The sequence below is a fragment of the Diabrotica virgifera genome, chromosome 1 (assembly GCF_917563875.1).
Source record: "Diabrotica virgifera virgifera chromosome 1, PGI_DIABVI_V3a".
NCBI classification, from domain to species: Eukaryota; Metazoa; Arthropoda; class Insecta; order Coleoptera; family Chrysomelidae; genus Diabrotica; species Diabrotica virgifera.
Window position 1 is genome coordinate 101,990,894 of NC_065443.1, and position 237,988 is coordinate 102,228,881.

At 33.1% G+C, this 237,988-nt stretch overlaps 5 protein-coding genes across 8 annotated transcripts; 2 read left to right on the top strand and 3 right to left on the bottom strand.

The window, feature by feature from the left end:
- Positions 1-1,756: 1,756 nt before the first annotated feature.
- On the bottom strand, positions 1,757-3,485 carry LOC126889588 (uncharacterized). Its single transcript, XM_050657996.1, has 2 exons — positions 3,205-3,485; positions 1,757-2,454 (listed from the first exon to the last, which is right to left on the bottom strand). Exon 2 carries the CDS (start codon positions 2,452-2,454, stop codon positions 1,792-1,794), a length of 663 nt encoding a protein of 220 aa, XP_050513953.1. The 5' UTR covers positions 3,205-3,485; the 3' UTR covers positions 1,757-1,791.
- Positions 3,486-3,751: 266 nt separating this feature from the next.
- LOC114333210 (uncharacterized) lies at positions 3,752-201,610 on the bottom strand. Its single transcript, XM_050660558.1, has 21 exons — positions 201,220-201,610; positions 157,249-157,754; positions 104,472-104,876; positions 90,645-90,917; positions 82,840-83,055; positions 80,300-80,607; positions 78,300-78,493; positions 74,604-74,854; positions 71,690-71,932; positions 67,228-67,318; positions 54,478-54,720; positions 48,918-49,101; positions 43,849-44,046; positions 38,523-38,809; positions 36,397-36,599; positions 33,351-33,522; positions 25,490-25,801; positions 22,289-23,290; positions 19,904-20,107; positions 16,896-17,321; positions 3,752-16,187 (listed from the first exon to the last, which is right to left on the bottom strand). The coding sequence occupies exons 2-21, from the start codon at positions 157,744-157,746 to the stop codon at positions 15,988-15,990; spliced, it is 5,910 nt and encodes a 1,969-aa protein (XP_050516515.1). The 5' UTR covers positions 157,747-157,754; positions 201,220-201,610; the 3' UTR covers positions 3,752-15,987.
- A 2,845-nt stretch (positions 201,611-204,455) lies between these two features.
- Positions 204,456-215,588, bottom strand: LOC114333207 (uncharacterized). 3 transcript variants are annotated; one of them, XM_050658009.1, is made up of 2 exons: positions 215,121-215,588; positions 204,456-205,954 (listed from the first exon to the last, which is right to left on the bottom strand). In XM_050658009.1, exon 2 carries the CDS (start codon positions 205,910-205,912, stop codon positions 205,496-205,498), a length of 417 nt encoding a protein of 138 aa, XP_050513966.1. In that variant the 5' UTR covers positions 205,913-205,954; positions 215,121-215,588; the 3' UTR covers positions 204,456-205,495. The 3 variants fall into 3 exon arrangements, with proteins under 3 accessions (XP_050513966.1, XP_050513963.1, XP_028138864.1); XM_050658006.1 differs by lacking the exon at positions 215,121-215,588 and adding an exon at positions 211,392-211,797; XM_028283063.2 differs by lacking the exon at positions 215,121-215,588 and adding an exon at positions 207,371-207,583.
- Positions 210,919-225,279, top strand: LOC114333204 (gastrula zinc finger protein XlCGF57.1). 2 transcript variants are annotated; one of them, XM_028283057.2, is made up of 4 exons: positions 210,919-211,134; positions 211,200-211,247; positions 211,315-211,362; positions 220,968-225,279. In XM_028283057.2, exons 1-4 carry the CDS (start codon positions 211,011-211,013, stop codon positions 222,608-222,610), a joined length of 1,863 nt encoding a protein of 620 aa, XP_028138858.1. In that variant the 5' UTR covers positions 210,919-211,010; the 3' UTR covers positions 222,611-225,279. The 2 variants fall into 2 exon arrangements, with proteins under 2 accessions (XP_028138858.1, XP_028138861.1); XM_028283060.2 differs by lacking the exon at positions 220,968-225,279 and adding an exon at positions 215,772-216,792 and having other exon boundaries at positions 210,929-211,134.
- Positions 225,280-227,171: 1,892 nt separating this feature from the next.
- On the top strand, positions 227,172-228,316 carry LOC114333206 (deoxyribonuclease TATDN1). The gene has a single exon (XM_028283061.2). It carries the CDS (start codon positions 227,368-227,370, stop codon positions 228,283-228,285), a length of 918 nt encoding a protein of 305 aa, XP_028138862.1. The 5' UTR covers positions 227,172-227,367; the 3' UTR covers positions 228,286-228,316.
- Positions 228,317-237,988: the final 9,672 nt, after the last annotated feature.

Genomic DNA, 237,988 nt, shown 5'->3' on the forward strand with positions numbered 1-237,988 from the left:
TTCTTCATCTTTCCAGGTCGAATACTTCTATACGCAAGTTCGCAGGATGCATAGTTTTTAAAAAATGTATGAGTAAGCATCTGCGCTTTAAACGGAGCTGGTTTTATCCGCGCTTCTTCAGTACATGTTATATAACCGTGTGGAAGAAAAATTTTACGATTTTTAAGTTTCATCTCTATTAGATGATGCACACTATCACACTCCATCTGGGTGTGCCCTTTCTCAAGATATTTCTGAATAATAATTTGGCCACTTTTTATAGAAAGATTTAGAAGCGCGTTGGAAAGTGTAGAGTTTCTGTTCTGGTAACAGCACCCATCAGGCCAGAGAATAACAGGTAATTTTCGGTCATTACAGTTTTCTTCAATATGGTGTATAATGATGGAAGTAAAAGTAGATGCAGACAGATCTCCTTCTGTTTCATCCCACCAATAATTAGAGGCTTCATGATTTTTTAAGTTATACATAGTGAAGTTGTGAACTGTTAGTTTCTTTTTATAATATATGGCACTTGCGTTTAAGACGGGGCAGCTTTTTACAGGTTGAAGGTCCATTGTAAAAGTGTAATTTTTGTGGTTGATGGCATCTTCTTTATCTTTGGCTTTCTCTTCCCTTGCTAGATTTTTTCTCTCTAGGTGTGATGCGTAAGCAAACTGGTCGATATTCTTAACTTCAAATGCGCTACAGGTATCACACCAGTCTTTTTTGGCTGGTACAAACTTAGATTTAAGTCGCAAAATATTTGGTCAAAAATAGCATACGATAATTTTTCCAGACTGTTATTATCACAGTGCTTTAAAATACTCTCTATATAATTGAGCTTTGGTCTGAAAAATTGTCTCTAAATATTTTTTCTTTGTGTCCTTGCGACAATAATGAGAGGCCATCTTAGGTAGCATGTTAAACCAATCAACCAGACAATTTCTTTTTCCTTTATTAAAATTATTTGATCTTCTTTGATCCGCACTTGTGTTTGAGTTTTCTTCTCTTATACAAATAAGCCCATACTCTGTCTTTTTGAACCAATCATGAACCATGTCTTCTTTTAAATCGAACGTATTCAAGAACATTTTCTTGCAGACTCTTTTTTCATTAGTTTTGTTTCTTAAATAATAGTAATAGGTTCCACTTCTTCTTGATGGTTCTTCTCCCTTCGATGACCTTTTTGTTTTTGTGTATTCGATGTTACCTGTTATGTATGCCTTCTTTTCTTGCCAGTCCATTTTGCCCCAAAAGGTACGGAACATAAGATTCCTCTCTTCCTCCGAGAAGGACCCACAGAAATGCTTTGTAGACTTCGTACATGCTAAAGATACACACCTGTCTCTTATCTTTCTCTCTGGTCGCTTTATTCCGTAGGATATTTTACGATCCTTATTTCTTTGGAAACCAGCGTATTCCACTCCATGCATTCTTCTAGATTTTCTTGCCCTCCTGTTCCAGTTTTCCACATCTGCCTTCCTCTTTCTGCGTCTTACTCTAATTTCTTTATTTAGTTTATTTTCATCTGCGCTCCTCGCACTGTCTGTTTTCCCTTCATTATTAGCAGTTTTGTCTGAAAAATCGGGATTTTCTTCAAGGATATAATCGTCGTCGTTTTGATTGATATCTTCATCTGAGCTCCTCGCACTGTCTGTTTTCTCTTCATTATTAGCAGTTTTATCTGAAAAATCGGGATGTTCTTCAAGGATATAATCGTCGTCGTTTTGATTGATATCTTCATCTGAGCTACTCGCACTGTCTGTTTTCTCTTCATTATTAGCAGTTTTATCTGAAAAATCGGGATCTTCTTCAAATATAATCGTCGTCGTTTTGATTGGAATCTTCATCTGAGCTCCTCGCACAGTCTGTTTTCTCTTCATTATTAGCAGTTTTATCTGAAAAATCGGGATCTTCTTCAAGGATATAATCGTAGTTTTGATTGGATTCCTCAGAGGTGATGCTTGAACCGGGGTTAAGGTGCAAATTGCCTATTTCCAATAAATGTGTTTGCTTTAAATAAGTATCTGGATTAGTATTTTCTGTTACTTTATCTGTTTCTACAAGGTGCTCATGTGTGTCTTTACAGAGGACTTCATCTTGAAATATTTGCTGTTGAGTTTTTCTCTGTTCTAAATATGCAGGACTTGAATTAATGTTTTCTGTTCTTTCATCAGTTTCTACAAGATGCTCATGTGCGACTTCACCGAGGACTTCATCTTGAAATATTTGCTGTTGAACGTTGCTCAGTAAAATGGAGATATTTTCAGTATCGTGCCAATCAGTAGTATCTCGAAAATCTCCTTCTATCGGTATTAGGGTCCCATCTGTGGCGCTTACTTTATAGACTTCACTGAACTCAGTGAATACAGCAGTTTCAGAAACTTGCTTGGTACTGCTAGAAGGCTGTTGATTATTATTTTCTTTTCGATTTAAAACCATAGACAAAATTCTGTGTGATCGAGTTGCCTGCATCTGAAAAAACCATAATTAAGATAACTTAATCTTATACAGATTGTAAAAGATATGAGCACAAATAAATACTTTAATGGATAATAAGGCAAGTCAAAACAAGAAAAAAATTTGATAAAACATAGGGGTAATAAATCTCTTATTTGTACTAATATACTCGGTTCGCTAAACTCGGACACAACTGGATAGTGATTTTAGTAAGTAATTTTGCCAATTTGGTAAAATTGGCAAAAACATAGTTACTTAATAGTTAATAATTACTAAATAGTTAGTAATTTTTCCAATTTCAGCAAAATTGGCCAAAAACAAAAAAAAATACTTACTAAAATCACTAGCCAGTTGTGTCTGAGTTTAGCGAACCGACTATAATATCTATTACAACCTGTATACCTAACTGAGGTTTTTGTTTTTAAATTTTTCTCAGTGTAGACTAGATTCATATTAAAAACAGTACCTTTACACACAATATCAAACAAGCGAAATCTCTATTTCGCCTTTTCATTTCCGTTTTTTTAATAAACTAATATCAAAGAATTTAAATTTTGATGCCACGTAATGCACAATATTATAATAATAGCCCGTATCTACTAAAAATTAGTATGCAAATCTGTTCACAACAAGCAGTCAATATCCCGTATCGTAAGGTCTCACAATATTAGACTCTTTTATCAAGTTATAATATCCTAGGTTGATTAAAATTTATAAAAATACCAGTAGAAATATATTTTTAATAAAAATAGTGGTAAAACTTACCTTTGAAATATAATTAATTCACTGAACAGCTAAATAAACTCGCACACGTGTAGGTTGTAGAAGAATGCAATGTACAACTGACAGATACGGGATATTTTTATGCGCATGTCTTCTGACGAGCAATACGGGATATTAAATAAAAGCAATTTTCCAAGGCTTTCTTATTTTTTGTATGATACAGGGTTCTGACACAACATGCTAGGCAACCCAACAAACCTAATGCAATGAAACTCTCAAAATCTCAAAATTGTCAGATACGGGGTATTGCAGTTAGGCCATCGATATGCCAAAAATACATAATTTAAGAATAAAAATTGACCTGTCTCAGCATTTTTTCCAAATTCGAAGATTCTCGAGATAATGAATTTATTCCAACTCAAACGTCCTCACTGTATATTTAAAGTGAGTAATCCTCAATATTTTGTTGATCCATCCACAACAATCCATCTACCAACAAATGCTAACATAATTTTCGTAGCCCTTTTGCTTAATTCCTGGCTAATATCCTCTATTTCTACAACATTTAGGGTTTAAAATAAAACAGCCATTGTTCGTTTTATTTAGTTTTAATTTTATTCAGTTTGTCATGCTAGAAACAGTGTTTATGTTAAAATTACTAAGTTTTCATTATCACAGAATAAGTGAACACCACTTTCACTTCGCTTAACTAAAACACCCGTAAAATAAAAATAAACAACAGCTTAAAAAGTTAAATTCGACTTTTTAGACCACATTGCATTCTTGGTTTATAGTATAAGAGCTCGCAACCAAAACGGAATTAATAAATATACAAAATTCTTAACATATTTTCGTGAACACAAAGATTTTTGTTCAGTGTAAAGAGTTAAATTTTTGTTAAATAAAATTTACAAAGTATAATTAATAGCTACTTCAATATCTTTTCGTTTTACGATAAAGAATACTTGACAATCGTAAAGAAATTTGCGATGAACTCCGACGTTAGACGAGAAGTGGAGTTTATGAATCTTTCCAACCAAACTTCTAATAACACGCGAAAGTGCATAGTTCCAAAATGTGTTGTGGACAAAAGTGCTAGATTCGATTTTTACATGGCTTGTAGAAGAACCTAATTTGGTTCGATTTACACTACAGACAAAAAACACAAAGTTGTAATAATCTGTGCATACCGAAGGCGCACACGGTTCGATTCTTCGACGTAAAGCCAAAGCAGATTCGATCTACTTCCCACTCCGAAGCAACGAAGGCAGAGAGGTGGCCGGAAGAACTAATACAGAAGTAAGCGAACGAGGAGCAGCAGTTAGTAGTCTTGCAGAGAACTTATCTAAGAGACTCCCTGGTTTAAGCTAGCGAACTGAGCTAGTAGAAACCAATTGGGCTGAGACGAAGCCAGCCGCGGAGTGATTTAGAATTGATGGATCGCTCGCGTTTGCAAACGCGTACTGAGCGATTGCTTTTAACTCCAGCTTCGGGACTTGTCGATGTATGTGTGTGCAGCTCGCGTTTGCAAACGCGTACTGAGCGATTGCTTTTAACTGCAGCTTCGGGACTTGTCGATGTATGTGTGTGTAGATATAATAACTTGATTCAGAATTACGGAGGAGAAAGTATAACCCTACAGATGACAAAACTTATACAAAAACTAATATTGCACTGCAAGATACCAGACGCATGGAGAAACAGCATAATGATACCAATGTTCAAGAAAGGACACAAGGACATTACTGAACAACCGCACTTAAGCTAACCACAAAAGTCCTAACCCACAAAATCAATAAACTAACAACTCGATCAGATGAACAAGGATTCAGATCCGGAAGATTCTGCGTAGACGCCGTATTTGTACTAAGACAAATTACAGAAAAGGCCATCCAGTACAATAAACCAGCACATATGTGTTTTATAGACCTGACAAAGGCTTTCGATGGCATCCAAGTCGAAGACGTCTTACACTTACTGCAGTGGTTTCCAACCTTTTTGTACCTGCGCCCCCCTTTATAGAAATAAAATTGTTGCGCTCCCCTAATTTAATTGCCCCTCCCCTAATTGTTGCGCTCCTCTATGCGCAGAAGACGCCAGGTATACAGGCAAACGGTATTTCCGAAAACACGTTTTTCTTTCTGCCGTTACTGTAACAACAAAATCATTATTGTCATGAAAGAATATTATTTCAACTCTGTTGAAAGAGCTTTTATCATCAAAAATTCTTCCGGTTTTCCGATCAGATCATGAAAATTAGTCGACAGAATTCACACAATTCACACAGTCGAAGATTTTGGCCGTCGCCGATAACAACTGTCTAGTGACATACGGATATACCCGATAAATAACATTCGTTACGCCGACGACACCGCAATAACCACAGATAACGAACATGATATGCAGTTGATGCTAAATAAAATAAATATCGCAGGAAAAACAGATGGCTTAAAGATAAATGCTGGAAAAACTAAATGGATAGCAATAAGAAAGAGCGCACTTTTAAGAGTACAACTGTAAGTACATAATGCCCCAATCGAGAAAGTCAAAACATTCAAATACTTTGGAATGATGGTGAAATAACCAATGGGATCCTCAACAAGAAATAAAATGCCGTAACGAACAAGCAGGACAAACTTTTATTAAATTTAAACCGCTACTTTGTAACAGCAAGCTCTCCTTCAATCTCCGTTACAGAATGGTTAAGTGTAGATATGGCCCATATTGTTGTACGGTATGTAGACATGGACATTGATAATATCTTCCATTAGTAAGTCGGAGGCCTTCGAAATGTGGACCTTGCGAAGAATGTTCAGCATACCATGGACAGATAGGGTGAGAAACGTGGAAGTCTTAAGAGGAGCAAATACTGTGAGATATAGATATGCTCAACTGGATCAAGGCACGAAAAATTGGATACCTGGGCCATATCCTGAGAGGGAAAAATACGCAATCCCTCAACTAAATATACAAGGAAAGTAAGCCACAATATTATTAAAAAAATGACTTTTATTAACGTTTCGACGCCCAAATCGGGTGCCGTTGTCAAAATACAACATAAACAAAAATGTTGTTGCTTAGTAAAAAAATTCTTCTAATAATTTATTTAATTTGACTCATTTATATCGGCAATTCAGATACATATGATACATTTTAACGTAGAGGACTTTAAAATGATATTGCCAATATTTATGAGTTGCGTATAATATGAGTTAAAATGTATCATATGTATCTGAATTGCCGATATAAATGAGTCAAATTAAATAAATTATTAGAAGAATTTTTTTACTAAGCAACAACATTTTTGTTTATGTTAGTAGTATTTTGTATTTTGACAACGGCACCCGATTTGGGTGTCGAAACGTTAATAAAAGTCATTTTTTTTATAATATTGTGGCTTATTTCCCATTATAAATAGTTAAAATTGTAAAAATGCCACAAGAAAATAGCTTCAGAACAACATACAAGGAAAGATTGAGGTCAAGAGAGGAATAGGTTGCAAACAAATGTGACTGCGAAATATAAAGAACTGGACAGGCATACATAACACTGGCGAACTTTTGCATGCCGCAAAAGACAGACGTCTGACCTTAAGATAATTCGTCAACGCACTGTACGGGGGTCGGCATAAGTCAGGCAAAGCCCTCGAAAAATCGACATAAGTCGGGCAATGCTCATAAGCCTGGCAACGCTGTCGAAAAATATTAAAACGAAACATGTTCGTGCTTCAGACAGTTGTGTCGATGTCATGATAGCACGCGTTCGTCAAGTAGACGCCTTTTCAGAATGAAAACCGATACAAGTTCACGCTTCAAGAAAGAGTTTTTTTTGTTACATCGTATTTTTGTACGTCTGACACCCTATGTTCTAAGAGAACCACGCACCTTTCCCGACCCCCGAACTGCAATTGAAGAAGAATTTGAAAATCTTCGCGCACAGCTTGACGTGCTTCGCCAGACCTGCCTCTCCGTTGCAGTAACTGCATTGATCAAGATTGGCATCATTTTGAACACTTACAGTAACTCTCTTTCTAATCCCTTTTGTAATTTCTTTGAATAAATTCATTTTGACGCTGCGTTTTTACTCTTAAAGCAAATTTGTTGCCTGACTTATGCCGACCCCTATAGGTACACGGGGCCATAAGAAGAACAAGTAACATTGTTAACTGGTTCTCATACCATTTGATGATATCACGTCTGAATTATGGAAACAATCTTAAGCACATTGTTTTACTTAAAAGACAAGAGAGACCCTAGAATGAATGATAGCATCTGAATGATACCAATAAATGTTATATCGCTTGCATATCTTATGGTAATATCTATCCGTTATTTTTTCTACTTGTCAAAAAAATAAGGGTGCACGCAACATTTATAGAAAGTAAAAAACTTTTATAGAAAGAATACGATCGTACTTTTAAATATTTTCAATAGATATTAACTTCAAGGAATACATCGTGTATAATAACCTGTCAACAACACTTTTAACACATCCATTTTGACAGGAATTTTTTGCTTACAATTCTGAAACTCTACTAAACTATATCTTTACTTTATTTTCCACCACAATGTTGCACTTTGTTGGTTCGCTTACTATTTTTGCCTTTGTTTTTCTATAATCTACAGTGTTGCAGTCATTGTTGTTATTTTCCTTACTAATTCTTGAAATTTGTTGAATTCGCGTGATTTTTAAATGTGATGATTTAAATGTGTTTAGGTAAGTATTTTTCGATTTAAGTTTTACGTAGAAAACTATATTATTTGGATGTTATTATTTTTTCATATTGTTAACTTCACTTCTCTACTAGAACATCACTTTTTCAGATTGATTAATAGAATTGAACTATTCTTAATTTTGTCTAGGATATAAATTAATAAAAAATTTACAAAATTACTGACTTCAGTCAATTGGCTGAAAAATTATTAATAATAATTGAGAAATAACGCATCATTGCTAGAATAGTTGCATTTTGATGACTTGCTCTTGTACTAACATCAAAATCATTCAATCGGAAGCATCAAATACATAATACTATAACAAAATAAAATTATAAACCCACCTTCTTCCATCACAGCTATATCTTTTATAGTTTAACATTCTTCAGTTCGTAATTCTTATCGCCGAAATGGAAAGTCGACCAAATTTTTGAGACAGTTCGAGAATTTTTACATTTTTTTCTTTTGTCCAATTAAATAACACATAAATACACTTCTCCAAGCACTTAACGCACCACCGGCACCACCTTAAAAATTGGTCATTTTTGATGTCTCGAATTTTCTAAACCTGTTATCCGATTTAAGTGATTTTTTTTAATATGATATAGCCTTATTTTAAACTGTGATTTTTTCTCAAAGTTCGCGTGACCCTGTGGACTACTCTAGCATTTATAAAATACTGAAATTAAAACCCAACTATAGCCTCATGTTTTCGTAACATTCTGTTTTTTTATTCATTCGCTTATGTTGGATAATAAAAAAGTTAGGTGCTTTAACAACTAGCCTTGTTTTTCGTCAATACAGGGTGTTCTTAAATAAGTATGGCAAACAAATAAGGGGTAATTCTGCATGAAAAATAATGAAAGTTTGCTTTATAAACGTATGTTCGCAAATGCTTCGTTTCCGAGATAGAGGGTGTTGAAATTTTTCTTACAACCTGACGATTTATTTATTGCTCTAAAACCGGTCGAGATATGCCACCAAATGAAATTTGGTGGGTTTTAAGAGGTAGTTATTGCGCATTTTTCGATATACAATTAGGAATTTAATATTCACCATTGGCGCTCACACGGGTAATATGACGCCTATGTGAGCCAATGGTGAACATAAAATTCCCAATTGTATGTCAAAAATGCACAATAACTACCTCTTAAAACCTACCAAATTTCATTGGCATATCTCAATCGGTTTAGAGCAATAAATAAATCGTCAGTTTGTAAGAAAAATTTCAACACCCCCTATCTCGGAATTTGCAGACATACGTTTATAAAGCAAATTGTCATTAGTTTTTCATGCAGAATTACCCCTTAAAGTTTGCCATACTTATTTAAAAAAAACACCCTGCATTGATGAAAAGCAAGGCTAGTTGTTAAAGTACCTAACTTTTTATCATCCAACATAAGCGAATGAATAAAAAAACAGAATGTAAGGAAATATGAGGCTATACTTGGGTTTTAATTTCAGTATTTTATAAATGCTAGAATATTAAACAGGGCGACGCAGACTTTGAGAAAAAATCGCAGTTTGATTGGTATGCCCGGTATACAATTTATCTGTCTAACGTGAAATTCACACTGGGACTGCAGTACGGTTAAGATAGGAATGCTCATTCACTGTTGCCACAGTTCCGGTGCGACGCTCTTGAGAGAGCAATCAACAACTGGTGAAGACCGACAACCCTATGCGTTTATTCCCCCACTAGAAATGAATTGCCCTATCTTAGTCGTACTGCATTCTCGGTGTGAATTTCTCAATAACAGCAATATTATTACAGCGATATTGTTAACGAATAAGGCTATAACAAGTTAAAAAAATCACTTAAATCGGGCAACAGGTTTAGGAAATTCGAGTCATTAAATATGATAAATTTTTAAGGTGGTGCTTTAATTTCTTGGAGAAGTGTAAATTTAAAACCTTACAAGCATAATTATTCCATTTTTTTCTTTTTCAAATCCCTATTTCTAGGGATTTTGAGTGGGTAGAAACAGTTGAAGTCGACTTCAGATATATTTAGGGTTAGCATGATAATAAATAGAGAAGCTAAAAACAAAACATTTCAGTATTTGTTTCTTAAATATGAGTATGTAGGTTTCTTAAAAGTATGTGATGTAACTCGTTTAAAATTACATTATTGGTTTGACGAGAATATCACCCACTAAAATGGCAAATTATCAAGAAAAAAAAAAAGAAACCAGCGATGTTATGAGTATACACAAGGGTCATTTACTAAAGCGGTGTGATAAGTTCTCGATCTCGAATTTACTGCTCATCAATAAATCGTAACACTACGCGCATATTTTTCCCCTTATGACGATGCATGTGTTACTAGACACAGTGGCAGTAGCAGTGTTGTGCATGGTAAAAAAGGTTTAAAAGTAGTCGTGAAGCGGTCAAAGGTGATCTACGTAAAAAATGAAACCACGCCAGAAAACTGTCTACACAAGTGCACAAGTTTTTGAATATTGACATATAAACGTGTGTGCAATTGCTGTTTAAGTGAATAGAAGCCAGTTCTTCAGTTCCAAAGAAAGTGATGCATCATTGGGAAGGTCATGGCATCGTTGTTTTGGGATAAAATGTACGTGTCTCAACTTCTAATCAAACTATGCATTAGGTACATATTCCTGAAGACAGGCCCGGCTTAAAGGAAAAAAACCTTTTCCACCAGGACAATGTAGCTGTCACAAAAATGTGTTTTGGCAATTGATAAATTAATAGAACCGGACTTAAAGTGATGGAACATATCCAAGCTACTAACCAGATTTGACGCTCTCGAACTTACATTCTTAAAGCTGAAGGTCTTATTCCCTTATCATCGCTCTTTCTGTTCAGACTACCAGTGTCTAATGATGAAATGAAGACGACGATCAGGAGAATAACATATAACTACGCGAGAAAATAACAAAATTACAAGGAAGAAAAGATAATCGAGGATAATAATTCGTCGCCTTAATACTATAACTTGATAACTCGAAATTAGTAGTTTTGAGATAAACGAGTTTAAAGATATTTGTGCGGCTACCATGATGTTGGTAAATACGGAATTCACTCTGAGGCTCTAAAATACTGTTCCTTAACTTTTTGGTAACTGATCTATTTAGGAATACGGTGCAAATTTGTTTTCCAATATGGAAAAAACCATGAAAAATTAAAGTTATCAACTTTTAGCACTACCATAATGTTAACATTTGGTAATGTAGCATGTTGTGCCACGTTGCATATCAGTGAACTTTTTAACACAACTAATATTTTAAACATTATTTTGTTGAAAATTAGCCCTCTGCCATGGGGTTGCCAGATCTGCTAACAATTCTCGAATTCTTGCATTAAAATGAACCGAATAAAGAGATAGCAATTATGTGGTAAGCTCAATGGTTTCAGAAAAACACGTGCTACAACTAGATAACTCGAGATATCTAGTTATAGCATGCAGTGTATGTCGTATTCACGATTATTTCGATTAAATAATAGCTTGATAAGTTATCTTGTCAAGTTTTAGCACTGAATATTAGGGGCATTTAAATTTATCAACTTTCGTCAATCATAAATAAATACTTAACCCGTTTGGAGCGAGTTATCAAGTTTTTAGACAATATGGAGGCAAATAAAATACATCTTGTGAACTAGTTATCTCAAAAACGTAAATTTTGGAGTTATCAAGTTATAGTACTGAGGCGACGAATTAATATAATGTGAACTAAAGACAATGACAAGTGGAATACTTTATCAAGAGCATATGTTTAACACAACTTTGGAGTATGTTCTATGATAATAATTGATGCTACCAATGTAATTAAAGAATTACCTTGCCGAAAGAGTTTATGCCCAAAAAATATAATCACTGAAAGATTTTACTTCGGTTTAAATTTGCACTAAATTATTTACTTTGGGGAATAGACTTTTGGATTAGTTTCCTGTAGTAAATATCATATGGTTAATATTTTGTATATACAGACTGTTTACTGTTAAATTAGATATACTAGTACACCCTATACATGGCAACACTGCTTCCCCGCTTCCCTTCGCACGAATTTGCGCAAATTCATTCTCTCATTCGTCATTCTACAGTGGCAATTCAACTCATTCTCATAAGCAGTGTTGCCTATTTCAGCGTTTCCTTCAATTGGCTATATCTAACACTAAACAGCCTGTATAGGTATCGTTACTCACGTGAATACATATTTTTTTACTCGAATTGTCTCAGTGTTAAATTACAATTTACATATATACAGATTATTAGACATTTTAATTGACAAATAGATATAAAAGTATAAATATTTTTAAATATAAAAAACAAGAAGTACAGTACAGTAAATATTAACAATTTGTATAAGTACGAAAAAGAACACTATGGTTAAAATATGTTCAGGGCAGCGGCATAACTGCACTAAGAAATCGTCGGATGCTATCAAGAGAAAACAGATGCGCCGCAAGACACTCCTGCATTATCTTCTTTAAAATGTTATACATACATATTAATACAAACACAAATACATAAATAACGGTTCGCTGCTGACTTTTTTCGAGAGTTGTTATCCAGGACCGGCAAAAATATACCGTATTGAAAATCAGCGGGTCACTGTCCCCGATCGGAGTTATGCGCCTCTAGCAAAGAACCTTGTTATTCTCGGGAACAGAATAAAAATATGAGTCTCGAGCTGCATAAATCGTTCATTGTGCTGGAAGTGTTGAAATGTTCGACATAATAATCACCCCTTTGATGTATCAAACACGTTACAAATAACGTGCACGTTATCCTGCATTTACGTTAAATTCTACAAATTGATGTGATGTATGACAAATAACGTTTCTCAAAAACGTTATCTGGTAACATAACAGGTTCATTTTAACGGGACCTATTTAACCTCTTGTTATAAAATAACGTGTAGTATAAAGAATCAATAACTATAAAAAATTGTCAATTTAGTCCAGAATTTTGTTAGATTGTAAACGTCGTGTTATTAAAATATTTAGATGATGCTATTAGAAGGTTTGTTAAAGTTATTTTTTAGAGATGTGTATTATTTTTTGAGGTTATGTCATTTGTAAACAAAAACATTTTATTCATATACCTAAATGATGAAAATATACAGACTATAGAGACCAGTTTTGCCAGATTGGGTAAATCCATTTGAATGTCCGTTTTGTAGTTTATTTCAATCCTTGTTGAGCCATTTTATAACATAACAACACGACAAGCAAAAATTAAATAAAATGCACAATAGAAAGAACACCTCACGGACCGAGGCCCGGGAATTTCAAATAACATCTTGGTTTCAAATAACATGCAGCGCTGCATGTTTATGTCTGTCTTCCTCTAACTTATTCAATTTCTGTATACTGTTATTCTTGTCGCGCAAGAAGATACTTTAACGTTTTGAAAATAACATGCTGGATAACGTGGACGTTATAATCAAACGTTATGTTAACATAACGTGTACACGTTATTTATAACGGGTTTGTTACATCACAGGGCTGAATAGTCTCCCTATAATAACAGTCCTATACCGCTAACGCGGCTTTGGGATTACAGCACGCTAGTCTGCTATCTCTTGGGCCTACAGTACACAAGGAAGGTAACAGGGCCAGTGCTATGCTTCAACTGCCTAGTATTACCCCTGATTTTACTCAAGGTATGCGTCTTTTCATGAGCATTTTTCAGTGCGTCACAAATGATGAGAAAAAAAAAGGTAAGTCCGTGATAATATACATTTATAACATTTATTCTAACATGACATTTTAGTTACAGTTCAGTTTTTAAAGTTAAATCTGACAGTTGTCACATTTTATTTGCAATTTGGCATAAAAACAAATAAATTGTGTTTATTGCATTTATAAAATGGTATTTTCTTTGATTTGTATAGTCTTATAAATTGTACAGATTATATTCGTAGATATATTATATAATTAGTAAATAATTTTTTTTCGACCATCTATCGACAACTAGAATAAATGTTACAAATGTCTGTAATGTGATTACGACGTGCCTTTTTTCTGTCACATACAAAATCGAAAAACTGACGCACTGAAAGATGTTTATGAGAAAAAGAATACTCATTTTATTCAGGCTGATGCCTGTAGATATTTTAAAAATATCTGGATGTTTTCCTCGGCGTTGGGATTCGATCCCCGGCCTTCTGCGTGAAAGTCAGACATCCTACCGTCCGAGCTATCCGGCCCCAGGATATTATGTTAGACATAATTAGTAAAATGTTTATTTTGCCGTTAACGCTGCAAAGAACTTTCAGTGATAATGATCGATGTACCATTTTTCTACAGTGTAGGTCCAGCTTTGAGTTCAACTGAGGGTAATATCGCAGTTGATAGTGTTATTAGAATTTTTGGACACTATCCAGAATACGTTCCGATGAAGATAGCTACAAATGATAATCAGAGAAATAAATATTTGCGTTTGGTAGTGTTTCCATGTCGTTAGAATGTATGTGTTGCATTCTTCAAAGATACAGAGATAAAGCTTTGAAAAAGTACATGTTTATTATAGTATTTTATGGAATCTGCCATTTTTAATAAAAAAAAACACGAACAAATAAAAATATTTGTTCGTTTTAATATTAATTGCAGAACCTTTGAAGTTGCCAGATTGTCACATATTTATGTTGAACAGATATCAATTTTATGACCATTTATTTATTATTTTGGGATGAATGTATCTAAATATTATATTGTATGTCAAATATTTATTTTGGTTTTCAATCATGAGATCTGCAGTCATTATTAAACTAATTACATTTTTTTTTAAATTTGCATTGTAGAGATTAAACTCATTGACAATTTAATAATTTAATCTATAAAATGTGAATTTCAAAATCTTGTATTTATTTTCGTGGTAGCTGCCAATCTGGTGGTTGAAAAGTTACACTGAATAATTACAAAAGGAATGTGACTTATTTTCATATAGATAATAAAAAACTAAAAATATTTAAGTATTAAAATCTAACACAAGAACTTTATTATTTATACTGAAATATTAGTATTTCGACATAATTAAAAAACATTAAAATTTTTTTTCGTTATTTTACCTATTTTATGTTTTCCATATTTAATAAATTAATATAATATTATATCACATGAAGAGTACAGGGGAAAAACAAGGAATGTCACATTTTATACATATTGCGATAAACACCAATAAAGGTTTAAATAATTCTTGTGATATGTAAAAACTACTTAGCAGATTTGTTTCATTTTCATAGACATTATTCAATTTTATATTACTTAAATACTGATATAATAAAATTTTTAGGTAACATGAGCAAAACCTCAATTTTTTACATAAATATCAATTCAGAGATAAAAAAAGATCTAGAAAAACAAGAAATGTCATTTTATTATTATGAACGTATATTAAAAAACAATTTTAGCAATTCTTATTCATATGGTAAACTGTCAAAGTATTCTCACTTTAAAACACAAACCCTTTTACTACCTAAAAACGAAATAATCGCGTCATTACCGGCAGCTGTACGTGGGATACTGCTGACATGCCTTGTTTTTGTTCGGTAGCGCATGGACAATCCTCGTTCTTTCCCGGTATACAAATTTTTAGAAAATTTATATAGACTGACCTTCCTGGTTATTGTCCTGAATCGATAAGTCAGTCAATAGTCCTCAGTTTTTGCTACCACATGACAAGAAAAGCTAAAATTCATGAACAAGTAACATTCCTTGTTTTTTCCCTGTACTCTTCAAATGCTCCTTCACGATTTATTCTAAGGACATGGCAACACTGCCAAACACCAATATTTCGTTATGTCATTCATAATTTGTAGCTATCTTCACAATGCGTTATTGTTGCAACAAAGCATGCGCATTTTTGGATTTTAAAATGATTAAAGAGAATTTAGTATGATTACAAGAAAACACACTACCATGTATTGTGATACGATTTACACAATTCCTTTACTGACCGATTGAATTTGTACACTACAAGTATATATCGTTTAAATTTGAAGGTAAATCACTACATTTTGGTCGACTTATCCACGATCACCTTGCCAAAATTAACAACCTATCCTCAATAACAGACAACAAACATAAAAACCGAAAAGAGAAATTCAAACATTTCCGTCATTCTCCTCATCACCATATGTTACCGAAAGGAATTGATACAATTTTTTAATTGGTCAATGCTATTTTGCAGTTCTTTTTTCTCGTTCTCTCTCCTGAACAAAACGGAACGTAACTCTCGCTGTTTCTTTTCAAGGAATTTCACTTCGCGCTGCCTCTTCAGGTTTTCTTCGGCCAGGTACGTTTGTTGCTTTTTCGTTTGAAAGATCTGAACGTCCCTCTCTACAAAACAGAAAATAATGTGTTACAAGAGATTTTTTGTGTATATTTATATAACAAAGATTCAAAATTTATTGATTATTAACAAACCTATTATTTCTTGATATTGTTTAAACGGTAGTAACAGTTTAATACATACAAGGTTCATTTTGACGAAGTTAAGATAGTTTGCAATGAAAATAATTACACCAAACGACAATTTTTGGATATGTGTTACATACTAAACACTCTACTGCACTTAACAAAAGAACTGACATTTGTAACTTAAGTCAAATTTACCATGGCTTGATTTTGCAGAATTAGATTGTACTTTATTAAAGTTTTCCAGCCCGCTTATAATTATTATTAATTGGTCAAGATTAGTGCTGACCAGTACTTTTTTATATAATTTACAACTTTTTTGTTTTTTTTTATTTTTAAATACCCATTTAATTGACCTGGTTTTGCAAAGGTCTACATTTGAAAAAATTATTCTGGTGTAATTGTGAAAACGTGATAATAATTATAATTTAACTTCTGAGTTGGACCGTGTAAAAATTTTGAAACTACGTATATAAGCGATTCTTTCAAAAATACTATGAGTACGTATGGCCGCAGTACTACCAGTTTCTACAAAAGTAATCTTCCACATTTGTTTAGATAAATATAACCTTAGTACAGATAACTGTAGAAAATTAAAGAAATATATAAATATTGAAAAATATTATTTACCATTTGAAAACCTTTTATAGGCTTCTATTAACTCCAATACTCCCGGCCATTTAAACTTGGTGCAATCTTCTTTCTCGACCCAAATATTTTCCTTCGAACTTTCCAACTTCTCATTCTTCATAGAATTTTGATTCTGTACCAATATCATAGAAAGAGGAAGGCAGCTTATTCCAGTGCCTTGATTAATCGCGATGTTTTTGCAGTCTTCTTTTTTATCGATGTGCAGTGAATTAACTCTGTATTGGTGAACGATGGGCAGCTTTAAAATTGGGTTATCTTTGATCTTGTTATCGATCATATGTTCACCCTGGTGTGATTTAACAGAGGCCAATTTTTTTGTTAGTTTTTCAGTGTATTTTGTGACAGAGGACTCGCAGTTTCTCTTTATCCGGTCTTTCACCACTTCCGTCCAGTTCTTTTCCAAAGCTAAAAATGATATAGATTTAAAATGCAAGAAAAAAATAAAACTCATTGTTTTTAAAACATTTACATTTCATTGTTAAAGCAAAAAAAATCTCAAAGAACACTATTGATGATATTAGAACACACAACCCATACAATATGGTCATCACCATCCAGCCTTCTGCGTCAAAGTTGAACATAGGCTTCCAATAATTTTTTTCCAGTTCTGTAGGTGGTTTACCTTTGCTTCGTTTGTCTGCTTGTGGTCTGCTCACTGTAATTCTTTGGGTCCATCGCCTGGTCTGGACACATGACCCGTCCAGTTCCACTTTAGCCATGCTATGCGCCTTATGACATATATGTGACACCTGTCCTTATTTCCTCGTTTCTACCTTGTCGCTAACTGTCAGTCCAAGTAATGACTGTTATGGCGGTTTTACACTACATGGGCAGTTGAATGTATTATTATATAAAAAGAAAAATTATATAAAAAGTGGCAAGAAACCAGATCGGACATGGATCTTCAAAACTATATGGTCGCCAAAAAGGAAGCGAAAGTAGCAGTAGCAACAGCTAAAGCAGAAACGTATTCAAACCTATACGATCAACTTGATACCAGGGAAGGCGAAGCAAAGATATATAAAATAGCCAAACAGAGAGCAAAGAAAGCAAGAGATTTTAATCAGATTAGATGTATCCGAGATGAAAATAATAAAATACTAATTCACGAAAAAGATGTCAAAAAGAGATGGAGAAAGTATTTTGACAGTTTATTAAATGAAGAATTTGACAGACAGCCTGTGGAGTTAACGGAGACAGTAACAGCAATGGTTACCAGAATAACAAACGAGGAAGTGGCTCAAGCGCTTCAAAAAATAAAGAAAGGAAAAGCAGTCGGACCAGATGACATTCCTGGGGAAGTATGGAGAGCATTGGGGGAGATAGGAATAAGTTGGCTAGCAGGTCTATTTAATAGAATTATGGAAGTTGGACAAATGCCAGACGAATTGAGAAGCAGTATATTAGTACCTGTCTACAAAAACAAGGGAGACATACAACAATGTACAAACTACAGGGATATAAAACTACTTAGCCACACCATGAAAATATGGGAGAGAGTAATTGATAGACGGATACGTGAAGAAACCGAAATATCCGATAATAAATTTGGCTTTATGCGGGGCAAATCAACATTGCAATTTTCATTGTAAGGCAACTGATGGAAAAATACAGGAATAAAGAGACCAACGCTCATATGGTATTCATTGATCTTGAGAAAGCATATGATAGAGTTCCTCGAGAGATTCTGTGGTGGGCACTCAATAATAAAGGAGTCCCTGGCGAAGATGTAAAGATTGTTAGAGATATGTATGAGGGAGTAATGACTAGTGTTAGGACAGGTGTGGGAGAGACTGATAAATTTCAGGTGAAAGTAGGACTGCACCTAGTGCAGTCCTGCAGCACAAAGGTGCTTAGTCCTTATTTATTCTCATTAGTTTTGGACCAGATAACAGCGAAACTACAGGGCAGCATTCTATGGTGCCTAATGTATGCTGATAATGTAGTGTTAATAGGAAATAGTGAAAGAGACTTAGAACAAAAACTGGAACAGTGGAGACAAGCTCTGGTGGAAAAAGGTTTAAAACTTAGTAGGACAAAAACAGAGTATTTGGAATGTTCATTTAAAGATGGAGTTACTACAAATAAAATGGTATCTTTGGATGGTGAAATGATTGTGAAAAGCAATAGTTTTAAGTACCTAGGATCGGTATTAGAGAGTAATGGAGTAATAGATGGAGATGCATGCAGTAGAATTAGGGCTGGATGGATGAAGTGGAACGAAGCGAGTGGTGTGTTGTGTGACAGAAAAATTCCAATGAAGCTGAAGGGAAAATTCTATAAAACTGCCATAAGACCGGCTATGGTGTACGGAACTGAATGTTATGCAGTGAAAAAGAAAGAGCATGTGGCAGAAATGAGAATGCTTAGATGGATGAGTAGAGTGACAAAGAAGGATAAAATTAGAAATGAGTATATTAGGGGAAGTCTAGGTGTGGCACCAATTGATGCCAAAATGAGAGAGCATAGGTTAAGCTGGTTTGGTCATGTTCAACGTTGAGACGTTAATCACCCAATACGAAGAATAGCTGAAGTGCAGATTCCTGGAAGGAGTAGGAGAGGAAGACCAAAGAAGACCTGGGGGGAGACGATAAGGCAGGACATGTTGGTAAAGGAGATTAACATTGATATTATGACCCAAGATAGAATTGTGTGGAGAAATGCAATTAGGAAAGCCGACCCCGCATAGGGATAAGGCAAAGAGAATGATGATGGGCAGTTGAGTGTATGTTTTGTTTGTGTTTTCTAGAACTCGATAAACAAAAAACAAAGTTGAAACAAAACTTTTGTTTCCATTAAGAGGACTACAGTTTGTTCCGAGTTTTGCTTCTGTGTTCAGTCTTTTTCCACTGGTTGTGCCGAGGAAGTCAAAGTACAGTTTTTTCGTCAATAACCAACCAACATGTTAGAGATGAAGATGAAGATTTTTTTATTCTTAGTTGGGTGTGGTCGATACTGACTTGCATTATTGAAAATAGTGTACTCACTTTGTTTTCCCTCTGCAGACATCATCTTCAGCCCTAGTAACTGAAAGAAACACTTTTTGGCCTTGTAATTTTGCAGCATGTTTAACGTTAACGTCGACTTTAAAGGCACTGGAAGATTCAAGGATGTTATTTCATCGTCAGTTTTTTCTATGATGACACTGGGATCTAGCCACTTCCTTCTCTCCAGTTTTTGTAATTCTAAAACTAATGATCATTTGTATGAGAATTTAAATGACATAGTAGTTTATTAAACAATAAATGGTCATGACGTTTGCTGGATACAATATAATAATTATTAGATAACTTCATACCGCCTTAGAACTTAATAATGTTTAAAAGTTAAACAACTAAAAAATACCAGAAAACAAACAAATCACTCAAAAATATTATGTATACAAAGTTGAATCATTTAAATTTTTTCGGATGTTTCGGTTTCTGATAATTTCTGAAGAAAAAACAATTTCTCAAAAAAAAAAATAGAAAAACATGTAGGGGGCAACCCCCCTTTTCATTTAGATTGGTCGTACCAACTCAGAAACCTTCACGGGATTCATGCACAACAACTTCGCTAAAGGTCATCTCAGATGATCAAATGCGTAGTTTGCGATTTTATAAAGGACATACACGCAAACATTCATTTTTATTTATATAAGCTATGTTCGCGCTGGACATCCTGAATGTATCCAGAGGGAGAACGCCTGCGCATTACAAAATTGAGCGTTCGCGGAGGTCGAATCTTTCCCTCTGAACACCCTCCGGATTTTTATTTCGGTGTTCGAATAGCAATACAGAAAAAAGGTCTTGAACGTGTCCGGGATACCCTCTCGATGTTCGAGGATTTTGTTTCGGATTTTAAGTTCGCACAGGCGCACAAAATATTTGGGAAGAATTTTTTGACATTCTGTTCTTACCAGTGATATGGGAGAGAGGGGATACGACATAAGGGATGATTTTGTATTTACTAAATGGGACCACTTGATTTGACACTTTTGTGCTATATCCAATATGGCGACGGGCAGGTTATTATTTATATATTTATATAATATAATATAATTTTATAATTATATATTTTATATAGAGCAGAATATACGACCAAAGAGTTGTTCCGCCATATTGGATGGAGCGTTTTTGCGAGTGAAACCGAACCCATCTACTTCACCGTATGCCGCATCCCCTCTACTCCCACATCACTGGTTCTTACTCCCTCCAATTCTTAACCTAAAATATTGTTTTGTTAAACTTAAACAACTTGTAGATGTAAATTCTGATTTTTTTAAGTTTTGAAATTATGTAAAGTGTTGTATCATTTAAATATTCTTCAAACAAATTTTAATATTTTTTATATTAAATAAAGCTTTTTTAGTTGTTTTTGTCAATGTTTTCCATTTAGTATGTTTATAAATAAGTAGGTACCTTTTCTAGTATTATTATCTTATTACTTTTCATTCTATATTCGATAATTATCTATTACGGTAGTATTACAATAAATTGTACTCTGTTTTTAATTAATTTCTTCTATCTAGATGAGCTTATAAGTACCTACATATTCTTGTGGTTTATTTTTCAGTTTAATTTATGAGTTAAATTAGTCTCTCATTGAATATAATGAAACATAAACAACACATCAAACTTATTCTGAAACTATTTCTTGTGTCTTGTTATATTCCATTATTGTTGTGGTGTAATAAACCACAACACAATGCCACAACCAGCAAATTCAATACATATATATCAAAATTGGAAATTATTGCTTTACTAAATTATTCCTTCCGTCAGATAATGTTTAACCCCCAGGAAGTTAAAGGTAATTTTTATATCTAAATAACAAGCTGCAATTTCCAAGTAACTCAACAATCTTTTACTCTCTACAAAAATTTAAGCCGGAGTTCGGCGTGGAAATACCAAATTATATTGTCGAAATAATAAAGACGCTAATCAAATTTCTAACTTCTAAGAAAGGCATTGAACAGAAAGTTAAACCTTTGCCTGTTGCTGTTATTCTCTTTCTCTTTGTTGACATACAAATTTGTTGCAGTTGCATTTTTTGTTGACATTGATTTCGAAATAAGAAAGGGACAAGAAAAGGCTTCCTTCTCTAACCTTAATGTATGCAACCCGTCATTACATTACGAATCCGAAAATTGTTCGTGGAGCTAAAAATCCTGAACATGTCCAGGACGTCCAGTTTACGTTGACGCCTGCGCCTTGGAAACTAATCCCGAACTTACTCTGAATACGTTCGGGTTATACAGCGCGAATACTACTATAGATTTCAGATCGAGTACTTACATCGTAGACATTTATTATTACTCAAAAACGGTTATCTTAAACTACATAGATAGAAAAAAATGTTACAAAATAAAGCAGAAAAAAAATTATACTTACAATTATTCATTCTATGCGTTGTGAGGTTGAGTGTTTTTAAAAATTGCATTTTCTCTGGACGCGAATCCAGCTGAAGAGGCGGTCCGCTCTTAATAACAAGATCTGTCTCGGTTTCTTCATTTTCGCTATCCGAACTAAAAAAAGAACTGTCGCTATCGGACCAATCGGAATACCCATAAATCGTAACACCATATTCCACACAAACTTTATCATTTTTAATTTTCTTGATTCTCTTATTCTCCTTTTTCTTTTTTCTGTTTCTTTTCAGCGCAGCCAAATCAATTTTACTCAGTCTTTGACGTTTAGCTGCGATCGGCTTCGTGTTAATAGGTACATTTGGTATATTCAGTACGGTAAAAGTACACTCTTTCTTCTTTTCACGGCGTATAGTACGTATCGATGATTTTTTGTAAGTCGAATCAGTTCCTATATCCGACGTACTACCTCTTTCTACTATTTTGGGTTTCTGACTAGTTGCTTGAGGTAAAGAACTGTGAGTATCTGGTACCGCGGTGCTGGACTGCACCGGATAATTTGGGGATGGTACTGGCAACTGTGGACTGCAGGAATGGTTGGGTACCTTCTCGTCAGCTATTGGAGCGAGAGCGAGTTTCACGTCCGTATTATCGTGAAACAAGATGTCGTTGTTATTGACATTAAGTACATTAGTCGAAGCAATGACGTCTTCTGGCGATATCTCAATTTTATTTTCAATATAGCCTACACCTTCTATATTACCCACGTCAGAGGACTTATTATTATTATCTACACTAGCGGTTATTACATTATCCATATCAACCAATTTCTGTTTGTTATTGAGACGCAATTTTTTTGGTGTATCTATTGTATCGTGTGAGTCAGTTTTATTAGTTTCTCCAACAATGGATTCAATACTGAAATGAGTAAGCTTCTTTAAATTACCAATACCAGGTTCGTCCACATTATCTGAGGAAATATTAATTTTTTCTACTGATTTTAAATACGTAATCATAGACTTCCTGGCTGAAACAAATAGAAATAATTTTAGTTCTTAATAATTTTGTAACATAATTTGTAAAATAAAATACAAAATTAAGCAGGCGAAAGAACGATGGTTAAAAGAACAATGCGCAGAAATAGAAGAATACCAGAAAAGATATGATAGTTTTTAAACTAATTTAAATCTAGAAACCTTCCTTAATTAGAACCATTCTTTGTTAACATCCTGCATATCTGCCTTCTACTATACCTTGCCTCTGAATCGAAATAAAAGATAAATTGCCTTTCTTTCACTTCTACCTTTACCAATATTGTGAGTACTAAGAACCATTTCTTGTACCTTTTCCTATATGAAGGAAAACGGGATGTGATTGAATATTGTATAATCCTTTCCGTTTTCTATTTCGTCATCTCTTTGCCTTGTAAATAGTAGAAGGCAGAGATGCAGGATGTTAACAAAGAATGGTTCTAATTAAGGAAGTTTCTAGAGTTAAATTATGGTCTAAGAGCTAGCAACGTTTTCGAGCAACTATTTTAAGACGGCTGATTCTTTAATATAATATTCCCTATGCATCCTAGAACACCTTACCGGCCATCTGGCTACTGAGACAGGTTGCGTTCATTACTGCGCAGCGCACCTGTACAGGTAAATATATCGAATTTAAAATTATTTTAAGACGAAAAATTTTTTTGCCATTACTTTTTAAACATTATTAGAAATATAAATTATAACTGCCAGGCATTTCTGTGGTTGCTAAATATGCGCCAGACTCTATTTTTTATAAATAATAACTGAAAAATTTAAATCATTTTAGTATGTCTGAAATTTTAATATTATGTTATTTACACATAAATAAATGCAAAATTAGTTTGCCAGACATTAACTCGGTTGCAGTAATCAGCCAGATGGATTTAAAATCATTTAAAATGATATATATTTTCATCAAAACGTACGCTGGCTGTGTTAAGAAATAAGACAAACAAAAGATTCAGGTAAATATATTTGAAATTAGTTTAAGACAAAAAATTTTTTTGTCATTACTTCTCAAACAATATTAGAAACATGAATTATAATTGCCAGACATTTCTGTGGTTGCTAAATGCGCGCCAGACGCTATTTATTATAAATAATAATAGAAAAATGTAAATCATTTTAGTATGTCTGTAATTTTAATATTATATTAACACATAAATAAATGCAAAATTAATTTGTCAGACATTAACTCGGTTGCAATCATCAGCCAGATGGATTTAAAATCGTTTAAAATGATATATATTTTCATCAAAACGTACGCTGGCTGTGTTAAGAAATAAGACAAACAAAAGATTCAGGTAAATATATTTGAAATTAGTTTAAGACAAAAAAATTTTTTGTCATTACTTCTCAAACATTATTAGAAACATGAATTATAATTGCCAGACATTTCTGTGGTTGCTAAATGCCTGCCAGACGCTATTTATTATAAATAATAATAGAAAAATGTAAATCATTTTAGTATGTCTGTAATTTTAATATTATATTATTAACACATAAATAAATCCAAAATTAATTTGCCAGACATTAACTCGGTTGCAGTAATCAGCCAGATGGATTTAAAATCATTTAAAATGATATATATTTTCATCAAAACGTACGCAACTTTATCGATAAGATCATTTTCTTCAAGTGTCACAATATCTTCATCTTCCAATAAATGACTATTTTTATGCATAATAACTTTTTTCTTCTTTTTTGTTACAATCTTAATTTGCTTAAAATGTTTTAATATTTTTTCTTCAAGCTGATTATTTGTAATTACATGGACATCTGCATCAGGTTGAAGTGTTAACTCTTCTTGTAATTCGTCGTTGTACGTGTCACAAAGAGAAGCTAATAACAGATATTTATTTTTTGCTACTACTGTTTCTTCAATTATGGACACAATTTTTTTAAAAATATTCATGTGAATATCTCTCACATTGTGCCAGGAGGTACGGGTAGTATCAGACATAATTTTTTTATATTTATTTAAATATTCCAATTCACATGAATGATGATAAAAAATTAAACTATATAAAACTCTACTATCATTAATTTTTTTAATAACTCCTGATTTTGTAATTTTGTTACCCACTCTGTTATTTTATCATATATCTTAACATCATTACAGGAATGTAGGATTTGTTTCTTACACTTCAATTGTTTTCTATCTTTTCCACAATAAAAACATATTCTTTTATTACCTGTGTCTGTTGACTGATGACCATCAATCGGCGGGATTTCAGGACAAAAGTTTGTTTCTTGGAAATTTGAACTGGTACATGAACTTGAAGAAGCCTCGTCATATGCCACTGTTTCACTTATACTAATTGAAGTTTTTGGTAATAATGTCTTAGAACTAGATGTATCAGAAAAACCGGTCGACGATAAATTGGAAAATTCATCACTATCTAAAACAGTGTCACTCACACTTGACAGCGAAGAACTTGATGTATGACGAAGATTTGACAAAACTGAATTAATGTCAGATATGTTACGATACTTAGCCATTAAGGCTGCAAAAGAATTGTAACATTTTTTATGGTATCCATCAGTGGTATTCACTTGGTCCGGTAACTGTACATTATTATATTTTAAATTGTATTTCGCACTCAAAACTTCTTTACACTTTAACAGTTTTTCATCCACAAAAGTTATTATATTCTCGTTTTTTTCCTTGCAAAACACACATTGTATTTTATTTGCCATTATATTGTATCACAATTACTTTTCACTAAATAGAAACTCGACAAGAATCGTTAACAAACTGTGAATTTATTGCGACTGTGACTGGCCATCTTAATAACATGTGCGGACAACATTCACCCCCGAAATTGTCGTATCTTTTGTTTGTCTAGTTTCTTAACCCAAGCAGCGATCGTTTTGCTGAAAATACACATTATTTTTATGATTTTAAATCCATCTGGCTGATGAATGCAACCGAATTAATGCCTGGCAAATTAATTTTGCATTTATTTATGTGTAAATAATATAATATTAAAATTTCAGACATACTAAAATGACTTACATTTTTCAATTATTATTTATAAAAAATAGCGTCTGGCGCATATTTAGCAACCACAGAAATGCCTGGCAATTATAATTCATATTTCTAATAATGTTTAAAAAGTAATGGCAAAAAAATTTTTCGTCTTAAAATAATTTTAAATTCGATATATTTAAGTATACAGGTGCGCTGCGCAGTAATGAACGCAACCTGTCTCAGTAGCCAGATGGGCGGTAAGGTGTTCAAGGAAGCATAGGGAATAATATATTAAAAAACCAAGTGTCTTAAAATCACTGTTTTCCCGACGTTGCTAGCTCTTGGTCCATTAGTATATATTGTTAAATAAGTTTTATGGGGAGAATTTAGAGAATTAATTTTATGTCAAAGACCACGACGTAAATTTTCATCGCCCTGTATATAGCCAAAATTTGTAAATAATATGATTTAGCCGTAAGCAGTGTTTCGTGGAAAGAGGAAATGTTTGGTGGTAAAGATTCTACGAACGGACTTATATAAATTAAACAATGAACTAAAATACGGTCGGATTAGAAAGTGAATGTACTCGTGGTTGGAGTAGACAATATGTTTCTAAATGGTTTCCTAGAAAGAAACGACGATAAACAATTTGTTTAGTTTTAGAATATACAGTGTTTCTAGGATATAAGAAAAAATTAATTTAATACCTCCTGGAAATTTGACAAGACAGAAAATTTGTATACAACACTATTTATTCTTAAGAAAAGAAAGTAGGGATGTAATGTGTAGAGAGAATGCTTGTGATTGGCGAAGAGATTTATGGAGGGCGAAGAGATTTATGGAGGGAGAAAAGAGTGGTTGAGTCTCAGATTGATGAGGAAAAAAGTTTTTACTGTGTAATTAAGATCGGAAGGGAGCAGTCCAGTTTGAAAATTAGTAATTTTGTGTAAAGTGGTGAATTTGGTGGCCGTGTAAGCAGATTCCTGTTGAGACGAAATCGTGATCGAGTCGAAAAGTACAATCTCCTAGCCGGTTTGTATCAATTTTGCACAAGATATCGAGCTGAGAGAAAGAATCTTGGAATTATAAAGATTGATATTGTTTGTATCGAGTCGGAGACTAAATAGAGAAGAGATTTCGAGCGAGAGCTGTTTTTGTTTATGAAACAGTTTGGAAGAGAAAAACCGTAGCAGCATCCGAGGAGCACGTGTGGGAGAACCGAGGACAACACAATCCATGAGAAGAAGTAAAGAAGATAAAAAAGGTTAGTCAGATTATTTGTGAAAAGGAGAGAATTGTTGTATATTACATACCATATTTGTTTTTTTGTCAATTTAACAGTTTTTACAGCATAATTTATTCATTCATAAATTCACAGAAGAGATAAATAATCTATTTAAAAGGTAAATGAAATATAGTCTACCAAATCATTTAAATGAAAATTTGTTAAAAGAAAAAGGAGATATGTAGTAGAATTAAAGATTAATTTTATTAGATAAGAAAATTTTGACAACAGAATAAAGTTTACATTTTGAATCTTATATCTATGGTATAGTACAGGGGTGGCCAAACTGCGGCTCGCGAGCCACATGCGGCTCTTTGAAGGATTACTTGTGGCTCTCGATTGTACCCGAGTTATTTTTCAATTTTGTATTAGATATGATTTAAAAAAATTATTATCGTTCCATAATATGTGTTTCAAAATGTCTTTTAATTTACTGACAACAAACATGAAAGACTTTGTAACAAATTCCATTTCCATCCAAGATAAGAATGATCGACACATCGAAAACTGCGCAAACGAACATTACATAAGAGTGACGCAATGTAAAAGTCAGTAATCAACCGAATCCAGACCGATTTTTGTATAACTCTTGCTACAGATGTAATTTGTAATTTGTATTACACATTTTGCATTTAAGTCATTTTACTCGACTTAGAAAAAAATTGTTACCATATTATACTAGAAAAACTTAACGAGTAGGTATATAAAAAAACCGGAAGGAATATTGACCGAACTCCAAAATAGATTTGAAGACTTAAAATATGTTAAATCGTCTCTTCATTTTTTTCCGTTTTTATTTGAAATGAACATAGTTCATAAGGTGAATTTTTTATTATTACCAATATATGACCCAAACAACATCTGGAGAATTAAAATTAATAGAGACGCAAGAAGATCAAGCTCGAAAATAAAACTATAAGTCGACTACTACTACTACATTGTTTGATTTGCTTGTCTGGATAATGTTCAGAAGAAATGCGTTTGAGGTGAATGTATTGTGTTGGCAGCAAAAGCAAACAGTCCGAAAAACACACTGGGGCAAGCGCCGTGTCCTGGTGTTCTTGGATCCTGGGTTATGCCGGACGGTGGTGTCCAGAAGGCTAAGAAGTCAACAGAGAAGAAAGTTTGATGGATTGTTGTTGGTTCCATAGACATTTACGTGTACTGTCCGTGCTTTGCTCTCGACCAGTCTCCCTAGAAACCATTGTACAACGACAGGCGAACCTGCGTCCCTCGTCGGCGGTCAGGAGGTGGCTTTGAGCGCAGCGTGGACAGTGTGCGTTCGAGTGGAGAAAATAGTTGCGGCTATTTTCTTGGGACGAACAGGTATAATTGTGCAATGAAGTTGGGAAACCGCAAAAACCAACTTCTCCCTGTTCGGGGTAGGGAAGAGGAAATGTTAGAGGTGGGTACGGTAGGCTAACGGGGTAGCCTCAAGGATGTTTTCGTACTCCACCGGGAGTTCGTCCATGCATGTTTGCATTAGAGCGGACGGTACATGAATCTTTTTGCGTTTGGGCTTTCGGTGGAGTACGTGGCCGGAAGATGAACAGGAACATTTGAGAGATTCTTGTGTGTCGGAAGGGGGGCCGTTGATTACTTTGATTGTGAAGTTCCTGTTCAGAGAGTTTATTCTCTCGGTGATTTTGGGGGTGTTCGAGATGTTATGGATTTCGTTTGAGGGATATCGCCAGTGCTCATAGTTGCATCTACGCAAGATTCTACGTTCTGCTCTCAACAACCTCTCTTGTTTTTGTCTTGAACAAAGAGAGTAGATACATGATTTGTACTCCATGACGGGTCGAATAAAGGTCTTGTAAGTGTGAATGAGAGTATTCTTGTGTGTCTTGCCAATTTTTCCCGAGAGAGCGTTGAGAAGTCTGGCCCTGTTCCTTACCCTATCTAAAGTTGCCTTTAGATCTGCGTCCCAGTTGAGAGTCCTGGTAAACAGTACTCCCAAATAGTTCGCAGTCGGGCTAACAACAAGCCTTTCTCCCAACAGTCTCAGTGGATATTGGTCGTCTTCATTGCGTATGATTCTATTTGACACAGAAGGGGCGCGAAACACAATTGTTGTTGTTTTGTTCGCGTTCAGCGTGACTCTCCACTTACAACACCATTCGCCGACGCCGTCCAACAGAGCCTGGGCTCTTCTGAAGAGGAGTCTTGGGTTGTATCGAGAGGTTGTTGAGAGCAGAGTCGTGTCGTCTGCATAGAGAAACAGCCGAGTACCTGGGATATTTTGGTTAGTGATGTCGCTGTTGTAGATGATATACAACAGCGGTGCTAGGACTGAACCCTGGGGAACTCCAGCTTGTGGAGTGAAGGGGGTGGACCTTTGATCGCCTATTTTAACTCTGACAGTACGGTTGTGGAGGTAGGAGTGTACAATTTTGGTAAATTGCAATGGTAGCCCGATGTCCAGAAGTTTCCGAACAAGCCCGTCGTGCCAGACCTGGTCGAAAGCCTTCTGCACATCCAGAAATGTGGCTATGGCGAATGAACCATCGTTGATGGTTTGAGTAACTTTGGTAGTGAAATCTATTAATGCATGTTTAGTAGATTTACCTGACTAGAATCCGTATTGGAATTTTGGTATGATATTGTGGTTTTCGAGAAAGTTATTGAGCCTCTCTTTTAGGATTAGCTCAAGAACTTTACCCAGAGTATTGATTAATGAAATTGGTCTATAGGATTCCACGTCGGTTGGGGGTTTGCCTTTTTTCAAAAGCATGATGGTGTTGGCCACTTTCCAAGGAGTAGGAAAGTGGCTGTTTTTGAGACATGCATTGAATATTTTAATTAGAAGAGGAATGATACTCTCTGGAAGTTTTTTGAGGCACCTTCGGTTGATGCCATCAGGTCCGGGAGCGCTGTTTTTGCCGATTTGGCAAAAGCTCTCCGTTTCCCTGTCTGTGAGGGGGTCCATGATAGGATCATAGACTGGAATGTAGTGGTTGAGAGTAACATTTACAATGTATTCTGTGTTGAATTTAAATATGCGATCAAAGTTCGGGTTATCTGGAGTTTGAAAATTGTTTTGAAGCGAATTTCTGAATGCTTCGGCTTTCCCTTCTGGGGAATTGATTATGTGATTGTTGACCAACAGATGGGATGGTTGAGATATTTTTTGTTTTGTTAGGACTTTGAATTTTTGCCAGAATTTACCTCCGTCTCTGTAGTCCAGTTTTGAGGTAGCATCTTCCCATCGGCGAGCCGTTAGGACAGATATCTCCCTCTTTATCCTGGCACAGATCCGGTTGTACTCTGTTTTGATTAGTGGGTTTTTGTTGGCCTTGTATTGACCTAGAAGACGTCGTTTTTGTTGGATTTTGGCAATGATGTATTGTGGAAGTGCCGGTGATGTATAGGTTATTTGTTTGAGTGGAATTGCGTGCGTGATCGCCTCAGTGATGAGGTTCTCAATATCGGTTGCACTGGTGTCGATACTATCGTTAGTATCGAGTTCGCCTAACATAGGGAGATTTTGTGTGATGAAGTTTTGGAATTCAGTCCAGTTAGCGTGACGATAGTCTCTTATAGATCTTGGAGGGTTTGGTTGTTTTGGAATTAGCATGTCGGTGTCGACAAGAAGAGGTAAGTGGTCTGACGTTATTGAATCGCCTATGTGGCATCTATCCCCGAACCGATCCAGAATGTTACTAGTAACTAGGATGTGGTCGACAATACAGGCCCCATTGGCGTTCATAAACGTGAATTCAGTGTTGGTGATTCTTGAAATGGGAAGGTCTAGTAGATAATCCGTGAGGCGGATGCCTTCTGGGTTTTGACGGTGATCACCAAACTGTGTGTGTCTACAATTTAGATCGCCCATTAACACAGCTTTGCCGAGCCTCGAAAAGTACTCTAGCAAATGCCTGTTGAGTGGTTGATCCGGGTGTTTGTAGTAAGAGACTATCGTGAGGGTTTCGTTATTGGGGATATGCACGTCAATTGCCAGGAAGTCCACATCAGGTGGACGAAAATTTTGTGGGAATGTGTGTGTGTTGTGCGGTATTCCGTGTTTCACGAGAATACCATTCCCACGTGAAACCTGACAGCGGCTTCGATGGATGATCGAATATCCTGCGAAGTGTGGATCGTTTTTCGACAGAGTATCTGTGAGTGCGAGGATCTGGATGTTATGCTTCGACAGGATATTCTTGATGAGGGGTCTCTTTTTGGAGAGACCCTGACAGTTGACTGTGCCTAGGGTGAAATCCATAAAGGGAGGGTTTTAGTGGTTGGAGCGGAATGTCACCGTGACATTGCTCCCGTACCCGTGGACCACTGTCGAGTGGTCGTAGACTTGGCTAATTAGATTAGCCGTGATAGCAGCGATATGTTCGCGAAGTTCGGGCAACAAGTTCAGCAACAGAGCAGTCTGAATCGACAAGATGTTCTTTGTTTCTGTTGGGAGTTCGAAAGGGGGGAATGATCTTTCGATCGTTAGTGGCTGTATTTCGTGTTGGGCGGAGGGGATGGTGTGTCTTTGTGGACACTTGTTGGAGTATGCGGGGTGGTCACCGCCGCAATTCGGGCATTTGGGTTCCTGCTGTTTGGTGCAGGCGCTGGATTTGTGGTTGCCGCCGCAGTGGGGGCAGACGAATGCTTTTTGAGGGTATTCGTCGATGGAGTGTCCGTTAATGCAGCATTTGCTGCAATATTTTGGGGTGGGGATTGTAGGGTCGGAGCCATGAGGAAGTTCGGCATTGTAGATTTCACCATCTAGAGTTATGCCATAAGTCGACGCCGAATACCGAATTTTGGAAAGTACCAGAATCCAAGAAGGTATCATACCCTAAAAAAGAATGCTTGTCGAATTATTTCCATATTAGGAACAACGTACTTGTGTGGACCATTTTATTCCATTTTATAATTCGTGAAATCCTAACACCGATCAATATTACCTAACCAGCATCTAAAAGAATTACTGAGAAGTCACATATTAATCACCAAATTCTAAAGAATTATCAAAAGAAGGAAAACAAAAATGTAATTAAGTTTAAATATTTCGTAATTGTATTTCGGTTTTCAGTAAGTAAAAGTTCTGTTAAAAAAATTGTAAATACCTTCTATACATAGATACTTTTTGAATAAGTATTTTATTGCGGCTCGCGAAAAACTTCAACTTGTGAAAAGTGGCTCGGACTATTAAGAAGCTTGGCCACCCCTGGTATAGTATATAAATAAATATTATTTATAAAATTTATATGAATTTGAGTATATTTATTTTCCCTGTTTTGTCCTGGATAAAGTAAGCAACGAGAAATACTATAAGCCACAAACTAAAGGTGATACATTAAAATCAATTAGCCCTGAGAATATTTTTTATTGGAAAGTTTTATTAAATTTTGGTTTTGTTTCCATGAGTAGTAATTGAAATAATTAATTAATTAATTGAATTAATAAGATGCTGATCAATCTCACAACAGAGAGAAAATACAGAGCATAATAATATATTATTTTTAATAAGAATGTATTCTGTATCTGAGACCTTCCTACTTTCTATTTTATTTAATAGATGTCACTGCAGCGTCTTCGAAGGGAGTTTCGATTTATCTTTGAAATTCCCTTTAAATAGGCAATTCTGTTTTGTGTTGATTCAGAGGCGGGTAGGCATCTGTACTGACGACGGTGATACCAGAAACAGCGCTGTCTGCAGATTATACCCTGTCTCTGAATCGAAATAAAACATAAATTGCCTTTCTTTCACTTTAAAAAATTGTAGTTTTCCTACCTGAATTTAAATTATTCTGGCAGTTTTGTACGGCGATAACAGAAGGTCAGGCAGTACCTCCTACATCCCGAGGCGGTTCTGTCGCTTTCACATCAGAACTAACATCCAATTTATTATTACTATTGATAGGAGTGTTGGCTACTGAGGCCGATTCGTTTAAATGAAGAATTGCTTCGTTAACCGATGGACTCTTGGATTTTGGTGTAGGCGTACTTGGTTTTGGGGATCCCTGTTGAAAAAATAAATCGTTTAATATTAGGTTTGTTCTAGCACAGTCAAACTAGTCAGAAACCGTCAGCAAACAGTTGGTCAGTGAGAGGACATAATACAGTCACGAGTGCTATCCCCTCTACTCGCGCTGGTTCACTATTCGCTGATGGTTTCAAACCGTTTGAAACTGATGCTAGAACAAACCTATTATTTTCAATTAGGCAAAAGTGCCAAAAGAACAGAATACTTTCGAGGGCAAAAATAATGTGACTCAGTGAAAGAGGACATTATGTTTATCCAATTATCAAAGTAACAAAATAAACAATAGAGTAAAAGAAATAATAAATCCAAAGAATTTAACATATGTAAGAATACTCAATCGTACCACGCTAATGCGATAATACAGTATACTCTTTCTATAACGAACATCGGTATTAAGAGGTTTCGCTTATAACGAGGTACATTAGGTGTCCCATGAAATTCCTATTGAACTACATATAACCCTCTATAACGAGGCATATTTGGTTATAACTAGGGAAAATGAGATCGAAGAATATGTTTCTTTACTTGGTTTTAGCGCGGTAAAGGCTATAAATAAATACTCAAGCTGCCTGTATACAGAAATGCCTAAAATCTATGTGTTTATCGAGGCCAGTGATGTAATAAACTCCACCGCCTGTCAACTTCTTCCTCTTTATCTACCGACTCTTTTTCAAAGCGCCATTCAAACAACATTTAGCATCTTATAGTGCTCAGAATGGCTTCACTCTAGGAAGTTAATGTCTTAGAAAACAACATATTCATATGAATGCACAATATTATTGTTGTCTGATATAACGAGATCGGCTTATAACGAGGTAATTAGTCTGTCATTTCAGTTCTCGTTATAGACGGAGTCTACTGTATCTACTAAAACAATAAAATCATTATCACCATATACCTGACTGTTCAACTTTTTTCCAAAAGGCTCGGTTCTATCAATTTGTTGTCCAGTGGAGTATTCATTTTTTGGATATCTGAGAGGTTGTTTCCACAGCATTTTGGGATGTCCAGTTAGCCTTTTGCCTGTAGGAACCTCCCCCAAACCAGTTTTCGAGATATTTGAAGGTAAAAATGAAGGGGCACGACAAATTAAATCAAAATATCCATGCCGTTTCATTTTCAACTTCAAATATCTCGAAAACTAATGACTTTGTCGTTGCTAATGAAGAGTATATTATTTACATAGAAAGTAATGGAGAATCTAAATATTGCACTAAAATAGTAATTCCGCCAGTGACGTAGAATTTGGGAAGGGTCAACGATTCTCTATCCCTTGTCGTACGCCTCTGGTAGTAGTCAGAAACGTTTGTTTAGCATAATTTCATGGGGTGTACAGTACCTACACCTACACTTTCTACCAAGTATCACAAGGATATTTCAAATACTTTTAACGTAATGGGTAAAAATAGTTATTATATTATTAAATAAAACACCCTGTAACTCAGTAACGAGCCATATTTTATTTAGGTGATCTGGGTTAAATCTTAATATTTTGAGTTCTACCATTTATAACTCAGAGGTTGGACATTCTTAATGAATCATCCTGTAGATCATCCTAGAACCCGGTTTAGCTCGATTTCTGTCTAGTTGTTCTTTGTTCTTATTAACTTCTTTGTTTCTTGCCCATAGTAATACATTTGTTCTTATTTTCGGTTGTTTGTTGCTGTGATTACATCTTTCTTTATTACGTGTTTATTTCTAATTGATTTCGACATTCCTCGTCTTACCATATTGTTTCTTCTTTCTTTTACTTTTCCAAATATCTTACCAGCCGGTTTGTTGATTATTTCAGAAGTTATCTCATAGAGTTTCTATTTTTCATTTGTGAGCTCAGGGTTTTTCAATTTGTTCTCTTTTTTGCTATTGTGTCTGACTCGTCAGTGCATCAATGTTCCGTTGTATTCTGGCAAATATAAATATTGATATTTATACAAACATAAATATTCTGACAACTGTCAGATTCAACTAATCGTCAAAATTAAGACGTCAAAATTAATGACGCACTGAAAGAATGGTTTAGGATAAACAGTAATGTGGCCTAAATATTAACACTTCTGCATTTGTAACTCGTTGGATATTTTCAAAATCCTTCTATAACACCACATCTCAAATCCTTCCAACTTCTTTATATTATCCACTTTTATTGTTCCGCTTTCCATGTTATACAACAAAGTCGAGAACACATAGAGGCTCAAGGCTTTTATCCTTAGCTCCAGAGGAAGGTCTCGATTAACAAACATTTTTTTCATTTTTATAAATGCTTGTCTTGCAATTTCAATGCGTGTCTTGATTTCTCTACCTTGGTCATTGTTTTCATTTACCTAGGCTCCCAGATATTTGTATTGTGTATTGTTATTCACTCTTTCTACTTGTTTTCTCTCGATACTTCGAGGCTTCCTACTGTATGTTGCTTAGAAATAATCATGAACTTGGCTTTCTTGACGTTCACTTGTAGTCCATATTTTATACTGACCTAATGTAATCTATTTACGAATCGTTGTAATGCTTCTAGATTGTCTGCAAAAATAGCGGTGTCGTCTGCGAATCTTGTTGTTCAAGATTTTTCCGTTTATTGATATACCCCGTTCTGTTGGTTGACTTTATTAGCATATTTTTAATTGCTGATTTGCTTTTGACTATTCTCAATAGATACACTGTATACAGTAAAGTATGCATACCAATATTGTAGATTTTTAGCTTGGTTCTTCGCCTACTTTGGCATTAAAGTAACCACACAGTCCCAACATATCCTGTTGTAAAACAATAAAATGTATACACCTAAATCTTAGGTATATAAATACAAGTATTCTAATGCATGTGATCCAAAGTTCTAGTTGACTTTAATACCTACCTTTGTCGGAGTGTTGCTTCTAGCAACAGGCGCAAGATTCATACTACTGATCATCGGTCCTGAAGGTTGTATCACAGGGCTTTGACGTTGACTAAGGTTAAGCGTATAATTTGAATTCATAGGAGAGTGTCTTTGTAGTGAAGGGCTCGAACGGGGTATTGTATATCCCTGGGTCGGATTCGGAGGGGCTACAAAAGCGGAACCTATAATACAAACAGAATATACGTTACTATATTAGTTAACATGTTAAACAAAAACTTGTTATACATTTTTGCAGAATTTTTGAAAAATAATCTTTTTTGAGAACGATTTCCGGAGTGGAAGTCGAAACGTCAAACATTAGTTGGTTAAAACTGTAATTTTCATCTCAATCAATAACCTCATGGGGTTACATATACGACGTATCATCTAAGACCCCCTCGCACCCATAAAGCTGCTGGTGGAAACGGGAAATAAATCGTACGAAGTAATAATTATACTAGTAATAATAACATTGATGACAGAAATAATAATAATAATCATAATTTTTTTGTCGTGAATTTTTATTCTCTCTGCTACTGGAGTCATTCCGAAGAACCTCTTAGAAAACATAAAAAAGCTGGGTCTGAATGAACATCTTTATAAGACCATGCATAAAGCTGTACTACTCTCGACGGTTAGATGTGTACGAAAATTTTTGGGTCGATAACACGGAAAGAGCCTCACCAAGAGCTCAATCCTTTTGATACCGCAGGTATCTGGGATGAGTCAATATTTCCCCCTAGAGGGGGTGTGAGCCGTATGGCTAAATCTGATTTTTATTGTAAAACGGTCTTTATTCAATGTACAAAATTGGTTCATTCGTCGTTTTCATCTTCCACATTCTCATCTACATAATCAATGTTCTCGCCGTCACCATCGTCTAATTCCTCAGAAGTGCGAGATTGTTGCATACTGTCAGCTCATAGGACCCATAAACATTTTTTTGTCTGTCCTGCTTTTTTGGAGGAGCACGTTTTGCCGCAACCCTTTGTCTGAGTACAGATTATTATTTTTAACAAACTATTTGGAGCTTGCGTGATTTGGCTGGAAATGAATATATTTTTCTACGGCCGTGTTAACAGAGCCACTTTCACGCACGCATTTCATTTCCGAAAGTTGCACTTTCCCGCACGGCGTGCGTGAAAGTAAATTTTCCCGCACGGCGTGCGGGAAAGTGAAATACCTTGTAATATGGCATTATAATATATTATAATACATGAAATAAACTAATATTATTTACTAATTTATTTCAAATTTATCTTATTGTGTTCATGTTTTAATGAAATTAGCGAGATAATTCGATGAAATAAAATTATTTTGACATACTATTTAAAAGTCAGATCAGTAGAAAATTACAATGGTTTTTAATCGTCGTCATTGAAACCAATATCGTCGTCGTGGTAACCCATTATATTGAAAGTTTGGTTTTGACAACCTTGTCAAAAATTAATTTGTGTATTTTCACTTCTAAATAAAAATTGATATAACTCTATTTTTTGCGGCTTTTTTCCAAACGTACGGCCCTAGAAAAAATATTGTTCCTAACTCATGCGGAAAGTGCCTTCCCCGCACTCGACTGCTTGCCCGAACTCCGCTATCGCGTCGTTCGGGTCAACGACAGTCTCGTGCGTGAAAGTATCACTTTCCGCACTAGTTAGGAAAATAACTATTTCGTGGTCCCGAAACCAATATCGGTTGACAGCCACGATTGCAACTGAAGCTAAACACTAAAAAATATTGCTTCGCTTAATCAGCTGTGACTGACAAGCTGTCTGAATTTTTAGAGCTTTAGTTTTTATGACCTTTGCAAAGCAATCATAACGATAGCTATTGATACACAGCTGCGGCTGCATGTCGCTGCGAGAATTATATCACTCCGGCAATACTCGAGCAGAGCGCATTGTTACCTGCTTTAGAATGTCTGCCTTGAAATTCCAACACTCGCCTGCATGAACCAATTATAATGGAACCAATAGAGACATTCAGCTTCAATTTCTTGTTGTGAATATCCCGAAATAAGATCGGAACCGAAAGTTATATATGTTTTTGTGAAAAATTATTAAATAATTTTTTTAACTCATACACCAAAAAATATAAATACTGACCTACTAACGGTGATTGCCTCGTAGATGGGGACAGACCTAGTTGCGCAGGTGGCAACATCGAACTCGGATGAAGTAGTGGAAGCATCAGTCCTTGTGGCGACATATGAGGGGCAGTAAGATGGGGAGGTATACGAGATTGTGCTTTCTCTCGTTCTCGTTGGGCTCGCTCTTTTTCTCGTTGTTCCCTTTCTCTTTGCATCTGAAGGTCCCTTTCAATGAGTTCTCGCTCGACGTATTCATCTTTTCTGGAGGCAGAAAGTCGCCGGTGCTCTTCTTCCATTTTTAACCTAAACGGAGAGTTGTAATTATTAGAATATTGCGTTAATAAAATAAAAAACAGTAGGCTCAACCAAGATGAACACACAGAATATGTGAAAATTATCCATGGAGTGAGGCAAGGATGTATTTTGCCTCCTCTAATATTCAATCTCTACTTTGAAAGAATATTTGGTCGAAACCGAAAAAAGCATTCACTACTAAACGGGTACCAGCTAAACAACATCAGATATGCCGATGACACCATAGTATTTGCGGACAACCTAGAAGACTTGCAAATCCTTATGAACAAAATCACGTACTCCAGTCAACAATATAGAGTCAATAGAGTAAAGAAGACAAAGCTCATGATAATTAGCAAGAAAAAGATAACAGAAGGTCAAATCTACGTCAACCAAACCCCAGTAGAAAGAGTAACACACTACAACTACGTCGGCATAATAATAAATGAAGGATGAACCAACAACCAAGAGATAAGAGCGCGCATCGGAAAAGCTGGATCTACCTTCAACCGGATGGGGACCTTCTTCAAGGGTCACAACCTCTCTCTTGGTATAAAAATAAAAATGGTGCGATGCTACATATTCCCTGTCCTTTTATATGGTGTTGAATCGTGGGTGGACGTTGAACGAAGATATGTGCAGAAGATTGGAAGTATTTGAGATGTGGCTATACGGGAGAAGGAACAAGTACAACGTTGATGCCCTAAAACAAGAATGTATAAGAAATAAATTCAGTGAGAAACTGGCAATTAACCGAGCAGTATCACAACAAACTGGAGAGTCAGTCGAAGAAACATGGAAATATTTTAAGGAAGTGATGATGAATACAGCAAAAGAAACAATCGGATTAAAAAGACAAAATAAAAAATGGATTACCAAAGATACTCTACTACTGATAGAAGAAAGAAAAAAAAATCAAAGAAGAAATTCTACAAAAGGAAGGATCGGAAGAAGAGAGGGCACTTGACAGGAAATACAAGGCAAAAAACGCAGAAGTAAAAAAGCAAGCCAGAAAAGATAAAAGAAACTAGATACATGAGATGCTAAATATATCAGAAGAAGCAGCGAAAGAAAACGACTTACGAACACAATATACAATCATACGAAACTTAACAGGAAAAGCACAACGAAATATACGAGAACTAAAGGATAAACAAGGAAATAGAATAAAAAATGAGAAAGAAATAATAAAAAGATGGAAGGAATACTTCGAAGAGATATATGCTAAGCATGAAATAACTCAAATCATAGAAGATGAAGTAGAATCACCAGAGCTAGAAGTGAATATTGGAGAAATTACAAGGGATGAAATTGGAAACACCCTAAAACTACTAAAAAATGGCAAAGCCGCAGGAATCGACAATATACCCATTGACATAATAAAAGCAGACACCGAGCAGTCAGTAGAGATGCTACATACACTTTTGAATAAAATATGGACGGACGAAGAATTGCCAAAGGAGTGGAAAGAGGAAGTGATTATAAAAATACCCAAACAAGGAGACCTGAGCAAATGCAACAATTGGCGTGCAATAACACTACTAAAAATGCGACACTACTAAAAATACACCTGCGAAAATGGTTTAACTTAACCACTACCGGACTTTTCAGGGCAGCAGTCAACAAAGTCAGAATAGCCATGTTAGTGTCCAACATCCGTAACGGATAGGCACCATAAGAAGAAGAAACACTACTAAGTGCCACATCCAAAGTGCTGACCAAAATCATATTGGAAAGATTGAAGCTAGAACTAGATAAAAAACTGAGAAACAACCAAGCAGGCTTCCGTTCCAACCATTCCACTATTGATCACATTTGCACCCTTAGAATTATCTTGGAACAAACAAATGAATGGAATAAAGATATAGATGTGAGTTTTATCGACTTCGAAAAGGCCTTTGACCGTGTAAATAGGGCACAGATGTGGAAAATCCTTAGATTATATGGGATACCACAAAAAATCATAAACTTTATTAAACTCTTCTACGAAGGATACAAAGCCAAACTAGAATATTCAGGTGAAGTAACAGAAGAAATATCCATAGAAAGTGGAGTCAAACAGGGTTGTGTACTATCCCCTACCCTATTCCTTATTATGATAGATTGGGTAATGAGAAAAGTACTCGACGATCGAACAGGCATCAGGTGGAACCTTTTCAAACAGTTAGAAGATTTCGAATTTGCAGATAACATCTGCCTGATAACTGAACACCGAAATCATATGCAAGCAAAAATTGACAAATTTTGGATTTGTCAATTGACAAGGATTGCCACGATGATCGCCAACATTCGTCACGGATAGACACATCAAGAAGAATACTTTGTTTAACCCAAGATTATCTCAAGAACCATCTATTAACAAAATTGGAATATACACATAAGTGAGGGCTTTCATTTGACATATTATCTTGACCCTGAGTGACGATTATATCTGATTATTATATCGCTTATATAGTATTATACTGAATTCGCTCAGCCGAGATTCATTTGTGACACATCTTTCATTAAAAAAAGAAGAATTATTGGAAATAGTGGGAGTGTATACTAAACTCATAAAATTTTGTGGAATTTATTTCTACAAAATATTTTTATTTTGTACAATATACAGTGATGAGTACGCTAATAACCGGCAAAATAACACAATTGATGGAAAACGTATTCAGTTGTGAGATAAAAAGAAATGAAACTAGTCGAGCCATGATACTATAAATAACGAGATAGTATTCTCCCGTAGCTCAAATACGTCCGAGTTCGCGCATGATTACGTAACGACACCGGAAGTTGAATTTGAATTCTTACGTAACTGGAGACCGGAAGTTGAATTTGAATTCTTGTTAAAGTTAAATGGGATTTGTATGCATTCTGTGATGAAATTATTCAACTAGCAACATAATATTAAACTTTAATTAAGAAAAAATTAGTGTCGAGATTCCTGTCAAAAATAAAATATAAAATACACTTACTTACAACCGCGAACAATTCAAACTAATCGGACATTACGAATGATTACGAACCATTACGAACTTGCCGGTCTCCAGTTACGTCACGACTTCAGGATGTGCAATATATTATCTTGTTATTTATAGTATCATGAGCCGAGCTAGAAAATTTAGCGATATTAACCTAAAAATTTACATTATATTGATTGTTTCCCACCTTTAAACGTATCGGACGAGTTTAGCAACTGCCACTGTCACAGTGACAGTTTTAGTTGACATACTCATCTGATACGTGTAAAGGTGTCTAAATGTCCCAGCTCGACTAGTTTCATTTCTTTTTATCTCACAACTTAATACGTTTTCCATCTTTTCCTATTTTGCCGGTTATTAGCACGCTCATCACTGTATAATTTTCTCATTTGTTATAAATACATTATAATGGTGTAAATAAATAATTATTAATTGGCGTAAGGTTTATGTTATTTATGTCTGTTTACTATTAATAATATTGGCTATGAGCAGGTATGTTTAGTTCTTCTTCTTTTTATGTAGACATGACTCTGTCTGTTTTTTCAGTGTGCCTCCAGTAAGTTGTCGTTCCATCTTTTTCGGGGTCTTCCCACTGATCGTCTTCCTATTGGGGAATCGTCTCTCGTCGTCCTTACTACTCTATTTGTTGTTATTCGTCTTATGTGGTCATTCCATTCTACTCTTCTGTTTTTCGCCCAGTTATTACTGTTGTCCACCTTGCATCTCCGTCGTATAACTGCACTTCTAGCTATATCCCACAGTGTCTTACCATCGATTTTTCGCAGTGTTTTCATCTCTGCTGTTTCTAGCATTCTTTTTGTCCTTTCTGTATCAGATCGTGTTTCTGCCGCCTATGTCATTATTGGTCTGATGACTGTTTTGTAAATTCTGCCTTTCACTTCTTTTCCGATGTTATTTCTCCATATTGTGTCATTCAGGCAACCTGCGGCTATTTGCTTTATTCACCTGATCTTCCACTTGTTTCCACTGTTTCGAGCTTTCCGTAGCTAGATAGTGTGATGCCTAAATATTTAAACTCCATGACTTGTTCTATTATTTGACCCTCCAGCTCTAATTTCCACCTTATTAGATCTGCTGTTATAACCATGCATTTAGTCTTTTTTGAGGAAATTAACATGTTAAAATTTTCTAGCGGTTATATTAAATTCGTGCAGGATACGTTGTAAATCATCTTCACTTTGAGAGATTAGTATTGCGTCGTCTGCATAGCAGACAGATTATTTTAAGTTGTTTTTCTCCCATTTGGTATCCTTTTTTTGTTCTTACTTTTTTTATTATTTCGTCCATGATCAAGTTGAACAATAGAGGACTCAGGGAATCTCCCTGTCTTATCCCATTGCCAGCTTCATTTGGGTCAGTTCTTCATCTACTATGCATAGTTGTGTAGTAATTTCTAGTCACGTCTAAAAACCTAACTTCCTAAAAAAAATTACCAACGCACGTCACTAGACAGTTGTGTCTCAGATTAGCGAATCGACTTTACCTACATGTTTTTAAAGAATTTTATAAGTATGTATTTTAATCAAAACTCAAAAAAATAAACGCTTCAGTTGTGTTAAAATTGTCAATAAATATTAACAGGAAACATAACTTATTTCTGATTTACATATATTTGAATATTAGTATAGTTGGTTCGCTATTCTCAGACGGAACTGTCTAGTAAATTTAGTAATTTTTTTGACAGACTATAAATAGCCGGAAATTACTATACAACCAAGGACACGTGCTCATAGCCATAGCTAATATTAAGAGTAAAGTAACAACGAAACAACAATCATACTAATATCTAATAATATAAACAGCGTGAATAATACAATTATGTTAAATTATAACAACTGAAATTATGTACTCTGAATATATATATCTAGCGAAAATTTTATGAATTTAGTATACACTCCCACTATTTTTAATAATTCTTCTTTGTTCAATGAAAGAATTATGCAATGGCAAGTTTATTTAATAATGTTAATAGCGTAAGGTAGGCATTTTTGTGTTGTATGTTTCCTACTCTGAATCTGCCAAAATTCGAGTTGAGCGAACCGACTTTATTCATCTTACCTTTCATGCACATATAACGGCATTCCGGCCCCTGGAATCATATAAGGCATATATGGATGACCAATTGGAGGCCATGGTGATCGTAAAACGCCCAGTCTTTCATAGTACATTTGTTCTTCTATTAATGAGGTCGGTAAGGTTGGAAAGCTATAAGGCGAGTAGCCTTGCATATCTATACCTACTTGTGGATGAGGTATTCTAAAACAAATAAAAACTATTGTAAATATTTAACGTAATATATGATCTACACTAGATATAATGATCCAGAACGTTTAGAACTGCTTCTTTTCGATTACACAAATACGAATTTTCGAAACTACACAATTTCAGCTAGAAATTCCTCTCCAATGTCTTCGTCGAGGCATTTTCTGCGACGTGAGATTGTTTGTAATGTGAAAGTTTAAATTTTCCTTTTTTAGCGGTATTTCAAATGCCGCATATTTGTTGCCCAAACTGAAAATCGAAATTTCATGTTATAGCTTTTGAAGATTAGGCTCTAGCAAAAAAAATCCATAGCGACCTGTCAATAGAAGTAATAAATGTTAATGTCTTATGAGAATCCTAAAAAATGGCAAAACGCGCGCAACGTTTATTTATTTAACCGCTTTATAGAAACGGATTTCATTTGCAGCAAAGTGCAAAAATTTTATACGAACGCTGAACTTTTCACCTTTAAAAAACTATTGTGATTTTTGTCGATAGGACACTCTGATAAAAAGATATTAGGCCAGGAACCGAAGCTTTTCACCTCGCAATTTTTACAGAATGGATCGATTTGCTTGAAAATTTGAGAATAAGTAGTGGATAGTCCAAGGATCAAAATCTATATGATTCCGAAAGGCGCTTTTACCATGGGGGTGGTTGCCACCCTATCTCGGGGGTGGAAATTTTTCATTATATTTTGACCACAAAAGTTGATAAAAACATTCATTCTAAGCAAAAAATGTTCTATACATTTTTTTGATAAAATTAATCGATTTATTCGCTATCGAAAGTGTTAGTTTTGTATAGAAAAAATGAATGTTTTTCGATACTCATTTACGATTCACTCAATTTTTGCCGTAGAAATTTTTTTTTCAAACCAAGTTCTTGGGAATTAAATAACCTACAATTTTATATTGAAACATTTTTTCGTATCCCTGATGCTAATCTTTCTATTCTAAAGAAAATTGCATTTTTTACCAAACTACAAAAATTCGTTACTCGCTTTTAACTTCAGTTTTTTTAAAACTAATCATTCTAAGCCAGTCAAACTTCTAGAATCTCTTAATAATACATAAATAAATAAGAAGGAATAAGACCAATGACTAAAAACACCGCTAACTTACATTATTATGCTTCCAATTGGATTTCTCCTTTTTTTTTTTCAAAAAAATATATTGATGTTTTAACCGAAAATTTTTTAGTTTTTATCTTAGAAAGGTTGGTAAAAAATAATTTTGTAGGTTTTTACAAGATCTATAAGACTGTTAATATTAAATCTTTTTAAAAGCCTCAGTTGCAAAAAGAGGTGACTTGGAAAGGGTAAAGGTGGTTTTTACATGTTATTACAAGTTTTAATTGTCAATAGCTCACTCAATTTTGTGCCGTAAAAAAATTTTTGCAAACCAGGTTCTTAGGAATTAAATAGGCTACAATTTCATAACTAAACATTTTTTCGTATCTCTGATGCTAATCTTGATATTCTGAATAAAAGGCCATTTTTTTCTAAACTACAAAAATTCGTTATTGGCTTTTAACTCCATTTTTTTAAAAACTAATCATTCTAAGCCGTTCAAACTTCTAGAACCTATTAATAATACATAAATAAAAAAGACCAAATAAGGATAATGACTAATTATTTTTATTAGGGTAATGATTAGGGGGTTGCTTGCGATCACTTTTTCGCTGAAAAAAAAATGAGGACTGACATTCTTTTCAATATAAGTCACTTACTTTTTGAGATAGAGACTCTTTTTTTATTTCTGGAGATATATATTTTTAATTTCTTTAAATTAGTTTGAACAAGTTGTCCTCGAAAAATGCATAGTTTTTCCGTCTTTTGACTTTGAAACTCCAATATTTAGCATTTGACGAAGAAGAGCCAACATATAATAAAGTATAGCTAGATTACTGTTGGTCTTAAAGAAAATTAAAAAAAAAACGGTTTTGTTTATTTTTTCAAAATGTACATTTTTGTTAAGTAAAATTGTTTTGATAAAACAAAAAAATTTTTGGAGTTATTAGCCGAAAACTGAAAAACATTGATTTTTTCGATATAAAACTTTCGATAGAGAATAAATCGAAAACTACCAATTTTATCAAAAAAATGTATAGAACGTTTTTTGCTTAGAATGAACGTTTTACCAGCTTTTGCGATTAAAATATAATAAAAAATTTCCGCCCACGAGATGGGATGGCAACCACCCCCATGGTAAAAGCGCCTTTCAGCATGATATAGATTTTGATCCTTGGACTATCCACTACTTATTCTCAAATTTTCAAGCAAATCGATCCATTCTGTAAAAATTGCGAGGCTTTGTCCTATTTTAAGCTTTATTACTTGGACTATATCGATCTGGCCACGAAAGCTCCTTCAATTATATTACTGTAAAAAAAAGTTAATGTTGACCGACCTTAAATAACGGGTGCAACTCGGCAGACTGATACGCGGAGTCTAGACTCTAGAGAATTCTTCCATTCTCGAGAATCGGCCAGAAGCCAGTGAGCGATGATTAGAGACGAGAGAGGGCGCGCCACTCTACATGATTTTGGAATAACATATTTAGTTTTTTTACTACAAAAGCACGCTTACGTCAGTCAAAATTTCTGACGTCAGAGCACTGCCAAAACAGAATGTGACTTTTCATCATGTCCATATTTATGTCATTACTTGTCAGAGATATTTTCCTTTGTTTTTGTTTACTGTACAAATAATATCTATAATTATTTTTTCTAATTAATGATCAATCGGTTTTCATTTCTTGCCGAAATATTTGTAATATTAATTAACGTAAATAAACATCAACTTTAGAATTTACATTTCTCTAGCACAGCTATATGACACCCACACGGAACTGCCCGATCTTGCATAAGTGTGAACATGGTATTATAATAAGAAAAACATAATCGCGATTACATTGAGTATTTTAGAATTATATTGATTAAATAACCAAAAACATTTTTTATTATTAATAATATGTATAAATCTTATAAAACAATTGTTTAAGTTTAATACTCCAGAAACTAATAATTGTATTTAAATATATTAGACAATCGTACGCTACTGATATGAAATGAAAATAATTCAAATTCCAATGATTAATGACAGTTCAGTGCTGCTACATTTTTGCATCGTTGGTTGCTACCAATTTATAGTAAAAATTGTGTGGTTGTTTTCATTTCGTACGCAATTTGATTCACAATATACAGGGTGTTTGGTAAAGAATGGGCCATAGCTTAACCTTAGATTCGTGAGCTCAAAATAGGTCGATTTAAGCTAGCTTACCTTAGTACGAAAGCTGATAATAACTGAAATACAGGGTGTCAAAGTTAAACTTTTATTTTATTTATTCTTATTTCCTGACAGACTTGAGCTAACAATACAAAATTTGGTAAGCGGGGGTTTTTTGGGAAGAGAAATCTAAATTTGCCACTAAAAATGATGTATAACCCAGATGGCGCCACATACGTCTTTCAGCGCTCATTTAATACGATCAATTTTTTTATCCCCACTCTACATACTTTCTGAATCAAAATTTTTATTATCTTAATATTTTTACTTAAAAAAGATATACATACTTTATTCATCTCGCTAAACTTAACCGTTTTCGTAATAAACGCATTTTAAATCTTCGATGCAACATAATTTTTTGCATATCATTGTAGTTACACCCTAAAAATAAACTTAAAACCACAATAATTGTGCAAGTTCTCATATTTATATTATTGCACCGCAAATTCCATTAGAAGAAATTTGTGGTACATTTTTGGAAATTATTATGGCTTAAGTTTATTTTTCGGGTGTAACTACAAGGATATTTTGCAAACAATTATGTTGCATCGCAGATTTAAAATGCGTTTATTTCGAAAACGGTCAAGTTTAGCGAAATAAAGGTAGTATATCTTTTTTAAGTAAAAATATTAGGAGAATAAAAATTTTGATTCAGGAAGTATGTAGAGTGGGGGATAAAAAAAATTGAACGTATTAAATGAGCGATGAAAGACGTATGTGGCGCCCTCTGGGTAATACATCATTCTTGGTGGCGAATTAAGATTTCCCGTTGCAAAAAAACCCGCTTACCAAATTTCGTGTTATTTGCTCATGCCTGTCAGGAAATATTCAAGAATAAATAAAATAAAAGTTTAACTTTGACACCCTGTATTTCAGTTACTATCAACTTTCGTACTAAGGTGAGTTAGCTTAAATCGACCTATTTTAAGCTCAGGAATCTAAGGTTAAGCTATGGCCCATTCCTTACCAAACACCCTTTATAATATATAGCTTTAAAAAACTGTGCTCTATTTATAAATACCTACATATTAAATAGAGCTTAATTTAAAAACTATTGTAATTATTGTTGTATATTGTGATTCACATTCTGTTTTGACAGTGCTCTGACGTCAGAAATTTTGACTGACGTAAGCGGGCTTTTGGAGTAAAAAGACTTTATGTACAGCTGGTTCCTAAAAAAACTGATACGACTCTTAGTAAGATTTGATCATTTTGAGCAGTGTATGATTGATCTGACATTATATTATATTTATTATGACAGACAAATAATAAAATAAACAAACAAACAGCCATTTTTTGACGTTGAACAGAATAAGTTATCTGACCAATTTTAAGATTTGGCAGTGACAGTGACAGAATGTAAATAATAATTATTTATCCTTCAAAATACACTGCTCAATTTTCTACAAAATACGCTTTAAGAGTCGTATCAGTTTTTTTGGAACCAGCTGTACATATGAAGCGATTTTGTTAGTTTAGAGTTAACAAGATAATTCCTAACTGTCAACTTCTAAACAAATAGTTTTATATAAATATAAATTCGAATCGCTAGTTTTATTTAAAATCGCTACATTACCTTTCTTCTGGTCGATAAGGTTGAAAACCACTTCTGTTAAGATCCGGTAACGAATTTGCAGGATAACGGTCAACGTGATTGGTGGGTAAACGAGGTTCAAAAGAGCGCAAGCTCGAACTACTGGGTGATGCAAAAGGTGGCACTTCTACTAATCCTTTTGTTTTGTCCGGTAATTGAACACCTCCTGCAAAAGAATGAAGTAAATAAGGTGAAAAGTTGACATACAATATTTTGTATAACGTGCATTTTTAAACATAACACTCCTACTGTCACTAAGATATACACGATCTGAATATTATTTTGTTTACGATTTCTTACACCTTCTTTGCTTCACAAAAAACTCGTGCAGATTTATTTATTGAAAATATACTGAGTGACAAAAAAAAGTAAAACCCCTATTTATGTTTATTAGAGTCATTAAGTGCCGGTTGTTCCAACGCTAATCAACAATGATCATTATCAAATATTTAATTACTGTCACCAACTGTCAATGTCAACTTTTATTGGGTTGCTGAAATCATAATTATTGATGACAATTATGAAATTACTTAATCAATTATGTTAATAATTGTTATGTTAATTGATTAACTAATCTCATAATTATAATCAATTATGTTTTCAGCAACCCAATAAAAGTTGACATTGACAGTTGGTGACAGTAATTAAATATTTGATAGTGATCATTGTTGATTAGCGTTCGAACAACCGGCCCTAAGAGTTTTAACTGCAGTATCCAGTATCTGCTACCTCTCATTATATACCCCAGATATTTTTTCTTTTTTATTAAAGTTTTCTCTTTTTTATTATCTTCATCAAGTCACCTTCTCCTTGACCTATTCTGTTTAAGACTTCTCTATATGACATGTTGAACCCATGATATTCGGAGCATTCTACGATATTACCACATCTCGAAGGCTTCTAATTTCTTGATCATATTAACCTTCATGATCCAGATTTCACATCCATATAGTTATACAGGATACACATAACATTTTAGAGATTGATTCTTAGTTGTAAGTTCAGCTGAGAATTGCTCAGCATAGATCTAAGTTTCATAAATGCTCCTCTTGCAATTTCTATGAGTTTTAACTTCTTCATCAGGATTTAGTGCCTCGTTTATCCAACATCCTAGGTATTTAAAATAGTTAACTTTTGTTATCGGTTCATTACTGACAATTAGTTGCATAGGGCTGACGTCTTGTTTACTAACCACAAGCAACTTTGTCTTTGTTGTATTTATGCCAAGTTCGTTATTGGAGCATTCTCTAGTGACTCAAACTATAAGGAATTGAAGATCTTCGATACTGTCAGCCATGATCGCTGTGTCATCTGCATATCTGATGTTAATATTTTCTCCCCCAAGGCGAATTCCACCTTTCCCTTCCAAGGCTTCGTTAATTTACGTATCATTACGCCAACTCGAATTTTTATAAATAATTGCGTAAATTGGAATAATTAAAGTTTATGTAAATCACATTTTTAAAGTCCTAAAAACTGTCATTCATAAATGCTATTGTCCTTTTCATGAGCATTTTTCAGTGCGTAACAAATGATAGGAAAAAGGGTAAGTCCGTGATAATACACATTTATGACATTTATTCTAACATGACATTTTAGTTAAATCTGACAGTTGTCACATTTTATTTTCAATTTGGAATAAAAACAAATTAAATGTGTTTCTTGCATTTATAAAATGGTATTTTCTTTGATTTGTATAGTTTTATAAATTATACAGATTATATTTGTAATATTATTATCTAATTAAAAAAATTATTTTTTTTATTATGACGCCATCTATCGACAACTAGAATAACTAGAATAAATATTGTAAATGTCTGTAATCACGGAAGTGCCTTTTTTTCTGTCACATATAATTTAATGCGTTAGAAAGAAATCGAAAAACTGTGACGCACTGAAAGATGATCATGAGAAAAAGAATATTAGCCTAGTGGCTATTGAAAACAGCTTAACCCAGCGTGATCTAAGAAGATTAGAGAAAAGAGGAACTATATACTTTGGTACGATTGAACAAATTATACCTACTTTATTACCTATAAGATAAGAGTAAGCCTCTGCCTTCATACCTGTAGAAAGTTTATGAACTGGCGATTGACAAAATTTATTATCTCTCTCTAACTCACGTACATTGATTTTAGATTTATTAATCAAAATTCAGAGTTGGCGCAATAATATGAAATGACTGTAATTTCGAGACAAATCCATTCATGTAAATTTTATTTCATTTGAATGAAATTATATTTTCCATCAGATGTGTGCGATGTCCGTTAGAGAAAAATTACAAAAGAACTTTTTTTTGTTCCGATTGATCCAAAAAAACCTAAAATAATAGCTGCCCAGGCCGAAAAAATGGATTTTTAGTTTGTTTAAATAAATGTAGAAATAATTCAATTATGACATATAGGTATAGTGAACATTCTTGAAATGCGTTGAACTTACTGACCAACGGCTTTAGGCGGATCAGTTGGTGAGTGGTAGGGTCTGTTGTCCTGAGACAGAGAAATCTATACATACATTTAATGATAGTGAACATTACATGAAAAATAATCAGTATAATCTATACATAAAACTCACTCTGTATAATCTGATATATCGAATTTGCTTAATTCAAAAAAATTTATTAATGTAAACGAATTTGTGTACACTACAGTTAGATAAAAAATATTTTATCTAGGTGTCCAGGTTGTTGGGTCTACGATGGATTTCGTTAAATAAATTACATGGAGGCAAACTACACAAACAATAAAAAACAAAACTAGGAAATAATACGAAATAGTTAAGATTTCATTTGGATACAGTGCACCACCATTCCATTATACGCATTTCATCCTTTCGGAATCATCAGAGCGAGCTGTGGTAACCTTTTTGAATCGAAACAAAATCTTTGTGTCATGTTAGCAAATTATTTAAAAATAATATGCAAAACACGCTACAGCGACATCTATTTAAAACAAACGAAATTCGACGATTTCTTACATTTGAAATCAATTCAGGTAACAGCCCAGATCTGAGCTTTATGTATTTTGCAAAGCAAACAGGCGATAAATGAACTGACGTGAGGAATCTAAAAATTGCATTCCGTAACACGTCAATATATCTATAGTCCGTCTCACCTTGACTTTACAGTATAAGGAACACATGCCATGCATTCCTTATGAGTTTATGAGAGTTATTAACGCGGTGATGTGGATTTTATCAAAAAGTATTTGTAATCGAACATCAGAGAGATTAAATTAAAAATGTTTTTCTACAATTTTAGGATTCATTAGGATCACTCAAAAAGAGATGGGGAAAGCATTTTGACAGTTTATTAAATGAAGAATTTGACAGACAGCCTGTGGAGTTAACGGAGACAGTAACAGCAATGGTTACCAGAATAACAAACGAGGAAGTGGCTCGAGAGCTTCAAAAAATAAAGAAAGGAAAAGCAGTCGGACCAGATGACATTCCTGGGGAAGTATGGAGAGCATTGGGAGAAATAGGAATAAGTTGGCTAGCAGGTATATTTAATAGAATTATGGAAGTTGGACAAATGCCAGACGAATTGAGAAGCAGTATATTAGTACCTGTCTACAAAAATAAGGGAGACATACAACAATGTACAAACTACAGGGCTATAAAACTACTTAGCCACACCATGAAAATATGGGAGTGAGTAATTGATAGACGGATACGTGAAAAACCGAAATATCCGATAATCAATTTGGCTTTATGCAGGGCAGATCAACAACAGATGCAATTTTCATTGTAAGGCAACTGATGGAAAAATACAGGAATAAAGAGACCAACGCTGATATGGTATTCATTAATCTTGAGAAAGCATATGATAAGAGTTCCTCGAGAGATTCTGTGGTGGGCACTCAATAAGAAAGAAGTCCCTGGCGAATATGTAAAGATTGTGAGAGATATGTATGAGGGAGTAACGACTAGTGTTAGGACAGGTGTGGGAGAGACTGATAAATTCCAGGTGAAAGTAGAATTGCACCAAGGCTCGATGCTTAGTCCTTATTTATTCTCATTAGTTTTAGACCAGATAACAGCGAAACTACAGGGTAGCATAGGAAACTACAGGGTAGCCTAATGTATGCTGATGATGTAGTGTTAATAGGAAATAGTGAAAGAGACTTAGAACAAAAATTGGAACAGTGGAGACAAGCTCTGGAGGAAAAAGGTTTAAAACTTAGTAGGACAAAAACAGAGTATTTGGAATGTTCATTTAAAGATGAAGTTACTACAAATAAAATGGTATCTTTGGATGGTGAAATGATTGTGAAAAGCAATAGTTTTAAGTACCTAGGATCGGTATTACAGAGTAATGGAGAAATAGATGGAGATGCATGCAGTAGAATTAGGGCCGGATGGATGAAGTGGAAAGAAGCGAGTGGTGTGTTGTGTGACAGAAAAATTCCAATGAAGCTGAAGGGAAAATTCTATAAAACAGCCATAAGACCGGCTATGATGTACGGAACTGAACGTCGGGCAGTGAAAAAGAAAGAGAAACAACGAATGCATGTGGCGGAAATGAGAATGCTTAGATGGATGAGTGGAGTGACAAAGAAGGATAAAATTAGAAATGAGTATATTAGGGGAAGTCTAGGTGTAGCAATAATTGATGCCAAAATGAGAGAGCATAGGTTAAGATGGTTTGGTCATGTTCAACGTCGAGACGTTAATCACCCAATACGAAGAATAGCTGAAGTGCAAATTCCTGGAAGGAGTAGAAGAGGAAGACCAAAGAAGACCTGGGGGGAGACGATAAGGCAGGACATGTTGGTAAAGGGGATTAACATTGATATGACCCAAGATAGAATTGTGTGGAGAAATGCAATTAGGGAAGCCGACCCCGCATAGGGATAAGGCAAAGAGGATGATGATTCATATGCGTTTAAGTTTATTTGATATACTATAGTTATTACGCATATGAATCCTAAAATTGTAGATTGCCTTTCTAAAACTGTTTTAATGTAATCTCTCTGATGTTCCACTACAAATTATTTTTGATAAAATCGGCATCACCGCGCTAAAAACTTTCATAAGGCTGCATTGCCTATGTTCCTTATACTGTAGGGTCAAGGTGAGACGGACTACAGGCAAAAACTCCAGCCAATTGATTTTAAGTACTCAATTGTGTGAGTAAACGAAAAATACGAAAAACATTTAAGATTTAATTTCAATACAGAAAGCAACACCCTCAAAAGCGTATAAGCGAAGGGTGGTACTTTGTATTGAAATTAAATCTACCTGTCTTTCTGTAAATCTAAAAACTGTCTTTCTGTACCTTCGTTTATTCGCAAATTGAGTATTAGAAATCAAATTCTTTTTAGTTTTGCCTAGATCAATTAACGTTGACGTGTTGTGGAATGCAAATTGTAGATTCCCCACGCCTATTCTTTTATCGCTTGCCTGCTTTGCAAATTATAGAAAGCACAGATTTGAGCTGTTACCTGAATTGATTTCAAACGTAAGAAATCTTCGGATTTCGTTTGTGGGAAATAATTAAGGTACATGCACAAAATACCAAGAAGAAGAAAAACCGATTTACCTGGATTTCTCCTTAGCGTTTCGGAGGAATTTGTCTGATTAATGGACGAGACGGACTGCTCGACGGAAGAGGCGGTACTAGTGTTCGGAACAGTCTGTTGAGCTAAATTACGTAATGCCGCGGCGAACGAATGTGAATACTGATTCGGGTTAGTACCCGGTCCGGGACCGGAGACCGCGTGTCCGCTAGTCGTTCGAGGTTTCGTAGTACTATTCGTAGAAAGTTTCGGACTGCTCGCTACCCCTGAAAATATGCAACTAGTTGTAACGAACAATCACTTTAAACATATACATTTTTGTATAGAGCCATCGAAAACAAATCGTAAAATACACTGCGCGTCAGAGAAAACGGGCACCACAAAAAATGGGCCATTTTTGATGTCTCGTATATTCTAAACCTGTTGTCCGATTTAAGTAATTTTTTTAACAAAATCAATGGGAAATTCCCAGTATCTGGCTGTATACCATAATTAAAAATCATACAGAACAAGTAAAAACTTCGTTTGTATAATGGTATACAAAATTTTTTGAAAGTCATCCAAAAAGTTTATTGAAAAACTATTAAAAAGTCATCCAAAAGGACTCGCAAAACGTTTTCGATCTAGATCAGATCATCTTCTGTGCGTTCTGCTTAGTAGATGAAACTAGCAACCTTATAGAATAGGTGACATCGAGAAATATGATTTACATTTCGAAAAACTGGTGTTAGTAGCAACTCTAAGTCGATGTTAAAAGATGAATTTAAAAGTGCTCAAAGGGCAACATGATTCAATGCTCGATGATAACGTGTGGTTCTTGCCAGTTCAATGGACACAGACCAACATTCTGTGACCACATGGTTCGCCCAATCACTTAGTGGGTTTTAAGAAATAGTTATTGCACATTTTTTGACATACAATTAAGAATTTTATATTCACCATTGGCGTGCATACGGATAATATGATCGGTCGATCAATTTAAAGACAATTGTCACCATTGTAGAATGTTGCAATGGTCACAGCACTATTTGCCTCTTGTTAACTATGAACTCTCAATAAAATGAGAAAGGTACTTTGTGCAAGAGAACTGAAATTAGACTTGAGAGTTAGGCTGGCAAAGTGTTATATTTTCTCGACTCTGCTTTACGGGATAGAAGCATGGACACTTAACGCATCGACTACTAAAAAGTTGGAAGCATTTGAACTGTGGGTGTATAGAAGAATCCTGAAGATACCATGGACCGAGCATATAACAAACAACGAAGTCATGAGAAGTGTCAACAAAAGACTGGAAATATTGGAAACCATCAAGACACGAAAGCTGCAGCACCTGGGGCATGTTATGCGTAATGAGAGATACAACATACTTCAGTTGATTATACAGGGGAAAATCCAGGACAAGAGAAGTGTAGGAAGGAGACGAATTTCATGGTTGCGTAACTTGAGGGAATGGTACGGATGCACATCAACCGAACTATTCAGAGCAGCAGCATCTAAGATAAGAATAGCCTGACGATTGCCGTGAAGAAGAAACTATGAACTAGTTTTTGATGTTATTTTTATTATGTGTTATTCTGTCCTACGTCGATTTTACATTTTTACAAACAAAAAACATATCCCACAAAGGTAGAAGAACTTTTTGGCTTGTTGGTGATGCTATGTAGCGTGTAGCCTTGTATTGTTATCTTGTTTCATATTTGTATGGCCTGATGATGATGTAGAAGTGATAAACATCGAAAACGATTGCATTACACTACATACAAAATATAACATTGTTTATACAAGATTGCGAGCTTTTTTGTTTTTTCCCAATATTATGTAAAAAATATTCACTTATCAGAGATTGCACATTGATTTGTTAAGATTATAATTAAAAGTTTATGTAGGACAAACAGGGAAACATTTAAAATTGCATAATGCACCATTTGAAAGCATAAATAAATAAAAAATACTTCTTTGTTAATTCGAAAACAAACAGAATATGAAATTATATTTAGACAACATGCGCTTTCAGAAGCATAATTTCTTGTACTTGGCAATTCACTAATTTTATCTCAAGATATAGTTTTATAAATTACAGTACATATTTACCTTCTGCTTGACTATAATTAGGAAATGGAAGACAATGTAAATTTGAAGTATATTTGACGTCCATGTTGATATAAAACCACAATCAAATCGCAAATAAAACTCGATTATTGTTTACAATTTTACACGCCACGTATTTTGTAAGTACTCGTATATTTACTATAAAATACAATACTGGTCGTCTTCTAAACTTCGCAATAAAAAATAAGTCAGTTGTTAATAGTATTATTTTTGATTTGTCAAAGTTATCAAAAGTCGCTTGACCACGTAATAAGCACTCCAAACAGTAAACGAGAAGTCAATTCGCGAAAATGTTGGGCGTGTTGTATCAACATCAAAGTTTGCGCATATCGACGGACGCCGCCGCCGTTGGGTTTACTTGATCTTTCGCCTGCCGCGCGATACAGAAGGGTGAAAACGCGAGGGTGAGGGCGACGCTTTAGGCCAGTTCACAGACGCTCCAATTATAGATCAGTGCCCCATTTATAGATCACTGAAAATTTTATTTTTTTTATTTGTTTAAATTTAAAGAAAAATTGTCCACAGATATTTTAAGCTGTTGTAAACTGAATTATAATTTTTGTTGTATTATATTTCCAAATTCTTTTAATAAAAATTATAAATTAATAACGGAGACATTTAGCCCTGAAGCCCGCGTACCAAATAAAAGATTATTAATAGCAAGCTGAAAATTTGTCCATAGATTAACGGTGTCGAGTCGGATAAACTTTGATGTATGGGAACACTGGAACAGAGGAAGTTTTAATTGTGGAACGTGATAAACATGTCAAGTTGACAAGTTTATGATTGTGAAAAATAGCAGGGCGTTTTTAAGTTTATTCAATAGTCAATGTTATATAGTATATGAAAAACTGTTTGTCCGACATAAATGTTGGGAATTTTAACCAGTCCGACACGTAACATGTCAAATGACAGGAACTATAGTAAATTTTCTATATTCGTCGTCTATATGGCTTGTAATTTGTGAAAGATTTAGGTTGTTAACAGAGAAAAGTTCTAATAAGGAAAGTTTAAGATTTAAATTAGTGTATATTATTATATTTAATAACTAGCTGACCCGGCGAACTTCGTACCGTCTTAAAAATAAATCAATAATGTGTCAAAGTTCAATAAATAAAAATTAACAGAAAATCAAAAAATACTTAAAAAATATATGTATGTATTACCTAATATAAAAGTATCTATTTAATTCATTCTGATAAGTAATATTTTTTTGCGGTGCGTAAATAGTGAACGATGGCGGTTTTTCAAGGCACGATTAATTTTCCTAGCCAGAAACATGGACACTCGAAGTTTTCCGCAAACTCCCAAAAAACTTGAGATTATAAACGTCGCTGCTACGCTTGATACAAACATCAACAAACATATTGCTGTTTACTGAGTAAGAAGTGATACCGGTAGACGCCTTGCGGGGATAACTGGTCTAGTAATAATTGATCAGTTATCGAACACGGTTCTTCTTCTTTTGGCATCATAACCATGAATAAACTTTGCCTGTCTGACTATGTCCTTCCATTTAGACTTCCTTTATGTCCTTCTTATCCATTGTCTTACATTGGTAGTTTTCTATAGTGATTTTGTATCTTCTTGTCTCTAGACATATCACAGCTATGGCAGTCTTTGACTTTTCACAAATCTTACAATATCGCACATTTTATTTAATTTTATTTCGCAATTTTAATTTAATTTCGCCCCGATCCCGACTCCCGCCCCGCGATAACGACAAATTTGCTAAGGTCATCATATGATGAAATGCATAGTTTGCGAGTCTATAAGGTACATATATACATACATACATACTATTGTGTATCAATTTGGCAATCAAAGATAGAATAAAAATTTAATTTTTTTTAATATAACGCGGGCACATTAATTTGATACACCATGTATATTGATTTGTAAATATTTATTAGAAGTTAGCTTTCACGCAAGGTGGTTTCTCCTTAATGAGTTTTTCCATGAAATATTAAAAACATTTTTATAAATAAAAAGTGAAACGAACATTTATTTAGGATTATAATTTTAAAAAGATTGTTCACGGGAAAAGGTAAAACCACAGGTAGATGTAATTATTAGTTTTTAGAAAAATAGAGGTAAAGAGAATTGGAATTTTAAATATGTTTGTTTAATAATAGGAATATTTAGATAATTTCCGAAAAGTCATAAGTTTTGAGTAGAAGTATTGTTTGATAGAATGACTGGATTTTTCGAATGGAAAAGAGAAATGTTTCTGATTGGCTTGGCAATTTGGAAGGGGGAAAGAGAGGTTTTGAATGTTGAGATAGTTTTGGAAAGAGGGATTATTGTGTTACCGGCAGCCGAGAGGAGCAGTCAAAAGTTTTCGTGAGTAGTTCAGAAGCAAGTACTAGTGGTTGTGTTTGATAAGTGAGAGTAGCTGAAAAGTGGAACGAGAGACAAATCAAATCGAGAAGAAATACCTCTTTGATTCTGTAAAGTCCAAGAGAGTAGTTACAAGAATTATCGTTGGTAAAATTATTTGTGACACCAAGTAAAAAAGATACTTGGGTCTCAGGAGATTATTGTTGAGAGAAAGAGAGGAGAAAGTTTTGGAGTTTATTGAACGAGTACTGGCAAAAAGAGCCCTGGCTTGTGTTTTGGAGAAATAGTTGCTGGTATGCTGCTGGATTTTTGCTGAGAACGGAGAGGGCTTTGATTGGTATTGTTCAAGCAATCTATATAGTGTAATGGGTAAGATTATTGTAGCTTTGGGTTGTTCTTCTTTAATATTAGGCCGGAAGCTGGTGTTTTCTGGTAATTAAATATGTAGTTAAAAATATTTACTTATACTTAGGTAAATACCGTTAAAGCAGGACATAATATTGTGTTAAAATTAATTTTATCAATTTTTTAATAACATTTAACTTCACAGGGACCTCCCTCTTACCACATGCTTGCATTAATAACTGATGTAGAATAGCTTTTATAATTAATCTTGTTATTGTTAGAATTACTGATACTAAAAGAACTTTATAAAAACACAGTTAGATCTAAAATTACTTTAGGTATACAGTTCAAAACTTTTAAAATTCAGCACAAAATGCAAGCATGTCCCCGCTCTTTTTTTTATTAAAAATACAAAATCTAAAAATATTTTTTTAACCGAGTCTTTTTATTAGTACACTTATGCTTGGAAAATGAATTGCACAACACAACAATTAAAATACTGATACACTTAACTCATTTTCTCCTTCTTCCGTATTTTCTTCGTCACTATCATCGCCCAATTCAATAATAAATTTATTTCCACCATTAATGTGGAAGTGCCCAATCTTCTTATAATATTCTTCTACTTTGATCACTTTGGCGATTGTTTTCTGCCAGTCTACTTTGGTAATATTGGCTACTTATTTTTTAATTATCTCAATTACCTTTTTGTCAAATTTAGGAAATGTATTTGAACGCCTTATACTTGGTTTTAATTGTCCCCAAATTAACTCAATAGGATTGAAAACACAAAAATAGGGGGAAGTCTCAATATAGTGTGTCCATGCTTTTCGGCAATACTCTCTAGAGCGTATAATTTTCGAAATTGCTTCGTGTGTAGAACTTCAATAAGTTGTTTTTTTGTGTAAAAATCTTCGAAATACAAATAATTTTCCATTAAAAAATTTTGCAGGTCAGCTTTGAAGATGTATTTGGTATTTTAGTGAGCTGTCGGGAATGATAGGAACCGTTGTCAAGCACTATTACGCTGTTTTTCTCCAAGTTTGGGATCAGCGAGTTTTCAAACCAATCTTCAAAAATGTCAGCTTCCATATTCTTGTGGTAGTCAACGTTACAATCTTCCATTTTCTTCCCACATAATTTTAAAGCATTCGGAACCCATCCCTCACTTCCTCCGCAATGTACAATAATTAGCCGCGAGCCTTTATTTGCAGGCATTTCTGGTATGCACATGCTTGAACCATCTGTCCATCCTTTCTTTACTGTATCGTGGGTATCATACCAAGTTTCATCTAAATAATAAATTCTCCTATTTTCTTGCCTATATTTAGTAATTTCTTCTAGGTACATATTACGTCTGTTGACTATTCTTTGGCTTTCCATAATTGCTTGACGTTTATTTTTTTTTTAACTTAAAGCCCATTTTTTTTTATCCAATTTTGAAGAGTTTTCTCACAGCAGTTCATATTTCGACCGGTTGTTTCCAATTTCTTTCTTATTATTTATTTCTATTGTAGGTATTTCATTGCTTTTGTAGCAGTCGTATATTGTGGTTTTGAATAGTTTTACGAGTGAAGGATTTAAAGGTCTTGAAAATTTGTAGTCACATCGTTTCTTGCGATGATAGGGTTCATTTTTAACTATTTTATATACATTAGAAAGTGGAATTTCTGTTAAATCAGAGGTGGCTTGTGCCAATAGTGTTTCATCGAAGCCGAATTTCGTACGTAGATTTTTGTATACATTCAAACATACTTGCTGTGTTTCTGCATTTAAATGCATTCGAATCTTCTTTACGAGCTCTTTTTTTTAGTAATTACATTCACACTAGCACTGGCAATTTCTACAATATCAGCGTTATCGTACGCGATATTTACATTATCCCACGGGCGCCACATCACTATTCACATTAATTAAATTACAATAATTAACTATATTACAATAATACAATAATAATTACAATACTAAACCAATATTCAAAATAAATACAGCAACAAAACACTCGTATCACTTAACACACGTACACTCCAGTACTAACACACTGCTAGCTACCGAACTAAAACTAAGATTTTGCACGAAACTTGTGAATAGATATGCGGGAGGTCTGACCGTAAAAACACAGATGCTTTCAAAGGGCCGCTTCTTAAACGTTTGACCTAATATTTATATTTGAAGAATATCATATTTCACCGTCTTAAAGCTATTCCACAGTATTTTTTACTTGGACAATAGCCTAACATAATCAACAAGGAGGAGCTGTTTGGGTCAAGAGGAGACATCATTGTGTGTGAATCAAAAAGGTCAGTCAATAACCTATGTGATAGATTTTCTGTATAATCAGAAGTTATTTTTTTTACGTAAAAGCATATGAATTTAAGATTCCAACATTTCAAAAATTTAATAGGAAGTATATGTAATTTTGCGAATACCAAATTTGTTTGTTTAGTTGGTTTTATTAATGGTATCAAAAACAAAGCGATAAATATTTTTTTTAATTATTTTTAATTAGATTAATTTATATGATAAAGGTTTCATTTGGACAATTATGCCCACAGAATTTAATTGATAAATTTACAGAGCATAGCTATTGATAATAAAGGTATTTGTATGTGTTTATTTATGGTATTTCTATTTATTTCCTTTTCCTATTTTTATCCCGATAAGGATCAACTAAGAGATACTGAAACCACGAGAGAAGATAATTTAGACATTTTTTTATATTATAAAAAGGCACCCTGAGATTCTTTCGTAATTTTTATGTATGATTTGCGTTAATTAAATAATTGATCAAATAAATAATAATTAATATAAAAGTAATAGAAAGCAGATCATAACAATACATACATACAAACATTCATTTTTATTTATATAGAAGAGGTAATATTTAGATGGCTATTAAAAAATAACGGTTGGTGATAGAAAAGTGAAAATTTAGGGTTGAATGTATATTTTGGTTCTATATCATATTATATTAAAAAAGAACAAAGGAAATAGTTCGCTAATAAAATTATTATCACGGTGAATGACAGGACGTGAAATGCAATTTAGATTTCCCTTGTCGAGTATTTCGCCACTCTGTTATGCTTTATTTTTCTAACTTAAAAAGCTCAGAGGATAAATAATTTCGAATTTTATTTCCTGACTTATTAGACTTTTAAAAAAGAACAGTTTGTCCAAAAAAATAAAAAAATAATTATTGGGGGGGGGGAGCAAGCCCCCTTTTTACTTAGGTTGGTGGTACCAACTCAGAAACCATCCCGGGTTTTTTAAAAACCAACAACTTTCATTAAGGTCATCATATGATGAAATGCATAGTTTGCGAGTCTATAAGGTACATATGTACATACATACAAACACTCATTATTTATATAGATGTATTCTGTATCTGGGACTTTCCCATTTTCTTTGACAGGAATTATGTTGGTGATAAATAGCAGTCTGATTTTTGCATGAATTTAATGAAAGGGTAAAAAATCAATTGGAATTTCTGTCCGACAAAATTCATGGGAAGTTTTCGTAGTCCGACGTTCGAAACCTGTAAGATATAGACAGTTCTTGCAATGAAAGCACTAATCCATTTGGAGAGAAAAGACTGTCTGCCTATCGCTTCGGCCTCCCTATTTAATCGGAAAGGTTTCCGCGGTTGGTCAATTCAACATAAAACTAAGATTAATATTATTACAAAAATTTTTAATATCAAAGACACCAGGATTACGTGTTAAACCGCGTCGATTTTCACTACAACGAGCTTTCGAAGTCTTCTTTATGACTTCCGTGGTCTCAGTCTCCTGAGCCTCAGACCTCTTCACTACTCACTGCACTACACTGTTCATTACTCACTGCGCTACTGGTGCATTGTAGCTGCACTAACAGTGCTAGGTGCACTAGTGGTACAGTGAGTAATGAACAGTGTAGTGAAGGGATCTGGGAACTCAGGAGACCGAGACCCCGGAAGCACTGAAGAAGACACCATAGAACCTGGTGAGTTTGATATAACCACTTTTACATCAAAGAGGCGACAATATTAATTTTAAGACCACGGGATCTAAACAAGCACCTCGTCGAATATAACCTAACTAATATGGATTCGCAATAATTTTCATTACTTGAAGTAAAATATTAATACGTGTGATGAGCACGCTAATAACCGGCAAAATAACGCAAAAGATGGAAAACATATTAAGTGGTGAGATAAAAAGAAATTAAACTAGTGGAGGTGGGAAATTTAGCGATAAAAACCTATAAATTTACATTCTATTTATTGTTTCCCATCTTTAGACATATCAAAGGAGTATTGTCAACTAAAACTGTCACTGTGGCAGTTGCCAAACTCGTCCGATACGTCTAAAGGTGGGAAACAATAAACAGAATATAAATTTATAGGTCTTTATCGCTAAATTTCCCACCTTCACTAGTTTCATTTCTTTTTATCTCACAACTTAATATGTTTTCCATCTTTTGTTTTATTTTGCCGATTACTAGCGCACTCATCACTGTATAATTCACACGCGTTTTTTTACATTGGTGATGAAACCGTTGTCAAAATAATTGTTCTAGCTATCATAGTTTAATACTTTTAAATTCAATTAAATATAATTCTAAAAACAAAAAAGAATCTGCTCTAGGCAGGAATTGAATACCAATACGCTCAACTAATAGTGAAAGGAAAGATCGAACGAAAGAGAGGACTAAGAAGAAAAAGACTATCGTGGCGAAGAAACATCCGACAATGGACAGGGCTAAATTTTGAACAGCTAATAAGAACAGCTGAAGACAGAGAAGCGTTTGTAATTGTAGTGCCAACCTCCATTGAGGAGACGGCACTTTAAGAAGAAGACTGCTCTACCATAGGCCAATCTTAAACTGCGTTAGCGTTTTTGTTGTTCTGTTCACCGGACCAGCTTCTGCTTTAAAATTGATAAACAGGTGGTATATACAGGGTGTTTGATAAAGAATAGGTCATAGCTTAACCCCAGATTCCTTGGGTTAAAATAGGTCGATTTAAGCTAACTTACCTTAGTACGAAAGTTGATAATAACCGAAATACAGGGTGTCAAAATTAAACTTTTATTCTATTTATTCTTGGATATTACCCAACAGGCATGGTAGTAACACGAAATTTGGTAAAACGGGGGTTTTTTGGGACGAGAAATCTAAATTCGCCACCAAAAACGACGTATTGCCCAGAGGGCGCCACACGCGCCTTTCAGCGCTCATTTAATACATTCAATTTTTTTATTATCCACTCTACATAATTTTTGAATCAAAATTTTTATTCTCTAATACAGTGTGTCCACGATTGGGGTGCCCAAGAGGAAAAACTTTTTTATTTTCAATTTTAGCGAAAAATGTCATTCTTGATAAAAAGTTTTGCTTGTTCTAAAACCCCCATAAAACGAAATAAAATTCAAGTTTTACAAATACTGTTTAATTTTGTAGTCAATTTTATGTAAATCCCTATAGATTTTTGCACTAAGTTCGAAATCCTAACAATAATCTAGTGTTGCCAAGCCACAATGTAGCTTAGTAACTGTCAACTCCGATAAATAATTTGCGAATTTTCATTTTTTTTTCGACAATGTTAAGCGTTCAAAAAAGAATTTATCTTGTGATCAATTTTATTGTTAAAATTATTGGATTAATAATTTTTATTGTTAAAATTATTGGATTAATAATTATTTAATTATTAAATAATTGGATGTTTCAAGGAAAACGACAAAGTTTTGTTTCATAATCCAAAGAAGCGAAGGGTTGTTCTCCCAAGTTATTATTGTTACAATTTCGAACTTAGAGCAAAAATTTATAGGGATTTACATAAAATTGGCTACAAAATTACGGATGATTTGAAAAACTTGAATTTTATTTCGTTTTATGGGGTTTTAGAACAAGCAAAACTTATTATCAAGGGTGACATTTTTCGCTAAAATTGAAAATAAAAAAGTTTTTCCTCTTGGCCACCCCAACCGTGGACACACTGTATGTTTACTTAAAAAAGGTATACTTAACCGTTTTATAGATAAACGCATTTTAAATCTGCGAGGCAACATATTTTTTGCATAATATCATTGTAGTTACACCCGAAAAATAACTTAAAACCATAAAAATTTCCAAAAATGTATCGCAAATTTCTTCAAATGGAATTTGCGATGCAATGACATATGAGAACTGGCACAATTATTATGGTTTTAAGTATTTTTCAGGTGTAACTACAATGATATTATGCAAAAAATTATGTTGTATCGCAGACTTAAAATGCGTTTATCTCGAAAACAGTTGAGTTTAGCGAGATGAATATCTTTTTTAAGTAAAAATATTAAGGCTATGGGTACATAATTCGCAAATATTTACGTGTATCCCTACTTTTTCTGTCTCTACACGGCAAATTACGTGTAGTAAAATTCACACTGGTATGGATATGTAAACATTACTAGAATGTCATTCTACTTGAAAATGTCATCATTAATTTAAAGAGATGAGTTTTGAATATTCTTGGATAACTGTTATTTTTATAATTGCAAATTATTAATTCAGTTAATAAATGTGATAATTTTTTCACTATGTATTCAGTGATTGTAATAATTTATTTGTACAACAAAGACTAATACTCGATCGAGAAAAGAGGAAAAGTGTTACAGTGATTTTTTAATAATATATTGTTATGGAACGCTTACAATTTTGAACATCTTTAACAACAAAATACTTGGATCACAGATTATATTATCCTGATGTATTCTCTGCTTGGATCTTCCACAAATAAAACACAATAAATAACTTTTTATTAAGTTCACGTTTTAAATCAATTATTTATCAAATACACTATATATCAATAATATTTAATCAATAACTCAACATATTCCCGATGCAATGTCAAATATTTAAAATTGTCACTGATTGTCAGTGTCTGACTGACAATATATGCTGACAATATTATATTCGGCTGAGTGCGTTGTAAGACAAAGATAGATTTGGAAAAGATTACCCCGGCATTGTGTTTATTTTTTTCGAATCCTGAAAAAACCAATAAATATTTTTGAAAAATTTAAACGCAGAATGAAAGACTAAATTATTACAGAGGGCCGAAAGTCCCTTAGAATAAATAAAAAGTTTATTTTGAATGATATATTTGAAATTAAAAATCACACTAAATTTTCTCTTAGTTTTTCACCCCTGTAACTTATTAAAATAAACATTATAGAAGTTCTCAGGGACTTTCGGCCCTCGCTAATAACGTGATCTTTCATTCTGCGTTTAAATTTTTTAAAAATACTTATTAGTTTTCTCAGGATTCGAAAAAAATGAATCCCCATTTGAATAGCATTGCAGCCGAAAATACGTACCGATCCTCTTAAGAGAATAAAAGTTTTGATTCAAAAAGTATGTAGAGTGGGAGATAAAAAAAATTGAACGTATTAAATGAGCGCTGAAATACGTATGTGACGCCCTCTGGGCAATACATCATTTTTGGTAGCGAATTTAGATTTCTCATCCCAAAAAACCCCGCTTATCAAATTTCGTGTTGTTAACCCATGCCTATCAGAAAATATTTAAGAATATATAAAATAAAAGTTTAACTTTGACAACCTGTATTTCAGTTATTATCAACTTTCGTACTAAGGTAAGTTAGCTAAATCGACCTATTTTAAGCTCAGGAATCTAAGGTTAAGCTATGGCCCATTCTTTAACAAACACCCTGTATAAATTGATATTTAAGTTTTGTGTATTTTCACGATTTTGACGTTTAGTGAAGACACGTTATGATACCAAATTTTCATCATGGCAACAAAAACTCTATATGTCAACTTACGAGTTTTGGAGCTGTTTAAAAAAATTTCACAATGAAGCTGTTGTAAAACCATATTCCATCGCTAGGATTTCCGCTGGTGTGATCTACTTTCATTTCTTTTTATTAAGAGATATATGAAATGTTCTAAACATATTCTAATGCAACAACAAAAATACAAAAAGCTAAAAAAACTTACCAGGTCGTATATCAGATTTTGCAATTTTCTTTTCTATAGTTTTTGGTGAATGGTTTCTTTTATTTGGTTTGGCTACAAACGTTGGAGGTACCTGAAACAAGAAAAAAAATGTTGTTCTATAAAATTCAAGAAAACAAATGTTTAAAAGTTTTGAGGCGAAATACGAACAACATAGGCAACAAAAATATATACAGAATAAGAAACAAAGATGGAAAAATTGCTAAGGATATAATCGAAATTGGCGAATCCTTTTATAGTGAAATACATGAGAGCACCAGTGAAGGGCAAGATCAGTCTCTGCCCAAAATTACAAATAAAAGATCAGAACCAATACTAGAAATAACACCATTTGAAGTCAAAACAACACTTAGAAATGAAAAATAAAACAAATCCATTGACGATGACGGAGTAGTGATCGAAGCGATCAAACAAGGTGGAAATAAAATTATCCACATATTGGCCAAACTTTTCACACAGCATCTATGACGACAGCATCTATCTATAGCGTATTTCAGACATGCGATGCAGTGTAGAAGGATAAGGCCATGCAAACTCAATGAGAATTTTCTTGACAACGTTGCCGCTATAAACGGCCGGGGCCGTGAAAGGTGGTGTTAGGCAGGTACTGGTAGAGGATTATAGCTTGTTAACTGCTGTGGAATACAAAAGGAGGATTTATTTGTGATAATTCACAGAATGGGCGAAATATGGCAAACCTGCTTGCAATATACAAGCACACTACTGATTCTAACGTTTGAAATGCAATCATTGTGTTATTACACAAGAAAGGAGGCACAACAGATCTAAAAAACTACTGTCATATCAGTTTGCTATCACACAAACAACTTATTACAAAAATTATCAAAAAAGACTGGAGGCTAAGTTAGACTTCTATCGGCCTAGAGAACAAGCTGGATTTAGATAGGGATATAGCAGTAACAGCACTTATATCATCCAGTCTTCTGCATCCAAAGTTGAACATAGGCCTCCCTTAATTTCTTCCAGTTTTGTCGATCTTGGGCTTCCTGTAACCAATTCTCAGCAATCCTTTTGACGTCGTCTGTCCATTGTGTATGTGGCCTACCTCTACTTCTTCTGTCTGCTCTTGGTATCCACACTGTAATTTTTTGGGTCCACCTCCCGTTCTTCTTTCTGGCTACATGGTCCACTCAATTCCACTTCAGCCATGCTACTCGCTCTGTGACATCTGTGACGCCTGTCCTTCTTCTGATTTATCGTTTCTGACCCTGTCTCTGAGAGTCAGTCCAAGTAGTGACCGTTCCATTCTTCTTTGAGCCACTCTAAGTGTCGTTGCTGTGGCCTGGGTTAATGATAATGTTTCGGCGCCGTAAATCATGACTGGAAGCACAAGAAAGTCTTCTTTTTCAAATAATTTGGCAAATTGCTCTTAAATATGTCTGATAGAGCTCCACATGCGGCCCATACTAAGGTCATCCTTCTTTGTAATTCGGCAGTTTGATTGTCCCTGGCAATTTGGATTTCATGCCCTAAGTATTTATATTTATGGACCAATGCTATTTCGTTGACGTCGATTTTTGGATTTTCACTTGGTACCCAGGTTTTTCATGTATTATTGTGTCTTTACAAAATTTATGTTTAAACCAACTTTCTTACAGGCGGCATCTAACTCAGTAAGCATAGTTCTAATCTCTTCTCTCTGCTAAGCAGCCACTTACTAGTGATAAATAAGATAGATAAGTCTGCAGGATACAACAAACCATTGGCACTGATATTCGTGAGATTTGAGATTGACAGATGACATCGTCCTTATAGCCGATCGTATGGATGATGCAATAATAATGTTGGAAAAATTATATCACGCTTCCTTAGAGGTTGGTCTAAAGATTAACATAAACAAGACGCAAATAAAGACTAATCTGGTGCTAAGTCATAATATGACAAATGTGACCTACATAATTATAGACCTATATCGTTGCTCAGTCAAGTATACAAACTATTTATGAGAATTACTAACAACCGGTTGACCTACAAAATGGACAATTACCAACCAGTGGAACAGGCTGGCTTCCGCAAAGGATATAGTACATCAGACCATCTGCTGACAATGAGGACATTGATAGAGAAGGCAAATGAATACCAACTATCCGTATTTCTTGCCTTCCTAGACTATGAAAAGGCGTTTGATAGTTTGATAGTATAAAGAGAGACAAGGAGATGTAATATCGCCAAATCTTTTCAATCTAGCCCTAGAAGACGTCTTCAAAACGACAAATTTGGTCAACCTATGGCATTAAGTCACTAGAGAAAGTTCCAATAACGGACTTAACATAAATGCAACAAAGACAAAGTTACTTGTGGTTAGTAAACAAGACGTCGGCCCTATGCAACTAATTGTCAGTGATGAACCAATAACAAAAGTTAACCATTTTAAATACCTAGGATGTTGGGTAAACGAGACACTAAATCCGGATGAAGAAATTAAAACTCGTATAGAAATTGCAAGAGGAGCATTTAGGAAACTTAGATATATTCTGAGCAACTCTCAGCTGAACTTACAACTAAGAATCAAGTTCCTAAAATGTTATGTGTATCCTGTATTACTATATGGATGTGAAACCTGGATCATGAAGGTTAACATGATGAACAATTAGAAGCCTTTGAGACGTGGTCGTATCGTAGAATGCTCACAATATATTGGGTTCAACGCATTTCAAACAGAGAAGTCTTAAGCAGAGTAGGTCAAGGCGAAGGTGATTTAGCCAAGATGATAAAAAAGAGAAAACTTGAATATCTGGGGCATATAATGAGAGGTAGCAGATACAGGGTGCTGCAGTTAATACTCAATGGAAGGATCGACGGAAAAAGAGGAATTGGTCGGAAGAAATATTCATGGCTCCGAAACCTTCGTCAATGGACTGGCTTATTAGCAGATCAATTGTTACATGCCGCACAAGATCGAGAACGATATCGGAAAATTGTTATGGAAGCTACCCACGCCTAAAAATTTGGGCACGGTACTTAAAGAAGAAGAAGATGGCATTAATGTTAATGGCAAGAAGCTAAACCATCTCAGATTCGCTGACGACATTGTGATTATAGAAAATTAACATGAGAAAAACAAAAATAATGACAAACAGAGATGATCCCAGACGTATTACTATAAATGGCAGTGAGATAGAAAAAGTCCAGGAATAATATCTACCTAGGCCAAATCCTGAAACATGACAAAGAGAACCAAAGTGCGGAAATTACTAGGAGAGCAAGACTAGCATGGGCATGATTTCTAAAACTTAGTTGGATACTTAAGAACCCCAAAATACCCTAACCAAGCTAAATATGAATAAACTAGCCACAACAGAAAGAGCAATGGAAAGAGCAACATTAGGTATACGACTGTCAGATAAAAAGAGGAACGACTGGGTAAGATCAAAAACAAAAGTCGAGGACATAACAACAAAAGTTGCCAAACTTAAATTGAGCTTCGCAGGCCACACTGGTAGACAAAAAGACCAACGTTGGAATGCAACAATACAACATTGGAGACCTTACCAAAACAAACGATCGAGAGAAAGACCACTGATGAGGTGGGTTGATGATGTTAAAAGAGTAGCCGGAACAAATGGGAAATATGCTGCTCAAGCTAGAGTCCGATGGAAGGAGTTGGGAGAGGTCTATGTCCAAACGTGGACGATAGAAGGCTAAGAAGAAGAAGAAGTCGTAATATTGCTGTTGAAGGAAGGGATATTGAGCAGACTGCATCGTACAAGTACTTAGGACATGAAATTCGGTTGGGCAAAGATAACCAGACATGTGAGCTCCCATGTCGCATTGGATTAGCCTGGGCAGTGACTTATTCCAATGCCTCAAAAGGAAAATCTTTGACCAGTGTGTGTTACCTGTACTTACTTATGGAGCGGAAACATTAACGCTCTAAAAAAGGTAGTAACAAGATTCGCCATTACATAATCATAACAAGATTAGTAAGGTACCAATGTATCTATAAAAATAAAATTGTAGAATATACTTATGTTAAGAAATTTATGACTATGAATCTGCAATCAATCAGAAACAAGTCTGGCTAATTGGCTCTGTCAAAGCCATTTTTCAAAAAAAAAACAAGATTCGCGTGACTCAGACGGCTATGGAGCGCCAAATGTTGAGTGTCTCTCGCGAAAACAACGAAAGAATCGCGTTGCTGAAGTGAAATTGGACAGGTCACGTCGCCTGATTACCATACAACCGATGAACAAAAGGTATTGTCGAGTGGAGGCCCCGACAAGGAGCACTACCAATCTAGAAATATCCTCATACTTGCCAGCAAGGGTCAGGAAAAGAACATCCTGGTTGAAGAAACTCACAACCTGGTTCAACACAACATCTGTGCAGCTTTTCCGCGGTGCTGCAGATAAGACAAACATTGCCATGATGCATTGATGCCAATACTTATAGATTATAAATTATGTAATTTAAATTTACTTACTACTTTGTCACTGCGTTGGCCGCTCGGTAACCTGGCAACCATTGCTTCCGGACTATCTTCTGGAGGCGGCGGCTGGGTTATCCAGTTGTACTGTCGTTTGTCGAGCGGCAGTCCCCATCTTTCATATTCTAAACTTTGAGTTCTAAGCGTTTCGTAGCAATCGAGGCATACGACGGCGTAGTCGCTGTTTTCTAACAGCAGGGAGTGTTCGGGCTGCGGATGGAATTTCAAAAACGGAAAATCCTGAAAAGTGATACAACATAAGAATATGAGATTAGTCATAAATATTGCCGATGAAACTAATCAAAGTTTTATATTATTTAAAGTAAGCTAGTCCAAATCATTAAATATATACAGTACTACACTAAACATCTGAGTTGAGCCGCGACATTGAGCTACCTAGACGAGAAATCCGGCTCGAAGGACCAATGTTTAATTCGAATCTATAATTTATGAAGTACAAAGCAATTTTCAAATGAACAAGAACGTTACTTAGTATACAGGGTTGCGAAAAGTATGGCAAGCGATATTATAGTAGTAATTACATTGTTGTCAAATCTTTCGATTTTCTGGAAATCTAATGAACTTTCTTATTTTAAAGGGAACACCCTGTATATTTTTTGCGTTTTGAAGTCCTTAAGAAATACTGATTATTTTTCATGTTATATTCCCTATACCTAAATGCCATGAACGGAGTTTTGGAGTTATTACTACATTTATTAAAAAAATTTTTTTAACAAATTGTAAAAACCAATTTTTCGGCTCGGGTAGATGTTATTTTAGGTTCTTTGGATCATTAGGAACAAAAAAGGTCTTTTCTAATTTCCCTCAAGTTAATCATTTCCGAGTTATAAACAATTTAATACTGAAAAAAAATCGAAAAATGACGATTTCAAAGTTCAAAAACACAAGTAAAAAAATTATTTTTAAAATTACGAAGTATCTTTTAAGCTCAAACCTTCTTCTATCTCCTCTCTATAAGAATTTTTGGCATGTTTTATTCTAAAACATTGTTTTTTTTTAATTGTTAATGAAGCGCATATGAGAGGACGGACGATCGGGCTGCGTTAACAACTAAAAAACCATGTTTTAAAATGAAATAAGACCAAGTCGCTTATCGGTAGCTGATACAATAAGGTTTGCACTTGAATTTAGGCACTTCGTAGTTTCAAAAATAATATTTTTACTTGTGTTTTTAAACCTAGAAAATCGTCATTTTTCGATTTTTTTCAGTTTTAAAGTGTTTATAACTCGGAAACGATTAACTTTAGAGGAAAATTACAAAATACCTTTTTTGTTCCCAATGATCCAAAGAACCTGAAATAATGTCTACCCGGTCCGAAAAAATTTATTTTTATAATTTGTTAATTTTTTTTTAATAAATGTAGCAATAACTCCCAAATTATGGCATTTACGATTAGGGAATATAACATAAAAAATAATCAGTATTTTTTAAGGACTTTAAAACGCAAAAAATATAAATATACACTGTGTTCCATTTAAAATAAGAAAGTTCATTAGATTTTCAGAAAAATGGAAGATTTGACAACAATGTAATTACCACTATAATATCGGCCGCATTAGAAGACCACCTTACTCACCAAAATCTATAAAAATCGTTCTACCGGTTTCCGAGAAATTACTGTGTTGTCAAACTTTTTCGATACCCTGTATCTAAACCCTATCTCTATATTGAAAGGGGAAAACGGTTATTTCGAAATACGTATAAGCACATAGTAGAGGCTCTGTACTGTAATCAAATCTGAATCATATTTTCTTTTCTTTTCTTTTTAGTTTATACTTTATTCACTTTTGTGGATATTAAAGGAAATAATTCGCTAAAATTATTATCACGGTGAACGACAGGACGTGAAATGCAATTTTAGATTTCCCTTGTCGAGTATATCACCACTCTGTTATGCTTTATTTTTCCAACTTAAAAAGCTCAGAGGATAAGTAAATTCGAATTTTATTTCCTGACTTATTATTAGGATATTAAAGGAAATAATTCGCTAAAATTATTATCACGGTGAACGACAGGACGTGAAATGCAATTTTAGATTTCCCTTGTCGAGTATATCACCACTCTGTTATGCTTTATTTTTCCAACTTAAAAAGCTCAGAGGATAAGTAAATTCGAATTTTATTTCCTGACTTATTTCACTTTCGATTCATAGATGGTGCTATTGTTTATTTTTTAACCAGGAGGAGTAAACTAAAAAGACAGATTCACACCCAAGAAAGTCACTAGCAAAATCACCAAATATATCTATCTTCTTTTTTGGTTGATCATGTCGGCCCTCAACGGTAATCCATAAATATTATGTTATATTAATACGTCGCTAAAGAGTTCTGAAAACAACTGCTTTTTATATAAAAGCAGACTAACAATCTAAAAATGAAAGGAATAACACAGAAAACACAAAAAATCGCCGATATAACTTAACTAACCTATGAAATACCGAAAGTGTCAAAATTTGATAAATGTCATTAGTGTCAAAATTTTATAACAGTGGAGTAAACTTGCCTGCGGTTGGACCAATTACAAACAAGCATTACAGCGCGGTAAATTTGAATCACTCCTCTTGGTTTAAAAACAAACCATAGTAGCATCTTTGCTAATGATTTTGATCATTACCCCGAAAGGATGAAAGAATTTGATTGCAGTTCAGTGCCTCTACCCAGGTGCTCCGATGAGGAAACGGTTGTTCCGAAATACGTATAAGCACATAGTAGAGGCTCTACTGTAATCAAATATGAACCATCTTTTCTTTTGTTTTTAGCCTATCTCTATACTTTATAATACTTTCTTCGTTTTTCATCATTGCTAATCTGTTTTATCAATAATATGTATTTACATATTTATTAATCAAGAGAAGAGCATACTGTCAAATAAAAGCTTGCGTATCATTACCTTAATAAGTAAAGCCCGCACTCTCTTCCTATAAGTCGTGATGCCGCACACGTAGCAGCAGTAATCATGAGTATTATATTCTCTTTTTTCGGCCGGTGCAGCCGCACCTTGACCTTCGTACTTTCTCCATTGACTGACGAGACTGTGGTAACAGAAGGTACAAACTAAGGCAGATCCGTCTTCTCGTAACTGTTCTGCATTTGAGTGGCTTTTATGTATCAATAAAGATGGAAAATAAGGAGCATTGCGACCTAAAAAAAATGTAAAATGTTAATTATTTGTATACCAAATTGTTTAAAAAGTAATGATAGTAATTAAATTTGTCGTCTATCATTGGAAGAATACCACACAATATTTAAATGGACATTCTGAATTTCTACGCATATCTACTAACTCCATCAACTCCAACAGAATAACAAAACTTTACGTTTCAAGTGTCAAAAAATACTAGTCCCAGATATGACAGTCGTTTAAATTTGCGAAATTTTACTACTTCCATCTAGGGTTTCAATGCAAAACAAACGATAACACAGGCTGACAAAATTTGAGCAATATTCAGACCCAGATACCGGAATATATTTTTCAGAAGGATTTCGATGCGCTGACTCCGAATTTGAGCTTCAAGTTGCCAAATTCGCTATGGTTTCTGAGATATCCTAACCTAAAAGTGCAAAAATAGGCTTTTGATCATAGACATATAAAACCTAGACTGCGCGTTGCTATCTAAAACTATCTGACGATTGCGACAGGGAAAATTAAGGCTGTTAGGTCGAAAGTCTCTTTCTAATCGGAGTTTAGCAAATCTGCGACAGCGGGAAAGTGACGTGGTCGATAAACCTAACGTCATTGGATAAACCCCGTCGATTAGAAAAATACTTCCGACCTAATAGCCTCAGTTTTCTCTGTCGCAATCGTCAGATAGTTTTAGATGACAGCACGCAGTCTAGGTATTATATGTCTATGCTTTTGGCTGCCTTTGACGTTATGTTTCTTAGTTTAAAAAACACCTACAAACCATATGATTATACAGGGTGTAACAAAAATACAGGTCATAAATTTAATCCCGTATTCTGGGACCTAAAATAGTTCGATTGAACATAACTTACCTTAGTACAAATGTGCACGGAAAAAAAGTTACAGCCCTTTGAAGTTACAAAATGAAAATCGATTTTTTCCAATATATCGAAAACTATTAGAGATTTTTTATTAAAAATGGACATGTGGTATTGTTATGGCGGTAGTATTTTAAGAAAAAATTATAATGAAATTTGGGCACCCCATAAAAATTTTATGGGGGTTTGGTTCCTTTAAACCCCCCCAAACTTTTGTGTACGTTTTAATTTAATTATTATTGTAGCGCCTTTAGTTAAACACAAGTTTTTAAAAACTTTTTTGTCTCTTAGTACTTTTTCCAAAAGTCAGTTTTTATCGAGATATTTGAATATTTGTCAAATCCACCACATATTTGTATATGGTAAAGTACAATTATGGAGACTTGGTAATAATATGAAAATTTATTTATGATTTACATTTTTAGGTATATTTTGAACCATATTAAAAAAGAAGCCACATCTCGATAAAAGATGCTTTATCAAAAAAATACAAAGATGCAAAAAAGTTTTAAAAACACTGTGTTTAACTAATGGTACCGCAGTAATAGTTTAATTGGAATGTACACAAACATTTGGGGGGTTTAAAGGAACAAAACCCTCATAAAATTTTTATGTTAACATATTAAAAAAAAAGCAGCAACTCAATAAAAACTGCCTAATCGAAAAAATACCAAGAGTTTTAAAAATATTTAATTTAACTAATGGCATCAGAATAATAATTTATTTGAAACGGACACAAAATTTTGGGGGGGGGGGTTTAAGGGAACAAAACCCCCATAAAATTTTTATGGGGTGCACAAATTTCACTATAATTTTTCTTTAAGATGTTCTTGCCATAAGAATGCCACATGTCCATTTTCAACAAAAAATCTCTAATAGTTTTCGATATATTCGAAAAAATCGATTTTCATTTTGTAACTTCAAAGGGCTGTAACTTTTTTTATGTGCCTATTTGTACTAAGGTTAGGTGCATTCGAACTATTTTTGGTCCCAGAATATGTGGTTTAATTTATGACCTGTATTTTTGTTACACCCTGTATAATATAGTGTAACGGAAAATATAAATTCAGAAATTCCAAACTCATAATACTTTATTTCCAAACCTGAAAACACAAATCAAATAACCCCAAATCCAACAATCTCTAACGTACACACACCAAACCCAACCAACCCCTTGAAACCATTCCTTTCAGTCCACAAGCAAGCAAACGCTGGAATCCATAACGGAATATTGATAGTCTCCCGTTTTACGGAATGGGACGTTTCATCGCCGCCGTTTCGATGCCGCCGGTTCATCGCCAGTCCATTTCATCGCCGTCCATTTCATCGCCGGCCGTTTCATCGTCAGTTAGTCAGTTGATCTTGTATTATGGGAGATGACATGACACGACGTTAAATTCAGTTCAAAACTTATGACAAATAGATAGATAAAAAATGTTATTATATTAATTTACTGTTCCATTTCTACTTCCCCTAAATTTGACACTAAACAGTATTAAATTTGTAGTGTTAAATTATATTTTATATTATAAAAGTTTAAAAGTCTATTAAAAGATTAAGTATGGCAACGGGAATGGTCATATCTCGCATTTCCTAGAATTCCTAATTAATACTAAAAATAAATAATAAATGTAACTGTCTAAAATTGGTCGAATATTCGGAAATATATCAGTTAGCGATTAACTGACTGACGATGAACCGGCGGCATCGAAACGGCCGGCGATGAATCGGCCGGCGATGAACTGGCGGCATCGAAACGGCGGCGATGAAACGTCCTAGGTCTTATACCGCTGACGCGGCTTTGGGATTATAGCAGAATAATCTGCTATATCTAGCAGATTAGCATTAGAAAACAGCAGACAATTTTAAAAATGTCTAGCTGTTTTCGCCGTCGCTGGGTTTCGAACCCCGGTCTACCAGTATGCGAGTCACATATCCTATCGCCTGAGCTACGCCGTTCCATAAAGGATAAATTGCTTATTGTATCATATCAAAATAAAATCACATCCAGCAATAATCGTGTTTAATGATCGAAACAATTTTGTGATTCTCGAATAAAACTAGAAATTTGACTACGTTTATCAAAATGCTACGTCTGGGCGACTCTTGTCTGTACAGTTAAGACATGGACCCTTAAAACATCAACAGTAAATAAATTGGAGGTCTTTGAAATGTGGACCTACCGGAGAATCCTCAAAATTTCATGGACATCGCATACCTCAAACGAAACAGCACTGCATATAATAGGTAAGGAAAGAGAACTTTTCAACACAGTGAAAGTTAGAAAAACATCATACTTAGGCCACATACTGAGAAATAATTACCAATATGCTCAACTTATAGTGAAAGGAAAAATAGAAGGAAGGAGAGGACTAGGGAGGAAAAGACTATCGTGGCTCAGAAACATCCGACAATGGACAGGGCTAAATTTTGAACAGCTCAAGACAGAGAAGAGTTTGCAATTGTAGTAGCCAACCTCCATTGAGGAGAGGTCACTTTAAGAAGAGGAAGATCGAAACAAAACAACAAACTGAAACAGAGCAGTAACATAATAAAAATTATATTTATAAATTATTATACTCACCCTGAGGTTTACTATATAAAACTCTAGCCAGAGTTAATTCTGAATGTAAACCACACACAAAGCAATATATGCTACTTCCCAAAGCGGCATTGGCATTGCTATTACTACAAACAGTTCTATCACTGTTCGTGCTAGGCGGTGTAGGGATGCCCTGCTCGCCATTCGTCGCCGTTTCTGGCATAGGAATGTCGTACCTGAAAACGATTAAGATAATCAATAATACAAATAGATCACAGATAAAACTACTATAAATATCAACAAGTGAGGTCTTTCTCCATATTTCAAATAGTCAATGAAAATAATTCCTTGCGGGTCCCAAAATATAGAGGCCATAACCTTTCCAGAGGTTTGATGCACCTTTGATGGATTTGGACTGCTTTCTCCGGGTGTTGTGCCCTTAGGATAATTGCCGATTTGATTACAGAATGAAGTAATGGATCCATGGTCATCTATTGTGATATGCCTACGCAAAAACACCGACTTATTCAGATTAAACAAGTCCAAATAGTGCCGAGATTCATCAATTCTTTAGTGTTTTTGCTCTGGTGTCAGAAAACGTTGCAAGTATTTGGTAAACGTCTTTTTCATACCCAAATTTTCATGTATAATGATCAAAATGCTACCCTTTGAAACCTCTAAGGTATCAGCTATCTGTTGCAACTTCACTTTGCGGTTTTCCATGACAATGTTCAGCGTTTTCTAGATGTTTTAGGGAACAACTGCATCGTTTAGCCTTCCAAAGTGCTCAGCATCATTTCCCATAAATTTCTACAATGAACAAATATTTTCAATATTTCAACATATTACAACCTTGTACCTGTCCCTTTAAAACTAGTCTTTTATCCATATTCCCGCCAACCACGTAGCATCGAAACTATAAGTTGCCTAACTACGAGTCTGTTTTCAACATTTGCCGAATGCACACCGCATTTAAGAAGCTCCAGATAATCTAGTTTTTGTCTACTTTTCACCTCAAATCTAACAAGATAATTAGTGTATGATGTGGCCTTATCAATTAGGCTGTAAGTGATAGTGCCAAATGGTAAAATAATATCATCTGCATCAACTGTAAGTACAACGATAATTCTATGTACATCTTATTTATCCACATCTCGTTAAGTTCGCGGTGTTGCCATTACGTGTAGACGGTTTGCTGTTCCATCAAAAACTCTAAGAGGGATAAACTATCTCACAAACTCATAATTTAAACTTATAATATCAATCTGCTATCTCTCATTTATTCTTCGATTAATTCAACTCTTCAATATACCTATTTTTTGTTATTTTACAAAAATTGTGTTTTAATTACCTATCATCCCCTCCTTATACCTCGCAAAGATTATTCCTTGCAGGTGCTGGATTCCCAGCTGGTCCTTCGACAAATAAATAGAAGAAGAAGTTCCTAAATTCTGTGTGCGAGAATCGACCATCGAACCAGCCGAGTTCGCTACGGCGAGCTCCTTAATCGCACAGTAATCAATAGTGCAAACTCTCGGTAACACTTTAGTCATTGTTCAGTTTGGACAGTATTTTTTACCATCAAATAACAGTGATAAATCAATACATGAAATTGTTTCGTATTCATTGTTCATAAAAATCACAACAGTATCGTCACTTCAAGCACTGTAAGTCGGTAAATAATAATCCACATGTTTTGAAATTTTGACAGTATGCTTTTGAAGGTTAGTACTACCGAAATGTCATGGAAAATTCATTAGAGTCGCCATCTCATTATAAGCCCGGGACTTATTGACCGACGTATTACATTGTACATACAGTCGGAAAAATGAAAGAATACCCACGAATGATCACATCAATCACTTATTTTGTATTTGCTATCTTTTTCTATAACAAACGTTTGTTATTTATAGAAAAAGACAGCAAATACAAAATAAGTGATTGCTGTAATCGTTTACACTTGGTAACACACTTTACCAGAGAACTAATAAACAAGAATTATGAACGTCAAACTTTATAATACGGAAAATTAACTGACTCACCTTCGTCTTTCCAGCGGAACCCTGTCAACTTCGAAAGTCTCCCACTGTTGAGCCAAATGCTTAACGCATTTAGTACAACTCAAAACTCTTCCGTGAGAATCCATACAACTATTCTCCGAATTTCTTGATACTTTATTTAAACAAGGAAAGTGCATTGCATGCGAGTTCATACCCTCTGCAGAAGTACTAACCCATTCCATTTGGTTTCTAGTATACAAGCCCATACAAATGTAGCAACGATAATTTTGATTGCCGGGTTGACCATTTAGATCTGGGGAAGGAGATGTAGTGCGTGTTGACATTATCGGCTGAAAATAAAAGATTTCTATTACTCTGATTTAATGTTTTTAGTTGTAAAATTTGACTTTATATCTTCGGTAATGGTTAGGCCACGTTCACATGACAAGCGCTTAAAGCGCGATTTTATTACAACTACATACATTTTTACCGTGCACGTTAGCATGTGAACGGCCTAAATAAAATGTAAACGCGCGTTAAGCGCTTGTCATGTGAACGTGCCCTTAACGTGTGTAATATTTTTCTACAAAAATGGTATTTTATTATTCTCTAGATTAGTGGTTTTTTTTTAATTCTGTCAAGAACCGCTCAATGTACTCACTCAAAAATTGGGAGAATACCCCTGTCTCAAACTGGATCCGTTAATTTAGGGCTATCATTTGACACCAAATAAAGCTTTAATATTTATTTTGCCTACAAGTATAGTATATACATATGAGAATTATATGAGAATATGATACAATTCCACGAGTACAAAAAGTTACCAATGATGAGGAACTTTTGTGATGTCTTCTTCCATCTTGACCATCTTCAACAAAAACCCTCCAAACTCCAGATCATAACATGCCTTGGGCACCAGATGGTCCGGGCGTCAGGTCTGATGGCGTATTCGTATTCAGCGACACCAAAAACCGCCTAGTAATCTATTTGCATGCCTTCAGTGCCGAAAACCTTCGAAACTCCAGAAGATGACGTTCCTTAGCAGTGACCGTTGGTACCAGGTGCTACGGGAGTCGGTTCTGATGGCGTATTCGTGTTCAGCAGTCCCAAAAACCCCCGTGCAATCGGTTTGCCTCAATTTAGTGACGAAATCACTCGAAACTCCAGGAGATGACGTGGCCCTAGACACTAGGTGCTCCGGCTGTCATTCTGATAGCGTATTCGTTTTCAGCAACTCCAAAAATGTCTCGAGAAATCTGTTTGCATTCTGATGGCATACTCGTTTTAAGCAACCACAAAAATGCCTCGAGAAATCTGATTGTATCAATTAATGCCGAGAACCCTCGAAACTCCAGAAGATGACGTGCCTCAGCAGTTACCCTGTGCACCAGTTGCTCCGGGGGTCGGTTCTGATTGCGGATTCGTATTCGGCTACTCCAAGTAATCTGTTTTCATCAATTTAGTGTCGATAACCCTCGAACCTCCAGAGGACGTGCCTTAGCATTAAATCTGGGCACCAGGTGCTCCGCGGGTCGGTTCTGGTAGCGTATCCCAACCCCAAACGCCCTGTACGATAACTTGTACATATGTGAGAGTATGAATATACTCTCAGAGGGTATGATTGTGGACTGTAGTTAGGATTGCTAGTTTACTGGTTCAAGTGGGAGTATAAAGGTTTTATACAGGCAATATTGATATGTAGATAAAGCGTCTTACCAAGCTATGAAGCCTTGTTGAACACTAGAGCCGGTCATACACGAGTTGACTGTTTTCGTTCCACGTGCCTCGCGCTTTGACTGCTGCGAAATTGTGTATGCCGTCACTCGCGGATTAACTGTTCGTGCACGACTTTCGATTGTTCGTTTAAGCCCAAAAGAAAGGCTGTCCCGTCAATAGATGAGGGGTACCCGAGTTGACCCTTCGAAAGGTCGTAGAGAAAAAAGGTTGCACCCTCGTGGCGAGTGGTACGTGTTGACCGTTCGACCGGCTGATGAGAAAGAGAAAGATTTCTTCTGTCGTGAATCCAAGTATAATTGTCTGTCTGTAGGGATAAGGGTAAAATTAGGAGGAGATGAAATGGTACTATTAAACAGGGTTGGCTTTGTAATTATTTAAAGTTACGGGTTGTAATTGCAGATTTAATGCAGTAAAAAATATAAGAATATTTTTTGCATGCGAAACTTAAACCTGCCCGAGTAACAAAAGCTGGCCTTTAATATGCTTATTGGCAGTCTAAGCCAAAAATAAAAAAAAATATAATATGCTTATTTTGAAATGTTTATACACTTTTGGATGCATTTTATGCACTTTAAAATGAAATTATGCATTTCCACCCATTTTTCTATACTTAGTAGCCTTTTTTGCTGCCATCATCCTGAACACAATGCAAAAAGTTGCAAGTCTCTAGGTGCTATATTTAAAAATAGATTTATTCCGGTCTTTTAGTGCTAAATGATAGCCCTTGTATATTACAGCAGCTTCCAAAGCTACAATTGCCGTTTGCATCGCCAGCCTTCGAAAGGGGACGGCGCAATAAGAAGAAGATAGTATATATCCCTCTTAAAAAAATCAGTACTACTTACTTTTAAATTTTGTCTGTTGTCTAATATAGCCTGTTTTTTCTTGTTAGCCATGGAAGGTGAGGAATTGATATCGTACGGTTTATACCTAATATCAGATCCTGCGCTATTAGCCGGTGATTTGACAGTACTGGGCCTAGAAGAATTACTATTGTGTAATAAGATGTCATTGACGGACATATGGTTTCCTGTTATGGCCGCCGGATCACCACCGAATACCTGCAAGAAGAAAAAAGAAATAGAATTGTGTATAGAATAACTAAAATGAAAAGTAATGGTAAACACATCTACTCGTATAGTGCTGGTTAATACAGAACCTGTCAATCTGTAAGAGACTAGCGCAATCCTAATGAAATACATACAAGCAAACCTAATATGTACTATGATGTATGATAGGGAAACAAGTCCTATACTCACAATCCTTTAAATTGGTTTTATTACATTGAAAGGAAGATTGGGTGACGGTTTCGCTGTTTACAAGTCATACAGCATCGTCATGCCCACTAAGAAACTAAGACTAAAATTCAGATTTGGGTTATGCTCGTAAAAATAAGCAACTTTCAATCGAGACATTTTTTCGAATTGTGGATAGATGGCGCTTTAAGCGGAAAAAACGATTTATCGTGATACCCTAGGTAAATTATAGGAACGGTCTAATATCTCGATAAATACACTTCCAAATGAAAAACCAAAAAACACGTGTTTAATATTTTTCAAAAACCTATCGAATGACACCAAACATGACCCCACTCCATACCCTGTAGGTGAGGTGAAGCGTGACTTTAAAATCTTAAATAATAACCCCCGTTATGGATTCCTCATAGAAGAATAAGTAACATGTATTCGAAACATTTTTTAAAATTGTTGATAGATGGCGCTGATAACTCGGATTTTTCCGATTATAGCGCCATCTATCAATAATTCTTAAAAATGTTTCAAAAGATGTTACTTATTTTTTCATGAGGAATCCAAATCTGATAAAAAACGGGGATTTAAGATTTGAAAGTAACTCCCCGACCCCACCTCCAGGGTTTGGAATAGGGGGTTGTTTGGTTTTATACTATATGATTTTGAAAAATATTGATAACACGTGTTTTTTGGAAGCGTATTTCTCGAGATATTAGACCATTTCTATAATTTACAAATGGTATCATGATAAATCGTTTTTACCGATTATAGCGCCACATATCTACAATTCGAAAAAAATATCTCGAATAAAAGTTGCTTATTTTTACGTAAGGAATCTAAATCTGCAATAAAAAAATGGGGGTTTCCATTTAAGATTTTAAAGTTACCCCCACCCCACCTACAAGAGGTGTAATTGGGGGGGGGGGGTTGTGTTTAGTGTCATTTGATAGGTTTTTGAAAAATATGAAAACATGTATTTTTCAGTTTTTCGATCCATTTCGCGAAATATTCGACCGTTCCGCTACTTTTGGGACACCCTGTATGTAGATTTATACAAAAGTTCACATGAAAATTTCAGAGTCAGCTTTATGGCATACTAGGTTACCACTTAATGGCTCCGTTCGCCATTAACTCGTTCAGTTAACCACGACGACAGTGTGCCGTCACGAAGGTTTCATCAAGGGTGTCGACGACGCACGAGTATCGGCGGTAGTACTGCGTTACTAAATGAACCATTTAAGTACGTGGTACCAGCGACGTGGCGTTTATTCAAGATGGGCACCGAACATGTTAATGTCGTTACACATATGCGAGCCGAAATGTTTGCGAATTGCCCGCGTTTCATCATCATCCAGCCTCAAAAGTCCACTGCTGAACATAGGTTTCCTCCCCTCGTTTCCAACCCCATCTATCCTGCGCGACTCTCATCCAGTTTTTATTTAGCTTTCTTAAGTCGTCAGTCCATCTTGTAGGCGGTCGACCGACGCTTCTCTTGTCTTCTCTTGGCCTCCATTCCAATAACCTCTTCGTCCATCGCCCATCTGTCATTCTGGCTATGTGTCCTGCCCATCTCCACTTCAACCTGGCTATCCTCTCGATGACGTCAGTAACCTTTGTTCTTCTCCTGATTTCTTCGTTTCTGATTTTGTCTCGCAGAGTTATTCCTAACATTGACCGCTCCATTCTTCTCTGCGTGACTCTTAGTTTGGTAGCCGAGGCTTTAGTTAAGGTAAGTGTTTCTGATCCGTACGTCAAGACTGGGAGGACGCACTGATCAAATACCTTTCTCTTTAGGCATGTGGGCAACTCACTTTTAAAAGTTTCAGTTTTCCAAATGCTGCCCACCCAAGACCTATTCTTCTCTTCAGTTCATGAGTCTGGTTATCCCTGCCAATCGTAATTTCATGTCCCAGGTATTTATATCTATCTACGAGTTCTATTTCCTTCCCAACAATACTGATGTTCTGGTTGGGTACCAAAGGGCCTAGCCGGGTAAGATGGTGAAAAAAGCCCCCAGCTCGATTTAAATTCCATATAGGCCAATTTTTAGCACATATAGAGGAACTCACTTTCTGAAATTTTTAGCCCCCTAGGTGGTCACGTGACCCCCCTAGAGCCTAATTAGGCTTTTTATGTTTTTATTTTTTATCTCAGGCGCATCAAGAGCTAGCCAAAAACTTTATTAAAAAAAGTTATAAGTTCCAAAAACATCTATAAGAAAAAAATTTTTTTAAATTTTTTGGCGGGAAATTAGAATTTTTAGAACAATTTTAAATTTTTAAATGACTCTGAAAAAAAAACTAAGACACTCGTTTTTACGAAAATTAATTATAATGTGTATTTTTGCACAATCTTTCACCATGAATTTTTTCAGAATTTTAAAATTGGTGAAACGTACCTTTAAAAATAAAAAACCGCATTTTTTCAGTTTTTTTCTCGTATTTTGAAACAATTTTATACATATTTTTCAAAAAAGGTAACACTGTTACTAGAATAGGTAAAAAACTGAAAAATAATTGGGGTTTGCTTAATAAAAATTTTTTGTAAAGCCATCCATTTTCAAAATACAGGGCGTTGAAGAAAACAAAATTTTACATATTTTTTACGATTTTGCTGAAACTACTGGCAACATTGTAATAAAACTTGGCGGGATTTAAGAGCTGGTTATTATGCATATTTTGACATACAATTAATGATTTGATATTCATCATTGGCTCGCATAGGAGTAATGGTCTGAACTTTTTAAAGAATAAAGATAGTACGCCACTGACATATTTCAAATTAACAATCGTTTTTTAATTTCTCGTTCAATTTGTGACAATAAATGTATCTTCTTATTTTTTCATACGACGCGCCATTTTTATTCAAAAAATAAAAGATCTTAACCCTTACAAAGTATTCGAACTTCTAGTAGTTTCTACATCTACATACATAATAAACTCATACATCCATTATCAAAATTAATTCGAATACTTTGGAAGCGTTAAGATATTTTATTTTTTGCAGCAAAACAGCGCGTCGTATGAAAAAATGAGAAGATAGATTTTTTATTGCAAATTGAACGAGGAATTCAAAAATGATTGTTAATTTGAAATATGTCAGTGGCGTACTATCTTTTTTTCTTTGAAAAGTTCAGACCATTACCCCTATGCGCGCCAATGATGAATATTAAATCCTTAGTTGTATGTCAAAACATGCACAATAACTACCTCTTAAAACCCGCCAAGTTTTATTACAATGTTGCCAGTAGTTTCGGCAAAATCGTAAAAAATATGTAAAATTTTGTTTTCTTCAACGCCCTGTATCTTGAAAATGGATGGCGTTACAAAAAATTTTTATGAAGCAAATCCCAATTATTTTTCAGTTTTTTACCTATTCTAGTGACGGCTTTAAATTTTTTGAAAAATATGTATAAAATTGTATCAAAAAAACGAAAAAAAAAACCGAAAAAATGCGGTTTTTTATTTTTAAAGGTACGTTTCACCAATTTTAAAAATCTGAAAAAATTCAGGGTGAAAGATTGTGCAAAAATACACATTATAATTAATTTTCGTAAAAACGAGTGTCTTAGTTTTTTTTTCAGATTTATTTAAAAGTTTAAAATTGTTCTAAAAATTCGAATTTCCCGCCAAAAAAATAAAAAAAAATTTTTTCATATATAGATCTTTTTAAAACTTACAACTTTTTTAAATAAAGTTTTTGGCTAGCTCTTAATGCGGCTGAGATAAAAAATAAAAACATAAAAAGCCTAATTAGGCTCTAGGGGGGTCACGTGACCACCTAGGGGGCTAAAAATTTCAGAAAGTGAGTTCCTCTATATGTGCTAAAAAGTGGCCTATATGGAATTTAGATTGGGTTGGGGGCACTTTTCACCATCTTACCCGGCTAGGCCCTTTGTCATTATTTTTGTTTTCGAGATGTTTATATTTAAACCTACATTTTCTGTAGCCACAACGAGTTCTTGTACCATCTCTCTTGCCATACCTAGATCCTCAGCTACTATGACTATATCATCGGCGAAGCGTAAGTTGTTTAGGTATTCTCCATCTATTTTTATTCCCTTTGTCATCCAATCCAAACTCTTGAAAGCATGTTCTAAGACCGTATTAAAAAGTTTAGGTGACATTGGGTCTCCTTGTCTAACCCCCGTTCTATTTTTATGCGATTACTGTTAGTATGTAATTTGACAGTGGTTGTTGCCTGTAAGTATATTTTGTGTAATAATTTTGTATACCTATAATCTAGCCTGCATTCTTTAAGCGCCTTTAATATTTTGCTAAGCTCAACTTTGTCAAAGGCTTTATGAAAATCGATAAAAACTAGAACTAGAGGTTTATTGTATTCCACTATTTTCTCTATTAGGGTTTTTATACTTTGTAGATGGTCATTTGTTCCGTAACTTCGGAATCCTGCCTGTTCTCTTGGTTGATAACTTTCTTTCCATTCTCTTAACTATTATTCGCGTAAATAACTTATATAAATGGCTGAGGAGGCTAATCGGTCTGTAATTCTCTAAATTGGCTTTGTCTCCTGCTTTGTGTAATACAATCATAGTAGCGTTGTTCCAGTCTGTTGGAATATTGGCATTGTGAAGACAGGTATTGAAAAGTAGTTTAATTTTTTGAAGTAGTATATTTCCTCAAATTTTTAGTGCTTCTGATACTATTCCATCTTCGCCTGGGGTTCGATTATTTTTTATTTTCTTCAGAGCCTCTTTGATTTCTGATTTTGTTATATCGGGCATTAAATCTGATCCTTGATTTAATACCCCAGTTTTTACTGTAATTGGAGGTTGCGTATTGTCATCTTTTTTTCTTGATTTGTATAACTCTGTGTACAATTCTTCGACTATTGTTAATATTTCATCTCTGTTTGTAGTTTCTTTTCCAGTTCTGTTTCTTAGTTTGTTGATTTCTATTTTTCCTTTTTGTACGCTTTTCTTCAAAACTTTCATGTTCTTATTTTGCTCTATTGCTTGTTTTGTGTTTTCTACATTGTAGTTTCTTACGTCTTTTCTTATTGCCTTTGTGATCGTCTTATTTATTTGATTTAGCGCTTCTTTGCTTGAACTGGTATCTCCTTTCATCTGTCGTCTTAGTTCTATAAGGGTTTTAGTAGGTTGACTTAGTTTTTCATCTTTTTAGTTTGTTGAACAATATTTAGTTTTCGGTCGATATCGTTATTTTAGCTCTTACTAACCTGTGATTACTGCTTGTACTAAACTGGTTTAACACATCATTTACGTCTTTAAATAATTATTTTTTGTTTGTTAAGAAATAGTCGATTTCGTTCCTTGTTTTTCCATCAGGACTTTCCCAGGTCTATCTTCTGTGTTTTTTCTTTTTAAAGAAGCTGTTCATTTGATAGAGATTGTTTTCCAAAAGAAAAGTTAATAGTTGTTTGCCTCTATCATTTCTGCCTTGGCTTCCAAAATTTCCCAATATTATTTCAGAGGGGTCTTCCTTGGTACCTATTTTGGCGTTGAAATCACCGCCTATTATTAAGAAGTGGCCAGGATTTTCCTTGATTGCACAGGATATTTGGTCGCAGAATATTTGGACTTCTTCGTCTGAATGGCCTGTAGCAGGTGCGTAAACGAATGAACTTTAGGATATATCTGGTGCTCATTTTGATGTTTAAGTAGACCAACCTTGTTGATATTTGGTTTATTGACACAATTCTGTTCGCAATTGTTTTGTGAATAAAGAAGCCGACACCTTCGACTGTCGATTCCTCTTCTCCTTTGTAGTACCACAGATGGCCTGATGGGAGTGAGATAAGATTCTCTCCTTTTCTTCTAACTTCGCTGATACCCACAATATCCCAATTCACTTTTGCAAGTTCTTCCTCCATTTCTTCGAACCTTTCTTCGGCAGAGAGCGACCGAGCATTATATGTGGCGATGTTGAGGTTTATATTTTTGACTCACTTTGAATGGGGTTGGTTTACACTGGTCGGGTCTGTGGCATTTAAACCATTTTAAATGGAGAAAATCAGATGCAAAAAATCCGTAAGTTAAGGTGGAAGCTATCGTACTAAAAACTGAATGGTTTTTCGCAGGTCGCTAACGATGCTCTTGGGACACCGGGCGAAATCCCATTGAAAATTAGCCTTGTTCCTGTACGCGGGGCTATACAGAAATCGACAACGATCCCCAGCTACTCGTGGGAATAAATATGAATACTCACCAACATGCAAGGCAAGTACGGTGTTTAAATGCCCGCGTTTAGTTCGTTGAAAATATATTTACAGCGAACTCATCGCAAACTCATCACGATCCTTGGAAAGCGACGAACCAACTAACACGTGTGCGAAGTTTATGTAAATGATTCTTTTAATTTGTAATTTGGGTATTGACTACATTGTGTTTCTCAAGTTTCTTATCTCTAAGAACACGCCATTCACACAATCTCGATGCGACGACACGAACAGACAATATCGCTGCGTACACCGTCCAAATTGAATTGCGAATATCCTTTGTGTTCGTCGCAAAAATTGACGCCATGATAACGTTCGCAAATAGTTCGGCTCGCTAAATGAAGTTAAAAAATGGCTAGTCATTTGAGTGACTCGTCACGATCGTGTAGGGCCGGCCTGAAAAAGATATGTGTACCAACCTTTAAGTACGCACAAAAGACAGGACAGCACTGGCTCTCATGCATATCTACATATTAAATTCTATAGTATCTACTATATATTAATAATAGTATAAAAATAATTGACTCCATACTTTTAACATTAAAAACTTTAATAGCAAAATTATTAGGTTTGTTGTTAAAATTTTGCTGCTGTCTATTATTTGTTGCCATCGTATCTAGGACACAGTGATGTCATGCATTATTAGTCTTAACGTTGACTCTTAATGGGTATGCATGAGTAACGATAACTAATATATCGTGTAACTAATAGCTATTTTTTTCAATATCTCTATTTCCTTGTTAACAATTCGTGGATATTACCAGGAACACCAAATTATTATAATAATAAAGACATTTTTGTATAATTAGCTGACTATTTTTACTTGCATTAGCTACTAATGTATGGCTACCAGTTTTAAAACGTTTTGTTTATCTAAAGCGTAAGTTTCAGGAAAAATCGTTGAAATACTAACGTATCTCCTAAAAGATTTGGCTTAAATTTTAACAAATGTTTTTTCAAAATAACTTTTTTTTCATTATTTTTATTTTGTATCACTAATGGGTATTAGTGTTCCAGATCGTTTAAAAAACCAGCATCTTTGAGTAAAAATTAGGTAAAGGGTTCCCAAAATATCACTTAAAGATGTCCCAAATCTACAGTGCCGTATCCATAATAGTTTCTATTTAAACAAAAAAAAAATGTAAGAAATGTGACTGCCAGTCCCATGCGCGACTAACGAAAGGTTAAATAAATATACTCACTTGATGTTTATGTGGAATTGACTTGTAGCAAATCGAACACACTTGCACCATCCCTTGCGGACTGATAGGACTTGCTCCAGGAGGCGCCTTCAGAGTCTGAATGAAAGGAAAATACGGCTCCTTTTCCAAATTTTGACAACAATATAGAAGACGGATACTGCTGGAAGGATATTCAAGCGAACATGTATAACATATGAAAGTAGTGGTGTCTAATGTAGAACTCTGCCTTTTTCTTAACGTGTAGTTTCGTTCTATGTGGGGCAGACCTTGCGACTGAAAATAGAAAAAAGGATAATTATATAAATTTTTACAAATAAAAAGCAGATATCTAGCAATTATAGTGATGTAAGAAGAGAATATTCTCGTCTGAGAGTTGTTGCGTCCTTAATCGTGCTAAGACGATACATAAAAAAGAAAAATAAAAAAACGGAAAATGTAGATACGGCTTTTCTAAGTAAACGCGAAACAATGAGTAATTTAACTATGGAAATAATGCTAGACAATTATTTGTTTAAGAATTTTACAAGAATGTCAAAAAGTGATTTCGAACTATTCATAAATATAATAGGGCCAAGAACAAAGAAGTAAGACCAAACATGAGAAACGCAATACCAATCTCAACAAGATTAGCAATTGTTATTTATATATACTAACAGTTTTAGTTTAATGTATTTATTCAGGGTGCACTACTCTTCCATTTGTCTCATAGTTCCAGAAGTATGCCAAGTCCCACAACTCTGGACGTAAATGTACTGCATTAATAAACCTTATTGTGATTTCATTGGACCACGTATTCATCTTTTCTTTGTATGTTTTGACAAAACCAAATTAAATTTCAACAGAGTACAGGAAATACAGAGCAACATGCAAAATTTTCCACAGCAGTTCGACTTTATCGGCAACGCATCAGGCACTGCAATAGTGTTCAAATACCAGTAAGATTTCGGCCACATGGCTCAGCCAAACGGCGATATTTTCATTAGATGGCTGTAATGTTACCAGAAACATACCAAATATATATTTTCGGCAACATATTGCTTCAAAAACTAGCCCGTCTAAATGCCCCTTTAGACGTAGACCAATCCATGACTGAGCTGACGACGGGTGAAAAATAAAATCCCACAACTTCTCATCAGTACATTGAAATACAGAATGTAGATGACCAGGATGAGCTAATGATAGAAATAGATTCTGAACCTGAGGCCTCATGTTTTTCTGATTAAATCACCACATCAATTATTCTTTTTCTCATGATCATCTTTCAGTGCGTCACCGTTTTTCGATTTCTTTCTAACGCATTAAATTGTACGTGACAGAAAAAAGGCACGTCCGTGATTACAGACATTTACAACATTTATTCTAGTTATTCCAGTTGTCGATAGATGGCGCCATAATAAAAAAATATATTTTTTTTAATTAGATAATAATATTACAAATATAATCTGTATAATTTATAAGACTATACAAATCAAAGAAAATACCATTTTATAAATGCAAGAAACACATTTGATTTGTTTTTATTCCAAATTGAAAATAAAATGTGACAACTGTCAGATTTAACTAAAATGTCATGTTAGAATAAATGTCATAAATGTGTATTATCACGGACTTACCCTTTTTCCTATCATTTGTTACGCACTGAAAAATGCTCATGAAAAGGACCATACTTGCATTATTTGTTGTTAAGAAGAAACTTTCATTTTTTTTATCAAATAAATTTTGTGTTCTCTGTTGTTTTTCTATTTTGTTTATATATAGTGATGAGCGTGCTAATAACCGGCAAAATAGCGCAAAAGATGGAAAACGTATTAAGTTGTGAGATAAAAAGAAATGAAACTAGTCGAGCTGGGACATTTAGCGATATTAACCTGTCACTGTGACAGTTGTTAAACTCGTCCGATATGTCTGAAGGTGGGAAACAATCAATATAATGTAAATCTTTAGGTTAATATCGCTAGATTTCCCAGCTCGATTAGTTTCATTTCTGTTTATCTCACAACTTAATAGTATACGTTTTCCATCTTTTGTGCTATTTTGCCGGTTATTAGCGCGCTCATCACTGTATAAAGTACACTGTTGTTTAGTCTCATAATTTTGTATATAATTTCATGATTTTTAATACCCTATTTCATCTTCAACAATATCCCTAAGTGCGTCATAGGGTTCATTCTCAGAAAATTCTCCATATCGAGAATATTCTCTGATTTTTCATTCTCGAGAATTTTCCAACACTAAGCAATTATTTATTAAATCTTACCCAAGTACTTTCACCCACAGAGCATCATCAGGAGCATTTTGTCAAAAAGAGAAAGCTTTCCAGTACATCCCGGAATGTAGTAGACATTTATATAACAGCCCTGTAGGCCTCAGGGACTCATGGCTTGAAAATTTTCAACTGTATTTCTCCACTGTACTCTGTCCAGGGCAGATATCTACACTTTTTTCGCGGTCGACCCCTCCTTCTTCTTCCCTCATCTCTTAACAATATAGTCTTCGCCCATCGGTCCCCTGACATGCTTTCCACATGTCTCAGTCAGCGAAGTCTTTTAGTTTTAACCATATGGCTGATTATACTGGCTTCCCAAACAGTTCTTGAACTTTCACATTTGTCCGTCTTCTCGATTCGTTCTCTCCCACTTTCACACCACCGAAAATCATCCTCAGTACGCTCCGTTCCTATCTTTCCAATGCATTTTCTTCTCTCATATTCAGAACCCAACACTCACTACTAAACAGTACTGTAGGTTGTATCACCGTACTATATAACCGCAATTTTGCTGTTCATGAATTAAGACTACTCTTTAAAAGTTTACTCAATGCTCCAACCGCTCGCCTTCCCTTCTCAATTCTTTCTTCAATTCCGGGAACTTCATCTCCTTTCTCCGTTACAGTCACCCCTAGGTATTCAAATTCTTTCACTTTCTCGAAACAATATTCTTTTCCATCGTTATATTTATATTCTAATTTTCAAAACCTGACCTTCATTTAGTATATCTCCCATTTCCATAAATTTTGTTTTGTGTTCGTTAGCAGTCAGCTTTTCTTTCAAAAAAGTTAAATAATCTTAGCAGTTTTATTTTTGTTCTTGTTATCAATACTATGTCGTCTGCGTATGGAAGTACCTGAGTTCTTCTATTATGGATCGTATATATGCGTTCTAATCCAGCTTTCCCTGAATATTGCCTCTAATACACTATTGAAAAGGGCAGTTGACAGAGGGTCTCCTTGCTTCAAATCCCTTCGTACTTTCAATTTCTGAGAGGCTACCCTCCAGTGCTACTCTATTTTCTGTTCTCTCCAGTGTCATTTTCACTAGTTTGACCAACTTCTCCGGTATCCCAATTAACTGAAGTGCTTGATAAAGACGTTTCCTTACTACCCCAGGCTGTGGGTGAAAAATAGGTCGATTTCAGGATATAATTCAGGAATTTTTGAAACCTATCAGGTGTTGTAAAGGACGATGCCAGAAATAACTTCTACTAAAATGTAACCAAAAATATTGTGCGCTTTTTTTTTAATTGCGATTTTCATTTGTTAAATTTGCAATTTTTATTGATTTTTAATTTTGTAGCTTAGGATATTGATTTTAGAAAAAAACTTTTTAATAGAAAGTTGTAGTAAATTAAAAAACCTACAATTTGAGCTATGGTATGTTTAATTTTGTTAACTGGTTATTGCAAAACAGCCTGCGAAAGGTCCAAAATGGCCGTTTTTTACAATTGCATTATTTATTGTACAAATAATTTTTTTATCTTTTAAAGCTTTGAAATGAAGATCTTTCAATTCCAAACGTAAAAAAAATTGTAAAGCCAGATTAACGAATTTGTTGCTTAGATATTATAAATTGTTTATCCCAAGAGGTCAAATGTCGAAGGCTATAACTTTTTGAAAAAAAAATCGTATAGAGTTGGTGAAACATCTAGTTTCCTTCTAAATAGTTATACTTTCATATTCTGATGTAAATAAATGCCTAAAATATTTTTAAACCTAAATTTCTACGACCAACTGAAGCCGAGATAATTTTTGGGTTTGAAAATAAGGGGGCAAATTTCGTTATAAACATTTAGAGCTGAAGCGGCGCTGTACATCCTATGAGTTTCTAACTTACAGATTATTGTTGCTGAAGACAAAACGAAGATTTATTAAAAAATAAAAATTTTCTACAACCAACTGAAGCCGAGATAATTGTTTTTTTTTTATTAAGTCGTAGTGCCTTTATTTATAACAATTAAGAAATTATTTTACAGTCGTTGACTAAAGAATGACTTATATTATCTTAAAACAAAAATAATTATAAAATATAATTACATTTAATTATTAAAAATTATTTTTAAAATCGGTGCTTTTGCGAGCGGCCGAATTTTGCAAATCGCCCGGCTTGCTTCAAATCCGCGCGGTCGGAAAATTTTTACGTAACTTGTATTAAGTTTTGACAGAAAACAATTTAATTATATTACCATTATAATATACAGTCTATTTACCACTGTATTTGTTTTTCTTGATAAACTTTTATATGTGAAATTTCATTTCTGAAGAAATAATATTACAAAAATGATACATATATTGAAATATATAACTATATTTTTAATTTTTTCATTGTTATATAAATATAATAATAATAATGTTACTTCTTACTATAATATACAATATAAAACTTTTTCTTCTTGTAGTGACTATTCTTTTTGAATTTCACATATAAAAGTTTATCAAGAAAAACAAATACAGTGGTAAATAGACTGTATATTATAATGGTAATATTATTAAATTGTTTTCTGTCAAAATTTAATACAAGTTACGTAAAAATTTTCCGAGCGCGCGGATTTGAAGCGAGCCGGCGATTTGCAAAATTCGGCCGCTTGCAAAAGCACCGATTTAAAAAATAATTTTTAATAATTAAATGTAATTATATTTTATAATAATTTTTATTTTAAGATAATATAAATCTTTCTTTAGTCAATGACTGTAAACTAATTTCTTAATTGTTATAAATGGGGGCACAAGGATTTAAGAAAAAAAAACAATTATCTCGGCTTCAGTTGGTTGTAGAAAATTTAAATTTTTTTATAAATCTTCGTTTCGTCTTGAGCAACAATAATCTCTAAGTTAGAAACTCATAGGATATACAGGGCCGCTTTAGCTCTAAATGTTTGTAACGAAATTTGCCCCCTTATTTTCAAACCCAAAAATTATCTCGGCTTCAGTTGGTCGTAGAAATTTTTTATTTTTTTTTATAAATCTTCGTTTCATCTTCAGCAACAATAATATGTAAGTTAAAAGCTTATAGGATGTACAGGGCCGCTTCAGCTCTAAATGTTTATAACAAAATTTGCCCCCTTATTTTCAAATCCAAAAATTAGAGGTTTAAAAATGTTTTACGCATCTTTTACATCAGAATATGAAAATATAACTCTTTAGAAGGAGATTTGATGTTTCACTAACTTTCTACGATTTTTTTTCAAAAAGTTATAGCCTTCGACATTTGACCTCTTGGGATAAACAATTGATAATATCTAAGCAACAAATTCGTTAATCTGGCCGTACAATTATTTTTTATGTTTGGAATTGAAGGATCTTCATTTTACAGCTTTAAAAAATAAAAAAAATTATTTGTACAATAAATAATGCAATTGTAAAAAACGGCCATTTTGGACGTTTCGCCGGCTGTTTTGCAATAACCAATTAACAAAATTAAACTTACCATAGCTCAAATTGTAGGTTTTTTAATTTACTACAACTTTCTATTTAAAAGTTTTTCTCTAAAATCAATATCCTAAGCTACAAAATTAAAAATCAATAAAAATTGCAAATTTAACAAATGAAAATCGCAATTAAAAAAAAGCGCACAATATTATTGGTTACATTTTAGTATAAGTTATTCCTGGCATCGTCCTTTACAACATCTGATAGGTTTCAAAAATTCCTGAATTTTTTTTTTTCACCCACAGCCTGGGGTATACGACTGTATCATATGCCTGCTAGAAGTCTATAAACAGGAGCTTCATGTTTAGCTGTTGTTGGTAGGTACCGCTCTGTAACATCTTTAGTAGGAAAATCTGATCGATGGTAGACATGTACTTAAAAATAATAATAAAACAAATAACACACACTTGACAAAGGACAAACAGATTAAAATAATTGATCGGGAGCTACATAAATTATTTTAATCCGTTTGTCCTTTGTCTAGTGTGTGTTATTTGTATTATTATTTTTAAGTAAATGTCTACATTACGGGATGTGCTGGGTCTCTTCTTCTTCATGTAATATGTCACAAGTTTTTCAACCATGAAGTCCGTCTTTGTCCTGGACTGCGTTTTCCTGCTATTTTACCTTGCATAATATTTTGTAGCAACTTATATTTATTGGGAACTCTCATTACATGTCCGAAATATTCCAGCTTTCTCGTCTTGATGTTTTTTATAATCTCTTTAGTCTTGCTGAGGCGTTCTAGTATTGTGAAGTTTTGAATCCTCTCCACTCAAGACTTTTAAAACTCTTCTATTCGCTGTGTGCAAGCACTTGGAGGGGATACGAGAAACGATCGTTCGCGAGTAGCGGAGAAATCTTGTAACTTTCTTAAATAATTCATATTGTCCATTGAAATTGCCATATTGACATATTTCATACCTACTGTCATTGAAGAAAATGGGATTTCGCAAATGCTTTGTTATAAATTGTAAAAATACACCAAAAAATTGTCAATTTAAGTTCTATTCGTTTCCAACTTCTAAGCACAAATTAATACAAAGAGAAAAGTGGATTTCTATAATAATAAAGAAGCAGTAAGTAACTTTATGTACTTTAGTCTAAAATGAATCCTAGTTAAAGTGCACTTTAGGTTGTCATTATGAAATCGGGCATTAATGTTGCTCCACAATATTGATATGATATGCAATTATTAAAGTGAATTTAATTAAATGTATTTTATTTGTAATGTTTACCTTTTAATTACATAACCTCAATCTTACTTTTTCTTCTTATTCTTTTTCTTGGGCTATGGCTTTGACAATTATCCAGTAACCAGGACTAATACAGGGTGTAACAAAAATACAGGTCATAAATTAAATCACATATTCTGGGACCAAAAATAGTTCGAATGAACCTAACTTACCTTAGTACAAATATGCACAGAAAAAAAGTTACAGCCCTTTGAAGTTACAAAATAAAAATAGATTTTTTCAAATATATCGAAAACTATTGGAGATTTTTTATTGAAAATGGACATGTCGCATTCTTATGGCAGGAACATCTTAAAGAAAAATTATAGTGAAATTTGTGCACCCCATAAAAATTTTATGGGGGTTTTGTTCCTTTAAACCCCCCCAAACTTTTGTGTACGTTCCAATTAAATTATTTTTGTGGTACCATTAGTTAAATTCAATATTCTTAAAACATTTTTGCCTCTTAGTATTTTTACGATAAGGCAGTTTTTATCGAGTTGAGGCGTATTTTTTGATATGTTTACATAAAAATTTTATGGGGTTTTTGTTCTTTTAAACCCCCAAAATGTTTGTGTACGTTCCAATTAAAATATTACCGCGGTACCATTAGTTAAATACAGTGTTTTTAAAACTTTTTTGCCTCTTTGTATTTTTTCGAGAAGGCACCTTTTATCGAGATGTGGCTTCTTTTCTAATATGGTTTAAAATATACCTAAAAATGTAAATCATAAATAAATTTTCACATTATTACCAAGTCTCCATAATCGTACTTAACCATATACAAATATGTGGTCGATTTGACATATATTCAAAATATCTCGATAAAAACTGACTTTTCGAAAAAGTACCAAGAGGCAAAAAAGTCTTAAAAACAATGTGTTTAACTAATGGTACTACAATAATAATTTAATTGGAACGTACACAAAAGTTTGGGGGGGTTTAAAGGAACAAAACCCCCATAAAATTTTTATGGGGTGTCCAAATTTCACTATAATTTTTTCTTAAGATACTACTGCCATAAGAATGCCACATGTCCATTTTCAATAAAAAATCTCGAATAGTTTTTGATATATTGGAAAAAATCGATTTTCATTTTGTAACTTCAAAGGGCTGTAACTTTTTTATATGCCCATTTGTACTAAGGTAAGTTAGGTTTAATCGAAGTATTTTTGGTCCCAGAATATGTGATTAAATTTATGACCTGTATTTTTGTTACACCCTGTATAATTGGCCAATATAATTAAAAGTGCGACAAATATTGCTGAGCTATAACACTAGGTGTCGCTCTTCCGAACTTGCACGGTCCCGATAGCACCACATTTCGAATACCTCAAGGCGATTTAGATCAATTTTATTTAATATATCATAAAGTAAGACCGAGAACACGTAGCAGCGAAGTAGGCGGATCCTCAATGCCAATTTGAAGTCCCTGTTACATAATATTACATAATAACTTGGATATCTTTCTAAAAGCTGTTCTGGCCTGCTCTATCCTGGATCTAAGTTCACCGTGACTCTCTGCGTTGCAGTTTAACTGATAACCAAGGTAAACAATTTGATCAATTTGCTCAAGTTTGGTACTATTTACATAATTATATAGACGGTCTTACTAGACGGATTAACTCTTGCTTGGGCAGCCTACGGAGCTCTGAGAGACATATTTAGGAGCAGTATACCGATCGGTTTAAAAAGACAAGTGTTTGACCAATGTGTGCTACCGGTAATGACATATGGAGCAGAGACACTGACTCTAACCAAGGCAACAGCGTCGAAAATGCGGGTTGCTCAAAGGCGCATGGAAAGATCCATGCTGGGCGTAACTCTACGGGATAAAATAAGAAATGAAGATCTCAGACAAACAACCGGTATCGCAGATGTTGTAGAACGTATCACCAGGCTCAAATGGAACTGGGCAGGACACGTCGCCAGGCTGAAAGATTCAAGATGGGCACGAAGGCTGATGGAGTGGAGACCAAGAGAAGATAAACGAAGTAGAGGAAGGCCGCCTACACGATGGACAGATGATATCAGGCGGATTAGTAAAAACTGGCAAAAATCAGCACAAAACCGTGAAGTGTGGAAACAATTGGGGGAGACCTATGTCCAGCAGTGGACGTAAATTGGTTGGATGATGATAGACGGTCTTAATATTCTGTGCTGGATGGCTTTCTTTTTTTGCTTTGAAGTGCTGCTGCAGTCAAATTCTTAATCTCACCCAACATATAGAAGATGATTTTGAACAGAAAGAAATAACAGGAGTAGCGTTCATAGACCTAACTGCCGCCTATGCCTATGACACAGTTAACCATCAACGGCTACTCGCAAAACTCTACGAAACTACAAAGGATTTTCGACTAACAAGGTTAGTGAAATGTCTCCTCCAGAATAGACGCTTCTACGTAACGCTCCAGTGCAAGAACAGTCGGTGGAGGAACCAAAAAAAAATGGACTCCCACAGGGAAGTGTCCTCGCGTCGATTCTATACAACATATACACCAACGACCAACCCATACACCAACAAACAAGGCAATTTATTTACGCTGATGATACAGCTGTGGCAGCTCAGGGAAGAACCTTCACTGAAGTCGAAGTGAAACTGACAGATGCCCTGGGAGACTTAGCTCTATACTACGATGAAAACCATCTGAAATCCAATCCCAAAAAAACCCAGGTATGTGCTTTCCACCTTAGAAACAAGCATGCCCGAAGGCCGCTGGAGGTGGAATGGCGTGGTCAGATGCTGGAACACAACGAGACGCCAAAATACCCCGGCGTACGTCTGGATAGAACTCTGTCTTACCGATACCACTGTCAAGATGTCTAGAAGAAAGTAAGTGCCAGAAATAATATCATCCGCGAGCTAACTAATACAAAATGGGGAGCACAACCACACACTCTCCGCACTTCTGCCTTAGTATTATGTTTTTCGGTCGTGGAGTTTGGAGCACCAGTATGGGCAAACTCTGTTCATGCAAAGAACGTTGACGTGGCTATAAATGAAACGGTTCGTATAATATCGGGTTGCCTGAAAACGACACCTATCGAGGAGGTAAACCCCGTAGCTGGGATTGCTCCACCATCTATCAGGAGGAAAGTCACGTCAGAGGTAGAGCGAAAAAAGCAGGAGACGGACCGAAAACACCCCTTATATGACCACCAAACTCAACCAAGTAGATTAAGATCTCGGAAAAACTTTCTGAAAACATCAAGATCCATCCCCGAAGCGCCAGAGACGCGCCGAATAAACCTGTGGCAAGCGTCAGCTACCGCAACACATTTTCCTCCCTCAGAGGAAATGGCTGCTGGACACAATTTACCGTATCTGACTTGGAAAGCGCTAAATAGACTAAGAACCGGCGTTTCACGTTGTGCTAGTAACTGAAAAAATGGGGATACCAGGAGGACGATACCTGCGACTGTGGCGCGGTTCAGACCAGCCGGCATCTACTATCATGCACAGAGATCAGAGAGACCTGCACAGAAAAAGACTTAATTTTAGCAAATGACAGGGCCATCTATGTGGCCAACCATTGGAAATATAGAATTTACAGTTGTTGGTGTTCCGGACACGGAAAGTAAGTAAGTTTTTTTGATGGAATTCCCCTGAAAATGCTCTGAGGGCAAAAGTACTTGGTCAAGATTTAATCAATAACTGTGTTCGATATCTGCCTTTTGTTTATAAAAATTCATATATTCGAGCATTCAACCGTATCTTATTGTATTAATTATATAAATATTTAAAATGATCTTTTGGAAATATGATAACGGTTTTTGTAATCAACAAAAGACAGAATTTGTTGTTCAATTACACACAAATAAAATTAGTGTAATTTAGATTTTTCTACGACCGTTTAATAATATGCTCATTATTCACTATTTTTGAGTAGATAATAACACCCATTACTTTAACCGTGAGTAATGGTTCATTACTCACGGGTTGAAGTTAGATTCAAGTGGTGCATGCTACTATTAATATACTTATTATTAGCAAATAAAATTACTTAAACTTTATTTATTACAATAATCCTTGTAATTTATATCAACAATTAACTTCGAAAAATGTTTAAAAGTATTTTTAACTGTAACAATGGATCAGTATATTTTTTACGTTTAAATTTCAACATTTGACATTTTACGATTGACGTTATTAAAAGGTAAACATAAACAACGGTTACTAATTCCGGAAAAGGGTTTACAGATATGAAATTTATATCAATGAATTCGGTTTCACTTACTGTTGGTTGTACAATAGATTTTTATTAGGAGCAAACGTTCTTTTTCATGCAGTTGCCTTAAAATATGTCTTATTTTTAAAAGTCACCGCCATTATATACCATGACACTAATGACATTTCTGTGATTCTAATAGTGTTGCCATAGTTATATACAATATGTTTTCTTATGAAAAATAAAATCTTTCGATTTTAAAAATAATGATAGTTAATAATTATATTTTTCTACTAATCCAAATAAAAAATGTAGAAAAAGTATAGTATTCTACTCGCATGTAATGGCTATTACTCACGATGATGAAGTTTGCGACACGAGCCGTAGGCGAGTGTCGTAATTACATGCTCGTGGAATAACATACTATTACTTGATGGATTCGACCGTTACTTGATGAAAATTCATTTTATCTAAAAATAAAACACTGAAAAACTTTTGTTTCCAATTCTTCCACAAAATTTATTAGAATTTAATGTCATTACAGTCGTTTCGGTAGAGTGCCTTTCTCAAATTTTAATATATGTCTGCACTTTTTAAAGTCTCCAACTGAATAGGTTGAGGAGTAGGGAGCTGTTTGTCTCAAGTTGGTCATTCAGAATTATATCTGTATTTTTAATGTATTAATTTCCATACATTATAATACAGATAGCTCTTAAGGGCTTTTTTTTTAATATAAAGAATTTGAAACTGTTCATTAAAAGAATGATTATGATCTATAAGGTGAAGTGCAAATGTAGAATCTGATTTTCTATTATTGAAAGCCCTCCATTTGAGTAATTTTATGAGGAATTAATCTAGTATTTTTTTTCATTAATTTGTAGATCAATAATTCATCTATAAATTAATGAAAAAAATTAATTAATTAAGTTAATTGCTCATAAAACTAATTAAATGGAGCGTTTTTCTACTTCCTGAAAACAGTTGATTTGTGGGTTACAACCTTTTACCTTTAAACCGTCATTATCTAAAATTGAAAAATATCTAGAAACGGCACATTGGAACTTCACAAAAAACACATTAAGGGGCTATCCTAGTGTAAAAGAACGAAATTCATATACTTTTTTTAAGAATTTTTAAAATAAAAAGTACTGTACCAATTGCTTTGAAAATTTGCATTAGCATTTATTATGAAAAGAAGTACATGTGAAACAATTTTCATAAAAAATATTAAAAATTAAACGATTTATGCGCCATCTACTGGCACCGTGAAAATAAAAAACATGGCTCCACTGCTGCAATGATTGGGACTAATAATAGAGATCCTAAAACATAAAATTTCAAAGTGATTATTGAAATATGTTATTTCTTATACCATCAACTAGGATTTTGGAAAAATATTAAAATTTGGAAAAATGATGAAGTGTGAAGTTTTCAGGATCTCTATTAGTTCCAATCACTGCAGCAGTGGAGCTATGTATTTATTTTCACGGCGTCTGTAGATGGCGCGTAAATCGTTTAATTTTCAATATTTTTTTATGAACATTGTTCTACATGTACTTCTTTTTATAATAAATGCTCATACAAATTTTCAAAACAGTTGGTAGAATACTTTTTATTTTAAAAATTCTCAAAAAAATATATGAATTTCGTACTTTTACACTATTTAGGATAGCCCCTTAAGGTACATTTAGATGGTCAGATTAGTTCACCGTTCCGTGTCAGTTTCAGTACAGTTTGGTGTTGTTCTGAAGCTATTTCCTTGTGGCATTTTTATAATAAATTACTTTTAATGGGAAATAAGCCACAATTAAATTGAAAAAATAATTTTATTAACGTTTCGACAATAATAATTTAATAATCAAAATAGTTAAGTACAGTTTGGGTTGTTAGACAATCGGTTTAGTTGTCAGTTGTTATTGGTCTTGCACTGCACAGTTCAGTGATGAACGAAGTTGCCCTAATTGCGGGCGCGTTATGCTTAGCACTAAAAAAACCACGAAAACGGGGAAGTAGATGAGTAAAAATTGGCTCCTGAAAAGAAATACACTTTTGCATTCAAATTTATTAAAGGAACTTCATTTTGAACCTTCCGATTGGTTAAACTATTTGAGAATGAGTGAGGATGCATATATCTAGAATTGCTGCAGTTAGTAGCACCAATTATAAAACAGCAAGACACCAACATGAGAGAAGCTATATCACCAAATGAGAGGCTAAGATAATTTTATGCGACTGAGACCTGATCGGACAAGTTTGTTTATACATCAGTTTAACTGACAACTGATGCGATAACTTTTAGTGTACCCATCGAGCCACAGCTCAGTATCAGTTTTTCTTATAGTTGTTTGTGTTTACAAATACAGATAACTGACAGTTCGACTGCAACTGAGACTGAACGGAGGACTGATCTGGCCGTCTAAAAGTACCTTTAAGTCGATCCGTCTGACAGAATCTGTTGTTTCGTCAGATGTATTTTCAATTTTACACAACAAGTTTTCTCAACTATTTATTTTCAATAGAAAAAATTTAAACAAAAAATGGGATCCCTCTTTAGTAGTGGTCTTTAGTTTTTGACCATAGTTCTGAAGATGGCTTTGCAAACCGAAAGCATTCCGCTAGGAAATTAAATATTATTATATGATGCAAACACTTTTGTTTTCTCAATACTCAACGATAGTTAGACTAGTTTGACAACTGCAGTAAAGTAATTAAAATATTCCTACCTGAAAAGCATGCCACTGTTTAAGCAGATGTTGTTGACAGTCATAGCAAGCTTGAACCCTTCCCGCTGAATCAATCGGTCGACTTCTGCTAGGCCGTGGATGTTCAATTAAACTAGGAAAAAACGGCTTCAATGGAGAATCGAAATCCTTCTTGGAAGCCACGAAATCGAGACTGCCCTTCTTGAATTCGTCTCCGCATACGTAACACACTTCGGTCATCGAGTTCTTGTCGGGCATGCTCAGATCCAGAATATCCGTGCCTGTTGAAGAGTTGGAATTTTGACTGTGAGCGTAGACAGGTATAGATTGAACGACAGATGAAGGAATAGGATTTGGATGGGTGAGGTCTAGAGCGCTTTCCGATGTCGTGTCGATATCACTCCGAGGTGTCGATGATACAGGTATCTGTAAAATAAAAAAAGTTTGGGCTTTAAATACAATCTAACTAAAATTCTCTAAGTCTACCTCTCTAATTCTCTAACTCATAACAGATTTTACTCTAAAGTTGTCGATAGTAACAATAGTTTAAATTTAAACAATACAGTGGAACTCTCTCCATAACGAACACGGATATTACGAGGTTTCGCTTATAATGAGGTACATTAGGTGTCCAGTGAAAAACCTATTGAACTATAACCCTCTATAACGAGGCACGTTTGGTTATAACGAGGAAAAATGAAATCGAAGAATATATTTCTTTACCTGTTTTTAGCGCAGTAAAGGCTATAAATAAATACCCCAACTGCCTGTATATAGAAATGACCAAAATCTGTGTTATTATCGAGGCAAGTGCTGTAAAAAACTCCGCCGCCTGTAATAAACTTCCTCCTGGTTATCCCCCGATATTGAATATTGTAGGAAATTTACAATTTATGCGACCATCGACACCTAATAAACTACGTAAGAGGCATCAAAACATTTCAATATTATTGGTGTCTGATATAACGAGATCCAGTTATAACGAGGTAATTAGTCCGCCATTTCAGTTCTAGTTATAGAGGGAGTCTACTGTATAACGGTAGACTCAATCGGTAGATCGATAGTACAGTATGCGGCAAAATAAACAATTCTGAAATGAATATTGGAATGTTTATGATTATTGATATATCGACGGGTTTTTGACAAAACATCGTAAGCATAAATTTTCGGAAAATGGGATTTTTATATTAATTGGTTCCTTACGATAGTTTACAGCTGATTCAAAATTATTTTTCCCATAATAACATCCTAAGTGTCTAAAATTGAATTTAATTTTTATCGTAACCACCGCATTTCTACCTCATTTTGTGCCTTTGGTATCGTAAACGGCAAGGTAGTACCGACAGATGATAGTAAACGCCATAAATCTTGTCGGTTACGTTAGCATATTTTGCCGCTTACGACAAGATTAAATGACCAAAATGACCGTTAGCGAGCTCGCATACCGAAGCAATATCCTACATCGCATGTGGCATGCATTGCGAAAAGATACGCACTGAGTGTCACATCTGGTTTTCGGTGAATCTTCGGTGACTTTCGGTGGAATTTCGTTCACCGAAAACCAGATGTGACACTCAGTGCGTATCTTTCCGCAATGTATGTTATGAGATGTAGGGATATTGCTTTGGTTTGCGAGCTCCCTTAGGATTACTCAGTGTTATCTTAAATGTGTTAGAACTCAGTGCAAATTTTATTTCGCTAGAACAATTTAAAACGAAAATAGTAGTAGTTTTGATAGACTCTCTTATTCAATAGATGCGGTAAGTTTTTAATACTTCTTGTTTTTATGGTTTATTGTCTTTTTAATAGAATTTGAAGTCTAATTTACTAATTTGGTAATGTTACCTATGTTTCTTAGTTGTTCTTGTGCAAATATCATAAATATTATATTTGCAACAAAAATATAACAACTTGTAGTAAGTTCACTGAAACCTGAAACAAATGTAGAGGGAGTCAATATAGAACGAATATTGAAACATAGTTTTTAATGCCAAACAACTTTTTTTATTAACAATTTTCGATATTGTGAAATATAAAGCTACTTTACTCTTGAACAAGATTCATATTTTTTGACATACCTCGTATGAACTTAATAAAATTTAATATCTGATAGTTTTTTTTAAACTGATAATAAAAAGTTATCAATAGGTTCCAAGTTACGCAGACATACACCATAAGAGCTCAAAAAAATTACATTTATAATTTTTTAAGCTTGTTATTAAATGTATTTTAGGTAAGTTGTACAGAAAATGGTTTTTATGACTTTGTACAAACATTTTTTAACTGATATTTTTGGGTTATTGTATTACATTTTTTTTATCTTTCTTAATTTTCTCAAAAAGAAGTTGTTTATTTCATGTCTAAAGCAAAATAGTTTAATGCATTTTAAAGATTACATCTTAAGCTTTAAAAAACACCTATAAAATTGTTATATCCGTTCAAACTTAGTAATACCCTCTTAAAGTGGTAGTAATTCTGTAAAACTACGAAGTTTTCAAAAATTACATTTTTTGGGACGTCGGTCGTATCATTTAAATTAAATTTTTGAGATTTTTTTGAATAGAACATCATTTAGTACAGTGACACAGAGTGTCACAGATTAATATACGTATTAAATTTTATTTTTCTTTGTCGATTTTTATTATAAATAATATTTTTTCTGTTAAGGCTATCCGTACTTTTTCTGTCTTTACACGGCAAATTACGTGTAGTAAAATTCTCACTGGTATGGAAACTGCAGATATAAACATTAGGTTGACAGTGACATTGTCATTAGAAAGGTAGAGATGGCTATTTCGGTTTCGTTCAGTTTTTGAATGTTCTTGGATAACCTTTACTTGTATAAATGATAGGATTATTTTTTCACTAATTATGTATTCAGTGGTTACCATTATTTATATACTATACAAATAGTCGAAAAAGAAAAAAGTTGTAAAGTTATTTTAATAATGTCCTGTTACCATGGAAATCTTAGGTAAGGTCAATACTATCAAAATTAGATAGACGTCATATCTAGGACACATAATGCGCCATAGGGAATTTGAGCAGCTCCAGGTAATATTAGATGGCAAGATCGAAGGTAAAAGGGGTTAAAGAAGAAAGAAAAAATCTTGGCTCCGAAACATCAGAGATTGGACTCAAACAACAGGAAATGACTTAGTTCATCAAGCCAAGAATAGAGAGAAATTTGCCACATTGACCGCCAACCTCAATAGAGAAGTCACTTAGGAAAAGAAGCCGAAAATATCATTTTATTATTTTTCTTCGAGAAAAAAAAGCGTTAAAACTCTCCGTAAAAAGCGAAGCCTTTTATTATAAAATCTTAAAATCATCTTTATTAAAATATGAAGTCAACATTTAATAATTCACTCAAGAAAATGGGCGGAATGCATAAAACGTAGTAGATGCTATTGCTTCAGCAAAAAGTCACTACTTTGTAGCATTTTCTTTTACATAAAAGTAGTTGTTTTTGTTGAGAAGAACTTACTACACAACAGAAGTACTTACTACTGACCAGAAGTATCTACTACAAAGCGTAGCGCCAGCCGTGTCTGCATTACACCAATCGTGATGAAATTAGTTTTCCATGTGCTTGTGATTTGTGAATTCACATTTTTACGTACCAAATTATTAGAATTGTACATGAGTAAAAATGAGTGACTCAGATCCGAAGCGACAAAAGAGTTACGCGAGGATAAAAATGAACAATTGTTATTTGTTAATATTCTTCACAATTATTAAATTTTATTTGATAAAAGAATGACCCCAAAGATTAAGAATCTTCCTCTTAGTTTGTAAATTTTTCTATGACACACATTCATAAATGCTGCCATATTGTAACAAAAAAATACCTACGCCGAAGACGTCCACCCACCAACTTCATTTAAACTGAAGCAAAATACTACTAAACAAGCACATACTTCAAAAGCGTAGTATATTCTTCTATATAGGCTGATAAATAGTAGCAAATACTACGGAGAAAAGCAAATGCCTTTTTAAGTGTAGTGAAATCTTCAAAAATGTAGTACGTACTTGAAGCATTAGCATTTACTACATTTTATGCCACCATGGGCACTTTACTTTATAACTAAACTCGTACCTATTTACGGTTATCGGAACAAACTCTTATAAAATAATACATTTATTTGAACTTTAATGATTTGAAATACTTGGATTTTCCATAAATAATATATAAACAATAAATAACTTTTTATTAATTGTAGGCCTTAAATAAATTATTATTTTTTAAATACACTATCAATACTATTTAATAAACAACTCTTTGATTGATTTTATTATCATCGTAAAAGCGTTAAAAAGCAGTAGCAGAATGGACTGCTATATCAAAATAGCGGGTCGGACACATCTCTACTTGTCACTGTCTTGAGTCTTGTCATAACATTATATTCGAATGAGTGCGTTGTATGACAAGGATAGCGAATGTTCGATTTCCACGGACATGGTGTCCATTTTTTTCGAATCCTGAAAAAACTAATAAATATTTTTAAAAAATTTAAACACAAAATGAAAGACTAAATTATTATCGGGGGCCGAAAGTCCCTTAGAATATATAAGAAGTTTCTTTCGAATGAGATATTTGAAATTAAAAATCACACTACATTTTCTTTTAGTTTTTCACCCCTGTAACTTATTAAAATAAACATTATAGAAGTTCTCAGGGACTTTCGGCCCTCGCTAATAACGTAATCTTTCATTCTGCGTTTAAATTTTTCAAAAATACTTAGTAGTTTTCTCAGGATTCGAAAAAAATGAACCCCATTTGAATAGCATTGCAGCCGAAAATACGACCGATCCTCTTAAGATACTTACGTTATTTATGAATATTTATTTATAGATTGATAACTTGAAACTATCGTATGTTACATAATTTAATAAAAGAATGTTATATTACAGTTTTTTTCCTTAAATTAATATTTTTTATGTACTAATTTATCATATGTTTCAAAATTTTAATTATATTAACCAAAAAGTCGGTAGAAGAAAAAGTCGTCTCCTGTAAAATGTGCGTTTTGTCAGTTACGATGTTTTGTCAAAAACCCATCGATATTTAGTATACAAAAGGCTAGATATAGCCTTGCGAACATTATTCACGACGACTTGACGTTCCTGATAAAACAGATGTTAAAGATGCCCTATGGCACGAAAATTTTTTTAAATTCTACTCCGCAATTCCGGAATATCACACGGTGGATTGGTCTGCCTTCTTCAGCATTCCCCATATATACGCATCAGGTGACGTTAGGTCTGGTGAGTGCAATGAGTATGGAAAATCACTGCCACGTGAAATAAGGCGATACCCAAAATTATCGCGCAGTATTCTAAGAGACTCTCTGGCCGTGTGACAAGTTGTCCTGCTGAAACCATTGTTGATTCTTAGCTTGGACCGTTTTCGTGACCTTTTCCGTATGACCGAAAATAGTACTCCAGGATAAAGCTGGAGTACTATTCTGCAAAGCAGACTCTGCAAAGCTAGTACATTATTTCACGGTTTTTGCTGTAAATTTTAAAGAACCGCTTGGACTGACATGAAATTTGGCATACGTATAGCTTACATGTCAAAGAAAAAAAGTGATATGGTGCCGATGTGTGCTTTTGCCCTAAAGGTGAGTTTCACCCCATCTCGGGGGTAAAAAATATATGTCCAAGATAAGTCCCGAAATGTATATATATATATAAATCCCGTTCACAGCGTAATACGCCTTTGGGTTCCCGTTCGCCAAGCCTGTCTATTCTGCCAGTCTTCTTCAGATAGATTTCTTGCTGACATTGCTTTTGAGATTCCTTGGATCCATGTTGTTGGTGGTCGTCCTCGTTTTCTTTTCTCTGGTGGTACCCATTCTAATATCTTTTTGGGTAGTCTTTCTTCCCCCATACGTCTAACATGTCCGTACCATATTAGTTGTTGTTTTTCGATGTCTTCTATAATTGATCTTTGTACTTTCATTTGTCTCCTGATGTCCTCATTTTTCACATGTTCTAATCTAGACTTTCCCGCTGCTCTCCTCCAAAAATCCATTTCAACTGCCAATAGGTTACCTTTAAGTTTTTGTGATAACTGCCACACTTCTGAGCCATAGACGATTACTGGTTTTAATATGGTATTATATATTCGTTTTTTCGTTTCCGGTCTTATATTTTTTTGCCATAATACTGAATTCAACGCACCTATAACTTGTTTTCCTTTGGTTATTCTGTCTTTTATGGCTTCATCACTTCGTCCTGTCTTTGTCAGTTTTACCCCCAAATATGTACATTGGTCACATTTCTTAATAGTTTCATCTTCTAAGTCGAGGTCATCTGGATTATTTTCTCCTCCTACGCAAAGATATTGTGTTTTTTGGACATTTACTTCGAGGCCCCATTTTTTGTACTCTTCCATTAGTTTTCTAGCCATATACTCCAGGTCTTCTTTGTCTTGGGCAATAACTACCTGGTCATCTGCATAGTGCAACGTATATAACGTTTCATCCCCAATAGATAGCCCCATCCCTTTACACTTCTTCTTCCAGTGCCTGAGTGCTTCATCGATATATATGTTGAACAGTATGGGAGATAAACAACAACCTTGCTTAAGTCCTTTTGTTACCTGAAAACCATTAGACACCTCTTTTCCTATTTTAACTTTTGCTATTGTGTTCTTATAAAGCTCTTTAATAGCATCGATTAGTGTAACGCTGATACTGGTTTTCTCCAATACTTTCCACAACTTCGCAACAGGCACGGTGTCATATGCTTTTGTTAAATCGACTAAGAGTAAATGCACTTCTCGAGATCTCAGTGTTCTTTTCTCAAGTATTTGGGATAAGCAGAAAATACTATCTATTGTGGATCGTCCTGCTCTGAATCCGTTTTGTTCTTCTGACTCAAAAGGGCGGTATTCTTCGCATATGCGTTCTTTTATAATTCTTCCATATAATCTGCTAAGCGTACTCGTAACAGTTATACCCCGATAGTTATTGCAATCTTCCTTATTTCCTTTCTTATGGATAGATGTAATACATCCTTCTTTCCAACTTTGTGGCACTGGTTCTCCATGCAAGTGCCTATTGAAAACTTCTGTTAGAATCTCGAATAGTTTGTTGGTTCTATTTTTTATTAACTCTGCATATATCCCCTCTGGACCAGGAGCACGTCCATTTTTCAGCAGTGATACAGCTTTTTTAGTGTCTTCTACGTTGATTGCTAATGGCTCCCCTTGAATCAGGACTTCATGTTGTTCTATGTTTTTGTATTCCGGTCTTTCTTCTACTAACAGTGTTTTATAGTGTTTTTCCCATTTTTCAGGTTCTATGGAGTGTATGGCTATTTGTTCTGTTTTGTTGGATCTGATGTTTTTTATAAACCTCCAGGATTCTCTTGATTTGCGGCCGCCGATGTACGTATCTAATTCCTGACATTTTCTTTCCCAGCTTTGATTTTTTGACTCTATTACCGTTGATTTAAATTTATTTACCATTTCTCTATATTCTCTTTTATGTTCTTGATCTTTTGTTCCCAGCCATCTGTGATATAATTTTTGCTTTTGTTCTTTCATTTCCTGTAGTTCATCATTCCACCAATTATTTGTCTTTCTGGGTTTATTTTCTCTTATACCTAAGGCTTCTTTGGCGGCTTGATGTATTCCTTTTTTTATTATTCTATGTAGCTCTTCTGTTGTTTTATGTTTGAATTCCTGTGGTAGTTGTTGCTCTAATCTTTTTTTATACAATTCTCTAGTACTATCGTTGTCTAAACTTGTTAGATTGTACTGCAGTTGTTTAACTTCTACTGAGTGATTTTCGTTTATGTTTTGATTTTGTTGGTGTTTACAATTTCCGCTTAGAGGTAGTATCATTTTGGCTTTTACTAAGTAGTGGTCACTTCCACATTCGGCTCCTCGAAACACTCTTACGTCATGCACTTTTATTTTAGATTTTTGTTTCATTATTAGGTAATCAATTACTGATCTCAAGTTTCTTGTAGGCTGAGTCCATGTATAAACTGACTAATTTTAAGCAACTTTTGTTCTATAGAGCTTTTTCACCAAATCAATACTTTTCGAGTTATTTGCAAGTAAATATGTTCATTTTTCAACAAAATAACCACGTTTTTAGACGGTTTTTCGCAAATAACTCAAAACGTAGGCATTTTGTCGAAAAAAAACTTCTTACCAAAACTATAGCCTATAAAAAAGTGAAAAAAAAAGTGTATATATTAGGTCTCTATACCTAGCAAAAGCAGAGTTATAGCTAATGAAAAATAGGTTCATATTCGAAAAATTCCAAATAGAATAATTCAATGTGAAATATCCAAATAATGAAGCATTCTTGGGGAAAACACATTACAACTTTTTTAAAGTGTTTAAAAAAGTTTATTTCTGTTTTTATAAAAAAAATTCTAGCATCAAATGTAACCAAGTTACGATCAAAATAAAGTTGGTCCCTTTTGTTTTGGCAAAAAAAAATCAGGAAGATCACCCCCCAATTGGCAACTTAAATGAAATTAATCGTTACCGATTCACAGGTTACTTTACTTATGTTGTGTTTATATGATCTGTAAGTTTCATCGATTCAAAGTGCTTATTTTTGAAAAAATTAGTTTTAAAGTAAAATTTTTAAAAAATTTAATTTTGAAAAAAATGTTTTTTTTTAAGATAACTTAAAAATTGTTAGAGATACCAAAAACCATAGACAATAAAAAAGTCGGCTTTACTTTTCTGAATATTTTGTATTTTTTTTATTTTCTGTAAGACAAAAATTGGTTAAGATTCGGTGTTTCTAAATATGCATACACTCGTGATAAGTGACTCGTTCAAGCCCTTTTAACTACAGCTCTTTCAAAAATAAGGACTTTGAACCGATGAAACTTACAGATCATAAATATGATCAATACATACGCGAGTAAAAAAAATTGTGAAGTGGTAACAATTAAGTTCATTTGAAATGCTAATTATGGGGTGATTTTTCCCGATTTCTTACCAAAAAAAAAGGGACCAACTTTATTTTGAACGTAACTTGTTTACTTTTGATGCTAAAAATTTTTTTAAAAAACAAAAATAAGCATTTTTTAAACACTTTAAAAAAGTTAAAATGAGTTTTGCCCAAAAAGTGCTTCGTTTTTGGTTATGGCACGTTAAAATATTCGATTTGGAATTTGACGAATATGAACCTATTTTTCATTATCTATAACTCTGCTTTTACTGGGTATAGTGACCTAATATATACACCATGTTTTTCACTTTTTTACGTGCTATATTTTTGATAGGAATTTTTTTAGACCAAATACTTACTTTTTGAGTTATTTGCGAAAAACCGTCTGAAAACGTGGTTATTTTGTAAAAAAATTAACATATTCACTTGCAAATAACTCGAAAAGTATTAACTTGGTGAAAAAACTTTATAGAACAAAAGTTGCTTAGAATTAGTCATTTTATCCATTTCCGGACTTATTTGGAACATATATATATTTTTCACCCTCAAAAGGGGGTGAAACTCACCACTAAGGCAAAAGCACACATCGGCACAATATCACTTTTTTTCTTTGACTCGTTAGCTATGTCTATGCCAAATTTCATGTCAAACCAAGCGGTTCGTTAAAATTTAGACGTTTTGCAATATTTTACCTTTAAAGAACGTACTAAGCTGAGAACCATCCTAAAGCATCTAACACTAACACGACATTCACATACGTTATAACGACGGTCGGAAACCACTCAGTACGTTTCGGCGCATGATACATACAAATTTGAGGCATACGAAATTCAGTACTGTTTATTTTTCCGCTTACCGTACTTACAAAATTCTACAGAGAAAGCAGCTTACTGATGGATAGACAATAGACATTCCTTTAACATAGAACAAACGAAAAAAAAAGTACAGGTCATGTCAGTATTTCTACGACTCGATAGTATCTAGTGACCATGCTGAATGATGTGACATTTAGGGTTTGACATTATCAATATAAAGTTTGCTCACAGCCAGCCCGTTCACACTTGTGTGTCGGATCCGTATTTTAATCGGAGGTTCCAGTGGCAATGTATTTGACATGGAGCTATTCACATTTAATAAATGGGAGGTTTCAGTGGCAATGTATTTTATATGGAGCTATTCACATTTATTTAGGTACTAGTACACTTTAGGACAGTGTTTTTCAATCTTTTTGATGTTGCGACCCCTTTACAGGTTGAAATATTCTGGCGAGCCCCTGGTGTCATAGAAAGCCAAAGAAATAATTTAATTAAAAACTACATACCTACGTTAGATAATAATTTTTTCCTATTTTGGTACATTTATCTTTTATTCACGCGGGCCAAAAATTAAAGAACAGCCAACATTTTGTTTTACAGTTTGACGAATCTACAGGTGTTTCCGACTGTGCAGACAAGCAGATGACAATATCATGCAAGAAATCTTATTTTGCAAAGCACTTCCTGCAAACCCGACCGGCCAGTGTTTGTACGATATGTTTTTAGAAAGCACTTGTAATTGTAACTACAATATTGATTGGGAAAATATATCGCTATTTGTAGCGATGGCGTTAAAACTATGAATGGCAAAACAACTCATTGCAAAATAAAATCGATAATGCCAAACATATCCTGGACACACTGTTTTCTTCATCGACAGGCTCTAAGGTAGTACCTTATGATATAAATAACGTGCTCAAGGAGGTATTAAACATTGTAAATTCTATCAAAGGTAAAGCTTTGCAAACCCGGCTATTCAGAATGTCAGAATCCTTTGTGAAGATATAGACTATTTTCATCAAAATCTCCTTTACCACACAGAGGTCAGTTGGTTATCCAAAAGAAAGATGTTGACAAGAGTTCTCGAACTGAGAGCTGAATTGTTAATGTTCTTACAAGATGTAAAATCTAAATATGCTTACGGTTTTTTTGACCCTGTTGACTCTTGAAATTAGCATTTTGGAAGATATTTTTAGCCATTTAATAATTTAAACAAGAACCTTGAAGGAAGAGAATATTTTAACAACTAAAGACAAAGTAAAAGCATTTCACACAAAACTTCGTTTGCGGTCAACCTCTCTGCAAAACAAATTGAGTCTTTTCCATGTGTATAGAAAATTTGTGAAGATAATGCAGCAGACCAAAGTTTTGCAGTATCGGCTAACATTCTTTGCATTATACAGAGCTTGCATAGTTTACAAGAGCAACTTTTGAGATACTTTCCAGAGTTGTACTCTGAAGCTGACAATAGGCGTAGATGGATTCTAAACCCTTTGTCGGACACATCAATAGATCTGACTGATGTCAACAAAAAAAAAATGAAAGAATGTCTTCTAGATTTAGCCGCTGATGGCATGCTTAAAATGGAATTTTATTCGCAAAGTGTCGACGTATTTAGGATAAAAATAAAACACCAATACCCAGATCTGGCAAGGGAAACTCTTAAATTATTAGTGCAATTCCCCACTACATACTTGTGTGAACTGACATTTTCTTCAATGGTAGATTTTAAAACTAAAATGAGAAATAGACTGCAATTTGAAAATGATTTGATTAAAAATAATACCTCAATTTGATAAACTTTTGAAAAAGAAACAAGCACATCCTTCCCACTAAAATTGTGTTTTAAGAACCTCAACTTTTTCTTTCAGTCGACGACCCCACGAGTAAGGCTTCGCGATCCCAGTGGGGGTCGCGACCCACAGATTGAAAAACACTGCTTTAGAAGACCAGAAATAAGCATTTTTCAAGATTTTTTTCTCGGAACCTTTATTAAAAATGAACATAAAACTTTTTACATATTAATATTTAACTCTTAGAGAATACAAAAATTTATCCTTTTTCATTTATGCACGTACACTAATATTGTAGAGGGGGCTAAAGTCGAGGCCTCGAAAAAAAGTAGTTCCGATGGCGGACAGTTAATCTCAGGATTGGGATCTCTGAAAAAAAAAATCGTACGGCATTTGAAAAAGGAAGGTTTCTTACGTGACAATTTACCACCGTTAGTGAAAAATTCCGCAAAAAAAAGATTTTACGAAAATTTTGAAAAATTTTTGTTAAAAAATCGCCCGTTTTTCTTCAGTTTTTAATGGTTAAAAAATACTTATTTTTTGTTTTTGGCCAAATTGCGGTAAATTGTCACGTAAGAAACCTTCCTTTTTCAAATGCCGTACGATTTTTTTATTTCAGATATCCCAATCCTGAGATTAACTGTCCGGCATCATTTTTCGAGGTCTCGAGTTTTGGCCCCTTACAATATTAGTGCTCTCTAAAAAAATGATTATTTTTGGTCTTCTAAAGTGTATTAGTACCTTAATAAATGTGAATAGCTCCATATGAAATACATTGTCACTGGAACCTCCGATTAAAATACGGATCCGACACATGACAAGTGGGAACGGGCTGTTAAGCCAAGCGTCCACAGACCCGCATCGTACGCAACGGATTTTAGTTTGCCTTACAATTATTGCCGATAATGCGATCCGTACGATGCGGATCAGTGGACGCGGTTACATAAGTTTCTGTACAAGACAAACTAAAATCCGTTGCGTACGATGCGGGTCTGTGGACGCTTGCCTTTAGACTACATCTTTTTATTGAGAAATCTTCCGATTCGTTGAAATTTTGAACACGTACTGTTGCTGTCTTGTTCCAATACACTTTGGCTCGAAATGACTCGATCTTTGGCATCCAATTTCAAGTCGTGTATATATTTTATCATTAGTTCGTGTTTTACGTTATCGAATGCTTTCTCATAATCGATGAAACAGAAAAACATCATTTCTTTGATCTAAACAATTATTATGTATTAATGTTTGCATCTTAAAGATCGCCTCTCTCCTGCCAAGTTCATTGTTGAAATCAAACTGACTCCATCCACTGAACTTTTCACCTTTCTTAAATTATCTTATGCTTATGTGGCAAGTGTATATGGCACATGGATGCCAAAATGGGAAAAAAGATTAAAACAGAGTTGAGTATAATTGCTTAGTAAGAAGAGTTATCTACTATTTATGAAATGCAAGGACCGACAGAAGATGAAAATTGATACAAGACAAAAGAAACATATTTTATCAAAATTTATTTTAAATTTTAAATGAAAATTCTCAATATAATCTCAATGATAGGAAGCGTTTCATGTTTACATACTTTCAAAATATAATATGATAGTTTTATTGGTTTTCAATGATAGGTTTATTTGTTTAATAAAATTTCCACCAATTTATTACATTACAAATAGCTTTAATTTAAAATAAATCATACAGGGATCTATATTAAGGGAGGGTATAGTTTGAAAATTTTGAAATTTTTTTGTTTTTATTATTTTAAATGAAAGTATGTACATCAAGAATACTGTCTGAAAATTTCAGATTTCTCGGAACAAAATTACTGGAAATACATGTTGAATATCCCTACCTTCGACTCACTTTACAGCAGCTTCGCGCGAGCGTAGTGAGAAAAGTTCCACAGCTGTTCCCCTTCTCTTTTGTAAATTACTCCGCGATTCAAAAATATATTCCGGTGGGCATCAGTTACGATTTGATAGACAAAAATAAATTGAAAATAAAGTAACAAAATTCCCAAAATAGTTTTATGTCATATGTTAGGGGGTAAAAGTAGTGATAAAGAGGTAAATTTCTGGTTGCAAGTTGATAACACTCTAAATTTGAAGAGAAAAATAAGTTTATGTGGTTGGCAGCATTGAGAGTCAGATTTATTGCAAGAATACATTTTGTTTTAATCAGATATTTCGTCATCCTCTAAACTTTAAATAAATATAAGTATTATATCCTATCATGTTATGTTCTTGATTTGTACTATTTTTTTAGTGTTATATACCTATAAAAAGGAGAACATGCTTTAAGAATGTATAAATAACACACTTTTCTATTTTCAGAATGTTAGTTAAGATTGTGTCACATATTTAGGATGTGTTGGGTAAATAGAAACACAGTAGACAGCTGTTTCTAGAAAATGTGGTATTGTGCCTCTTTGTCGCAATCAAGTACTAAAGATGTTATCATCTTTAGAGGACTCAGGAGCCACAACTCCAACAGTAACAACTCCTGTCGCTGCTATTGACGATACTTTCAAGTAACTCCTGAAAACTCTCAGACAACCAGAAGCAACTGCACCTCGCAAAAAACGTGTGAAAGTTTCTGTGGAGCATGGAAAAAGTGTTTCTGTGGCAGATTTTCCAATTCCAGAAGATCCAGTTCAGGTCGAACATACCGGTGGGCTGCGAAACCTGAGAGAATGGTACGGATGTACATCAAACGAAATTTTCAGAGCAACCGTCTCCAAAGTTCGAATAGCTATGATGATTGCCGACCTCCGTCGTGGAGATGGCACTTGAAGAAGAAGAATTAAATTAACTTGACTACCAATGATTCATTTTGTCATTTGCAATTTGATCATTTATAATTTGATATTTACATTACATAAATTTTTTTATCAAAACAAGTGTTGTTTCTTTTCATTCCATGATAGTGCTGACTGTTTCTATAAGCCCCACAGGTTCTGCAGTTGAAATATACTTGGAAAACAGTGTCTGTTTCTATTCACCCCACTCAATGGGGTGAACAGAAACAGCATGTTTTAATTTTTTAAATTTGTTTCCTTGTACTTAAAAAGAAAAAACAATGGTGTAGGTTTGTAGAGGACTGCAAGGCCCATAAACTGAGGTATATAGGTTTCAATTCCTTAGATCTCATAATACTTTACGATATTTATATTAAAAGTTGAAAACTGTTTCCCCATTTTACGGTAATAAATACATATGTTGATTTTCACCTTTTTTGTTGATTTTCACCAAAAACTCAAAAATCTTTATATGTATATAAAAAACTCGACAACGTTACCTCGAGAAATAATAAGCCAATAAAATCTTTTTGAATTTTTTGTTTTACATGATCCAATGACGAGTACTGATTTACCGTAAAATCCATTTAATCCATCATTTAAAAATAAAATAAAATAATTAGAAAAATTCACAAAAATGTGCTTGAAACGTTTATTTCAAACCAACCCCCCATCCCCTTAATAAAATATGTTCTTACCCAGTATCTTGCAGTTTTTACCATTTTTATGTACGAATATAACAGAAAGTTAGTAGCGCATGGATCCTCCGGATTGGTCTTCATTGTGTATCACTAAATTTATATTCTTATACCGATATTTATAGACCCATAAAGAACTTTAGTACTTTGTATGTCTTAAAAATGATAAAAAGATATTAACTACGCGGCCTAATACAGGAAATTCAGATGATCAGCCTGAATTTTCTCTCAGACTGTTGACAAAATCAGATGCGAACTGCCTATCTGATTTTGTCCACAATTGAGAAAACCGACTCAATCTAGCTGAGCTAGATAAATAATAAAGTTAAAGTACTTTCATTTGAACGACTTGCCACCAATAGAAATCAAAAAAGAGCAGAAATCAATAATATTAAAATGACCTCTGTCTGTTTCAATCATTAAAAACGGTTTAATGAGTTTAAGCTTAGTTCAGTTTAAGGTTAGTCGTTCGAACAGAAACTCTAAAATAAAAAATAATTTGAATAACCACATTAACGATTAGAGGTAAGAACAATAATTGAAAAATACTCTACGAATTAAGAGGTAAAAATGACATAGATCTCTTCATAACAACACTTAAAAATTTGTTATAGTAATAAATCAGTTTGGCATACTGAGTGAAAAAAAAAAGAACAAAAAACTCGTTAAATCAAGGAAAATCAACAGAGGAACGCAGAAAGGCGAATCAGCTAAACACAGCAGATTGAACACAGAGGTCTATCTCAAAAGCAGTTGGTAAAGATCAGAGGAAGAATAATATGTACTGAGCAAATATATGATTGAGGAAGAGTAAAAAAAGAAAGTATTGAACTTGTAATAGAATTGCAAATTGTAATACATTTGTAGTAATAGACACCGAACACAGTTCAGAAATTTAAATCAGACGAGATGTTGCGCAGGGATGTATTATGTCTCCCTTACTATGTATAAAGTGAATCCATTTTTTAAGAAGCATTACTATCTGAAAGTGAAGAAATAATAATTAACGGAAGAATTATTAACAACATACATAAGATATGCAGATGGCACCGTGATTATGGCAAGCTCTGCTGAACAACTTAAACTAATAGGAACAAAACAAGCAGTTTCTGTGAAAAATATGAACTAAAAATGAATACAAAAAGACTACATATATGATAATAAAGAACACAAATATACAAAGAAACGTACATTTGGAAGATGTAGAAATAGAAAGGGTTGAAAAGTACAACTATTTTGGAATATTGATTTCAGAAAATAATTATCAATAGTAGGGGAGGAACGTATGTTAAGTTTGCAGTAACTCGAGCGTTATGGGGACCTATTAGGTTGTGAAGATTAGGTCCAAAAACCAAAGTAAGTAAATTTTTTCATTTAATTAATTTAATTAATAAATTTACGTGGGGACTTTCCATTTTTTAATTTAATTTTCCATTTCCAACAATCGTTTTTTGCTATTATAGCGCATCTATCCATAATTTGAAAAAATGTATCGAATAAATATTACTTAATTTTACGTAAGGAATCCAAATCTGCAATAAAAAATGGGGCTCCTATTTAAGATTTTAAAGTAACCCCCACCCCACCTCCGTGGGGGGTCGTGTTTGGTGTCATTCGATAGCTTTTTCAAAAATACTGAATACGTGTATTTTGCAGTTTTTCGATCTGATGTACATTTCGCGAAATATCGCGGGGTTCCTATTTAAAATTTTAAATTTACCCTTCACTCCTCTCCTTGGGGGGGGGGGGGCGTGTTTGATATAATTCGATATATTTTTAAAAAATATTGAACACGCACTTTTTAGTTTTTGGATCTGACGTTCATTTCTCGAAATATTCGCTTTTTTCTTGTGAAACTTTGTGACTTACGCATTTCCTTACGCCCCGATCAAACCGTCACATTTTTGAAATATGTGACTCTTAAAATATGACACTCTTCTGCATGTACTTAACTTACCTTATCTTAATCTGACGAATTCAACTTTTTCTAAGGATAGATTTTTTTTCAGACCTCCCTTAACGAATTCCCCTGTATTAAGATCTAATATATGGTAGGGGTACATTTACAGGGTACAAGGTGTGTGTGTGTGTGTTCTTAAAGAGGGGATGGCATTAGATAAACTTTTTGCCACAGATATTATTCTTCCCATGTGATAATCTGATGCGCTCGAGTAACTGCAAAAATCCCCGCTTGGGCTCACCTACCACAAACAATGATAGAAATAGCAAGAAATGCTATTTCTTGCTATTGTATGGCAAGTTTTTAAAAAATGAAAACAATTCTCTGCAATAAAGACCTTAGATTAGAACTGAGAGTAAGAGCTTTGAAATGTTACGTGTTTTTAATGCTACAATATGGACTTCAAAGCTTGACACTGAAGCAAGAACACATAAATAAGCTAGAATCATTTGAAATGTGGTGTTACAGAAAGGTTGATAATACAGGGAAAGATGAGAAGACGAAAGAGTGCAGGAAGAAGGAGAGTTCGTTGGTTGAAGATGGTTGAAAATTTTAAGGGACTGGTTAAAATGCAGTTCAATACACCTCTTCAGAACAGCTGTAGATAAAGTAAAGATAGTAATGATGGTTGGACAATGAAATATAGACAGAAAAAATTTCAATATACAGGGTGTCCCGAAAAGATTGGTCATAAATTATGGTTTACTGGAAAGAGACCGAAATCATTAGACCGAAAGCAGTAGACCGAACTCATTAGACCGAAAAGCACTTTACCGAAACCTCACTAGACCGAACAGCAGAAGACCGAAAAGCAGTTTTTTTTACTTGTCGCAGTAAAAGAGATAAGACTAATGTACGAGGGTCGTTTTTTTTTCAACCTCCGTTTGTCCATAAAAAATTCCCATGAAGCGTTTCGCCATTGCGACAGCGCATCTCCCCCGCTACACTCTACATTAATCCCGACTTCCAGGCATCAGTCTGTACTGTGCTACACACGAAACAACATGGCCGCGACAATTAGTTCTCCCGCCAAGTGTGAATTACGCGCTGTCATTCGCTTTCATTTGACACACACACTTGACACATCAAGGATGTGTCAAGTGTGTGTGTCAAATGAAACTTGTGGAAATTTCATTGCCAACGATGTTAAAATGAAGCGACGGTTGTTTCTCACCGCTTCATCAACACGTTGAACAAGCTCATCTGTAATGACAGAATTGCGACCTTGACCCCCTTCGTCATGCACATCATTTCGTCCTTCTTTGAATTTTCGGCACCATTCACGGACAAGTCCATCACTCATAAACCCTTCTCCGTACAGTTGACACATCCTTCGATGAATTGCAGCTGCACTATTGCCTTCTGCCCGCAAAAAGCGAATGACAGCGCGTAATTCACACTTGGCGGGAGAACTAATTGTCGCGGCCATGTTGTTTCGTGTGTAGCACAGTACAGACTGATGCCTGGAAGTCGGGATTAATGTAGAGTGTAGCGGGGGAGATGCGCTGTCGCCCACTGCGCACCGCAATGGCGAAACGCTTCACGGGAATTTTTTATGGACAAACGGAGGTTGAAAAAAACGACCCTCGTAATTACAACTAAATGTTAATTGGATGGTTATTATAAACACTTAAAATGGTGTTAACGTCACTCTACCCTTAATTTATTTTTACCTTCACTAATTTGTTTAACGGATGAAAATTATTTCATATCAGACTGTACAGAGTAACAATTTACACAGTCTATATATAAAATAATACAAAAAAATACAATAAACAAAAAGACAGATATACAAAATCTTGGCATAATTTACTGCAAACTTTTTAAATTTATTTACCATTTCGGTCTAATGCTGTTCGGTCTAGTGAGGTTTCGGTAAAGTGCTTTTCAGCCTAATGAGTTCGGTCTACTGCTTTCGGTCTAATGATTTCGGTCTAATTGTCGTGTACCATAAATTATACCACACATTCTGGGGTCAAAAATAGTTCATTTGAACCTAAGTTACCTTAGTACAAATGTGCTCATAAAAAAAGTTACAGCCCTTTGAAGTTACAAAATGAAAATCGATTTTCTTCAATATATCGAAAAATATTAGAGATTTTTTATTGAAAATGGACATGTATCGTTCTTATGGCAGGAGCATCTTAAAACAAAATTATAGTGAAGTTTGTCCACCCCATAAAAAATTTAAACTCCTTGTTCCCTTAAACCCCCAAACTTTTGTGTACGTTCCAATTAATTCATTATTGTGGTACCATCAGTTAAACACAACGTTTATAAAACTCTTTTGCCTCTTAGTATTTTTTCGATAAGCCAGTTTTTATCGAGATGCGGCTTCTTTTTTAATATATTTACATAAAAATTTTATGATGGTTTTGTTCCTTTAAACCCCCCAAATGTTTGTGTACGTTCCAATTAAACTATTATTGTGGTACCATTAGTTAAACACAGTGTTTTTAAAACTTTTTGCCTCTTAGTCTTTTTTCGACAAGCCAGTTTTTATCGAGATGCGGCTTCTTTTTCAAAATATACCTAAAAATGTCAATTATAAATAAATTTTCAGATTATTAACAGGTCTCTATAATCGTACTTAACCATATACAAATATGTGGTGGATTCGACAAATATTCAAAATATGTCGATAAACACTAGCTTATCGAAAAAGTACTAAGAGGCAAAAAAAATTTTAAAACATTGTGTTTAACTAATGGTGCCACAATAATAATTTAATTGGAACGTACACAAAAGTTTGGAGGGGTTTAAAGGAGCAAAACCCCCATACAATTTTTATGGGGTGCACAAATTTCATTTTAATTTTTTTCAAGATGTTGCTACTATAAGAATGCTACATATCTACTTTCAATAAAAAATCTCTAAGAGTTTTCGATATATGAAAAAAAATCGATTTTCAGTTTGTAACTTCAAAGGGCTTTAACTTTTTTTGTGTGCACTATTGTATATAGGTGAGTCCGGTTCAATCAACCTATTTTTGGCTCCAGAATCTGTGGTATAATTTATGACCAAACTTTTCGGGACACCCTGTATAAGTAATGTGATGAGATTGACAGAATACCAGTTTCTGCAAGCTTAATGTGATGAGATTGACAGAATACCAGTTTCTGCAAGCTATTATTTAGTGAAAGATTATGAGAAGACGAAGCGTTGGAGCAAGACGAATTTTTTGGCTCCATGATGTCAGAGAATGGTTAAAGGATTCTTCAAATCAACTTTTTAGAGCAGCTGTAAATAAAATACAAATAGTCATGATAATCACCAACCTTCGAAAAAAAGACGGTACATTACGAATAGGAAGACCCCATAAGAATAAAAATAGTATTGACGATCATCCACTAGAACAAATGATGCACAGAGAAATGAAGCTGTAAGAACTGAATATCTGCTTGATCAATGAGCAATAAAAGAATACAGAACAAAATGGAAGAATAAAGAGAATGAAAGAAAATCTAACTAACTAAACAAACACTATGGTGTTTAGTGACTAACTATACAAACATGCGGGAACAGCAACAAATCCTTAATTGCTGCAATACAGAAGAAGTAAAAGATAACACTAAGATGAATAATATAATTAAATATTTCAAATTATTGTAAATGATGTGTATGTATTCAGCGAAACTGACTATTGTTAGCATCATATAAAGAATTGTAAATTATGTACCTATGGGACAAAAGAATGAAAATGAATAAGCGAAGCCCTATTGAAAAAAACTAAATTACCTTACAAGATATTTTAATTATCCATAAAAATACAAAACAATGAACTCTTGAAACTTGCACCAATAAATCACTAAATATAGTGGCACGATCTTTTAAAGCAGATCCAATCTTGAAATACTGTAAAATAAGAAATCCAATATTTATTGGAGATAATTACAGTTCTATAGACTTAATATATCACATAGAGATTAAATGTACAGGGTTTTTTAAGAAGTACTTGAAATGCCATAATTGTTATTGGACCTCAAAAAATTGAGGATACAATTTTTCATAGCAGTATAAGCTCTCGAGGTAGGGAAAAAAGAAGAAACTAGAAAATTCTACGAAATACTACAGTAACAAATAAATAAATGATCAAAAAATGACTAGTCTGAAGAAGTGGAAATTTCAATGCTAGAATAGGAAAAATACACTCACCGGCAGAAAAAACCGCCACCCCAAAAAATGGGTCATTTTTAATGTCTTGTATTTCCTAAACCTGATGTCCGATTTAAGTAATTTTTTTAATATGTTACAGCCTACATATGTTACAGGTACATTGTCATTGTATACAGGGTGTACGAATCAAACTGTGTTTTTTTCTCAAACTTTGGAACACCCTGTGGAATGTTCTAGCTTTTATAAAATACTGAAATTAAAACCCAACTAAGCTTCAGGTTTTCTTAACATTCTGTTTTTTTATTCATTCGCTTATGTTGGATAATAAAAAAGTTAGGCACTTTAACAGCTACCCCTGTTTTTCGTCAATATAGGGTGTTTTTAAATAAGTACGGCAAACTTTAAGGGGTAATTCTGCATGATAAAATAATGACAGTTTGCTTTATAAACGTATGCCCGCAAATGCTTTGTTTCCGAGATAGGGGGTGTTGAAATTGTTCTTGCAAACTGACGATTTATTTATTGCTCTAAAGCTGGTTGAGATATGCAAATGAAATTTGGTAGATTTTAAGAGGTAGTTATTGCGCATTTTTTGGCATACAATTAAGAATTTTATATTCACCATTGGCGTGCATACGGGTATTGACATTTTAGATATATCCCTCTACCTACTACCTCTTAAAATCTACCAAATTTCATTTGTATATCACAAACCGTTTTAGAACAATAAATAAATCGTCAGTTTGTAAGAACAATTTCAACACCCCCTATCTCGGAAACGAAGCATTTACGGGCATACGTTTATAAAGCAAACTGTCATTATTTTATCATGCAGAATTACCCCTTAAAGTTTGCCGTACTTATTTAAAAACACCCTATATTGACGAAAAACAGGGGTAGTTGTTAAAGTGCCTAACTTTTTTATTATCCAACATAAGCGAATAAAACAAATAACATAATGTTAAAAAACCCTGAGGCTATAGTTGGGTTTTAATTTCAGTATTTTATAAAAGCTAGATCATTCCACAGGGTGTTCCAAAGTTTGAGAAAAAAACACAGTTTGATTCGTACACCCTATATACAATGACAATGTACCTGTCTAGCAACAATATTATTACAGCGATATTGTTAAAGAATAAGGTTGTAACATATTAAAAGAATTACTTAAATCGGACATCAGGTTTAGGAAATACAAGACATTAAAAATGACCCATTTTTTGGGGTGGCGGTTTTTGTGCCGGTGAGTGTAGTAATATCAGACATGGTTGATACATTCGGAGGAAATATACCTAGTTATAGGATAGTTTTTATAGGAAAAAATAATATATGTAGGTAAAGAGCTGCCAGCAAACAAGAGAGTCATTAATATTCAGCTGATTACCTAAAGGCTAAAAGATTAGGATAAAGGCTGATTTAAATAGATGTTCCTTAAGCATGGATAGCATTTGGAAGATTACACAATATTCAAGTCTAACTTACCAAATACTTTAAAGGCAAAATTTTTTGATCAGTACTGGACCAAGAGCTAGCAGCGTCGAAAAAAAAAGTATTTTAAGATAACTGGTTCTTTAATATATTATGCTTCCCTATGCCCTATGCTTCCTCGAACACCGTACCGGCCATCTAGCTACTGATACAGGTTGCGTTCATTACTGCGCAGCACAGCTGTACATGTAAATATATCGAATTTAAAATTATTTTAAGATGAAAAAATTTTTTGTGTTTACTCTTTAAACATTATTAGAAATTAGTCCAAGTAATGAAGCTTAAAATAGGACAAAACCTCGCAATTTTTACAGAATGGATCGATTTGCTTGAAAATTTGAGAATAAGTAGTGAATAGTCCAAGGATCAAAATCTATATCATGTCAAAAGGCGCTTTTACCATGGGGGTGGTTGCCACCCCATCTCGGGGGTGGACATTTTTATTATATTTTGACCGCAAGAGTTGGTAAAAACATTCATTATAAGCAAAAAACGTTCTATACATTTTTTTGATAAAATTAATAGTTTTTGATTTATTCGCTATCGAAAGTGTTAGTTTTATGTCGAAAAAATCAATGTTTTTAATCAGTTTTCTGCTAACTCGAAAAGTTTTCGTTTTATCAAAACAACTTTACTTAACAAAAATGTACCTTTTAAAAAAATAAATAAAATAAATTTTTTTTATTTTCTTTAGGACCAATAGTAATCGAGCTATACTTAATTATATGTTGGCTCTTCTTCGTCAAATGCTAAATATTGTAGAATCAAAGTCAAAGGACAGGAAAACTATGCATTTTTCGAGAATAACTTGTTAAAACTAATTTAAAGCATTTAAAAATATGTATCTCCAGAAATAAAAAAAATCTCTAGCTAAAAAATTTAAGTGACTTATAATGAAAAGAATGTCAGTCCCTATTTTTTTTTTCAGCAAAAAAGTGATCGTAAACAGCCACCTAATCACCACCCTAATTAAAATTTGTCATTGATCTGATTTGGTTTTCTTGAGTTATGTATTGTTAATAGGTTCTAGAAGTTTGATCGGCTTAAAATGATTAGTTTTTAAAAAAAGTGGAGTTAAAAGTGAATAACGAGTTTTTGTAGTTTAGTAAAAAATGTTTTTCTTCTGAATAGAAAGATTAGCATCAGAAATACGAAAAAATATTTAAAAATAAAATTGTAGCTTATTTAATTCCCAAGAACATAGTTTGCAAAAATTTTTATTGCGGCAAAAATTGAGTGAGCTATTGACAATTAAAACTTGTAATATCATGCAAAAACCACCTTTACCAACCCTTTCAATGCCACCTCTTTTTGTGACTGAGAATTTTGAAATGATTTAATATTAATAGCCTTATAGATCTTGTAAGAACCTACAAAATTCTTTTTTAACGAACTTTCTAAGATAAAAAATAAAAAGGTTACGGTTAAAAAATCAATATATTTTTTTGAAAAAAAAAAGAAGAAATCTAATTGGAAACATATTAATGTAAGTTAGCGGTGTTTTTAGTAATTGGACTTATTTATTCTTCTTGATTTATGTATTATTAATAGATTCTAAAAGTTTGACTGGCTTAGAATGGTTAGTTTTTAAAAAACTGACGTTTAAAGCGAATAACGAATGTTTCCAATTTGGTAAAAAATGCAATTTTCTTCAGAATACAAAGATTAGCATCAGAGATACGAAAAAATGTTTAAAAATGAAATTGTAGGTAATTTAATTCCCAAGAACTTGGTTTTATAGAATTTGTTCTACGGCAAAAATTGAGTGAATCGTAAATGAGTATACCATCGAAAAACATTGATTTTTTAGATATAAAAGTAACACTTTCAATAGCGAATAAATCAAAAATTATTAATTTTATCAAAAAAATGTATGGAACATTTTTTGCTTAGAATGAATGTTTTTATTAACTTTTGCGGTTAAAATATAATAAAAAATTTCCACCCCTGAGATGGGGTGGCGACCACCCCCATGGTAAAAGCGCCTGTCGGTATCATATAGATTTTGATCCATATACTATCCACTACTTATTCTCAAATTTTCAAGCAAATTGATCCATTCTGTAAAAATTGCGAGGTAAAAAGCTTTGGTTCCTGGACTAAATATGAATTATAATTGCCAGATATTTCTGTAATCTAAAAAGTAATGACAAAAAATTTTTTCGGCTTAAAATAATTTTAAATTTAAAATACAGGGTGATTGATTAGTGTGCTAAAGCTCAGTAGATCCGATATAGTAATAGATAGCAATAAAAGTTAATAACAAAAATTGTAGCCACCTTGGAGCTTCACATTACAAAATTAATTAGAATGTTACAGGGTGTTCGATAACATAGCGGCAGACCAAACTTATGTTTTTTTTTTCAAATGGAACACCCTATATTTTATTTGATATTCGAAATCCTCTTAACTTCCCTATCACAAAAATATAAAGGTTTTTTATGTTATATAGGGCTTTTACAAAGTTATAACCAATTTTCTATGAAAATCGTAACAAGTTCAGCTCACTGTATAAATAAAAATAAGCACAACAGCAATGGTTTATGGTTTCATATTTTTTTGTTGATTGTGAATATTTTTAAGAATTGTTGATATTGCTAATTTTCTTTATATCGAATACAGGGTGAGTCAAAACGCAAGTACATTCTTTTCTCAGATATTTTAAATGGGAAACCCTGTATTTTATATCACCATCGAAAAGTACCATTACTGTACTTTAATTTTTGTAAGTCTAAATTTGTTAGATTTCGAGATATTTTAATTTTTCAGAGCAAGTTATTAATTAGGGTGTTCTATTTAAAATTACTGAAAAAATAATGTACTTGCGTTTTGGCTCACCCTACATTCGATATAAATAAAATTAGCAATATCAACCATTTTTATCAATTTTGACAATCAATAAACCATTGCTGTTGTGCTTATTTTTATTTATACAGGGAGCTGAACTTATTACGATTTTCATAGAACATTGGTTACTTTGTAAATACCCTGTATAACATAACAAACTATTATATTCTTGTGATGGGGAAGTTAAGTAGATTTCGAATATAAAATAAAATATAGGGTGTTCCATTAAAAAAAAACAAAAGTTTAATCTGCCACTATGTTATCGAACACCCTGTAACATTCTAACTAATTTTGTAATGTGAAGCTCAAAGTTGGCTACAATTTTTGTTATTAACTTTTATTGCTATCTATTACTATAGCGGATCTACTAAGCTTTATCACACTAATCAATCACCCTGATTTTGTAATTACCTGTACAGGTGTGCTGCGCAGTAATGAACGCAACCTGCACCACCAGCAGCCAGATGGCCGGTAAGGTGTTCGAGAAAGCATAGGGAACAATATATTGAAGAATCAGCTATCTTAAAATACTTTCTCGAAAACGTTGCTAGCTCTTAGACCATACGTATTGACGGTTCTAGCATATGGAACTGAAACATGGGCTCGTAACAACATAATCCACGAACTTGACTCAAAAAAAGTGACTCAGAGAGCTATGGAACTGAGAATGCTCCACATTAAGCTCCAGCAATCGCTTTATTGAAGATATAAGATGATCAGAAGTAACAGAAGTAATCCAAAATATTGCCATGTTACAATGCAACTGGGCAGAACACATAGGAAGAATTGAAGACAACAGATCCAACAGCATCTGCTAAACTCCATGACTACAGATAAATATAGAATTGAGCGAGGAATTAGACAGGATGACATCGTCTCCCCCAACTATTTACTGCAGCTCTGGAAAATGCATTTAAAAAACTGGATTGGGCTAAAAGGGGAATAAATATTGATGGTGAATATCTAAGCCACTTGCGCTTTGAAAATGACATTGTCATTATAGCCCAGAGTTTAAATGAAGCTCACAAAATGATAGAAGAACCAAAACAGGCAATAGAACAAGTAGGCCTGAACATAAACTTTCAATGTTGTTCTGAAGCTATTTCCTTGTGGCATTTTTATGATTAATTATTTATATGGGAAATAAGCCACAATTAAAATGAAAAAAATAATTTTATTAACGTTTCGACGCCCAAATCTGGTGCCGTTGTCAAAATACAAAATATTACTAAAATAAACAAGTGTTGTTGCTAAGCAAAAAAATTCTTCTAATAATTTATTTAATCTCACTCATTTATATTGGCAATTCAGACATATAATACATTTTAAAGTAGAAGACTTTAAAATGATATCGCCAATATTTATGAGTTGCGTTCCTGGGACGACTTACTGAAAGATAGTTCATTCGATTACATGAAATTAACCCCAACTCAAGAATATCCGTCATAAAAAATTATAGCATGTGATATGTCTTTAAAAAGACAACCAAATGCAACGACAGTAAAATTCTCGCGTTAGAGACTTCATAGTAAATCACAAGGGAAAACCAGGAAAAACCCTGTGATACTATCCCGACATCGTAAGTATTTGGTCTTACATTAATTTACTCTCAAAAAATAATACCAAATTCTGACTTGTAACATGTTTAAATTATAAATAATATTAATAATACTAGATATATAAGTAATATTAAAATATAAAATATGTACTAGCTCGATATTATTGACTTAGTAATCTTGGTATTTTCTTTCTATTGACTTCCTCTTTCAGTATGGGTAACCACATCTTACTGCATTCTACCGAGGAATTTGCGACACAATTGGTTTCATTTAGCATAATTAGAGCCGCTTCTTTGATTTTTCTCTTTTTACTATCTGATTCTTTCAGGACTATACTTGAATCTCTCCACTGAACTCTATGTTCATTATCCCATGCGTGTTGACATATTTGAGATCTCTCAAATTCTCTATTTTTAATATAAGATTGATGTTCACTTATTCTAACGTCTAATGGTCTTGATGTCTCACCTAAATAAAATTGTTCGCATTCACAAGGTATTTTATAAATGCAATTCTTTGTTCTTTCTTGATCATTGTTAGGTTTAGTTTTAGATAGAATAGATCTCAATGTGTTTGTTGTTTTGAATGTTGTTGAAATGTTGAATTTATTTCCTATTGTTTTAAGTTTCTCGGATAGTCCTTTTATATATGGTATTGATATTTTCCTCGTATTATTTCTGGTGAATGTTGTAGGATCCCGTTCTAAGTTGTTCTGTTCCATTCGATCCAATCTTGACAATTCCTTATTTATAAACGATAAAGGATAATCATTTTTTAATAAAACAGATGTTAACAAAAATTGTTAAAAAAATTGAAAAACAATTGTTAACATCTGTTTTATTAAAAAATGATTATCCTTTATCGTTTATAAATAAGGAATTGTCAAGATTGGATCGAATGGAACAGAACAACTTAGAACGGGATCCTACAACATTCACCAGAAATAATACGAGGAAAATATCAATACCATATATAAAAGGACTATCCGAGAAACTTAAAACAATAGGAAATAAATTCAACATTTCAACAACATTCAAAACAACAAACACATTGAGATCTATTCTATCTAAAACTAAACCTAACAATGATCAAGAAAGAACAAAGAATTGCATTTATAAAATACCTTGTGAATGCGAACAATTTTATTTAGGTGAGACATCAAGACCATTAGACGTTAGAATAAGTGAACATCAATCTTATATTAAAAATAGAGAATTTGAGAGATCTCAAATATGTCAACACGCATGGGATAATGAACATAGAGTTCAGTGGAGAGATTCAAGTATAGTCCTGAAAGAATCAGATAGTAAAAAGAGAAAAATCAAAGAAGCGGCTCTAATTATGCTAAATGAAATCAATTGTGTCGCAAATTCCTCGGTAGAATGCAGTAAGATGTGGTTACCCATACTGAAAGAGGAAGTCAATAGAAAGAAAATACCAAGATTAGTAAGTCAATAATATCGAGCTAGTACATATTTTATATTTTAATATTACTTATATATCTAGTATTATTAATATTATTTATAATTTAAACATGTTACAAGTCAGAATTTGGTATTATTTTTTGAGAGTAAATTAATGTAAGACCAAATACTTACGATGTCGGGATAGTATCACAGGGTTTTTCCTGGTTTTCCCTTGTGATTTACTATGAAGTCTCTAACGCGAGAATTTTACTGTCGTTGCATTTGGTTGTCTTTTTAAAGACATATCACATGCTATAATTTTTTATGACGGATATTCTTGAGTTGGGGTTAATTTCATGTAATCGAATGAACTATCTTTCAGTAAGTCGTCCCAGGAACGCAACTCATAAATATTGGCGATATCATTTTAAAGTCTTCTACTTTAAAATGTATAATATATGTCTGAATTGCCAATATAAATGAGTGAGATTAAATAAATTATTAGAAGAATTTTTTTGCTTAGCAACAACACTTGTTTATTTTAGTAATATTTTGTATTTTGACAACGGCACCCGATTTGGGCGTCGAAACGTTAATAAAATTATTTTTTTCATTTTAATTGTGGCTTATTTCCCATATAAATAATTAATCATAAACTTTCAAAACCCAAGATACATGACTAATTTAGTTCCAAGTGATGTTATGAGAGTTGGTGGGCGCGAAGTACATCAGGTTTTTAGCTATATCTATTTAGGGTATGAAATTAGAATAGGAAAAGACAATCAAACTTGTGAGATCCAGCATCGTATAGTGGGCTAGGCAGCATTTGGCAAGATGCGACATATTCTAAAAGGAACGCTACCGATTTGCTTGAAAATAAAAGTTTACAAACAATGCATACTGCCGGTAATTACATATGAAGAGTACAGGGGGAAAACAAGGAATGTCACAGTTTATACATATTGAGATAAACACCAATAAAGGTTTAATTCTTATGATATCTAAAGACCACTTACGAGATTCTTAGCAGAATTCTAGCAGTTATTATTCTAGAATGTTAATATAATATTAATCTATATTAACTAATTAATTTAATAATGCACCAAAAAACTGCTAACATTCCTTATTTTTTTTCAGAGGGGTGCGGACAATCCTGGTTCTTCGCCTGGATACAAATTCTTTGAAAATTTATATAGACTGATCTTTCTGGTTTTTTTCCTGAATTGATAGGCTAGTCCTAGTACTCCATTAAAATGTTACATTTTTTAAGCCGTACCTTGCATTTGTTAGAGGAGTCAATTTTATTTCTTTAATGTGTAGGGGGATCAGTAGAAGCTTAAGTTCAAGTTTTTGGGGTCGCCACCCTTGTCCCCCGGCCGCCATCTTGGAAATGGTGTGCAAAGGGGTTTCGCGCTATATCTCGTAAACTACCAACCCTAAGGAAAATCTAATTAAACAATAAAAGTACAAAATTAAATTTTCTACAATTTTATTTCTATTACTTTTTATCGTCAAGTGACCAACAAAAAAGATATAAACAAAAATATGTAAAAAATTTTTAACAAGATTCCTTTTGGAGGTTATAACTTTTTTTCAGTTCATTTTAGAATAAAATAATATAGAAATTTTGTAGAGGGTTTTTCAGCGAACAATTTCTACTATAAATTTGTTTAATTCTATTTATTTATATAGGTGTTATAGCGCTCCAAACTTGACCAGATTCTCGAATGCTCATAGGGATATAATAAAAACAAAAGTTTACTTTTCTATCTATATATATTTTTTATTCATACAATTTATTATGATTTTTACATTCCTATGCTATTATTAATCTGTTTTTGACCTTTCTCCCACTATAAAACTTATAACCCGAAGCATATATAGAAAAGGCCCAAGAAGTTGTTTGAGGACAAATTCGCCGGTTTAGAAGAAGAATGACGCAACCGCAAAATGCAAAATTCTTAAGAAGAGCAAAAAACGAATTTTTGATATCAAAATCATAAAGTATAATCAAAATTAGTCATTCACCACACCGTGGTCAGGATCTCGAGATATAAGTGTTTTTTGGGGTGTGCCGCTTGTTTATGAAGTAACATAACTTTTTTCCTATTGTATATTTTGACTTAAAATTTTCCAAAAAACTTCTTCATGAATTATATTTTATTGTTGTGTTGGTTAAAATTAAAAACTAAAAAGTTTGTCACTCAACTTTTTTAAGTAAACATACTAACATACACTAACGAAATATGATGACAAAATGTTTAAAAAATTACAACTTCTTTTTTTAATGTGTTTAAATATTTAGAACAAATCCCACTGTTATCTACATACTTCAGAGATTAAACAGTACAATTTTCAAAAGGAAATATTTACAGCGACCAAAGATACAGCGAGGTAAATTTGAAAAAACATCAAAATTGATTTTCGGCATTTTTGTATAAAATTTGATTTTTGAACATGTTCCACCAAATCTAGATAGAAATAAACTTCATATTCGGATTCAGCGACCTCGAAAACATACAAATAGACCAAAATTGGTCATTACCTTAAATTTGATTTTCGTGGTCGGTATAAAGATTGCTATATACTCGTAGATAGAAAAGTATTTTTTTTTTATTGTATTCCTATGAGAATTCGAGAATCTGGTCAAGATTGGAGCGCTGTAAAACCTAGATAATAAATAAAATTAAACAACTTTATAGCGAAAATTGTTCACTGAAAAATCCTCTACAAAATCGCTATGATGTTATTTTATTGTGAAATGAACGGAAAAAAATTATAACCTCCAAAAGGAAACTTCTTACAAAATTTTCTCATATTTTTATTTATAACTGTTTTGTTGGTCACTTTACGATAAAAAGTAATAGATATAAAATTGTAGAAAATTTAATTTGCTACATTTTATGTGTAATTAAATTTTCTGTAGGATTGTTAGTTTAGAAGATACAGCGCGAAAACCCTTTGCACCCCTTTTTCCAATATGGCGGCCGGGGGACAAGGGTGGCGACCCCAAAAGCTTAACTTAAACTTCTACTGAACCCCCTACACATTAAAAAAATAAAATTGACTCCTCTAAGAAATGCAACCTAAATGTAACATTTTAATGTACTATAGTCGATAGTACTCAGTTTTTGTTACCACATGGCGAGAAAAGCCAAAATTCATAAAAAAATGACATTCCTTGTTTTTCCCCTGTACTCTGCATACGATTCCGAAACCATAACTTTGACTAAACATTCTGCAAATAAATTGAGAATAACCCAATGAAAAATGGAAAGAGCAATGTTGGGAATAACAAAAAGAGATATGGTACCAAATAGGATAATGAGAAAGAGGACCAAAGTGACAGATGCCATAGAAGAATTGCACAAGCCAAATAGAGATGGACTGGACATAGGTGGACCAAAAGACTCATAGAATGAAAACCTAGAGAAGATAAAAGACACCCATTAAGACCACCAAAAAGATGAACGGATGACTTGAGAAAAACAGTGGGAAATTGGGTACAGAAAGCACAAGATAGAGACCAATGGAAGAATATGGAAGATAGGTACCTATATCCAACAAGTGGAGTGCAAGAGGTTGAGGAATGATGATGACTTCAAAGAGTCTATCTTTAAGAAAGAACAAATAGAATATGAATACAAGATTATTGTGAAGAATATAATAGACATGATGACCTATACAAAATATACACCTTGCGTTATTCATATCGGCGTGACCCGTCAAATTTAGCCTCAAGTGATTTGCCTCTAATTCCAAATATATACATGGAATGGTACTAGTGTAGTTGTAAGAAGTCGTGGTGGCAAGAAACTTACAGAGTGACGATAATCAATACACTCATATCACACATTATTTGATTTCCAAGTATTTATTCAAAAATCGATAGGAATAGAGTTTGAAAAATTATGAATGTCAGACATACAATAACCGAATGCATTAAAATAAACCGACTAAGGTGGTATGGTTACATGCAGAGAATGAGGGAAGACCGTTTACCTGAACAGATACTGCACTGGACACTACAAGGTAAAATGAAGAGAGGAACAACTAGACTAAGTTGGAGAGAAAGCATCCCAAGTAGCACCGAACGGGTTTATTAAGTCTTTTAAGGATGCTTTAAAACTGTAGAATAAAACTAAAATTAAAACCATTTGGTTTTTAAGTAAACCTTAAGGTTGCAATAAAACCGCTTTCAGCATAAAAGGGGCCACTCTGAAAGAGGTCAATAAAACCAAAAATAAAAACCTTCTTAAAACTTTGTTTTCTTAAGAAACTGGTTTTAAAGCTGCTGTGAAGGTGCTTTTAAAACCATGTTAAAAGACAGTTTAAGTGCAGGCAGTTTTATAGCTAACTTAAAAAGGTTTCTTAAATGGAGACTTTTAAAGACAATTTACCATATTAAATGATTCTTTAAACCCATATACTCCATATAGGCCAACAAATTTTTACATGTGTTATGATAGGTAGATACGTATTTGTAACCATAAAATAACAAAAAGTACTTGGTTATTGCGGACTGTCAAGGTAGAAAAACACTTGCGCACCCAACTTTATTGATAATGTTAACAAAAATAGGTCTAAATAACTCACGCGCCCTAAAACTTCTGACTTTTGGTGATTAAAAAATAAAAATAATAAAAAAATTTAAATCCGAAAAATATTAATTTGAAAGAAAAATAATTTCATCTACAATTTTAATGTTTTAATGTTAAAATAAATCGAATTTATGTCTTTAAGTCGCTTATTTATAATTTTTATGTAAGCCTTATATTATAATCTTTCATGGCTTTCAGTATCTCCAGAAAGCAATATGGCCGAAATCCAAATAAAACTATTTGGTCTATCGACAGAGAATTGTTAAGATCAAATGGTTTTATTTTATACCTTTCCAAGAGCATATATCCTACATAAAAGCAAGGTTGCCTTGCAATTAAAACCGTTTAGTTTTAATGCTGCTGTCAATAATGCCACTCGGTTTTAATGTGAATCTAACCTAAAATTAAGGCGTCATAGTGTTGTGTGTGTTGTATTTTTCTTTTAAATGACCAGTTCGTTTATATTTTAAGTACTTGCGACTTATTTCTTCCATACTAACTGTACTTCCACTTTTTACAACACACTACACTACTGTTTCGCTCTAAAACAAATCGCCGACCATTTTGGACATGAAAGAAGAGAGGATGAGTGATAGTTTTATTGATTCTAACAAGAAGCATAGTTTAGTCTTTACGATAACCAAATTGATTCAGTTAAGAGCGTTTGGTTGTAATATAGCCTACTAGTTGCTTTTAAGAAAGCAACTTTAAAGAAAACTAAAAAAATAGTTTTAATGCATATGTTTTACTGACATAATAGTCTTGAGATCAAGTAGTTTTAATAATAGTTTTATTAGTCATATTAGGAGAAACCATTTTAAAACTACAATAAGACAAATTATCTATTAAGATTAATTAGTCTTATTTGATACGCTTATTAGATACTTTAAAACTAGTGACAAATGCTTAACAGTTTTAAAGTTCTGGCATTATATCTACAAGGTAACTTTAAAACCATTATCTTCTTATTTACCACAATAAAACCTCTACAAACCTTAAATAAAACTAAAATGTTTTTATTGTGCTACTTGGGATTGACAGTAAGAGAGAAAGAGAGATCAGAGAAAGAGGAAAAGACGACAACTTGTGGGAAGACATAGAGGAATGGAAAGATTTAGAAAGTACAAATAGAAATGAATACAATAATATTGTGAAGAATGTAATAAAGATCATGACCTGTACAAAATATACAGGGTGTAACAAAAATACAAGTCATAAATTTAATCACATATCCTTGGACCAAAAATACTTCAATTGAACCTAACTTACCTTTGTACAAATGTGCATATAAAAAAAGTTACAGCCCTTTGAAGCTAGAAAATGAAAATCGATTTTTTCAAATATTATATCGAAAACTATTAGATATTTTTTATTGAAAATGGACATGTGGTATTCTTATGGCAGTAGCATTTTAAGAAAAAATTATAGTGAAATTTGGACACCCCATAAAAATTTTATGGGGGTTTTGTTCTTTTAAACCCCCCCAAACTTTTGTGTACGTTCCAATTAAATTATTGCAGTACCATTAGTTAAACACAATGTTTTTAAAACTTCTTTGGCTCTTAGTACCTTTTCGAAAAGTCAGTTTTTATCAAGATATTTTGAATATTTATCAGATCCACCACATATTTGTATATGGTTAAGTACGATTATGGAGACTTGGTAATAATATGAAAATTTATGTATGATTTACATTTTTAGGTATATTTTGAACCATATTAAAAAAGAAATCACATCTCGATAAAAGGTGCCTACTCGAAAAAATACAAAGAGACAAAAAGTTTTAAAAACACTGTGTTTAACTAATGGTACTGCAGTAATATTTTAATTGGAACGTACACACACATTTGGGGGGTTTAAAAACCAAAACCCCCATAAAATTTTTATGTAAACATATTAAAAAATAAACCTCAATTCGATAAAAACTGCCTTATCGAAAATATACTAAGAGGCAAAAAAGTTTTAAGAATATTCAATTTAACTAATGGCACCACAATAATAATTTAATTGAGACGTACACAAAAGTTTGGGGGGTTTAAGGGAACAAAACCCCCATAAAATTTTTATGGGGTGCACAAATTTCACTATAATTTTTCTTTAAGATGTTCCTGCCATAAGAATGCCACATGTCCATTTTCAATAAAAAATCTCTAATAGTTTTCGATAATATATTCGAAAAGATCGATTTTCATTTTGTAACTACAAAGGGCTGTAACTTTTTTTATGTGCATATTTGTACTAAGGTAAGTTAGGTTCATTCGAACTATTTTTGGTCCCAGAATATGTGATTTAATTTATGACCTGTATTTTTGTTACACCCTGTATACACTTTAAATTATTCATATCTGCGTGCCCCCTCAAATTTTGTCTCAAGTGATTTTCCTCCGATTCCAAACAAATGGAATGTATGAACTACAGTACAGGTGGCAAGAAACTTACAGAGTGACGATAATCAATACACACACATATCTCTCATTATTTGATTTCCAAGTATTTATTCAAAAATCCTTGTAATAAAAACTGTAAATATCGAATTAAACCGTCACTATAAACACTCGTCATGCTCGCACTCGCTGATTAAAACGCCGGCAACACTTGTTTATTTACGACTTTTGTTCACCAGTTCACTTAAATATTTCCACCGTCTAAACCTCATCATAATCTATAATTTACTAAAAATTATACCATCGTTTGACTTGGTTATTTGTAAACCCTGCGGCTAATTGCCATATTGATATCGGTATCGAATCATTAAGCCAGTAAATGAACGTGAAATTGGGCGATACCGTGTAATTTTCCGTGTTACCATCGAAGTGCATGAAAATTTGGAAAAAAGTCAATACACTTGAGTCCATGGTTCTTTCCCGTGCGTCAACATTTAGTAAGCATATGAAATAAGTCGGAAATTTACTCCACGCTAGCACAAAGTAGCTACTGTTCCGATCACGGGTTATATGTAATTATAAAATTTGACGTTATCAAATAAATATAATGTCAAATGTAAGTTTTGCTTTAACATTTTGGTGCAGAATTACAGCTACACTTGAAGTAGCTTAATAAATGCTTTTAAAGTGATTAATAAAAAAATAAACAAAATATAAAGAATATAACTAATATTTTCTTTTTGTCATTTTATTTACTTTGGCGGAAACTTAAATACGGTAAATTCCTTAACTGTGTGAATAAGGTTAGTTTTGTATGTTGTAAAAATTAAAGGCAATATAAAATAGACCTACCATAAAATTTCAAATTTCAATATAAAATTATTTGTGAAAACAACTGTTTGTTTAATATAAAAAACTTCAAAATGCAAAAATTCAACAAAAAAACAGCAAAAAATTCAACAGATTGACATAAAAGTAAACAAACTAGAAACGTCAAAAATTCTATTTAAAATCTGAAAACATTCCCAACCGTCTTTTTTGTAAAAATACCTATCTCTTTTCGATGTACTGATCTAGAGCGTTCATAAAAAATAACATGTGTTTTTACTTAATAACAGGCGGTAGCTGGTTTGTCTTTAGTTTCATGCGTGGAAGAGATGATGCTAGATAAAAAGTATGTGTTTTATCTCGCCAGGTATTAATGACGCACGTATAAAGAACCCTGGACTCAAGTGTACTTTTTGAGTTATTTTTGTGAGAAAAAATGCTCATTTTTAAACAAAAAAAAAAAGAGTTTGTCTAGAGTCTAACAAGGAATATAAGAGATTCATTAATATTCAGCTAAGCGGGGTGCTATTGTCTGAGTTGTAAAATTATATAAACAAGGGATCATTTCATAAAAGAGGTAGATCCCTTGTTTATGGAATTTCACAACTCGAACAATAACAGACCGCTCAGCTGAATATTAATGACCCTCTTAGATAGTTTGTCAGGCTCTACTTTGTACATATGTAAGAAGTTATATTTGTGTGTATGTACTATGTATTTAAATAGATTTTAAAATTTATTCAAAATTACCTATTTAATCTTACCTAAGGCCGATGCCACATTATGCGTTTTGACCGGATGCGTTTCCGCCGCATCCGATGAAAACGCATAGTGTGACAGATCGGTCCGGTTGCGTTGGAAACGGATGCGTTTTGAGTCATCGGTACGCGCTTACAAACTGCACCAGACTAAACGCATAGTGTGACAGGTCGGTCCGGTTGCGTTGGAAACGGATGCGTTTTCACCGCATCCGGTCAAAACGCATAATGTGGCATCGGCCTAACTCCCCCTTTTAAAATAATTTTAGATCATAGAATACGTTAACTAAAAAGGAACTGCCAACTATTCTACTAACATGTAAATAACACAAAGTTCTCTAATTACGCTTTTTTGTCGATAGCTCAGTATTAACCTTACAGTAGGGGAGCCCAAGCGGGGATTTTTGCAGTTACTCGAGCGCGTCAGATTATTACATGGGGAGAAACCTTGTACCCTGAAAAAGTACCTCTACCTATATTGGCTCTTAATGCAGGGGAGTTCGTTAAGGGGGAGACAAAAAAAGCTATCCTTAGAAAAATTCGAAATCGTCAGATTAAGATAAGTTAAGTACATGCAAAATTATATTTCAAAAATCTGACGATTTGAGCGGGGCGTAAGGAAATGGGTGAGTCACAAAGTTTCACAAGAAAAAAGCGAATATTTCGCGAAATGAATTGACAGATCAAAAAACTAAAAAATTAGTGCTCAATTATTTTCAAAAATCTATCGAATGATACCAAACACGCCTTCCCACGGAGAGGGGGGTGGAGGGTAAATTTAATATTTTAAATACGAATCCCGCGATACTTCGCGAAATGAACATCAGATCGAAACACTGAAAAATACACTTATTCAATATTTTTGAAAAATCTATCGAATGGCACCAAAAACGACCCCCCACGGAGATGGGGTCGGGGATTACTTTGGGACCCCATTTTTCATTGCGGATTTGGATTCCTTACATAAAAATAAGTAACTTTTATTCGAGACATTTTTTGAATTATGGATAGATGACGCTATAATCTAAAAAAAAAACGATTGTTGGAAATGGAAAATTAAATTAAAAATGTAAAGTCGCCACTAAAATGGAAAACTTTACTTAACTTTTTTTGGTTTTAGGACCTACTCTTCACAACCCAATAGGTTTCCATAACGCTCGAGTGACTGCACATTTAGCATACTTTGCTCCCCTACCATTATTAAAATACATATTTTATGTCTATCTATCTATCAGCGAGGTTCCTACAGCCTCTGCCGCTTCTCGCATTTCGACCGCCATCGTTTTCTGTCCATCCATTCGTCTTCTTTGATGGCTCTATCTTTCATGATGTGCCGTACATTTTCTTCCCAGGCAACTGAAGGTCTTCCCCTTCTTCTTCTTTGGTGTGGTATGTAATTTAAAGCTTTCTTTGGCCATCTATCTTCATTCATTCGTTTCACGTGACCATACCACACTAGTTGTCTAGTTTCAATTTTATCTACACTGGAATATACAGTATGTGTCCTCCTTCTAATATCTTCATTCCTGATGTGATCTTTTTTAGATATACCACACGCTCTCCTTAGATAATCCGTTTCTACTACTTCTATTCTTTTCCTATCTTTTTTTGTCATCTGCCAAACTTCTGCCCCATAAGTCATAATAGGCTCTACCAAGGTACGATAGATTGTCAATTTCGTTTCTTGCCTTATATCTTTAGACCACAGTAGAGAGCTCAGAATGTTTACCGCTTTTTTGCCCTGCTGCGTTCTCTTTTCGATGTCTCTTTTGTTAGTGCCTTCTTTAGATATTATAGATCCGAGATATTTATATTCATTACATCTTTTCGTGGTTCTAATTTCTAACTCTGGATCTTCTTCATCATCCCCTATTTTAAGATACTCTGTCTTTGACATATTCATATTGAGGCCCCATTTTTCATATTCTTTCTTTAGTTTTCTAAACATGTAGTCCATGTCTTCCTCATCATTCGCTACGACTACCTGATCATCTGCAAAAAACAAAGTTGTTAGACATTTACCACTGCCTATGTCTATTCCCATTCCGGATACTTGTTTCCTCCACTGCTCTAGCGATGATTGAATATATATTTTAAATAAAGTCGGAGACAGACAACATCCTTGTTTAAGCCCCTTTGATATAGGGAATGATTCAGATATAAAGTTTCCTTCTTTAACGACACTTCTTGCATTTTTGTATATATTTGCGATAGCATCCACATACTCTCTACTGAGACCTACCTTCGTCAATGTTTGAAACAGTTTTTTCAAAGGTACCGTATCGTATGCCTTCTCCAAATCTACAAACAATAGGTGGGTAGATAGATTCCTTGCCTTCCGTTTTTCTATTACCTGCTGTAGAACGAATATATTATCAGTGCACGATCTTCCTGCACGAAATCCACTTTGTTTTTCCATGTCTTCGTATTCTGATTCTATTCTTTTCTTTATTATTCGACCGTACAACCTCCCTACTGAGCTGGTAACAGTTATTCCTCTATAATTAGAGCATATGCGTTTATCCCCTTTCTTGAATACTGAGCTGATGTATCCAACATTCCAATCATCAGGGATATTTTGTCCTTTTAAGCATTTATTAAATAGTTGAACCAACATCTCATGTAATATGTTTGGTCCGTACTTTACCAACTCAATTGGGATGTCTCCAGGTCCTGCTGCTTTACCGTTTTTAGATCTTTTGAGGGCTTCGCTTAACTCTCCGGTTGTTATCTCAACTATTTGTGTATGTTCGGCTAATTCTTCCATTTCGATCTCTTGGAATTTACATCTATCTTCTGTCAGTAAAATCTCATAATGGTGTTTCCACTGTTTAAGATCTATTAACTTTATGTTAGATTTTTCCTTTCCTTCCCTCTGGAGAGACTTTATTACGTTCCACGCTTGCCCAACTCTTGTTCCACCCATATACCTATCCACTTCTGCGCATTTTCGGTCCCACATCTCATTTTTACTTTTCACTACTTCTCTTTTTACATCTCGATTTAATGCTGCATATCTCTTGTGATCTTCCTCCTTTCTTGTTGACATCCATTTCTGATAAGCAGTTTTCTTCTTGTTTACTAACGTTTGCATATTCTCCGACCACCATTCTGTATTTTTTATTTCATGTTTGTATTTATACCCCAAAGCTTCACTTGCAGCCTCATGAATGTATTTTTTAATTTGCTGGTATAATTCTTCCGCTGTTATATTTTCTCGTCCCACATTTTGTAATTTTGTGGCCAGTCGTAATTTATATAGAAATTTCGTTGAGTCTTCTTTCAAGCTTTCTAGGTTATATTTATGAGATCTTACTTCTTGTCCGTTTTCTATATTCTGTACCTGAGTATTATTGTTTTTGCGATAGTTAACTATCACGTTGGCCATAAGTAAACGATGATCGGATCCACATTCTGATCCACGGTATACCCTTACGTCAGTCGTTTTCAGCTGGGAAGTTTGACGTTGAATTACATAGTCGATTATCGAGCGCAGATTCCTAGTAGGTTGTATCCATGTAAATTTGTGGATGTCTCTATGTTGAAAAAATCCATTCATAATCTTGAGAGACATTGTTTCACAAAAATCTCTAAGACGCATTCCGTTGTCATTGGTTATTTGTTCCCCATATCTTCCTACGACTCTATTATTTTCTTCTCTACCTACTCTGCCGTTTAAATCTCCTAGTACATAGATTTCACAGTTATCTTTAACTTGAGAGATTATTTCATTCATCTTGTCGTAGAAATCGTCTTTACTTTCTGGATCTGCATCTTCATTTGGGGCATACACTCCGACAATTACGATATTATGCCCATTCTTTGTCATGTCCAGCATCAGCAGTTGTTCATTTACTTCAGTCCACGATTTAATATTATTTTTAAGATTTTTTCGAATAGCAATAGAGACTCCTCTCTTAGCTCTGTTATCTTTGCTCACTCCACTGAAGATATGTATATACTCTCCTATCTCTTCATTTCCTTTTCCCTTTTTCTTGGTTTCGGTAAGAACACATACATCTATTTTTCTTTCCGCTAATTCTTTGAATACTTCTGCTTGTTTGGTTTTAAGTCCTTGCACATTCCAAGTAGCCAATATCATTTTCCTTTTCCGTTGCATTAGTTGTCTTTGTTTTGATCCGTCCGCATTCCGAGGCGTTTTGTCGAAATTTGTAGCATTTATTTCTTTTGACAAGGGACGAGTTGCTAGCCCATCGCCTCAACCCTCCTCCTTTATCCGGGCTTGGGACCGGCACCGGCATTTACTGAGCTACTCAATCCACCCAGCACTTACCGGAGGCGGAGTTATATGTAATATCAAAAATTAAACAAAAAAAAAGAGGCAACATGCGGTGTTCCCAAGCGGTCACCCATCCAAGTATTAACCGCGCCAGATACTGCTTGACTTTGATGACCGGACGAGAGAATAATAAAATTTATTTTTAAGTCTTCTATACACCATTTTCGTGAAATTGACCTTTCTTAAATATTTACTAATAATTATCAGTAAATATCTATTACAGTGGTACCTATACCTATAATTGAATTAACAAGATTAACAAGAACATTAATATATTTTTTTCACATTTACCTCCTTCATGAGGCATTTTTTTATTCAGTTCGAGTCGGACAACAACTGTTCTATTTCGGAAAATTTTCGAGACGGGACGTTTTGTAAATATAGAGGTTTCTAAACTTGGAGTATCCAGAGGCCCGACAACTGGAGTACCCTTAAAAATTTGTCGGACAATATTACCAGTTAATTGTAAATATTTTTATTAAACAATCCTGCAAAAATCTGCTGCGAGGGTAAAAATTTTTGTGACTCTTTTTTTTTTGTGATTTTGTGACTACCCTATGGGGAGCGCACGCGTCATAAATGAAATCTCAAATGAAATTAATCGTTACTGCGTTACAATAATTTACTATACGTATGTATTGTTTATATGACTTGTAAGTTTTACCGGTTCAAAGTGCTTATTTTTAAAAGGGTTGTAGTTGAAAGGGCTCGAAAGAGTCACTAATCACGAGTGTATGCAAATGCAAACTTTAAACAGCCATATCTTAACCAATTTTTGTATTACACAAAAACAAAATTAAAAATATTCAGAAAAGCAAAACTTACATTTTTTTGCTTTTCGATATTTTTCGTATCACTGATACTTTTTCTGAACTGAAGTTATTTTGAAAAAAAGGCATTTTTTTCAAAATTTCAAAAAAAAATTTACTTTAAAATATGGGGTGATTTTCACGATTTTTTTTTTACCAAAGAAAGGGACCAACTTTATTTTGGGAGTAACTTGCTTAGTTTTGATGCTAGAAACTTTTAGAAAAAAAAACTTATTTTAAACACTTTAAAAAAGTTTTGATAAGTTTTCCCCGAAAAGTGCTTATTTTTTTTATTATTTCACGTTGAAATATTCGATTTAAAATTTGACGAATGAGAACCTACTTTTCATGAGCTACAACTCTGCTGCTATTAGCTGTACAGAGTTCGTAATAGACCAAGAGGCAGCGCTGAAAAATCTATTTGAATTTACTAAAGCTAGATTTTTCACAGTTGATTACTGTGAGTGTGTAGAGAAACATACTGCGGTCGGTCAAGCGAAACGTAGAACAGGGGTTACTGAGGGGGTATCAAAGTTGTTTTCCTACGAAGGTAATTGTTTCCATTTACTAAGGCTGAAAATCAGTACACACATTCTAAATTAAATATAAATAAAAGTTATTATGGTCGGTCAGCTGTATGACGGGACAGAGCCGGTCGGTCGGCCCCAATAGTCGATTGAGGAAATAAAGCATTTTGGCTTGCAAATTTTTCGTCCAGCATGGATTTACTTGAAATTTTCCCAGAAGGTAGCGAATAGTCCAAGGATCATTTTATATATCATGCCGCTATCATACGCTAAAACCTTGGGGGTGGTTGCCACTCCATCTCGGGGGTGGGAATTTTTTATTACATTTTAACCATGCAATTCGATGGAAAAAATGATTCTAAGAAAAAAATGTTTTTTACATTTTCTTCGTAAAACTAATATTTTTCGAGTTATTCGCGCTTGAAAATAACAGTTTTTCGACGAAAAAATCGACTTTTTTAGAGGGTTTTTTGAGAATACCTCGAAAAATATGCATTTAATCAAAAAAATTATAGATATCAAAATTGTATCTTTTAGTAACACAAACCAAATTCTTTTCCTATAATATCTTTAAGACTAATACAAACCGAGATACGGCATGTTAAAGTTAGCTTTTTTCGTCAAATGCATAATTTGAAATATTCAAAGCCAAATAATGGGAAAAATTTGCATTTTTCGAGGAAACCTTAAATAATCTTTTTTCAAGTATACAATTAGACCTTTCAAAAAAAATTAAAAAGTTTTTAGCATGAAAATTAAGCGACTTATAATCAAAAAAATGTCGGTACCTGCTTTTCTCTACGAAAAAATCAGTGAAAACAACCCCCTAACTACATTCCTAATTCAAAATTCGTCTTCACCTTTCTGCAGTTCCTTTTATATTTATATTATCAATACACTCAAGGAGTTTGACACATTTAAAATGCCTAATTTTGGAAAAATTGGAGTTTAAAGAAAAATTGATTTTTTGCAATTTGGTAATGTTCACCTTTTACTTCAAAATATCTCCGAAAATACTGAAGATCCGAAAAAAATTGTAAACAACTAAATTATAGCTTTTTTAATGACTAAAATTACCCTGTACATAGATTTTCATCACAGTGAATAGTTAGCCAGATATAGCTGTTTAAAACCTCTATTTACCAGCAAACACCCCCTTGTTCGAGCCCTTTAAACCCGCCCCAATTAAAAACTAAGAGATCTTACGGAATTTAATTTACAGTCTTATAGCTCTTTAAAAATCCTACAGAACTATTTTTGAAGAAACTTTTTATCGCCAAAAATATATAGAATATTTTTCGAGGTATTCTCAAAAAACCCTCTAAAAAAGTCGATTTTTTCGTCGAAAAACTGTTTTTTTCAAGCGCGAATAACTCAAAAAATATTAGTTTTACGAAGAAAATGTAAAAAACATTTTTTTCTTGGAATCACATTTTCCATCGAATTACATGGTTAAAATGTAATAAAAAATTCCCACCCCCCGAGATGGGGTGGCAACCACCCCCAAGGTTTTAGCCTATGATAGCGACATGATATAGAAAATGATCCTTGGACTATTCCTTAACTTCTGTGAAAATTTCAAGTAAATCCATGCTGGATGAAAAAATTGCGAGCCAAAATGCTTCATTTCCTCAATCGACTATTGGTGCCGACCGACCGGCTCTGTCCGGTCATACAGCTGACCGACTATAATAACTTTTATTTATATTTAATTTAGAATGTGTGTACTGCTTTTCAGCCTTAGTAAATGGAAATAATTACCTTCGTAGGAAAGCAACTTTAATACCCCCTCAGTAACCCCTGTTCTACGTTTCGCTTGACCGACCGCAGTATGTTTCTCTACACACTCACAGTAATCAACTGTGAAAAATCTAGCTTTAGTAAATTCAAATAGATTTTTCAGCGCTGCCTCTCCGTCTATAAGTACTCCATTTTTTTATAAACTACATTTTTGTTAAGAATATTTTTTCGATAAAATACTTACTTTTTGAGTTATTCGAGGAAATTTCGTGACGAGAAAAATTACACTAAAAAACTGTCATTTACTGGCCTACATGTCCAATACACTTCGAGGCAACTATAATAAATAGTTTTGTTTTTGGTTATTGTTGATTTGGAAAATTTTTACCGGCGTTTAAATCAGTTTAAAAGGAAATTTGGGAACAAAGTTTTTCAAACACGCTTTTAGTAATTGGATCATAATGATTTTTCAAGATTAGACAGATTAGTAATAATATGTTGATTGTTGATGTTACAGGCCAGGTGGGGGTCGGTTAATGCAGATGATAGCTACTTATGGAATTTCTTAAATACCATTATCAATGTTAATAACTAGCATTTAACTAATAATATATGTTATCTATAATAAAATACCCATTTCTTTCTACTAATAGGTTGCACTTAGAACAGTGTGGGTTTAGGAGGGGTAAGGAAACTTCTAGAGCAGTGATTCCCAAAGTGAAAATTCTATATCGACACAAAGGGGTCGATGAAACCTTGCAAGTGGTCTACGAAATGGCAGTCGGTCTACTGAAATGACAATGGGAGTCAATGACAAGAAATTTTAAAAATATTGCAAAATACAGTAGGTATAATTTTGACAAAAAAAAAATACAAAATATAATATTAATATTGTCGGTCTAAAATCTTCGTGACGGAAATTTTTAAACGTGCAGTGCCCCATATACGGGGTTTTTAGACCTTGCGCTTCCCTTTAACACTTCCGCGCCTCTATGCGTTTCCCGACTTTTGTGGTAAACAAGTTCGTTAGTGTAAAATTGAATAAACAAGCACACAAGATAAATATTTTATTAATTATTTACAAAAATGAATATAACGTTTCCCGCTCTGAAGTCCATTTTGATGCAAGTGAATATATGCGTCTCCCGTATATGCGGGGGCAGACTGCAATTGCGCGCAGCGGTCAGGGTTCTCAACAGGGTGTCTAAGCCAATGGTGCAATTGCGCGCACGTCTTTAAAAAGGTATGCTGTGATTGCGCGCAAAGTCGTAAATTATAGTAAACGAAAGTTTTATTTACTTCTTATTCGTTATGAACGGAAATTTTGCTAATTTAAAAAAATTAAGATAATAACAAGTGAATACTACATTGAAATAGTTGTGATAAAAATACTTTGTGATACTTTGATGTATAATTTTTACAGTTTAATATGATCATAAACAAATAAAACATTTTTTAATATGAAGGTATAATACGTATTAAATACTGTGTGTCTCTTTAAAGTTAAATATTTATTTTATTTGTGATACAAAAATAACCAATGTAATGTAAATGTATTAGGTTTAGGTACTTGAAAGAATGAATAAAATAACAGGTATATCTATGAAATCTTTATTAGACGAGGATACCCTATTATAATATTGATTAATTAATTAAAAAATTAATATATTATATATATTATATATTATACAGTACAATTTTCAAAGGAGGAAGACCTAACCCTTCGGTCCAAACCTAACTTTCGGGTGTTGTTCTGAAGCTATTTCCTTGTGGCATTTTTATGATTAAGTATTTAGTGGGAAATAAGCCACAATTAAATTGAAAAAATAATTTTATTAACGTTTCGAAGCCCAAATCGGGTTTCGTTGTCAAAATACAAAATACTATTAAAATAAACAAAAATGTTGTTGCTAAGTAAAAAAATTCTTCTAATAATTTATTTAATCTGACTCATTTACATTGGCAATTCAGACGTATATTATACATTTTAAAGTAGAAGACTTTAAAATGATATCGCCAATATTTATGAGTTGCGTTCCTGGGACGCTTTATTAAAAGATAGTTCATTCGATTACATGAAATCAATCCCAACTCAAGAATATCCGTCACAAAAAAATCATAGCATGTGATCTGTCTTTAAAAAGACAAACAAATGCAACGATGACAGTAAATTCTCGCGTTAGAGATTCCATAGTAAATCACGAGGGAAAACCATTAAAAAACCTCGTGATACTATCCCGACATCGTAAGTATTTGGTCTTACATTTAATTTACTTTCAAAAAACTAATACCAAATTCTGTCAATAATAATAATACCTAGATCTACAATAAGTAATACTAAAATATAAAATTTGTACTAACTCATAAATATTGGCGATATCATTTTAAAGTCTTCTACTTTAAAATGTATAATATACGTCTGAATTACCAATATAAATGAGTCAGATTAAATAAATTATTAGAAGAATTTTTTTACTTAGCAACAACATTTTTGTTTATTTTAATAGTATTTTGTATTTTGACAACGAAACCCGATTTGGGCATCGAAACGTTAATAAAATTATTTTTTCAATTTAATTGTGGCTTATTTCCCACTAAATAGTTAATCATAACTTTCGGGTATTTGGCCGCTGCGCGCAATCACAATATACCGTTTTGTTTACCTGCCTTAATCCTTCCGTTGCGCGCAATCACAGCAACCCTCTTAAAGGTAAATTTCAGTACCCCAGGAGGTATTTGACCGCTGCGCGCAATCACAATCCACCCACATGCGGTGCCCGACGTTAAAGGGTTAAATATCGGAGCCTTTTATAAGCGTCGCACAAGCTCCATAGTACGCGGCTAACTTAGCGCCTCACTCGATTTACAGTATGCGTCTCACGCACTCTTAGACCAGTAAGGATCTGTTTTTAGGTGGATGTGAGAGGTGGCATTCAGATTTTTGCGGATAAAGTAAGGTGATAACTTCGCTAATAATAATTGATTTATGCTCCTTCTCAAATATGCCCGGAACATTAATAAAAAAAATAAAATATTTAAAAATTTCAAAAAATTTCGTTTTTTTTTCTACTTTTTTTGCTTATAACTTTAAAACGATTCATTTTGGAACAAAGTCGTATAGGAATAAAACAAAGATAATTAAATTTTCTATCAGATGCGATTGGTTAAAAATGTCTTAATTTATCACCCTTGCTGCAAAATAGCAATAAATATAAAATAAGGGGGCAAAACAAACCTGTCCTTATTCAATGATTTTCCATCACTTAGGTTACACTTGGAACCTTCCTAATTCGCTTAGAAAATTTTTGTAATGTGCTAAAACCGTACACCAAATTTCATTACAATTGACTTACTAGATTTTGAATAATAATTTTGCAATCTAAACTTTTTTTAAAAAATTAAAATTTTTTAAAATCTTGCACAACAAAAACTAGATTATACAAAGATTTGTCAATTTATTTACATATAAAGAAGCACTCCACCTATCTAATGCACTTTACAGAATTGAAATCGGATTGTTTAAGCAGCCTCAGCAATGTTTTAAAGTTATAAACAATTTTTTGGCTTATAAACAAATTAGTCCTGTGGCCAGGAGGGGGTGCTACGGGCTCCTTTATTTAGATGGACTTACCCAAGATTTTTATGTATTTTTTGACCCGTAGAACACGATTTTTTTGGGTAACAGTTGATCCGGATGTCGATAAGATTGTTATAAACAAAGAACTTGAGGAATTACATAACATCGATTTTTCGCAAAATAAAACATTTTTTTGTACTTCTTGGGTAATTCTAAGCAAAAAATGTTCTTACAAGTTTTGTCGTAGGATGCATAGTTTTCGAGATAAACGCAGTGAAACTTTCAAAAATTCGAAAAATTGCAATTTTTGAACGCGAATAACTATTGACTAAAAAATAAAATAGCAATTCTGCTGACGGCATTTGAAAATTCAAGTAAAATTATACCGGTTTTAATTATTTGCATTGCTAAAAATTATTATTTTTATTATTAAACAAAGCTATTTGTTTATAAGCCAAAAAATTTCTTTATAAGTTTAAAACATTGCTGAGGCCCCTTAAATAATCCGATTTTAATTCTGTAAAGTGTATTAGATAGGTAGAGCACCTCTTTAAATGTAAAAAAATTAGGCAACTTCTAAATGGTCTACTTTTTGTTCAGAAAGATTTTAAAAAATTTGAACTTTTTTAAAAACATTTAGATTGCAAATTTATTATGCAAAATCTATTAGGTCGATTTTAATATTTGGTACACGGTGTAAGTATGTTACAAAGAATTTCCTAAGCGAATTACTAAGGTTCTAAGTGCCACCAAAGTGGTTAAAAACATTGAATAACAACAGGCGTATTTTGCCCCCTTATTTTGTATTTATTGCTATATTGCAGAAAAGGTAATACGTTAAGACATTTTTGACCAGTCGTATATCATACAAAATTCAATTATCTTTATTTTATTTCTCTACGACTTTGTTCCAAAACGAATCGTTTTAAAGTTATAAGCAAAGAAAGCAGAAAAAAATCGACGTTTTTCGAAATTTTTAAATATTTTAATTTTTTTATTAATGTTCCGGGCATATTTGAGAAGGAGCATAAGTCAATTATTATTACTGAAGGTGTCACCTAACTTTATCTGCAAAATCCGAATGCCACCTTTCACATCCAAAAATAGACGTTTTTCACAGATCCTTACTGGTCTATCTACAAAGCATCACTAGTCACTACCTCTACCTCGCTACCTCTACCTCACTTCTCTATAGATATCTCATGATTTCTCAATCACCTGAAAGAACTTATCGAGACTCAAACAGAAAAGAAACGAACTCCGTCCACCTGACAATAATGCCCGATTTCACCAACGATACCTAAACAGTTGCCTTATTAAGTAATTCTTATCGATAGGAACTTCCTAAGTCAATACTTAAGAACAATAGCGTTTCATAACTAAAAGAACTGCTTATCTAGGAAATTCTTTCCTAGGTATTGATTCGGGTACGTTTGAACTATTTTTGATAAATAAAAAGAAGAATAAGATGACATTAATTTAGTTATTAATATAATTTACTTACCTTACTTTTTCGATTATTTGTCATTATTGTTTATTTGCCAAGTTGATTTTATTCAGTTTTGTACTGTTATAGTTATTTTATTTAGTGGTTAGTTATTTGTGAATTAAGTTTGCTAAGTTTTTTATGCTATTTGTTTTGTTAAGTTTATATGTACAGTGAAATGGAGGAAAATAAAAGAGTTGTAAGTTTCACATATGACGAAAAATTAAAGTTAGTTGAATTGTCATTAATGACATAATTTTAAAATAAATAATATGTTGAAAATTACTTAGTTTTTTATTAATTTTTAATGACACACTTTTAGATATTTTTAAAGATAATATAAAATGAAAACTAATATATCTAATATTACAGAATAACAGAAAAATTAAGGCAAGAAGCAAATTATTGACAAACGTCACAAGTACATTAGTCAAAATTTGTAAAAATATAACCTGTCTGTCAACGATAAGTAATACCTAAAATTTAGGGAGATCAAAAACCGTATCCTAACGTAAGGTAATGCTTAAGCGGTTTAGGCAATTCTTATCATATGGTGAAATCCGTTTTAGAGTTAGGAAGTACCTAAACCCACTTAGGTAATTCTTAAATATTTAGGTATCGTTGGTGAAATCGGGCATAATTCTCACACATTTTATCTAGCATAAATATGGAAAAAGAAAATAATGTTTATAACTGTACCTAAGATAATAAAAAAATAAAAATATAATCATTAATGGATACGTTTGAACCGATAGTTTAATAATTATATTTAGCAGCTTATTTATAAACGCTTATAACGTTACAAACGTCACATCTTTGCTATTTTATTTTTAAATAATTATTTTATTCTATCTTCTTTATTAATTCATTAATAATAATCTTCTATTTGTTTTACCTGTTTTCCCCGTTAAAAATTGGTTGGCGCCCTCTTTCGTTATTTATAGGAATATCTCAACATTCCTGTTCAATCTCAGCATAGAACATTCTTATTCAATCGTTCTGTGGTTCATGACAATGACATCCCACTGTCGTTTCTCGTTTCAAGTTTTAAGCCCCCACTCACGAAGTCTGTCAAGTGTTCCTCTTGTCAAAATGGATGAATATGTTTTCTTTTAATTTTAAAATCTACTTAAGGCAATGTCTGGCCTCGTAGCCACATTTTCAAACAGACGTTCTTATTTGGAGTAAGTGTTTAAACATAACTGTACACATTTTTCTAAGCTTAGATCCGTAATCTTTTTATGTTCCTACCTAACCTAACATTATACTTTTTATTTTCATACTTCAAGGTGGTTCTTTCATAAAGTTCACATTATATATCTATTATCTTCATATGCATGTAGTGATCCACAACTATTTAACTACTAATGTTAATTATTACTATTAATTTTGTTTAACCTTGCCTTTCTGCAACATTTCTGGATTATTTCTTGAATAGAATGGCAAGGATATCTTTCATTTTTTCTTGGTGTCTCATATAGTTCTATGTATTCTAGTTTTCTGGACAAATAATAAACTACACCGAACAACCCCTTCACCGGGAGGACTTCCTACAACTGGACCCCCAATGTCACCGGCGATGCAGCGATAACCGCAACAAAGAAACAATAACCGACCAACACCTTTAGGTCTGGTGGCCAGAACATCCACGTCGCCAGAGCCAGTGTAGAAACAACAGCAAGACACCAAGAACCCGCAGACAGATACCAAGTGCCATCAAATAAGTATAATCTCTGATCTGTTAAGTTTCGGCAAGGTCTTGTATATTATCTTTTAATACATTAATTTGTCTTCTATGAAAAATAAACATGATTAGTTAAATAACTGTTTTATTTGCTCCATTCTGGATTTTCATTGTTCATGTTTTTGATTAGGACTAGGACAAGGTGGACTCACAACTTGGGAGATTGAGCTAGTCTAGGGTAGACGATAACTATCATGGTTGATTGAAATATTATTCTTCAATATTATTTCAATTATCTGGGGTAGTTAGTATCACTGATGATGATGATGAGGATCTTAGCCCCTTCTCATAGTTTTGTACATTATTTCACTTCCAACGATGTAAAATTACAAATCATTAAGTCATAATCGTAAAGGTATTCCATTAAACGGGTACCGGCTAAATAACATAAGACTCAGATGACACCATAGTATTTGAGGACAACCTAGAAAACCTAGTCTTTATGAACAAAATCACATATTACAGTAAACATTATGGACTCAATATAAATGTAAAGAAAATAAAGCTTTTGATCATTAGCAAGAAAAAGATAACAGAAGGCCAACTCTACATCAACTAAATCCCTGTAGAAAGAGTGACACAGTACAACTACCTCGGCACCCTAATAAAGTAAGGATGGACAAACAACCAAGAGATAAGAGTGAGCATCGAAAAAGCTAGATCCACCTTCAACCGGATGTCTACTCCTTCTCTGTCCTTTTTTATGGTGTTGAATCATGGACCCTGAACGAATATATGTGTAGAAAATTGTAAGCATTTAAGATGTGGCTATATCGTAGAATTCTTAGAATCCCGTGGACTGACCGGGTCACAAATGAGGAGGTCCTCAGAACAATGAAGAAAAACCGAGAAGTACTGACCACCAGCAAATCTGGAAAGTTAGAAATGAATCCAGATATTCCCTCCTAGAAAGAAAAATATTTGGAAAGCAAGGTCCCGGAAGAAGAAGAACATCCTGGTTAAAGAACCTCAGAACCTGGTTCAACACATCTATAGCGACACGCTTCATTTATTATTTTTTTTAATTGCTAATTTTAAATATTAACTTTCTTTTATAAACGAAAATAATATGGGTCATTTAAATTTCACATGTGTTTCGCTCCTAAAATACAAAACCAGATTGTATAAAATTAATGTTTTTTTTTTCTGGGAAACAAATTCCCATTAAATAGTTACCTTATCAGACCTTATGTCAATAAATCACTTTTTAAATGAATTCGAGGACGCTTCTTAAAACTACAGAAGTGTTTTCAGCTTTTAAAACACCAGATAAAGGGCCAGCCTTTTGATGTCGATAAATTAGTCTTCAACGTAAAACCACAGACATGTGGTTTGAGTTTAGCCAGCCAGTCGATACACAACCCCAGCAGGCATCGGTCGGTCATACAACCCTCGCTGGGCCCAAACAATAACAAACCCTCTTAAGAGATATAAGCACGCCTTTTTTAACCAAAAATAAATAAATATATTACTGTTCGTTGTTTTACACTTATTTTAATTTAAGTTAATTGTTTCCGTAACCCACCACGAACACATCTGTGCGGCTTGTCCGCGCTGCTGCAGATAAGATAAAGATTGTCATGATGATCGCCAACATTCGTCACGGATAGGCACATTAAGAAGAAGGAGCAATGATTAACTTACCGGTGATGGTTTTACGCTGACTTTGGGTTTAACTTCTTCCTTTACAGCAACGCTTCTTTGGGGCGGAGGTATGGCCGGCATGCCTTCGTTGTTTAAACCTAGGACGTGGGCGGCGTATTCCCCTTGCATTCCCATATCTGCTCCAGTATACGGACCGTTGTCTACTCTTTTCAGCCAATACAGCCGCTCAGCGTGCGGCCTAGAGGTCATCTCGTGAGCATCCCATTGTTCCAGCAGCAATTTATAGCAGAGGTAACAAGCAGGAACTGAATATTCGTTTTTGGATATATGTCCGACGGGAGGTTCGTGGGATTCCAGGAACGGAAAGTAAGGTTCTTTCGGCTTGTCTTGCACTGGTCTGGTGTTCAAATAATAAATATAAGGTTGATTTCGGTTTCCGCAGACGAAACATACGTCGGGCGTCTGATGGAGTTTTGTTGAATGTGTGGTTTCGGATGACGGTTCATTTTTTAATGGAATTTTTTCCATCGCTTGCATGCCGTACTCTGAAAAGATAACAAAATTATTAACATTATAAAAATATATAAATTGGATGTTAAAAAATTATATTCAAACACAATATTGTATTATATGTACGTAGCATAAACACACAATTTTTTTATCGAAATACTGTGAGTTCGAAGTAAACTTCCAACGAAAATTTGACCCCCACCCCAGTAACTCAGAAACCAAGAGTGTTTTCAAAATAAAAAAAACATTTCAATTTGTATTGAGGGGGGAATAGCACGTGTAGTGTAGGCGAGTGGCACATCATTTGAGAGGTGTTAAGAATGGGCGTAATTGAATATCAAAAATTAAAAAATCAAGATTTTACAAAATTTGCCTAACGAAAGGGCACTGGAAATCCGATTTCACAAGTTTAAGTCTACTTTTGCAAATAAGAGGTGGGGGTGAGTGGGAACCTGTTATGAAAAAATGGCTGTAAGTCTGGTTCTGCTAAATCGAATTTTGCAAACTTGGTCTTGTTGAAAAACAGCACTTTTTCGTCAATGTAAGAGTTATAATTTCGAAACAGCCTATTAAGTAATATGCCAGCTAGGAAGCGTTATTTAATTATTTTTAGAAATCTAGTTTTCTTTGGAAAATATTAAATACAAGTATGCATTTTTAATTCTGTATTACAAAATTCGATCAAATTAGCAACAGAATAGCGAAAACCGCATGTCGATACCTTTTTTCTATCTCGAGATATCTTAACAAACGTGTAAATTTTAAACATATACAGAATAAGCCAAATAAAAACGGAACATATGCAGTTAATACAGTTTATCGGAACTACGTTTGAAATAGTCGACCAATATAAAAGTTTGACACACATAAATCATAGCAACTCCACAACCACGACCAAAACATGATATTTACATCTCGCGACACGCCGTAATTTACATCCCCGTCTGGCCATGTTTTTTACTGCAGTTACTGCCACTTCATTTTACTGCTGTTACAGCGCCGTAAGAGCAGTAAAATGAAGCGGCCGTAAAAAGCATGACCAGATGGGGATGTAAATTACGGCGTGTCGCGAGATGTAAATACAGTGTTTCGGTCGTTGTTGTGGTTAGATGAGCTACAAATTTGGACTCAGATCCTTCTTACCAGGACCCATTTTCGCGCTTCATTTTACTGCTCTTATGGCGCCGTAAATTGTCGCTTGTCTGGTCGTAGCCGTAGCCTAAAAGGAGACAGGTAGTTGAGTTGCTATGATTTATGTTTGTCAAACTTTTATATTGGTAGACTATTTCAAACGTAGTTCCGATACACTGTATTAACTGCTTATGTTCCGTTTTTATTTGGCTTATTCTGTATGTCACTGTCACAGTGTTTTCGCGTTGACTGCGTTTGATTCAGAGGAGTGCACGTTAGCGCTGTTGAAAAAGCCTGAAATGGTGGAAACAGCTGTCCAGCGATTGTGCATCCCTCTGAATCAAAAACAAGCAAAACCATCTTTTACTTTTCTATCTTTACTCAGATTTGAGTACTAGAAAGTTCCTCTTCGGTCCTTTTCCGAGACGAATGAAAACGGACTGTGATTGCAAGGAATCCTTTTTGTTTTCTATATTCGTCGTCTGCGGTCTTATAAATTGTAAAAGTCGCAGATTAAGGATGTACTAGAAAGAACTTTCAACACGAAAAGTCTCAGATTTAAATAACTATTTACCATTTTAATGGTGAATTCTGCATCTGACACTCTTCAATTTGTTAAGAGATGTCGCTGGATCGCGTCCCAATGGGAATTTGAATGATCTTTCAAATTGCCCTTAAATTGATGGTTGAGCTGTTTTTCGATTCGGAGGAGTGCACGCTAGAGCTGTTAACAACGCCTGAAATGGTGGAAACAGCTGTCCAGCGATTGTGCATCCCTCTGAATCAAAAACAAGCAAAACCATCTTTTACTTTTCTATCTCTACTTAGATTTGAGTACCAGAAAGTTCCTCTTCTGCCCTTTTCCGAGACGAATGAAAATGGAATGTGATTGCAAGGAATCCTTTTTGTTTTCTATATTCGTCGTCTGCGGTCTTATAAATTGTAAAAGTCGCAGATTAAGGATGTACCAGAAAGAACTTTCAATCGACGAAACATGGATCCACTGGTACATACCAGAGACCAAGGAACAGTCTAAACAGTGGACTTCGCTCGGCAAACGTGCTCCGAAGAAGGCGAAGAATGTCCTATCGGCAGGAAAAGTAATATGGGATTCGGATTCAAAAGACGTGTTTTACATCGAATACCTGGAGAAGGCCAAAACGGTCACATATTCGACGTCAAATCTCAGAAAAATCGGCGCTATTTGACGAAGAAAAAAGTGTTCTTCCACTATAACAACGCACCGGCTCTCACCTTCGCCGCCGCCACGGCCAAACTGGTTGCCCATCCATCATATTCTCCAGATTTGGCTCCGAGCGACTTCTTTCTGTTTCTAAACTTAAAGAGTCACTTGCCGGGCAGAAATTTGAATCGAATGAAGACGTTATCGTTGCCAGAGGCCGACTTTGCAGACATCGAGAAAACGTATTTTTCAGACGGGTTAATGAATGTCTTGAAAACCTTTGCACACAAAGAGAAGGTAACGTTCTTTTAGAAATTTACATTGAAATCGAATTTCTAACTGCAGGGTGTTCACAAATAATACGCCATATCTTTAAACTTCAAGACACGGTTAATCAATAATTTTAAATGAAACACCCTGTATTTTATAATTTTAATGAATAATGAAATCAATTGTCTTTCAAATAGTACTAGGGTTTTCTATACCTTAACGTTATTACTTTTGCATATTTATAATTATTGTGGTTCAATGTTAAGAATAAGATATTTATTGCTTTATTCTACCAAGCCATGTATGTATGAAGATGTCATGATTGTCATTATTTGTGGTTATTATCACTTTTGCAAAGTCATAGAATCGAAATGGCCCGTTTAGAATTAAACAATGAAGATTGCGTAAAGTTACTTTTAGTACAAGACTGCGCAAAGTTACTAATTGTACATGACTTATTACTATGAGTAATAAGAACATGTGATTTATTTACTCAAAAATCGACCACGTTTTACATGTGACACTGTGAAATAATTACTTAAAAATTTAACACATTTTTAACAAAAAGTTAACAAAGCGAATCCTATTGTTCCTATCAATCCAATTTTAAACAATGAACTAAAAAATGTTTCAGCTGCAGTTTAGCTTGAATTAATTTGAGGATTCCCTGCTTCGCGTAAGGGGAGTGGTATGGTTTGAAATCAACATTTCAAGCACATTTTTGTAATTTTTTTGAAACAATTCTAGGCGCCAAATAGAGGTCATCGTGTCCTTTTTAATTCTGATAAACAAACTCAACGGTTTCTTATGGATTTTTGGCTGCTGATTACGAATTTCGAGGGTGGATTTCGATCCGAGTGGTAAAAAAATTGGTATAAACAATTTAATTGTTTATAAAATAGACTAAGAGATAAAAAAATATTTCAAATAAAATTTGTTCCTTAATAAAAAACGAAGAAAAAAACGTTTACTAAAAATCCAACAATTAGAACTCAAGATATGTATTGTAAAATAAGTACACAATACAAATTGCTTGCAAAAGCTTTATCGATCGTAACTAGGCTTCTACGCATTCAAATGGGGCTTAGAAGTCAGCTTAGGTCTCATTTTAAAGCTTAATTAATAGGCTTCCAAGCAAAGTTTGTTAAATTACTTTATTTTCATTTGTTTTAAAGTTGTACTCGTTTGAAATTATAATTTTCTTTAAAAAAATGTACATTAATTTGTTTATAAGGGTTTCAAGCAAATATGAGCTATAAACATTTATACTTTAATTAACAATTATGATAGAAAATTATAATTATACAAATTATAATTTCTACGTATATATACGATATCTTCATTTTTCATTTTTGAAGATTCTAATACAATCTTATCATATAATTCTTATAATTAAATCATCATATTGTACCTCGTATCACCTTTAATTCTATTTACTTTCTCTTCTATTTTTTGTACTAAATGAGAAAAAAAAAACATTAAAAACCAATACTTCAGAAATATAACTAAAAAGTAGGTAAGTTGAAATTATTTATTAATACTATTTTTACAAACATTTTCTTTCATGCATCTGCATCGAGATATGCAGGGAATCTCAGCTTTTTTACATCTGCATAGCAGTTTTTGTGCTTATTGCACATTAGAGCAATTTTTACAGTTCCATGGTGGTACTAACTCTGTTCTTGTAGCCAGTAAAACTAAAACTTTTTGGGGCTTCAGAGTCTAATTATCTATAATCTATATGATATCCATATAAAGTGGATCTAGTTCTTTTGTAGCATTATCAAGGCACGCCAATTGTGTGTATGCCGCCACATTACATTGTGAGTCAAATGCTCGTTTTATATGCAACGATAATGCTGCAAAAGAACTGGATCCATTTTTATATGGATATCATATATTGGCTCATTTGCATGCGTAGAAGCCAAGCTACGATCGATAAAACGTCGAAAAATACTTACTTGACTGTGAGCCGATCTTGCGCCATTAAAATATCGATATCTTAGTCAAAAATAAACTTAGGAACATTTTCATAAGCTCAAATTGTTCCTTTTGAGTTTTTCTATCATTATTGTTAATTAAAGTATAAATGTTTATAATGCATATTTGCTTGAAACCCTTACAAACACATTAATATACATTTTTTTTAAGAAAATTATAACTTCAAACGGGTGTAACTTTATAACAAATGAAGTTAAAGTACGTTAACAAACTTTGTTTGGAACCTATTAATTAAGCTTTAAAATGAGACCTTCTAAGGCTCATTTGCATGTGTAGGAGCCGAGTTATGATCGATAAAGCTTCGAAAAATACTTATTTTGCAATTTGCATTGTGCACTAATGTTACAATATCTTGAGTTCTAATTGTTGGATTTAAGTGTAGTGAACGTTTTTTTCTTCGTTTTTTATTAAGGAACAAATTTTAATTGAAATATTTTTTTATTTCTTTTAGTTTATGAGCCAAAACCTTATAAACAATTTATAAACAATTAAATTGTTTATAACAATTGTTTGACCACTCGGATCGAAATCCATCCTCGAAATTCGTAATCAGCAGCCAAAAATCCATAAGAAACCGTTGAGTTTGTCCATCAGAATTGAAAAGGACACGGCGACCCCTCTGGCGCCTAGACTATTGTACACTTATTTTATTTTTAAATTAAATAAACAGAATAAACAGAATATTCAAAAACATTTTCATGGAAAAATATTCGAAAATAAGCCAACGGTGGCAAATTTTTACAGACACCAAAAAAAAGATTTTGCGGTGGACATCAGAACTCGTCACTGGATTATGTGAAACCAAAATTTCAAAAAGATTGTATTAGCTATACCCATTTTCATCAAGTTGCTTCAGCTTTAGCTTTACTGCAGCTAATTTTTTTCCGCTTAGGTAATCTACATAAAGTTGAAGATCCTTCCCAGACATATTTTCTTACGTAACTTGATGTAGCTTTCTCGTTTCTTTTATATCTTCGTAGACTTCATTTGATTTCCACTAGGTCTCCTTATTGTCAAAAATATCTTTTCTGAAGTAGAAAAAAATAATATTAGTCAATTTTCAACTCTTTTACAGCTATTAAAAACCACTATTTGATCTATTGTTTTCGTTCCGCTTCAATCTTCAGGACACGCAACTTCTGTTGTTTTACTAATTATTACCTTGCAGTCACTTATACACGGTTGGCCACTCAAAATAGTACATCCTGATATTTGGTAATATTCATTGGATTGGGTTCGATCTTGTTCTCCTTGCACACTTTACATAAATATTTCTTTCAATGTAGTTTTTGAGCTGACAGATAAAATTTGTTATTAACACTAGCAAAATATAGGCATTAGTTTAGTTTTTAAGAGGAGTAACACTTTTCGATACATTTTCACAAAAAGAGAGTTAATAGGAAAACAAAAATGATGGATGTCTAAATTCTCCAGCGAAATACCTGTCTTCTTCTTCTTCTTCTTCTTCTTAGCCTTCTATCGTCCATGTTTGGACATAGCCTTCTCCCAACTCCTTCCATCGGTCTCTATCCTGTAGAGATGTTGAAAAAGTATCTATTCGTTACAAAGTACTCGTTACTTACGAATACCGAAAGTAACTTTGATTACCTTGATTACTCTGATTACTTCGTTACTTCGTACCAATCGTATCAGAGCGAGTAACGACTATTGTTATCTACTTTGATTATAGACCGGTCTGGTTAGACTCAAAAATAGGAGTGAGGCTACAATAATTACCATCAAGCTGAAAATTGGCAGGATTGTTCAAAATACCATTCATAAATGAAATCTAAAAAGTCCTCATAAATCCGACCCCTGCTAAAAAATTTACGCGGGGTCAAAGGTCACCAAATATGGTTTTTAGCGATTTTCAGCGAAACGGTAAGTTTTATCGTAAAATTAGCTCTAACAAAAAATGTAGATTAGATAATTATCTATAAAAAATATCTTAATAGTTTTTTTCCTAAGAGGTACTGTTTTTGAGATACAACGATTCAAAGAGTTGAAAGACTTCTAATCGTCATCATAATATATGTATTAGTACACCAGGTATATACATCACTGAAGCTGTAATACAAGTAAACATAATATTCTACGGTCAACTTAACTTATATTACACATAATAATATAAGATTATAAATATGATAATGTTTCTACTATACAGCTTGCGGTCTACCGAGGGATGCAATCCATAAGCTGTATTATATTACAGTGCCAACAAAAAAATCTTTACAAAGTGAATGTAACGCGAAAATAATAAGAATTATTTGAATTTTACGGCTTAATACCAACAAAAATACACAACAAAATACAACAAATGACAAAGTATTAACTTATAATAATTCTTATTATTTATGCGCCTTAGTTCAATTTGCAAAGATGGGTTTTGTCGCAATAAACACGTTCGTCAGCTAATCTAATCACCCTACCTATTCTCTTCTCAGAAGGGTTTGAACATAATAATGAAAGACAACTTTCTAGGCAAAATGTTTATTGCTAAGTACTAATAAATACTTATGCAAATTACACCGTAATTTTCCTGGGTGGCGAAATCCTTCAGGTAGATGACACCCTCGAGGTATTAATTAGTCTTGAGTACTACTCCGGAGTGAAAATACATGTTAAACCTATATTTTTTATCGTGTATTTCGTGTTATTTTCATTGTTATAACAAAAATGTCAGAATATTGTTTTATTTGCGCTAAAATTTTAACTGAAGGTGAAATTGTTACCGTTGAACGTGGTATAAAAACATTAATCAATGCAAGTACTGAAAGAGCTGATGGATTTTTAGAATTTCTTAAACAGCAGAAATCTGTGACCATATATGTAGAGTGTCGTAAAAGTTATACTCGAAAGTGTTCTATTGCTGCAGCTATTAAAAGTATGAAAAACAAGAAGCCAGTACATCGACCAAAAGTCCTCCTCTTACTAGAGCACGTGTAAGTGAACCAGTTTTTTGTTTTAAAAAACAATGCTTATTTTGCGGCCAGGAATGTAATGAAGAGCATGAAAAAAAAATGGCCATCTCTTCTCTCTCTACGTATGGAGCGCCTAAGAAAACTACGTGCTTAGATAAGTTTCGATATGCATGTTTTTTTAAAAGTACTCGAAACAAAAAACAAGTGCAGTTATCTTGTCTTCCTCCAACATCAGCGGCTGCTCATCAACATCTTTTTCGGGTATATTACCAAGTTCAAGTGTGGCTTGGTTATCAGCTAGATCCAAAAGAGTGGGGATGGAAATTAGTCGACAGTTCATTAGAACAAATTCAAACTTTACTCCCCCCTGCGTCGGAAAAACTCCTGAACACAATTTTTTGCAACTGTAAAAAGGGATGTAGCGCTAAATGTGGTTGCAAAAAAGTTGGACTGTTTTGTTCGGTAGCATGCACTAATTGTCAAAACCGGTCGTGCTCCAATGTTGAATCACCAACAATTGAGGATTCATTTGATTCTATCGAGGAGCCATGCGATGTGTCATTATTGGGACAATTTACTTGCACCCAGGATGAACAAGAAGAAGAAGAACAAGAAGAAGAACAAGAAGAAGAACTAGAAGATGAAGAAGAGGAAGAAGAACAATGAGAAGAAGAACAAGGGAAGCAGAAGTATTAGAAAATTATGAACCAGTTTGATAAATTTCCCTTTTTTTAATTTATACCGCTTTATATAAAGTTTAATCATGTTTAACCCTTGCCAATACCAATTATTAAATAGCTTTAAATTAAACAAAATCATAACAGATCCGTGGAATAGGCCTACTGGGGAAACCACGTTAAGAAAACGCGCTAAGTACACTACCTCAAAGGTGGTGTGGAAACGTGTGCGCATATTATGACGATTACCACTTTTTGAATCGTTATATCTCAAAAACGGTGGCTCCCAGGAAAAAAAGTAATAAGGCATTTTTTATAGATAATTATCTAATCTACATTTTTTGTTAGTACTAATTTTACCATAAAACTTACCGTTTTGCTGAAAATCGCTAAAAACCATATTTGGTGACCTTTGACCCCGCGTAAAATTTTTAGCAGGGGTCGGATTTATGAGGCCTTTTTAGATTTTATTTATGATGGTATTTTTAACAATCCTGCCAATTTTCAGCTTGATGGTAATTTTTGTAGCCTCGGATGCGTAAGTTGACCGGAGTATACTTTGATTACTCTGATTACTTCGTACCAATCGTATCAGAGCGAGTAACGACTATTGTATCTACCTACTTTGATTACTTCGTTACTTCGTACCAATCGTATGAGAGCGAGTAACGACTATTGTATCTACAACCAGTATACTTGATTACTTTCTACCAATCGTATCCCAGCGAGTAAAAACATATCGGTGAAGGTCGTTGTTATATCGGAATACCTATACAAAATACCTACCTACTGAGAAATACGATTTTCGATAAGATTACCGGTACACAAATACAAAAGTAACAAAAGTAATCACAGTTATCAAATCATTTTTATCCCCTAAAGAAATCGGCGAAGGTCGTTGTTATATCGGAATACCTATACAAAATACCTACCTACTGAGAAATACGATTCTCGATATGATTACCGGTTAGGAGAGTGCAATTAGAACGAAAACATGCATTGCTTCGGAAAAATTCAAACAAGCTTATATTTTTCTAAAACTTTTTTTGTTAGTTTATATACTTGTTAAAGTAAAAAGTTCTACTCGCAGATTTGGCCGCTAATTGTTTATTAATTGTTTAAACAATAACAATTGTTTTGTATAAATAATTTTAAAAATATCGTTAAATTCATCATTTAACTTTGATCAAATATGTTTCTATTTTGTTTTTGATTATGCTGAATCCGAATATGGCATTGCAATTTGAAAATTCTTATACAGAAAAGCTCTTATACAGTATGTCAGTATGTCTGCGTAGTTAGGAACCACATGGAAAACTTTTTTATTATCAATTTTACGAAAAAAAGTTATTCTTCATAAAATGCTCTGGATCGTCAAAAATCTAAAACTCAAGCATCAGATATCAAATTTTATCAATTTTATACGAGTTATGTCAAAAATATGAATTTCGTTGAAGAGTAAAGTACCTTTATATTCCAGAATATCAAAAAATGATATTATGAAAAGTTGTTTGATATTAAAAACTATGTTTAAATATATAATTACATCATTCTAATCGAAAAAAAAAATTTCAATTTTTTCTCAAATTACGGATACTCATCATCATTTTATTACAATTATGAGAACTATTTTATTATCACTTTTACGAAAAAAAGTTATTCTTCATAAAATGCTCTCCCTGGTCTAAAATCTAAGATACAACCATCAGATATCAATTTTTTTTTTTTCATACGAGAATATGTAAAAAATATGAATTTTTCTTAAGTGCCTTTATTATTCACAATATTTTAATTAGAAGAATGTAATTGAACACTTAAACAAAATTTTTAATTCCAAACAACTTTTCTTAATATCAATTTTCGATATTGTGAAATGTAAAGGTACTTTACTCGTGAGTGAAATCCATATTTTTTGACATATCTCGTATAAAATTAATTAAATGTAATATTTGATGATTGCATCTTAGATTATATATGATGCAGAGTATTTTATAAAGAATAACTTTTTTTCGTAAAACTGATAATAAAAATGTTATCAATAGGTTCCAAGTTACGCAGACATACTGTATAAGCGCTAAAAAAAATTTTTTTGCTGAACATTTATTATTGTTGAAGCTTATTATTAAATGTATTTTAGGTAAGTTTTACAGAAAAACGTTTTGATCATTTTGTATAAACATTTTTTTAGCTGGTAATTTTCGGGTTTTGTATTACATTTAACATTTGTATTACATCTTTCTTAATTTTCTCAAAAAGAAATAGTGTACATATTTCATTTCTAAAGTAAAATAATTTAATGCATTTTAAAGATTACATCCTAAGCTTTAAAAAAGCACTTATAAAACTTTAATAGATCTGTTCAAACTTGAGTAATACCGTCTTAAAGTGGTGGTAATTCTATAAAACAACGAAGATTTCAAAAATTACATTTTTTGAGACGTCATATCATTTGAATTAAATTTTTGAGATTTTTTTTGAATGAAACATCATTTAGTAAGATGCTTGAAAGGTAAGTTGTACAAAATTGAGAGTTTTATAAGAAAAATTGTATTAGTTACACATTTTTAAATCATTTTTAACACTTTCGCTGCTGGTTTCTATGATACGGAGTTGCCGGGTGCGGCATTTTTTTTATAAAATTGTAATTTTTTGGGCTTTATAATTGCTTTAGTACTAAACTGAAGCTCATATATAGGGAGTTGAGTTGTTTTTTATCAATGTCACGCATGCGTGTCGGGCGCACCAAGGTCTAATTTTTTTGCCAAGTGCTGACTGACACGCATGCGTGTCAATATATTTTTTACTACTTTAAAAGTTTATTGAAGGCAATTTTAATAAAACTCAGTAAAAACAATTAGAATACAACTGTTTCAATACATGCGCACTGCTCGAATGATTTGAACGTGTGTCCGACTTGACCTCGCTAATTTGTATCCCTTATTCTAGCATGCCCTATTGCCCAATGCCGTCTCATTAAGAAATTCTGAAAACGGCAAATATATTTTAAATACTTTGTGCCTTAGTAACACGCTAACAAGATCTGAATTATCTGCTACATACGCTGTATTTAAAATGCTCTGTTAAATATAACTGGTCAGATGTCACGCAAGTATGTCGTCAGCACCTGACAAAATAACTTAAGGTCACACATGCGTGACATCAGCAGTGAAAGTGTTAAACAAAATTCATGTAAGGCTCACTTTATGCCCACACCGTACTTATGCCCATACATTTTATTTCTTTTTATTATAATCATAAGATGGCTTAATTATTCTTCTTTCATGTTCAATTTGTAAAATTTCATTTGATCTATTAGTTAAAGAATTACATTAAAATAACTCTACCGTGCACTTCGCCGTACCCTAGTTTACAGTGCGCCAATTTTGTGAGAAGGGTGACTTTAGCGTTATAAATAAAAAATTATAGAAGATACAGATTTAATTTTAGAAAATTCTTTATATAAGGTTTTTTTTGCAAAATTTTCTGAATTTTTCAATGCTCAAGTCAGTTTTTTTCTAAAATTTATTTTCGGAGTTATTTAAAAAAACATCTAATTTCGTAGTTCATTTGTTTAATAAAAAATGAAGCACCCACTTCTCGAGTAGAACTTTTTGACATGTTGTTTATTAAACATTTATTAACGAAATTACAAAAAGTTCTGTCTTGTTTGATTTTTTCCGAAGTGAAAATCTATCTATATGCACTCCCTAGGTACTCAAATACAAAAGTAACAAAAGTAATCATAGTAATCAAAGTAACGAATACTGTAAATGATTACTTTATACAAAAGTAACGATTTGTAACGAATACTCGAAAGTAACTATAATCAACATCACTACTATCCTGAGCAGCATATTTCCCATTTGCTCCGGTTATTCTTTTAATAGCATCAACCAGTGGCGTGCGGTGACTTTTCTAAAGGGGAAGCGATTCAATAAGGATATAAAAATATTTTCTTAAGGGTCGAGAGTCGAGCCACTTCCCACCTGATAACACTCTGATGCGCTATAGGGGCTCTCTATCAGCAAAATGCTTATGTGAGACGTCCTGGGTACAAGGAGTCACACACTAAATCCTACCCCGATCAATGCGTGAGGCACTCTATTGCCGCTATTTCTAGTGACTATAGTGACCTATCATTGATCTGTATTGCTTGCTCGGGCCTTAAGTCCTCGCTCCGGGCTTCGTTTCCTAAAGAAGAGATCTATTTAAATGTTTTTTTTTAATTCCGAGGCATTTTCCACAACACACAACTTTCAACAATATGACACTTATTTATACTTGAGCTCTATTCTCCTATCAAATTCTGATAATTGTTGAATTCGGTCTTTTTCAATGGACTTGTAAAGTCTGTCTTCGCTTGTTGAATTTCTTGTAAAACTTTTAATGCATTTTAATACTGAAAAACTTTCAACTGATGCACTTGTGACTGGAATAGTTTGTAGTAATTCACACAACTTGGACACTTCACACAGGGACTTTTTTAAACCAGTAGTTATAAGAAATACCCAGATTTCTGAGTATATCTTTATCACTAATGTGAGTTGTTTCATAAACAACACTTAACTTATAATGCAAAGCTGGCATATCAAAATATTTTCATTATTTAATCGTAGTGAAATAAATTCCTCTGTGGGAAATTTTGATGAATTATAATAAGAAATATTAAATAAGAATATATTATATAATTCTACAAATTTTAATTCGTTAAAATTTTGAAAGCGAAAATTCATTTTTTGTAGAATGTTATCAAAAGGTCTCTCTGTTGTCGACATTATCAATCTTCATTTTTTTTTTTCATGTTCAAACCCCATATTTTCAGTTTTATCCAAAATATTTTTAAACTGCTCTCGTTTTTTAATTAAAGTCATCAATTTGTCTTATACAAAATGCAATGTCAATTGACTTCATCTGTAAAATGTCAAATAAAAGATCAGTAAAAGGAAAAATCTCTGCAAAAAATTTAAATCGAAATATTCTTTAAGCGAATGTATGTATGGTATGTTAAGCAGTAAATGGTTAAGTTCAATTAGTTACCACTATAAACAACCCGGATTAACCGATAATAGTATAAAAGGCCCGGTTTCAGGTAAAATTTATTTTAGGCTTTATTATGGGAGTACCGTCTAGTCAGTGTTAATTGCAAAAGACCAACTCTGTCTACCTCGGTGGCTTATCGCTCCGGGTGGGTCTTAACAATGGGCCAAGTCAGATAAATTTAATAATATTTACGACCGCACTAATTGAATTCAAACCATTTACTGTTGAACAAACCATACCTAAGCAGACTAAGCACCCCTTAGAAGCAGTAACAGTCAGAGCATCCCACTCTTAGAAGGCGATCGAACGATCGCTTCTACAGGGTACCAAAATTCGCGCGACTAGTGGGTGCGGTCATTGAACCCTGACCAATTTTTATACGGGACAACTGCATGACAAGCGGCGATTTTGAGATGCGCTTCTGTCAGGGGTGGACCGAATATGTAGTTGAATTATATGCATAGTGCATATTGAGTTCCTTCCTATGCGATTAATTTTTAATATTTTTCAATGCCTATTGCCTAGGTAATAATATGTAGATTACTGGGTTTGGGGAAAATTTTTGATAATTAAATATTAGTTAATAATATATTTTGTTATATCGAAGTATATAATAGGGAAGCGGTGCTTCCCCCGCTTCCATGGACCGCACGCCTCTGGCATCAACCCATCTCATATGTGGTTTTCCTCTTGGTCGTTTACTTTCGTAAGGTCTCCAATGTTGTATTGTTGCGTTTCAACGTTGGTCTTTTTGTCTAGCAGTGTGTCCTACGAAGATCCATTTAAATTTGGCAACTTTTGTTGTTATGTCCTCGACTTTTGTTTTTGATCTTACCCAGTCGTTCCTCTTTTTATCTTACAATCGTATACCTAACACTTCTCTTTCCATTACTCTTTCTGTTGTGGCTAGTTTATTCATATTTGACTTGGTTAGGCTCCAGGTTTGACATCCATATGTGATTATAGGAAGGATGCACTGGTTGAACACTTTGCTCCTTACGTATTGGGGTATTTTGCGGTTCTTAAGTGTCCAACTAAATTTTCCAAATCCTGTCCAAGCTAGTCTTGCTCTTCTCTTCGCCAAGTTCAATGGTATGTGATACTGGAAGGTTAATATCGTTAAAAGATAATAAAATCATTTGGAAAAAATTGACCTGTTTCAGTGTTTTCACAAAATCCAATGAATATTGGCAAATATCAGGGTGGACTCTTTTGAGAGGCCAACCTTGTATAATTAATCTTTTGTGTGTGATAAGTTAACTTTCTCTCTTTTGGCAGAATGTGTTAACAATCATCATATCTCATGCTACTGCTAGTTCAAAATCTCAACAAAATACTCAATTTTATTGTCGATACCATCTCATAAAGTTATAAAGTGTTCAATTTTAGTCCTGTCGCCAGGGGGGGTACAACGGCCTCGTTAATTCAGATGGACTTACTCAAGTTTTTTTTATGTATTTTGACCCGTAGAACACGAATTTTTTGGGTAACAGTTGATCCGGATGTCGATAAGATTGTTATAGACCAAGAACTTGAGGAATCAAATAACAGCGATTTTTGGCAAAACAAAACAATATTTTGTATTTTTTGGGCCATTTTAAGTAAAAAATATTTCTACAAGTTTTTTCGTAGGATGCACAGTTTTCGAGATAAACGCGGTTGAACTTTAAAAAAATCGAAAAATTGCAATTTTTGAACCCGAATAACTTTTGATTAAAAAATAAAATAGCAAGTCTGCTTACCGCATATGAAAGTTTAAGTCAAATTATATCGGTTTTGATTATTTGCATTGGTAAAAATTTATTTTTTTATTGTTTAACAAAGCTATAAACACGTAGGGTTTCCCGTGCTTTTACATGCGTTTTAACGCATGTAACGTAGAAATAGTCTTGATTGCACTAGTACCTATTCTACCTACTCGTTCGATTTTAAATGAGAAATCATAGAAACATCACTCACGCACTAGTTGTTTGTAGCTTTGTTTAGCAATAACACAATAAATTTTTAGCAATGCAAATAATCAAAACCGACATAATTTGACTTGAACTTTCAAAGGCGCTAAGCAGAATTGCTATTTTATTTTTTAATCAAAAGTTATTCGGGTTTAAAAATTGCAGTTTTTCGATTTTTTGAAAGTTCAACCGCGTTTATCTCGAAAACTGTGCATCCTACTAAAAAACTTGTAGAAATATTTTTTGCTTAAAATGACCCAAAAAATACAAAATATTGTTTTGTTTTGCCAAAAATCGCTGTTATTTGATTCCTCAAGTTCTTGGTCTATAACAATCTTATCGACATCCGGATCAACTGTTACCCAAAAAATTCGTGTTCTACGGGTCAAAATACATAAAAAAAATTTGGGCAAGTCCATCTGAATTAACGAGGCCGTTGTACCCCCCCTGGCGACAGGACTATTTGGCTGTAAAACTTAATTCGCAAACAAATTAATTTAAATAATAATAAATTTCCATTATCATAATAGTCTGGGCTGATTTATCGGAGAATAGGCCATTTTTGGGAAAAGTTATTTACCAGCAATTTTATTGCTGGAATCGAATCTTATTATTGTATGTATTAATAATATAGGTATGCAAAGTCCGCAGATAGTGTGCTACTTTTTTTATAAACAAAATGGCGCCCGAAAATCGTGTTTTTTTCAATTTTTGCTCTATAACTCCAAAGATTTTAACTTTACATCAAAAACACCCAAATAAAAATTCATCGCAATTAAATTCTGCATAGAGACGTGTTTTTCCCGATTCACTTCGACGAAAACTTTCCCCGGAAAAAGCGGGGTTTTCCAACAAAATCTTTAATTTTCAACTAAAATTTTAGATAAGTAATTGTTAATCAATAATTAAATAACTTGGTAATGTAAAAGCCCTTTTCGTATAGATTATAATTCCAGAAGCCGATGGAAATTGAATGAACAGTTTAGCGACAATTGAATTGTTAATTAAAAATTTACGGTCGCTATAATAACGACAATAATTATGATGCATAAGAATAACTATGATTTTTTCATAAAAAGACACTATACCTATCTAATTTACTTTACAGAATTGAAATTGGACTATTTAAGCGGCCTCAGGAATATTTAAAAATTATAAAGAATTTTTTGGCTCATAAACAAATAGAATATCTCGAGAAATATTAAACTAAATTAAATTGTAAAAACGGTATTCGAAAAACAGCGGCAGGACGCTTCTTTTAAAAGAAAAAACGTTTAATTATGATTAGTAGTTCCTGAGATACAACCGGTCAAAGTTGACCACAATTTACGGCAAAGATATAAACAATAGGATCATAATTTTTAAACCATCACCTTTTTATTTTTATTCTCTTTCTCCACACCAATTTTCATATCCTTAAAATACTCATAACATATAATATATGTTATAATAAAAACTAACGATAATACGTGTGAAAATTGCCAAAAATAGCAAAATTCCAATCAAAAATTAGGTTGGAGAAAATGTAACCCCCAAAGTTCAAAATCGGTATACGTTAAAAAATGCATTTTCTCGGCTTTCCATGGAGCAATTTCCTTCATTCTTTTTTGTTCCCAAGTAACTCGAGTAGAGCCATCGAACTAACGCATTAATAAATGTCAGACTTGCTTTTGTTTTGTTATAATAAATTTATTTATTTATTATAACACAAAATTTTAATTTGTTTAAATAAAAATTGTTTAAATAATTATACAGCTTTCAAATGAGAATACAGTTGAGTCCTGGAATTTTTACCCGTGCGTCATCATTTAAAGCATAGGAAATAAGTTGATGATAAGTCGGAAATTGAAATTTACTAAACGCAACAGCAAGTCACTTACTGTCAGTTGCTGTTGCGTTTATTAAATTTCAATTTCCGACTTATCATCGACTTATTTCGTATGCTTTAAATGATGACGCACGGGTAAAGATTCCCGGACTCAACTGTATTTATGTTTTTAACTTTAAAAGGTACACTTGTAGTAAGTTTATCTAAAAAAAGCCTACAACTGGAAAAAATATGTAGTTTTCTGTTCTTATAAATAAATTAATCTATTATAACAAAACAAAAGCAAGTTTGACATTTAATAATGCGTTAGTTGATGGCTCTACTCGAGTTACTTGGGAACAAAAAAAGAATGAAGGAAATTGCTCCATGGAAAGCCGAGAAAATGCATTTTTTTAACGTATACCGATTTTAAACTTTGAGGGTTACATTTTCTCCAACCTAATTTTTGATTGGAATTTTGCTATTTTTGGCAATTTTCACACGTATTATCGATGTTTTTATTATAATAATATATGTTATGAGTATTTTAAAGATATGAAAATTGGTGTGGAGAAAGAGAACAAAAATAAAAAGGTGATGGTTTGAAAATTATGATCCTATTGTTTATATCTTTGCCGTAAATTCCGGTCAACTTTCACTGGTTGTATCTCAGGAACCACTCGTCGTAATTAAACGTTTTTTCTTTTAAAAGAAGCGTCCTGCCGCTGTTTTTCGAATACCGTTTTCACAGTTTAATTTAGTTTAATATTTCCCGAGATATTCTATTTGTTTATAAGCCAAAAAATTCTTTATAATTTTAAAATATTCCTGAGGCCGCTTAAATAGTCCAATTTCAATTCTGTAAAGTACATTAGATGGCTATAGTATCTTTTTATGAAAAAATCGTAGTTATTCATATGCATCACAATTATTGTCGTTATTATAGCGACCGTAAATTTTTAATTAACAATTCAATTGTTGCTAAACTGTTCATTCAACTTCCATCGGCTTCTGGAATTATAATCTATACGAAAAGGGCTTTTATATTACCAAGTTAATTAATTATTGATTAACAATTACTTATCTAAAATTTTAGTTGAAAATTAAAGATTTTGTTGGAAAAACTCGCTTTTTCCGGGGAAAGTTTTCGTCGAAGTGAATCGGGAAAAACACGTCTCTATGCAGAATTTAATTGCGATGAATTTTAATTTGGGTGTTTTTGGTGTAAAGTTAAAATCTTTGGAGTTATAGAGCAAAAATTGAAAAAAAAAACACGATTTTCGGGCGCCATTTTGTTTGTAAAAAAGTAGCACACTACAGTTGAGTCCGCGAATCTTTACCCGTGCGTCATCACTTAAAGCATACGAAATAAGTCGATGATAAGTCGGAAATTGAAATTTACTAAACGCAACAGCAAGTCACTTACTGTCACGTGCTATTGCGTTTAGTATATTTCAATTTCCGACTTATCATCGACTTATTTCGTATGCTTTAAGTGATGACGCACGGGTAAAGATTCGCGGACTCAACTGTATCTGCGGACTTTGCATACCTATATTATTAATACATACAATAATAAGATTCGATTCCAGCAATAAAATTGCTGGTAAATAACTTTTCCTCGTATTTTGCTAATTAGCCCAGAGTATAATCCCTTTTACCAGAATTCTAAAATATGCCAGGAGTTATTTATACAATTTATTTATTATTGATTGATTGACATCAGTTCTAATTTTATTTAAACCCGTTTTAAGAAATTTAGCACAAAACAAGCAACTGGACTTTGTAAGTGCTAGGTTCGATAATTCGATACCTAAATTGAACTCTTCGGGTAATTTTGAATCACTTGGGGTATTAATAATTCGCCTAGAAAATCTTTATAGTAAAATAAAACAATACAGCAAATTTCATTAAAATTGATTTATTTCGCATAATTTTTTTTAACTGAATTTTTGTGCAAGATTTTAAAATCTTGCACAACAGAAACTAGACCATATAGAAGTTTGCCAATATTTTTAAATGGATATAGAAAAGTATTACACCTATCTAACGTAATTTACAGAATTGAAATTGGACTACACACAACGCAAAAGTCTAGGGATATTTTTATAAATAGGCGTATTTTGTTTATCTGTAATCAACTTAAAAAAATTAATACAAAAGTTGTAGTTTAAATTGTTGTTTAATATGTCAAAAACCATAAATTGCAAAAAAACAGTTTCACATACCACCATAAAATATCAAAAATACGAAATATAAACTTAAATTATGGCCACCACGTTGTTTTATCACAGCTCTACATCTACTGTTCATACTCCGAATCACATTGTTAATGTCTGCTTGAGGTAGTTGCGTCCATTGTTCTCTCAGAAGATCTTTTAATTGAAACTCATTGTAGATATTGCCAATATGTGGAGTAATTCTTCGTTGGAGCATCTCCCATACATGCTCAATGGGATTCAAGTCCGGTGATTGTGCTGGCCACGGGGCAATACATCAATACCCTCGTTATCCAACCAGTTTGTTACAATATGCGCAACATGTGATCGAGCGTTATCATGCATAAAGTAAAAATTTTCTCCAACAGCAGCAGCAAACGGGCGCACAACAGATTCAAGAATAGTGTCCAAATATTGCTGACTTCTGAGAAAGCCACGTGGGAAAATGAGGTCAGTTCTTCCGTCAATCATGATTCCGCCCAATACCATTAATGTACCACCTCTGTATACATACACTTCTTGAAGATGTCGTAATCGTTCTCCATTTCCGGGTCGTCTCCAAACTCTTGTCCGACGAGAGTCTGGATGAAATCCATATCTAGACTCGTCACTAAACAAAACTATGGCCCAGTCATTGTCAGTCCAATTCTGAAACTCTTGACACCAGGTTAATCTTGCAGCGCGATTGCCTCTAGATAGAGGTGGACATCTCAGTGGTCGCCGACTACGAAGATTGGCTTCATGGAGACGATTCCTCATAGTACTGCGTCTAATTGTTACATTATGTGCAAGCTGTAATTCATTAACCAACTCGGGTGCTGTGATTGTTGGCTGCCTTCTGGCATTTAAAATTAAATATCGGTCTTGAGCGACGGTTGTAGAGCGACCACGTCCTGGATGTTGCTCGGCTGTTGCCTACGCCACAAACGACTTACGACGCTTTGGGAGACACCCAGCTGGTCAGCAACTTGAGTTTGTCGCATACCAGCTTGAAGGAGGCCCACGGCTCTATTCATCTCGTCCAACGTTAAATGTTGTCGTTGCATGGTAAAAAGACAATATCTTTACCTCACCTATTAAGCATGAATGGTATAAAGTGGCTAAAATTAAAAATAAACAAAACATAAAAATGTCGATTTTTTTGCCCCTTATAAAAAACATTCAAAAACACGTATTGTTATGTTTTACAATTTTTATTTGATAAGAAGTGAGTGTCTGTATCAACAATTAAAGTACAAGCAAAATATGATCATGAAATTTCTGTCATTGGTATTGTCAAATTATTAAAATATCCTTAGACTTTTGCGTTGTGTGTATTTCTGCGGCCTCAGGAATGTTTTAAAGTTATACACAATTTTTTGGCTTATAAACAAATAGATATTTCAGTAAATATTAGATTAAATTAAATTTAGAAAACGGCGTTGGAAAAGAGTAGGCAAGACCTTTTTAAACGAAAAAAGGGTGAATTACTAGGATGGTTCCTGAGATACAACCGGTCAAAGTTGACCGGCATTTTCGGCGAAGTAATAAACAATAGGATGGTAATCTTCGAACAATTACTTTTTTCTTTAGGATCTTTCTGGATAGAAAATTTCGTATCTTCAAGATATTCATAACATATTATAATAAGAAAAAAAGATTGGTATTGCGCGTGAAAAATACCAAAAAACTAGGTTGAAGAAAATTCAATTTCAAAGTTTATAATCAGTATACGTAAAAAAAAGTATTTTCTCGGCTTCCAATAGAGCAATTTTCTTCATTTTCAATAAGGATTCGATTCCGATAAAAATATATTTTATCTATTTATTTAGATCTTATGATTTTAGTCAAAAATAAGTCCTGTGCACATATTTCATAATCTTGGTGATGTAATGGCTGTGTACATTATATATCATGTTGTGTCTATCTACTAAGATTTTTTGATACCATATGCGTCAAAACATTGGACATTGTAATCTAGGGAAGTAGAGAAGAAAAAAGGAGTACCACCAGTTTTGAACACACATGAAAACCTCAATTGAGCAGTTAAATATTATGTTTATATGGTGTTAAGCCACAATTGATTGTACGTAATGAAAATTACATTTTAAATAAGTTCAAAGAAGTTAGTTTTTTAAAATTGATTGTTGATTTACTTGGCCTCGATCTTGTAATAGCGATATTTTAGTTGACAAAAAATCTACAGATTGGTGTTTTCCCCTTGTAATATCAAATCCTGACTGTATTGTGTGTTTTCTTGTATTAAGTTACCAATTATTATCCATGTCTGTCTGTCCCAGAGACTTTGAATGTAAACACAACTAGTCCATCATTAGACCAGATAGAATGACAAATTTAAACTATGGTTTCCGGTTCCAGAGTTGCAACCGGATGTATGGTGTTAAGTCGTCAAAATAATTCAAGCGATATATTACTTGAGACGCCTTAGTAAGACGAAAATAAATACATAGGTACTTACGGTTTAACAAGGTGTAACCGGAAGTGCCATATTAAGTCGCAGAAATATTAAATTATCGCGTATTGATAACTCGAGCTTGAATATTTAGTTCCGGTTTTGATATCATTTCCGGTTAAAAAGTTCTGACTGGAAATTTTTTAAAAATGACACAAAATGAGTGAAATCGTATATCAATTGACGCAAAGCTGAGAGTATTGAGACTAAATTGACCAGAGGAATTGCTGGTTGTTTGGAATAATGTATCAAGTTATAAAAAAATATTTTACTTTTACTTTTCACTTGACTTTTCTGAGATTAAAAAAATGAATCATCTCATTAAAGTTGCATTTATCTTATATTTTGTTTAATACTTTTGAAAATAGTGCTAATATGCATTTACTTATCACATAAACACATTGATAAAGTTTTTTGTGTACTATTTATAGACATAAATATATCTATTAATATAAATATTTACTACAAACCAAAATAGAAATGACAAAAAAGAGAAAAAAATATTTAAAAAAATATACAAAGTGTGTGAGCCTGTAACAGTTAAGAAAAGAAACATACTGATATAAGTTTTAGGATGTAGTATACAAAGAGTTATTGTTTGTATAAAGAAAATAAGAACAGGAATGTTTACATTGTGTCTATTTGCAAAAGAAAAGGGTCCATCCACCTTATATATTTCGTTGTAGAAGAAACGGGATGGATAATGTGATAGTATTAGATTTGCTTTCATTTGATTAATTTGTAGTCATGGCCCTTAAGGCCATGGGTACATACAGTCCCTGTCCATATTATTATGACCACCTATGAATTTTTATAAAAATCAACTATTCCACTAGGTACGTTTTGTTTCAAATATGATTTTTAAATTTAATTTTGTTATGTAATGTTAATGTTGTGCACTAACTATGTTAATAAACACCAAAACATTTGAAAATATTACATGTTTATTTACTTTTTAATAATTTGTTGAACTTCTGACCTTAATCAGATGGAAAATATTTGGGAGCTTTTAGAACGAGAAATTTCCGATGAAAAGGTCACTAACGAAATTGTTTTGATTAAAGGACTAATATGTCATTGAAACCACAATGACAAATTGAAGCACAAAAAATTTAACTGCATTCAAAGTATGGCAAGACGGATACAAGCGCTAATCAAAATTAAAGGTGGCTCAACAAAATATTGGAAAAATAAAAATATGTGATATTTTTAAATGTTTTATTGGTGTTTATTATTAAATATAATACATTTAATAATAAACAGCAATAAACCATTTGAAAGTATCACATATTTGTATTTTTTTAATATTTTGCTGAGCCCCCTTAACTTTTGATTACCGCTAGTACCCGTCTTGGCGTACTTTGAATGCAGTTAATTTTTTTTACTTCAATTTGTTATTGTAGTTTCAACCATATATTAGTTCTTTAATCAAAACAATTTCGTTAGTGACCATTTCATCGGAAATTTCTCGTTTTAAAAGCTCCCAAATATTTTCCATCTGATTAAGGTCAGAAGTTCAACAAAATATTAAAAAAATATATAACTATGTAATATTTTCAAATATTTTATTGCTGTTTATTATTAAATATATTATAGTTAATGCATAACATTTAAATTGCATAACAAAATTAAATTTAAAAATCATATTTTAAACAAAACGTACCTAGTGGAATAGTTGATTTTTCTAAAAATTCATAGGTGGTCATAATAATATGGCCATGGACTGTAATTCGCAAATATTTTATGGCTATCCCTACTTTTTCTGTCTTTACACGGCAAATTACGTGTAGTAAAATTCACACTGGTATGGATATGTAAACATTACTAGAATGTCATTCTACTTGAAAATGTCTTGATTAACTTAAAGATATGGCTTTTGAATGTTCTTGGATAACTGCTATTTGTATAATTGCAAATTATTAATTCAGTTAATAAATGTGATAATTTTTTCACTAACTATGTATTCAGTGATTGTAATAATTTATTTATACAACAAAAACTAATACTCAATCGAGAAAAGAGGAAAAGTATTAAAGTGATTTTTTAATAATATATTGTTACTATGGAACGCTTACAATTTTGAACATCTTTAACAACAAAATACTTGGATCACAGAATATATTATCCTGATGTATTCTCTGTTTGGATCTTCCACAAATAATACACAATAAATTACTTTTTATTAAGTTCACGTCATAAATCAATTATTTATCAAATACACTATATATCAATAGTATTTAATCAACAACTCAAAATATTCCCGATGCCATGTCAAATAGGTATTTAAAATTGTCACTGATTGTCAATGTCTGACTGACAATATGCTGACAATATTCTATTCGGCTGAGTGCGTTGTAAGACAAAGATATATTTGGGAAATATTACCACGGACATTGTGTTCATTTTTTTCGAATCCTGAAAAAACCAATAAATATTTTTGAAAAATGAAGGACTTGAATGAAGGACTAAATTATTACCGAGGGCCGAAAGTCCCTTAGAATAAATAAAAAGTTTATCTTGAATCAGATATTTGAAATTAAAAATCACACTAAATTTTCTCTTAGTTTTTCACCCCTGTAACTTATTAAAATAAACATTATAGAAGTTCTCAGGGACTTTCGGCCCTCGCTAATAACGCAATCTTTCAATCTGCGTTTAAATTTTTCAAAAATACTTATTAGTTTTCTCAGGATTCGAAAAAATGAATCCCCATTTGAATAGCATTGCAGCCGAAAATACGTACCGATCCTCTTAAGTATTATCCTTTACAATAATGGTGATGTAAAGTAGAGCTAGAGATAATAGATATAATAGAACAAGTGGTGGAGTTTAAATATTTAGGCATTATACTATCTAGCTAGAGAAAGCTTGAAACAGAAGTGGAAGATTAACTAAATAGAGAAAATAGAGCCATAGGTTGTCTGAAACGAAATCAACAATATGAAGAAATAAAAATATTGAAAAAAAATGAAAGAATTTACAAAACAGTCATCAGACCAATATTGACATATGTGGTAGAAACACAACCTGATACAGAGGAGGCAAAAAAAAAATGCTAGAAACAGCAGAGATGAATACCCTTAGAGAAATCAATGATAAAATACTGTGAGTATTTTAGAGCTAGAAGTATAGATATTCATTGTGTAACAAAAATACAGGTCATAAATTAAAGTATGTATTCTGGGACCAAAAATAGTTCGAATGAACCTAACTTACCTTAGTACAAATATGCACATAAAAAAAGTTACAGCCCTTTGAAGTTACAAAATGAAAATCGATTTTCTCTAATATATCGAAAACTACTAGAGATTTTTTATTGAAAATAGACATGTGGCATTCTTATGGCAGGAAAATCTTAAAGAAAAATTATAGTGAAATTTGTGCACCACCTAAAAATTTTATGGGGTTTTGTTCCCTTAAACCCCTCCCCCCCTAAACTTTTGTGTACGTTCCAATTCAATTATTATTGTGGTACCATTAGTTAAACTCAATATTTTCAAAACTTTTTTGCCTCTTAGTATTTTTTCGATAAGGCAGTTTTTATCGAGATGCGGCTTCTTTTTTATATGTTTACTGTTTACATACAAAACTTATGGGGGTTTTGTGCCTTTAAACCCCCCAAATGTTTGTATACATTCCAATTAAACTATTACTGCGGTAAACACAGTGTTTTAAAACTTTTTTGCCTCTTTGTATTTTTTCGATAAGGCACCTTTTATCGAGATGTGGCTTCTTTTTTAATATGGTTCAAAATATACCTAAAAATGTAAATCATAAATAAATTTTCATATTACGTATTACCAAGTCACCATAATCGTACTTAACCATATACAGTGGAACCTCGATTATCCGTCTCTCCATTAACTGTCACCTCTGTTAACCGTCAGGGTACATTACAGAAGTTGTATTGACTACATAAGCAAAGATTTTAATGTAAAAAAATAAAAAAAAAAGTTAATTTGATTTGTGATGAGGACACAAACGGCTATCCATTGCAGACAGATAAAAAATCTTTGAAATGGCAACAAAGGCGGACCAAACAGATTCAGAAGCTGAGACAGACTTGGAATTTGACTGTAGATATGTTGATGAACCTATTGTAACTGACAAAGATCTGCGTAAATAATCTAGAGAAGCTACATCGCATATGCAATAATTCATCGAGTGGTATTCTCAACAAGAAGAAGCCAATAAAGTTGATTGCATGATCTTATGCCGATTAAGAAATTCAGCCGTCGCAAAATGTGAAGCAAGAGTACAACAAACAAAGATTTCAGATTATTTTAAATTAATTCAAATGTACGAACACAAATCCCTCTTATATTGTCAAACAAACCTCACAAATGAAACTTGAGCGTTGTACTATAAATTTTTAATTTTTTTTAATGTTCTGTTAACCGTCTTTTCGATTATCCGTCATACCATTGGTCCGGTGCCCTGACGGATAATCGAGGTTCTACTGTACAAATATGTGGTGGATTTGACAACTATTAAAAATATCTCCATAAAAACTGACTTTTCGAAATACTAAGAGGCAAACAATTTTTAAAACATTGTGTTTAACTAATGGTACTACAATAATAATTAAATTTTAACGTACACAAAAGTTTGGGGTGTTTAAAGGAACAAAACCCCCATAAATTTTTTATGGAGTGTCCAAATTTCACTATAATTTTTTCTTAAGATACTATGGTTCTTTTCATGAGCATTTTTCAGTGCGTCACAGTTTTTAGATTTCTCTCTAACGCATTAAATTGTATGTGACAGAAAAAAACGCATGTCGCTGATTACATTTCGTCGGTGACATTTATAACATTTAATCAAGTTGTCAATAGATGGCGCTAATAATATAATATTAAATAATATTATATTATTCTATATAAAAAAATGTAATCTGTACAATTTATAAGACTATACAAATCAAAGAAAATACCATTTTATAAATGCAAAAAACACAATTGATTGTTTTTATACCAAATTGCAAATAAAATGTGACAACTGTCAGATTTAACTAAAATGTTATGTTAGAATAAATGTCATAAATGTGTATTTACCACGGACTAACCGTTTTTCTATCATTTGTGACGCACTGAAAAATGCTCATGAAAAGAACCATACTGCCATAAGACTGCCACATGTCCAGTTTCAATAAAAAATCTCTAATAGTTTTCGATATATTGTAAAAAATCGATTTTCATTTTGTAACTTCAAAGGGCTGTAACTTTTTTATGTGCACATTTGTACTAAGGTAAGTTAGGTTCAATCAAACTCTTTTTGGTCTAAGAATATGTGATTAAATTTATGACCTGTATTTTTGTTACACCCTGTATAATGGAGATGCAAGGTGGAGAACATTAATAACTGGGTAAGAAACAGAAAAGAAGAAGAGGTATATAACACAATTTGAGCGTTACATATAAGTGTAAGCTCGAGGATTTTAAAATGGCATACCGAAAAAGAAATAAAATTACATTTTTAGTCCCGATGTAGCATACTGCGGATAGATACGGGGCACTACTGTACAGCATTTTGAGAATAAAAACAAATGGTCGCTATTCTTACCTGTAGTGATCATTACACAGAAGCCATAAGATATTAAAAATCATAAGAAATCCATTGCGGAATGACCAATGAGGCCGCTAGTAGGAGGGGTTGCACTCAAAAGTTTGACTTAATAATATTTTTCACTTCTTTATATTAGAACTTAGATTGGAGAATGTTTTGTACTAAATATGTTGAAATGTGTATAAATAAAATTAAAACTGATATGTCAATAAATCAATAATAAATATATCTAACAATAAAACACTGAGAGCCTTTCATTTTAAATACTTCCACAATATTAATTATAAGTTAATGTCATTACAGCTGTTTCAGCAGAGTGCCTTTCTCAAGTGATGTATTTAACTATATGTCTGCACTTTAAAGTCTCTAACTCAATAGGTTGAGGAGTGTGGAGCTGTTTGTCTTAATTTGGTCATTCAGAATAGGGAACTTGCACATTTTTTTTTATTACATAATAATGTTCAGTTTTGTTTAAAAATGAGATTTCCAAAATTTCACGCTTCAAAAACTCGTAATAACTTAGAAATACATATTTAAAGTCTTCTGTGGTATAAAATAGTTCAAACGACCCGTGACGTCACAAATTTGAGAGTGAGAAACTCATAAATCGTATAAAAAACTTAAATATGGCATTCGCTGAATATGTCTATTCTTATTGGTTGCTTAGAAAATTGCAAAATAAATCATAAATTTTGAGTTTTTATAAATATTCATAACTTATGTAAAAATTAACTTAGAACCTTCTTATTACACGGAATGCTGAGACTTCTGGTGCTTAAATCATATCCTAAATTTCAAAGCAATTGGTCAAATACTTTAAAAGTTATTTAATTTGTTTTTCCCAAATTAATTTTTTTTGCAACACTATAAGTCAGAAAATGATGAAGTTACAGTAATACTTTGGATAGTTTATGAAAGAAGATTTACTTAATTAGACTATCAGATTTACTTAGACTATTAACTTAATTTAAAAAAAATGACAAAAAATAATTCTAAATATTGCAAAATTATTTTGCAAGAACATGTGAATTAAAAAAGGGGGGGCTAACTTCGTCCCTAATTGTCCTAGGACAATTGTTTTTCTTTCTAATTGTGTATAAAAATTCAGTCTTTCTAAATATGAAAAAAATATTTTTCTACGGGTAACGGTTAAAAAGTTATTCTAATTGTTTATAAGTAAGCAAAAAATCGACATGTTTTTGCAAAATAATTTTACACTGTTTAAAATTATTTTTTGTCATTTTTTTTTAATTAAGTTAATAGGATAAATGTTCTTCTTTCATAAACTGTCCGAAGTATTACTGTAACCACATAATTTTCTGACTTATAGTGTTGCAAAAAAAATGAATTTGGGATAAACAAATTAAATAACTTTTAAACTATTTGACCAATTGCTTTGAAATTTAAAATATAATTTAAGCACATGAAGTCTCAGCATTCTGTGTAATAAGAAGGTTCTAACTTGATTTTTACATAAGTTATGAACATTTATAAAATCTCAAAATGTATGACTTGTTTTGCAATTTTCTAAGCAACAAATAGACATATTCAGCGGACGCCATATTGAAGTTTTTTATATGATTTATGAGTTTCTTATTCACAAATTTGTTTGGAATGCTTCACTTTTTAGTAATAAGACGAAAAAAGCGAAAATTTACCGTTTTTGATCTTCATTTGTTTATAACTATGTATATCATCAAAATCGGCTGCAGGAAACATATAGGTTATTAATATAGATGTCCATACTACTCAAAAAATTTGGTTTCGGCCTGGAGGGGGATGTGTCATGGGAAAAATCCTGGACTATTATACCTGTTTGCTCCAAACTGTTTTTAAATATTTCATAAGCAGTCAAACTACAACCTGCGATATGTCGCCACCAGTAGGTTAATTCACCTGTATCTCTTTGCCACTAAATTTTTAGTACTATCTAATATTATTTTGTGCACTTAACTCAGTTTACAATATTTTGTCACTTGTACCCCTTAGCATCTAATCCCCTCAATTATAATTTGTATTTTTTTATCTATTAATTTCTATAGATTCTAATAAGATACCTTAAGGCCTTTATTTTGAATATGGAAAACTGGTCATTAACAGAATGATTATGATCTAGAAGGTGAACTGCCTACGTAGAATCTGTTTTCTGTTATTGAAAGCTCTTTTGTGTTCTGCTGTGTTTGTCAAAGGTTCTGCCAGTTTGACTGATGTAATTGTTTGGTCAGTCACCACATGTCAGTTTGTATACATCGCTCTGTAATTGCTTTTTCTTTTGGCTGTCACTGTTCATGTCTGGATCTCGGAGGTAAACTACACTGTCATTTTAAGCAACTTTTCAGTAGAGCAGTTTGAATATTTTAAAAATCTTATATATCCCATAATTAGGTATCTTTCGCTCTGAAAGACAATGTGATCATATTTTAATCATAACATATAACTAGTTTGTACCGGGTGTCCCAATAAGAATGGCTCTCGGCCATATCTCAGGAACGGTTTATAGTAGAGCTTTGAAATAAAAAATTTTATACCAAAAGTTGCCTCAGGAAAAGCCTGGAAATTATTTTCATAATTGTGGGTCCACCGCTAGAGGGCGTAATTGAATATCAAAAATAAAAAAATCTAAATTTTACAAAATTTTCCTAATGAAGGGGCACTGGAAATCCGATTATTGTATTCTTCATCAAATTCTGCGCATATTTGATTTAACAAGTTTAACTCTACCTTTGTAAATAAGAGGTTGGGGTGAGTGGGAACCTTGTTATGAAAAAATGTCTGTAAGTACGGTTTTGCTAAATCAAATTTTGAAAACTGGGTCTTGTTGAAGACAGATCTTTTTCTTCAATGTAAGCGTGATAATTTTGAACCATCCTAATAAGTAATAAGCCAGCTGGGAGGCGTTATTTAATTTTTTTCAGAAATCTAGTTTTCTTTGGAAAATATTAAATACAAGTATGCATTTTTAATCATACTTTATAAAATTAGATTAAATTAGCAATAGAATAGCGAAAACCGCATGTCGATACCTTTTGTCTATCTCAAGATATCTCGAGAAACGTGTAAATTTTATACATAACTGTTACTATCACCGGTAAACTAAGTTAATGAAAAGTAGTGTGCTGTGGAAAAAAACAAAATAACATTTTCCAGATGTCAACGTATAAAAATATAATTAATTAAAACAACAGTATAAAGAGAAACAATACTATTAAAATTAAATATAACACAGAACAAAAAGAACTACTTAGTGACGACCTAAATATTCAAATTGTTGCCCATCATACACTACTCTAGAATACATTATCCAGAGAATACGAAACGCCATTCAAAGCATATCGAGAGCAGAAATTGAGACTGCTGTTCAATCTACTCTTGAAAGAGTAAATGTTTGCAACGAAAATGATGGGCAAAAATTTGAACGTTTATGTCATCACTAAATAGTTGTTTTTATTTCTTTGTAATAGGGCTTTTCAACGCTTCTCATTTGTTTCGAGCCTCTGTCATATGCTGTATAATCCGTGTATAATATTAATATACGAGATATGAACGAGGCTCGAAACAAATGAGAAGCGTTGAAAAGACCTAATATACGTTGACAGCTGGAAAATGTTTCTTTGTTGTCTCCATAGCACACTACTTTTAATGAATTATTTCGTTTACCGGTGACAGTAACAGTTATGTTTTTAAATTTACACGTTTTGTAAGATATCTCGAGATAGAAAAAAGGTATTAACATGCGGTTTTCGCTATTCTGTTGCTAATTTTGTCTAATTTTGTAATATGGTATTAAAAATGCATGTTTGTATTTAATATTTTCCAAGGAACACTAGATTTCTGAAAAAAATTAAATAACGCCTTCTAGCTGGCACATTACTCAGTAAGTTGGTTCGAAATCATCACTTTTACATTGACGAAAAAGATCTGTCTTCAACAAGACCAAGTTTGCAAAATTTGATTAAGCAGAACCGGACTCACAGCCAGTTTTTCATAACAAGGTTCCCACTCACTCCCACCTCTTATTTCCAAAGGTAGACCTAAACTTGTCAAATCAAATATGCGTAAAATTTTATGAAGAATACGACGATCGGATTTCCAGTGCCCCTTTATTAGGAAAATTTTGTAAAATTTAGATTTTTTCATTTTTGATATTCAATTACGCCCTCTAGCGGTGGTCCCACAATTATGAAAATAATTTCCAGGCTTTTCCTGAGGCAACTTTTGTTACAAAATTTTTTATTTCAAAGCTCTACTATAAACGGTTCTTGAGATATGGCCGAGAGCCATTCTTATTGGGACACCCGGTACAATACAACTAATAAAACATTAAAATTTGCCCTAATTACTATAATTAATGGTATTTTAAAGTGACATAGTGCAGTTTATCTCTGATAGGTTTGATCTATACTTATAAAATATTTAATGAATTTAAAGGTATTTAAGCCCAAAAAATTAGCTAGGTACTTCTCATGAAACAAATTTTTATTTTAGTTAAATGTTATTACAGTAAAACCTGTGTTAACGGCCACCTGTCAAAATCGGCAACCTGTACTAACGGCCATTTATATAATACGGACGCTGCCAAATAATCTCATTATTTTTAACACCCATTTCATAGAAATTTAGCAGTTAATATCGGCCAAAATATTAGGTACCTGTTGATAATACCCAAGATTGCGAAATACCTAATATTATTTTATTACTTATCCTATTTATCCAAAATGAGATTAAAAATAACCTGCATAATAAATTAGGGTCGGTGTCAGCGAACACAAAGTTCTTAAAGCTCTATAATAATATGTCGTAAAATAGGAAACCTTTGTCCCTAAGAAACATAATAAAAATATAATAGCTGAGAAAGTGAAAAGTCTGGTTTATTCACAAAAGTTGGCCAAAAAATATAGTGTTGTAAAATTATCAAGCTGTATTATAAATAAAAATAAAAATGAGTTGAAGAATTCTTTAAAATGCTTCACTAAACGCTAATATCAAATTAATGTTTAACATCTGATAACAATCTGAACAGATTCTGTAAATTATTAAATGCACTATAAAAGATTTAAAAAATAATGGTTATTATGAGGTAATGCCATTGTAATACGAAATAGGTTACTTGTATGTACCAGAAACATGGTATGTTGTTTGTTTGTCCATTTAATTGTCTATATTTTATCACAAATAGAAAATTATTATTAATGAACCAATATGTATTTATTGACCCTTGAAAGAAAACAGAAATAATAACAATGTTGTCAATTTGTTGCTGACATATTGTGGTTCAACAAAATAATAACATTTAATAATACTTGTTGTTATTTCTGTTTCTTTTATAATTTTTTTAAATTTAGCATAATTTTAAGTGATCCATAACTTTTGAAACTATGTGTATAATACCATTCGAAATAGAAACACCAATTTTTAAGAGAAGGTACACAATATTTGTTGATTGTTTATTACAATGTATTAATAACCATGATTTTTATAAAAACAACAACTATGTGGGTGTTTCTTCCAAAATAAATTTTTTGGGCTTGACTAGATTTAAAAAAAAATATTGTTGTTAAATTTTTGAAAATAATGTATAAAGCACTTTGAGAGGTTCTTAATTAAATGTGATAGAAAGTTGAGCTTAATTCTTTTTATATATAGGTTTTTTGAAAAAAAATGTCCATTCTAATGATTTACCTGCCACTCTAATGATAAAAAATAAAACAACCCCTAAGTTTACATCAAAAATCAACTTATATTAAAAGAAAAAAGAACATTTCATTTTAACATTTTGCCCCAAAAAAATGTAGAAATAATAAAAAAAGAAACATCAGCTATGTGAAACCATTCACTTGATTTCATTCCTTTACCATACAACATCTAAACTGAAGATTTAAATAAATTATCAATATAGTCATATTCTTGTATTTTGTAGAATCTATTGGAAACTGGTTCAGGTGGATGCACTAGCTGACATAAGATTCCATTTCTAGTAGTCACAGTTTGACGATCAGCGATATCTGGCCAGAAAAAACTTTTACCATTTTTCATCATAAAGTTAACAGTCATAATGTTTCGATCAATGTTTTCAATGATTCCTGAAAAAAAGTGTATAGCTTAATAAAATTTAACAATTAAATTTTAAAGTAAAGAAAAGCAGTATAGTAAAAAACTGTAGTCTCTTACCTGGATACCAATCATTATCAAAAATAGCTGTAACCCAGGTATCTTCACTAAATTCTTCTATTCCTGTAGGCCGAGCAGTGGCTCTTCCATTGTCATTTTCCTCACTTAAATATGAAGACTGTAGCGGCGCTACTTTATTTTCAATCGCATAATGAATACAATTCTCAAAGCTGCATTTAAAGCAGCTTAAAGTTCTAAAACTCAGCTCTCGAGTAATGTGATTCCAAGTTACTTGATGTGTTTGCATTGTCCCTTTATATGGTTTTAGTAGTGGAGGCAGAAAAGCATCAAATTTTTCAATATTATTTTCATTAAGACATTTGATATGTATATTGCTGATGTTTTCTTGAATACATTTCACAAAGACATCAAAGTTATTTATGTCATGGTTAAATGTTATGAGTTGATCTGCAGTTCTTTTAATGGTTGCACCAATACCATCTGGAGCTCCCTTTCCATGTCCTGCCTCTGAATAGTTCCAAGAAATATGTTGGATTTGTGGAAATAATTTTGGTAAGACTTGCTGTAGGTAAAAGAACATTTTTTTATTTCGATACTGGCTGCTTGGACTGTCTGAGAGAAAATGAATTGTTTTAAATTCAGTTTCTAACTCATGCTGGTAATGGTTTATAATTATTTCCATATGTGCCATTATGGAGGCAGGATCATGTCTTAAGGACTTGGAGACGGTACAAAAACCCTCTTTTTTTGATTTATGGTACATCATACCAGTATGAAGTGTTATTTGGTCTCGGGATGCTCCAAAATGCACAGACTGTGCTTCATTTGCATACTTGCAGAGAAAATTTTCGGAAAAATCTATATGAAATAGAATTTCATTTTCAGTTAGGCTTTCTTTTAATGTCTTCATTACTGAATATTGATGGTTAATTGTCAAAATATGTCGTAAAATTTTATTTTGATATAGTTCTAATTTCTGAATTAGTGTTGCTGGATTAGACCTCACTTTCTCCTTTTTTGGTAATCTGAACAAGAATGTCCTTTTTAGTTTTGACACTAATTCGTTTTTCTTTTAGCGTAATCCACCTCTCATATTCAAATTTTCTTATCCACATTTCATCTTCCACATGGTAGAATATCTTCTTAAATTTGCAATTTTCACATTTTCGTTCCAAACATGCTTCATTGTATTTTGAACAGCACAAAGTTTCAAGAAGTGTGTATCTATGTCCTTTTCCAATATTATTTTATTTGTATATAAACTTGTTATAAGCAATTTTACATTTTCATGCAGTATACAAAGGCATGTATCCCTTCCCGTTAATTTTTGAGAGATGACCCAAAATGGGCGAACTTTACAAAATAAGGCATATGACACTTTCAATGATGGATACTCTGACTGAAACTTGTGAAATAAATTCTTTAAGGTATTGTTTAGGTATCTTTTTTGCATTTTTTGGCATTTTCTTGTAACTGTATATTTTTTACCAGGGCATATACGAGAGTTTTCTTCTTGTAAATAGAAGTCATGTATGGTCTTTTTTAAAAAGCTAAAACCAGTAAATGATTTTCTTTCGTATTTAAAAACTTCTGTTCTATTCCTATTGGCCCTCCTTAAACCTGGAGGAAGGAATTGTTTGGCATATTTCAGTAGTTTATATTTTCTCAAGTTGGGACCCTCTATTGCCTTTGTAAATATTTGTTTGGACTTGTCATCTTTTAGGGATAAAAATTTAGAAGAAAGATCTTCTTTTAGAGCTTCTCCAAAAAGTAATTGTCTTTTTACTTCCTTAGGGACTGTTGGTGAATTTTTAAGTAGTTCTGTAACCTTTGACTGAGGAGATAAAACCGACTTTTTTTTCTTAATGGCTCTGTAAAATCTTTTTTTATACATTTCAAATTTACATTTTAATTTTTTATTTTCCTGTTGAGTTTTTTTTAGTTCCCTAAATAATTTCGTTTGGTTTCGTCTTTTAACCCTTTTTCCTTCCCTTTTTTGTCTGCTTACACTGCTAATAGGTGTACTACTAAATGATGAAGCAAAACTAGTGGACGGTTCATTTTCCTCAAAATTTACTTCTGGGTTTTGTTCTTCAGGCTCACCATTCTCACTGACTGGAGGTGTATTGTCATTTAAATTTTTGAAAAATTTCTGCCGGTTTCTATATTTTTTGAATTCTCCTTCCAAGATTTCCTTTTTGCTTTTAGTTCCCTGCGACTTAAATCCTCTTTTAATTTAACAATGCCCTTTTCCTTAGCTTTTTCATATATTTGATGTTTTTTTTCCTGCTCTATTTTATATCTTTCTGCGTTATTTTTAATTTTTTGTCTCCTTTTTTTTTCGCATTCCCTTTTTTTACGTTTTCTTTCTTCTTCACTTTGCTTTTTGCGTGCCATTATTTACTAGTCAAAGTTAGTTTTTCAAAGTAATCTACAAAGATAAAAAATAAATCATTAGCATGGCATAACATCATTAGCGTGGTTTAATTTGTGCACGCTAATGACGAAAATAAATAGCAACTCTAATGACAAAATGTGTATATTTTCTTATAAAAATTCCCTCAGTATTTTTTGAATAAAGAAAGATATTCTAATTAAAAGCTTATTTATTAGTGCCAAATATGATCATAAGTTAACTTTTTTAATTTTGATTTTTTCTGAAAAACTTACCTCCACTCTAATGACGAAGCTTAATACACGACCACGTGCACGTACTTTTTAACGCGTATCTCTGAAGACTAAATAAATATTGCGCAGGAAAAATACCTTAACTGTATTGTTGGAGGGGATAGAAATTTAAATATAAACGGTAATTTCCGGTTGGGTATATCACGCGGGAATTTTAAACTGTTAACTGTTGGTCCACGCTAATGACGCGGACAGTTGGGGACAAACTTTAAGCTGTCATATTAAGTTATTTATATTACATTTTAAAACTGTTGTTGTATGGTTGGAATAAGTGGTTATTAGGGTACATGTAAACTATTACAAAATAAGTTATTAAACCTCCATGATGAAAATATTGCTATGGATTCATTGAAAAATCAAGTCGGGGACATCCACGCTAATGATTTTTAAAATTTATTTATTTTTTTTAAATAAGAAAAAGAGCAAAATATATAAGTTTTTATAAATTGTTTAAATTATTCTAAGGACAAATGTTCTAACAAAGCAAAAAAAATTGGTTTCTATTAGTTATTTAAAAAAAAACAAGAGGGACCTTAAAATGTTAGCTTGGGGAGAAAATACCATGTAATTATAAAAAAAGAATAGATAAAAACAAAGAGATTTATTTCTGTTTAGAACAGTATGCCCCATTTGCGGCTAGGTGCTCAGTGCACTAAGTCAACATAGTATGCAGGTAGTAACTGTGATATAAAAACACCCAAGTTTACATGGCGCTTTTTACCTCTCAAATTATTTGAACATAGTGTTCTATTTTTTTGGTAATTTTGTTTTCGTGGTCATTAGTACCAAGTGTAGTATACCTCTAGAAAGCTCTTGCAGAGCTGAGTGAGTTAAAGGAATAAAAAGAAAACAACACCATGTCGGCATAGTGTAGTTTACCTCCGAGGTCCAGATGTATTTGCTTAAGTTGTTGTTTGTTCTGGAAGCTGGTGTTATTCTTTCCTTTTTTATGTGTCCTTATAACAGCAAATCTACTAAGATGTAAATTAGAGCTAGAGGGTCAGATAAAATAGAACAAGGGATAATAATAATAATAAATAGGTATCCACTATCTAGCTACAGAAAGCTCTAAACAAAAGTGAAAGACCAAGTGAATAGAGCAAGCAGAGCCACAGGTTGCCTGAATCAAACAATATGGAAAAATAAAAATATTGGAAAACAAATGAAAGGTAGAATTTACAAAACAGTTGTCAGACCAATAATGACATACACAGCAGAAACACAACCTGACACAGAGAGGACTAAAAGAATGCTAGAAACAGCAGAGATGAAAGCCCTTAGAAAAATTGATGACAAGCACTATGGGACAGAACTAGAAGTACAGATATACAATGAAGGTGCAAGGTAGAAAACATTAAGAACTGGGTAAGAAACAGAAGAGTAGAATGGAATGACAACAGTATGATTACAGTATTAATACATCTCTTCTTTCATCACAAACTGTAATCAAAGATCTTGGAATCAGTGGCGACGTGTGACTTTTTCTAAAGTGTTACCAAAACCAGATATTAAATATATACCAGATATATTATCTATATATATATATATATATAATGTATTTTATAAATATTTTTATATATACAGTGTTCCCATACATCAAAGTTTGTTCGACTAGACACCGTGAATTTTCAGCTTGCTATTAATCAACTTTTTTTTGGTACGCGCGATCCAGGTCTATTATAAAAATAGATGAAATAAAATTAAAAAATTAAAAATTTAAGAAATTATATAAAGTATCTACAAACTAAAAACATATTTGTTGTTTTTAGGTAAAATATGTATTATATCACCTTTATACTTTATTAAAAAATCCAAATTGTATAATTAGTATACTAATCAGTACATTCATTTGTCATTTTTAGCCTAAAATATTAAATAATTTTTATTTTATTGATTATACACTACAATGTACTGTATAATCAATATTATTATATGTCATATTATAATAATGTTTTTGTTAATTAATATATTTCGACAAGTAATTAAAATCGATTAATATAATTTATATAGGATAAAAAGGTATAGATATATTATCTGTATAATAAGCAAGTACAGTTACAAGTTATAAACTAATAATTAATAATGCATATTATGCAATAATCGAATCCAAAGGGCCGGTACGGTTAACTAACCGGAGTTTAATCGAGAAAATACCGGCCCTAAGAATAACAAACTTCATAGTAGAGTATTTATTGGTAATAATGTACAAATGTACTTTTACAGGTCAGCAATAATTAAAATTGTCTAAAATTACATTAAAAGTTGACAGTACTTCAGTAAAAAAAACCTATTACTAAAGTTTAAAAACTAAACACTAATTAAATTACAGGACAAAACAAAATTTAGATCTGAAGTACTCCTCAAATGAGTAGAAAGCACCCATCAGAAGATAATTTTTAATTTGTCTCTTAAATTGGTTAAAATCAAGACTTTTAATAGATATTGGTATACAGTTATAAAATTTCAATGCTAGGTATCTGGTTCCATTTCTGGTCCTCTCAAGTCGACTGAAGTCTGGTACAAGGGCATCATGATTTCTAGTCTGATAAGTATGCTGTTGTGTTTTATACAGATCTACATTTTGATGAACATACAACAGGCACTGCATAATGTACACAGAAGGTAGTGTGAGAATCCTCAGGTTTCTGAAAGACTGCCTACAATCGTCCTGATAACCCTGACCTGTGATTATGCGAATACACTTTCTCTGCTGACCAAACACCTTATCTATATGGCAAGAGTGTCCCCAGGAAAGGATTGCGTAAGTTAGTCGTGAGTGAAAGTTGCTGTGATATGATGTAAGAAGGGTTTGAAGGGAGGTAACCTTAGATAGGTTTCTAAATAAAAAGAGTTGGCTTGAGAGCTTTTGGGAAAGTTTCAGTATGTGCCGTTCCCAAGTGAGTCCCTGATCAAGATAAACACCAAGAAATTTAGCTTCCTGTGAACAATCTGTTAAAATGGGATGTGTAATGGTGTTATGTCTTAGGGTAAAGTTCACTGTTTGTGATTTTGAGTTATTGAGAGAGAGACGATTTGCCAAAAACCATTGGAACAAATTGCTCTCTGTGGTCTCAAGATCAATATCACTGATTTGGGAAGGGTGGTAACTTTGATAGCATGTAGTATCATCAGCAAATAGGACTGTGCTTACCGGGCCCTCTTGTGAAAATCCCAAGTCATTTATATAAATGAGAAATAATATTGGACCTAGAACTGACCCTTGAGGCACTCCATACATCAAAGGTTTTTTATCAGATTTAAGCTGGTTAAAAAACACATACTGAAATCTATCTGATAGATAAGACTCAATCAATTGAATAGACATAGGATGAAAATTATAGGCATGTAATTTTTTAAGAAGAATACTATGAGTGACACAATCAAAAGCTTTAGTAAGATCAAGGAACGAGGCAAGGGTATCAAGAAAGTTTTATTCATAAATGGAATTATAATTATTACCTATAATTATAATAATAATTAAAATTGCATTTATTAAGTCTGATATTCTTACGGTCGGTATTTTCTGTACCGATAGACACTGGCCCTACCTAGCGTCACCAAATTAAAATTTGGTAACACCAATACGCGGTGTCAGAGCCATCGTCCCCGCAAAATTTTCAGAGACGATCCAGTCAAAGATCCTACTATCGTTGCCACTCACAGAAGTGGTAAACGGCGCGGTGCACAGTAAGGGCACAGTATAAATATGGAACCTCTTTATACTGTGGTAAGGGCGTATTATAATAGCGTGCAACCGATTTTACATAAACTCCCTGATATTTTCGTGCGTCTAGTTGGCTATTTTACTGAATTAGGTAGATACTATTAACAAATATTTCTATTTTTAAAAAATATAAGTGGAATTATTTCATAGTAGTCATAAAATCTTTATTTACAAATTTTAACTGTTACCAATGGTAACAATGGTTACATGGACGCTTCGCCAGTGCTTGGAATATGGCTAGATACCTCACTAACTTTTCATGAGCACTTTAAAACCATCATTAACAAATATTTGAGGCTTCTTGGATATATCAAACGAGTTACTTCTGATTTTACGTCCATCCAACCATTAAAGATTCTATATTGTTCGTTGGTTAGATCTCATCTGGAATATTGCTCTTCGGTGTGGTCTCCCTATTATCAGTTGTATAGTGATAAAATTGAGAATGTGCAACATAAATTCCTTAGACATGTTGCGTTTAAACTTGGCCAGTATATGCATTATGACGATATTTTACAGATGCTAAATATTACTACATTAAAAAGCCGTCGATTACATCACGACTTAATTCTATTATTTAAGCTGGTTAACTCACAAATCGACTGCCCAGATATGTTAGCCAAAATTAATTTCGCAGTTCCCAACCGCCAGACAAGACAATTGGTTTCATTTTCTGTACCAATGCATAGAACAAATTATGCTCATTATTCGTTCTTATCTCGAAGCCAAAGAATTGCAAATCAATTTCAGGAACTCGACTTTTCCTACAGCTTAAATAGATTCAAGGCCGTATTGTCAAATATCACTTGACGGCAGTTATTATCAGATGTAGGTACCTACTTTTTATGTTTAATATTTATATTATTGGTCTGTGTACTTTCATGTTTAATTGTCTTGTAATTTTTAGCTTATAAATGTTTTATTTTGTTTTAAACCTTTGACATGTTAATTGTATTTTTTTAAATTATTGTACTTGTTTTAAAATTGTACTTATTTTGTAAAATGGGTTCACCCGTAAATAAATAAATAATAATAATAACAAAGAGTAGTAAGGAAGGCAATAGGTGATAGATGGTTTCACAATAGGAAGATGATCAGTGGGAAGACCCTGAAAACAATAGATCAATAATTTACTGGATGCACATTGAAAAAACCTATACCCTGTTTTTAAACCAGGCGGAGTAATCTCAAAAGGCAGATTCACACCCAATAATGGCACTAGAAAAATCACCAAATACATCTTCTTTTTTGGTTGATCATGCCGGTCTTCCACAGTAATCTATAAATATTATATTATACAGTAGAACCCCGATTATCCGTGCTCCTAGGGACCGAAGGGTGGCACGGATAATTGAAAAGCACGGATAATCCAAACAAGTATTTGTTATGTATAATACATATGCACGTATAAACATACATATGTACGTACCTACCATAAAAAATTACAGAAAAAATAAATCTTTCATTATGAGTATCTCTTTCATCATAATATAGAGTCAAAACCTCAAAAATGCAACTTGAGTAATAGAAAATCATAGCACGGATAATCCACAGCATAGATAATCCGCACCCGGATAATCGGGGTTTTACTGTACTAATATGTCGCTAAAAAGTTCTAAAAGCTAGTGTCTTTTATATAAAAGCAGACTAAAAGTTTAAAAATTAAAGGAATAATGCAAAAAACACAAAAACTCGCCAATAGATTATCAAATTTTCTATTTTATTTAAAAGTACCGAATTTGCCAATATAGTTACCAATTCATCCACTACCTCATTATCTTTGATTCCAGCATATCCTTTTACCCAGATAAAGACGAAGCCATTGCTATTATATTTAAATCTAGCAATTTACTTCTTAATACCGCATAACAACTAAGTGTTATGTTTTTTGGTTATTAGTTGTGATACTGCCTCAAGGGCAGATAAAGAATCTGATAGTACTCTGATACTGTGTCTTGTTTTTCCAAAGTTCTGTTCTGTTGGGCCTCTTTCAATAGCATAAAATTCGGCACTTAAGATAGATGTAAATTTAGGTAGTCTAAAAGAATTACCATTTTTTATATTAGCAACATAATAAGCTCTACCTGGTCTATTACATGTTTTGGAACCATCTGCATAGATGATAATTAGGAAATTCAATAAGAATTAATTTTGTAATTTTACTTTTTTGGCATGATAAACTAAATGCATTGCAATAAGAAAGGACACACTTTTAAGGGTACAACTGTAAGTAGATAATGCTCCAATCGAATAAATGAAAACATCCAAATACATACTTGAGAATGATGGTGGATGGCCAATGGGATCCTCAACAAGAAATAAAATGCTGTACCAAACAAGCAAGAGACAAGCTTTTTTAAATTTAAACCACTATTTTGTATTCTGTATATTGACGATTTATATAATTTTGCTTGAGAGAGGATCAACTTGATCAAGATATGAAAAATTGGATACCTGGGCCATATCCTGAAAGGGGAAAATAATATTTTATACCTAAACTCCAAAACCTCTCAACTGAAAATCTACAATTGTACTTTACGGACAAAAACTATATATAGCAGTACATTGATGAAGAAAATCTATATCTTTTTTTTTTATTAAAGTCTTAATGCACAAAGCATTAAAAATAGGTGTCAGGAATTCTGATACATAAAAATAGACCAGAATATAAAAAACGAACAAAAACAGTTGAGAGGTTTTGGAGTTTAGGTATTGAATGCAATAACTCAACTAATTATCCAAGGAAAGATTGGGGGCAACAGCGGAGTAGGTCCCATGTCATGGCGTCAAAATATAAAGAACTAGACAAGCATATATGATACTGGTGAGCTTTTGATGTCGCAAAAGACAGACATCTGACCTTTTAACCTTTTGACTGCCACCCACAATAAGTGGTTATTCTCGATATGCCAGCGAAATATTAGACCAATAAGATGAATCATATAAAGAACGTGAGAGTTGCGTTGCTGGCACATAAACAAAGTTTGTCAAAACACGAGAGATGCGTTGCTGGCAGTCAATAGGTTATGATAGTTCATCAACGTACTATATCGGTACAACTCAACACCATAAAAAGAGAAGGCATGTAAGTTTCTGTATGTAGGATTTTTTGTAAATGTTTGTAACCATACATACATTAGTTTGATTTTACCAGTTTACATACACCACTATGATGGTGTAAGAGCAATATGTCAAGTGATTAGTACAGATGTCAAAAATTTATAAATTGTAGTTTATGCTACTGGGTATATAAAAAATAAATAACTTTTTGATTTATACTGAATTTAAAATTATAAAATTTTCACTTAATCTGTGGTGAGAGAACTTAAAATGGGTAAAAACATAAAATATAAATGGTTGACCCCATTAAAGATTTGTCTGTAAAATAAGTTCCTAATTGCCTTCTTTTCCATTTTAAACAATTTGCATTTGTTGCTGTAAATCATTAATTGTAAATATATATTGCAAGTAGTCAAATTTAAAGCAAACATTTTTATCAGACCATACTTCAATATTGAACTAAAACCTTTAGATAAATAACTTATTTATAGAACCAGTCAAACAATAAAGAATCCGTTAAAATAAACAGAATAGGGTATAATTCTGATAATCCTGTTGTATTTAACAAAAATGTGAAGACAGGAATTGGAGTATGTACAACCTTAATAGGCAGGGAAAACCAGATAGCCTATTAAAACGGAAGGGTTGATAATGAACAGGTATTTTGTGCTAAATACTTACATTATTAAAATACTGGAATATTCACGTGCTTGAAAAATATATCCAACTATTAGTTTCAGCTTTCAAACTAAAAACATTAGATGTTCTTATCGCTAGCAGTCTATTAGCTATCGAAACTCTACATTACACAACTCATCTAGGCCACATCTATATCGAGAAAAACGTATATAAAGTACGCACTTAACGATACAACATACAAAATTAATAAAAGCTACACGTTATTAAAATGAGGATCACAAATTACATATGATTTTTGCATGATAACCAGCCATTTTATAAAAATTTTGTTCCAACAATGCACAGCAACACAGCACCCATTTTTACCAACACACAGAGAAAACGGTAGCCGAAATCCGAAATCGTGATTTTTGTTATATTGGCAACAACGTAAATATCTCGTTTTACGACCGGCAGATGGTAGCACCATTTTTCTTCTTTTTCTATAAATCCCGTAGCCATCAACTCTGTTTTCACCTAGTATTATTCTTTTACAAAATTCAATAATGATTCACACTTTACCGATAAAAGCATAAATATGTTATCTTGCACATTATCTCATATGGGACCTTATTATAAATTAACCTTATTATATTAGTTATAATTTCTCCAAAGGATAAATTATTTTTCTTGTAAGAATATATAGGCCACCAATAATACTTCTTGTCACTATGGTTTGTTTTTAAACCAAGAGGAGTAAATTGAAAAGCCAGATTCATACCCAATAAAGTCACTAGAAAAATCACCAAATTGGTCTTCTTTTTTGGCTGATCATTTCGGCCTTCGATTTATGGCAATCCATAAATATTATATTAGGTATACCAAATACTATAGAACGTCCATAGTATTTGGGTATACTAATACGTCGCTAGAATGAGTTCTAAAAACACTTTTTTATACAAAAGCAGACTAAAAATCTAAAAATTAAAGGAATAACGCAAAAAACTCAAAAAAGGCTGATATAACTTACGCTCGATTTCATAATAAGTTAAAGTGGACTTTAAATTTTCAGTTGGCACGTCTATCAACGGAATTACACATTAAAGTGAACTTTAGTTTAGTTAATGTTCACTTTAAGTTGATTATGAAACCGAGCTTTAATTAACCTATGAATTGCCAATAGTTTTAAAATGTTAAAATGTTTAAAACATTAGGGTCAAAATTTTATAACAGTGCGGAGTAAACTTGCCCCAGATTAGACCAATTACAAACAAGCCTTACGGCGCGGTAAATTTGAATTACTTCTCCTGGTTTAAAAACAGACCATAGTATAATTTGAACATGGTTAACTTAGCAAAAGCATTAGGTCCAAAGTAATAGTAGGGGAGGCAAGTACACTTGCAGTTACTCGAGCGTTATGGGGATCTACATATGGATGCCTCAGAAGTCAAACGGTGTAAGTCACATTCTCCCTAAAAATTACTTATGAGATATAACACTTATTATTATATATAATATTATTATTTCCTTGTTTGTATTTATGAATATGTTACCCATATTATGATAAATAAAGACAGTTTATTTGTTTTTAATATCTACTTATATTTCTGCAACTATTGTCAGAAACATCTTAGTATCTCATTTTAAACACTTATTGACTTACACCGATCGGCTTCTGAGGCATCGATATGTAGGTTGTAAAAGTTAGGTCTTCAAATCAAAAAGTTTTCCATTTTAGTGAAGACTTTCCATTTTTTAATTTACTTTTTCATTTCCAACAATCGTCTTTTCCGATTATAGCGCCTTCTATCCATAATTTGAAAAAATGTTTCGAATAAAGGTTAAATACTTATTTTTACGCAAGTAATCTAAATCTACAATAAAAGAAAATAGCGACTCCTATTTAAGATTTTAAAGTAACTCCCTACCCCATCTCCATGGGGGTCATGTTTGGTGTCATTCGATAGATTTTTTAAAAATATTGAATACATGTATTTTTCAGTTTTTCGATCTATTGTTCATTTCGCGAAATATTCGCTTTTCTTTGTGAAACTTTGTGACTCGACCATTTCCTTATATTTATATTATAATATGTATATCCTTATATTATTTCCCAGATTTTTTAAATATACACTGTTCTGCATGTATTTAACTTACATTATCTTAATATGACGAATTCGAGTTTTTCTAAGGATATATTTTTTTTTTCGATTTTTTTTAATGAACTCCCCTGTTTTAAAAGCCATTATATTGTAATGGTACATTTACAGGGTACAAGGTTTCTCCCCATGTGATTTTCTGACGCGCTCGAGTAACTGCAAAAATTCCCGCTTGGGCTCCCCTACCATAATAAAGAATATGTGTGTACTTTGTACGCACGTAATGATTTCAACGAAATAAATGTATTTTAAACAGTTTATTTGTATTTTATTTATATATCAAACTAATTTTAATACTTAGGTACTACTTTCCAAAAAAATATTCTTTTCATTATTTTTAGGTACTACCTATTTTCCTATTCCCGACGAAGACAAATCCAATGACACGAAAATTATTATAAATATATTTACTAAAAACACCAATGTATTTTTTTACCCTTTATTTGCACTGATATATAAATAACTGGAAAGAATTTAGCCACTAACAGCAGACTGTCGGTGTGCGCGTACCTACTTCATACTGTCGTTTTTATAAAAATTTACTCTCGACATTTTTCCCAATCGCGCTCAAATAAGTTCAAAATTGGAATTAAAGATTCCTTTATTACCTCTACGATGCAGATATGTTGGTTCCTAAAGGTTTTTTGATTACATCAATAATAATTGAAAAAAACAATAGTAGGCATAAATTTTATTATAATTTGGAGACATATAATTCGATGGTATTCTGATAAATAATTTCACTGAGCACGTCAATGTTTTCTTAGCAGTCATTTTCAGTATTTGCGGTATTTGACAGGGTTCACTTCTTCCTTTTACCATACAGTTAGGATTCCACTTTTCGTCTAAAGTGCTAGACGATATTTCGGTCGAGAGACAATTAGACTCTAAAATAATTATTTGAACGGGTAGCTTCTGCACAGCTTCTATATTCTTTTCGGTATCGAAAGATCTAGCATTCAGCCTTATATATAATAACCTAGATTTAAAAATTTTCTGTAATCTTCAATTGAAGCATTGACGATATTTATAGATCCCTTTGAACATGAATCTTTTTGTATATATATCGTACATATCTCGAAGTGCAGATTTATCCTCACAACTCAACAATAAGGGCAAGTTTACTTTTTGAAGTTATACTCCTTTACCGGCGATAGAGGGTGAATTTTTATATGGTAAAACCTAGCGACCGGGCGCATGCGCATTATAACTTTGTTCTGATTGGATGTTCAAATGACATGTCAAAAATTATTCAATATGGCGGCTGTGGCACAGCTGTAGTTAGATTATTTATGGTTGTTGCGTTTTAAAATTTGTGTGAAAAGAAACAACAAACAAAAGTTAGTTAATAGTTATACTGCCTTTTTAAATAGTTTTCATATACCTATATTTTTGGACTTTTGGTCTATTTTGGACAAGGAAAACTCATTCTAATTTGGTAAGTAGTTTTTATTATAAACATATTGTAATTATACATTTGGATTAGGTTGAAATACGTACATTTATTTTCTCAAGAATGCGGATTTTAGAGAGAAATCCCAAATTAGGTTCGATTTTTATTTTTAAATTATGATTTTTTGGCGTAGATTTATTTATCTAGTAGGTATGTAATGCTTTGATTTACATACTTAATTTGATTACCAACAAAAGTTCTACCAATCTTCATCTAATATATTGTTTTCTTACTGTTTTGTTATATTTTTATATTTTCTTCCACAAAATTTAAACTACATAATTTAATTTTCAAAACAACTGTCAAACAGTAAAACGTTTAGTTACCGTATTTTTCCACATTATAAATAATGTGGGATTGGACGAGTGGGTCTACGCTTCGATTACGAATCAAAGCGTCACGAAATTCACGGGTTCAATTCCCGATGCAAGTTTTATTTTTTTATTTTTGTATGCATGTTATGATTGTAAGTATATTTGTTATATAATTTTTTTTTTCAGAAAATGCGTATTTAAAATTTTTGCCAACAATTATTATCGTTCAGAAATAATTTTTTCTTTGTGGCATTTTTCAATGTGTTTGTGTGCGTTTTATTCTTCTATTTTTTTAAATTTTTGGTATTGTCTTAAAAATCACATAATATGTAGTAGAAGTATAACTTCTTACGTGCGTACAAAGTACACACATATTCTTTTTTTAGCTAAAGACATTAGGCATTCTAATGCTTTTATTTGATCTTCTTTTGAATTATGGTAAGAATCATAATAGTCGTTATAATGCTATTCATAGCAGAAGACACAGCTATAACTTTTGTTTTGTTTTCGGTTTTAATATTTTCAAGTGCTTTTAAATAGTCTTCTGGTTTTACAATATCAGTATCAAACTCTCCACTATAACACCGATCACAGCCCACAGAACAAAATAGTCCTCCATCGCGCTTGGTTTCGTTTAGTCCACTCTTGCTGCTGTCTAAGTTTCTGCCAAATAAAATAATTTTAGCAACACCAGATGTCCAACTTCTTTCTAGAACTTCTTTTATATCTGTTTTATGGAATTTTTTACTGGATGCGAATGTTCGTAAATTCCTGAAAAATTTTTTATCTGCAAAATTGGCTCTCGTATCAATTATTCTGGTGCCAGACATTTTTAACTGTGGACATCAAACTTTGGAACAAACAATTGTAATCTAAAAATAAAAGGAATGCATACATTTAATAAATAAACAATACAACTAATAGTCTAAGATCGCCTTACAAAATCAATACGTTAATTAAATTCACATTTCTGTATAAATTTAAGAATATGAGAATACATTGATAACAGGTTTGCTTGTGAAAAGGGCCGCAAATTAGGGTTGCCAGCTGTTAAAAACGCGAGGTACCAAAGATAAAGTGAAAGAGACCGACCTAGCACACAACGCCACTGGTTTAACAAATTCACATAATTTCAGAATTCAAATTTAAAATTTTACCAGAAAAATAATTTTGCCGAAAATTCAAAGTATACCACTAAATTTAGTTTGTCATCCTCTTTTCAAATGCAAAGTTCATTTTAAAAAAATTTAATATACAGGGTGTTGTTTTTGGGTCGGAACATTTTTCTAATATTTTTTAATCCGGACCTGTATTTTTTACAATTGTAAATCAATTAATTGATTGTACAACTTAAAAAATATTTGCGTGCCAAATATAAAATAAATATACAGTGTGGTTAAAAAGTTATGAACCAAATAAAAAAATGGCAAAATAGATAAAACACCCAGTATCTTTGTTATTAATGAAGTAAGACCCATTAAGTATGGTATTTTTGAGACCACCGAAGTGTCCTCTTTCTACAGTTAACGTATGTTACTTTTCCAATAAAACACCCTGTACAATAAATGGGAAAACGGACATGGCAATAAGTAATAAACTGAAGAAGGCTACTAACGTGTATCACTCTTTAAATAATATAATTTTCGGCAAATCAGAAATAGACAACAAAACCAAACTCAGAGTAAATAACAGCGTAGTAAATCCGATAATGACATATGGGGCGGAAAATGGATTGTGCAAAAGAAACATGAATCAATGATAAACGCGACCGAAATGAAATACATGAAAAGAATAGCTGGAGTTACGAAGTTTGAAAGATTCAGAAATGAAGATATAAGGAGAGAGCTGGAACAAAAACCAATAATGAGGAAGATCAAAAATAAACAATTGAGCTGGTCTGGCCACTACAACGAATGGAGCAAAAGAGACTAACAAAGAAAAAGAAGGTACATGAAGCCAAAATGTGAAACAAAAGAAAAAAGGGAACGCCGAGGAACACATGGCCGGATGGACCAGATCCAGGATATAGGTGAAAGGAGACACATGAGTATAAGAGATATGGAGAACCTGGCCACCAAAAGAAGCGCATGGAAGAAATGGATAAGAGGCGGGACCCGACATCCGACGCCCTGAAGGGCACTAAGGATTATGAGAAAGAAGAAACCTTGATAAGTTTTTTGGAGTCCTTATAATAGCTCTTTAGTCTTAAATTATAACTCTGATTATGATTTCTTACCAAAAATTTAAATATTAATTTATATTATTTATTACATGGATACCTAACTTACCGAAATTTATGTAACGTAAAAACTAACAAAAATTAATTAATTTCACAACGACTACGTAACAAAACTTTTTGTTATATTTCTCTTTAAAGCACTCACAAAGTAGTTTTGTTAGTTCAAAATTTATAGAAATACAAAATTATTTAACCAAGGGATACAGGCCCCAGTATCTGGTATCACCAACTATATACATAATTTTGTTGATATTGGTAATTTATAAATTTGATATTCGTCTATTTTTAAGTAGATTGTTATTGTGATAACGTATCACTAATAAGTGATAATAATTTTACAAATAATCTTTTCAAAAATTTTTTTTGAGATTAAAAAGCATTTGCCATCATTATTGTGTAATAAAAGCCATAATAATCCTTATAGCCAGGGAGTTAGTGTCAAATTTGACCGGAGCATTTTAGCATGGCTGGTTTCTTTTTATTTAGGTAGGTGTTCCAAAGCTTATTAACAAATGATGTGTCAGCTGGGCCAAAACCGGGGATTTTACTCAAGAAAAGGTGAAACATGAAAGTTAATGGACAAACGCTACAACTTAAATGTCAACTATTTATATACCTTACTCAGAACAGTCAACAGCCTTGCTTATTTGGCACCTACCTTTCACTCAGGAGATCGGGGTTCAAATCCTGGCGCGGAAAATTCTTTTTGTTTTTTAAATTGAAATTTTATTTTGAAAAATATTTATTTTTATAATACCACGTTTTTATTATTTATACGAGACAATATAAAAAATCTGTATGTCTTTTATAGAATTATGCATAGAACTTATGAAATAGCATATATACATTTGATAATAAATATTATGATTGACCTTAATAAGCAAAATTGTTGTACATGAACCCCTGAAGCTTCCTGAGTTAGTACGACCAATCTAAGTGAAAAAGGGGGTTGGCCTCCCCACCCCCCTCCCGACATTTTTTTATCTTTTTAGACAAACTGTTTTTTGTATAATTTTATTTGATGTAAAACCAAAAGATACATACAACCCTAATTTTTCACTTTTCTATCACCAACCCCCATTTTTTAATAGCAGTCTAATTATTTCCCTGTTCTCTATATAAAAATGAATTTTTGTCTGTATGTCCCTACAGAATCGTAAACTATGCATTTAATCATATGATGACCTCAAGCAAAGTTTTTGTACTTACATGAACCCAGGAAGGAGTTAATACTTAATAATATATACTTAATATACTTAATAATTAATAGAGTTAAAAGAGTTACCTAATACTTTTTTATTATTAACTAGCTGACCTGGCAAACTTCGTACCGCCTTAAAACTAAATAATGTTTGAATGTTTAATACCTAAAATTACCAGAAAGCCAAAAAATACTAAAAAATATTGCGTACCTATACTTTTTTCTACCAAATGCATAGTTTACGATTCTATAAGAGACATAGGTACAGACAAACATTCATTTTTATATATTATAGAGAATAGGGAAATATTTAGATTGCTATTAAAACATGGGGGTTGGTGATAGAAAAGTGAAAATTTAGGGTTGTATCTTTCGGTTCTACAACATATAAAATTAGGAAAAAACAGTTTGTCCAAAGAAATAACAAATAATATCTACCTTTTCACTTAGATTGTTGGTCTTACCAACTAAGGAACCTTCAGAGGTTCATGTAGGTACAACAAATTTGCTTATTAAGATCAATCATAATATTATGACCAAAAATGCATAGTTTGCGATTCTATAAAAGACATACAGATTTTTTTATATTGTCTCGTATAAATAATAAAAACGTATAAAATAATAAAAACGTATAAATAATAATAAAAAAAGAATTTTCCGCGCCAGGATTTGAACCCCGATCTCCTGAGTGAAAGGTAGGTGCCAAGTAAGCAAGGGTGTTAACTGTTCTGAGTAACGTATATAAATATTTGACATTTAAGTTGTAGCGTTTGTCCATCAACTTTCATGTTTCACCTTTTCTTGGGTAAAATCCCCGGTTTTGGCCCAGCTGACACATCATTTGTTAATAAGCTTTGGAACACCTACCTAAATAAAGAGAAACCAGCCATGCTAAAATACTCCGGTCAAATTTGACACTACCTCCCTGGCTATTAGGTTTCATTACTTTTATTAGTAAATTTTTGTTTTGGTTTTTTGTTTTTGACTGATGAATTCTGACTATCGCCTCTCAAAATTTGGCGTCCTAGACAGTCACCCGTCTTGACCGTCCATTTATTATAGGTAGGTACTTAACTCTTGAGCGAAATTCATATTTTTTACATACCTCGTATAAAATTGATAAAAGTTGATGTCTGATGGTTGTGTCTCAGAGTTTATATAGTTTTAGATCATGCAAAGCTTTTTATGAAGAATAACTTTTTTTCGTAAAATTGATAATAAAAAACTTTCCCACATGGTTCAAAGTTACGCAGACATAGGTACTGTGGATATAAGTGCTCAAACAATTTTTTAACTTTTAAGTTGTAATGTCAGATTTGGATTCAGCATACCTAATCAAAAAGAAAATAGAAATATTTTTAATTAAACTAAAATGATGAATTCGCCCACATTTTTAAAATTATTTATACAAAACAGTTTTTATTGTTTAAACAATTAATAAACCATTAGCGACTAAAGATCTGTGTGTAGAATTTTTTACTAAAAAACATATACATATAAACTATCAAAAAACATTTTAGAAAAATATAAGCTTGTTTGACTTTTTCCGAAACAATGCAAGTTTTCGGTCTACTGAATCCCCTATTTTGGGGTTTCGGTATTTAACTGTCGCGCGTCGGCGTCGATCATGAGGTTTGTTCCAACACGACCGAAAACCGTCACGAAACGGTAACGCTCCTGCGCAGTAAACAAAATCCGTTCCAACAAAAATATGATCGTCATCGGATCGTCCTTCCCACTGTTCCAACAAGAATTGTGATCTTTTAGTGACGGTTTCGTGATGATCATTTCAGTAATCGGGAAATAGGGTTTTTCATTGATTGTCATTGTTTAGAGCTTTTGTCATGTGTCACATAATATTAATATATCTACGGCATACGTCTTTAGCTTTTATCATTGGATATACCAACAACAATATACACATTGATAGATAAATCAGTTATCAGTCAGGTAACCGTTCCAACATCGGTTTCCAAATTACCGTCATGGGACGATAACTGGGCGATACAATTACGAACATGCGCACAACAAACGGTACAAGTAGTTTCGTGACGGTTTCTGGACCGTCCAAAAGTTTATGTTGGAACATACCTATAGTATTTTTACTACAAAAACGTTATTACGTAGGTCAAAATTTTTGACGTAAGAGAACTGTCAAAACATTAGAATGTGACTTTTGATTATTGACATGTTTATAATAAACATGGCAATAATGAAAAGTCACATTCTAATGTTTTGACAGTTCTCTTACGTCAAAAATTTTGACCTACGTAATAACGTTTTTGTAGTAAAAATACTATATTTTAAACACAAACCAAGGTCCTCTATTCATTGTTGCCAAAGAGTCTAATGGGCTGTTGATCCTGTGAATCGCGGCCATGTTGTATGTAGGATGTATGTCATATGTCATGTGCCAGCTGTGGTGTAAAATGAAAATAATGTAAATCAATAAATTTGTTTTGTATAAAATAAAAGTTCATAATAAATTATGGAAGTTAAAATTGAAGTTAAAGATGAGTTTGGAGAATATGATCAAAAAAATGTGGAGAATCAGCTATACACAGACATAAATGCTGGAGAATTGAAGAATGAACCTGACTATGTTGAGACAAGTAAGTTCTGAAAAATTTTGTGTATTTACCACTTAGCTAATAATTATTATTTTATTTTAACACAGAAATAAATCTTGGAGAAATAAAGGATGAACCCGACTATGTTGAGACAAGTAAGTTCTAAAAAATGTTGTGTATTTACCATTTAGCTAATTAATTTTTTAATTTATTTCGACACAGAAGTAAATCTTGGAGAAGTGAAAGATGAACCCGACTATGTTGAGACAAGTAAGTTCTAAAAAATGTTGTGTACTTACCACGTAGCTATGCTTTGTTTAAAACTGGAGGAGTAAACTAAAAAGACAGATTTACACCCAAGAAAGTCACTAGAAAAATCACCAAATACATCCTCTTTTTTGGTTGGTCATATTGGCCTTAGACAGTAATCCATAAATATTATATTATGCTAAAAAGTTCTAAAAACAACTGATTTTTATATAAAAGCAGACTAACAATCTAAAAATTAAACGAATAACACAGAAAACACAGAAATTTGTCGATAAACCAATTTCGCTCAGCCGAGATTCATTTTGACAGATTCTAAGTGGAAACATACAACACAAATATTCCTACCTCACACTATTAACTGCTCAAATCAACTTAAGGGGAAGTCTACTGTGACAAGGGAAAAACCAGGCTGATTTTCCGGATTTTTTTTTTTCTAACAAAATATGACTCATACATTAAATAGGGCTTTTCATCGATTGTCATTTGTTTCGAGCTTCTGTCATATGTTGTATAATCTGTGTATAATATTAATATACACGGATTATACGACATCTGACAAAAGCTCGAAACAAATGACTGTGAATGAAAAGCCCTATTAAATTAAACCGTCATCTTTATTATATATTCAGTATTTGTAAAAAAAATTTCAAATCGAAATATTCAAAATTGCCGTCATGGCACTCCTTCAGGAGCAGGTCCGTTTTTTTTAGGTGTCCAAACGGTGTACATGAAATCTCACGTCTGGGTGATCTGAAACAAAAAACAAAATATGGTTATCACCTACATAGTATTGACTCTCGGCTGACGGAGAATTTTTTTGATATTGTTTTTTGTTTAATTGTTATAAACAATAATAACATCAAATTTGGGCAAAAACATAGAAAATAATTTCAAGAATTTTTTTTTCTGCGGCAAAATTTTTTATCAACAAAATCCACTATCAGACGAGAGTCAATACTATGTAGATGATAACCATATTTTGTTTTTTGTTTCAGATCACCCAGACGTGAGATTTCATGTACACCGTTTGGGCACCTTAAAAAAACGGACCGCGCTTGAAGGAGTGCCACGACGGCAATTTTAAATATTTCAACTTGAAATTTTTTTTACAAATACTGAATATATAATAAAGATGACAGTTTAATTTAATATACGAGTCATATTTTGTTAGAAAAAAAAAATCCGGAAAATCGGCCTGTTTTTTCCCTTGTCACAGTAGACTTCCCCCTTAATCTTTCATTAAAAAAAACAGTAATTATTGGAAATAGTGGGAGGGTATACTAAACTTATAAAATTTTGTGGAATTTATTTCTTCAAAATATTTTTATTTTGTACAATAAATAATTTTCTCATTTATTATCAATGCATTATAATGGTGTAAATAAATAATTTTTGTATGGTAAAGTTTATGTTATTTATGCCTGTGTACAATCCAACAAGTGATAGCTGGCGGGTGACCTTGCGTGAAAAAATACACAATATGAGAAGATCACCTGCCAGTTCTCGCTTGTCAGATTGTAATATTTGCTATTATGTTTGGTTGTGTAGTAGGTAATTTCCAGTCACCACCTAACTTCGTCATAGATTATTCTGGAATAATGTCTCAATTTAATGTTACTACACTGAAGAACCGCAGGTTGAGAGCTGATATGTTGTTTCTATTTAAAATTCTAAACAATGCTATGAATTCTCCCTCGTTATTGGATAATGTGTACTTAAACACAATACATAGAACTCGACACACTGCACTCTTTTATATTCCTTTTCATAGGACTGAGTATGCTTGTCATTTTCCCTTGTCGAGAATGCTCAGCTTATGAAATGACATGCTACTTGATCCTTTCTGTCCAAGCATTAATGTCTTCAAAAGGCAGCTTCACAGTTTATTGATTTAAATATGTGATATTTTTCATCTTCTGCGATTGAATTTACTGTCTTATTTTACAAATTTTGTTGTTTAATTGTCTTTTATTCGTTGATTTTTGATGTTTTTTGTACATGATTTTTACTTTAACTATTTTTTTTTTGTACTCGTTTGTAAATGGTTCTACCGTTGAAATAAATAAATAAATAAAAAAACTTCCTAAAAAAAATAAATAACCACTAGACATTTGTGTCTCAACTATATAACTTAATTAACCTATGAAATGCCAGTAGTGGCAAAATTTCATAAATGTCATTAGTTTCAAAATTTGATAACAGTGGAGTAAACTTGCCTGAGGTTGGACGTTGGACCAATTACGAACAAACATTACGGTGCAGTAAATTTGAATTACTCCTCCTGGTTTAAAAATAGAGTATAATAATAATTTGTTGTTGTGGTATTAGAACATCCACATTAGTTAGTTGGTTCAGTTTCCCATGGGCCTCTCCAGAGTCACCAGCACTCTAGAAGCCCTCCTAGAAGAACAAAAAAAATACACTTTCTTCAAATAAACTTTTTTATCCGATGCCTAGATTTTGTGTCATTTTGGAACTACTAAAATTTTTTATTTCATTAGTAGTTCCAAAATGACACAAAATCTAGGCATCGGATAAAAAAGTTTATGTGAAGAAAGTGTATTTTTTTGTTCTTCTTAATGGCGGTACAGGCTCGTTTTTTTAATATTGTATTTAATTACAGAGTAATTTTCACATATTAATATATTTTTCAAATTGGGCTCTATACTGCCATTCTTTATTATATTACAAATACGTGTGCCAAATATCACGAAAAAATATTCAAAATTACAGCCGCAATCTTGGAACGCGTTTTCGCTACCTGTTGATCGCTACTGTTTCCTCTTAACACATTCACGGTCATGACTGCATATTAGTGCATATGAAGTCATTTACTCCATAAGAATACGTGTATACAATGACAGCGTGTCTGTGAATGTGTTAAACATACAACAAGCTAAAAAGGGGTAGCTCCCTAGGTTGGCTGTATACCATATAATTAAAACATGAATTAAAAACCACTTCTATGTAAAAGGTATATTTACTAACAATTTTAAAAAATCCCAATGGATTGAATAATCCATTGGAATTCCAATTCAGAACATTTTCGGACCTATCAGTCCATCATCAGTGAATTCAAATACTTGCTAAATAGCCCCAGAACCAAACAATGCTTTTAATTATAATTCAATCTACATTATGTTGATGTAATATTGAAAAGGCTAAACGCTGATGTTAATAGATAGGTGTAACCTCCGGGAACATGGTGAAACTCTAATCGAGAAACTTAATCAACCATCTTAGGCCAACGTTGACTACCAAGACTTGCTAGTTGGTTCTGAATTGGACACCGTTGGAAAAACGTTCTGAATTGGACATATTTTATTCAATCCATTGGGATTTTTTAAAATTTTTAGTAAATATACCTTTTACATAGAAGTGGTTTTTACTTCATCTTAGAGTTTTTTATATAACAAGCCTTTCAATTTCCTAAAAGCACTTTTTTGGGGAATGACACCCACAGCCCATCGTGGTAGTACCATATATCTCATCTTTCTTCTAAAGGTAGTTTATCAAATATGTCAATTGGTTATGTGTATAAATAACTAATATAGTTACACACACTATAGTTTGTGACCGCTAGCCCTAATAACACTAGTAAAAATTATTTTTTGTATTATATAATAAAGAACATGTGTGTTCAGGTTGGATTAACTGTATGTGTTTCTTGTCTAAGATTCCCAAACAATTGGAAAACTTTTGAGTTATTTTCAAATATTGTGGATATTTCTTACCACTTTTCTATAGTTCACTCATACCTATGGTTCTCAATTTTCTCCAAATAGTATCACATTAAATAATAGGGTATTATCGTGGCTGCAGTAGATTTGCCAATTCTATAATCGTAGTTTAATGTGCTAAGTGAACATCCAGTGGCCAATTATCTGAAAAAAAACAGTAAGAAAAAAACAGTATTATCTAAACTAATTATTGCTATCTAAACCTTAGAGTGTAGGCGCAAAATCTTGGTCCAATGCTATTTAAATGCATTTATTTTTTTCGAATCCTGAGAAAACTAATTAGTATTTTTGAAAAATTTAAATTCAGAATGAAAGATTACATTATTACCGAGGGCCTAAAGTCCCTGAAAACTTCTATAATGTTTATTTTAATAAGTTACAGGGGTGAAAAAAAAGAGAAAATTTAGTGTGATTTTTAATTTAAAATATTTCACTCAATAGAAAGTTTTTGTTTATTTTAAGGTACTTTCGGCCCTCGGTAATAATGTAATCTTTTATTCTGCATTTAAATTTTTCAAAAATATTTATTAGTTTTCTCAGGATTCGAAAAAAAATGAATAGATTTAAATAGCATTGGACCAATATTTTGCAGCTATCCCCTTAATAGAAATATTGGAAAATAGCCCAAGAGGGTAATCAACTAATACTAAATTTTGTATCTTTTTTCAGCATCATCCCTGCAAAAGAAAAGAACACGTTCACAAGATAATTATGTCAAAGAGATAAAGAAAATGAAGACTGTTAAGCCTGGATCAGAAGCCTTTGCCTTTAGTCCAAAATCTACTCCAAGAAAAAAACAAAAAATAAGTTCTGATGTAGTAAGATTTGCAAGGATAATGCAAATTTTAAATCATAAAAATGATTCAAACCCAAAAGAAGATGAAGATGGGGACAAGCTGTTTTGTTTGTCACTGGTTAAAGAGATTAAAAAAGTACCGGAACATAAACGACTTCGAACTAAAATTGAAATGTTAAAAGTAATCATGCAAAACCAAAATTTCCCTCAAGTACCACAACATCAACCAAATAATTTAGCATATTATGGTTAAAATACAGCAAGAGAACATCAGAAGCACACACTCCATCGCCAGTACCAACCATTTCCATCAATGAACTGGAGTTATGAGTTAATCTGCAAATAACAAAATACTTTTTTTTATATTCAAGTGTGGATTTATTATTTTTGATTTATTATTATTATTTTAAACGATAAGAATATGTACAGTAGAACGTCGATAATCCGGACGTCAACAATCCGGACCGTCAATAATCCGGATTTGTATCTAGCAAAAATATCTGATTCTTTTAAAATAAATTAAGAACTTCGTTGCGAAAAACGAACCTCTACCGCAGTTCAAAAATATTTTACACATTTTTTTTAAATGCCCAAATAGTGTCTGATGTTTTTACTGTACACATGGTGCTATTATAAATTAATTACAATACAGTGTTTAAACATAAAAAAATTTTTTTGATTAATTTCACCTCTAGACACTTTACTGTATAAGAGAAAACATAAAATTTTAAAACGTTTGTTGTACTTTAATGTGTATACTTTTTTTTGAGGTAATTTCGTCAATCCGGATAATTTGATAATCCGGATGGGGTTCGGTCCCAATTAATCCGGATTATTGACGTTCTACTGTACATCTAATTTACAAGATTAAATCAGTATTTTTCTTTAACCTAATTTTCCTAAAATTGTTTGTACTTAATCTAGATGTCACCTGTCACCCTATCCTAACTTCTTTTTGACGTGAAATGCCCACTTCTTTGCTGTGGCTACACTGTACCACACTGACTCTGCTTTTCACTAACTGCTCACATCCTTGTTGTGGCTACAATGCACAACAGTAACTAAGCCTTGCACAACTTTTCACATTACACAAGCTCAAACCAGTTTAGTCCTCTTGAGCCTTGGCATCTGGGGTTGGTTGGCAAGAAGCTGAAGTACTTCATTGTTGGGATGTTTATTGCCTCTCTTCATGTCTTCTGGCGACTTTACATAAACTATATTTATCTATGATATCAAAATATTTTCTACCATTTATAGAGTAGGTATTTATAGCAAATTTATAATAATTTATTGATACCTATATATTAGCATAAAATTAATATATAGTAAAAGTTAAATAATCCCTTGTTTTTGTAAATCACGTACAGTCGAAAAAATGAAAGAATATCCATGAACGATCACATCAATCACATATTATTCAGATTATTAATAATCTCTCTCTCTCTCGTTTGTTATTTATGGAAAAAAACAGCAAATACAAAATATGTGATTGATGTGATCGTTCATGGGTATTCTTTCATTTTTCCGACTGTATAAAGCATACACATAAGATTGTCTTCCAAATCGTGAGAAAGTACAGTACAACCTCGTTTAACCGGACTAACTGGAACCGGAAGCGATCCGGTAACTCGACAATCCGGAAATATAATAAAGTTAATAAAACTACATGTGAAATGATAACTTAATATATTTACACCCCATATGATTAACGCGAGCATTAGTTTTTATTTACAAAAAAGTCATTGATCTTCCTTTGTTTTAATTTTGTGTGACGTTTCAATGCGGCACGATCACGTAAACCTTTCACCATCATTAGTTCAGCTGGCATGGTGTCTTGCTGTTGCTCCAAATACGCCATGGTGTTGATCATTGATTGATCCGGATTAACGAGGTTGTACTGTACCACGTGACCTATAATCATAATTAACACTCCCAGTGGATATGTCAGAAATATATATTTACAGTCGTCTTTCATTTTTTTACAAATTTTTCATCCATTTTTGTATATGTACTGTCTGTCCAAAGTCAGTTGAAAATTGAAATTTTACGAGGAGGTTCAAATATATATTTGACAGATCTTTTTTACTACATGAAGGGCTGAACGCAACATAACAAAGCTATGCAAGATATCCTCGTCTTATCGTTGCACGGATTGATATGTACCAAAGTGACCAAAATGTAAAGACAAGTTAACCTATATTCATAAAATTAACTATTCTAGCAAAACTAAATTTCCTACGCCTATATGAGTGTCTCAGATATCATCGATGGGTTCGAGACTTCCATTTTCAATTGAGTTTGGATAGATAGTCTAGTCGCAACATAAGGGGTCCCGTGGGAAATTCTAGCTCGCCGTGATTTGATGGTAGTATTATAGGTTTTTTGGGTCGCTGAATCCAATAAAAGTAATCTGGAAGCCCAAATATGGTCAGTTTAATTGTTATTAACAAATTATGGTAAAATTGGGTATTTTTTAGGTATTATTAGAAGCCCTGTAAAGAAATTGATAGTGATAAGGTCTTCTCTGGTGTATTTTTGATCGCTGAATCGAATGCGACTAGTCGCGATTACTCAAAATATGTTCTTATTTTGTTAATGCGCTATCTACAGCAAGGTTGTAGTCTTTTTCATAGTATTTTTATACGCTAAATCGATTGCGACTAGTCGTGATAGCTTAAACCACGTTCCGACTTTTTTATTAATAAATTATTGCAAAAATAACGGTTTACTCACGGTTTTTGCTCTAGATTTTAAAAAAACCCCTTGGATTGACATGAAGTTTGGCATATACGTAGCTAACATGTCAAACAAAACATGTGATATTGTGCCGATGAGTTTCACCCGTTTTCGTGGGTGTATAAAGAAACCTTTAAAATAAGTCCGGAAGTGGATAAACTGATTAATTCTAAGCAACTTTTGTTCTATATAATTTTTTCACTAAGCCAATACTTTTTGAGTTATCTGCGAGTGAATATATGTTTATTTTTCAACAAAAAATCCACGTTTTTAGACGGGTTTTCGCAAATAACGCAAAAGTATTTTTCAAAAAAAATTTGTTAGCAAAAATATAGACTATAAAAAAGTGAAAAAAATGGTGTATGTGTAAGGTTCGTAGACCTAGTAGAAGCAGAGTTGTAGCTAATGAACAACAGGTTCATATTCGCCAAATTCCAAATCAAATATTTCAACATAAAATAACCAAAAAATGAAGCACTTTTTGAGGAAAACTCATTACAACTTTTTTAAAGCTTTTAAAAAAAACTTTATTCTTGTTTTTTGAAAAAGTGTAGTATCAAAAATAAGAAAGTTACGCTCAAAATAGAGTTGGTCCCTTTTTTTTTGGTAAAAGAAATCGGGAAAATCACCCCGTAATTAGCATAAATGAAATTAATCGTTACCGCTTCACAAGTTGCTTTACTTATGTTGTATTTATATGATCTGCAAGTTTCATCGGTTCGAAAGTGCTATGCGAATAAAACCACTACAAACGTGGTTTTTGTTGTTGAAAAATGAACACATTTACTCGCAAATAACTCCAAAAGTATTGACTTAATGAAAAACCTCTATAGAACAAAAGTTGCTTAGAATTAATCAGTTTATCCACTTCCGGACTTATTTTAAAGGTTTCTTTTTTCACCGAAAAGGGGTGAATCTCACCCCCAGGGTAAAAGCATACATCGGCACAATATCACTTGTTTTATTTGACATGTTAACTGCGAGTATGCCAAATTTCATGTCAATCCAAGTGGTTTTTTTTAATTCTGAGCAAAAACCGTGAGTAAGCTATAAACCGTTATTTTTGCAATAATGTATTAATAACAAAGTCGGAACGTGGTTTAAGCTATCACGACTAGTAGCAATCGATTTAGCGAATAAAAATACTATGAAAAAGACTATACAAACTAGCTGTAGATAGCGAACTATTTCGAGCTTTTCTGCGAATAAACAATTATTTTGTTATTAACAAAATAAGAATATATTTTTAGTAATCGCGACAAGTCGCATTCGAATCAGTGGCCAAAAATACACCAGAGAAGAACTCCTTAACACTATAAATTTCTTAATAGGGCTTCTAATAGTATCTGACAAATACCTAATTATACCATAATTTTTTAACAACAATCAACAATTAAACTGACCATATTTGGGCTTCCAGACCACTTCCATTGGATTCAGCGAACCCAAAAAACCTATAATACCACCATCAAATCACGGCGAGCTAAAATTTCCCACGGGACCCCTTATGTTGCGACTAGATTAAGACAGTAATGTGTATTATTCTCATATTTTATTTTACTAGGCTATTTTAATAAATCTTATGTTATAATTATTATATCGTAGTGACTTGGCAACAGTGTATTATCTTTAAGTCTGTTTTAGACTATAACATAAAACGATATAAGAAAATGGTTTACAAAATTTTATCACAATGTAAGACAGAAAACAAAATCTGTTAACAGAAAATGTTATACAAATTAGAAAATGTCCTATTTGATACCAATTATTAGTTCACAGGCATGCGTAGTTAGGTTATTTTCGTTATACTATCACATTGATCTTTTTAAGGTTACCTTTTCTTATAAGAAATGTTGCAATGGAAGCAGCAGATAATAGAGTTTTCTTATCCATCATATAATATTATCTTTGTAATATAAAATATCAAAGAAAAAACTAAATAGTCCAATGTTGAGAAAAATGAGGATAACGCATTATTAAAAGAAAAGGAAGAAGAACATTAAAGGTTAACAGTACATGAACCATCATAAAAATATAAAAAAGTACTTTTTTAGCATGTAATGCGCAGAATCACATAACGTATTCTAATACGAAAATGTAACAATGTAATACACAAAACTTCTTGTATTATATACAATCATTTCATGTAAATTTTTGTTATACCAATTTCTGTAAAAAAAGGTATGGTCTAAAACAGTCTTTAGATTTGTTTGCTATTTGATTATTGTTTCTTATTGAATCACTATTAGCAAATGCATTAGGGTCTAGCATTTTATTACATTTCAGATCGTTTATTTAAAAAACAAGTTTTTGATGTTTTGCGTTTATTTCAGGTTTTTCCCAAAATAAGAATGGGCTTGAAATTGTGATATTACCTGGACAACCAAATAATACCGAAAAAACGAGTCAAGAAGTAGTTAATGTTAGTGAAAGACCATACAAATGTGAAATCTGTCTTAAGCAGTTTACTGAAAAACGTACATTAAATACACATAAGAAAACTCACAGCGCACGAAGACCTTATAAATGTGAAATTTGTTTTAAGAGGTTCATTTACAAAGGAATTTTAAAAGAACATATGAAAATTCACTCAGGAAAAAGACCTTGCAAGTGTGAAATTTGTTTTAAGAAATTTGTCAACAAAAGTTCTTTAAATGTACATATGAAAACTCACAGTGGAGAAAGGCCTTATAAATGTGAAATGTGTCTTAAAGAGTTCGTTAATCAAAGTAATTTAAATAGCCATATAAAAGTTCATTCTGGAGAAAAACCATTTACATGTGAGATTTGCCAAAGGCAATTTAGTCAAAAAAGTGCTTTAAGTGATCATTTAAGAGTTCACACTGGAGAAAGGCCTTATCAATGTGAAATATGTCTTAAACAGTTTGCTCAAAGAAGTAATTTTAAAAGGCATTTGAAACATCACACTGGGCTAAGACTCTATAAATGTGAAATTTGTCTAGAAAAGTTTACTGAAAAAAGTGATAAAAATGAACATATGAAAGTTCACGCTGGAGAAGAATTTCACACATGTGAAATTTGTTTGAAACAGTTTTCCTACAAAAAGGCGTTAAATACACATATGAAAATGCACACTGAAGAAAAATCTTTTAAATGTGAGATGTGTCCTAAGAAGTTTTTTCAAAAAAGTGCTTTAAGTGACCATTTGCTAGTTCACACTGGAGAAAAGCCTCATAAATGTGATCTTTGTTCTATGCAATTTGCCCAAAAAGGTAATTTAAGAAGGCATATGAAACATCATACTGGAGAAAAACCGTATAAATGTGAAATTTGTCTTAACCAATTTTCTGAAAAATGTAGTTTAAATGACCATATGAGAACTCACACTGGAGAGAGACCTTACAAATGTGAAATTTGTTTGAAGACGTTTGCTTATAAAAGTTCTTTAAATGCACATATAAAAATGCACACTGGAGAGAGCCCTCATATATGTGAAATTTGCTTTAAGCCGTTTTCTAAAAGATTCTCTTTAATGGAACATATGAACGTGCACACGAAAGAAATAACTTATAAATGTGAAATTTGTCTTAAGCACTTTAGTAAAAAAAGTAGTTTAACTTCACATGTGAAGCTACACTCTGGAGAAAAACCTCACAAGTGTGAAATTTGTTTTAAGCAATTTGCCGTAAAAAGTAATTTAAAAGATCATATGACAGTTCACAGTAGAGAGAAACTTTACAAGTGTGAAATTTGTTTCAAGGAGTTTGCTTATAAAAGTTCTTTTAACGTGCATATGAAAAGGCACACTGGAGAAAGCCATTATAAATGTGAGATTTGTTTTAAACAGTTTCCCGTAAAAAGTAATTTAATTGATCATATGACAGTTCACACTACAGAAAAACTTTACAAGTGTGAAATTTGTTTTAAAGAGTTGGCTTATAAAAGTTCATTTAATGCACATATGAAAAGGCACATTGGAGAAGAATCTTACATACCCATGTGCAGTTTGCCTTAACCAGTTTTCAAAAAAAATACTTTAATTGAACCGTAGATGGTAAATTAGTTTGTAGAAATATAAAAGCTGTTTTCCTACCACCAAACGTTACCCCGCTGATACAACCAATGGATCAGCATGAGAAACTCTAAGGCGACTAATCAGTGATGAAGATAAATTACTGGTACTATTAGAAAAACAACAAAATAAATATAAAAGACACCATTTACCGGGTAGCAGAGGCTTGGGAATATGTGAATGAGAAAGTTATAAGAAACTGATGGAAAAAATTTTGGCCAAACCTTACAAAGAATGCCAGACCTAGAGGCAGTGCCGGATTAACCAATAGGCAAAGTAGGTAGTTGCCTAGGGGCCTCGGCCCCAAAGGGGCCTCGCATGGCTCAAAACGAAAAAATAATAATTAGAAATAAATAAAAACTATAAATCATATTATGTTAAAAAATTCAAATATCGCGCAATACCAGAAAACTGATGGTCGACGTATAAAACTACATTACAATGCATACTTTTGTTCTCATAGAAAGTCTATGCTGCGAGAATAAATGGCTAATGGTAGAAGGAACAGTACTACAGATGGAAATAAGAAAAAAGATTCGAGAGTGGAGCAGAAAAACACAAGAAAAAGCAGTAGAACGAAAATATCCTTAAGCAAGATCTAAAACAGAAGCAAAACTTATTTGAACTCAGTTTCACACGGAAATCCACAGCTAGTGAAGCTGCAACCAATGAAAATGCATGTAATGAAATAGAAATAACTGAAGGAAACATAGCTTACGTAACTGAAGAAGATAAAAAAACATGTAATGACAGTTCTATTCCAGTCTAAGAAGTTAAAGAACCAGAAACCGAACCTAAGTTAGAAATTGAAGTTAAAGATAAATTGGGTCCTAAATTTGGAAAACGACGTAGGATTACGGAATACAATAAATGAAGAAGTAAGACAATTTTGGATTGGGAGAGGTCTTCAGAATGTAAAAACCTTTATGGAAGTTTTTCAGCATCAATAAGAAATTTTGAAGGCATTACAAGATTTTTACACAATCTATGGTTTTTCGAAAACATATCAGTGGAATAAAAATTAAAAGAGAGTGGCTGACGTATTCTTCCTCAAATGGAGTATCGTATTTTGGGTTAATTCTACTAAGCGATCTCATTCGCCACGATCTAGTCCTTAAAAGAACAAGCAGCACAAGATGGACTGCAAGGGCAGATGCAACACGACTTATGTCTAAAGATTACAATGCTTTCAAATCTGCTCTTTATACTCTTGCAGAAGACACTAATTAGAAAGCTGAAACAGTTCATGAGGTTAAGTATTTGTTGAAAGAAATGCCAAAAAAGAAACATTCATAATGAATGAGTTTTTGGCAACAATTTTAGAACGCATCAACGCTGTCAGTAGTAAATCATTACAGAGAGAAGAGATTGAACTTCAAACTACAGTTCAGCTTCTAAATTCACTTTTGGAGTTCTTAAAATTCCAAAGAGAAAATTGTGCTTACTACGAGCAGAAGACCTGCTATCTACTATACTCTGAATATTCCGAAGCGAGTAAACGAAAGCGAGCAAGAAAACTACATTTCGATGATGCTAATTCCAATTAGGTTTTTTTACAGAGTGGACAAAAGTTAAAGGTTGAAACGTATAGGTATACTAATGTTCAATAATAGTACAGCTAATTACTGAGCTGAGTCGTCGGTTGGCAGTGTACGGGTCAGTGAACTCAGTATTTTTTTTTGTGAGTTTTGCCAAAATTGAGTGATAAATAAAGGAGCGTGCTTCATAACTACATAAAAACTATCCTGATGATATTGAATCTGAACTCTGAATCTGAAGATGAACTAGAGCAGTTCAAATATTTTATAGCCCAGCTTCAAGAAAACAATTTATTCCTGCTTCATAGTCATTTTGGGTTATTTCGCAACAGGCGAACGGACATTTTTAGAAATGAAAATGATGGACAACGAAGAAAGCCTAGGTTTCTTAAGCGGCCTCATAGCTTGGGTTGACTAGGGGCCTCAAGATTCTTAATCCGTGACTGCCTAGAGGCTGAAGCAACCAATTTGTTAAGGGACCTTGTGCAAAATATTCCTGGCCGTGAAGAGGCGAATAACAATGATGTAGAAGAATAGGTGCGAGCTGATGGTGATGGCCACGAGATATATGATAAACAGCAAATCATTGGGTGCGTTCGGACGATCACAGCGGCTGACTGTCAGCACAAAGCAGCTTAGTGGTTGTATCCAGCGCTAATAGGAAAAGCTTAGTAAACTTCTCAGCGGCTGATTTCCAGCGGTGTCGTGTGACAGCTAGAAGCGATAGCTGTCTCAGCTTTCAGCCGTTGTGGTCGTCCGAACGCACCCATTGAAATGGTTATAGAAGAACCTTCAAAACTCTCTGATGAAAGTGATGGAGAAGAAGGTGTTAACAGCGAACAGCGGGTAACCCACACAGAGGCTGCGTTTGATGTAGCGCTACGCTACGTAGAGCAACAACACGCCAGTGGATACCATGTTTTTGAGACACTGGCGTAACTTAGCTTCGAGGAAATGGAAGGAAATGTAGGAAAAGTAAAATGTGAAAAATGTACTACAATTAATTACCTACTTAAAATAATATTTTATTGTCATTTTTAGATACATTATATAAAGTAGTGGTTTTTAGAGTAACTGCATATTTTTATTTTCCCCAAATCGATTGCCAAATTCTGTTTCGGCGGACCTCATAACTGTGAAATTTGTAAACAATTTACTCAAAGAAGTAATTTTAAAAGGCATCTGAAACATCACACTGGGGAACGACTCTATAAATGTGAAATTTATCTAGAACAGTTTACTGAAAAATGTGATAAAAATGAACATATGAAAGTTCACACTATAGAAGAATTTCACACGTGTGAAATTTGTTTGAAATAGTTTTCCTACAAAACGGCGTTAAATACACATATGAAAATGCATACTGAAGAAAAATCTTTTAAATGTGAGATCTGTCTTAAAAAGTTTTTTCAAAAAAGTGCTTTAAGTGGCCATTTGCTAGTTCACACTGGAGAAAAGCCTCATAAATGTGATCTTTGTTCTACGCAATTTGCTCAAAAGGGCAATTTAAGGAGGCATATGAAACATCACACTGGGCAAAGACCTTATAAATGTGAAATTTGTCTTAACCGATTTTCTGAAAAATGTAGTTTAAATGACCATATGAGAATTCACATAGGAGAGAGAGTGAGGAGTTTCACAAGTGTGAAATTTGTTTGAAGTCGTTTGCTTATAATAATTCTTGAAATGCACATATAAAAATGCACACTGGAGACAGCCCTCATATATGTGAAATTTGCTTTAAGCCGTTTTCTAAAAGATTCTAGTCATAGTATGACAGTTCACAGTAGAGAGAAACTTAACAAGTGTGAAATTTGTTTTAAGGAGTTTGCTTATAAAAGTTCTTTTAATGTACATATGAAAAGGCACAGTGGAGATAGCCCTCATAAATGTAAAATATGTTTTAAGCAGTTTCCCGTAAAAAGCAATTTAATTGATCATATGACAGTCCACACTAGAGAAAAACTTTACAAGTGTGAAATTTGTTTTAAGGAATTTTGCTTATAAAAGTTCCTTTAATGCACATATGACAAGGCATATATTTCAAATGGTGCCTAAGCGGTTATTAGGATCAGACAACACACGGCTCAGTATAGCCGAAAAACTAAACTTTGAAAATTTTGGTTTTTTGACAATTGCTCAAAATTTCAACCTACGAATTACGCCAATAACTGAGCGTTTGTAGGACTCTAGACGCGTCTAACGGTGTATATGGGAAAATTCGAATTTTTAAGTTATAGGTTCATAAGTATGATTAAATCTATTTCTTACGAGGAAACGGTTTTTCAAGTTCAATAATTTCTGTAATACATTCAGTTATCATACTTGATCTTGGATGCATCAGATACTCGTTTCAAACTCATGTTTATTGATCAAAATCGGTTAAGCTGTTCAGAAGTAATCGAGCTCCAAAAGTATAATCCATTTAACCATTATGGCCGAAACGGTTTATGTAGTTGTAGTCGTTACGACGCTAAGATTGATCGTGCAATCCGAGTTCATTTGCCGGCCATAATTATTAGGATTGCTGTGGGATATGAACTTGGATTGCCTTATCACAAGTCTGGTGTCGTAACTATACTAGATCATTTGTTGAGGTCACCGGTCAGCTGTGGTTTACATTGTAAATAAAGTTTTTAAGAATTTCTCTTCAGTTTTTAAATAAAATTTAACTATTTGTTTTGCAACGTTAATAAATTTGTACTTAGGGCCGTTTGCACCGACTATATTAAGGCCCGCTTAAAGTAGATATTTTTGTTGCACCTTATGTCAAACTCGATTTAAACCTCACTTAATTTAAGTTTTCTTAAGCCGCCGAATTTGACGGCTTAAATTAAGTGAGGTTTAAATCGAGTTTGACACAAGGTGCAACGAAAATATTTACTTTAAGCGGGCCTTAATTTTAAGCTAGCCTTAATATAGTCGGTGCAAACGGCCCTTAATAGTGGGGTATCAGAAATAGATGTGCGGTTCTTTTTTTGATTTTCCCCCGTATAAAATACTAACTTCATATTTATATTCTTCTTTTTTTACAAATCGTACATCACGCCTACTCGCCAATATGGACAACAAACACAAACAATATAAAAGTAAGGTTAAACAAAGTTGAACTTGGGAAGAATTTTGAAATTGGAAGTCAATTTGTAAAATCAAATAACAAAAATGGCTAGTCTTAGAAAGTTTATTGATATAGGTGCAAATCTCACAGACTCTATGTATACAGGCATTTACAATGGTAATAATAAACATGAACCAGATTTGAAACATGTTTTAAATAGAAGTTGGAAAGCAGGTATACAAAAAATGATTATAACTGGTGGAAATTTGGATGAAAGTAAAAAAGCTTTAGAAGTAGCTGACAATGACGAAAGATTATTTGTTACTGTAGGTTGTCATCCAACCCGGTGTAAAGAGTTCGAAGAGAATGGTGGAGATGGACATTCCTACCTTGACAAACTTAAAGACATCATAGTTGAAGGTGGAGATAAAGTTGTAGCTGTGGGTGAATGTGGTCTTGATTATGACCGACTGCAGTTTTGTCCAAAAGATATTCAATTAAAATACTTCGAACTTCAACTTTCGTTAAGCGAAAAATTTAAGTTGCCCTTATTTTTGCACTGCAGGAATGCTGCTGATGATTTATATAATATTCTAGTCAGATACAGAGGCCTAACGGGAGTAGTGCATAGCTTTGATGGGTCAATTGAGGAAGCTAATAAATTTTTGGAATTAGGGTATTACATTGGATTGAATGGATGTTCTTTGAAAACCGCACAAAATTTAGAGACTGTTAAATCATTACCCAGTAGTAAAATTCTCCTAGAAACTGATTGTCCATGGTGTGAAGTTCGACCTTCTCATGCAGGTTATCAATTTATTTCTAAGGAAAGCTTAGATGTACCTTCTGTTAAGAAGGAGAAATGGAGTCCCGACCATATGGTTAAAAGCAGAAATGAACCATGTAATATAAGACAAGTACTAGATATTATAGCTAAGGTTAAGAATGAACATAGTGACGTTTTATGTGAACAAATTTATCAAAATAGTTTACAGGTATTTTTCTCAAATAGAAAAATTTGATAGGTACTTATGTAATAAAATGTTAACAGAACATTTTCAAGTTTTATTTGTTAACACACTGACTGCCACAATAGTAAAAAAAAGTTCCTTTCATCTGCAAATACACTCTGGGCCAAAATTAACCGGCCACCTTAAAAATGGGTCATTTTTGAGGTCTTATATCTCCTAAACCTGTTGTCCGATTTAAGTGAATTTTTAATACATTATTATTGGGACCGTGCAAGTTCGGCAAAGCGACCTCTATTTCTACGCTCTGTACTTTTATTCACACTTTTAATTATATTGGCCAATTATATTAGTCCTGGTTGCTGGATAATTGTCAAGACCATAGTCCAAAAAAATAATAAGAAGAAAAAATAAGATGCAGGTTATGTTTAGCAAACGTAAACAATTGTATGTAGTAAATAAAATCAGTTATTAAAATGCAGTACTGCAAGCAAAATACAATTAATTAAATTTACCTTTATATAATAATTGCATATCATATCAATATTGTGGAGCAATATATAATTTTTCTGCGTCAGTGACAGAAGGTATGAAATATACGTCAATTTGACAATTTCAATTGACAATGTGAATTATTTAAGATAGTTGCAATATTTCTCCGCGACTCGCGCACGGTCGTTTCTCGTTTCCCTTTCCAAGTACTTGCACACCGCGAATAGCCTTATTCCTTGACAATATCGTTATAATAATATTGTTGCTAAACAGGTAAATTTTCATTGTATACAGGGTCTACGAATCAAACTGTGTTTTTTTCTTAAAGTTTGCATCACCCTGTGGAATATTCTAGCATTTGTAGAATACTGAAATTAAAACTTAACTATAGCCTCATGCTATGCTTTCTCAACATTTTGTTTTTTGATTGATTCGCTTATATGGATAATAAAAAATAACAACTAGACATGTTTTTTATCAATACAGGCTGTTTTTAAAAAAAATTGATAAAGTTTAAGGGGTAAGTTTCCAAGATAGGGGGTGTTGAAATTTTTCTGACAAAGTGGTGATTTATTTATTACTTTAAAACCGGTTGAGAGATGTACATGAATTTTGGTGGGTTTTAAGACGTAGGTATTGCACATTTTTTGGTATACCTACAATTAAGCATTTTAACATTCACCATTGGCGCGCATACAGGTAATATGATGGCTCATATTACCCATATGCGCACCAATGGTGAATATTAAATTCTTAATTGTATGTCAAAGAATATGCAATAACTACGTCATAAAACCCACCAAATTGCATTTGCATATCTCAACCGGTTTTAAAGCAATAAATAAATCATCAGTTTTTCAGAAAAATTTCAACACCCCCTATCTCGGAAACGAAGCATTTGCGGACATAAGTTTATAAAGCAATCTGTCATTATTTTTTCATGCAGAATTGCCCCTTAAACTTTGCCAAAATTTTTTAAAAACACCCTGTATTGATAAAAAAACATGTTTAGTTGTTAAAGCACCTAACTTTTTTATTATCCAACATAAGTAAATCAATCAAAAAACAAAATGTTGTGAAAGCATGAAGCTATAGTAAGGTTTTAATTTCAGTATTCTACAAATACTAAAATATTCCACAGGGTGATTCAAACTTTAAGAAAAAAACACAGTTTGTTTCGTACACCCGGTATACAATGAAAATTTACCTGTTTAGCAACAATATTATTATAACGATATTGTCAAGGAAAAAGGCTACAACATATTAAAAAAGAATCACTTAAATCGGACAACAGGTTTGGGGGATATAAGACATCAAAAATGACCCATTTTTAAGGTGGCCGGTTAATTTTGGCCCAGAGTGTATTTTATTCTGTATATACCATGGACGTATAGATCTTTATTTATACGTCCATGGTATATACACATACAATTCAGAATCAATTGTTGATTCATTTTGCCTATGCATGCCGTTATGGTTCTCATGGCAATCAACCTGTTAACCATTCATAAAAAAGGGATATACAGTGTGGGCCAAAGAAAACAGTCCACCTCGATAATTCGTAGTATTTATTAGATTTTAAGGAATTGAAGAAACAGGTCAATTTTCGATCTAAGGGGGACACATTTTTACGGTACATAGGTAAATCTGTCATTTGTCAACCCCCTCCCTTCCACTTCCCCCACCCCTTATTTTTAAATAGGGAATAGGGGTCGTGTGCTAGCTCATTTGAAAGGTTATTCAATTCTCTATTCAGCAATATTAACATTGACATAATTATTTATACAGGGTGTCTGACAAAAAATATTTTGAATTAAATTAATCTACACAAAAAGAAAAATTTATTTAACTCAAAATACATTCTACTGCTGACAGAAAACATTGTTTGTTGCTTAAATTCAATATTCAACCTACCAAGAGGCAGATGGGTGGCAGCTTGAACATTGAAATTAAGGGGATGGGTACGTAGTAGTTTCTGCTCCAATGCTATTCAAATGGGATTCATTTTTTTCGAATCCTGAGAAAACTAATAAGTATTTTTGAAAAATTTAAACGCAGAATGAAAGATTACGTTATTAGCGATGGCTGAAAGTCCCTGAGAACTTCTATAATGTTTATTTTAATAAGTTACAGGGGTGAAAAACTAAGAGAAAATTTAGTGTGATTTTTAATTTTAAATATCTCATTCAAAATAAACTTTTTATTTATTCTAAGGGACTTTCGGCCCTCGGTAATAATTTAGTCTTTCATTCTGCGTTTAAATTTTTCAAAAATATTTATTGGTTTTTTCGGGATTCGAAAAAAAAATGAACACAATGTCGGTGGTAATATTTTCCAAATCTATCTTTGTCATACAACACAATCAGTCGAATAGAATATTGTCAGCATATTGTCAGTCAGACAGTGACAATTTTAAATGTTTGACATGGCATCGGGAATATTTTGAGTGGTTGATTAAATAATATTGATAGTGTATTTGATAAATAATTGATTTAAGACGTGAACTTAATAAAAAGTTATTTATTATTTATGGAAGATCCAAGCAGAGAATACACCAGGATATATTCAGTGATCCAAGTATTTTCTTGTTAGAGATGTTCAAAATTGTAAGCGTTTCATAGTAACAATATATTATTAAAAAATCACTTTTCCTTTTTCTCGATTGATTATTAGTTTTTGTTGTACAGTAGATAAATTATTACAATCACTGAATACGTAGTTAGTGAAAAAATTATCATATTAATTAACTGAAATAATAATTAAGGCAATTAATTATACAAATAACAGTTATCCAAGGACATTCAAAAGCCATCTTTAAAGTTAATGATGACATTGTCAAGTAAAGTTTACATATCCATACCAGTGAGAATTTTACTACACGTAATTTGCCGTGTAAAGACAGAAAAAGTAGGAATAGCCGTAAAATGTTTGCAAATTTACATACATTCTTCTTTTTGTGTAAATTAATGTAATCCCAAATAATTTTTCTTGGAACCCTGTATAAATAATTATGTCAATGTTAATATTATCTACTGAATAGAAAATTAAATAACCTTTGTTATTGTGAATTCATTTAATGTTATTGAATGTGAATTAATTTAATTCGAAAATAATTTTTTTCGCCACAATTATTCTCATTTAAAAAATTCATAGATTACGTCATCACGCTCAGATTGATGACGTCACTAGTACGATATATATGCCAAAAAATCATAATTTAAAAATAAAAATTTACCTGATTTTTCGCCAAAATATGCCATTCTCGAAAAAATTAATTTATTCCATAATTCTGCCCCTCTCTGTATATATTTTTGAGTTGATCTTGATTATAAACACAGATCTTTTAGTTTTATTTTGAAAACATCTTTCACTTGAATGAAAGTACTTAGTCCATAGAACTATTCCCTAATTTTTCTGGTACTGGTGCAACTTTCTTGCTTGTAAATCGACGCCTATACACTGTGACACCATCAAAGTATGTACTCTTTTCACTCTAGCCTTGGTTTCAAGTTTAAATTAAAGTTTTGCCGGTTTTATATTTAAGTATGTTTTGGTAGCTTTATATTTGAGTCCATGAGAGCCAGAGTGACCTAACTGATTTTAACATTACTTTACATAATCAAAGAAAATGATCAAAAGATATCAATGTCCGATTGTTTTAGTAATTGTATGTTGACCAATAATAATTCTTGGTCAACATAAAACTAGGTACTAAAATCATCGGACATTGTTAGCTTCTGATCATTTTCTTTGATTATCTAATGTAAAGTAATGTTTAAATTAGGCCACTCATCTGGCTCTCATGGCATGGCCTCATTTATGCTTGTTAAATACACTAGGCAAGCTATTCAAAATTCTTATAAAGTCTAGAGTTCGAAAAAGAAATAGAAGAAAATGGAGGCCTGTCACACTGCCGGTATGGGTTCGGAAAATGCAGGTCTGCCATCAGCGCCATAAGCAAGATAGTAAGGGAGAAAGAAGTATGCAGAGTAAATGGATGGTGGCACAATTCCTGGATATCAAGAATGCCATTAACAACGTGAGCTGAGGGAAAATCATCAGATTATTAGAAGAAATGGAAATATCCCCAAACTGCAGAAATTGGTAAAGGATTATTTCACAGGCAGAAGCAATAATATTACTAAAGATGACATAATGAAGACATCTGTGGGGGTGCCACAAGGCTAGGTCCTATGGCCAATGCTCTCGAATATACAGATAAACCTATGTGATAGCAGGGGTGCCACCAATTCATCGACTATTAAGAGAAAGAGTAAAATCATGTATGGCTCATACCGGACGTGAGAGACTGGGTAGGTAGGACACAACCGTAGGGAGACTAACTACTTCTTCACACAGTTCCTCACGGGGCACGGCTCCTTCAGAGCCCACCTGGTAAATATAGAGAAGCAAGGAGGCGGCAACTAAGTTGACTTGTAGGGTTAACGACATGGCAGAACACTGTGTGTTCGATTGAACAGATCTATACGAAAGAGTGGGCAAAATTAAGGCGAATACATAATCTAATTGAAGTGGCGGGAAGACGAGAAAATGAATACAAAGAAATCATGGGGACAATAACTAGAATAATAAAAAGGAAAGAGATCCTAGGAATAAGAGAACAACATCAGACGTAAAAGCCAAGGGGGAAAAAGGAGAAGTGTAGCAAACCGCGCGTGCGTGTTAGGGTAGTCTAAACAAAGAGCCACGCGCGTGTGGCTGGGGCTGGTTTTAGTTGGTAGTCAGGTCATCATGGATGCACCCGAGACTTTCAAGAGGGGAAATGCATTCGGGTGTATGTATTATTTTCTCTTAATCCGACACACGCCAGATATCCTTTTCGGGAGACTCAACTGGCCAAGTTGAAAAAAAGCTTTTGTATTATGGAGATCTTCGGATTTGGTATTTTGAATTTTTGTAAAACTGACCCCGTTCTGGAATTAACTTATATTATTCTTCTTAAGTGTTAATTTATTTTTTAAATTTTATAAAAATATATCAATTAAAACCCTATTGAGAATGTAAATTATAGCAATAATATAAAAACTTTTCAATGATCCCTTCGATAAATATATATTTTATTTTTAGAATAAATGAGATGGATTCTTTTGTTTTTCCGATATTGTTTAGGGGGTGTATCACTTTGTGACGGCACGAAAACACACAAATCAATGAAAATTTACATATTTTCAGTCTTTGAGTATCGTAGGTCTTTTGGATGACATACTTAAGTTTCTAGACTTTCTAAATATAAGCATACCTATACGTTTTTATTTAATAAATATATTTGTTGTCAAAGAAAACAAACCATAAATTATTTTTTAGTTGGTATTACTAGAAGAATTTTAATGAACTTTTGTTCAAATATGAACAATAAACATATAAACCGTTTTATATTCTTGTCTTGTTAACAAAGGAATTCATTTGATTGTAACTATCGAATTAAAAATAAGTTACGGTGTATGCTTTGCGGACATTAAACGTTTCCTAACAGTTTAAAAGGATAACGGGCGATTTCATAATAAAGTTAAAGTGGACTTTAAATTTAAGTTGGTACCTTTACAATGCATTTCCTATGGGTGAATGTCTCTGAGGTTTAATTATTGATAAATATCCCAATCCTCTTTGAGTTTGGTAAAAACAGTTCTTGCTGTCTTTCTAACGTGTACCAGTTCGGCGCACCACCAAGAGTTGGTTCTGCGACTTTCCTGGACCATCCTTATCGGACATGATTTTTTATAAGCGTAGCTTATTTGGTTTTGGATAGATACCGTGTACCTTTCTAATTTTGTATTAGTTCCCGGCGTTTCTCGAGGTAACGCTGTCGAGCTTGTTTAGTGTTATCAATTTTTGACTTTTTGGTATCACTCCAGAAGTCAAAACAACGATTTTTTTTGCAAAAAAGGGTGAACATTAACATATTAATTATTGTTAAACACAAAATAAGCACAAAACAAAAAATATCTCGACAGCTTTACCTCAAAGAAATGTCTAAAGAAAATATATACAAAATTCTAGGTGGATGGGTGAAGTAATTTTTGAGTTACAATATCTACCGCCTTTGTAAAAAGCAGTTTTGAGGAAAACGCGTTTAAAGTATTCTCAACTTTTATTTTTTATTTCTTTTTTGTCTGTCAAATCGTAAAGTGATGCACACCGGAATATATTTTTGAATCGCGGAGTAATTTACAAAAGACTGCGGGAACTTCTGTTGACTGTTGCTCACTACGTTCAAGCGCGCTGGCGCGAACCTGCTGCAAAGCGAGTCAAAGGTAGGGATGTTTAACAGTATCTCCTAACTGTGACGTAAGGAAGCTTTTTTGGGATTGACAACCCTTGTTCGTCGTGTCTAAATTCCCTAGTGATGCACTAGCCCTTCCTCCATTTTCCCTTTTACTTATCTCTTGTGGCTCTTGAAAGTGGTTCTTCAATTAAAAATGATGATATGGAATCTACATCACGATTTGCAAAACTTGTTAATCCTGCCTTTTATCTCAAAATATTGTTTGAGCATGTCTCCCTTGTGGTCTAAATAACACCTTCGTTGGCATTCCACCATTATGTATTCCTTGTTTTGCGATACATATAAAAGTTGCTGAACTTGTATTTGCTTAGTGTGCTTCAGTAACATCATCCGCATTATATAAATGTGTGTCCGTTTCTTCGTCGCCTATTTCAATATGCATTTCACCCTCATCTGTTGATTCCCTGTCTTATTATCCCCACACATTTCTTTAATAATTAATATAATAATTATTATCGCTGCTAATTCCTTTTGAGCTGGTGGCCTATTTCCGCCGATTTCTACTAATCGCAAATACTACACTCACTGATTTGTTATGATTATTATACCTACAGCATGTCAGCATGTGCACTTATTACAGTTTCCCATTGTAAGGCACCATTCTCCTCATAAGAAATTGTCTACGAATATTACAGATTTTTAAAAATCTAAGATAATGTTTTTGAATTATGTTATGAAATAGTTATTTCTGAAACAGTTCGTGAAGTATGATTTTTGCGAACGCACGCGTTGTTTAGAGCACGAGCGACAGCGGAGCAAGTGCTATACATCATCGCGTAAGTTCGCAAAAAGTACTTCACGCACAGTTTCATACAATATTTTATCTACGATAAACAAATAAAAAAAAAACTGTAACTCTTCGTCACTGGAATTAATTTCTATTCTACAATTTTTAGAACTTTGACATTTAAAAATTCTAACTTCTTTCAAACCACAAAACTGTCAAAACTTTTGTTGTAATTTATTGCTCACATAATATCATCACCACTCATCATCACCATGACAACGCGAAAGTTAAGGATATTTGATTATATAAAAGTGTGCCAAAAAACAGTGTGAACAAGCTGAAAATGCGAGCATTACCATAACGAAAACCTTGTTTATTTACGTATTTTAATTCATAATATGGAAAATTGCTATTATGAAAAGTAGTTTAGAATTAATAATTGTTTTAATGTGCAATTATATCATTCTAATTTAAATGTAATGAACTATAAAGGTAGTTTACTTTTTGTTGTTCTGAAGCTATTTCCTTGTGGCATTTTTATAATCAACTATTTTTAATGGGAATAAGCCACAATTTTATGTGGCTTATTCCCATTAAAAATAGTTGATTATAGTTTACTTTTGATCGAAATTCATATTTTTTATATACCTCAATACCTCGTATAAAATTAATAAAATTTTACATATGATGGTTGCATCATAAATCTTAGAACATGAAGAGGTTTTTATGAAGAATAACTTTTCTTCGTCAAATTAAAAAGTTATAAATGAAAATGTTGGTATCCATAATTTGAGAAAAATCTTCAAATATTTTTTTCCATTAGAAGGATGTAATTGCACATATCAGACCATAATTTTTTTATACCAAACAATATTATTTCATATACTGTCGGTTCGCTAAACTCAGACACAACTGGTTAGTGATTTTAGTCAATAATTTTGCCAATTTGGCAAAAAAAATTACTAATTAGTTAATAATTGCTAAATAATTAGTAATTTTGTTAATTTTGGCAAAATTCGCAAAAACAAAAAAATTACCTACTAAAATTACTAGCCGGTTGTGTCGAGTTTAGCGAACCGACTATATTTTAATTTCCTAGCAAATGGAACAGTCCATTTATCATAAAGGGGAGCCCGTATAAACCTTTTTAATGCTGTTAATAAATAATTATTGCTTTTAAAATACATATACTCAAATTGTATTTTTGAACATCTTATTTTTTTATATAATAATTAAATTCACTATCAAAATTTGATAGTGAATGTCATTGATGTTTTATTAATACTTAATTTAAAATTTAGTTTGACATTCACGAAGTGTCAAACTCAAATGTAAATATAACCTATGCTTTGCTTAACAAATTGAGATTAAAAAACTAGCCTACTTAATATAGTATTTTTACTACAAAAACGTTATTACGTAGGTCACAATTTTTGACGTAAGAGAACTGTCAAAACATTAGAATGTGACTTTTCATTATTGCCATGTTTATAATAAACATGACAATAATGAAAGTCACATTCTAATGTTTTGACAGTTCTCTTACGTCAAAAATTGTGACCTACGTAATAACGTTTTTGTAGTAAAAATACTATAGCAACGATTTCAGCTGGACGTGTAGTGTGTCGGAAGAAAATAAAACGATTGTGACCTCACATTTTAGACTTTGAAGTCGAGTATCTCGAAGACGGTTAGAAATATCGAAATGCCGTTTCGGATTTGGATTCAGAAGAAAAAACTACATAAGAATCCATCGATAAATCTGATCTGAGTATTGCAGGAGCGGCAACGCAATAACACACACACTTTTGCGAATTTATAAACGAAATGTTGTTTTCGTTGAAAAGTAAATCCCATTTAAAATACAGTTACTTCATGAACACTTTAAATCCTTCACGCGCTGCTATCTGTAATGACAGTTGTCACAAACTAAAAACTTATACATAATACATAGTAATATGAGATGTATGAGATAGAGTAGATAAATACATTTTTGCATCACCCTGTATCCTATGTTCACCCAGAGCAGCTGTAAAACTTCTGTCATTTTCAGGAGCCGCCATGATAATATTTAATATTTGACATTAGATTATCCTGGTATTTAACATTTAAATTAATTGCAGTAAAGGACATAGGCGCCCATACACACGGGCAGGGGGGGGCCGTGGCCCCCCCTAGCTTTTCGGGAAAGAAAAAAATTAAATTTATATTACATAAACGTATTTTTGTCAAAA

Excerpts from the sequence above, each read along its gene's own strand:
- LOC126889588 (XM_050657996.1), bottom strand. The coding sequence starts at position 2,454 with ATGCAGGCAACTCGATCACACAGAATTTTGTCTATGGTTTTAAATCGA.
- LOC114333210 (XM_050660558.1), bottom strand. The coding sequence starts at position 157,746 with ATGCAAGCGATGGAAAAAATTCCATTAAAAAATGAACCGTCATCCGAA. Across the intron at positions 78,494-80,299 it reads GTTCCGCTGGAAAGACGAAG|GTACGACATTCCTATGCCAG; the intron begins GTGAGTCAGTTA and ends AATCGTTTTCAG. Across the intron at positions 44,047-48,917 it reads CCTTATCGACCAGAAGAAAG|AATACCTCATCCACAAGTAG; the intron begins GTAATGTAGCGA and ends TATTTGTTTTAG.
- LOC114333207 (XM_050658009.1), bottom strand. The coding sequence starts at position 205,912 with ATGTCTGGCACCAGAATAATTGATACGAGAGCCAATTTTGCAGATAAA.
- LOC114333204 (XM_028283057.2), top strand. The coding sequence starts at position 211,011 with ATGGAAGTTAAAATTGAAGTTAAAGATGAGTTTGGAGAATATGATCAA. Across the intron at positions 211,135-211,199 it reads ACCTGACTATGTTGAGACAA|AAATAAATCTTGGAGAAATA; the intron begins GTAAGTTCTGAA and ends ATTTTAACACAG. Across the intron at positions 211,248-211,314 it reads ACCCGACTATGTTGAGACAA|AAGTAAATCTTGGAGAAGTG; the intron begins GTAAGTTCTAAA and ends ATTTCGACACAG.
- LOC114333206 (XM_028283061.2), top strand. The coding sequence starts at position 227,368 with ATGGCTAGTCTTAGAAAGTTTATTGATATAGGTGCAAATCTCACAGAC.